General features: G+C 38.4%; 1 protein-coding gene and 1 long non-coding RNA gene across 3 annotated transcripts; one reads left to right on the top strand and one right to left on the bottom strand.

Moving 5' to 3' along the window:
* Positions 1-5291: 5291 nt before the first annotated feature.
* Positions 5292-77288, bottom strand: LOC134516172 (uncharacterized). Its single transcript, XR_010071241.1, has 4 exons — positions 77099-77288; positions 57317-57400; positions 10649-10732; positions 5292-6191 (listed from the first exon to the last, which is right to left on the bottom strand). It is a non-coding gene; the product is annotated as an uncharacterized LOC134516172 (long non-coding RNA).
* Positions 77289-77446: 158 nt separating this feature from the next.
* TLL1 (tolloid like 1) lies at positions 77447-217270 on the top strand. Of its 2 annotated transcripts, none has more exons than XM_063336106.1 (21): positions 77447-79042; positions 138819-138929; positions 142863-142943; positions 145067-145219; positions 146822-146939; positions 158634-158812; positions 160584-160689; positions 163578-163702; positions 170782-170897; positions 178321-178423; positions 179832-179948; positions 181237-181382; positions 187332-187527; positions 188971-189096; positions 192106-192266; positions 195283-195463; positions 202097-202222; positions 203643-203770; positions 207192-207405; positions 213367-213617; positions 215294-217270. In XM_063336106.1, exons 1-21 carry the CDS (start codon positions 78886-78888, stop codon positions 215426-215428), a joined length of 3030 nt encoding a protein of 1009 aa, XP_063192176.1. In that variant the 5' UTR covers positions 77447-78885; the 3' UTR covers positions 215429-217270. The 2 variants fall into 2 exon arrangements, with proteins under 2 accessions (XP_063192176.1, XP_063192177.1); XM_063336107.1 differs by having other exon boundaries at positions 78910-79042; positions 138880-138929.
* The last annotated feature ends 71088 nt before the right edge of the window (positions 217271-288358 follow it).

Here is a 288358-nt window from a genome sequence, read left to right on the forward strand (position 1 = left end):
AACATTCAGAAGCTTGCTTAAACTATTAGTTTATCCCTTCTAATGCTCTGTGGTACTACTTCAGTATGTATTTATTTCTGTAGAAATACCAGAGTGTCTGATGTGTTTTTCCTAACCTTAGCACAATTAATAGCACTTCTGAGAGAAAAGCTTACTGTATGATTGATATCATATTTTACTGAAGACACAAAGAAAAACAAAAGGAAAAAAAGTAATAAAATCCTTAATGTCTCTTTGAATCTAATTTCTTTAACGATGTATTGCATGATTAGAAGAATAGGGGGATGTGCAACTATTTTCTGTCTTCTAATTATAAAGAAGATCTAAATGATGTTGCACTGAACCTCCTTTTTAGAACTTCCCCCACCACCACCCCCGAAGAAGTCCATTGCGCTCTGGTTGCTGAATATTATGTCAGTGCAGGTTTTCCCATTATGGAAGCCCATCTGTACAGCTTTTCCGCCAGTAACTACGTGTTCTTTTCTAACTCAAACAAAATGGCTTCGGCAGCGCCTCACTTTCTGTTACCTTCACCCACACACAGGCACGCTGGGCTGCGAGAGCACCCGGCAGTTTTCTCCCAAATTATTTGTGCCTGTTTTCTTTCTCGTGTTTGCCTCTGCGAGAACAGCTTACAGCTATGTTTATAGGAACAATGCTCTGTAGAAAAGACCCCAAAATAACGTAAAAGTTATGTTACTAATTTATTAGCTGCTGTTGTGAGTTTGGAGGGAGAGTTTTATTAGGAGCACTTGTGCAAATAGTCATGGTTCATAACATGAAGCCTGAAACATGGTGTTGTTAAAGCCCCTAAATCTAAGTGGCACTAATCAGCCTCTCATTGCAGACCATCCTTGGTAGGTTTGACAGCAAGTGGCATTTAAAATTTTCTAACCGTGGACAACAAGGAGGCTGCTAAAAGCACTCACCTCAGCCCATGCTGAAGTTGTGCACTACGTTGCCAGTACAGAAAAGCGAAGGCAGCAAAAAATTACTTCAACCACTAAGCAGAGCCCAGCATTTAGTGTGTCCTGCCCCACTTTCCTCAGCAGTCTGTGTGCAGCTGTGAGACCAGCACTGCTGGAGGGGTAGTCCCACCTGGATGCCAGTGCCGGTAAATAGTTCACAGGGAGGTTTGCAAAAGGTAGAAGTAGGTATCCCTTCTCTGTCTCTGGGCTTTCTCTGCAGCAGCTGTTGTTGATAAGACACTGCTGTCTTCAGGGAGGTCGAGCGAGCATTACAGGTGATGGCTGGACATCTCTCTGGAGGGACTGTACACAAGAGCGGTGTTGAAACATGACCCCTCCATTACTATACCTCCTGTCTGAGAGTCTAAAAATAATCCCTTTCCAATCTGCTGTGTTGTGAAACATGCAGTCAATGCATGAGCCGGTCAGTGAGCTGCCAGACTGTTTCGCTTCAATAGTTTCCTTGTAACTGAAAAAACAAAAACCCCAAATGATCTAATTTTACGTATCAAGTAGAAAAACTGTTCCTTTTGTAGTATTGCTCTCTCAGTTGAAAATATGCAGCAAAATATAAAATAATATATAGAAATCAAAACAGCCTAAATGCACTTCTTTTCTCTACCAAGAATATTGAGGCAAATATATGGTAGAGGGAAGTCGTATTACAAGGTACTCACATAAGAGTAAATATTGAATAGTAACCATATTTTCCTTCCCCGCCTTGCTAGAGCTGCTAATGAGAAATACCTGGTAAGCTTCCCTGCTGTTACATTCAGAATTCTTAGCTCTACATCTATATTTGATAAAATATGATGTTCTGAGGTTTACAATCTAGAAATCAAGTGTCCTGGGAAACTTGCGTTTTTCTGGAACAGAACACAAGCAATAAATCACAGGAAAGGATGTCTCTGGAGTAGAAAATGATAAAGCTCATGAGGAGAAACAAACAAATGTGGTAGGCATATGTAGCTAGCTATACACTTTCACAGAACTTAACCTCGTCAAACTTTAGTCTCCTTAGTGGAAAACTTGCTGAAATGAAAGCCAAATTTAAAGTTCAGTTGGATGTGTGATATTGCACCTTTAAAAGATGAATATTTACTGTTTCGTAAGTTGATTAGTCTTTTAATGGCATTTGTGCATTCAACTTCAGATAGGGCATACTGATGTTTTCTAGCCCTACTCAAGCTGTTATTATTGGCATATTCTTGCACCAGTACATAATCATTTTGGCAATCAGAGTGTGGCCAACAGTGATTCTGGCCAATGGGTGTAGCTGCAAGAGTATGTAGAAAAAGTTCATCTGCTAGCTAACGTCCTGTCAGAATTTCCATTACACATTCTTTTGCTGGTAGGGTTTTAAATATTGGTCTTTAATAGTTCCTTTTGGGCTGAAACCTGTCATGCATGAGTCTTGTGTTGTTTGCAATTAAACCCTAGTAATTCCAGATTTGAAATACCACATTCCATGATTCAAGTTGCATTTGTACCTATACAATCTGAATTCTTTTTCTTGTAGTTACAGATTTTGGTTTTGATTTGAAATTTGATTGTCTGAAACCCACTCCAACTGGTGAAGGGAGTACTAATGACTTTCCTATGTTGGTTTTTTTTTTTCTTTTTCTTTAAAAGCCCAAAACACCCAAAATAATTGTAAGATCAAATATGAAACCTCAGTAAATGCAGTTTCCAAGTGATTAGCGTATGAGGAAGCCATTCATAGAAAGATACTAGGCAAATGGCAGAGTTACGTGAGGAACAGTTTTCTTGTTGAGGTATCTTCCCTCATAAGGGATAACAGTAATCCATGAAAATCAGTATCCTTCTGTATGACAAGTATGGAATGTATCCTTTCCTTCCCTTGATCCTATAGTCCCACAGCAGCAGTGGAGATCCTTGCATGCACCCTGAACTGAGCAGTGCTTGCTTTCAGCAGGCTGACCAGAACAGCAAGAGCTCAAGGATGTATTTGGGATGTATATCTTCAGCGCCTGATGAGCCCTGCAAAGATTGGCAAGGCTGTGGGAGAGCCCAGGGAGTCCCTGGAAGCCCCATTTTACTAGCACAGGATCCAAACTCTGTGGCTGTGATGCTTTTGGCCATCAGCTTTCTTGTGACTCATTTCTGAGGAGTGGGGTGGCAGGAAGGTGGCTTTCTACCCGTGGAAAAATGTATCTTCTGGTTCAGTGGTGAAGTACCCAGTAGAGCCCTGGCTTTCAGGCTCTGATGTTGGCATGTGGACCTCTAGCCCCAACACAAAGGATCACGGATGATGAGAAGCTGCATCTCTACCACAGGACCTCTTGGAAATTTTGAGCTCTACCCCACTGCTGGATTATATCCTTGCCCTACGTGCCTTGTATGTGGCTTTCAGTTTTAGACTTGCACCAATGCTCTTGAAGTAGCTTGTGTGCCAGCTCTGCTGATGTCTTCTCATTTTGCCACTTCGAAATTCTCCCAGAAGGAAGCCTATAGATGCAGACACGGCCCTAGTACTGTGAGCCTGTTGGGAACGATCCTGGTCTCTGGCAGCCATGGCATGCAATGCGTGCAGGGGGAGGGAGCCTGGTGGATGTGTCTTTTGGTTGCGTGCTGCTCCACTGGGACATGAAGTCAGGTCGTGAAAGGGCATAGCACATTATAAGATGCACTGGCATATTAAGTTTGGCAGGCCGGGAAAAAAAAATTGCAGCAGGTTGTGTTGGTGGTTTCTATATATTTAGAACACCAGCACATACCATCTTCTGGTTAACATCTGCATTTTGTTAAGGTGATACCTCTTTATTTCCCCTTAGAGTGGTGTTCAGATGAAAAGTAATGGATATGTATTGGGTGGCTGTGGGAGAAGGGGATGTGATACTCCACTATGACAGCGTAGATGTAGCTGAAAGCTACTACAGCATTTCAGTAACTGTAGGCACAGGTGGCAGCCGAACAGTGGCTTCCAGGTCAGCACTTGCAGGATCCTGCCTGGTTCTTTTTTTGCATCAGATGCTTAGGAAAAAACTATAGTTATTAAATTAGGCAACTAAATTTCACCAGCCATTTGGTCTTAAACTGGAACAAATACCCCAGCAGTCAGTTTGATGCTAAGCATTTGACCCTACAGCATAACACAACATTCTAGCTGTGTCAGTGGGGCAGTCGGAGGTAACGAGCCTGCATGAAAAACATATGTGCAAGTCAGCAACACCAGGATACCTTTCTGGTACCAAAACAGCTCAGATAGTCTCCCATAAATAGTATATTGTGCAGTGCAGATATACTCAAAGTTTCTAGGCCAGGGCAGGCATTCCCACTTCCAATGTTTAGTAAATTAGTCCCTCTATGTTTTGACCAAGTGCAGGAGTGCTTAAAATGTTATGAGTGTTTTGGGGTTTATTGAAATATTTAATCTTATAAAGAGTGCTTATTGAAGGCAGGTACTGCTGTCATCACTACAGATGCAGTTCTCATCACTACATCACTGAACATTTCTCCCAGGACTAGTAACCGAATGCTTTGTCCTTACCTCTCTAAGTAGAGAGGCAACGGGATTCAAACCCCCTCATTCTCATCTTAATAACTTTAGACTCTTTGCTACCACATTTTTAACGACATCACATATAAAACGGATGGTCTTTGTGACAATTTTCTATATTTGCATATTCCCAAGCTTAGATCACACTTGGAGCTAACCTTGTACTTCAGCATCCAATCCATTTGAAATGTATTTCACAGGCTTATTTTTCTTGATCAGAAGCACCTAGCTGCTGCTCGAGGCATTTATACATTATTCATAAAAACACGTACAAAAATTATATTGGATCAATATTCACAAACCAGCAAGCTTTCAAATAGCATGTAGGCATTTAGCTCTAAGCTATTGAAGTCTGCTCCAGTTCTGAAAGAACTATTACTTTTAAATCCTCATAAATCTGTGGGAAATTATAATATTGATCCTTTTATTTTTGTCCTGCTGCACATTCAATTTGCATCCCACAGAGTGCACTATGTAACTTTTCCTGAAGCAAAAGGGACAGGATCATCTATACAGAAAACAGCTATGATATATTGCATATATAAAATAACTTTATAGTTGGACAGTGATTAAAAATAAAATGTGCATTGAATTAGTCTCATATTTCTGTGTTCCTACACATTGTCAAGAATCCCTGAGTAATGTGCTTATCAAGAATTGACAGAGTATTATGCAAACATTGACTTTTTATTGCAGCTTCAATCTGGATTTATGCCAAAAAACCTCTGTTATATTGTTATTTTGAGTAACGAGAGGCATTTATAATGCATTGAAGCATGAACAAATTTTGGAGGCAACTTTTATATCTCTCTGAGGTCTTTAGTATGTTGAGTCTCTGCAGTTGAAGTATTCCAGGCCCAAGGATTTCTACAATAGTTAGAATTCAGATTTTTTACATATGAATTAGGGATTTTTCACTGTATGGACACATATTTTAAGCACTCCCAATCATTTTGAGAGTTGTCTAGGATTCTAGATTGGTTCAAACCCAGAAACCCAGTTTCCTGAAAAACTAAAAATTGTACACACATGCACATAAGATCCTTCTAAAGCAGAAATGTGGAATGAAGTGGTGAAATTCCAGGTGGAGTAGAAGGTCCAAATTTTTCTTTTGAAGGAATCGTAGCTTTTTTTTTTTCAGCTGCTTTTACAAGCTCCCCACAACGTCGGGAAAACGGCAGCAGCGTAGGAAGGGTTGGAACACTGGTCCTTCTGAGCATCTGTGGCATTAGGGAGTCCGTTTGTTGAGCAGTTCTGAAGCCCCAAACCCGAGAGCTGGTTTTCAGGCTTTTGAGTCTTGAGCAATTTGCCAGAGGAATTGCGGAGGAATTCATTTGGCAAGCTAGAAGGAAACCAGGTAAATTTATGATCAGACCTGTCTGGTTTTCATAGGAATTTTGCTGGAATTGCCATATTCCTGAGAAGCAGTTAATTTCCAAGGAACTGGCATTTTTGTTTAGAAAAAAATTCTGTCACAAAATATAGAGCTCTCTCTATCACTGGGTTTGGCTGCCATCCTTAGGAACGGTCGGGGAAGATCTCAACATTTCTGTGTAGAGAACGTTATTGCTTTTCTTTGTAGATGTGAATTAAGTGTTGCCACGGACAAAAGCTTCAGTCTCCTTTACAACCGTCTGCTTGGGCAGCCGGGTCTCCTCTGTAGCTCGCACTCATGCATTTGGAAAATACAATTTTCCCCACATCTGTTACAGGGAAGACAAGCATGTTGTTAGGCATTTATCTCATCATTTCAAGCAACAGCAGCAGTGTTTTCGTTTTTTTTTTTTTGACCAGAAGAGGTGGATAACAGCTTATTCTTCCTCTCTCTATTTGTATAAATAGTTCCAGAGACGCTGATGGCTCTATGCCCTATAGAAATGACTGGTTTTGATTTTAAATCTGCTGTACAAATGGGGGCAAGTGCTATCCTCTTCTAATACAGTTCTCATTTTTAACAACAGAATTCTGAACAGAGCAAAAAAGAGTTTAGTATTGCTTCAGTGTGGGCCTAGGCTGGAAAGAGAGGATGGCCTCTTTCTTTTCTTAGTGATTCTATTATCAGTTCAGTGGACAGCTTACAGACATTGCTTTTTTTCCTCAGCACAGCTTTAATTATATCTTCACAAATTTGAAACAATTTACACCAAAAATTATCTAAGTTACAAGGTTTTTAGGGTAGGACCTATATAATTTTTTTGTATACACGCTTGGTGTACTTGTGATGTTAAAATAGAGAATAAAGCAGCTGTAATGGTGTGCAAATGATACATCTGTATGCAGCGTCATAGCAGATTAGGAGTTAAAATTCTGTGCTCTCTCTTTTGAGCATACATACATCATTGCAGAGTGAACTGGTCACAAAATGAAGTTCTATACTTAATTCCTGCAAAAAGGCATAATGGTCTTCGGCATTGGAAATTAAAATGCCTGGCAGATGGACTGTGTTCAGTTTACGAGCAAAATGATGAGTATTTTCTTAATTGCAGTAGTGCAACTGAGGCTGGTGCCTGAAATTCATGAAGTGTATGCACATTTGGTCACATGTCCACAGTCATAAAGACACTGCCCTTAGAATTAAAATTGGAAATATTTTATGTACAATCAGATGTACAACTAGAAGGAAATAACTGCTTTCTGTTGCAATTAAGGAAACATTAATTGGTTTTCGTTGGTCTTATCATGGATTTAAGTGAGAACTGAAGTTCAAATGGTGAGGAGATCAACTGCTCAGGTTGATCAACAACCTGACTGACCAGTGCCTTCTTCACACAGTCTTCTTTTTTTTATATTAGCATTGCATTTTGACACTGACATAGTCATCATTTCTAATTCTGATGGTGGATGAAGTTGGTTTTCATAGCATCTCAGGAGACTTTTCCCAAGAGGAATACATAAGGAATACTTCAGGCTAAAGTAGATCTAGTTTAAAAAGTAACTGCATTTTTCTCATGGAATAGTACAGGCTTTTTTTCAGAAATATCTTCTCCCTTGATAAATACTGCTTTCAGTTCTTTCAGTTCTTTTTTTTTTTTTTTTTAATGGGAAACTAATGTACAGAAAGGGGTTTGGGAGCTTTTAGTGTTCTTTTTGTTGTTATTTTTTGGGAGCGTTAGGGTTTTTTTTATTTTTAAAAGCCCTTCATCTCCAATTTTGAATTTTGTTTTCACTTTACTCCCTCATTTGGCTATGGAATAAAAAAAATAAATGTATGTCATCTGGGACTTTTGTGTATCCACTGCTTTTTATTCTAACTTTTCAAAACTTTTTCCAGCTTAGAAAAATAATTATGGAAAAAGAAAAAAAAAAAAAGCTTTTGAAACTTTGCCACCTTGTACTTAAAGTACAGAGGCATTTTGAAAAGACAAAGGGAAAATGGGAAATATGAACATTATTAATTTTATTGTAGCTACTATCAAAGAAAAAAGGGGAACAAAAGTTTAAACACTTGTTTGAAAAATGATACATAGTTTTAAAATTTGCAAGTATTTGCTAAATGTTTTTGCAATAACCTAATGTGCTGTAGAAGAACAGGAACCATTTTAAGAACATTAGGTATGAGCTTAACTTGGTCACCTTCTCACTGCTGTCAGGTCCAATTCTTCAAGGACCAGAAAGTACTCAGCAGTGACCGCTCAGTAATGTAGCTCCATTTATATCAATTAAGCTATAGGAATCTACCCCAGCTGCTCATCTGACCTACATTTAGTACCTGCCACTAACAACCATGAAAAGGTTTTATTCTTGTTATCACTGAGGAACCTCACAGTTAAATTAAATTAGTTGTAACATAGAACACCCAAGAAATGAAATGACTTCCACGACTGAAAACTTAGCCAAATAATGGCTTCTGAGACATTAAATAAATTCTGTTTGGCTTCATAGAAGGACAGAACAAAGAGATAAATAATTCAAATATATTTCTGCCAGACAGTCTCAAGAATTTTGAAGACACACTTTTTTTTTTTTTTTACAAGAGAAGACCACAAGGAGCTGTGTAACTTCTCCATGTCTCTTTTTAAGCAGCCTACTAATGTGGTGAACTGACACTTGATACAGCTTTTGAAGTGGTGTTAGCCGCATACTTGGGAGGAGAAAAGCTTTTTCAGTCTCTTATTTTGTTTTACAAATGCAAATTATTTTCACTGAGGAGTCAGAGACTTTTGTGTGTTGTTTTTCACAGAGATATGTTTGCTCACTTAACCTGACAAAATTTATTTATTTATTTATTTCAGTTCAGTTTCTAGAGCTGCTTCATAACTAGTCTTAAAAAAATTCTATCCACAGTTAGGTATTGCGATGTAGAGTACTCGATTTGTGACACATTATTATGAACCTAAATGGAAAACTAATGTGCAGTGGTCAGTATTGACCACTTATGTAGTGCTTTGTTTTCTATAAAAAAGGTTTCTCTTAAGACATTCAGAAATGGAAATGTTATGGAAATTGTCAACATGTTTACATTGTATTTTTAAGAAGCATGGATCAAAAGGTGAAAGCAGCCATAAAACTTACGCAAAATGGTAACATCAGTCACAGAATTTCAATACCGGTAAACTGCTCTTCCTGCAGAATCCACCAGGGCCATCTTCCCTTGCAGAGCTAGCTCCACTACGGTGCGAAATCACTATTCTGTATATTTTAACTCCACCCCTCGCTGAAGTCCCTCAGCACAGTATTCTTTGGCTGTCATTCACTAACCAGAAGCCAAGTCATCTGTGTTTGTGTAACTTGGTAAAAGAGAACTTTTAAAGTCTACTCAGTTCAAAGGAGCTTCTGCTTCTAGGTCAGACAGACAATAACTCTTCTCTTTATTGTAAAGCCTTACATGCTAGATCAGTAATTCCAGGCCATCTGAACAATAATATCTGAAGATTATGGTATCATTTATGTATTCCCAAGGAACTAAAATGATTGCCTAAAGTATATTTTTCAGTCAGTCTTCAGTGAGGTCAGGTTTTTTTTCACCAAATAACTCTCCCTTGAAAATTTGAAGCAACATAAATGAATTGCATATGTAAAGACTCAGATTCACATGTCAACTTATCTCAGCAAACACTTAAACCTCTGTTCGCTATCCAGCTATGCATATACAAATGTAAGAATTCATTTTTCAGTGCAGATGACTCAGGAAAAATGTGCCTACCATCTTGAAATTATACATTTTTGCATCTATATTTTTGCACTACCTTTCTATAAGTAATAGGCATGTATATTATTCTTTCAGCAGTTGATAGCACTTCTAAATTAAATATTCCTGTTTAATACAACTCAGGTGTTCATTACATTGTGCATGAAATAGTCATCTCTCCCCATCAAAAATGTCTAGGTTATGCCTACTTTATACAGGAAAGGAGCTTTAAATCCCTGAAGAATTCCATTCTTTTTTATCAGTGATGCCAGTGATGTCAGTCTGGTACGTGATCAGGTTATGAAGTAGAAAATTGAGACCCAAAAGGCGATCACAAGGTACCTGTATCCATGTTATTGAAAAAGATTTTCCATGGATTACATTTTACCTAGCCTTAAAATCTGCCTCTGACTGAACAACAAAAAGCAGAGCTTCCAGACTTTGAGGCTGCAAGCCAATCTGAGAACTCTGAGTTTCATTTTGCAGGAAAATTGAGATTCATCAGCTCTTGGGATTTAAAGCACATGTACCCGGTTTTGCTACTCAAGAACAGGCACCCAAAACATGCCACTAGAAAATAGGAAAAATTGATTCTGAAATATCTAGCATCAATGCCTAGAGGAAAAAAAAGAACAAACAAGCATCTCAGATTTTACAGTCATGTCTAGAGACGCAAAGCAGGTTTTGTAGTTCATTAAAATTGTGCTCAGATGTTTTTAGTCTGGACTGGATGGATGCCAGGAATTTACAAATTTCTGGTAGAAATTAGCCACAAGTTCCAAGAAAACTTTGTTTTGGAAACATCAGGGCATGCATGGTCTTCCCTAAAGGAGCGTTGTTATACACTCTGGCTATCCAGCTATGTGCTGCCACTGCTCCAGTAAATTGGCAGGTTGGTCTGGTTTATTTCTGTGGATGTCATTCTTAATGGGCAGTAGGAGAGGTCCTAAAAACTTTCACCTCAGGTCTTGGGTGACTTCATTTGAAGAGCATTTGCAGGTTGTCCACTGTTAAGCAAGAATCCTCACTCACCATAGCTACAGAGCTTCAGGCCGATCCTGGATTTTCCAGACTCTGAATCTTAGCTCTGCAACTGGTAGCCCCAAGTGTAATAACCTGTAAAAAATAAAAGAAGGAAAGCAGTGACGAAGCAGTGGGCTGCCCAAGAGCCAGAGCTTAGGAGTAGGCTGGCCAAAGGTTTCCTTGAGCCCTGACCTGAATCCAGTGTCCCTTAAGTCATCAGAGTAAAACACTTTAGTCCTGAAAAGTTGTGGATTTGGTTATATTATTTTTTGCTCATTGGTTGCTTTTTCAAAGTCTTTCTCTTTTTTTTTTTTTCTTTTTCTCTTTGAAAACGTCCATCTAGCCCCTCTGTGAGGTGAACTAAATTTAGGCAATGCATGCTGGTTCTGTTATTGTCTAGAAGCCAATTTTCTTTAGATATTCTGTAAATGCTTGGAAATAATTTCTCTGAACAGAAAATCAATGTACACCAGGGTGTTACCGAATGCTTGACCTTACCCAGGAAGGTGGAGAAGAGTTAATCACTGACTTAAAAGTAACAGTTGACCGGGTACGAGTGACTGCATTTCATACAAATCAGTCTATATATTTGGAACTTTAAAAGGACCAATTTCCCAAAATTTAATGCCTTGTTGCTGTAAGTGACAGGGATCATAAATTCAAAAGAGGAGATGTTCACGGAAACTGGCAACTGATTTGCAACCCACTAAATGCTCAAAAAGACATGATTTAATCGATGTAAATAAGTTATGCTGGGCAGAAAATAGCGTGGTTATAAGAAAGTGTTAGAATGGTGCTACAAAGTAGAATACAAAATAAAACAAGTTTTCTGATGAATTTAAATAATTAATGGCAATGAATATAACGAAAAAGTTTAAAAATGTGTCTGGCTAAAAAGAAACGTAAAGACAGACTAGCAACAAGACAATCAGAAGATGTTTAAAACACAAAGAACAAAAACGGGAATTCCATTTCTAGATGCAGATGGTAAAATCATGGACCATCAATACAAACAGATAGAAATAGTCAATAGATATTTCTATTCTGTATTTAGAACAAAGCTGCGGGTATCAAAAATTTATAGAATAGAATTACATTATAAAATAATTAGAAAATTTACCTCCTGCAGCAGAGGGGGGAATAAAACAGCACGTGTCCCCCACTGCCCCCCAGATCAATAGACCTACATAACTAACTCTCAAAAACATTAAGAGAACTAACAGAGCCATATGACAAGCCAGTAGCATTTGTTTGTTTTTTTGCAAACCTTATAAATTATTACACTATTATATGGTTTATCATTTAGTCTAGTGCCTGATTCTACTGACTTATTTCTTTTTTAGGAGAAGTTATTCTAAAGAAATTTTATTGAGAGCTATAAAATATACTTATTTTATGGATATATCTATCCCACCCATTGAGGGATATTGATCCATGTGTTGAGGGGCCAATGGTTTGGGTAGGTCAGTTTCACGAGCTTTTACTTATCGTCTTTCATGAATTTTCATATTAAGTTATTATTCTGTTCTAGGGGTATTTTGGTGGGGTATGAGATTATATTAATTTCTTTGGTCTGAAGCTGGAGCATTTCCTGCGTCATTTCAGAGTTGGGGAGTTGTGTTCCATTGGCCAGTGGGCTGTAACCACTCAGCAGATGCCAAATCACAAACCTCTCTTATAAAAGCTGTGGAAGTGCTAAATTGGCAGAGATTGAGATGAAGTCACTGTATTTAACTGATGCTTTGCCATAACATCCTTAAGGTCCATGATCAAACATATCCCAATGCATTATGCAGCTGCTCAAATATATCACTGCTTAGACAGCAGTATGTTTTTATTGGATCCAACCCATGCAAATACCCTTCCTAGGGGTAGCATTTTACATAAATTATATTAATTTCTTCCATGAGCTGTTAGGCTGGAAGTGAAGTCTCCTGTAGGAGAAATAAATATGATCTAAGATCACAGTTTTTATTTATTGCATTTCAGTCAGGAAAAAAATTAAAAATATGTTTATTGCATTACTGATTAAAATAAATAACTTCAGGAATATCAATGCCACAAGAGTCTCCTCTCCATTTTCTAGTCATTCCAACTAGAAATATCCCTACTATGTTGTGCTTAGGTCTTGACCTTCTTATGTTTTATCATAAAAGGATGTTCTTGCCATTGAACTCTCTATTCAACATGAGAACTACTGTTAAACCTTATTTCCACTGTAGAAGGTTTCTTTTGATGCCTGCCTGCCATGTCCTTTTGAGCCGCTGTGACCGTCTTGTGGCTCACGCTTCATCACTGGAAATGAAACTGAAATAGCTCTTCTCTAATTTTGTCTGATAAATTTGGCTGTATTTCTCTGAGGTAAAGAGATGGCAAGTTTTAGGTGAAGACTCTCTAATGAGAAGCCTAAGCTGGTAAAGCCATTTATATTCAGTTATTAAAAGATTATGAAGAGCTCTTTTCATGACAAAGAATAAAAATGAAATTGGACTGTGGCAGTGTCATGAGCTGGTAAGCAGAAGACCACAAAGTGACAGGCATGGAAGAGAAGCAACTTAAAGAGACTATGTTTCCTCGCTTGTACACACTTGCCGGGGACAGTCACCTAGTGCAGGCTGCTGTGTGCCATCCACAGCTTCGGCCACCTCCATGTGGAGCGTGTGTGTTATTGGCCACTGGCCTTCTACCTGTGGTGGTGCTTTGTGGATGGTCTGAAAACTGCTGCTTGCGTAAACAGGATTTATGATAAGTTATGGTTTCTGAATGCTTACAAGGCACCTCGCAGGCACACTCACACGTAGCTGTAATTTTTGCGTTGTTTCAGTCGTAGGTTTTACAGTACGGTGTTATGTGCCATTGCTTCATCACAGATGAGGAGTAGAAAGTCGTAGGGCTGGAGAAGGAAACGAGCATCTGAAGATGGGGAATTGAAGGGTGTAACTTGGCAAATGCTTATAGGAGGTCTGTTGCTGGAGAAATCGTATTGTGGAGTTATACTCTGAAAGTGGAATTAAATGTAGCTGCAGGAGAGTTCCCTGAACGCTGCCAGACTCCTATGACAGGAGGTGACCTGTAACCAGAAGCACTGCTAGCATGGATGTGACTATGATCTGCATGTAGGGCTGGATTATGGGAAAAATGAAGGCAGCAACCTCTTTTCCAACTGTAGAAGACGTGCTCTTCTGCAAAAAGCTACTGTAAAGTAGAGCGCCATTTTGCTGCAGGCAAGAATCTTATCAAATGCTTAGGTATGACATAATATATAATTTGCTTCCATAACAGCAAATTGTGCTCAAACAAGCAAATCTAATTTTATTTAAAAAAAGAAGAAAAAAAGGCTGAAAGGACATTGGCACAAGAAAAGGTTTGGTTGATTATTTAAAAAAGAAGTTATTTTATTATCTTAGCTACCATTGGAGAATGTGGTAAGCATTACGATTTAGCTGGTTTAATGTTTCACTTTGAGAACTTTCCAACAGAGTCCCTTCCTGCCCAACACATTCAGCTGAGGCTCCCCCGGGTTTTTTGATTCATTAATACAACCGCTCCTCTGACGTGCGCAATGTCCCTGGCCGTAGGAAGCTTTGGCACTAGCAGGTACAGTTCCCTCTGAAGCCCATGAGACATCCACTGAAGCTAAGAGCTGAGTTTTACTCCTGAACTGTAATAGGACCAAAAAGTTCGCCACACAGTGCAGCTGAGAACACGTTATATCTTGAACCTTTGTTCACTTTATAAGTAGAAATCGTATTTGGAGCTTGCTGTGAATAAGGTAGCGTGGTACAGGGATATAATTGCAAAGGAAAACATGATGAATGACCTTGTGTGCTACCTTCACTACTGTTTAGCTTTGATGGTTTTACATGTGTTATTACTTTCTCTCTAACAATTTAATCTTGTATATTCGCCCTTGAATTTGACACTAATGTATACAACATTTGTTGGGGCTTTTTTTTTTTCCCAGATGAGGAAAATCTTTGTTGCAGAACAAAGGAAAAAAAATCAATTTCTTAAAAAAAAAAACAACTTGGCTTTGATCCAGTTAAAAAAAAAATAATAAAAAAAGAGCTGCTGTCATTATTAGCAAACCCAAGGGGACCATAAAATTTTCACTGGTGCCCAGATGAAAACATTTGCTTTCTGCTCAAGCTGTTATTTTAAATCTGTCTAAAATTTAAATTTAAATAAGATACGTCTGAAAAAACTTGTTGAACTGATGTTTTATTTAGATATTCTTTATCTCCTACTGAATAGAACTTCTCCCTATAAATTATTCTTACGGGAAATAGTTTGCTCTTGTCTCCAAGCTCTTTTGCATTTAGGACATAGAATAAAATCAGTAGCTGTTCTCTTGCAAAATACCTGTTGCAACAGGGCCATGTTTTATTTTCTACCAGTCAGTACTTTCAGTATTTAAAAACAGATTTCTGACTTTAAAAGGGGATTAAGCCATTGCTAATAGTTTAATTAAGTTATTAGCCTTTCTATTTAACATTAGGAATTCAACACTGTGCTTCTGAGAAAGTGACCTCAATATAAATTGGATCAGAAAGAACCAGAAATAGAAATTATCTGGAAACAAAAGGCAGAAAGTAGGGGTTTTCTTTCTTGCTGAGCCAATTGCCAAAAAAAACTACGACAGGCTAATGAAGTTCACCATATTAAAAAAAAACAAACACAAAAACAACAAATGAAAAACAAAACAACAAAACCTCAAACTTAGATTAGCTTGAATATTCTTAATACTAATTACTTGCTATTTATCTGCAGAATATATCTGTTGTCCTTTTCTCCATTATCTGTTTACAAGCATCTCAGTTTTTGCCTCTGTCTCTGTAGACTTCTCAAGCTGCTGTTTTCAGAAAAAGTGTTTTTAGAGCATCTTAGTTCCCTGGGCATTTTCTCCCAATTGTGCTCTCCTACCATTCTTCTGCTAATCTTGAAGACTCTGGACACGTTTCCCATACGGTAATTTTTTTTTTTTCCTCAGGCTTGGAAATTTCTTTCAGGTTGTTAGCATGATAAGCTTAACTAGAAGGACAGACAGATAAAGTGGGATATTATTCTGTTGCTAGGATACCATCAGTCAAACGTCCAGTCTAGACCATGGAAGATGGTACTATTTTTCTCCCTTCTCCATTTTTCTCTTAAAATTTGCTCTGCACTAGAGTCCCAACATTGATCAGATGTGTTCAATGGCTGTCGTGGCCAGGTTGGTGAGTAATGTTCGACTAGGTGCCCATTGTGAAACTATTGGTGGGGAATTTAACCTTTTCGTGTTTCAGCACAGAAACTGAGGCTGTCTGCTGTCACCAGAGAGCAGTTATGTAGAAGAAAGAAAGATTTTAATACTGTCTGCAGAGAGATTGTATCTGTAGGGCCTTGGATGTTTTAGACGTTTAGCTCTGGTTTAATATACATTACACGTATATTACAATATACTTGTATATAATATACATTACAATATACATACAATACATGAGTATCATATACACAACTAATTCCTGTAAGAGGCAACAGGTTTTAGAGCATATTCCTGAAAGTAAACCCATTCTTCTAAGGCATTTTGCAAGTAAAACTGTTTAAATGAATGAGGGCCTTAGAATGCAGGTCAGTAAATACCGTGTTTTGCCTGCTGATGCCTCACTGTGGGAGGATGACAAGAACAGAAGAGTCTTTCTCCAACCTCAGGGAGCACTCAGTTATTCTTGCCTCCTTGCTGTGGAGGCATGGATGTAGTTAGGAATCCAGCGATGTCCTACTTTATGAGTTGGTACCTTCTCACAGTTTCAAGAGACAGTTTATTTTTATGAAGACTGGTAAATGATGCACGTTGTTTTTCAACATGCTTAGAACTTGGAATGACAGTTGATCATACAGCTCCACTGGAAAATAATGCAGCCATCATAGATAATTATTTTAGGTGATGACACACATCCAGGGATATTTCCATGTTGCGTGGATATTTTCCATAGGGTATCTTTGCAAGTGCTTGGTCTATTAAGTGGCGAAGATATTTTACAGAATACACATCGTATATGGTGTTTCTCGGATAGAGAAATTAAGCCTCTCTTGTTCTTATGGAATTGCCCTTTATTCTTACTACATTTCAATAAGAGTTTGTGAGGAAAAGTATTGTTTGAAGTTACCACTTAATGAATTAATGAAGCTTGAGTCGACATTTCTAAATCCTGCCTTTAATTTAAAAAACTTCTATATCCAACTTGATTTTCCAGAGGAAACCAAATACAATTACACAACATCCATGTTCTGCATGATTTTTTTTCATTATGGTCTTTGATGGCTATCAGGATTTTCTTTTGGTGGTTACTAAAGCCAAAGCTTTAAATAAATCTTTTCAAATAAACAAGTATCTATTGTAATGTTCAAGTGCTTCTGTGGTCAAACCCTTCTCCTGAATAAACTTTGCTTAAAATTTCTGTCACTTATTTATGTGGAAATTTATTCTGTTTGAATATTTGAATCTGATGTTTCCTCCTGGTCTGTCAAGTTTCAACAAGTACCAAAATTACAGTACTAAGCACTTATAATTGTAACTTATAAATCAATCTGATGTGTGCAGAGACCAGATAAATGTACATCAGCCCAGGTTTCTCATCAGCGTTTCTAATGCTAGTTACTGAGGCAGAACAACAAAATTAGCGCTTGCTCTCAGTGGTGGTCACTTCAAAGAAAAGTTAGAGACAACTCTTGGGTTTTATTTTTCAACATGGATCCTCCTCATATATAAGATGAAGCTCTTTTTCCAAACAAATATTTACTAAGAATACACGTTACAACAGCTTCTCTTGTGGATATAAATGCATTTTGAAAAGTTATGCTTTGGTAGAGTTAAACCACATTCTGTCAGTGAAAGAAACTGCCCCAGTAAAAGCACAAAATTTAGTCAGCGTAAATGAGCCTGAATAAAAGCTTTCAAAAGGCACCTGCTAAATTAAGGTCCACTGCTCTCCCTGCCCTGGAGCAACCCAGGCCTGCTGGCAAAAATCGGTAGTATAAATGTTGCCTAATACTAGTTCACACTACACCGTTTTGCTACCGAAAAAAGTTAGCTATTCTGAAATAACTAAAATTTTCCTTCAGTTATTCTGACCACGTTTACTTAGCCAGGAGGTAGAGATTTGCCAGCAATTTTCAAGATATAGGTATTAGTTGCTTTATAACAATGCTGAGGGTGAGCACTAACCTTAGCAAACTCTCTCTGTTCAATAAATTGATTACTTTCTTTTGTTCTAATGTTATCCAACGATGTGGTTAAAACATAAAGAGCTGGCTAGTATTTTTCTAATTATTTCCAATATTTCTTATGCTTCTGTAACTTTTAAGCTTTTATGTGGTTGGGTTTTTTTAAGCCTATGGATATAAACTAATACTGATTTGTCAATTAGCACTTTCACACAAGGGTTCTGATACTGCAAAACTTTTCAGAAATTATCCGACTTGCAGGAGAGGCTTTACGGGGCAGTTAGAGAAGTTAGCAGGGTTGTTTGATGTTGTGTCAGAACATCTGGGTTTAGCACCAACATAACAGTGTCATATGGAAGCAGTACATTTTCTTAAACTGCCATTTGGCTTTGTTTTACAGAATTCTTATTACAATATTTATAGAAGATAATAAACATAAAACATCTTTACAGCTTAGTATAAAAACTTCTGTATGGTTTGTTTCAATGTTTAAATTTATTTTTTAGCTTGTTCTCAAGTGCTTTTGAAACAACAAAGGTGTGAGCCTTTGTATTCGAGCATTAATTAGAAATTTTTTAAAAAAGTATTGACTGTCTATCAAAGCTGTAACTTGTCCACTGAATTCTTCCACTTCTGATTAAAGGGTCTTGGGAGTGACGGTTTTCAGGAGTCATGCAAAATAGTCATCAGAGAATAAGCAGAAGATGAATTTCCTCAGTGCTTTAAGATGCTGTCAGTAGGAGGGAACGTCTATTGCAACATCAGGTGCATTGCCCGACTCCAAACAGAAGGCCAGACTACAAGGAGCAAGTGAGCAAAGAAAACCTACTTCACTGATGTTTTTTTTTAAATGAACGAATCCTAGTGCAAGTTTGCTGCCAGATTCCTTTGTCCGAATTGTCAGAACTGAATGGCACTTTTCCTTTTTCTCTCTTTATAGTCTCTGTTTCTCTGCTGTCCAAATACAGTGTGCGTCTACATACAAAAAAGCTGTGCGAATGAAGGTCTATTACCCCTTAGATACTGTCACCGTGATTAGGGACCTCTCTAGATGTACGAAAAATTTCTCAAACTCTCTTCAAGTTTCTCTACCTTAAAAAAAGGCATGAAACAAGAATTTTTACTGTTCTCAGTAAGAAACATAATATTTGGACAATCCATATTTCAAAGGCAATCTGTAGCGATCCTGCAGTATTGCTTCTGGACACAGGAAATTGGAAACTTAAAAGCCATCTGAAGCTGAAAATGAGAACATAGTATAACCGACTAGCAAAGGTGGCAAAACTTCACTTTTATTTACAGTAAGGAGAGGTGGGCCACCCTCTTGATTTGGTTTACAGGCATCTGGTTTTCATCTTCAAATTTCACGTCCTTTTATTTTTAAAAATAAGTTTTAAAATGCCTCGTTTGGTGCGTGTAGGGGGAAGGTTCTGGATTGCTTTTGTTAGGATCTTACATAATTTTTTTGCTTGTTTGGGGAAAAAAAAAACAGCGTTTCTCCGTTTATTTGTTTGTTTCAGGCTGACCTAGGTTGTTTACAGTTTTCAGTCCAAACACTGGAACAAAAGTCTTCTCCAAACCTGCCCCACACCCCCAGCCCTCTTTGTGTAACTTTACACTAGAAAAGAACTATGAGCCAGTTTGTCTGGGTCATATTCCCAAGGACAGTCTGATATTTGTCAAGTATCTTCACATCAACAAAAAAAACCAAAACACTAACAAAAGAAAGACATCTTTTCCATTTTAATTCCAAATGAGGACAGAAGAAGGGAAAACGAAACCTGTGTGTGCTGAAGGACAAACCTGATAGGAGGGGTAAATAATCTTCCAAGTTTGCATAAAGTAGAAACAAGGCATTATAACAAAATGATATATTTAAAAATATAGTTCCTTTAAACTTCTTGCTGAGTCGAATTTCACTTTCAGTGAGGCTCGAGATCTTGCTAAAGAAATGTCTTTTCCTTGTTGTTTGTGTTAGGAGAAAACAGCACTATAAACGACAAGGAATTATTAGGGAAATATCTTGACATTTTTAATGTAAGAAAGGAAGCAAATCATGGTCATATGTATCTTTTGTCTGGCTCAGAATTATCTCTATCACGTTGGAAGTTTTTATTCGGAAGTCTGTGTTGACTCTCATGATTAGGGCCAGAAATCCTACAGCTGACAGGAAAGTGACCTATAAATAATGATCTATGATGGACTTGTCATATAGTCACTAAATGAAATATTCTAGTACCTGTTTCCTTTGTCTTGTTTCTCAGTTTCCGTCTTCTTTAAGGTTATTCCTTTTGACATATCCAGCTAGCTGTCTGGTAGGAATAAGTTTTCTTTGTCTTGTAACTCTATTCCATTTTCACCAAAAAAGTACCACTGAACATATTATTGGAATTATTTTTGTGAGCAAAACTCCACTTGAATATGATTTGATACAGTTAGTATTGGATTTCCAAGTCAAAGTTAAATATTTTTTTAAAAAAGAAAGGTTTATATACACATCTATATGGATATATTAAAAAAACAGGACTAGAAGGAGTTGCTTACAATGCAGTATGAATTCTGGAGTTTTGAGCAAATGAAAAAGTCAGAATTTAGTAAGAATATAAATTTATAACACATCAAATACGCTATAGTAATTACCTGCATGCCTTCTCTAACTACTAAGCTGTATAAAGAAAATCAGCCAGCTCAAGGTAACAGCCCATCTTCACTCTCTTAGCCAATAACAAAACAGTTTTTCAGCAAGGAGTAAATGATTTCATTTCATTTACTAATGGTGAAAAATGTGCATATGGGATGATAACATCATGTAGCAGATGCTCTCTGATTTTGCATCCCAGCTTTTTGCATGGTAACTTCTGTGGTCACTTCCCTTGATACCTCTAGTTGATAATTCCTAACAGGATTTGTGCCAGGTCTGTCCACTAAAACGGGACGTTCTTGGTATTGAGGTGGAGAAAGACGTTAGGAGAGAGAAGTCCTATAATCGATGTGAATTTTACCATTGAATTCACTGAATTCAGGATTTCACCCAAACTTGCAGTTCAGATCTCCCTTGTACTCTGAGTAATGAGGCAGAGACACCCATGCCAAATGTGCTTCAGTAAGCCTGCCAAAAGTGAACTCCCCTTGCAACACAGTTCAGTGAGCGTTATATACGTAGCATTAGCAGTTGACACTGCTTAAAATGCTGCAATAGAACACTGTGTGAATGAACCACCACAGAAAGTGGGTTTTGTGCCATCTGTGTTTCTATAGAACTAGCAGAACATTTATGTTGGCAAATAAATTAGGGTAAGTTTAATGACAACAAATAACTCAGTTATTTTGACCTTTGTTTTGGTTTATAATCTTACTTCACCTACAAGAAAAGATGGTATGTCTTCAAGACCCCCATTTTTGTCTCTGCCAGTCCCACCTTCCCTCCTTTTTGAAGCAAAGTTGATTTACTACAGGAAAAGGAATTATAACTTTGTCTAAGTGACTTAGGAGAACAGATACTTCTTCTGGAGATTATGCTTGGTTGATGGAAATGTCACAATATTTCTTTTTGTAGTTGAATCTCAAGGATTCTTTTTTCTCATGTATAATTCATCTCACTGTTTGAGTAACTCAATACATACACTGTTCAATCACCACTTGAATCCCAATTTTGCAGCCTACATCATTTTCTGTTGACCTACAGTAGAAAATATGCTGTCATCTGTGCCCTGGCCATTACTTGATATGTCTATGAAACTATTGGAGTGACTAACACAGGTCTTTGAAGACTACTTACGTATTCAAACTATGCTTATGATTTAATTTGCTCTAGCAAGGTTGCACATCTGCTCATAAAAATGTCACTTCTTGGCTGAGCTGGAAATGATGTTTTTCAACTGCAGTGCTGCAGTTCTGCTCATCTGGCTGGTCACACACTAACCACAAAAAAGAGGAATCACAGTTCATAACTGGAGATGGAGCTATTCCACTCTTCTTTCCCTTTTCTTTACAAGCTTCAACAAATGAGGAGATACAGTAATAGACTGTGAATGGCATGCTTGTAACAGTGTTAATATTAAAAGCCTTACAAATATTAATGGTGAATCAACTTTCTGTTTCTTTCCTTCTCTGATCAGCTGTACAAAACAGTCCCGGAGAGTTATAGTACAGTACACAAAGGAAAGCAACAGAAACACTAAATGGCTGATATAAACCCAGCTGCCATAAATGTGTAGAGTGAGGGAACCAATGGTTTCATGCTTGTACTCCAAGCATTTGCTTTAATGGCCACAACTGTGTCGGATGGAGCCAGCTATCAAACTCCTCATACTGGGGTATCTACCCTTTGTATCCTATTTACATACTTAGTTTCGTTAGAAAGTGTGTTGATTTCACACTACAACCTTAGTATACAAAATAATATTAATATTGAAATAAGTTATGATCACTCTGTGATGGCAGAAGAACAAAAGCACATGAATATTCCCAATGCACCAAATGCGTCCTTTCAGACTGTTCAGGTATTACCTGGGGACCTAAAGGAGTCCACTGCATTCAGTACCTCATTTCTAACTCTTCATCCTTGTGTAAAACAAACTTCACAATATGACAACCAGCTTGCTATAGTGGAAGCATCCTAAAGGTATAGCTTCTCATCCAGACAGCTAGTGTTTGGCTGCTGCAAAGGATACAGAAAATGTGATATTAAGAGTACACAGCCTATAATGAAATAAGTGAGTGCATGCATACTTTAATCCATATAAACTCCTTTACCTTAATAATAATTGAAGGAAATAAAGCCTTTGGATTTATCACCATTAGTCTAGTTGAGAGGACATAAGTTTGTTCAAGCTTAGGCTCTCTAGCTTCCAGGATAGTAGCAAGCAATTAATTTTAATTTATGATACTTCTAAGAGCACAGGACCCAAAAATTATATAGGAGTGCCTGGCCTATTATCCATCTGTTAGTAAACAACATATTATCTTTTCTTTACCAAATGATGGCTGGCCATTTCCTCATTTGCCCATCTGCTTTTGTAACCTTTTATAAAAGGACTGGAAAAATCCCTGTTGTGTATGCTTAGCTAAGAAATCTGAGATTCTGAACCATTTCTCAGTTTCCTTTAGATGCACCATTTAAAACCACATCTAGTAAGCTGTTAGGGGTTAGTAGCACACCAGAAATATGTAGATTTTCAATGATGCAGGACATAGCATTTTAATTTCTTGGTCTTACCATTTCAGAGGTTGTTACTCAGCAGAAAATATTTATTAGCAGAAAGGTTTTCTTCTCCAGATGTGGGTTTCAAGGTGGCATGCGTACAAAAGATTTGAAATGTTTTGCCTTTTTAGCACAGCAATTTTAACGGATGATTTTCTGATTAACTTACAGCACTTACAAAAGCTTTTGCATAATTCTTCAGTTCTAATATATTTGACCGAATAGTAGCCTGCGTAGTAACGTCAAATAAACGCATATTTCAAACAAGAGCAGGGGGAAATGTAATTTTCCACCCACTAACAGGCTGACTATATATTCAGAAGTGGTATTTGGCAGGAGCTTGACTCAATAAGTTACGAATAGCTGCTACCCACTGTTTTACTATACAGGGCTGCAGTGAGGACTCGCGAGGTCTGCAATTGCAAAGGGGACCCAAATTCCAGGCCTGTGGGAGTCTAATATTTGAGATCAGCAGGAGAACGACGAAGCTGGCAATGAACAAGGAAGAAGTAGAACTCTAATCAGGACTGAATTAATGCTGATGTGATGACTTGAAATCCAACTTTAGAAGTAAAACAATAACAGATCTGGCTCTACACAGTCTGATACTGCCACCCAGCCTGAATTACTGTTGACAGCTCGTAATTTTATTGCACCAGCATGCCTGATTGCTGTCATTACGCCAGAGATTTGATACTTCTGAAATTCAAACTGGGAAGGAGAGAAGATCATATCTGAAAATAAACAATCAGAAGAAAATTTCTGTGGCAGAGGCTTGTTTACCACATCTTCAGATGGGCAGCTGAGAGAGTCTGGAGGTTGCTGAGTATGAATTCCATAAGAAAAGAATTATATGGTGCTATTAATATTTTCCAATTTCCGTCTGTAAATCTGTACAATGAAACTGAGCATTTTTTCTCTACCTTATGGATTTAGAAACCAACATGTACAGCATTTAAGGAGAAATTTTGCAAAAGGGCATGGAAAAGGAGTTTGAATCCTGATTGTCTACTGTGGCAGAAGCCCAAGCTCACATAGGACTTGACCTATGAAAAAAAAAAAAACCAACCAAAAACAAAACTCAAAACCACTGGAAAGTCTTCCCCTGACTCTAATTGGATTTGAAACAGACCTACAACAAGTCAGCTGCAGATCTCAGAGACAGAGGCATTATACCCTTCCTAAATTCTCTTGCTAATGACCAAAGCGAAACTGCAATATAACTGCTTCAGACAATTATAACTTTAATCAAAGGAGTGATCTTCCATATAGTTTTCTCCTTTGGGACACCACAAACTGTTCAAATGTAGTAAGAAATATGACCTGATTTTATGATATTTTGAAAAAAAAAAAAACAGTCCCTCTCTCTCTATATATATGACCTTTTAACCCTAATTAAAATGGACACTGTGAGGACGCTGTTGGAGAAAAATACCTGCCAAAGATATGAGCACCATGAGTTATAGGGTGTGGGTTCTTCTCTTTGTGACGGGATGTTGCTTAGTTGCAAGAGCAGTGCCTCTGCAATTCTGCTCAGTTGTTTTTGCAATGGCTTAATCTTGAGAGCTGTCGCCAGTCTGCGTGAGCAGCGTTGGTTTGTGCGTGCAGCCTCCCATCATGGTGTTGCTCTGATATGTGCTATTGTGCTTTTGTTTTCATGTTTTATTCCCTTTGTGATGTTTCAGTTTTCCTCTGCAGAAGGTACTGAATGGTACAGTACTTATGGGTCTGGTGGAAGACCCCAAACTGCAATCCTTCATTTACCAGCACTTCATGAGTAAAGATGAGATCCTGCTTCCTTTAGTACGTTCTACTGCTTGGTATTTCACAGTGAGCTCATGCTCAGGCCAGCAAAATCCACTGGGCGTCTATTTTTCCTCTCTATCCTGTGCAGAAGTAAAAAAAAAAATCAATTAGAAAGCTTAGTGGTGTTTTCTGAATGGGGCTTCTGAGTTCAAAGTGTCGTTCAAAAGACACAGTTACAAAGAGTGTTGTGGAGAATAAGGTAACAGTACAACAATATGTGCCTGTAGGCTGTTTGCATTGAAACAAACATCTCATTAAAATGAGGCAGATTTGGATAACCAGTTATACTCCTTGTCGTTCTCAACTTTAACACCTTAACCAATGAAACTGTCATTTTGGCTATCAACAGTTTGGTTTCTAGTCCAGTGCAAGGCAATCTCCAATCCTCAGGCATTATCAGAAATACTTTCCTGTAAAACAAAATTCCATGAAATTGCTTCTGTCTCTATAGGTTTAGGAACATCAGCACCGCACTGCTGATCTTTCAGACTTTGGCAATACAATGAAGCAATTACAAATTAGGTGGGGTTTCCCTTTGGCTTTAGAGATCTTGAGCACACCTACTTCCATCCTGACAGCAGCTACTTGACATTCAAACCACATTAGGGGCAGCTCATGTCATAAGAACAGCTACAAATCCACCCCAAAACATTTTGGAAAAGCAGAGGACAGGCCCAAACTGCTTCAGTTGTGTTGGTCAAAAAGATCCCCCAAATCTAAAAAATCTATATCTAGCACTGACCTGGCCAATTGCTTCAAGATGCCAGGACCCAGCCCATCAGTACTAGGTACTTTTTTTACATTTCTATGGTAGCACATGGTTCAATTCACACACCAGTGTATTTATGGTAGGAACATGTAGTAGAATTCAAACTGATATGGCATACAGTCGCTTTAAAATTGAGTAAACTATATTGAAATCAGGGACATATTTGAGGGGGAACATGCTATTAAGATAGAGTAGCAGAGAAAGCTAGAGAAAGGAATTTTCAAAAAATACTTTTTAAAAATAGTTTTCTTCCACTTATCTTCAAATTCTTGGTAAAGGTTTGGTTTGCTTTATCCCCTCCATGCCTCATAAGAATGACATCTGTTCTTACAGATAGCCTGCAAACTGCACGTCTGCTATCAGAATTTCATATTGGATACCTTCTGTCTTCATCCTGGCTTGCTTGTTTATATACTTAAGGTGATATGTTTGTTTTTGTATATATAAGCTCTTTGAAGCAGAAGTTTGTATAAGATCACACAGTCTTGGTGTGACCTGGCTCTGGACTTCAGGCCCTCCTACAGTCTCTCTCTGTGGTTATCTATGGTTGTATGTGTGTGTGTTTGTATATATAATAAGTTTATAAACAAGTTACAGAAGCTAAGTTGTAGGAAAAGGTAACTGCAATGAATTTAATTTAATTTTACTTACTTAAATGGGCTGACTTTAGGCCCACATGGAGCTTAAAGCCCTTGCTCTATTGAAATCTGACTGTTCTTCATGTACAGCAGGTGGTTCAAAGAAAAATGCTCCTCTAGTACATTTTAGCTTTGGGCTGTCTGTTTTCAGAGAGATGCATAAACTTGTAAAACAGATGGCTACACTGACAGCTTGCCAGAAACCTAGGGACCACAGTTAGTCTACATAAAAACATGAACAAAATCACTATTTATTTCTATCCATAACACCTCTAATAACTGAATTGAACTGATCTGCTGCTGTTTAAACACAGCAGTGATGGGTTTTATTGTAAAAAATTGTGGCGATAAGTGGTGATGACAGTCCTAGTTTAAGACCTTTCCAGGCAGCACCTTAGATAACCCTTTCTTTGTTCAAAAAAACGAGGCACCTTAGTTGAAACCATTTAATCTAGTATGCTGGCAAACCGCACTTCAGTCCTCTGAAGCAAGGAAATGGGATTTCCTGACGTGATGTGCCAATGCAAAAGGCATTACGTGCTACTAAGGGAGCCCCTGGCCCACCCAGTGCCAGGAGGCTCATTTAACAGTTTTGCTAACGTGGTTTTCAGTGCAAGACACACCGCTTCTCTAGCTTGTTAACCTCTTCTGAATATACTGAATACAAGGGAAAAATATGCTGCAGGCACTGGTGTATATACCAGGTATGGTGAAGACCAATAGCTGGTTCTTTATTCAGTGAGAGTCCAGCCAAATATAGAAGATGTAACAGCCAATGCTTAGGGTAGCTTTCTACGGACATTTAAATGTGAAAATGTTTTTATTTTGTCTCAGTTTTCGAACTGTTCAGGTAACGTTGAATATTACCAGGAAGAAATCTCAGAGGCATATATATCAGAACATAGCATATTGTAGCTGCTGTTCTTAACAGGTTTTTGAGCAGCTGCTGAAGCTGAAGGAATGAAATATATATTAAACAAATGCAGCAATACAGACCAAGAAGTTTTGTCCTAGAGGGAGGCTGAGTACACTTTGTATCACACAGTGTTTACTCCTTCTGCTTTCTCCTCTTGTTCAAACAGCGGGACTTCAAGGCAAACAGCCAAGAAGGATTCAGCCCTTCACTGAGGCTGATTCCACAAGCCTGCCAGCCTTTCACGGGCACCAGGCTATACATTTGCAGAAGAGAGCTTGATTGACACTTCAGTGTGATGAAGCATAAATTCAATATTTGGATGCTACGTTTACTGGCGGCACGAAAAGATGAAAATTCCTTATTAGTGCCTTCCGAGCTGCATGAAGCCTCATGTGCAGCCTGACCTAGAGCTGACCCTGCGCAGATACAGTAGAGGTTTCTGGTTAGCTTGTTAGGCGGCGAAGGAATCTGTCTGCAGGGTGAAGCTTGGGGCTCCTGTGCAAAGTACTGTCAGAGGAGGGGTCTTTACTGAGCTCTTTCTTTAACTTTGAAATCCATGTGTGAGAGCTGCCTTTTAATGACTGACGGGATTTGCAAGGAATCCCATTGCTACCATCCTGGACATGGACTGCTAAAGTACTCTTGGCTGCAAGGATGGAGTCGATGTCAATCGCCTGGTTTTGCAGTGTACCACACAGCTTAGAGAGTGTTTTTTTCCCTCAGTCTCAAAATTATAATCAGTTCTCTACAGGCTGAAAGGAAATATCTCTGGGCGGTCTTCATAGGTGTCTGAGCCTGCACCAGAGAAACATTATTACTGCGTTGACGAGAATTGATTGGGCTGGGAGTTATCTACCAGGTTTTGCAATAACTATAGTTCCTGACACAAGTACTGTGACCCCTTAACTCCCATTACCCTTTAAGCTCAATAAGTTTTATTGTTAAGGGATTTCCAGCCCATCCCTATTCATTACCTTGGAAACATAAACAGAAGCATTACTGAAAATGTCTAATAATGAATTTAGCCTAAGCACCCTACTGGGAGGTAGAAGAGCATTATTATCCCCATTTTACAATTGAAGAATAAGTTCCAGAGTTCAAGGCTGGCCACCAGATCTCCTTCTGCCAAGTCTGTCCTGCGTATATGACTAGGCTATTAACTTGAATGCCTCTGCTGACCACTAATACAACAGAATCGACTGTCAAGAAAGGTGGTCTCTCACGTAATCACATTTGAAACCTCTGAGGCTCACTCTATATTAAAAACAACGGTTTAAATCCTACCCATAAACTTGCCAGCAGTCGCTACAGGTTTCTGCAGCATCAGTTTAATAGTCTCTCTGTGTGATACACTGCTTAATTAGAAGGTAGAATGCAGCTGCTGGAGCTTAAGCTTCTGTATCATCTCTACATGCAGCCCCTTTCCAATTGTGACAAATTGTCCCTTTCCTGACTGTGACAATTGCACTGAGAGTCGCGTCCTTCTCACTCTTTCACAGTGGAGGTTAAAAAGTCATGGGTATCTCAGTTTTCCATGTAGCTATGGCTAGCTGCAGAGCCAGCGAGACGCAGTATGCTTATTCCATGCATTGAGAAACCAAGACACAGGTCTAAAAACACTGCTATTTTAAACACTACGGTTTCGGTTCTTGGAATTTGTCTTCGTGTTTTGTGCAAGAAGCATTCGTGTTTTAAAGTATTTCTTCAAAACCAAAAGGATTTCAGGTTTGGTGGGTTTCTTCAATGAGGGAGAAAGTATTTGTATAATCTCTTGAACCCTATTGCATGGACTTCAACAAAACATCACAATTCTGGTCAAGTTGCAAGGTATGGAAAAACCTCTCTTGCAAGCACCTTAAGTTCTGAGGACGTGGTCACAGAAAATCATATATTGCCAATAACGTTGAAATTAAGAAAATATCTTATGTGGGAGAATGGAGAAATTAAAAGTCCTATTGTAGATGAAACTCTTTGGCAAAGCATTAAGACAAGTGAGGCAAGTTCGAAGAATGCGAGTTATGCAAGTCAGACATCTGGAAAAAGAAATGCATTCAATGTATTTTGTAAATACATCATCATGAACTGGGAAACCAGTTTCTCGGAGACAGAGAGAAACAAGTAAAGTGGTATAAAGAAGGACTGTTGTGGAAAGAGTTTGAGCTGCTGCATAAACAACAACAAATCCAGGGTGCACTTCTCAGAAAAATTAAAACTGCAAGTTGTATAGTTTAAGCTGGCAAAAGACATGGATTCTGTGGCTGTCTAAAAGGGCTCAGTGGTAAACTATGCAAAAAAAAAAAAGGCGTTTACTATACTTGCTCAAAAGAGTAACCTCAATGTGCTTTTTGGAATAGATATCCAGAGTACATGAGAAACAATTCTTATTAAAGAGTTTGAGAAATGAGAGTTAATTAAGCTGCAGCCAGGAAGGATGTGGAATATGGCATAATTAACCTTACCCTATTACGCTTGTGCTGGCAGCTAGGTCCAGGAAGAAGGCTTCAAGTGTGCGGTACTGGACAGCCTTAGGAAACAAGGAGCTTGTCTCAAACTACTGCTTGCCTGATTCAATAGGTCTGGGAGTTTGTATACAAGTGTCAGGATAGTCTATTGCAGCTGTGGGATGCCTGTGAAGAAAACCATTGGTTAGGCCAAATATTTATTTGAACTGTGCTCCTTTTAAAATATATCTTGAAGACTTGGCTTGGGGGGCTTGAACTCCTTGTTAGGAGCCAGAGCATAGCTGGAGTGGATGGGGGCTGAAGGTTGAAACTTTGGAACAGTGAGACAATTATTTTGCTTTTCTATACAGTATTTTACCAAGTTCCTATACATTACCAGTCAGGCTGTATTTTTTCTCCAGCTTTCTGGTATGTAGCAGGAATGTTCTTGCATGGACCTAGAAGCAGCAGAGCCAGATTTGTAACCCTGATCCGTGGGCAAACTGTCCTCTAGGGGAGAGGAATGCTGCTAGAAAGGCACATCCTACCTGAAGCATCTGTTTCTGCTTTTTCAGCATTTGGGGGGCATAGCTGTTTCTAGTGTTCCAGTCATAAGAGAGACCCAACAGAAAAAACACACTGAGCACCCACTGATGGGTGACTAGTTAGAAAAGTCAAGGAACTGTTGTAATTTCCTGTGTTTACAGAGCTTATATATGAATGCTACATTAACAGCATGAAATGTGTCCATGCAACGACTGTTCATTAAAATAATGGAAACTCACCCCGACAGCTCAGTACCTTCATCACTTTATGCCGAATTCAGGGTAATAGTTGGTATTTGCTTTCACCTAACTACTATGCTGCCAGGCACTCTGATGTGAGCTTTTCTCAGTCCCTCCTGCACAAGCTCTTTAAATTTGCCTTAAAGCTATAAATACTGTTACACACGTGTCCATGGTGGGTAGGGCACCTGTTTAAGTGCTTCACTAGGGGGCTAGTTACTTGGACAATCGAGAGTGCTATTTTCTGTAGAAACTGAGAACATCAGTAACCACTGCAGTCACTAACACAGGTCGAAGCAACATCACCCCGCACCCCAGAGGTGCACACTGGATCCTGATCCTCACCCACGTTCAGAGCTTTTACCTTAGCTGCTCTTGCCCAATATTTGGATGGCTAACCTCTCTTCCTTTATCTTCCAGAAATCTAGTTTCTATAAAAACCAAGCTTTTTTGGCTGAAAATTTTCAATAGATTAGATCTGAATTGATTAGTCATTTGGGATGAACAAAACTACATATTCTTGTTAAATGAACCGTTTGACAAAGTTACCTGCCTAGATCTATGCATGAATGTCTTACTCATGTTTTCGTCCTCAAAAGCAATAACCAAAGTCTCCACAATAATGCTGCTCATGAGGTAAAGACCCTGACTCATGCTGGGTGGTAATCACAACATGGCTTTCAAAGCTGTTTCCTTGAAAGTTGTGTTTAGCAAGTAAGTTCCTTCGAGCATTTGCAATCTAAAAGGACAAATGAAGAACAGAAGTTGAGAATGCCAGTCTTTACTCCATTTGAACTTCACTGTTTTGTAGAAGTGTTCAACTGTAAGTCTCCTGATAACAGGGGAGCTTGGTGCACTATAAAAGCTGTACTAGGAGAAATGACGATGCACACTGGCAGATGATACAAAGTGAAAGGAATGGAAAGCTCATGGGAGGAAATGATGACAGATGGATTCAAGAGCAGAGCTGAGAATTTGGCACTTGAGGCAAAGCCTAAATGAATTGTGAAAGTCTCCTACAGTAAAGGATGCAGCTGTCTCATGTTATCCACCTAATCTTCCATCTCCAGGAGCAAAAGATCTTTAATGAATGGTGCCAAACTTGTAGTCCTTGTCTTGCATGTGTTCAACAACACTCATAATGTGGAATCTGTCCAGTATTTCTCTTTCTAAATATCATAAGTCAGTCTTCCCCAGACTTCCTGTGGTCTTCCTCTGGGGCAAAGCTGTCCATTCGCCAACCTCATCTTCACTGGGGAATCTACACACAGGTTAGGTCCACCAGTAGCCCTTACTGTTCTTACATTGTAATTAAAAAAAATAATCAAACCACTGATAATGCATATTCTGATCTTCCTAATTGCTTCAAGATCTTCTATTTCTACAATACCAACGCCACCTAAACTGAACTTTGGATAAATCACTAACAGGGCTACAGTTGCGCCACATAAAATATTCACCTCATTGTTTTGACAGAATGAATAAAGGGGTGTAATTCAAGATCAGGGTTTTCATGGAGCTGAGGGTACTCTCCTTGATATTTGTCCAACTATCTTACATGCCAGTAGCTCTGGGTATTCCTGTTGTTGTCAAGACAGAACATTTGCAATAATACATATGGTATTCTGATAACTAGCAGGTTATTAATCAGAGATAAAAGACTGTCTTAAGCCATACAAGAGAAATACACCATGTGCTTTCTTGTTCTTGTTAGTAAATACTAGTCTGGATTCTGTCTAAACTCTTGGTCAGTGATTGGCTCAATGCTTGGCTCAAATAGAGGGACGATATGTCAAATGCAAATGCAGTTGCCTGCAGCAAGTGCTTCTCCCTGAGCTTTGAAAACTTATCCCTTTTAAAAAAAAAATTAAACAGAAAACAGTTTCTTGACTGGGTTTGGGTTTATCTAATTCAGTGATGACATAGCATATGTTATTAATATAGCTTTTAATTTATTGCATCTAGTTTATTGGTGCCCAGTCTCCTCTCTCTTTACCATGCACACACAGTCTAGGTACAAAAATAAAAATGTTGTTTATCACAGGTTGTGATCTCTGTTTGGCCAGCATATTAAAGCTTCTTGCCTGGATAGGTAGGCAGCAAATTTGTGTGAGTAAATAGCACATTTTTTTATCATCTTTGGTACTTGGAAAACCCCACGTAACACATATAGCGTTAGTATCATATTTCATGAAGACCCCCAGGGTCAGGAAAGGCTATGGCAACCTTGAACACTCATGACAGAACCTTTAAATGACTAGTAGGATGTAAGACTCTATGTGCTTTCAATTCTTGTTACACGTCTGCTTGTTTTGAGAGAAGCGTTGGCCAGAAAACAAGAATTCTGTTTGCAAAACTATTTGAGGTTTAAAATATACAACAATTTTGCAATGGAACATTCACATGACCTTTTAGAATTTCGTATAATTATTGATTCATTCTGGCATAACTAATAACTTGTTAGGTAGAAAACTTTTCTTGGAGTATGGGGGGATTCCATACTCAAAGTCTCTTTCCTCTAGTATATAACGTTTTTCTCTTCCATCTTTCTTAATATTGGTATTTTTTAAATATATATAAAATGGACAAAATGATACAGCTCTTACAGAACAGAAAAATTTGAGCCAGGCAGTAGATGGAGTCTGCAGCCTGAGTCACCCACAAACCCTTCAAGCAGTCAGGCTATTTAATGATTTTGGATAAGGGTTTCCAATTTTGACCAGCAAGTCCATTCTGGAATGAAAAAAATCTAGCCAATAGTGCTGACATTGAAGCCTGCATGTTGATTTGATAAATTGTCAATACCTACGGAATTTTTAAAGCTCTTGATCAACCTGGCAGTGATTGTCTTCTGTACTCATAGTTAAGCTAGATTTAAGAAATTGCTAGGCTTTTAAGGATTTTTAAGAAAAGTCAGTCTGTTTTCCTTCTAGTTTAACATACCTTGAAAAATATAGAGGATGTAGCTCTTGTCTAAGCACAAAACTTGTAATCACTGCAGTCCAAAATGAGAAATTGCTTAAACTGTGCTTATAAAGTCAGTATGAAAGTACATCATCCAAGGCTTATAATACCTTTCCCTTCCTTGCTACACTCAAGAAAGGTTTCTTTCTGATTGTTGACTGGTATAAGTTTATTGCTGAGAGTATGAGGAAAGAAATTAACTACTTACAAATTAGAACCTGCATTAGCTTTATAGTTTATAAATCCTTTTAAATACACTGTAAGCATTCAGTATCTGAAACGCTGATGTCTTCTGAAAAATAGTCTCCTAAAAAAAATAGTAATATTGGTCCTTAATTGTGGGTGTGGAATAGTTTGCAGTTCTGGCTCTGACCTGAACTTCATTGCACCTAGCGATACTCAAGCACTGACATATGAATACACCCTCACATCAGCATCCTATTTCTAGTTGGCCCACTTAGCTCTTAGAAAAACAAATATTTCTAAACCAGCATAATTTTCCTTGATTCTGGCATGAAATAACTGAGCCACAGCATCTGATGGTGTGAAAGCACTCTGCTTTCCCTGCCTTGCCCATGTCAAGCGTCAGTCTTCCACATGTTTTCGTGACACAGTCTTGTAGGAGTCAGCAGAGTGCTATATAGACTTTGGCCCGAACAGCTGGATGACTGACTGAATCTGCTCACTGACTTCAAATCACATGTTATCAGTGAAACCTTTGCTGCTGTGTTTCCTTTCATTGTGTCCTTAAGCTGACCATTTCCTGCTCATGTCCTTTAAGCAGAGAATATACAGAAGATCAGGGTCAGCCCCGACGCTGCAAACGCTTCACTTATGGTTTGGGAAGATAAAAGCTGTTGTTTTAATAAGGTTTGAACAAACATAAAAGTTGCCTACACTTCTTTTTTTCTAATACAGTCGCAAAGAACTGATCATAAAAATTTCCTTCATCATCAATTTTCAGCCAATATTGAACTGATTTTTTTAAATGTGGTGTGTGGTTCCAGCTGTGATAAATGCAAGCCACTGCAATCTGGTGGAGGAACCAGAATGTTTTTTAATGACCCTACACTGTAATCTAAGCCAAGCAAATATAATGATTCACCCAGGGAAGATAAATTATTGCCTGGAAAAATGCCAAAGCATTTTAATTTGTAACTCCAACATGTCTCTCTTGGAACCCATTGTAAAGCGTCTGGAATACGAAGTATTTTCCAAATTGTTATATAACTTCATAATTCACAGTGGTTTTTTCCCCTTCCTCATCCAGCCATGCATACATATGCTTAATTTAGACCAAAAAAATTGCTTTAAATAGCCACCTGAAAAGCCCTTTGCTATAAACCCATGGGGGAAAAAAAATTATCTTAGTTGTGGTTGTCAATAACGTTCAAGATTTCAAGTTGGAGCTGCAGCAGGTGTCAGGGGGCCACTTGTCACCACAGCTTGGAAATGTGACAAATCGTCAGAACTCGTTGGATGTCCTAGGCTGTTATTAGCCATCTGTTCGCAGCTCTGGGCGGGTCAGCTGCCTGGACTTGACCAGAGCCACCCCTTAATTAGAGAATTTACAATTCCAGGCAATTTAGAGCTGATTTTATTTATTGTTTATAAAAGGGAGATGCGTCACACAGCGTAGGGCAGACTTGTTCTGAGATTTTGTGGAAATTGTGATATGCAACTTAGGATTCTGCTGCCGGAGCCTTACCGAGGCACAAAGTGAGCCTGAGTCTGTGTGCTGCTCCAACTACCTTCACCTTTCCGTAACTTCTTTTCTAACATGTCAGGACTTTCAGACGTGTAGGAGAAGCTACTGTGTGCCTGTTTATATTCGGTGTATTGTCATCCTTACAGACATAAGGTTTTGATGTAACCAGACACGGGATCTCTCTTGCAAAGGCCCTCCTCAGCTGCTGGTGCTCACAAGTGCTCATCTTTTTTCCTGTAACAGTTCCCAGAGAAGTCACTCAGTCCTCAGAAATTTGCAAGGTCAGTGGCTAAGAAGGAGTTAGGATACTGTTGTGTCCCATTCCTCTAGCAGAGTATTAACGTTTCATCCTGTTCCTAACATTTCCTAGGCCAAATAAGTACTTGAAAATAGGATAGAAAGGGCTGTATTTTGATAGCTCTAGCAGGCTTGGCCTTTTTTCTCTGAAACACGTTTGAAAACACTCTGTAGCTAACTGGAGTTACTCTACATGCCAAGGGAAGTTCTGATGAGGTAAGGATAAGGTTAAACAAAAATAAATTATTTGATTGTAATGTATACTTTGCTAGCTGTCTAAAATATTTTCTGATATTCATTAGCATAGAAGGATATTAATAATTCCACTTATATATTTTAAAATGTCTTAGTGTACTAATGTGTCTTTTAAGAAATTAACGACACACTTAAAAATCCTGAAAAATCATGTAATTAATATTGTATTGTACTAGAACAGAAAAAAAGTAAAATTCGGTATATTTAATTCTCACTTTTTGTGCTATTGGTTTTCTTCTTGGGAAGAAGTGTGGGCAATGAAGATGATCTGATAAATTTTACATTCCTCTGTCGCTTATAAGATACCTTCCCTATTAAATAATAAAATGGACAGGAACACGTACTGTGCCTTGGAATGTGATTCAAGCTCTCTCTCACACCTCTTTCCCATAATGGGCCAGCACTACAGTTGAAAATAGCTACCATGAACTGAAGTGATTCTTTACTATCACCTCCTCCTTCTGAGACTATAGTCTTCAGAGTTCTGTCATGGTACACTATGCAGTATGAATTTACATGTTCACCACAATTTTGGATGATAGATCAGGCAGGAGAAAACTATCCTATTCAAGAATATCGCAGAGGACACATTTCCAGAATGAGCCTGGATCGCTTGTTCTACTTCTACTTGCACTGTAACGCACCTCTGGAGATCAGAGTCATAAGAGCTTTAAAAATCAATAAAATAACAGTTTATATTTTTTATATATGTTGCTTATCAATATATAACATGGGGAATTCTGACTTCAGAAGGTACAGTTCCATTGAGAGTTTCTGCTAAGATTGTGATACAAATCTTGAGCGGGTTGCACAGTTTAAAGAATGTTTAGATAGAATTCAAGACTCTTAGCTAAAGGTATCCAGCTTTTACTTTGACAGTGAACGTATTAGGCATATATTGTGTGTGCATGTATGGCTCTGCACGCATCCTACCTACCTCTCAGTGCAATTCTTGTTTTTCCGAAACTATATGCAAGGTTTGGTGACCTTTTCTTTAGAGGTTGAAAGGCACAGATTTCTTTGAAGTGGCATTTTTTTCCTCACTGAAGTTACTCTTGTTTCCCACCTCTTCCTGTGCAACTTATTTTCAGCTTCTTTTGCATCCACAGAAGCAGCTGTTGGGAAATTTCCTTTTGCCTGCACTATTAATGCTGTGGTAGCAGAGTGTGACCACTATGCTATCACATATCAAGCCAGCCAGGTTTTCCTTGGAAGGTAAGGCGAACGGTGGTTTGAGGAGCAAACGCTGCCCCAACAGCTGACCGCCTGCTCTCAGCCCAGCACCCAGAACCTATTGCTTTACGCTGGGACGGGGAGCAGAGAGCCAGAAGCTATTGCCCAAGGGGAGGAGAGATGAGTCTGCAGTTTAGTCAGCACTGGATGAGGATAAATTTGGAAGCCAGTGGAAGGAGGAGGGAAAGGGCCATGCTGGACTGCCCTTGCAACTGCACTGTATTGTAGACACACCATGCAAGTCTGAGCTACGCTGTCTGCTACAACACAGTGGCTGTCATGATGGCACTTCTTGTCAGAGTGACGGCATACTGAACTGTACGCAGTGGGTAAAGAATGATACGTTAAGTTGATGTCCTAAAGTACAGGTGTTCTGATGACATGCTCAGCTCTGGGTTGAGTGTTCTGAATTTATACTTTCCCTGTGGTTTTTCCTGTTTTCCATTCCTATAAGGAAATTCATTTCAGATTCATTTCAAATATTTCCATATTAGCAAATCTTTTTTTGTGGAAAAGGAAAAGATGAAAGGTAGCTTAGAAAAGTGCAAATTGAACTATATTTCACTACCGAAGCTTTTCGTTATTTTAATATTCACCCTTATTGTTGTGTTACTTATATTTACTGTGGGTTTTGCCATATGGTAGTAGACAAGAGTATGTTCAATGAAACTTGCTTTAGGAAAAATTAGTTGCAAAAGAAGGTTACTGATAGTACAAGAGGTAACAGTTTTAAACTGAAAGAGAGGGTAGGTTTAGATTCGGTATTAGGAAAAAATTCTTTCCTGTGAGGAGGCAATGGACCCAGTTGCCCAGAGAAGTTGTGGATGCCGCATCCCTGGAAGTGTTCAAGGTCAGGCTGGATGGGGCTCTGAGCAGCCTGGTCTAGTGGGAGGTGTCCCTGCCCATGGCAGGGGGGTTGGAACTACATGATCTTTAAGGTCCCTTCCAACCCAAACCATTCTCTGATTCTATGATTCTATTATAACGTTCCCAACAAAATTCTATAGTTTTGTACTAATACATTCTACAGCTTTTTACTAACATATGAGGTGAAGGAAAGCTTCCATCTCTAATCTTTTGTTCTTTCTAGGTACTCTTAGCTTTTCTAAATAGTAATGGAGAAAACCAGAGATGTATATAAAGCACATAGTATTCAGATGCCTACGTTAACACTATTTGAATATCTTGGACCTTACTGGGGAAACCAAGGAGGGAAGACATTTATAATAAGTATGTATCAGATAAGAAATAGTAAATGAATTCTCATTTGTATGACACTTGCTGAGAAGGTGAGATTGAATTGTTCAGTCTACGTAACCTGTGTGACTCTCAAAAAGTTTACAAAATTTTCTTAAATTTTAGGAAAGCTTATTTCAATAGAAACCAGACAAAAAGGAGTACATCGCATATAACAAGTAACTGTCTACTTGCCTCAGCGGGTATAGTGGTATATGTATGTGTTAATTCACAGGAATTCACGGAACAACACTCACGTAAAATCAGTATGACTGATCAGAACTGTAATTGGATGGTTTCATTCTTGATTTCTAAATAAATAATACAAAGTTAATTTTTCTGCTCTTTTGTTACAGCCATTCATATACTAAAGAACCTATCACACTGCGAAGTATCCCAAGGGGTTGAAAAACAGTCCAGAGGAAAGAGGAAATTAATATATACAGACAGAGGTGGGAGAGGTAAGTTCATCTTATGTGTGTATATGTATGTTAAACTCAGTGTCTTTTATTTAAAAATGAAAATTAAAGAATTCTTTTTTGTTAGGTAGTAAGTAGAAGCTTCTCTAGTTTTAAAGATTTGTTTACCAAAAGATTATGACTTAATTGGAGCAAGGAGTGTCCAAAGTCTTCTTTTGTCTGTTGAAGGATAGCTAATTTGTAATACACTCTCCCCTCAAAGGGAGGAGATTTATATTTCCTAGTAATAGCGGAATGTCTGGACCACAGAATGAGTCTTTACAAGGCCTGTTTTGAAGAAACCACTGCCAGTACTGGATTGTCACAGTACTGTTTCCTTTTTCTTCTGTTTTTCATGCGTTATTTGGAAGGGAGGATCCCACAGCACAGGGAACAGTGGTGTACCATAACGACCACTGAAATAAGTACAGTTTGAGAAACTGTGAGCACAAGGAAATGGAAGGTATTCAGGTTGGAATTACTGAGGATTTACCTTCCAAAGGCCGCATAAATGTTCATGTTGGTTTTCATTTTAGTCACAGTGGGTTTCCAGTTTCTGCTGTGATCCAGTATCGCAGTCAGATGGGTACTCATTGGATGCTGCTGGTCACTGGTTATGCTTGAATGTTATCCAAACATAGCCAGTTAAGTACCTGTTATTACTTGTTCTTTTTATGTGCCAAAAACATAGCTTGATCTGATAGGACTCCATAAATATAAATATCAAATTTTAAGGCTTTTATTCTGCAGTTCAGATGTTTTAGCCAGTAAAAGAAATTTTCTTTTGACTCTGGTCATCCAGTTTCAAATCTAAGCGTGAAGAACTTTTCTGGGAAAGAGCTAAGTTTCATTATTAAAAGCAATAAAGATTTCCTCTGTCAAATTTGGCATGCTAGAAATCAATGAAAAGCAAAAAATATAAAAGCGTCAAACTATGCCACCAATGTTAAGTGCTAATTGGCCTAATTTCTGAGTTATGACTTTTATTGTAACTTGGCTATGTCTGTCAGGTTGGGCTGAAAGAATACAAAACGTGGCATGAATATGAAATCTCTGCTGGGAACTTTTTTGGGTTTTTATAATTTCTAACTGTTAAATTTACAGTAGTAAAAAGGTAAAGAGTAGAAGTTCACTTTTCATAATTGCATTCTCTCTTTCATATAAGATCCATCTTGAAGGTTTCAAAGTTTATTAACATCTGCCAATAATTTGGACTCTAAATATGGATTGACCATAGTGTAATAAAATAAATCAATGACAGAATAAAGTAAAGTGTTATAAATGTCTCCATGTGGTGACTATGCTTACTAGGATATTTACATACGAATAGGTCTATCTGTATGCAAAAACATACCTTGAGCTGCACAAATTATTCACAAGTGCGTTTTATGAATTGAACCTCATTACCCAAAATGATACTGATACAAAGACATCTTACACTGTATTTTGCTCTTACACCCTTGTACTCTGAATTCTTATATTTAAGAACCATTGCATATGGGAATTAAGTGCTTAAGCATTGGTAGCACCTCAGATCAGTATATATTTTTCAAAGCTATATGTGTTGTGCTACTTTTACATGATGGGGAAAGAGTTTCAGTCCTGGATGTCTTTCTTTTCATGAATTTGAGCTGGAGCATTCTCCATATTCAAACACGGGGTCTTTTATTCTTCTTTTGTAGTTTAATTACATCCTTCAGTCTTCTCCCCAAATATCTAATTTCATCGAAATTGTTGGTAATTCTATCTTGACATATGCAGATATATTGGGGAAAATACACTGAATGTCTGGACTTGTTAGTGAATTGGAAAACCGATGTCAAATTTATCTTTTGAAAAGTGTGAATTGTGAGTTAAAAGTGTAAAAAGGATGACTTAAATTGTCTGGTTAATTCAAGTCCCTTGAACCAGTTCCAGTCATTTTGTCATTTTTATAAATCTTTGCTAAGATTAAAAGGTTTTCATTAAGAAATACACTCGGCAAATTTTGCTCAAACTGTCAATAATAGCAGCTGCTTTTGCCTTACGAATTATCTGTAAAGTAAGACATATTTCAAAGCTTTCAACAGAGAAGAAAACATGTTACTTGCTATAGTGGCAAGTTTTCCATTTCATTGTGTAGCGCCACTTAAGGGTCATCCTGTTCCCTCCCAGAAACACATTTGCACAACAATTGCTTAAATGCAAAATAATAGGACAGGGACTTCTGTATTCCTACTTTGAGTGCGATGTAGCAGATGAAATGAGTGTACTGGGTGACTAGCTGACTCTCTATGGAGACAAAAAGTAATCTCTGGACCAGTTATGGATTATAGGCCATGAACTCCTGAATGACGGATGTGTTTGAGCTGTTCATTTCAGCTAAGATGGAAGATTTCTATCAAATCGTTTCAGCTAACTGTTCACTGCCTAATATTTGTGGTCGGTGACCAGATGACTGAAGAAGGGAAATCAGAGGTTTGAGAAAGCCCTAATGAACATTCCTAGGCGTGAGCCTTTGTACAAGTACTCATGAGACTTCTTGTTTTCCGCAAGCATTTTGGCTAAAAAAATACTCACATGTTTTCTGAAAATAAATACAAAAGGTCATAAATACCACTGAGGTGAATTCATGGTTCTTAGTGTAATACATATCTCTGAGTACTTAGTTTGCAGTATTCACCCATGTCTGAAGAGTAACAAGGGAGCTCTTGGAACGCAAATGTTCTTCACCAGCAGGAAAACTAGCAACAAAATATATCTATTGTAGAAGGGTTCATGCCTCTAGATCTGAATCTGCCACGTATGCAAAAACACAGAAAACAGTAAAACTGTTGAAATAAAATGTCACTGTGCCTGGGAAAGGCTGAAGTAAAACAACATTAAAAGTAAATCACATTTAAACTGTGCAAAAAACACTGTATAAACTGCTAAATGCTACTGAGGGACTGCATGTGTTACAGCTGCAGCTGTTGATCTGTGATATTAGGCCATGCAAATGTTCTTCTAGGGACAAATACACTATATGACTGAAATATAACTGATTTTAAAAAGTATGATATAGTATAGCTGTCGTGTGTAAGGTAGAGGCTTCGACTGCAAGGAAAATCATTAGAGAGGGATTCTTCACCTAACATTGCTGATGTATGTGATCTTAGAAAATTATCTTCAGAAATGTTAATTTTAATAGAACTGTTGCTGTTGACAAGTTCCTACATATATTTTAAATGATTCATCAGAGTGCTGCAAGCAGAACAGGCAAATAGGAGCTCTGGGGACTTCCTGGACCTCATTGACTGAACACTGAACACCCAGTTTTTCTTCAATCTACAAATTGTACATTTTACAATCAATGTACAAAGCCAGATGCTTTGCACAAACTGCTGAGCTGCTTCTAGAAATTAAACGGGAATTTTAGAAACCCTTAGGTTTTCATAATTGACTTACATTTCATAAGAGGCTGTTAATACCTTTATGTCTCATAATTTAAGCACTTCTGTCTATAAATAAGTCTTCTTTTTTCTCTTTCTAAAAAAGAAATTAAAATGTAGTAATTCTTCAAAAGAGCTGACTTCGTTTACAGAGGCACAGAATGCCTATAGCTCTTGTATCCTTAATACATGAAAAGTTCATAAGATTCTTCCTAAACCCTTGTTATGAGAGCAGAGCAAGTTAATATTTGATATGATGTAAAAAATTGGGAATTCCATAGCATTATCAGAAAGTAAGGATGTTATGGACAGAAATTATTGTTCTTAGAAAAAGTCAGTTGTTGAATTTTTCAGAGGCTGACATAATATGGCATTCTTTCAGCTGCAGTCATATACTGGCCATGGATGAATTTTCTGAATCTCTCCTTAAAATTTACACTGAGTTGAAAAAAGTGAAAAGTGGAAAAAGTATCAGGGTGACATGCAGAAAATGATTTACATCTTGTATTCAGATAACAGCAAAATAACCGTTTCCCTTTGACATTCTTACCATTTTTTTGTTACTCTACTTATGGCCTGGGACATTCTTACTTGAACGCTCTTTTAACACTACTTAGTATGTCCTTCAACACATGCACTATTGATATCAAAAGTTCATTGTTTTAGAAACATTTTATTAAGATTCATAGCCTTTGAACTTTGCATTGTTATCTGCTAAAACAAAATGACAATCCAATAATTCTCTCCCCCCCTTTTTTTCTGTCCTTCCACTTTTTTTCAACTTCCTTGCTTTTCATTATTACTGTTACTCTGAAATGACTTTATCACAGTGGAACATAAACAAGAGATTAGGTATCTCATCTGGATTAGCTTCACAGCCTCTCTCCTTTTCACCCCCAAAAGCTCAGTGACCTGCTAAAATACGGTATCAGCTGAGTTTTCTTTGGCCAGCTTGGTTCACTTGACTTGACACTAGCAAGATCAAACTACAGCAGACTGTCAGCATAAGGGATATCCTTTGAAAAACACAAGTTTTTCTTCTTTAGAGTCACTTTTTTTTTTTCCTAACTCTTTTCTCCTTTGTATTTTGGATTCCCCTTCCCATCTTCACAGAAGGGAAAAAAGCCTTTTTATATCTACAGTTGCCCTCACAATTTTGCTCTACAATACAGCAATCATATATTGAACACTTCAGCAGAAATTACAAATCTTTTCAAAGATAAAAAGCAAGTAACAGTCATTTCTGTATTTTAAAACTCAGATCTCAAAATTAAGAAAATTTTGCTTTTCAGTTTGCAGCATGTGTAAGTAACTGAAATATAACTCCCAAAAATTTTGCTATTTTCAAATTCTGCTAATAATTTTCTTAACTTCATTATAGAAATGAGTAATTAATTAATTGTGGAATAGTACACTGCTAATAAAACTAGTCAAAAATACGTGTACGGAAAAGGTTTTCGCAGTGGAAGACAAGACTGCTCTTTACTGGGTGAAAGCCTGTAGTTACACATCATGTGTCTGTCTTTACACATATATTCAGACAAAAATGTCTGCATGGTTAATGTTTACAATTGCCATGATAATAACGTATAGTAAAGTTCCGTCCCTTCATCGAGGATACCATCCTTCCCCCTTATAAACATGTGTCTAAATATTCTCTTTGGTCCTGAGGGCATCATGAATTCTGAACAGGGTATGGCTTTCCAGTTGATTCATTCGTTCTGCTGGTGCAACAGCACTGATATCAAAGGATTTTAGGGACGAGCTTAGTCTGTGGAAGCTGACTGCGATGAAGCTTTGCAATCCTCTGCCACAAAGCTTGAGAGGAACTCTATTATGACCCACTAATTATTTTTTTTCCCAATTAATCTGTAAATGGAACTATGTTGTTAGAGGCCATGGGACTGTACGGTAGTAGGATATGAGACTTGTTGAAACGGAGATAGCGCTACAGTTCAGAAATTCAGGGTTAGAAGAATCAAAATTAGAAATGTAGGTTAAATGGCTTTTGCTGTTTTAGGCAATTCACATAGCTTTCATGCAGCTGTATAGGTTGGGTGGGAATCCAATGTAATTAGTAAAATTGAATATTCTGATTTGAGCTTTCCTGGATGAACACAGAAAGCCATTTCTATTTAGCGCTATTCTCATTGTTATTCTGCAAGATATACTAGCTTTTTCTGTGTGCTTTGCAACTCTACAGGAGAATGAGTTGGATACAAAAGGAAGACCTATAAATAAACATATAGCCTGGCAAGCTCAGCAGGGTGTCAAAGAATATGTTGACCCACTAATAAGTGAGGGGTATGAATTTTATAGCTGTGATGTCTATGAAATCTCTTCAGTGAACTGTGTATGACACTATCATGTAACGGTTATAAAATATTCAAGCTTTAGTCTTTGGAAATGTTATTGTTTATTGAAAATTAGCTTAAAAATAGCAGTTATTTTAGCTTAGTAGATACCAAGATAGCTGGAGACAATATTGCTATAAAAGAAATTTTAATCATAGAAGCATAATACAAAGAACTGTAATATATAAATGTAGGAAAATATGTCTACGCTAGCTGAATTCATATGTCATGTGTCCATGCAATTCCAAAGGCAATGTTATACGATTCCATTTTTTGCTTATAGGAGGTGCTTTTTTTTGTCATTTATAATGACATTTCCAGCAGATATTATCAGCTCTTAGGTATGAGGCTTGGTGATCGTGAGTATAAACATTATATGTTATGGCATATAAAATTTCAGTGAGTTGCACACAGTGAACAAGCTCCTACTTCTGAATGCTTTCTGCAACACTATTGTAACAGGGTCACTTTGTGACAAGTCTACGTGCAGGTGAGGAAGAAAAAAATTGGGCAAAAGCTAATAGTTACTGGGCCTGCCAACAAACCAATTAACGAAGGCTCCTGCCTCAAGCCACAGCATCAACAGGCAGGCATCAGTGGCTGTCTTGCAAATGCCTTGTGCTCAGCCCCTTGTTCTGGCTCCTGATCTTTCATCTGTAGCCCCACTCTTAGGGTGTGTTACTTCTAACCAGCTCCTGCTGCGGACAACCTCGGCTGGCTTGACTTCAGGCCCGCAAACGCTTTCTCAGTGACTCCTGGTGCTGTGCTGATTTTCCCCTTTGTCTGCCTTGGGGTTGTGCTCTTGACCTGCTCTCCTGGGCCACACGGTCTTCTTCCCTTAACCTCTCGCAGTACCTTTGTTTTGCCTTCTCGCTCCAGTTTCTCACCTTAGTTTCTGTGAGTATAGTACCTAATTTTTGAGTTACCTGGAATCCAGCTTGTGCTTAGCCACTAGGTCTACCTACCTATGTGCTGCTGTACAAAGCCCTGTCCTCTCAGAAAATGCCAAAACCAGTCTCGAACTCACTCCTCAGTGGCTCACTCTCACAATAGAAGAAGCTTTTACACAGGAAATTAATGCATGATGGGAGGCACACAGACCAACTTTGCATTTATTTTTCTTAAATAAAACAAAAAAAAATATTGCTCTGTTCTTTTTTTCATCAAAGTTGGTGCACAGCCTGACCACAGAAAGGAGCTGGAACCAGACGTTCCACTTTACTCAGCATAAAGGGTCCAGGCAGATGGAATATGTGCTTCTCTGCACAATATGTGTCTTTGTCAGCAGGAATTTCCATCATTTTAAAAGCAATTTAAAATGCATTTTCATATTAAATTTGTTGCCAAAACTTGTATTAGAGATGTTTGTTTTCCTTCGTGCAGACTCCAGACACATCTTTCTCTTTCTGAGATAACAAATACTGGGTGTGAACTGCTAATGTATAATGATGAGTTGCATTTTGCTAGTCATATCATTATAGCTAATCTAATAAACACTGAAGTGGCTTGATTTGATTACAGTGTGCTGCACAGAAAGCAATACTTTAAGGGAATAATATATTTTGAAGGAATTCTGTGTATTCAGTGTATCCTCTGAAGAGGCAGCCTACTGAAACAACAACTGTTAACATGACATACCTCTCAGTTTTAATTTATTTTTTTTATTTTTAACCTATGTAAACTTATTGCAAAGTGCAGAGAAGCACGCTTACTTGGGTACAACTTTCACAGGTATACTGACTGAGTGGTAATAGGGACAGAAAATCTCCCTCGTAGGCTACTGCTTCTTAATGTGATTTTGGGAATGAAGCTACTGTTTAAGGCTGTCAAATTATCCTCAAGAGCGAGGAAAAACCCTTCTATGAGTCACCAGCTATGCCATGATAATCACATATACCTTTCAGCTGGACAAGAGCTGAAGAAGGTAGTATATTAATTTTTAACATGTTCAGCTTGGAAACTTCACTAGTAAGCCAAAAAGAGAGTCACACATTCATTCCTGTTGTATGTATTACAGAATGAAGCCCTGGCATAAGATGGCCAACAGCTGTATTCTAGACCAACCCAAATAAAGTAATATTTTGGAATCTTTATGAGGAGAGAATAGTGTAGTTCAGATTTGGGGAGAAAGTTTTCACTAAATTGCTCTTCAGTAGTAAAAGCTAAAGTTTACATCATAGATAATCCCAACAATATAGGTAGATTTCACTTACTTTTTGATAAACTCTTAGATTTGGTCTAAAACCTAAGCATTTCAAGAAATTTTTGATTACAGATGGCAGGTGGTGATCAGATACTCAGCATATTTTTCCAAAGTGACAACGTAGCCCATAAGCCGCCTATGTTTTGAGATGGCAGCATCTATGGAAAAGTGATCCTCTTTTACAGAAATAAAAAGAATAAAATCTTATTCACTTCTGGGGAGAAATGTGAACAGTGAGAAAAACTGACAGAGGCATACACTCAGTTAGGGGGATTGATCTATTAGGAGTTCTCTAATACCCGGAGCTGGAGCTACTCATGAGAATAACTTTGCAAAATACGATCTCTGCTGTGGACAGGTGATATTCTGTTCTCTATTAAAACTTGAATGGAGATGAGATTTCACCCTCACTTGACAGGAAAAGATACTAGGATGAGAAAAAAAAAAAGACTATACCTTAAAACCCCCAGACATTCTCAGATACTCAGGGAATAAGTACACTATTACACATGAAAACAAAATATGTCAGAGAAAAAAATAATCAGCTATTTGCTTTGTCTTTGATTTCTGTGGAACTAAGTCTTTAAAATAAGCTTCCTCACTAGGCTAGGCTATCTACTGGTGGTGCCTACAGGTGATAAAACTATATCCTTCTCCCTTTTTCAGCCTAGTCTGCTATGGTTACAGAAAACAATGCCGAAGACACAATTTCTAAAAATATAATTTGATCACAAAGGCAGACGGTTTCATTTGTTCCATTCAGCCACTGCTATCTTGATACGTTTTATTTGTTCCCTATTAAATGAATGGAACTAAACCAGACATACAAAAGGAGTTGCTTCCTGGATGACAGTTATCCCAGGCACTGATGAAGCTTCTTATTTTCCAAAAATACCTCATAGATGGGCAGATTCTGAGGCTCTTAGATTAATAATATGTATCTAATACAGGCTGATTTTTTTTGAATTCGTAACACTTCAGTAGTGTAAATTGATAAAGGGAAGGAAAAGAAAGTGGAAAGTCTGGAAATATTATACTTATTGAACTTAAAATAGTCAAAATGATGCAGGGATGTTTGGTATATTACTGATTTAATGCAGTTTCCTCTTATTTTCAAGTTCTCAAATTGAATATGTAAGTGGTGATACGCCTATAAAATCTGTGGATAAGCAAGTGAAATGTTCTGATACAGAGTACCTTTTAAAATTACTATAAGCCTTTTACTCATACAGTCACAAGCATAGGATCACGATTCGTACAGCAATGTAACATTAGGTTTAATTAGATTTTAGATGCTTTTGCACACAGGGTACTATTATCTCCCAGTTGTGTATACTGACTTTTTAAAGCTATAAAACAAAAATAAGCCTTAATTGCATTTGTTGCTGTTCTTTACTATAGCCATATGTAAAAGGGAAGGTGTTATTTCTTGTTATAATAGTCTCCATTTCTCACAGCAGTGTTGATGCTCCAAAGCCTCTACTGCAGGTAGAGTCGGCCAGTCACTGGGTGCTGGAGACCCTTCTGTCTAATCCATTTTTACCTCGAGCACAGCACGGTGTCACCCATGCAACTGTTTAAAACTGGTTGCTTGAGCTGAATGCACTTCCTTTTCCTCCCTTATAATTCTGGAACATTTTTCTGAGAAAAACCTTTCGTTTGTCAGAGAAATCGTTTTACTTACACTGTACGACCAGATCTAATCCTGAAGTGGTTCGTTTGCTTATTCTGCCTTTAAGAAGCAGTGGGGATAACAATGGGTTGTAAAAAGCCAATTTCCTGCTGTCGTCCCTCCGACTCTGGTCTCTAATGTTGTCGCTAGGCAAGGCAGTGGAGGTCTTTATGTTACAGAGCTGTACGAAGGTTTCTAGTTGTATTTACTGAACGCATTTTCCTGTAAAATCTTTGCTGCATTTAGAAAAGAAGGAAAGGGTTCATATACCTACAATGAGCATATATTTTCTGCGGGCGGTTTTCTTGGCTGGGTATATTTCTGGTGGTAAGGAAAAACTCAGTGAGGACTGATATGTAGTTGTGAGAGAGATGAAGAGTCCTTCTTGCCTTCAGTTCTGCACCGCTTTCTAATGTGACCTTTTCTTCTGTATTACAGAATCTTTATAATTAGAGACAATTTCTTAATGTTTAAGACAATTGGGAAAACAATATTCAGAAGAAGAAGCAAGTATGTCTTAAGGCTCTTCTCTGCTGGAAGGAGGAAAAGACAGAACTGGGATTTGGAAATGACAAACAAGATCTGCGCATACAGGGCTGAAAATGAAGAAACATTATAAAATATTGGTTCAGAATTTTAAAGAGCTGCCTGGCTGTTCTCAGACTGAACATGCATGCATGCTTTGAAAGCAGGGATTTCCTACTTGCGAAATATTTTCCTTTTTGTTCAGTATCACTCCATCTAATAGATCTACAAGATATACCTCCATGCATTGCCATTTTGAGATAACACAAGGGGAAATAATCTTGCCAATATGTTCTCCATCCCTAAGCATTAGCGCCCCAGCTCAAAGCACGGCCGGTCTCATTGTGGTCAGCCTTGTGGCCAGCCTTCTTTCTCTTTCTTCTCCCGTTTCCTTTCTATTGTGGAAGAACACAATAGAAGCTTCAGAAAGAGGAAAGTACTTGTAGTATTTAGGGTGGACCAAGCACTAATTCAACACCAAAGAGGACATTCATACAAATGGCAAGATATAAAAATTATGCTCTTAACTAAAAATATCTTTGCTTGCCCTAGATGTACCATGTAGCAATAGTCTATGCTAATTCTTTTTCCCATGTTAAATTATTCATTATAAATGATCATAGATATTCTAAAACATATTTGAAAAAGTAACGATGTAGCAGGCTGCTGTTTATGATACCATCTCATGATTTACCTTCCTCTCCTTTTTTTTTTTACTCTAATCACAGGTTGCACCCAGACACGAAACAGTACAAAACATTTGCCCACAAGAAACAATGGAAGACATGGGCTGAAAGCCTCATTTTCTCAGCAGCTATGCTAACTGTTTTTCAAATGTCTTTTCTCAATCTGATCAAGGTGTTTAGGTTATGTGGAAATGCTACAATTACCTAGAGGTAGATGACTGCAACGGCTGGCTAAGATATTTTGCTAAACTACTTGCTATTTTCAAGGTATTTAATTTAAAATTATTTGGGCTATCTCTGTGCTGCAGTGCAGAAAACACCAGGGACAAAACCATATTAATCACCTCTAGAATTATTTTTCTGATTCTAAGGCATGCATGAGCATCGAGCACTTTGATAAAGGGGTCTTCCACAAACCCGTTCTGAGACAAGCTTTGGATTTTGGTACTAAGATGACTTGCTCAGACTTTTTTTCCTTATGTAAGTGTGTGTGTTAGCCTCTAATGAAGTGTGAAATCTCACTGACTGTATAAGAAAATCATGAGGAATCCATCATATGTAATAAAGACAGTGCTCCTGGCTGCAAGAATATATCAGTACAACAGCAATATAGGAAGAAGACGCAGATGTGATTTGGTACGGCGTCAGGGTAGCTGCAGGGGACTCAGATATTTAGGTCATGAGAAGAACAAGAATTTTGCTGTAGGTAAACAGGACCTTAATCTCTTCCCAGCTAATGACAAAGTTACTTTGATGCACAGGCCATGATTACGTGGGGAAATTGTACATTACAATCCTTCTTACCTACTCATGTATACTCCTACAAGTTTTGTTCACTCGTTTTGTAAACAGATGAATAGTCCCATTGTAGTTGCCACTATGGGAAAGAACATGTGTGAGTTAATTAGAACAAGCTTTGTAAGCCTGGTTGTTGCTGCTGTGATCCAAACAGCAAAAATACTGGTTTTAGAATTAGTGAGTCAAAACTTCAATTCAACTTAATGAGATCCTCTTTTTTTAAATACTATTTTTTGTCTTTCTCTTTTTTTTTTCCTGTAAAGAAAGTGTATGTCTTTATGGTTCCCTGTGAGTCAGAATCCTAGGAAAAAATAAGATTGTGTTAAATAAATATCCATTTAGGAGGAACCATAGGGAGCCCAGCAACATTTATCATCCAGCATCCCAACGGCCATCAGATCACTACTACCATTAGTTAGTGATTCTCAATCTCTAATACTTCAAAACATTTTCAAAGTTTTTTTTTATCCCTTTTCTTTAAAAATCACCCTAAACTTAATTTTGTTGCCTTTAAAAACCTTGGAAAATTAAAAAGCAATTTTAATAGGACCTTGAAACACCCAATAATATCCAACAGTGTCAATTTTTAAGATTTTTGCATTAAAATAAAAGCTGAAACATTCAGGAACTGAAGTATTAACTGGTTTAAGATCACTTAGTTGAAATGGAAAAGGACTCTATTTCAGGGTAACAGCTGCTTTTGCTCTGATGTCTACATATTTTTGATAGTCTGGGGGAAAGATTTTACTGGTTTTTGATGTAAGAATTTTGTAGGTGGGCAGCTGACAATGTAACAGAACAAAAGGAGCTCCTGGACTGGTGCAGTGTCAGAACTCATCCGCTAATCCACAATGAGCTCATTTCGTACTAGAGGCCAAAGCAATGCCAAAGCTATGGCATAATTTAAGAACAAATGTGGAAAAATGTGAAATAAATAGATAGAAAATGGATACTGAAATAATATAAAGTAAATGCTGAAAATTAACTGTCTTTTAATTAAAGACAGAGAATAAAGCATGCCTGAGATGTGACGAAATTACAACCAGAAGAGCACTAAAATGAAAACAGTTTCTTTAGCATCTGAGGTTTAATATATGGCATAGATTATTCTATAAATTGGTTTGTAAAATTCAAAGTTAAACTTGCAGATTAAATTTAAAAAGCATTGGTTTGGTGGATCTAGATATACTGAGAGGGGTCGAGAAACCTTTTTCTCAATGTGAGTGCATTATTGGGCAAATCTATATTGCCCCATGCTGTGATAGGAAAGCAGATAAGGTCTTTGCCATCTGTTCTGAATGTCCTGAGTTTAATTCTCCATGGGAGTTAGTACATGGTGCTGGTAGGAGGGGAGGAATTCATTTGGGAAACTGTTTATCTTTCCTTTGGGGAAAGAACATTTTTTACATAATATTATTTTAATCAGAAGAGATTTCAACACATTTCTCTGCTTTCCTGAGATTTCCCAGTGAATTGTAAACTCATGATTCTTGTTGTAAGAAGTAAATTACTATAGGAAGCAATGATATTTATTGAAAGTGCACTTCTATTTTATTTGGGCTTAAAAGAAATGTATAAATATCCTGTTTATATTATATTCATGTTCACAAATTTTACATATGTACTACTTCACAGAACTTAATGATGTCATGATGATTAAGCTCCATTCAGACAAAAATAATAATATTCTGATGTCTGAAAGGGAAAGAGCAAATTAGCGATATACAGCAACTGGGATATTCTTTAAAATCTGGTTTTTGGTTTTGGTTTTTTTTGCCTTGTTTTACTTTTTTCCCCAAGTAGCAAACAAATTTTGAACCTGTTGGTCAGAAAAAAGAGCTCTTTACTCCTGATACTTTTCTTCCAAATGACAAACAAATGTAGGACACTATACTCATCAAGTCTTTTCTTTCTATCTTTCCCTACCAAAGACATTTTAAACAGATGATCATAGATGTCAGTCATTTAGGGCTACCACCTGCTGAGTTCTCCAAGTGGGTCATGTGAGGGTTCAGTTAAAGCTGTGCTAAAGACCCTGTTTTGTTATTGTATTTCTACCTTTATCATTGTGTGCACAGACACATCTTTATGAAATACATGTATGTGATAAAGGTTTTGCACACAGGTGCAAGGGCTTGGCACTGGCTGGATGTTTTAGAGGCTTTTTTATAACAACATTCTTCTTTTCCAGCCAAAGTTAACATAGCCAGAAAGCCTCATTAATATAAAATGAAGCTGAATTTGCAACAACTGGTTCTCCCTACTCTCCAGTGTCTGAGTTTCATGACTTTTGCCTATGGGATTGATTATGGGGGGAAGCGATAATGGGATATGAGCTGGTAAGTGATTCTGTCTTGCGTATTGATCTTCTCTGACAAGACACCTTCAGAAGAGAGGCAGGAAAGTAATGTGAATGAGTTCTTGGAGGAACGGGAGATGCAGTTGCAAAGCCCTCCAAGCTCAGAGTCACACAGCTGTTTCATTCAAGCTGGGAATATGGAGATCAAAGGAGCTCTGCACTGTTAAATGGGCTCTCTGGAGAGAGGGAAGGAGACAGAGAGGAGAGAGGGATGCAAGTAGGAATTATGCGTTTGCTGTTCTTGCTGACAGGGACAGATGTGAGACATGGACATAGATCCCAGGGGGTGCAACGTGAAGCAACTGGAGTGTTTCCCCAGCTTCTGGGGAATAGTAAACCACGGGGAATGATAGACAGTGAATAGGTGTTGGGCCATTTTAAAGTTCTCTTTTCTCGTAGATACTTCTAATTGGGCAATGCTTTGGTCCAGGGAGGCTACCAGGTGCCAGTGGCAAAAGTCCTACAGGGACCAGGAACTAACCTTAAGCCACTGGCGCTGGGATAGTTGTCACTGGAAGCAGCGGGCTGCAGGTACAGCTTCACTTTTGGGTGGATGGACAGCGCAATTGCACCACAAGAGAGGCAGCAACCCCAGTTATGAGGTAAGTTGTAGGGAAAGTGAAGTTACTTCTCATTTCCCAATGGCACTATAAAGCTTTTCTTTCAGGAGACAGTGAGAAAACATCCCAAAAGAAAGAGACACCTATAATGGGAGAACTGAAGTCTCACATTGTATGTATATAGGTATTAATCTGGTTTTCTTAAACTGCCTTTTCATTTAAGAAAATCTGTCTATTTTCCAGGGTTCGTGTGTGCAGAGTGGCTGAAAATTTATTACTTTAACAAGATATTAAAAAGTTATTGGAATGACTTTTTAAGGTGTGTTTTCAATTAAGTAACTTTTAAATATTATTTCTGTTGGGTTTGATCTTAAATAAAGAATAATAGTTTGGTGACTGTAATAGTATTCAGTTTACCAATTTATGCGAAGTTTTTGTTTACATTAAAAAAACCAGTCCAGATCCTTACTGTTAAAAGGCATAAATTGAAATAAAGGACCAATGACTTTGTAGTCCAACAGCAAGATCTGTTCTTGTCATCAGGAATGACTTTGGATAGAAAGAGCTTCCAGAAGCCAAGAAAACTTAAATGTTTTGTTCCCATCTGGGTTTAAAGTCATGGTATTTGTGATTCTGACTTATTTAAGCGCTTATAAAAATTTTGCCCTTGTGTATTAAAAAAATGTGATCAAGGGGTGTATTAAAAAAATGTGATCACGGGCCAAATACACTCAAAGTTTAGGTATGTCCCTAAGTCTCCTTGACTTCAAGGCAAATTGAGGGCCTAGAGGCTTTTGAAAATTCATTTAAACACCTAGTTCAGCTCAAAAGCTGAAGCCCAAGTTTGAAACTTGTGACAGAGTTGTACATAAAGAATTAATGCAAACATTTTGGGCCTGGACCTTTGGATACTTTCACATTTATAACATTAACTACTGGTCATTGCTGAATATAGTTTCTTTTGAGATGACACAGATATTAGTGTCACTGGGACCTTTCTTTTTCCTAAAAACATGCCTTTTACTTAATTTCGGGATAACAAATTGATTTGTTTAAGTTAGTGGGATAAGTAACATGATGGACTTACTTAAATATTCATTTTCAATAATTAGGTTTTCAGCCTGTATCATTTCTGTTATGTGCTCTGCCAGTATGGAACTTCACAAATTAAATAAACAGTAATAATTTAATTTTCAAGATATTTCAATATAGTATTACTGTAACATGAGATTGAAAAGCTGTGATCTAATTTGTATAACTCAAGAAAAAAAACAATGACTTAAACTACATTGCCAAGCACCTCTACTTACAGTGCTTTAAGTTGTACAGTTAAGGCAGGCAAAGGATAAGGTAGCAGAGGGAAGCTGTGGTGGTGCAGGTAGTGTACCTGTGTGTGCACGTGTTTGCAGTTACATTCATAGATGGATTTATTTACACTTTCATGGCTGATGAGTGTGGAAGCAGGACCTGCTGTAACTAAACAGTACTACAGCTGCCTGAAGATGAGAAGGGCAAACTTGACTGCACGGTTTGGATGTGGAAGGAGTTGAAAATTTTCATATTAACATTTTCTTATAAATGACTTCAAATAAGAAAGCAGGTAGTGATGGCAAGAATCTTTGGTGATCAGTGTTGGGGCTGGGTTTTCTGAAATAGCCATTGTCAGGTATTATTTGTAAATCCAAACTCATAAATTCGATCCAATATGGCAAATATTTTCAGTTATGCTGAACATTTCTGAAGCATCCAAATTGTTTTGTCTGCACATGTAAGAAAGCAAGCTAGCTTGAGATTCTCAAGAAAGAGGTGGTCCTCCTGTAAGTCTGAATGCTAGCATGCTTACTTGGGGAGTGCGGAGAGGGTCCGCTTTCCCCTCTCAGCCTGGTGAGTAGAAAGTTTTCTCATCTTCCAGGCAAGTGCCTCAAGCATTTTGAAGGCATTTTGAAACTGAGATCTCCTGGGAAGAGACTCATCAGGCCGACGGAAGGAATGATTCTATAGCTGTGTTATAGTATGAATAATACCTTATAAAAATGAAATTTCTTATCTGTTTCAGTTCTGTGTCTCTGGACTGACGTCAGAACGTTTGTCCTTCTGTTCCCCAACTCATCTTGCGTGACCTTTTGAATAATGGCAAAAGAATATTGGTACTGCTCCAGTTTTCTGACATTGACTCAAGTTATTAAAAAGTTTCAGTCAGAAAATAAAAACAATCAGTTGAAATCCTCTCAGAAACTCTTCTGGGAGTCCTGTGTGGAATTTAAAAATATTTAACTCTAGTTAGCATATGTTTTTTTGACATACTCTGTAGTTACAGGTCTGGTCTGAAGAAGTTCGTTCTCCTTCTTCCCAGACAGAAAACAGCAGTGCACGGAATAAGCCTTTTCATCCATCTGTACTATTAAATATTCTATTTTTGCTTTAGTCATTGCCAAACAAACATACTTTCTTGATCTTCTCAGTTTTCTTTATCAGTTTTGCCTAGGTTATTAATTTTAATTTATGTAGTCTATTTCTCTTTCTCCTGTTCTAAATGTAATACTTTCCTAAATCACAGTGGAGCTGCTTTGTGCAGAGGTATGGGAACTTCCTGATAACCTGATGGTTGGAATATCCTCCTGGGAGAGTGGGGCCCTTTTCCAAATCAGACGGACTGAGCACGTGAGCTGCAACTAACCTTCAGCTATCAGATATAGACACAGCAGTTTCCAGACGTACTGCTTAGCTGTCTCCCCAACTAACCTCTGCCCAAGTCCCAGCACGTAGAGCAGAAGGCCAAACAGAAGGGCTTTGGTTGGCAAATCACCGTGATATTTGGGCTGGAAACCTACCTAGAAGCTGAATCTTCCTTCCTGCTGATGGTCACTTGCAAGATGTCGCCTGACACCAATACCCGCCTGTTTCATTTTGCAGAGTTGGGCCTTTGCCCTCCCGAATTCTCTCCCCCTCGGTCTGCTCTCCCCCTCAATCCACATGCCCTTTCATGTGATGGCACTGGTATATTTACAGTTAACTTCCTTTGTGCTATCCTGTTTTATACAATGGGTCAGTGAGGAGTTTTGAATTTACTGGAAATAATGCACACACTTCAGCATGCCGTTGGCAGGAAAAGACGGTCAGCACATTTAGGTCTTTATCCACTCTCAAACCAAAGAGAAGAAACACTCTGTGATCCATGCTTTACTTGTGAGCTCTGGCTACTACCAATTACTGTGCAGATGAAATACGTCCTGGTGTCAGCCTCTCTATGCTGATCACTGTAAAGATCACTTTATTGTTCTCTGGTTTATGGCAACAAAAAAAAAAAAGGCAGGAAGTACCCAAAATAATAGTGGTATAAGTTCATATCATACTGGACCAAAAAAAAAAAAAAGTCTTTGCTGCACATACAGAACTAACAGTGATTTTGATGGTTTTCTAGGAAAAGGCATTCATAATATATGATGAAGCTAGAGATAGTGTTTCATTTAGTGGGATCAGGAAGTGCTTTGAAAGTGGAAATATTTAGCATGGAAGAGAGTAGATAGTAAATGAATGGATTTTTATTGTACAGCTGGCTTTATAAAATGGCTTTGTAGTTTATTGGTTTGCGCCATGTGGCACATTTCTGGCACTTTCTTTAGATGCTCCAGGGAGCTGTGTTCTCAAGTATCCTCACATATTAATGACAGTTTGTATTGTTTTAGGGGGGAGCCAATCGAGGAGATGACTACAACCAGGGCTTGTGACAGCCTGTGCTATGTAGAAGGAAAGAGTCCAGAAAAAGATATTTGTTGGATATGAAATTAAAGTCATCAAAAGAAACCTAATACAGTAAGGTTTTAAATATTCAGTTAGAGACCTAAATGGACAAGAGCGCAAAACACACAGTCTCGCCCTTTCAGTCACAGAGCTGTATGATGGAAGTTGTCTGAATATATACTTCTGCCAGGAAAAAAATGAACTAAAATCTACTATGTATTGTTGAGCTGTTGTATTTTCAGGTTTTACGTTAGGATTTGGTTGCAAGTTTGGAATTTTATTATTCTCTTTTTATTACTTGAGACAGTGAAGGGGGCGAGGTGTTTGCCATGAAAACTTCTGATGTCTAGTTGCTAGGATACTGCTTATTTTGTTCAAGTCTTTTATCAAGGCAAATGGAATATAATACTGCTTATTTTTGATTCTGTCTTGGATTTTGCATCAAAACACTTACAGTCATGAAAACTGGTGAAGATTTCTTCAAATCCTGCTTTTCTTTTGACTTGCTGAAGCTCTCTGTGCAGTTCAAACTCAGTACCTGAACATAAAAAAATGGCAATGTTTTAGCCAAAAGTTGTTTGTTGCTATTTATATTTAGCAGACAGTATCTTTAAACATGAAAAATAATTTGATCTATTCTTTTTATACTTTCTAGGACCTTCTACAACTCAAATGGGCACTGTAGAAGTCCCGGACATGCATTTCGAAGTTCATGCAACCATTTTCTAAGTATTGAATGACTTCAGGGGGAGGATCTTACAATTTGTGCACATTTAACAGATATTTATAATATTACAAACATTTTATATTTAAAGAGAATTGTTTCATGAATTTAAATGCTTAAGATGACACGAAGCGATGAATTAAATGTTTTTATAATTGTCAAAATATACATAAGCAAGCATGACCATAATATAACATCTGTTATGTTTCAAGATAGGTCAAGTGAGTAGAATCATAGAATCACAGAATGGTTTGTGTTGGAAGGGACCTTCATCATTAAAATACCTCTGTGCTTCCAGCGTAACTAAATTTTTGAACCGTTTCAGTATTGCATTTCATTTGAGTTTTTCTGAGTGCTTTCTAATTAGGATTACAGTCCAATTACTTGAAAATTCTCCCAAGGGCAGCCTCTGCACCAGAAAGAGACCAGGAAAACACCTATTCTTTGGAGATTTTAGTCCTAACTTGCAACACCAGAAAAATCTTTTAGCAAAACCAGCAGTGATGAAGCTGATTATTCTTCTTGCTCTAGGCCAAATCTTTGCATTAAAAGAGATATTGCTCCCAATCTGCTACACCACATTAATGATCTCACCTCACATGCTGAATGTTTTTGAAAAGTCCATATAAAGGGTTCCATTTAGCACTGGCTGAATGAATTACTAAATGCAAGTTTACAAATTTTAGTCATCTTCTCCCTTAGAAAGCCCAGGGTGCTTTGCTATGTATCTTGGGTTTTAGTCAAAATATATTAAAATGTTACTATTTTGGAAAAAGTCCACTGGAGTAATGAAGAGATGTAAAAATGCTATGATAAGCATACTTATCCAACGGGCATAATTTATTTTATGTAAGCGGTCAAATCTTGCATCTTTAACAGCTTGTTTTAACAACTTAATTAAGGTTGGATTTTTGTATATTTGGATAGCTGTCCAAGTGTAGTCACATAAGTCATGACACCACTTTGTTCGCTCTGCGGTCTGAAAAGTATTTAGACCATGTTAGCAAGGGACCATGTTCTAAGCTTGTAAATCCTGCTTGGATGTACTTCATAAAGAGGTTGAGAGGGTCAGCTTCTGAATCTCTGAAGAACTTTGGGACAATAAAATCTTGTGTGATGCTAGGTCAGAGTGTGAGCGGAGCTAGCTCATGACCGCCCGCATCTGACTGCGCACCTGGGAGAGTACGGCACGTAACATTGGGGGTGCAGTCAGCAGAGTACCCCAGTGCTGTATTACCATTACCCCAAGATGATGTCAACTGTGTTGCTAGATGCAACTTCTTGTTATAATAGAGAAACATAGAAGAAGAAGATTTTTGGCATAGTTTGTTTGATTCTCACAATATATCCGTACCGTTCTGAATGCTCAGTGCGTCTGAAGTCCAGTGTTGCATGGCATACATAAACCCAGTGACATTCTTTCACACTGAGAGTTTTCTGACTGCTTTATAGACATTTTTGGTTCCTAAGTAGTGGAAAGGAGCCAAAACACAACTGAGAATATGACCTACTACCTTCTGTGTCAGAAGTGATCCAAGACATGATCACGCTTTCGGATGTGAAAGCTTGTATGGCACTCTAAGAAAAGGCGTCCTGGCAGAACTCATGGAACAGCACCCCAGGATACCCAAAGGTTCAAGTGATTATGGCACCTTTTTTCACCATCTGTGCCACATTGCTTTGCTGTGTTGCTGTGCTAGTCACCACCTGTGCTTCACCCTAGATAAACTGTGTAGAAGCTGATCAAAGTCTTCCTACTTTGCTTCACAAGAACGTGGTGAGCTTTAACTAGGTAACGTTTGCAAGGTATTCTGTGGCTCTGGATACAAAAATGATCCTTTAGAAATTCAAAACAGTAAAATACCTTTCTTCACTGAAACCTTCAGTTGTGAGTGCCTCAAGTTACAGTAGCAGCTTGTATTCATATGATTTGTATGGGGACGTTTAAACAAGGCATTATTTTCAGTATTGCTGGACATTATTCTTAATTTCATAAATTACTGTAACTGCATAAAATCTTCACGCTGACAGCCTCAGAGACACTTGTTGAACCCCTGTGATGTGCCTGTAAGATGCAACACAGAGCTCACTCTAAGGAAAAGAGGGGTCTTGAATGCTCTCTGGGTCCTCCTAGTTCAGAGGCTCTCAAAGGACTGAAAGCATCCTTAGACTTAGAAATGGTTCTTGGAAGTGGAGTTCCAAGCACATACGTTGGAAAAACCTGCAGGACTGAGGAAAAAAAGTTTTTACATCCTTTATGCTCTGTTGATTCTTGTTCCCAACATTAATGAGTTCAACTAGAGTTGAGGAACTTGTTCAACATTGCAGTCCCCAGAAGTTTACATTTCAACAAACATAAAATATGAACAAAGGACACAAACAAAAAGAACAGAGAAAGGAAGGATATGGCTTCAAACAAATGAAGCCAATATAAGTCAAAATACAACCAAAGAAAGAGAGGAAGAGTAAATCCTTTAAATAAGCAATATTAGCCACAAAGCCCCAAATGAATATGGGAAAAAAAGAACAAACGATAATTATTCATAGAAGCTCACACCCTCCTCTGGAGGTTGCAAACTACTGAACATGCTGAGGCTTTGCAGCCCCTGCTTTTCTTAACTGTACCCCCAATAGTCAGCATAACACTTGTCATGCCCTGAGTGCATTAGTAGGCATTAACGGCCCTGAATAGCCTCAGCTGGGACCCCCGCCCACACACCCTCTGCCCACGGGCCCTGGGGCTCCATTTAAGCTCAGAGTCTTCAGTGCTTTCCCGAGTTATGCTGGGTCTGTCTATCCATCTTTGCCGGACCTTGGACTTGCATTGCAGGTAGTCTGTTGCTAGCCCTATCTCTTGGGTGGACCCTTCTCATTCATACTGTAGCCTTCTCTCTAGTCTTGTCTCCAGCTTCTTTCTACTGGAGTGCCTGGGTGGACCCTGTTTCCAGTGCCCTGTTCTGCCTGTGGTGTTTGTGTACTGTGGGACTGTACCCTAGGCAGTGTGGGCATGGTCTTTTCTGGGGTTGCCCTGAGCTCCTGGCTTGGCCCCCTCTTGCAGAGCAGCCCTGCCTGTGCTGCTTCCTGACAGCACTAAGCATAAGAGGCCTGACATGCTGAGACAGAAAGTATGAGGCACGATAGTCCCATATCTGTTTCTCTGGAGCTTCAAAACAGTGCTTTCAGGGCCTAAAATTTCAGGGAGGAGGGGTGTTTTTTCAAAACGTTCTCTCTTACTGTGGGATGGCTGTCAGGACTTGCCGAAGATCCAACTCTTGGGAAGAGTCAAAGAATAGCGAACACCCATTGTGTGTTTCAGGCTTTCAGCTTGAAAACAAGTTGTACGCGTACCAGACTTTTGCTGGGGGAGGGGGGAATGGCATCCATTTTATGAGAGATTTAGAAGCTTAATGCATTTAAATTAGAACTCTCACAAAAGGCTAAATTTCCTTTGGAATGAAATTGCCGTTCTGTGTATGACTTGACAGAGCACTCGGCAGAGAAATAGGAAGGCTGGGAGCAGGGTCTGTAGGATCTCTGTGTTTGTCAGGTAGGTTATTGGCCTGGGGAATATGGATAGACTCCTCAGCATCCTTCTGGAGTGAGCGAGTATGTGAGCTGGTGGGAATCAGAAGGCAGGATTTGAAAACAGTTTAATCTGGCAGAATTTCATTAAAATTGAAACAACTCTGGGAAACGTTTAAACATTAATGGATAGGCAAATTGAGAATAGAAAAATGTTAAATAAAAATAGCAGTGTTGTTGTTTTCCTCTCCAGTTGGCTCTACTGGTAATTCTCCTTGCATACCATATAATAGTAGTTGGTATGGTTCCATCTGGCTGTTTTTTTGGCTTGGGGTTTTTGGTTATTTTTAAAAGTCTTTGCTCAGAACTGTTGATGTTTATCTTCAGAAAACAATATTAAAGTAACTTGCAGCCTTAATCACTCAAGAGTTAAGAAATAGAATTAAGACTGTTGAGGCCATTATAGTTCAATTCCTGTGTACGTTATGAGATAGTCTTTAATTACATGATCTCATTCTTTGTTTTCCCATAGGACCCTGCCTCATTCAGTGTTCAGGATGAACAGTGCTTGGAATGAATCAGCACAACACAGTGAAAGAGTCTGTTGTTTGCAGGACTCATCTCAGTTGTTGAGGAAGTTGGGATATGCGTTTTGAATGAGTTGGGATGTCAAGAAAAGAAAGGATGGTCTTGTAGCTGAGAAAACTGTATGTTGCCCGGGAGAATGAGTTTCTGTCACCGTCTTTGCCGAATAGATCCTGTGAGGTACTATTCTGGGGGAGAAAAAGCAAAAAAACTTTTCTCAGGTATCCATTAAATGTGAACACATAATTTTCCTAGAAATCTGAGGGCATGGGTCCGCATTCTATACTACCAATATCAAACAAAATGTTGAATTCACTGAGCACTGTTTGTTCTTGCACTTTGGGGAAAATGTATTGTGCGATCATAATTAAGAGCTGTTTAGCAAGTGAGTTGTATAAATGTGTCTTGTGCTTTCAGTACTTCACATTCTGCATTCTTATTATAGCTATTATTTGATGTACTAATAACAAAGTTATCTGTATACACATATCTACCATTTAGGTAACTGCTAAATAGAAAGAGTGACTAATGGTAAGTTAGTCTTTGATATATATGGATATGAAATACTAGTGCAAACTACCTAACATCTTAATTACAGGTTTCCTAAGTTATGATGACAGTTTGGGGTTATCTTTGACACTTAGATGTATATCCTACTATAGTAGCTGCAAATTGTCTGTGAAGGCCTTATTTTCTATTGCAATCTTCTGAAAATAAACCAAATTATTTTGATTGTAAGGGATTCTTTTAAAATCAGGGCCCAAATGAAACTGGTGTATCAGCTTTTACGTATTCAACTTGCACCTAATCTGTTCTCCACGTAACTTACTGTGGTTGTCCTTTCCATTTCCATTTTAACACCTATTTTTAGGCATGAGTTTAGCCAATGCTATAGTGTTGTGGCCAGAATTAATTTTTCCTTACTCTAGAACAAAGCAGAAGTAACCCAGTTGGCCTCTGTTTCTGCGTAACTAGGCCTTACTTCAGAAGGGCCTAATCAATGATAAGATCCTCACACTGTACTCGAGAGCTGGAGGACTGCAAGTGCCAGTCTGCTCAGATGAATTATTGCTAAAATGTGAATATTTTTTCTCTAAATCATAGTATCATAAGACCAAAAACATTTTTTTCTTACCTCCGACATCTTCAAACTCTGTCACTGTCAGTAATACAAACAAGGTCTCTATGCTATAGCTCACCAGGGGATTCTCAACTTTCCAAGATTTTACTGGTTCCTAGTCCTCATGCTTTGAAGTAACTGAACTGAAAATCACTGTGCTATTCTACAGTTGAGAAAACAACCTGAGATTCCCAAAATTTTACTCTTATTTTCTAAGCTGTTGATCACTTAGCAAATACTCCCATTTTCACCTATTGCGTGGTGAAAGGTAATGGCAATACATAAGTAATCTAAAAATATTTCTTTGCGTGTGAGCACTTACCCAATCTGTCATCATTGTTCTGCATTTTAGCAGTTTGTTTTAAGGATTTGAACATTAAAATCTTTATTTTATTTTTTTTTAGTGAGAGTTTGGATTTGGTATTTCTTACAGAAAACAGTAAAGGGCAAGGTAACAAAAATGGAGATCACTGACAGTTCTACTGGATTCCAATATATTTTTTAGATTCATAAAAGATTATCGTGCTTTTTAAGTAGTTACTCATCATAGAAGCTAGGTAAAATCATGAATTCATGTCAGATGTTTTAACTCGAGGTTTTATTCACCGCAATCAACTCTAGTCCAGGATAATAAAAACTGAGCTTTACGAGACTATTCCAGGGTTGAGGAGGGTCCGGATGTGGCTGTGACTGTGAGCATGGAAGTGCGTGTACTCAGCACAGATGGGAAGGGGAATAACGCTGCCGCTGCAGCACAAGTACCCTGAGACACAGAGGAGTCGATCCAGCTGAGTAAGTAAGGCTTCCAGCCAGGGGTGCTCTCACAAAAGCACAGCCGTGCTGTGTGCCACGCTGTAAGATGTAGCTTAAATCAGACTCCTCCAAAGCAAGGATATTAGGTCTAAAGAATGACTTTGAGAAGGCCAGTTAAGTCATGGCTTATTCTGTTGGGCTTATGCCTCACAGTACAGGCAACTTTGAACCTTCCAATAATCTTCTGAACTACAGTCTGAAAAAAAAAAAAACCCAACAAAAAAACCAAAAAAAACCAAACAACCAAAGTATAATTTAGGGCTTGTCTACCTCATCTCCAGCTTCTCTTATTTAGTAACAGTAATAACTATGGGCCATTTCAAATGGTCAGAGCCGTCTGTTTCCTCAACCTTTCTTTGGATAGACTGTGAGAAGTGCTACTTTGATTTTTCCTATTTCCTGTATCATTGTATAGCAATCTGATGTAATACAGGTGGAGGACAGTATTTCTAAATCTGTCATGACAATAGAACTGTGTTCAAATAAATGAATGCAAAAATAATACTTAACCTTTTTGGCCCAGTGTTACCCAGAGATGTACAAAAGCAGAGACTGTGACAGATCAGGTGACATCAGCTTTTCCTTAACACTAATATTAGTAAGCCTGGGGATATAAAAGTACTGTGCAATTCATTGCCTTCTTTTTGAACGATCAAATCTCTTTGTATGAGAAGGGCTATAAATAATCTCTTTGTTTATTCTGCAGCCCAAGGGCAAATCTATGATAGAGACAAGATTCTGCAGCCGCAGAGTTATAGAAAACTCAGCGTTGTCCTGTGCCATTAATAGGAGCCTCTAAGTACTTTTGAGATGACCTAAAAATAAGTCAGTGCAGCTCTTCTGTTTTATAGACAAATTTATTAGAGACAGGGTGGGAGGCGGTGAGAGAAGACAAAAATGTATATGTAAACAAATCTTCAGAAGCAATGCTTTCTAAAGAGTGTGTGTTATGCAAATACGAAGGTAAAACTTGAACTTCAGTACATGCCCAAATGTGAAATCCACATCTAAACTAAAAGGGAGTAACTTGAAAATGTTGGTTGGGAACCAACTGAGAAGGCTCTGTTAATCGAGGTGCATGCCACTTGTAGTGAAGAAGGATAATTCTAGGCTAAGTAGATTCTGAGGCTACTACTGCAAAAACATCTCACGTCTGTTCCATTTCACTTACAAATAGACCAACTAAAACTGCCTGAAATCAATGGCAGTAAGTAGCACTTGACTTTATCAATAGATTATGGTGTAGCACCAACAACAAACCTTAGTTCAGACCTGTAATGTAAATGAAAGATTGAGCTACTGGGACCTCCCTGGCACATGGAGTCCAGCCCACTCTTAAACCAAGCAGGCGGGTCATATGCTCTCTTTCAAACTCCCTTTGAAAATTAGATGGGGTTTTCTCCTGGGTGGCTGTGTTAGAATCTCTCTCCAGTTTCAAGGTCATTCTTGAGCAGTTTGTAACCATTTTCCCATTGTGGTGATGCCTTTCTTGTTGCATAGTTAATTTTCCTGCTACTGTATAGGAAGCTAACGTATCCCTTCATGTGATTTTTGAAGTGTTCTCTTCATAGCCTCCTGGAAAAGGGGTTCTACATTCCTTTTATCAAAAGAATAGTCAGGATTATATGCACCACTCCTAATAATCTTCACGTATGCTTGAGCTTGTAATAATGTCATCAATGTTGCTCTTTTTTTTTTTTTTACTGGAAATTTCTTGCCTCATAGATGCCTGGATTGTATTTGTCTTTCATGGGTTTAGGAGGTTGATAAACATTTTGTTTGACTATTTAATCCATATTTCTCTTCAATCACTCTTTATGCCTGAGATCCCAGACAGAATTCTTGTTGTTACCCTTTATTTATGACCTTGCACTCTGTACAATTGATTTTCATCCAATTACGATCACTTTGGCTCCTAAGGTCATTCACATCTAGTATGATAGTACAGTTCCCTTCTGCATGGGTAATTCATCTCAATAATGTATTATCAACAGATCTCAGTGGCATACTTTTATTTTGTATGGTAAGCTTATGAATTAAAATATTATGTAATATTTGCCCTATAGCGGCTTTTTGAGGACTCCACCTAGAAAAGGGTAAGAACTACTTCTGGTCCAGTGTTCCTCTACAGTCTGTGTAAAGACAGTAGATTCACAGTTTTCTCGGTCTCACTGAATTGTTGCTCCTTGCAACATTAGTTGAGAAGTATTTGCAAATGTTACATGAACCTTGTGTATATGTCAATAAGGATATTTACATAGAAAATAACTAGAATGGAATAAAAAGGTTTTAAAACTGAACACAGGTGCATGGGAAAACAACGTAGGATTTTTCTGTACACTTACTTTAGTTGCACCTACACAACGTAATATTAAATCCCTTAGTCTGACATGGGTAGTAAAAGACAAAGCTACAGCAGAAAAATAACCTTTCATCTGGAAAATGACAAGTCTGTGTTGCTTCTTTCTTTGAGAAGAAAAAAATACAGTTCTCTACAACAATATAAAGCAATGCTGACACCTACAGAGAATGTATGTAAATATCAACGTAGAATTTGCATTTTCTGTGGGAATTTCCAGAATTATATGGTAAAAGAACAAATGATTTAAAGCAAACTCTGTTACGAAAAATAAATCTTTCTCTTCCGCTTAGGTCAATCCTTGGTAAATCAGATAAAACTTTGAACATAAACCATATGCTTTAAAAATTATATCATTTACTTTCAGTAATGTACACGTCCAATTGCATATTTTTTTTTATAAATTGATTCATACAGCTATGGAGGACCCAATAGCTATGAACCAAGCCATCAACGTGATGTACGTTGCTGCACAGAACCAGCTTTACTGCCTCTGCTGGGCTGTTTCCCCTTCCCTCCCTCGCTGTGACACAACAGGATTCTATTAGTATTACTGGGGTTTTGCAACGTCTGTGCTAAGCCAAACAGACCTATAAAAACTTCTGTGTAATACATTGCCCAGATGTGGAGCAAAGCTAAAGAAAAATTAGCCTAACATATTGAGGACAGATTACGTAGAAGAGACATAGCTCTTTTATTGAGTATTTATTCACCAGTGTACTACTATGGCTTATGCAAGCTGTGATGTTCACCACACTGGTGCAGAAAGGTGGACTCCTTTCCTTCAATGCATTCGATAGATAAGCATTTTAAATCCACAGAAGCAGCATAACTAACAATTGATTCTCTGCACTAGTCACTTTCTCAGAGGCAACTGATAGGCTTGCCAGGACCCTGCTTAAAATGGCGATTTAGTAAAGTGACCAAGAAATAGGAGATGCTAAGCCATTTAAAAGAAGCTTTGGAAGAATGGCAGATGGCGATTGTGGGCCACCTTGTTGTGGGTCCAACATTCATGTTATCCACACTCCTGCCATGCAAACATCTGGGAGAATTTCGAACACCTAGGAGGATTTCAGCTCCCAAAGAAAATTGTTTGAGAAAATTCAAAGTAGTTTTCCAGATCTGCACTGCTGAAGATCGTTGAAATTTTTTGCTTTGGTTCTAAGTATGGCTTGGACCCCACTCAACTTGTGAACAAATGGAAACTAGGAAGACTGAATGACTAGAAAGCTTGCCTTTGAGTTCAGGGTTTTTTTTAACTATAAATCAGAAGGCAATACTACTTGTTAAAGGCAAGTCATAATTATTTTGACATAAAAGGCTGAATAAAAAGCCATCTTTCTAGGCCTTTACTGCTTCTTTGGAAATGAAGTGATATTCACTTCACTAATATAGTGAAGATATTAATATGTGTCTTTGAAAACCAGGTACATTTCATATCCTGAATCTTTTCATCTGATAGATTACAGGTCTTTGCCAGTCAGATTGTCAAGATCTTTTGAATGAAAAAGTGAACTCTTGGACTAGTTAATGTGTATTTTTTTTTTTCTGTTGGACAATCACAATATTAACGTTCTGGCATGTTTGGTTTTAGTGTTAGATAGAATTGTTTGTGTGTTTTATTAATAAGTTGTAGGAATGAAAGCAGCAGACTCACCCCTTTCATACTCTAATTGTGGCCCTAAAAGTGTGTGTACGCTATGTCTAAGTGCGTAAAACAGTTTGATAGATAATATTATGTGTATATACAAACACATTCTGATGCATGTATATGAATACTAAGTTGATCTTAGTTGAAGGAACTAAACCAAGTTGAGAAATACCCTTTCCTCTTCAATAATTGCATGTTTACATTTTCAGCTTTTAATTCATGTATGTGTTTAGAACAGAATAATTGTTTTTAAACTCCATTGTTCTAGTGGATCTGAGCGTGATGACAACAGCAGAAAGCTTAGCTTGCAACTTTGAATGCTGTGAGATTAACTTCTCACCAGTGTTTTCCTAACACCAGCAGGCAAACAAATATTGTTTCCGTATTGATCGTCGTTATTTGCAAAGGGCTAGGCCTTCCACGCACACAGTTAAGTAGAAAAGCTCACTGAAGCATAGCTGGCAATTTTATTTATTTCTTTGTGTGCATGTAGATGTATGTAGAAGATGGATGCTGTCTCTCACCTCTCCCTCCCTTGCCATGAGAGTTTACACAAGCAGCAGCTTTTGGTGAAGCCGCAATACAATCGGCGCATGGTTCCAAAGCAACAAAAGGCAACGCATTATTATGTTTTGGTTTTTTTTTTTTTTTTTCTTTTCTAGTAGCGTTTCAGTCACTTAATGGGGGAAACGGAAATCCCGAGAGGTACGTTTTGCCCGTGAGCTGGAAACAGCCCGGCCCTTGCGGGAGCTGCCGGCGCCGGCAGCCCCGGGGGCCCGCACCCCGCGGGGACCGGGGCCGGGGCCGGGGGAGGCGGCGGCGTCCCGGCCGCCCCGGGCTCTCACTAGGGGTCGCAGGATGCCAAAAAATCACAACCTGCTCGCCAGGGCAAGGATGCCAGACCTCCTCCATGCCAGGTACCTTCGGTGCCACCGCTTGCGGGCTCGTCCTTGGAGGGGCAGAAAAACGCAAATGCGGGGGTGGTGCGGACATGTGCCGCCCTCCCTCCTGGCGGCTCTGGTTGCTTGCTAAAAACCAGGTTTGTTCAGGGCAGGAGACTTGAATCTGGGAAGAAGATGGCACCTAATTATTACTAAATACACGTATGTCAGGTAGTCCGTAAGAAAGGTCTAACATGGGTACAGGTGAGATTATTTCTGTTGCAGAGCTTAATCTGGATATTAACGGGAGGCTTGGCCAGGCAGTACTTTCTACATTATGCTCATTAAATGCTCACTGTTGAAAATGAGTAGTGAATTTTGTTTGTAAGTACCAGTCTCTTCTTCCACAGTGAAGTCCTTGAGCTGCTACTGATGTTTCAGCACTTGCCTAGCCAACTACCTAATTAACTTAATTATGTCTAGACTATCTGAAGGACTGCATTAAAAATGTAGGCTACATCAACAATATTCCTTGTGAAAGTTCTGATACTAAAATATAATCATGTCTTGGGTTTCAGAAGACAGCTTTCTCATCTAGTTTACCACTGCTTTTTAAACCAAACCTCAGGCATGTTCCTATGTCTTTATTTCACAAACAAATATTCTGTTACTGTGGTGACAGTGAGGATGGAAGTTAGAGAAAGAAATGTAACAAGCGATAACAACAAAAGATCCAAATTTACCAATGGAGACAATGGGCAAACTGACCTGTTCATTAAAGTAAATGGAATTTGGGCAGGAGTAGGGAACTCATTACAAATATATCAAGCAGCCTTATTCTGAGTAAACTGAAACATGCAAATATCAACAATTGTATTCAATAAATAGTTTGACATTTGACACCAATTGAAAAAAAATTCTTAATTTTTTGTAGTACAAGGATTTTGATAATATGTCTTGTTGCCTTTATCTGCAGCGTCTGCCCTGCAAACTTCTATTCATGTCACTTGCTGAAAAAGAGGATCCACACAGATACAAATTGGCTTATGGTAGACTAACTTAGGGTTTATTTAACTGTTGGGAATTAAGTGCAGTTTTTATATGGTAAGTGCAATTTTTTTAACCAATAAAATGCACATGCATAGGCATACTTAAAAAAATATATATCTTACCTGTTGTGGCAGTTCTACATAAAAATAAACACGAGTATGAACATACACCTTGACTCTTACGCGCCATGCTTGAAGATTCTGTGTTGTTCATATGTGCAATGGTTTAAGCCTGTACTCATAAAGTAAAGGCTCCAGTGCCTAAGTTGAAGAGGCACATGGGAAACCCAAACCTCGATGCCTTCAGTGTGTACAGTAAATCTGACTCTCCAGATCTGCAGCACATAGCAGAAAGTAACTCTCTATTGCTTTTGCAGTGAGGCTGGACTCTGTATTACATGCAATGCAGAACTGTACATGTGTAAGTGGTGCCTGGGACGTCTTTCATTCTTTTCTTGGAAGGATGAAAATTTTATGTAAATGGTGGTTCCATATTCTCATTTAATTTTGGAAGCATTTTGATCTCAGACTTCAGTTTGGGTCCTTTAGATTGGGAGTGTGTATGTGTATACGTGTATATATGCACACAATTGTCAACAGATGACACCTCTAGTACTGCAGAAAAATGAACTGCAAGGGCTTAGTGCTCTAACCATCCTGAAGGAAAACTCTACTGAAATGGCTGGAAGTTGAGCTCAGATTATAATGCATATGTATATTCTGTATATATGTGCAATTACTGTAAAATATGTATTATTTACAGCAAGTATTGATTGGTGTTTGCATAAAATTACCACCTTGGTGAGCGAAAGAGCATCCATCTTTAAAATACAATATACTCCCTGGATCCTCCAGACAGAGGTTATTAATTATTGCTGTATGGTGCATCAGTGTCTTCTTTTAAAAGAACCTTATGCTGCACAGTCTAGGAAAATGTTCTGTTGTAGTAAAGAATTGATAATAAGGACAGTACAAATAATTTTGGAAAGACTTGGATAACATGAATGCAATTAAATTAATTTTGCCATAGACATTTATGATCTTATGCCACTGAAGACTAGAAAAAAGTACCAGCTAAGCCGCCTTAGGCATACGAGGGTTTTTTTTGTATAGCTGCACCATAAAATTCAGTAGGTATGACACTACCTGTATTAATGAAATACACGTTAGACAATGCTGAAAGGGGTAAAAGTTCTCTGCTTTGTAGGCAACTTTTGTAAATATTACCACAAATAAAACAAGGCTAATAACTACAGGACAATTTTGCCATCATTGGCAGTGCTTGTATCATCGATTTCTTGCTGCTTTGTGTAAGACGATTGCCATTCTTCCTCCTGGGAGTCGGCCTTATTTATTTTCAGTGATCAGCAGTTAGAAGAATACCTTGTGTCTATGTAGAAAACCCAATTAAGGCAGGGTTCCTCCATATGCTTTAATTCCTTACCTCCAGTCTCAGTGTTACGTGTTTTCTGCAGCAAGTGCCAGAAAGGTTATCGTAAGTGATAAATTACAATGTAAACTAAACCCCAGTTTTTTCATCTGAGCGGTGTATGGCTCAAAACAGTCAACCCTGTTCTGCGGGGTGCTGAGCTGCTTCATCTTCTAGGAATGAAGGGAAGATCAAAATGCTCAGCAGTCACTCAAGATCAGGCTCATTAGAGGCTTTCTTCTGTCAAAAAATCAGCCACTGACTCCCAGCTATGTGACAGTACACCGAATACTGGAGGGTAAGATTAACCCTGCACGCCTAGTCAGTCTAATAACAAATGTCACTTCTCAGTCGAACAGCAACATTTGTTCATAGATGAAGGGAGAACGGGTCTAGGAGTAGGAATATCATTGTTATAGTTTATTAAACTTACATTATCATGTAATTGCCAAAGAAACTCTATTCACCAGCTACCAATGTCTAGAATGATGACTGGTAAGTGATCCTGTTTAGCTCCCATGCAAGTCAAACGCAAGTTTGCTGTCAACTTTGACAAGGAGCAGCCTCTTAAAAAGTTGAGAATTGAATCCTGAATGCTTTACCAACTTGTAAAAATAAACTACAAAATTCAAAACAAACAGCTTTTAGCTGGTTTTTTTTTTTTGCATGCTAGACAATAAAGTAAACGAAACAAAATTAAGTTGGCAAACGTTTAGATGTCAGTTTTTCATCTGGCAGTCTCTATCTATCTTCTGAAGAACTGCAAGCTAAGCTCTGCTAAGCTCAAAGCTCGTAGACTTTGTTTTTTAATTAAGAGGAGGGCAGGATGCCTCCTAATACTTGGAATGCAGCTGGTTTCAGACAAGTGAATATTTAATATGACCTCCTATACTAACCTCCTATACCTTCTAGCTTTGAACATTGCTTTAACAATTAAGCTTTTCTGGCCCTGTGTTTAAATAGCTGTCCACAGCTACTGCAAATTGATTTATTACTTGATGAGGATCAGGGATGCTGAGCAAACACAGAACAGTTTCTAATTTAAGTAGTGCACCGCTGGTTTTGTTGTTGTTGCTTGATTACTTGTTTTAAGATCAGTATGTGTTCTCAAGGTAGCTTTATGCTCTTCTGCAGTTTTTAGAGCATTAAAAATGGAGAGGGCATAACACACATGATGCTACACACAGAGTTGGGTTGGGTACCTAATATTAAAATTCACTGGTACTGTCTGCTGACAGATATTGTTTAAGTTGCTTATATAAATACGCTTAATTGTAAAGATTCGGTATGACATTTTTCCATGCTGTGTATCTGCTGCAAGCCGATTTTTAGTTTTAAAAGAAATGTTGAAGAACAAAAAATTAAAACTAATTGAGAATAAGCGATTATTTCACATGCTTAGTGCACCTCAGTTGTACCTATGGGATAAGGAGGGGAAGGCTGTCCAACTTGAATATACGAGGAAGAAGAACTGATCTTGCAGCATGGTAAAGTCGGCACAAAGCTCCTGAGAAATCGGGAGAAATCAGCAATGGGAATGGTGGACGTATTTTGGGACAATGAAATTGTTTGCATAAGGAAACTGGGCCTGAGAAGCAACAGAGTGAAAAGAGGTAGATGGAGGGCTGCAGACAAGCAAAACTGCCTGAACAGCAACATGTAAGGGCTGGAGCTAGGATAACTCTGTAACTGGGAAATAAGGTCAAGAAGCAAGATCAACTTTGCGGTGCATACCTGGAGCAAAGGACAGATAAGGAAGGTGAATGTCAACATAACTAGAAGTTAAATCAGGTGAGAAGGCATAAGGAAAGGATCAACTAGATAATGGGAGTGAAAACAAAACAACAAAAACCAACCCCGCACAGCTGAAGATGAATCTGAGAGTGAAGAGTCCCAGAATAAGATTAAAGAAAAGTGCAACTAGGACAGCTGGAACTGGGGTGAGAATCAAACGCTAGCATTAACCAGATAAGAAAAACAAAATTGGGATGAAGAGCCAAGACTGAAGAGAGAATGAAAACAGGTTAGAAATAACAAGCCAAGATAACGGCAAAACATGGGAATGGGAAGCAAGCACATGGGAGTGTGCTATTAAAAAACACCCTCTCCCAGAGCTTGGAAGAGATCCCAAGATTCGCTGTCCCTCTTCTGCCAGTAATAACTGTGAAATCCAGTGGTGAAGAGAGATACATCTTTTCAAATTCTGGGACAAACACAGGACTACCTACTCGTGCTAACAGGTACTGCGTGGAGGAGCAGAAGATTCAAAGAGGTGGATGAATTATGTGGGTGTCATTAATGATGGGGCTGTTGCTGGCAGGAGTCTGGTCATGTTTATTCTAGAAACAGAAGGAGGTACCGAAAAAAAAAAGAATCATGAGAAGAGAAATGGTGTCTAAAGTCTTAAGAAAGCTTAACAGCTTGAAATTTGAGTCTTAGCTCTTGCCTCTGCCACAGAGTTCCAGCTAAAGCTCTTGCCTCTGCCACAGAGTTCCAGCTAAAGCTGTTCAAAGCTTTAAAATTACACTTCTTGCTAATTATTCGCTTCTCATTTCCAGAGGCCTGAGAATTCCAGGGTTTGATTAGATGTAGTTCTCGATACTCCGTGAGTAAAACTACTGCTACTGAAACCAGTGGGAACCAGGCCTTGAAGAAGTAAGGTTTTCTGTTGTGCCAAATCCTGACAGGTCTACAACATACCAAACCAGGCAATCTGCAGCTGTTTCCTGTGTGTCATATTCATATCCCATCACAATATCTCCTCATCTGAGGGGTGCATTATGAAACTGAACTAATTAATATTTTTGAAGCACATGAATACTGTAGCAACAAGCTCCATAAAAAGCCCATGAGGAAATTAATAACTCGGTATGCAGAGTAGGATCTGAATAAGTGCGTAATGAATAAAGCATGGGGCATGCTTTCAAAAATAAAACAGAAAACATAACATTGAAGGGCTTCTTGTTAATTACCAGAGAGATCTGTAGAAAAAAAAATTGTATGTGAACATGCAATGAACAACTTTCATAATACATGGGTAGAAGTGGGTGAGAATGGAGAAATAAGGCTTCACAGGTGAGATCATTGCTGTTAAGATCACAAGTGCTTGTTTTTTAACTTCAAAAGTTTAATTTTAGTTTATATAGTTTACTGAGTCTATATTTATGATTGCGGATACGCCTGTTTGTTACTGTAGACAGTCTATTTGCTACAATGCAGTTTCAGCTTCAGTATTTCCCTAGAGAACAACAATTTGTGGAATTGGGAAGTACTGAAACGTAGTTTCAGCTGTTTCAGAAGCGCTCTAGGTACCTCCCTCAGAGACAAGGAATGGCTTTATCATGAGATAAAAGCGGAAAGGTAACCAGCTCCCACCGAACTTCCCTGTGTGAGCCTCCTGAAAAATCCCACGAGTCCCAGTCCCAAGGAGATGACCCGCCATGGTCTTCAGCCTTCAAAGCCTTAGGCATGTGCTGAGCTCAATGTTTGTGAATAAGCCCATTGTGTCCACCCACCTAAAACCCCACACGAGATGGAGGCCTAAGCAGGAGACAGATAGCCAAAGAATGAGGAGGAGGTGTGAGCAACGATGTTTCAGATGTGTTTTTTTAGTTCTGTGATTGTGTCTGTCTTTCTTACATACTTGTCCTTTTTTAAGTTCTTTTTTTGTTGTTGTTGTGTAGGAAGAGCAGAAAAGCCTCCAGCTTCCTAGATTAAAAAAATTGTAAAAATACCACCACCGCTTTTAACATAACTGCATTTACCATTATCTGTGTCCCTGTAATATACCCCCAAACCACGGAATTTAAAGGAAAAGGGAAAATGCTTGGAGTTTTGTTGTTGCTGGTGTTGTGTTCCTTTGGTTGGTTTCCTTCCAGCTTAAGCATTCTGTCTTCCTGGCTATGTGTTCGTTTCTTTGGAAACGGCTGTAGGATGGATTTTTGATTGACTGTGTTGTCAGATGGATTATCAGAGTTGTGAGCTTTTTGGAATGGTAGACATGAATGTGTGATAAGAAAAAAATATTTTGTACTTAAAACGTTTCAAAATTTTGCATCATGAGAGAAGCTAGATTGAATATTTAACAGGTTACTTAGGGAAAAAGTTTATTTATTTTTTTTTAAATGTCAACTGGTTTGGTTACTCGGAAAAAAACTTCTCGTAATATGAAGAAAGGTTTTTAACTAATGTGACGGATGGGAATATTAATACCTAAGCAATGTAGAGTAGTTTCTGCTGAGCTGCAACCCTTATTTTAAGCAGTAATTCTAGTGTGTAGCTGCTGTGGATTACAAACAGAAACCAGCTTTTACCCTGACCTATACACACATTTATTTGTTACAGCGCTTATGTGCCCAGATTTCTGCGTGACTCCCATCTAGCGTTTCTGAGTTTGCTTCCTGTCTTAGTCAGGGCTCTGCAAGGCCAGCTGTCCCCCAGGCTGCGAGCGGCTGGTGCTGCTCTGCTAGTGCTGGTGATGCTAAGGTCGGGGGCAGATTGCCGGCTGAGGGTGACGTCAGTGCCTACCTTGCTGGGAGAGTTAATCTCCCGCTGGAGAGAGACTCTAATGTAATCTCCTCACTGGGGAGACTGGCGTGTTAAGGATCGCACGTTGTGCATTCCTCTTCTGGGGCTGTAAAGCAATCGGCAAAGTCAGTGTTTCTAAAGCTCTACTGCCAAACATATGCGCTTGTTAGACAGAGGTTGCTTCTTTTGGGGGTTGAGATGCATAGGCACGGGAAAGAAAATTAACTTTTTAAAGGCGTGCATGTATGAAACTAGACCGAGCAGAATAACAAAACCAGGTTAGGGAGGTCCGATACGTGAAAAGAGCACATAGTTTATCTCACAGTGTCATTAATTATCTCATTTGTGGACATATATAACAGAAACTAGATTTCTGATTGGATCAAGCAGGGTCCTTTAGCAAAACACAGCCCATGAAACCATGACACTGTGCAAGCAAAGTAGCCACCAGCCCCCAACACTGCTTGGATGGGTTGACAGGTAAGGGCCTCTGATAACTTCCTTGGAGTCAGTTCCAAATGTCTGGGGTGGCTGGTCACAGAAATTACCTTGAGGAAGAGGGGAAAGGAAAAGGCCACAAGTTTCCCAGGCTTTTCTGTGATCTGGTGCGTGGTGCATTTTGTGGGCCTTGTGACACACAGCAAACTGAACTGCTGGGACAGAGAACAGCTACCCCTTACTGAAGGCTGCAGCCTTTCAGTGGCAGCTACTCATTCCTTGGCTTACAACTTTGGCGCACCAAGATTGAGTTGGGAGTAATGTGGACACAACCTGAATGCCAAAAATGTAAGGAAGCCCGATGCATGCATGGATGCTTCAAAGTCACTGATGTTACTCGCTGCTAGACTCCTTAATATGCTCTGTTATTAAGCTGTTATTAGCTCTGTCTTAACTGACCTTTCCAGTTTTAACGGTCTGAACCGCTGAGAGCAGCTATCTATAGCAACACTAACCCTTCATTCGCAGGAGGGCAAGGGCGGACAGGGCGACTTCGGGCAGGCAGTATAGGTTTTGTCTCGCCTTCCCCCCCATTTTGGGGAGCAGCTCGGCCTCGATAGCGGCGATAGCGAGCTGTGCCGAATTCCGCTCCCCCCCGCCCCCCCCCGCCGATAGCAAGCTGTGCCTACCCGGAGTTTGCGTAACTGCCTTTCACCGCGCCCCCCCCACGCCCTCCCCGCTCCCCGGCGGCACCTGGGGCGGCGCGGCCGGCCCGCGCCCGCGGAGGGAAGGGGAGCGCAGGGCGTCTGCCGGGGAGGGGCTGCGCTCCGGGCTCTGCCTGCGCTCCTGGCACAGCCGGGGGAAGGGACTGTCTCCGGATTTCCACCCCTGCGACTGGGGGAAGGCGACCGGGAAGTGCTGCGGGGAGAGCGAGCCTGTGCGGGCTCGGACGCGAGAGAAAGACGCAGCCACTTCTTGGCGGCAGCCCTTTCAAAAGTCCGTGTTAAATGTGACACCCCGGCGAAATGGGAGCAGGAGAAACTCCCCGCTACCCACCCCTCGCTCCCCCCACCGCCCTTTTCCATGGAAACTCGTAAAAGGAGGAGGAGTAGAGTTTGCTACGGAAAAGTCTCACCTTGGTCTGAAACAGTTTCAGGCGTTTCTGCAGGATCGGAGCTGCCCGTCTCGGGGGAGGGGAGGAGGCAGGCGGGGAGGGAGGGAGATCTTTAGCTACCTATATATACATAGGGTTTTTTTTTATTTATTTATTTTCCGCTTGATCTTATTTTATTCCAGCAGCACGGATCTCCACCCCTCCCCCCCACCCCCCCCGCTCCAGGTTGATCGCCTGAAATGAGGCTTTGCGCGCTGATCCCTTCTCGGGCTTTAAAACAAAACCCGGCCCCGCGCAGGCGGCAGCGGCTCCGGGCGCCGCGGCGCTGAATTCCGCGGCGGAGCCAGGACACCGCGGAGCGGAGCGGAGCGGAGCGGGGCGGCGGCTTCCGCGGAAACTCCGCTTGGAAAATAAACCTCCACCGCTTTGCTGGAGATCCACGTGAGAACAGGAGAGCCCGACTGCAAGATCTCGGCGCTGCTGTTGCCTGCTGCAATTTTACTTTTTGTTTGCCTTGATTATTTTTTTTTCCTGTTTGTTTGTTTGTTCTTACTTTCATTTTGGAACCGGTTCCCAGCTGCTCGGCTGAACTTCTGGAGACCAATGGACCTTTTATATTGCCTTCCTCTGTTTTAAACAAACTATGGACGCTTAAACTTTTCTCTTTCCCCCTCCCCCTCGCTCCTTAACCCCCACCCGTCAGCTCATGGGGCTAACACTGCAAAGCAGCCGCAGCAGAGGGAGAAATACACAGCCACTAATTTATTTTCCCGTCTCTTAAATTGCAGTTAATTCCTCTCGTCGTCCTCGTCATCACCCATTTTCTCGAGCTTTTTTGGCTGCCGGGTGTCGATCTGTGCGTTGTTTTATCTGATCTCGATTCTTTTGTTGTTGTTTAAATGCCATGCACTGCTTATCTAGAGAGAAAGCTATATGGAGATAGAGGCATATAGTGAATGCGCGTGTGTTTCCATAAGACTATCAAGGGAACAGATCAGAAGCAGCCCGGATCCTGACCCTGACTGTATGAATAAGTAAGCAGGATGCTGACGACTGTGTGTTAGTTGCCTGTAAGGTTTTCGTAAGTTAAAGGGGGACGGAGGAGGGGGGGTGGGGGGGGACAGACCAGAGACAGGGCTTAGAGTAAGTGTTAGTGCGGAGAGGGGGAAGCTCTGACACTTTGCTCCCTCCAGCGTAGCTGCTGCTTCCCATCACCAGGGCTCCGCGGTTTGCTCTAGTGCACCCCACCCCCCCGCTCCCATTTCTTTCCTTCCTTCTGTCTTTCTTTCTCTTTCCCCCTCTGTCCGTGGTAGTTTGCTGATGTGCAGCCCGGATCCATCTTCTGGCAGCAGCAGCAGCAGCGGGACCGGGCGCGGAGCGGGACGCGGGCGGCAGCAGCCGCCGCCTCCTCCTCCTCCTCCTCCGCGGGAAGTTTGTCTGGGGTTTGACAGAGGCGAGGGGACGCCCTGACAGACAGGATCTCCCGGCCTGAGTCCACCCCCTGCGCCCACCCACACACCCAAGGAGTTCTCCCCGGCGAGGTGGCGGGCTGGGGGCAGGAGGGGCAGCGGCGCTCATGCTCCTCGCTGTGTGTTGCACCCGTCTGAGTGGGGCTACCTAGGGAAGCACCGTCTCTCGGAGGAGCCTCCAGGTGGAGAAGGGGAAAAAAAACTAACCACCCCAACCCAAATTCCCCAAACCCTGTGGTTCCTCCATCCCTTACCCTCCTTTCCCAAGCCGGCGTGGACAGCTGAGCCGGCTGCCTAATTCATCTGCACCCTGCCCACCACCTCTCTGCCCGAGGGAGGATGAAAATGCTCTGCTGGAGGATGGCACTGTGGCTGGCCGGGTGGACTGTCTGTGGGAAGCCTTCCTCCTGCGCTGGCCTCGATTATGACTACACTTACGATTTCACCGAAGAGGATAAAGCTGAGGCGATAGATTATAAGGACCCTTGCAAAGCCGGTAAGTGACTTCCACGTCTAATACAGCTCCCCACCCCCTCCCCAGATGGTGACTTTGTCTCGGCTTTATCTGCGGCGGTGCGTGTGAGGGGGGAGTCCCGGGCTCACCTGCTCCCTCCCGGGGCAGCGGCGACAAAGCGGAGCCGGAGCTTCCCCTCACCTGAGGAAGGTTCCCGGGACCTGCTTTTCTGGGACTTCCCACTTCCCCAGCTCCTTGGGCTGAGGTGGGAGCCGGGGCGCGGCGGCGGGCAGGGCTGGACCGGCCGCCTCCGCTCCGCGTCCCCCGGCGGTGCCGTGCCGGAGGGCTCCGCGGCCGGCGTGACGCCGCCGGGGACGTGGAAGTTGCAGAGGGCGTTTCGGCGGGGCTCAAAGGTTCCGAGGCGGGACCGTGCCCGCAGCACCAGCCGGCAGCGCGGAGGAGCCGGGCCGGGCCTCGCAGGCGGCGCCGGGGGGTGGCGGCGGCGGCGGCTCCTCCCGGGGCCCTGTCCGCCCCCGCGGCGGGAGTGGGGGCCGCCTCCCGCCGGCTCCCTCACGCTTTCCTCCATCGCAACCTGTCGCCCCCGCTCCTCGGGGCGGGCCCTCGGCGCCGGGTGCCGGATGAATATGCATATGATAAAGTGCACGGCCCGAGCGGGAGAGGAGGCTGGAGGGGGGCGCAGGGGAGGGCAAGGCGCGGGGGGTCACCAGCTGCGGGGCTTTCAGCCGTGCGGGTCCACGCGTGTGTGTCTTAGAAGCCCACTAGTACCTGGGGCGGTTTGGTTTTCTGCAGGGTGTGCTGTGGGGCCGCTGCCGTGCCCCCTGCTCGCTCCGTGCCTGACCGACCCCTTCCTTAACTCTGTAGGAGGAGTTGAGTTACAGCCTCTTCCCACCTTGCAGAGCAACGGAGTACTCCTAGAACGTTTATCTTGCCGATTTAGGACTTCAGCTCCCGTAATACTAACTGTCCGTGCATTAAAGTTATCAGCAACCTTCTTGCTGACCTCAGGACCCGGCTTCACTAGTATTTCAGTGGACAAGTGTATCTCGATGATGCCTTTTTTTCCCCTCAAATGTGTTACGAACAACAGTGGTGGTCCATTCTCAACAGCTCTATTGTTAAATAAGTGCTCAAATTTTCCAGCAGCCTCCTTTGCATTAATTAGTTATTTTATATTCTGAAAACTAGTTCAGCCAAAGGTTGTGTTCACTATGTCTGTGTGGTTTTGTTTAATTTATTGAGGAGAATGTGGTGAACATATATGCCAAATATGCAGACGCTGTGTTTTTCTAATCACAAAAATATTTTGTTCCTAAGTGTGAATTGTTAGGTCTTACTTACTTATGGCTGAGGAACACTCAAGTTCAAAAAGAGCAGAAGCAACTGCAAACAAAATGTTATTTTTTCCCAATTAGCGCTCACAAATATGCACAAGTGAGTGGTCATAGTTAACTTGAGCTCTTTTCTTCTGGTCTGTCATTGTTTAGGAAGATTCATATGAATAATAAGAATTGTGTATTTACTCAGTTTGCTGTGAGCTTTTTTTTTTAGTACTTGTTTCATAGCGAGAGTAATTAAAACTATAATTCATGAGAGTAAGTGTTTAAGGTTATGCATGAGATAAAGACAACAGTAAGAGACAGTGCAATATGGTCAGCGTTGACACTTCTCTGCCATCATTTGTTTGAATGAAGAAACGTGCTTGGAAAGTTTGGCCCGTTTAAATATTTTATGGAAGTTTTTGCTGCTGCGTCTTCACGAGGTGCTTAACTACTACTGTGATGAGAGACAGGTAGATGTCTGAGATGAAGAGTTAGTTGTGTGTAGTTACTGTTAGTCTTAAAAGCAATCACTTTGAGGTTTTCTATTCAGTAAATAACCCAGTCATTATTTTCTTTTAGTGTATAGTAGTTCTTCAGAAATGATAACGTGTGTCAGAAATGAAAATGCTGCACACGGGGTTTGAACCATGTTCCAGTTGTTTATAACAAAAATTAGAGAGTTCTCTATATATAAATTAAACTGATCCTTCAACAGTATTTCCCAAATACTTTTCCTGCTAAACTTTCCTTAAAGACTACATTAGTCTTAGCCTGTGAAGTACTGATACCTGATCAAAGGTGATGGGGATAGCGGGTGCTCAGCCTCTTTTAGCAGCATAAGCCAAATATGTGTTCTTGCTAGATCTGTCTTACCGTCTGGGGTGGGTTTTGGACTCCCGTGAGTAATTTTACTGATATCTGCCATTAGGATGGCTTCTTCCACAGTGAGGCCCTAAAGAAGGACAAAGCCAGGCCTCACACTCAGGGGTGTGAGTTGTTTGTGTGGTCAAATTTGTGTGGTCGCTCTATGCGTGAGATAACAGGATAAAACAAGATAATCCTTGCTGAGATTGTGTTCAGTGTATGCAAACTTTGTACCTTAGATATAATTAACGCCTGCTTTTACTGCGTGTTAAGGGCCCACAACTGAGGCTGTAAAAGTGCTCTTTTTTTTAACTGTTCAGGCTGGTAACAGTTAGGTCCCAGATATTGTGAATTTCTGCAACTTGACCAAATGGGGGAATACCCAAAGTCAGTTTAGTGTTTTACCTACTGACATACTTGAGAAACTCGAGTGAGTTCATACAGGTTTTATGGACCTGTTAGAATAATATGACCTACCATAATTTCTAAGCAAATAAAATGCTTTGAAACCAGCCATGACGAAGATCCCCCAAAGAGGCCTTCTTTTGGTAGGTCCCTTTTTCCCTGTTTTTCCATTTTGTGGAAGAGCTGGAGAAATTTACCAGAAAAAGAATGAAACAGCCTCTGGGACATTATTTATAGGTATTCTGTGGGATTATTTATGGATATTCTGTGTGTATTTTAAAATTCTCATAAGGAAGAGGTCATTTTAGCGAGTGTGCTGAGAATCACCCTGTTGCTTGAACTCAAAATTCCCAGAAGTATTGTAGCGCAGGATGCTATAGAGGTGGAGAAGTAAATTTTCTGTCAAACTTTCCAGTTTTGTGAAAAATCGACAGATAACAGGAATCTGACAGATGCACAGTAGGGTTAGGAGTTGTTTCTGGAACTGATGTTTCCAACTGCATCTAAACCAGCAGCTGTTTTATGCAACAACCCCAAAGTTCAGTCTTGGCAGTGAAGCCAGCACCTTGGAAGCCCTGGAGCAAGGGCTCCAGGGAAGAGAAGAGTCTGAGGAAATGTTGTGACGGTGTTGAGGAGACGAGTGGTGGTAAGGAAGCTATTGACATTGTGCAGATGAACTTGATGAGCTGTGTGGTTTCCTGTGTGTTTGTCTGCAGACCTTTAACCTGCGTATGAATTTTGGGTCATGCTACTTCTCCTTATAACAAGTATCCTGGTGCGCTGTAACAGCGGGATGTGATGTAACACAGTTTCTGTGCTTCTGATGTCTCAGATACTTCCTCGTGTCTCTCTGCAGGATAATACCCTCAGTGTTTACCATTGTGAAGTTCAAGGCATTCTTAGTTCATCTTCAAGATCTAATTTGCCAGAAAGTGTGACACTGGGAATGCCATACTCATCGCAATGTCAGGCTTTAAAGAATCTAAGAGCATAGATCAGCTTTTCTATAAATAAGGTATTACTCCAAAAAATAAAATGCCTAGTTAGATTCAAATGGACACTGTCAAGCTTTTCAGATGGCAGCATGCATCTACATTTATCTGTGGATTCCCAAAGTGCTCTGTTTATTTTTTTTTTCCATTCTTTCCACAGTTTATAATGTATTGAGGACACCTGTTGAGGAACACACAGAGAATTTCCCATTCTGTAATACTTGTTGGTAGTCTGTACTTAGTTGATATTAAAGGTTTTTTGAAAGCTTTGGTTTTTTTCATTGAAACAAACAAAAACCAAAAAGAGAGGGAGAGAGATACTCTGGTGTGATCTCCCAATTCGAATACTAGAAACTATGGAAGATTAAGAAAAAAGTCTTAGTTTTGTTTTGCATATCCATATCACTGAGGACTGTTGTGGGCCATGGTCTTCTCTGCACCAGAAATTCTGTCTTGCACTGGGGAAACTTTTGCCAAGGAAAACTTCACCGAAACTTTTACTTTCTCACAATAGTTCATTTGGATGAATTTTTTTTATTTATTTATTTTTAACACAAAACAATTGGGATTTTTTTTTTCTCGCAAGTTGTTCATGAATTGGTTGCCTTGGAACAAAGATTATTTTTTTTTTTCCCCAGTAAAGCTAGATACAAATAAAGCTAGATTCAAAGGAATAATAATAAAGATTAACAATTAGATTTACAGCTTCATAACTTGGAAGTTGTTTAGCTTGCTGTTGTTTGACTAAGAACAAATTCTGGGTGTATGCCTGTCTGCTTGAGAATAAGGGAACAGTAAGAAAGATCCTTCTCATTGTGTCCAATTCTCACTCCTGTGAGAATCTCAGGAACTCATTTGGTTTCTTTACACTTTTATAAATATTAATAAAAAAAAGTTTGGATTGTACGTAACAGGGATATTATCATTTCCCACCTCGCTCAGGTGTGAAACCTAGTTATGTATTTTATTTGTAAAGTATCTGACCGTGAAAAGTTTATGGTAAATGCTAAGTATAATTAGGATACGGTGTCATCTGTAACTGCAATCTAAGTTTTGTTTATTGGTGTTGTAGCAGCTGCTTTCTATACTGCTAGGTTGTTTGGGGTTTTTTTTAGCTTGTATTTTGTATTCTGGGACATTTGTTTTTCAGCCGTAGGCATGCTAATTGTGCAGTCTGATAACATGAAAATTCTTAAAACCTCTGACAACACATTTTAAATCTGTTGCATGATTTAGGTTGTTGAAATCTTTGATCTTTATATTTCAGTCACGCAGTAAATTCTAAAAGATATATTGTGCAGTTTGTACTAATATAGAGGTTGTACTGCTAATATCACTTGCTAGATTGACAGAACTGTGGCTATTCGTGTAGTAAACGCATAGTGTAGGCAGCTGAAACAGAAAGAAGCTTTTCTGAACAGTCGGTCCCAAATGGCCTCCATCCTGCTGTGGATAAACTTATGCGGTAAATCAGACTACGGAAAAACTTAGTTTTTAAGTCGTATTTCTTTTTTCGAATTCTCCACCATTACTTTATCTATGATGCCCTTTAATGTGGTATCTCAACAACTTTGAAAGAAATTTTTGCGAACATAAAGTTCTTTTGTTTTCCTCAGCTTCATTGAAAAGATTAATTCAGTAGTGAAACTCTGGGAAAATTGTATTAAATGAATATATTTGACGTTCTAACTTTGTGAATATCCTTCCATACCAAAGGCTCAGTTTCGTGTCCAGACCGCTTTCCATAGGGATCTGTTTCTGAATATATTTCCGGTGTGTCGAACAAGTGACCTGCAAGGAGCAGTATTACATCACTGCAAAACAAGCCTAATTGACAAATCTAATTGAGCTTGGAATCAGGTCCCCCAGGCAAGCTCGGAAACATTCACCACACCTGGATGTCTGCCTTATATCATTCTTATTGCCCCTCTGGAAAACAGGGTTGATAGGCTTATGACATAATTCCATTTCTCTCTTTTTGGAGAGAAACGGTCATGTCTGTGGTGCGTGGTATTGACAGAAGGGCTGTAAAATGGAAGAGTCAACTTCTGGTTTTCAAAGGCACAGGGGGCATTGTGGAGGAAAACAGACCTTATTTTTTTTTTTTTTCCCTCTCAACTGGATGCATTACAGTCCTCTAAATTTTATGTCAGTGAATAACCTAAACAAGGGGAGAAATCTCTAGTCTTTGTTTAGACGATGTGTGTTTATCCTGAAACTGTAATAGGTTTTTATGGTCTAGCTTTAGACTCAGGAAAAATATTATGGTTGTGCAACATTCTTTTTTTTTTTTTTTTTAATATCTGAAGGAAAGATAGGAATGATGATTCTAAGAGTACTCCAGAGCAAAACTAAGCTTTGGGCTTTCAAAGCTTTCAGTAGAATGGGCACCGTTTCTTAGTGTTTTTCAGACTTTTTTCAGCCTCCGTAAGATCTTTCTTATCTACTTGTCCCAGTCATTATTGAATGCAGTCCATTCCTCCCATTCCTGACCACAAACAACCTCTGTCCACCTCCTATTACGTCCCTTCAGAGCTATAGCAACTGAAAGTGTGACTAGAGAAATCTTTGGATATTTTTAGTTCTCTCAGGATGTTTTTCTTGGCTAAGGAAAAGCTAATGGCTAATCTGTTAATGTGTTTTAATGCGCATTCATTCTTCGTGTCTGCTGATCATCTACTTCTTTCCCTGTCACCTCTTTCATTGTTCATATGACAACTTTCCTTGCTCCTGGATTCCCTCCTCCACTGAATGCACTTTTTACTTGCTTTTCAGGTTTTCCCTGTGCGGCTTGACCGGTCACCTAGTCCTCTTCTCTCTGTTTGTCCCCTTGACATTCTCTTGCTTACAATTAGCGGTTATTGCCTCCAAATAGAATTTCTATCTCATCGTCAGGTTTCTGTAGGGTTTGATAGTCTCTAGTGCTTTGATAGTTCTGTAGGAAAGAAACTGGGCACCTATGCCCACAGCTGGAGATGAGGAGGAGGAGATGACTGGGTGGGCTGTGCATGACCAGTATGTTCTCGGAGGCCTTGTGCTGGAGAGCTTAGTGGGCTGCCAGTGATCTGTTAAACACTGCACGTCAAACCCTGAAATATCCAGCTCTAAATATTTATACAGAACACATACGCGAACCTTCTGTCTCTGTTGGACTCATGTACCTAAATACGAAAATCTGATGTGAAGACTGTCCTTGCTGAACAACAGAAATAAGAGTGCTCAAAGTACTTGAAGTGGAAAACTTGTATAAATAGTAATGCACCGGAACAGGTTGAGCTGGGGAGCGTGAAGGTGGAGGCTGTGCCGTGGACATATGTAGAGGGTCTGTGCGTGACCCTGAGCAGGTGTGCCACCCATGTGAGTGGTTGCTCTTGCAGAGTGCTTCGGGGACGGTTCCTCCTCATACGGGTACTCTCAGATGACTTTTATTGGGATTTTTTGCCTGAGTAATGGTCTGCAAGTGCAAATTTTGAGGGACTATAAATCTGTGGGCATCAAATGTCTGAGAATATTTGAGCACAATCAGATAGCTCTTACAGAGCAATAATGCGCCAAAATGTAGGTTTGTGGGTTTTCCCTTCAATATTTAAAAACAGAGATTGTCAAGACCAAAACACCAAAAAATCAATTTTGTTTTAAAATAAGTCCTAATTTTTTTCTTGAGGTGTGTGAAATACGATGCCTAAGAGGATATGCAGTGTGTATTTAACCAGCTTCTCTGCTATATATACTTTATTTAGATAAAGTCTATCAATAATTGACTAGCAATTGATTTTGAAATTTTTTTATTCCTATTGATGGTTATAAATTATATTGCAGAACAATAAGCCTGGTCAGAAGTATCCTTTTAGTCATTTAAAGCACATGAAAATTCTTAGCAACAACTTCTGTTACATGAAACACTTAAAATTGTAATTTTGCTTAAATTTTGTGTAAATTACATGTGAGTTTTAATTTTTAAAATAGTCATAAATCATGCTTTAAAAGTTGGTGCCAGCCAGCAAAACAAGTTCAGCTGTGCCAGGCCTGTCACTGTCAGTCTGATGGCACATCCTATCCGGATTCAAACTTTCAGAGGTTTCTAGGTTGGTATTCTCATATGTCATTGTCAGAATACAAGATTTTTTAGTACTATAGTAAGGAATAGTAAGTATTGGAACTCTATCTCATCAGCAAATAATCAACAAAATCAGGGCACAAAAATGCAAATTAAAGTGTTTATTTTTAAAACTTATTTTCAGTGCATTTAAATCTGAATTCAGAAATTATCTGTCTTGCTGTCCAGATGAATTTCATCCCTTTTCCTACAAACATTGAATGACAGAGATACATTGCTGCATTTGAAAGGTGTCAGTATCTCTCCAGCTACATTGTGCTCCTGGGATATTGTAAGCTGTATGGTGGAGTTCAAATATCAGCTCCTGGAAGAAGTGAGGGGCCCTGGACATCAGCTGAAAAGGATGTATCTAAAGAGCCGTGCAGATGGGTCATGTTATTCTCATGCTGGTAGCAGCAGTTAAATATATTCCTAGTAATAACTCTATTTGTTATTAAACAAAAACAAATCCATTTTATTGGTGTCTGACATCTTACTAGGTGCTAGTTAGGTACGTTCTTGCTGTCGTGGGTATTGCTTCACTCAAGACCTTCAACGTTTTTCTGCTTCACCAATAAAGGAGAACGAATTTTGAATAGGGCATAGCGATTCTAGAAAGAGTAGCCAAGAGGCAGAGCTTCTCTGTTTCCAGATGATGCACTCAGATAAGTAAAGAAATTAATTTCAGATGGTTCTTATATAATATCAAGATTTATTTAAACAGTTTACTCGCACAGCCAATTATATTTGCTTTCATGAAGAGTAGTTTTAGAACAACTCTGCGGGTGTGAGAACATGACGATGAACTGCCCAATTTCTCCATCTGCTAAAATGTCCTTATATTTATAACAAATTTGCATACATCTTCATTTTTACTTGTACTCGCTTTTTTTCCCCCCTTACTCAACGTTACTCTTACAATTGTGCTCTTACTTCAGTTTTATTTGCAGGTGGGTTAAGCTTCACTACTCGTCAACTGTTTCCAGACTTACAATTGTCTATTTCATCCCTTGTAAAGGTGTTACGTGCATATAGGCAAATTGATAAATTAGGTATTTTGTGTTCAGGAAATCCACTTAGCCCGCTTCTGAGTAAGAACGTAGAGTGTTTCCGTGCAAAACTACCAGTGTCATGATGAAGGTATGTTACCTATCTTTTTGTGATCTTCTTCATTTCAGTACCAAGATCTTTGATCTGTCCATCAGTCCGTCCTTTTGTCATCATATAAACTGCTCAGTCTTTTTTTAGCTGTGCAGCTATTCAAGACAGTTGACTCAGGACTAAATTCTGGAATCCTTATTCTGTTGTTACTGATACGCTGTAATGGCATTATGTTCTGAAACTAATATAGATTAATCTTTCACGCCTGGAAAAGAAATGATTTAAAAAAAAACAAAAAAACACCCACAAACCAAGAACAGACCCTCAGACAAAAAAATAATAATCAAGCCTATAAGTAGCTAAGGAACCAGATTCATGCAGATAAGTGTTTTATTACACAAAGGTTAGATTATTGGAAAAACTAATGAAAACAGGGTAAAAAGATGTTCAAGTTAGAAGATGAAAGAGAAGAGATGTGATAAACATGTACAACTTAAGAAATTATACAAGAAGATAAAAAAGAAGTTTTTTGTTTCTATTCCTATTAGTCTGTTAAATTCTGAAGTGGCAAATTCAGAACTGAGACAAGGAGATACGTGGCGTTTTTTATACAACTTTTTTTAGATTGAAGTCTGCTTAAAGGATTCCACCGAGGCAGTGTTTGCATATATGATATGACATAGATAGCAGGGGTATCTGGATATATCACTGATAATTAATAATGATAACATTTTCAAGTGGATATTATACCTAAGGCTTCAGAGTTCAAGCCAGTCTTTAGTAGCTGGAAACCAGGATGAACCCTAACGTGTGGCAAGATTTATCCTTGTCTACCTACTGCAGATTCTTGTTTCTTTCTGTGAAGCAGCTGGTGGTGACTGCTGTCAGAGACAGGACCTTGGATGTGATCCAGTGTTGCAGTTCCTTTGTTCCTCAGCCCGCCCTAAATGCTATTTCAAAAACTCGTGTCTTGTAGCATGCCTGAAAGATAAATGCAATTTGGCTATTTTGGGAAGTGAATGAATTTCAAGGCTCAGTATGACTGTAAATGCATTGACCAACTGTATGTGATGGAAATGAATGTATGCAAGCACACGAGAAGGAAACTGCATGTCCCTAATGTGTATAGACGCTCATTATGGGTCCAGTGGAGCACTTGTGTACACGCTCGCCTTTAAACACATGTGTGCACATGCTCACCTGATTACCTAAGGAAGCGTCGTTGAAGCATAGATGCCTGTAGAAGCATCTATTTAGGATCTTTAAAGTTGTGCGTACAGATCGTGTGGGTGCTTTTTTCCTTCCTCCCCTCCGTGCCCACACCCCCCACACCCCCCCCACAGTGGGAAGCGCCACGTTAATCTGTGTGTTAAACCTGATCTAGAGGCTATTGAACTCAGTGGGAATGTTTCCAGTTACTTTAGAGATAATATTTATAGGTGAATAAGTAATAAAGTGCAGAGCTGACTAACTTGCTCCTGTGTACTTGGGCTATGGCTCGCTTGTATTCATGTGCTCACTTGCTTTGCAGGCACATTAATGAAGGCAGTTGGATTTTTGCCCCAGTTTCTGTAGTTGTCATCACTAACACAAGAGTATCATGAAATCTTACATTCAGTGACCTTGTGATTGCAGGTCCTTTCTTGCTGGACTGGGGTGTGAAAAAAATCCAGCAGCTTGCAAGAGCATCTGAATTTTATTTTTTATTTTTTTTTCCCCTCAAAAGAAGCCTCAGGATAAGACTGGATTTAGATTACTGCAATAATTTCTCAGCCTTTAGAGATGGGTTTCTTCTTGTCATAGCTGAATACTTTATTAATTGTTCAATCTGATGAATGGCTAAAGATGCTGACGAACACGATGGTTGCAGTTGGATATACAGTTCGTTATCTGTGTAATTTCAATAAATGTAAAGTCAAAGATAATAAGCCATTTGTTACAAAATACAGCAGGCATGTGAAACCAATGTCAATGTAGTTTGTGATGATATCACCAAAACATGTACTATTAGCTAAAGTTTGACAAGCACTGAAAGTCTCTTCAGTAATTTACAGGATCCCAAAATTAAAACATTTCCTATCCCAGGGGCTGCTAGAAGCTAAAGAGATTTTGGAAAACTAGGAGGAACAGGTGTACTAGTATCCTGATGTATTTAGTAAGTTGAATAATTAGTTAAATAGTAAAATAAAAACAGAGCAGAAAGTGTATTTTTTTTTTAAAAGCTATGTATAGTTTGGATGGGTTGCAAGAACTCCAGATTGCAATATAGACCGAAGTATCCTTATGACATAGTCTAACTCACTGCAGATCTCACATTTAACCACATAGTTTGTAACTTCTGTGTTTCACAAACTTCTGTTTTCTTTCTGGGTGTTTCTTCAGTGTGCTGAACTTTAATCATGGCCTGAGTGAGAGCAGCAGGTGATAAATGTGTCTAGATTTGACTAAGGATTTTTGTTTGAAGAAAGTCCTTTACTTGGCTTTAGTTATGTAGTTATGGAGTTTTCTGGAGTTATTTGGCAGGGGAAGGAAGGAGAAAAACCTTTCCCCATCATGAAAAGGTTCTCCTTTTACAGTTTGTAGATCTTTTGATCCCTGAATTGAAGGAGGGGTGGAGACAAGAGAGCGTAGGAGAGGGCTTTCCTTTTTTTTTTTTTCCAGTCCTTTATCTGCGTACTTGAGGATGAAGCCCTTTCATGCATGAAGTACAGGTGAAAATACAGAAGCTGAATTAAGTGTGACTTATGGCACTGATGGATCACAGTCGGTGTGTCTGCAGAAGTGAAATTTGGGTAAAGAGAATTTATAACATAGGCCCCCTTTTGCATTATGGAAGAGAGCCAAATACAGAGGTGCATCCTTGATCAGTAACTGCATTTACGGAGATGTGCAGATCTTGAGGGGGCTAAAACTAAAAATGTTATTAGAGAGAAATGCAGGCTATTTTATGGTCATCGATGTGTAGAGACAGCTAAAGTCATGATAGTTTTTTCAACTTGGGCGAAATTAATTTTTCTTGGCTATTTTTTGAGATTTTAAAAAAGTGTAAGTTCGATTTATTTCAAGTATTGTACAGCATTTATTCATGTATAATGTATTTTTGCAGTCACTGATCTAGTAATTCTAGAAAGACTTGATTATAAATGTAAACCTTTTCTTTGCCTTTCCTAATGATGAACAAACTCAGACTAAAGAATAGCCCTAAGGAAAAAAAAAATCAACAAAATTTAGCATACATAGTAATAGTTCTAACTAGATAATCTTACATAAGAAGAAAAATAATTTGACCCTTGGTTTGTGCTCGCATATTCTGGCTTGGCTTCATTGACCTAAAATGTCCTAGGTCTTATCAGTGGAGAAATTCTCTTCTCCTTCCAACCAGCAGATGATGTATCATGGAAATCAGCAAAGATGTAGATAAGGTTTGGGATCCACTTGCACGTGCTAAAGAAACAAGTTAACATCCCCATTCTTATGTGCTAATCAGTTCTGATTCCTTTTAGTTCTGTATGGCTGTTCTGGTATGAGATAAACCCTCTCTACAGCTGGCTGTCCACTGGAAAGGAACACGTGCGAGACTTGCTCCTGCACTGAAGATGATGCAGGGACTTCGGCCTCCCCAGAGCACTGCTGAACATGCGCTGCACCTTTCCTTCCTTCCTTCCTTGCCTCTTCATAATCAGTTTTGGATTTTGTTATGCTTCCTGCTCGTTGTCTGAAAAGTCACAGGTATCAGTGTTTAAGGTTGGATAGGTGCCTAGAGAAGTCAAAGGGAATAAACCTACATCAAAAAGGGCTGCATGGGTTATCTGCCAGGGGAAGCCAAGTAACCAGGTAAAAAGTGAGATGCAAACGAAAGGAGAATTATCACGTGCTAAGCCCTCTGCAGCTGTAGATAGGCAATTTCCAGCAGAAACTTCTGTAAGTGAATTTTGACTGCAGATCAAACCACTCTCTGTATTCAGCTACTGCTAAGGTAGTAACTTCTAATTAAAACAATGATACACCTATGAGCATTCCCAGTGGTATTTTGTTCCAGCATGTCATTCAGTTAAATATGGATGAATTGTTCTCCCACAGGTCTTTTGGTTTTGCTCTTGCACACTGCTCTGGATTGTTCAGTGGTTCTTCCACCTTGTAAAATGCCATGGCGTGTAAAGATTGCATATCTGAAAGTTCTAAGACTTTTTCTTTCTGTAAGGTTGATGTAAGAAAATATAGTTACTTTCCTTGCAAACCTTGAATTTCATCTCTTTGGGCCATCTAAGCTACAATAACACTGTCTCGTATCCTGCTGTGGGATACAGCAGATCCCGTAGGTGGGATACGGAAGAGCGTGCATTAATGATGTGTCATAGGCCCTGGGTTGTGTTAGGTGGGCCATGGTGTGGACTCTATAGTAGGGAACTGTGCCCAGGGCAGGAACACACAGCTGCCAATTAAGGGTTTTTTTTTTCTGTTTGTTTGTTTGTTTTTTTTTTCCTTTGTCATAAAGAAGTGTCTTCATTTTTTCTATCTGATTTGTTTCCTGGCACACTTATGCAGGAATACTAAATGCAGTATGTTTATGTGCTGCAACATACAAGGCTGAATTCTTCACCCAGACTGCAGTCCCTCACAGGATCTCTTGTTACTTTTAATGAGATGAATGGCATGGTGACACTCAATGAGGTCTGAATTTGAACCAGAGGTAAAATTATATTTAGGGCCACTTTACTGAGACTTACTGGAGTTATGTTTTTTCAACAGTCCTTTACAATGGAGGCAAGATGTCACCAGGTAGTTGGGGAGTATTTAGCTTTTTGGTGTTTTGTGAGGTTACATGTAGGCATGGAGTAATCTTTTCGAGATGGTGTTACGCTAGACTAATTTTCAAGCATAAATAGCTGTTTTTAAGAAACAATTAGCTGTTGTTCATACACCATGCAGAAGCCGATAAACCATGCAATTTAACTGGGCCCTGTGAATTGGACGCAAAGGAAAACTCATTTAAAATGCTTTTGTTGTTGTTCCCCCTCTACAGTGGGAAATTATATAGAGAGATGTTGTAGCAAGGGCAAGCATAGAGGAACTGTTCTGCGCTGCGAGCCAAAGGACATCATTAGGAACACTCCTATTATCTGGAAGCCTGACTTCCTGTCTCAGTTTCCTCGTGGGTCTCAATGAATGGCAGAAGAAATGGAACACTTTCCTGCTTGGCCAAAAACTCCGCTAAATGACTCCTTTGGCTGTGTGCCACACTGTGCTTGGGAATAAATCCTGCAGCTCCCCCCTGAGTCTGGAGGGCACTTGCTGCAGTTCCGAGGGGCCAGTGGAGCGAATTTTAGAAAGTCTGTGGTAGCAAGACAAACCCAGCCTTCCTGTGAACGCTGTAATGCTTTAGGTGTCCTCTTCTACTTTTTGAGATTATTTTTTTAATGATAGAGAGCGGTAGACATGTTGACATTTGCTAATGTGAATTTAATGAGAATTAAGGGACGTTAAAGGCCTGAAGTATGTTAGGATTTTCATATTGGGTAAATTAATTTACTACAATGAAGATAGTACGGCGTGCCTTACAAAAAGTACCAAAGACACGTTCAAAATAAAAATGCTTTTACATATGCATTCAGTCCAATAACTAATTTTCCATTTTTTTTTCCAAAAGTTTTACTATATGAATTAGTATACATACGAAGTTCTAAATACAGTTTTATTGTAAAGTATAAAAATAGTATAATAAAGCTTTTTCTATGCCTCTTAAGAGAATGAAATGTGAGTTGCAGACATCCTACTAAGTGTTATATCCATATATGATGTATCTGTCCTCTTCTATGTACAGAAGAGGATTTTTTAATAATTTTTGTCTTCTTCAATCTGTCTTGGGTACATTTTTCTCTAACTTACTTATTAAACCCGGTAACATTCAGAATCCTATCTTAGCTCTGATTCAAATTAAAGCCACAGCACCAAACTTTTGGTGCAGTTGTTACTGTCAACTTCTATACTTCCTATTTTAACTACATTTGGCATGTAAGAAACTCGCATCTGACTCAAAGGAAACTTGGTGAAATGTACACCATTTCCCTATAGCCTTTCTCTATAATAGAAGAGATACTGGGACAGTGTTTAATAATTTTTGGCTTGTTTTGCCTTATGCATCCAGGAGGAAAAATGTTCTTGATTCCCTGGAGACAGGAAACGCTCACCATAGTTAGTCCTGTGTATGTGTCATCTTTCAAAGGGCTCGTTCTCAAGCAGCTGTCCAGCTGGAAGTTTTGCGGATAGATGGAAAAAAGTACAGAAAAGACTTTGCAGCTTGTGGTTTGTTTTTTTTTTTTTTTTTTTCCTGCTAGTTTGTCTCATAGTTTTTACTGTCTATCCCTCGTTCAGGCTTTCCGGAATTTGAATGTAAACTTAATTGGTGTGACTTCCGTGGAGTACCATCAGAGAGGGTGATGTGAACCAGCACTACTCCCCCTGAAAGAGTTTTCAGCTTTTTAGCCTGCAATCTGCTGTGCAGGCCCGATGTTGAGGTCACTGTTGCTTTGAGGGAAGCAGGACCGCTGGGTTATGCCCATCTTGTCGAGTGGTCCTTTGGTCCGTCTGCAGTCTCCTTTGTAAAGGCAGCTCAGAGCTCTCCCAGAGGAGCCCCCCTTGGCTGACAAGCAGTGCTCCCTGTGTTGATACCTGTGCCTTGTGAGACTTGGCGCTAGGGGAGGCAGAGCGGATGGCATTTTCTGAGAGCTGGCTACAGGAGGAAAGTGGAGGTGGCAGTTTTTTGGTATTAAGATCCTGATTTTGAAAGCTGAAAGTCGGGAAATCTCATTTATGCCCATTGCTTCCCTGCCACCATCTATGCCACTTTACCCTTTCTGTTACCTCCAAGCTGTCCTTTTCCATATTTCCTCCTGATTCAGAAGAAGAGGGAGAAGAGACTCCTGTGTCTACCTGCTCTTCTGAGGGGACAATCATAGAATCATACGATGGTGAGATGCCAACAACTATTCCTCATCCTTTGTACACACGGCACAAAATCTAAGATTTTTAACTAACATTGGAGAAATGTTGATGTGTACTGTTAACATGCCTGTATTGTCAGTGTCCACAGTTAAGAATTTCTCGTTATTTAAAAAATGTGTCCTATAGTCCCACATAATAAATGAAAAAAAAAATAATGCAACTTTTTGGGCTCCAAGGGGAGGGAACACTAAATGTTACAGAGGGCAGTGTGATCGTATGTTTACATGTAATACGACTGTATGTATATGGTTTTTAAAAGTATTTGTGAGAATGAGGTACGCAGTAACTGAATTTTAAGGATACTTGTATAACTGGATAGTAGATTTGATCACTAATTCAACATAACAGATTCAGTTCAGTTCAATTTTCATATATGTTGTAACCAATCACAACAAAATAATATTAAAAGCTAGTATATGACTTAGTTAAAATTGCTGCTCAGAGAAGAATAATAAAAATATGCTTTTGGTAATAGACACAGAAATATATTTATGCCAAATATAAAACAACTGATTAGACAGCACACAAAATTTTGCCTTAAAGTATATACAGTACAAGCGTATGAAGTCAAAGTACCTATGTTATTCATGCTTTGCTTCTTGCAGAAGCAAAACTAGCCATTAGAGGAAGAGCCAAAATCAGCTTCATTTTAAGGCTTTGCAGTTTCTGCTGTCTTCAGTCAAAATCTGCCCCTAGTTTTCCCCAAAGGGCTAGGTTTGGTTAACAAGCATAATACATTGTTAGTGGTTCTAATAATTTTTTTGTGTAGTTAATTTTTATCTTAAATGGTAACTGATAGAGAATTGTAAGCTTGGTAATGTTTTCTCGTAGCAAGGACTATTTTGCTTCCATGTTGTAGGGTTCTTCCTCCCCCGTAGTTTTATTTTTATGTAAGAGAGGCTATTCTCACCACTTGTGATCTAAATGAATCCCTGCAGTTAGATGTAGATGTTCTTTCTGGAAGAAAAATGCAAGCTAACAAATTCTGCTATTGCATGAACAAGTAGGGCAAAATTGTCTCAGCTATTTACATTATTTTCATCCTGACTTTGGAAGCAAGGATTTGGGTCCATTATTGGATGTTTAGTGTTCAGCCAGGTATGCAATCTCTGGCCTGTTATGTTTTACTAATGTTGCACATCATATTATTTAGCTGTTTAATATCTGTATTCAATGTGTTGTATTTATCTTATGATATTATAGCACATCTGTAGTTTACCTTAGAGGGTTTTGCTTTCCTGAGTTTGTGGTTCTTTTCAGAGAAGTTGCTAATTCTCTGTGAAATAGAGTATCTTGGTGTCAGTTTTCTTACATTCATGTAGGAAGAAATAGGTATTTTAGTAGACACACAGTACTGCAAGTTTGTGTGAGGGAGTTGTGCAATTGTATGTAGGCTGGTTATGGATTGATTGGGTTTGATTTTTTGGAATGTAGCTAGTAATAAACTGATATTTATTGATGCATTCAGTGAAACATCTGTCAGGAAAGTTCGTCAGGACTTCACAAGCTTGTAGAAGTGTAATTGAGATAAAAATATTCCTAAGGAGGACCGCCTGAGGGAGACTGTTGAAGTATGCCCTGACTGGAGTTGTCAAGTTCTGTTCAACAGAGAAGTTAACAGTAGTAAGAAAGTGTGTAATTCTAAAGGTATTATTCCAGTTGTTGCTTATATAAATGATATTGCGTTTTCATTCCTATGTGTATGGATGGTTGTGGCAGTTTGAAATTTTTTTAGATCATCAGCTTTGACTTAGGATACTTATTGTGCTAAAACATTTGCAAGTTCTGGTTATGAAATGGCTGCTTCATTTATGCTATTGATACGAACATACGTAGTTACAAAGCGAGACTTCGCTCTTTTTCAGTGAGCTCCATTAAGGTCAATTAAAACCGAGGGTGTTGGGACATTTAGCTGTAGTCTGTGTTGACACAGAGACGGTTTCACAGATAAACCGTAATCTGAATAAGTGCACGAACTTGAGCTTTAATTGTGAAGACTTTATGGAACTTGATAACATAAATGAAAAATGGGAAATTGCCGTCATTATTTGTTCTAGATAAAAATCTTGCAGAAGCGTTTGCCAGCCACCTCACTGGTTTACAAAACAGATTAATATTAAAATAAGAGTTGTAAAATCTGCCCGGGGGACACTTTCGTGTTTGAAGAGGACTTGCTTTAAATGTTTACTGTTCTATGTAGTATGCATATTTTTCCTGGGAAGAAAAGTATGTCTTTATTTTGGTCCAGTTACTGTACTTGCAGAAATATGTTTGTGCTATAGGAGCTCATTTTCTAACAAAACAAGCCATACCGAAGTGAACTGCAAGTACACGCTGAAAACGTTAATAAAAACAGTGAGAACATTACATAAGCTGCCTGATCTCCTAAATATATTGCTTCATGACTATTTCTCATAGAATGGAAGCAGACTCTCTGTACTCAGTAGCCGTACCAGTTAACATTTTGTCTGTTGCTTAAGGGCTGAGTTTTGTCCTCAGTTAAGTCAGTGGGAATTAACTTAACATCCACTGGCAAATCTGTCTTGGAACTCTGTTACGTTAATAGTTTGGATGAGATTGAGTTGACTGCAAGGGAAAAATGAGCTGTCAGCCGTATCTCATGCAAACATAAAACATGTTCATTTAGTAATAAAATAAAAAAAAAAGCTTAGTATTGAGCTAATGCATTGATGGACTATTTTGTGGGAGAATGAAAGCAAATTCTCCAGTGAAGTGCAGTATTCGGCTGCCTTCAAAACCACATTTTTATTTATCAGTAGGAATGTGTCTGTGCCAAATTGTCTGTCCCAAAATTGTAATCACTAGTTCAGATTTTGCAGGCGCTTGGTGTGTATTCATTTCTGGTTTGATTTTTTCCAAAGCGCACTGCTTATGCACACCTTACAAAGCCTCTTTAACAATATATGAAGTATTGTCCTCACTATATACATTTTTTGCTTCTGCTTTAAAGTGGCAGACAACCACGTAATCAAGGTCACTTTCAGCAAACCTTTGTGTGCACTCAAGTTTTGAGTATTCACTTCGGGCTGCCCGAAAAATCTTCCTCGCTAGTTGGGCCTTCTGTTTATGGCTAAAAACCACTTCCAGTTGCTTGATGTCATGCAACGTAAAACAGTGAAAACAGGTGGTTGTTTCTGTGTCATATCTGTCATCGAGGGCCTTACTCTTGGATCTGGCTGCAGGATTCTTAGCTTTCAGCGGCAGCAAGCTAAATGCTTGCGTTGCCCGTTGCCAGCGCCCAGTGCAAATACTCGCTCTCTGGGGACTCCGTTTCCCCGATGAACAGTGGTGTTAAGATGGACTAAGGAGGAAGCACGGTGAAGCTGGGGCTTGTCGGGGATTCCGAACGCTTAGCAGCGTGGGAAGACAATTCCTGTTGTTCAGCCTCTCAACGCTTGGGCACGGGAAGAGTGGTGAGGATGGAGCAACGTGTTGGGACCAGCTGTAGGAGGCGGAGGAGTTGTTGGGTAATTCTTAAAGAAGCTAAAATTCATTATAGCCCACTTAAATGGTCCCCTGCACAGTGGGTCATTCTTCTTGCATGTCAGGGACAGGTTTTGGTACAAACACCGTATTCGAAAACATACAGGTCTCTTCTGATGGTTTGATCACTTTTCCAGATAGTTTTAGGTTGAAAAGGGAGCGTTACAGTTCCTCACTTTCCAAGATGCATATCTTGTCTTCCACACTGGTCCTCCTTGTTCCCACTCAGGATGATATTTGTTGTGGGTTTCTTGTGGTTTTTTTTTTTTTATGAAAAAAAAACAAAAACGATGCAAACCTTTGTGTACAGAATCTTTTTAAATCTGCCTGTTAAAATGCTCAGTAGAGGTTTTTAATGAATCCCAGGATTTCTGTCCCCTCCTCTCTTAGGGGGAAATTGCCAGAACTCAATTTCTTATTTTTGCATTTAGTGAATGGAAATTTGGAGAGACCAGGTTTTTTGATCAGGCACGCTCATTCCCGAACAGTCCCTGAAAGCTTTTATTGCCCTCTCGGCCCATCACAGACACCTTTCCCAGGAGTGCACCTCATGGAGCCAGACCACTGTGCACCAGTAGTCTGGAACAGGACATCACCTTTCAGTTTGCCCAAAACGTGGGCTTGTTAATAGAAACCCCAGCAATAAAAACTTGAACGCTGACTTCTGAACAATCAGCTAAGGTTGCTTTAGTGTTGGTCTGACCTTTGCTTTCCATCAGCACAACAAACACTCCATAAAACAATAACAGATAAGTAACTTTCATCTTACAAGCCACACTTATCTCTGTGAAACAAAATTGCTGTGTAGCATCTCCTCTTTATATCCAGTATTATTATTTTATTTTTTCAAATGGACTTCCCTTCCAGAGCTTGTTAGTTATAAGGCTGTCTCTGGTTTTGTTGGTTATATTTAGAAAGTTCCTATTATGCTTTTCTTTTATTTTCTTGTTTATACTGGCTGGAAGAACAAAATTAAAATTTTCATCTCAGGTTGAAGCATAATTTGGTGTGATTGCTCAGCTTCTAATCTCACTACCAAGAATGTCTTGTTTTAGGAGTTGATAAAAATATTTGGCTCTGTTTCACCTCAGTCACTCTTGGCAGTTCTTCATCTGCTCTTCTGGGGTTTCCATCTGCTCTTTTATTCTGCAGTTTCTTCTTTCGGCCCCAATTCAGCACTGATATTTGCGAGTAAGTGAAAAAATCACTGATTTTTCTGAGGGTACGGGGTTGGATGCAGGTGCTATTCTGCATCTTCCTCAGTATCTTGCAGTAGTTTATCTCACTGCTGAAATGGAGAATATGGCAATTCCCTGCGGCTTTGAGTGTTCCTTTGTTCTTCCTCCCTCACAGGTGTCCAATGATTTAACCTAGAGCTGTATACATTACTTAAAAAAACCCCTAACCAACAGATCTGTAAAATTAAATATGTCACAAGGGCTAAGGAAAATACTTTTTGATCTGATGAACTTTTCAAATTCAAGTCCTTTTAGTTACGGGACAAAGCTTATGAAGTGCTTATGAACACATGTGAAATTAGATTTATTAAAAAAAAATTGTTAATTTTTCTTCAGTAATTTCATACTTGTCCTGTTATTTACGCACTTCTACTTTTTAAAAAAAAATAAATTCACAACTCATAATAGGGGTTACTGATGCTGAATAATCATTTGATCTCAGCTGATTAAGCTGCTAACCAGCACACTGCATTATATAGCAAAAAAAATCACACATATACATGACTGTCTGCTTACTTATGTGTTTCACTTTCAAATGTGCTTTTCATTTTACATTTTTTTTTTTTTTACCTCTTATCCATGGACTTTTTACAGAAAGCACAATCAAAGTTTCCTTTATCATCTAACTAGTGAAAATGTAATTGGTGTTATGTAGTGCTTCTGTATTGAAAGACATTACGTCGTAGTGAAAAACCATCTATTCGTTACTCATAGGAGACAGCTTGTCTGACTAAATGTAAAGCTTAACTGGAAGGTTTAGGAGGTAAAGTAACAGAATAAGGAAGAACTTGGTAGTGAATAGATGCATAATGAATCGATTCATTCACTGCTTTTCTCATAGTTTTTTTCACCTGCTCTTATAATGTAACATTTTGACATACTGAGAATTTACTTAATTGTAGGGGAAAAAAATAATGCCCCAGTGTCTGCCTGGCACTGACATTTATGAAAGCCTCCCATTGAGTTAGCAGGTTTTTTTTGCCATATAGAATGCTGACAACTTGTCATGTAAAAGCTTTTCAATAACTTCAATAGTGAAAAAGATTATTGAACAAAAGAAGTTGTTTAATATGCTGAAAAATAAAAATCTTTAGGTTATCTGTGTAATGAAGCATGCCATCCGCACAAGTTCTTGTTTTCCTTTCAAACAACCGTTTCTTATATTCCGCTAGTACTTTTTGCTCTCTCCTATCTATTGTGTAAACTGGAGAGATGTACAGCAGCATCATGTGGAAGATTTCTGGGTTGTAATTTTATCTCCGTCTCATTTTCAAAAATAACCATGAACATATAGGCGTTTTCCTTTGATCACTAAAATCATTAGAATGCAACATTCCACTGCCTCTACTGGAGAGAACATCTAGGGAGCCTAAAAAAAAATCTTTTAGGCTTAAAAAAAAAATTTAAAAATTACTAACATGTATTAGCAAATCAGCCATTCAGGGTGTTTCCAGGCATAGTGATGTGATCATGGCAGACAAAATCCAGGGAGAAGTAGCATTGCACTGATTCATCTTTCATTCCTTACCCCCAAATCTGCCTAAGTCAGCTTTTAATGTTTCCCACCGACTCTGAGAGTTGAAGGCAGCTGGTTATTGCTCTCCCAGGTAACTGTGCCCAGTGTGCCTGGGGCAGCTGCTGGAAGAAAATTCCCATCCTGTAACTCCTGGCAGAGTGAGCAGGAGTGCAGGTGGGGGCACTGAATCAGCACCACGCAGGGTTTGCGGACCTGCTGGCTGCTGCCGTGGGCATTTTAGCCAGTGCAATCTCCTCTCTCTGTACTTGCTGCCTAAATATACCTTCTTCCCTCTTTCCGTTTTAGAGTGTAAGAAGGTACCTGGTATATGGAAGCTGTCTGGCATGCTGACTCTGGCATGTTTTCCAAAAACAGAAGAGGAGAACTGATTCATCCTTTATCAGAGGGGAAACTCGTTCCAGATTTAAGCCTGAGGGTTTAAATTAATCTTGGCAACACTTGATGAACCCTTTGTCACAAGAATCAATTGCATACCCCTACCGTGTCATCTTCTGTATTCAGAAGTGACCCAGTTTCCACTCAATTGGTCATGCCATAAACAGAATATTGCAGACAGGTGCTTACCATTGCTGCCACCAGTGAGTCCTGAAGGACTACTGCCTGCCAGTGCCACGACCAGTAAAGGCTGGTGGATGGTCTGTTACCTGCATGGCCACGAGGAACCGCTAGCAGGTAGGGAAGCCAACAGGATTGACAGCTTTCCCACCCTGGTGGCAGGGAAGAATAAGTGAAAGAAAAAGATTTGTTTCCTCTCTTGTTTTTCGAGAAAGTGGGGAAATGACAGATTTTTGGGAGTTTCTGGGGACAAGAACTGGTTTTGAGTAAGGAAGAAGTTTTTGAGGAAGGCACTCACGTAAAAACTGACTGGCTTGTGTTACAGCTTAACATGGTAATACTATACGAATAGCTTGGTGAAGCAGAAGCACTGGTCAGAGGTCCATTTACTACTCCACTTTTACGCATTGCTTAAAAGCTTGGAGAAATTTTGCTATTGGCTTCTGTACAGCCAGAATTTGCCCTTTGACTCTTTTGTTTTACTTATAGCTAATGAATTGTTGTCCTAAATACTTTTGTTCTGACTCAGTATAAAAATTTATGATGGTCAACATCAATGTTTGTGATGTACTGAGTGTCGTTGGATTGCAGTGTAAGTCATTGTAGGCATACATATATAATACAGCCTAACAGACATCATTAGGCAGGTGGCAAAGTGTATCAGTGGAGTCGGTTTTTGTTGTGGTTTTAACTAACTTTGCAGTTGGACAGCAGCTATTTATAACTTCACAGTTATGTCTGCCTTGAGTCCAAGAACTCCAGTAGAGCGGGTAAAAGGATAATACTGAGAAGGTGATTGCTTGAGTAAGATTTGAAGGCTCAAAGGGAGCAAACCAGCCTTCCCATGGCTCCATTTCTGCTGTGAAGTACTTTGTGTATAATCATGTCCTAGTCATTTATTCTACCTTATTCACCTTCTCTCTAGGCTATAGGTGACCCTGCTCTGGCAGGGGGGTTGGGCTAGATGATCTCCAGAGGTCCCTTCCAGCCCCTACCATTCTGTGATTCTGTGATACAGGGATAAAAATAGGATCTCTTTAAAATGGTTTTGTTTCTGAAGTACCGGAGGGGTCAAATGAAATCCTATAAAAAGAAAAATAATCTCTTGCAAATTTTGCCCAGGCAAATTTATATTTGTATGGATGGATGTCTGGCCTGGGAGGTCATTTACGGTGACTCAGTGCATATGCTGATATGTTGGTGTTGACAAAAATGGAAATGGTGCACAAAAAACATTTCTTTCAGGGACCGTGTTAGGACCTTCTTTGGGAGATCCGGCCCTGTAAGGACAAAGAACTTTTGCAGTTCTTGTGGCAGTATTCCAGCACTGGTTCTAGGTGGGAAACCAAGCTTCTGTGAAAGATGTCACTGTTGCCGTATACTTTATTCAAAACCCTTCACTTCTGCTGCTGTCCAAAAATACAGAATATGCCCTGATGTTCGCCCAGATACTCAGGTCTCTGATACAGGGCAGGGCTATGTTACAAGTTATGTTGGTCTTACGGGCAGGTATATTGGCTGAAAAAAATAAAGGAAAAAGACCAAAAAGTTTCTCATAAGAAAATGATACATTTCTGTAAAACTGATGTTAATAATAGCTTTTTAGTTGGTTTCATGAAGTAAATGGATCTCACATACAAATGCTGTGGTTTTCTGCTTTTATATGTTTGTCTCTAGAAAGACGTGTTATGCAAGTTAGAGCAGGGTTTGGATTTCTTCCTTTTCTTTTTTTTTTTTTCTCCTTTCAGTTCTTCCGTAAGTGTGATATTTATCCAGTATTCCTGAAATTACTTCCTGACTGGCTCAAAGCTCCCTTGTCGTCCTCCTAGTTTCTCAGAACCGCTTCCCTCCCTGTCTACCTCAGCTCTGAACTCTTCTTGAGAACCAGCTTTGCGCAACAAAAAAAAACCCCTTCTAACTAAACACAGACACAAAATATTGTCACAAAAGAAAACAACATGCCACATGTGTGAAATCAAGTGTGAAAGCAAGAAAATCTGTTCCTGCCTAGCCCCTTGGCCTGTTTAGGGCACGATGTGCTTATCTGCAGAGTGCCTTTCCCATGTATGGCAAGAGATCAGGTCAAATAAATAAATAATAGGCCAAACTCTTGAGTTCTTTACTCTGGCAGTAAATTAAAGTAAATGAGAGTTTGCTTATGTAAAAAGCTAAATGAGTATGTCAGAGCAATAATAAGATGATGGAAAATACACTAGTACTGAAGAGCCATAGAAGGTCGACGCCAAATCCTGGATCAAACTGAACGCCCACGACCGTGGCTGATACCAGAGGCGGGTGTGGAATTCAGGGAGAGCCAAAAGTGAACTGGGATTTTTCCCTCTAGCAAAAGGACTGTCTTTTGCATGTGTGCTTTATAAATGAAATCACACAGGAGGTAATGAAACTTCTACTACCTTTTCATCTTTTTGCAGAAGTTTGTTGATTGCCTCAGCTGTAAGGGATAGTCTGCAGATAGCAAGGAGACGATTTCCCAGCCACACTAGGAAGGTACCGATAGCATGATATCTCTGAGTTCCTTCAGCAGCAGAGCCTCCAGGGTTGGACTGATGGTAGGGTAAGGTGGCAAAATAGGAAGACTTGGGGAAAATCATGTCAAATCCTTTGGGAATCTCTTTGGCTGTGTCTGTATGCCTAAAAATGACCCTGACTACTGATGCCAGCTGTTGTGGAGTGGCCAGTGTCTGTGCTAGTAAATTTTGGCTCTTTCCAGCAATTGTGGCTGTATCTGAGCTGCCTACTCTTGGCCATGGGTTAAGGGTTGTTTCAACTGCCCTACCCTTCCCGGCAGCTGCTCGGGCACGGTGCTGGTTGGGATGGACCAATTTCACACCAGGAAATTTTCCAATAGTTTGCTAGTGTGCCCTCTGTCACTTTGGAACTCTTTCATGCACTAATTTACAGAACTGTATGTAATTTACACATATCTATAAACGTATCGAATCTACATAATGCATAATTTAGGTAGATGTTGTCCATGTGTCCCAGGTAGCTTCATTTTCCAGTTGTTACGTCTTCCCTTCTTCTGATGCAGGTCACGCTTAGAAACAAAGACAAATGAGGCAGCCATGACACACAGAAAGCACTTCACATATTTCATGGATTAATGCTTTAGAAGAAAAATGTGAGGGTTTTGCCTAGTTTTTTTAAATGTTCAGTTTTCATGTAGAGCCAAGTAAAGTACTGGTGTATATTAGAGGAAATTGTGTCTTGGCTCTGAAAATCTCTGTTGGAAAGTGAAAGAGAGGAGGAATATACGGCAGGAATGCATTTTGTTAATAATTGGTGTGATCTGGTATAGCAAAAAGAATTGGGATTTGTGCCCATGTCTAACTTAGGCAGGTGTTCAACTGTATTTTAAGCATCTCCTTACACTTAAATCAGTGTCCTGTTTCCTGGATGAAGAAAGGAGGTTCCCCTCTGCTGTTAGGGAATCTAGACAGTTGTTATTGATTACCAAGCAAGGAAGGTGAGGTGAAAGGGGAAAAATCAAAGGCAGGAGAGAAAAATGAGAGAGAGAATAGGCACAGGGATGGGAGGTATAAAATAGGAAAAAAGGGAGAGAAAAATCTCACTTTCATGTTTATTGATCTGGATGTAAAAATAAAAGGAAGGGAATAGAATAGTAAGGAAGAAAACAATAGATTAACAGAGCCATGTCTCACACTGTACACGAATATAAAAATCTGAAGAAGCTATAAAAGGGATTGGAAAGGAGGGTATAGAGCATCCTGGGAGCAAACACTGTGAGATTCAAAAGGCGAAGAAACTAGAGGCCTCCCAAGAGGCAAATTACACGGGAAGGAGGTGTACAGAGTTCTTTACAAGCCATATGGGTTGTCCAGTGGCTGGCGAGGACAGTGTTAACTCTCCCTGGAGGGGAGGGGAGGCCACAGCTGCATGCCCTCGGCAGAAGGATCGTCAGGCACCTGTCAGTGAAGGAAGTGAGGTGGGGCCCAGCCTCGCTGAATTATGGTTTTCTCCCAAGGCATTATAACAGGAGCGTGTGTGCTGTCATCCACGCAGGCTTCTATTATACGGAAAAAGGCAAGTGCTACTGGAGGAAAAACTCGTTATGCAGATTGCTTGTACGTGAAATTTGCTTTCACAGAGATATTCTTTTGTTCGTTTTGCGTAGGCATAGACTGTGGCAAATGAAATCCCTTTTGCTAAGTGTAAATTTTTGGCTGAGTAATGCCTTTATTGTTTTCCTCTGTGTCTGAGTGTTCATATAGTGCCTGCATAGATTTTGGAAAAAATATTAATCTATCCAACCATGGCTCGCCTAAGTTATGTTCATTGTGGTGGCAAAGTGGGTATTTATTTCTTCTCATCCTACACACAGAATGGTTAAAAATCTCTTCCTCCTTGTCATGCAAATATAACTGTCCTAACAGCTGTTAGTCCAGGGCAAGCTGGTTAGGGGGGAATAATCAAACAAAGCCTTGTGTACCTAAACTGCAGTTCATTTTGGGTGCATGGTCCGTCAAGCATTCTCTTGGTATCCTTGAAGCCTACACCTTTTCAAGAGGCTTCGGTAACACAAAGGACTTGTGTACACAAGAAAAGTGTAGTGATTAAATTAAGTAGGTTTAGAGTTCAGTTTAGTTAAATGAGGCATTGCCATCTTTAGACATTCTTGCTTCAGTTTAAGAGCGCCTTATGCTAATGTTTCAAAGTTAAATCAACATAAACCATTCTTAAAGCAAAAAAACTCCAGTAAACTCGGTGTGTAAACAGCGTTAATTAGTCAAATCAGTTGCTGAAACAACCCTTTCAAATACAATTGAAGGTACTTCTATGAAGCTTCTTCTCCTTAATGCTTTATTGTAGACACAGTACAAAATTATAGATTAAGATAAAGTTGTTAGTTTTACCTCTATAGTACAACTAAGAACAGATTTGGTGTGGAAAAAAAAAAAGGTTGCTAGCCCACCTCCCCCTCACCTGTCAGTGGTGCCAAATGCTGAATCAGTGTTTGTGATCTTTAAGGTCCCTTCCAACCTAAACCGTTCTATGATTCTGTGTTCTGAGGGGCTCTGTGTAGGATGATGGGAAGATAGAGCATCTTGAATGTTAATAGGAAGGTTGATAGTAAACTAGTTACCACTTCATAGCTTCACCTGAGAGATGAAGAGATACGTCATCAAATTTTATTTCAGCTTGTTTGGCTTGGAATTTTGTCACTGTGCACTCATGTGAAACACTAGGTCGGTGTAGTGAAATCACAGTGGCATCATATGTAGAATATTTTCTGATAGGCAGGATTTTTCTGAAGTAGCGTTTGTGGAGAAATACGTTCATTTTTTTCTATCCAGTTGAATTAAAAAGTAGCTCTTACCAAGTATGTAGGAGTAATTGCATTGCTTTATATCTAATTTATTACAAGCATTTATTTTTATGATTTTTTCAATTTTAGAACATACGAACAATAAAATGCATATTGAACATCCATTGGTGTGATTTGTGAGATACAGTTCTTGAGTGAGCTTTAAAATATTTGTGAATATACCTACCTGCCATTTAGCACAAATAGAGTTTTCCGAGGATAGAAAGACTGACTGAACGCTGCCATTGAGGTGACCTGATTTGGTAGAGTAGGGAACAGGCTAACACAGATAGTAGTTCTACTGAAATTTAAATCAGTTTGGTTTCAGATGGAATTAAAGTCTGCTTTATAAAGAGTGCTTCTCCGAATGGGGATATTTTGAAAGCATGCTTACTAAACATTGATCTGAGCTTCTGTCTGGGTGTCTGATTTCTATCATCAGTGTTTCTGTGTTTGGAATAAGAGGAAACCTGAATAAGGTAGAGTGTGTGAAATGTTAACAAGGCTGAATTGATTATATAAATTCAGAGAAAGATTGCAAAAAGCAGCTGAAATATCATTTTTTAATTATAAAAACATCTCACTTTATAAAAATGTAAGCATGTGCTTTAAGTTAAATCTGGTATTTCTTAGGTGTTAGAAACAAGCCTAATTCTTTAAATTACACGGGTGCTCTCATGTAATTTTTACAGTGAAGACTCGTTTGTCAAACATTATTTGATCCAGTGTAGCTGAGAAAACAGAAGTCTCTTTGCTGTGAAAAAGGGTCTGTTGATATAAGATGTTTCAAAAATTCCTGTTGCTAACCACCTTACATGAAGTTAATTTTTGTACGTTTGCTAAAACAGAAAGTTAATAGCTTGCACTTGTGACTTGAACTATTCTCCCACTTGCTCTGCAGCTGTGGTCAAATCATCTGAGTAGCTAAGGTGGGCCTGGCGAGTGCTGTTGAATAGAAGTGGTAGGCATGGTCCAGTTCCCCTGGCTTTCTAAGCATGTTATCAATAAAGATAAGCAGATTTTTGTCTTGCGAGCACTTAGCATAAGTCAATAAATAGAGCTTCTGTTGACATCCTTGGCCAGTTCCGTTGGGTGTTCTTGTAAATAAATATTTGCAGGATGGATCGGAATTTATCTCAGTACATTAGTTGGATGTGCAGTGTTTGGTTCAAATAGAGATTACACATCCCTCTCTCCATTATACTTCTGAGATCAAGCTTGAAGTTATCTTTGTTTCAGAACCTCTGATTAACAGCTTGTGGAATAAATTTACGCAGTTAGTGGAACCGTAAAATAAATATTTATGTGACCAAATTTTTAATTTGTGCTTTGTAGGTGTATAATTTGTGCTTTGTAGGTGTATGTAGAGATCACTGTTTCTGCATATTTAGAGGATAAAAATACAGCAAATTTATTTTAATGTGTGCAAATTTCACCGTTGTAATCCTGTTTTGTTTTGTTTGTGTGGTTTATTTTTTAATTTTTTTTTAACCTGAGACTAAGCAGTGATTTGCTATGTCAGTTGTTATGTGCTGTAAATAACTCCCCAGGCAGATTATGTACACAGTGAATATAAAATATAGGTTGCAAAACTTAGAACAAAGTAGGCAAAATTGCTATTCTTAAATGGATTGGAATGTAACTACTAAATTAAAATGTGAAGCTGCAAATGGCCCTAAAATGGTATGTACTTATCTTTCAAATTTCACTGAGGATATATCTCAGAAGAATTTGGCCCTTTCTGTGTCTCTTCCCGTATTCTACTCTGATAAGGTATTCACTGAGGGATAAACTTGAAAGGATTACTGGTGAGCAGGCTAGTGGATGAATTTCTTCTCTTGGATCCACGTGATGGATATTGGCACTGATAATCTGCACACGTGATTTCTAAGAATATTTTTCAGATTTAGAAATTGCCCATCAGCTGTGATACTGTTTTTTTTTTTTTCACATCTGAGAGGAGAAATTGTTAATAACTTACAGTCAAGAAAATAAATGTATTTTACCTTTTGGTGAATTTGGATGAATATATTCTGTAAATTATGTTTTGTTTTTCTTCACATAAAATAGTTTCTTACATACCAGCTGGCAGAGAAGTTGCCAGTTGCCTTTTGCAGCACAGATGATTTTTCACAGCAGTGACTCGATTCGTTCCATAGCTGTCATTTTTCAAAGAACAGATTACGGCAAACATTCCTAAAAGTACGGATTTTCCTCCTGACCCATATCAACACTGAGTTTGAAATGATGGAAACTTGCAGAGCTTGTTGCCTGCTATGGAAGAGTTCCTGATTTCCAGTCCCTTTTTATAGCTCCTGATACTGCTTGGGTTAGAGCCCGTCTTTCCCCCTTTGCTCTTTTCTGTTCCCCTTTAAAATACACGATTAAATCCCAAAGACATGGTGAGATTTCCTTGTGCTTGAAACTGGCATTTCTGTCTGATGTGTGTATTATCTTTTTCCCCAGCTCTTTTTCTCTCCCGCAGCTGCTGCCTCCATCACCGCGTTGCGCGTTAATTGCTGGGCAGCCGGAGGACCACTGGCAGTGGCCTCGGAGGGAGCCCCCACCCCTCGCTATGCATGCCTTCCTCCCAGTGACGCTAATGGGACTTAATCACTCCTATCCAAGGGGAAATAAACCACGGAGGGCCCGGGCCATCGCTTCGCCAGTGTACCTGATTGGCATGGGATTTTGTAGCTTGCCCCTGAATGGCCGCTTTTCTGCGCAGAAAGGGAACTTGGTGCAGTTTTGCTAATACTGGGGGGGGGGAATGATCCTTTTTATGCTGAGCTTCATGACCATGTCTTGTGCTTTCTCAATTTCTACCAGCTACGATCTAGATGCATCTCGCTTTGTAAATTCCTTAATTCCTTGGGGTGATGGTTTTCTGGTTTGTTTGGTTTTGTTTGATTTTGGGGTGTTTTTTGTTGTTGGGTTTTTTTTTTTTGTTTGCTTGGTTTGTTTTTTTTTTGTTGGCATGGTGGTTTTTTTTTTGGCTACTGTTTTTTTTAAAATTTATTTTAATTCTATCATTCCTGGAGCAGTAAGGATGCTTTGTTGCTTTAAGGTGCTAGAGATGATACCTAGCTTTCCTGATTTTGGTGTTACTCGTCCTTTAAACATTAGTCCTTTTGTCAATTATGCATTAGTCTATTTGCCTTTCATCTTGACTGTTTCTTTTCAGGGATTTACAATAGTGTTGAGTTAAGGATTCTCAGAGTAGATGGTAATGGAGAAATACTGTTAAGTAAGTTTGCTTAAGAGCGCTGATTAAGTAAATGTTTCTAAGTCTATTGCCTTAAGGCAATGTTTAAAGGGGCTTTATTTTCCTTCTTGTAGTAGAAAATGTAGTTTTAATGAACTTGGTTTTTATTTGTCAAGTGCTGGGCTTTTCCTACTTGATATGGATAAGAAAAAACATAGTGGTACCCTCATTGTTCTAAATAAAATGGATTATTAAATTATAAGAGGATTAAGCATTTTAGCTTCTGGCCTTTACACTTAATTTCAGAATACGCTTCTGGCACCAAAAAACCTGATATGTCAGTGTTTCATGCTCTGCTTTGAAGTACTGCAATTCTGGAGATAGTTTCCAGGTAACCTAAATGGTTCTCACCTACAAGAGTGTGTCATTTGAAAACCTGTCTTTCATTAATGGGAGAGTGAATGATTCTTCCTTGTATTTAGGCAAATCAGTAATTTAGTGGGTAGGTTAAGTTATTCTCTAAATTGAAGTCATTGAAGTTTTGCCAATTAAGACTTCGTGTGATATCATAATTTACATGAGATCTTGCTTTTCTTCCAAGGACCTGAAAACATTTTCTAAATGTTAATTAGGCTGTGCAGTTTTTCTCTGAAACATATAGCCCATTTTTCAGAAATATAAACTAGTACTCAGAGATGTCAAACAATGCTTTTGAGACTAATAAGAAATACTCTTGAGCCCTGTTTAAACTTTGAGATAATGCTGCCATTCAGACCCCGTTTCATAAACTTTAACAACTGAAGAATATGTAATTTTCATCATCGTCCAGCTTCATAGTGAGTCCTGACATTGTGCTTTTAGGACAAATTGGTGATTGCGATTGTGTGTGTTCTTGTTGGTTCAGATTATCTAAGTAGTACAAGGGCTGTGTTGTGGCCCACTGAAGTGATGGTTTTTATAGCATGAGATGAAGGGTATATGCGGGTATACCTTGCCTGCCCTGCAGTGTGTCAGGAGAGGACACACAAGGTGAGCCTCTTGGGAGCTGAGCTGGTGGGATCTGAACGCTTGCAGTTTTGTTGGGAAATGGTCCCTGGAGTGAACTGTGTTTAAGACTGTGCTTAAATTTTGTCTTGGAAACGGCAAGCTGGAACAGTTCAAAACAGAGTGAGGGCATGAACTAACAGCTACGAGTACAAAAGATCACATGCCCCATGCTCAAATTTGTTTGCTCTGGTCCTCTTTTTATTCAGCAGTGCAAGACCAGGAAGTCCATAAGACGGCTATTTTTTAAATATCTCTGAACCTGCTGGGGTAACTGATAAAACTTCTGATGACAGGGCCTTAGGAAAAATTTGGCGCATGTACAGAGCTTTAGGTATGGCTTGCTTAATGCTCAGAGAGGTGGTAGATGCCCCATCCCTGGAAACATTCAAAGTCAGGTTGGATGGGGCTCTGAGCAACCTGATCTAGTGGAAGATGTCCATGCTCATTGCGAGGGAGTTGGGCTAGATGACTTTTAAAGGTCCCTTCCAACCCAAGCTATTCTATGATTCTAATTCAATTACTTTTATTCGTTTTTCTGTAGTTGCTTTTAAATAAAGTTCAGTATACTTTTTATTGTAAGCCCACATCTTGATTTCCAATTTGAGTTAATTCTGACATTAACTGTGCTTTTTTTTTAGATCCATTTTTTTTCAAGTTTGTAACTGTTTGGCCTTTTACTCCTTAGGTAATTAGTCTAAGAATCTACAGGGAAGATGCTGTCCCATGTCCAATGAGGAACTTTGCCAAAATTACTAATTACCCACAAAAGTTATTTCAGGGGACTGTGCAATTTTTGACAAAGATTAAGACATAATTTTGGCAAGCAGTTTTAGGTATTCAGGTTGCTGAGTAGTAACAGTAATTATTAAGGCACATGCTCATCATGCAAAAAAAAAAAGGACAAAAAAGACAGAAAAGCATGTGAAGCTATTGATTTGTCTCCTCAATTTTAGTTCACTGATATGTTAATATTTCAAATCCTAGGAATGTTGTCTAAACAGAGGTAACTGTTGTATTTTCAATTGTGTCAAATTCTTTAAGAGCATCTTAATGCAGTGCTTTTTTTTTATCCCCAAAACATTATTTTTGGGTATTTTTTCTTCAATTTCACTGGAGAATGCAATTATGCTGGAATAAAGAAGACACAAAGTTGCATATCCATTTTCTGTATTGCATCTGAAAAATACTGTGAAAGAAATGTGCTGAAGCGTTAGAAACACTTAAGATAGCATTTGTCTCCCTTGAGTTGAAAGAGAGGGGGGGCATTATCAATCACTAAATTTGCCTATTTTAGGTACCTGTGTTAGACTGAAGTGCACAGCCTTGGCCTGAGATTCCTGTTTTTCCCTTACTTCTTGCTGGAAGGGTGAGCGTAGATGCCTTGGATCAAATGAGATGCACTTTGGGTACTGTTGAGTACAGTGGAAGTATCTAGACTTCCCAAATAGGTAATCAGGTATTCTATTTCATTAAAACTGTCTGTGCAAATGCATGTTTACCGTGTGAATTCACATAGCTGGTGTTTGATTGAGTAGTGTTCTACACCGACAGATACAATTTTTCTGAGTAAAGATTTTCCTTGTAAAGGACAGCCCTTTGGAAGCACAATTTCTGTGCACTGCATGTTTCTTCACCTTTGCAAGCTTTTAATTTGTGACCCTTTTTTTCTGGTTTTCAGTTTTCCCTGCTTCTGCATGTTTGGTAGGTCTTGATATTTTCACATTGAAGAGTGGGTTCCAAGAAAAAAAAAATGGCATTGCATTGAGGCACCCATTCCAAAGATTTCGTGGTCTGTAAAATGTCTGTTTTGAGTCTCAAGTCCCTCATCAATGGCTGAGATAAACTATTGCATAACTGGGCAGGTACTTTGAAGTTTATCCAGTTACTGAGATCCATATAAACAGAGATCTTCAAATAGTGCTACTGAGGCATACCTGAAGGTGTTGCCTTTTCTTTCTCTACTGGCCTTTCAGTAACTCATCAGATATCTGGCATTAGTCCTAGAGACTTTTAAAAGATGTTCTTCACTCAGTGGAGGGAAGGCCTGGCTCACGTGCTCTGCAGTCACATTCACTTGTGAAAAATAAATATATTCCTTTTTAGAAACAGGTAATGCTGTTAAAAAATAAAACATTACAAATTTATTCCTCGGTAATTCTTCATATTATGTATTTCTTCTGGGACCTGGCACTAACTTTATCCTCTTAGCAAAAGTAAACATGCTACGGTAAGAGCTAAAATCTTCTTCATTACAAAGAAAGGATGGCTGAAAAGAAAACCAGCTCCTTTTTATAACAACAGTCAGTCAATGTTTTATGTCAAAGAAGAGAAAACCCAAGACTTTCCAAAAAAGTAATACTACCTTCTCATCCTGAAAAGCAGATGGGAAGGAAAGAGCTCTTTGAAACAGTTGATAACCTTCGGTAGTCCGTAAGGTGTCTGGTGATATGGTTGGTGAGGTGGGACTTGCCAAAAGTATGACTTGAGGTTGGACCTTATATATATTTTTACATTTATATATTTATATATATAGTATATATAAAGTCTACATATATACACATTTTATATATATAAAGTATATGTAGTTTATACACTTTCTATTCAGTGCAGTGGAAGTGACGGATGATGTAAATCACTGTGGTAGCTCCAAAAACTGTCTTACCTAAACCACAGAAAGCAAGTAACAGAGAAAACTGTCTATTACTCTTTTTTGGTTGGTGGGTGCTCAGGTTTTGTATGTATGCACAATAACATGAAGTTTTTAAAAAAGGCTTCCTCAGTCTATGTATGAAAACCTTAGATAACTTTGACTTTATTTTTGTTTTCCTATGAATTTTACTTTTCTGTATTGTTATTATTTACTTCCTGAAAGTTAGTTTTTGATCCACGCTTCATGCTGGTTTTGTTTAACAGCTAGAAACTACTGTTTTCCTTTGTTTAAAATTTGTTTTAGATTTAAGATGTTTATTTTGATAGCTAATCAAATAAGTGAGTACTTATATATTTTCAAATCACTGAAGAAACTTAGTGTTCGCTTCCAGAGGTTCAGAATAAAGAATGGATGGAAGCACAGAACTGAGGCATAAAATTAAAATTGTATAGGAAAAAAAACCAACTGAGCTTATGCAAAACAAGTGTTAGGACATAATGGCAGCTGAGGAAGGACCAGATGCCGATGGCAGTCCTAATGTGCCTTAGCATGTTATTGCCTTCGCTCTTCCCTGGGCATTCGTAGCCACATGCCTATCTGGCTGGCTGTTCATCCGTCCACCACTTCCTTGGAACACAAGAATCACTTTGGGCAACAAAGACAAATCTGTAAACTCTACCAAGGCTCTGTAAATCTCCAACTGTACTTATAGTTAGCATTTAGAAGAGAGCAAGCGAAGGGTAGGAATTACGTTTACATTGTAATTTGTAGTTCAAGTAAATGGCAAATATTTGTGAGTTTACTTACAAAGTTCTTTCTACTATCGAGTACATATAATCAAATAGTACGAATGAACCCACCTCATTTCCTTAGCATTTTTTTACAAGATTTCTCATTGATAAAATATAAATTATACTATTTTTCCAGACTACATATACAAAATGTATGGACGCAAAGATATTTTCTGATTGTACTTTTGCTTTTTTCTTTATTCATTATAGGTGTTAGGAAGTGATGCATAGCATGAAGTGCCTTACGTGGCAATTCAAGGCTGTTGCAATCATGTTGTGATGAAGGCTCTGACGAACCTGTCAATAAAGCTGTCATTTATTTATAGTGTTAGAATGTCTGCTGGATAGTGGACTGAGCTTCACAAACACACTTTGCATAGGCTTCCTTGTAGTTAAACATCTGCTGATCACGACAGGTTCTAGACTGGATTTCAGCTGCGGATTTCAGAACAAAATTGGGTTTTGCTGTTGAAGAGTCCGTTTGCGCTGTCAAGTGCCCTACTTTTTTTTTTTTTTCTTTTTTTACAGAATTTGTCCATTTTGCCCTCTGTGCCTTACTGTAGAGTTAAAGAATGAGGATCACAATCCTCAAATGCAAATTCCTGCAAATGCACTGTCTATAATTTTATAATTTGAGTCAATTACTACACTTGTATATTGTGTTTGGTATTTTAAGATTTCTTTGACTTTTGGGGGAGGGTGGGGTAGAGAAAAGCTATTATACTGCAAATCTTTGAAATCTGGAAGAGAAAAGGCCCTAGAGCTAGGAAAACACCTTTTCTTAATCCCATCCAATTTTATTCAGATTTAGTTCCGTTTAAGCAGTTTGGACACATCATTTCCCGTTGCTTGCTTATTTTTCTCAGGAAAATGGTGTTAACCTGCCAATGTAATGCCTGAATGTGGCAGTTCCAGGGAGGGAGTCCCAGGCCGTCACCGAAGCATTAGATCACATTATGCTGGGAGCTGACAGAGCAGATGGAGCAATGTGAATTGGAGAGAAGCAAGTTAGTGAAGTCCTACCTCCTGTCCTTAACTACATCCCCTCGGCCTCTCAGAATACCTCTTGGGAGAAAACGTTCTCACAATTCCTGGGAAACTTGGAGAGGCAGACAGCCTGGCCAGGCTTACTCCATAAAACCATAGTCTCAGCAACCCTTCTCCCTCCTTTGGGGGCACAAATATGTGGCACGGATCCCACCTCCAGGGTGGGAGAAAAGAGAAGGATAAATTGGGCCAGGGCGCCCCTGACCGCCGCTGGAGCTAACACTTAGCTCCAGGGGCCATTTCCCTCTCTGGGATAAAAGCTCTCCTCTATTGCTAGTTAATGTCCTGTATCTCATCTGACAGAAGACTCTGCTATAATTTCAGGCTGCAAACCCTGATGATGGATGTATGGGTCCTTGTTGCTGTCCGTGTTAGAAACTGACTTTTCCTTTAACTTTTTAGGGCAAAAGCTAGGAAATTACTTTAAAATAGCTTTTATATGTTTTGTAACAATAACTAGTGCAAGCATATTTTATGCTGCAGGGCTCAATGATGTAGCAAATTATTTTGTCTTTGAAAATACTCCTATAACAGTAAAGATTTAAAGTGGCTGTATATCTGTTATTTCTGAATTTAGATTCTTTTTATGATTGTTCACATGTAACTAACATAGAAAAATCTTTCCTAATCATAGTACGTCATAGTACAAGGTCCCAAATAAGAAGCACGGTTCAGTACTTTATTTTGTGGGAAAACTTGCCTTTCTTTTGCGGTATCGACTCGTGTGAAATATTATGGGAGAGACCGAAGAGGAGAGCCTACACCAGCGTACAGGCTTCAGCTCCTCCAAAGGGTTTGTTTCAAATGTACACTGCAAACTTAAACCAGAGTTTATGTAAAAGGTAGAAGGAAAACTGAACATTACCATGAACATCGCAGTATTTGCGAAACAACCAACCTTAGTGTTATATTTGTTTCTTGAATTCATTAGTTAAGGTCTGTTGGCAGACCTCATTCAGAAAGTTTTACTAGTGGGATAGTCTTACATTTTATAGTGATGAAACATCTGACAATGGCTAGATGCTTATCATTTTACAGAAAATTGTCTTAATGAAGTATGCTCTTTTTTTTTTTTTTTTTTCTTCCAGAAGGAGTAGTTTTTAAATCCAGTTTTATCTAAATGAGAGGTCATCTTTGCATACAGTTCGGATTAGTTTTTCTTCCAAACAAAATACCATTAAGTTTTAGTACTGCCAGGTATTCCTGTCCATGTTATTGTGAGGAAAGACGCGATGTGACTATTTGGCTGCTAGCTTATCTGATACTATCTTTTCAATTAAAGAGCAGAATGCACATTGCCAACCTTTTGTTATCTAGTTTCCCAACTGCAGTACAGTATCGTGTTCTGCCAAACGGGCTTACGTTTTGCAAGTGCTCACCATTGACTTCAGTTATCTTTTCCTGGTAGTCTGCATCCTGCCACTTTGCTGTAAATGTCACACACTCTTCTTCATTCATGCTTCCTACTAAGAGTTATTTTTATTGAAATTGTATACAGAAATATGCAAGTGCACAGGAGAAAAATAATTAAATTTATTCTAGACATAGGTACTGTTGAAAAGACTTTCATAGGGCAAAACTGAAAATATCGCTTTTGATGCTCGTACACTGTCTGGTAAGTGGAAAAATGGAAAAATAAGCAAAATAATTGTCAGGACCTAGAAGATTTAAAAAGTTATTCTAATACCTAAAGCGTATTTGAATGTGGACTAGGTTTTTTCCAGTTGTATTTGCGTAACATGTACCTAAATTTAGCTTTCATGTTTTACCTGCAGGCATTGATTTTTCAGATGTAATCTGCCCCTTTCTGCTTTAATTAAAAAGAGAGGACAGAAATAATAGAAATGGAACAGAAGTCAGTATATGAAATGCCAAAAATTTTTGCCATTTAACTGGTTGCAGTATATGTTTCTTTTAAGTATCTGATAAGGTGATCTGCTGACAGATTAAAACTATAGTGTGAAATGCACCATGAAACCACCTCCTTGCTATTTCTGAATAATACTTTACTATACATCTCCAGCAGAGGTTTGCCTTTTAAGACATTTCACTGCAAGTAAAATCTTATTTTATATCCTTGCAGAAGATATCAGTAGATTAGAAAAGTGTTACTTTTTTTCAAAACCAACTGAAAGACAATTTTTAGACTACTTGTGTCGCAGGGAAGAAGTTCCGTGCGCTCAGAAGAAAAAAAAAAAAAATTCTCAGGAAAGCACACTGCCTTTACATTCTTCTAAAGAATTTCAAAGCCATAATATCTGATAGCAGAGAGTACATACATTCAGTAACAGTGTACTATTGACTGTTATAGAAGCAAGGAGTGTTAGATGCAAGTGTTGGAAAAGATATGTATGTGGCTGTACACTATGTGTGTACACTAGTGCACTCTAATTCTTACTAGTAGGAAATTAATAATTTATCTTGGGTGGCTACTTATCCCTAAATATTTGTAATGTTTTAAAACTTGGTCAGCATTTTTTCTGGTGTCTTTCATGGTGACACAATTTCTGTTAAGGGTTTTGTTTTCTTTCCTTTTCTTTTTTCCTTCTCCCGAACCCAAGCTATATTGCCTTCCAGACGAAATCAGACAGAAGACCCAGTCATGTGCTTTCTCTTTTTCCTGCTGAGTGCTGACATGGGATTTTTGCTTTGTTGTAGTATTTCTCTGCTGAAGATGAGGGTGCTTCTGCGATTTGCATTTTCGGTAAATACCTTCTTCAGTGGTGCGTTATTAATACCATTTGTACAGTGCTCCATGTTAAATTTCACCTCATTGATTGTCATAATGCAGAATTACTTCAGAAGTTTAGTTCTGCCCCAGTGGAAAATACCAAAGATGCCATTCCCAAAAGCTGCTTTTGCTTCACTGACAGATGACTTTGCCGGATCAAATAGGTTGACATGAAAAACACAAGTGAGCAGATCAAAACTGTTCATTTATGTGTCCATCATGTGTATTCAAGAGATTTTTGCTTTTCAGATAACTTTACCACAAGTCAGATCTTGTTATGTGTGTCTCTTTTGTGATTACTCTAAACTCAAGGATCACGAGATTACTGTGAATCTTTACTGTCGTTTCCTGTGCCATTTGGAAAAATAATGCCTATTTCTGTCAAGGCATCTGAACCAACTGAAACCAGGTGCTAAGAATTTGCCCTGTCTTTTCAATTCAGGAATTATGCAGGGTTTTGGAGGTATTTTAAAGGTCCAGAGTGGTGGGAGGTACGCTGATCTTAACATGCAGAAGTCATTCCAGCTGGTACCAAACCTGGTCAGAGGTGGAACGGCCACATTGCGTGACAGCAGCTTTTGTGGTCAGCTGTAGTATCCTCGCTGACTAGCTGATTGCCACCAATACCTTAACGTGTTTTGGGGTGAAGCTAAGTTCTTCTGCAAAATGTCAGGCACCAAGAACAGCCAACAGAAGCCAGATCTGTGAAACGTAGGCTGTCTCCTTGATGTGTTTATCCTGACCTCTCACCAAGCGGTGGGAATGAAAATGTTCTGTCACTTTTTGTGTGCTGATTAAATAGTCCCATGAAAATGTCTTGTGTGACTGCTGGGATTTGTTTTCTACATTTGTTAAACATCATAGAATATTTTACAATGAGTTTTGCTTAGATGCTATGGACAGTAAAGAGCAGGTTTTCTGAAGGCACTCGAAGGTGTATATTTGAGCTTATTTGGTCAAATTTATCCTCTGAAAGAGATGGGAGAGATTCCACATTGTCTTCAGAGATGAAGATAACTAGAGCAGTCTGTTATTCCAATTGCCCATGCTAGCTACATGTTTTATCTCCAGCTTTCTTGAGATGATTTGCTCTTCCAGAATATAATAATGTTACTATTTTCTTTGATCAAGAAACTACTTAACTTTTGCTGGCTGCTACTTCTGATAAACTCCTAATAGGAGTCATTTTCTTTCCTCATGGTCTCTTTTCCAGGTACTGGCTCCTTTTTACTGCCTCTGAGGAGAGGTTTTGCTCTTCTGTGGGGTCCGTAGAGCAATGACAGTTGTTTCTCTTCCCTTCGTATCTAGGCGTGTTTCAAATACAGTGTTTTGGACTGAAGTTAAGTGGGCCATAAAAGGAGTATTTTCAGTTGGTAATTCCCTATCGTGATCATCACATCAAACACTTATCCTTCTTTCTAACTGCCTACTTCTGTCCATGTCATTTCTTTCTGTTGTCTCAAGATGGCACAGGATCTACTTTACTTGCAACTTTTTTTTTTATTTCTAAAGTGCAGAATACAGTCTCATTCTTGGTGAACTTTAGGGATCATGTAGCTAATGCGTCAATTTATGAAACCAGTAATAATCCAGGATAGCTCAGTCGCTGTACCTCTTTTTCTGACTGAAAAAAAATAAATAGTGACTTGGCAGAGAGCTTCCTTTCAAAAAAATTTAAAGATAAAACATAGGAAGTATTTAACTTATGATCAATGGTGTTTTGTAAATATCTTCCCAGCCCCATTATGCATTATTCCATAATGATATGTTATGTCCAGTTTGAATTTTCCTGTTACCGGTTTCTCTCCGTTTGCTTTGTCTTTTGTCCGCTGGTTTAAGAGAAGTCACACGGTGAATAAACATTTTCGCCTGACAATATTTTACTGATGATTGAGTCATTTAACATTGTTTCTCTTGTATATATACTGAGTTCCTCAGCTCTCTCACTACACTCGTGAAAAGCCGTTTGCATGAATGCTTTCTGAACCTGTTCCAGTCTGTCAGCGTTCTGCTGAGAGAGCGTTTCTCAAAGCTGAACTAACTGTTCTGCCAACGGTCTGTTAAGTTTGTTTACCAGGTAAAATACTTACTGCGCTTCGACGCCGTCCCCTCATTAAAATAACTTACAATTTTTGGGCCGTGATACTGCACTGAAAATCATGTTTACCTGGTTATTCACTGTCCTGATAATTCCATGTCCAGTTGGTAAGTGGGTCATTCGCAGTTTCTATCCAGCTGCATCCCCACGTACCCTGGGCTTTTCCCCGCCTCCCTCCCACGTTGTTTTCCATGGCTTGCCAGCTTGATAAGAAACCAAGCAGGCTCTGTCTGATCCACGTGCCTAATCCTGCTCTGATGAGGTGGCCACAGAAAAGGCACAGTCTGACAAGGTGTCCAAGAACTGCCTTTCACTTGCCAGTCCAGTCAAAAGTCATGTGCTGCTGCTTGGCTGCTGTTGGACTGAACCATTGGTTTTGAGGTTTCATATCGTGCAGGCCCAAAGTCCTTTTGTGTGAGTCTGTTTTCTAGGATACTGTGTTGGCTTCCCATAACGTGTCCTACATTCTTCATGGGTATGTGTTTCTGTATATTCATCTAGTTGAAAAATAGTTGTATAGCTTTAAGCTAAGACGTAATTCTTGCGAGAAAAGAGATGCGGCAGAATGCAAATTCTTTGTACTTAATTATGCCTTTTTTGTCAAAAGGTCATTTTAATCAATTTAATATGACTGATTTTGTCTGATGCTCGTAATATGGAGATAATTGTCTCCAGTCAGTTTATCAATCTTACATTAACCTAGAGATTTAAAAGTCTTAAAGTAATTGTTTTTATCTCTCAGTGCAAAGTTTGTCTGATAAGTTAACTCCTGCTGTCATTATGCCTTTCTTTAAGAATCCACTTATCTTCATTACTTTGCTAGTAATTTTAAGCTATAGCTGTCTGTATCTTGCTGTAGGGCTGAAGCAGTAGGGCTTCAATCATTTTGATTTAACATTATTATTATTTGGTAACACAAAGTATGTTATTAGTTAAGTGCTCTTACAGAATTTTATTGCACGGTAGGAATTCCAGTAATACTGTCAGAAAATTGTACTCTCTGACTTGATACATTTTAAAGTCTTCTAGTGGCCTCTACATTTGTGTTTGTGGTATTGGTTTATGAAAACTGAGTGGTAGTGTTAATGGATTTTTCAAAAAATGAAAGTCTAAAGCCAAGTCAGCTTCAAATTGGAAGTATCGTAGAAAAAGTTTTCAGGAGGAATAGTGAAGGGAACACACTGTTTTTAAAATGGTTCTTGATAAATTATGGGAAGTTGCATCTGATAAAGTTGATGGTGCCAGCAGGGCTCTGAATTCAGCAACTCAACCAATTACATATTTCTATGTTAGCAAAACTGCAGTGTGAAATCTCTTTGTTGTGTTACTAAGTGCTATGTTGTTAAAACAATGAACTTCTGGGTATTCCATGAAAATTTTGATTGGATATATGATTGGGCATTTAATTTGGTTACTATTGGACAGAGAAATTGGAAACTAACGTGGAAAAAATAACAGGTATGTTAGTTCGTAAGTTATGTTACCGTGCTTTATAATTTCTGCTTTCACCCACTCAGTATTTATGTTTTGGGAGTTAAATAAAAGGAAAACCCAATAAGATAAATTAACCAAAAACAGTGGCTTTGGTTTTAGTTCTATTTTTGAAACATGGAGAACAGGAAAAATCCATTTACCAAATGGAAAACTATGTAAGAAAGGTTATTTGCATACTCCCATGGTGGAACTAATAATATTTGACTCCATACTTGAAGAAAACATATTTGTTGATCGAGCGACAACAGTCTAGCGTATCAGTGTTGCCACGCTCGCGCATGAAGCTTTGCTGAGACTGGGGGCTAGGGCTGCTCTTTGTAGGGCAGCGCCACCCCAGAAATCCCCTGGGGCAGCTCTCTGACGGGTGGCGAGTGAGATGCTGTGCAATAGCGTAGCCCCATGCTCGGTCCTGGGAGACAGAGTATGGGCTAGTTATCACCACTAGTTAACCAGTAGTTAGCACTACTCTGTGTTCAGTACAGCCCGTGGAATGAGAGCAATGGCAGCTGCATTTTGCTTTTCAGGATTTTTGTTAGTACTCAAAGTATCCCTGTGGAGTTAGCGGAGTACATTATTTCCCTGATATGTATGTCTTATTTTATCGAGATAATTTGTTTTAGTGCAAATCCGATATGTGACCTTTGAGGCATCACAAATTGCCACACATAAATTGGATCAGCCCAGTCACTCAGGCGTAGGACTGGGAATCGTATTGGTTTTAGTGACTTGGAAGCTTTTTGGTGTTTTCTTCCAAATAGATGGAGTTGTTGCAGGTGGTATAATACTGCTGCTTGTTTTGCAGGGGTTTGTTTTAAGATATTAAAATCTACGCTCCACAGGTCTTTAATCTACTATACTTTCTCAAGATCTGTAGAAACCTTGCAATCCTTTCCATCCAGTTTTGGACTCTCAGGTTCTAGCCCATTTTCTCTTAAGTCCCAGAAATATGACATACCCCTTTGCGAAACAAGCAATCAAAAAAAACCCCAGCCACCAAATCCTTCCTGCTAACTTCAGCTCTGATGCCTTAAAAAGCTCCAGCATCCTTTCCTGGCCTGCCAGATGTTCCTCCCATGTTTTATGAAAACAAATGAAGTCATTTTAGCACATGAAGATGTCTTCTGTTCTTAAACTTTGGGTTAGGTCATTTACTGCTCTCTGAAGTGTCCCTGGTGCATTCATGGATTTCGAAGACATTCATCAAAATTAAAAGCGTTTTTAGGATGCCACAAAGACAGTTTTCTGGTATATTCACAATCTGGAGCTACGTTTCTTCCTTTTGTCTATCATGAAAAAAAAAAAAATCTTAGGTCCTATAGTACAGGATTTTCTTTCACACTATGTCTTGTAAACTACATGACAGTTTTCTGTCTGTTTCTATTCTGCCTTCCAGCTCTTTAGATATTTATTATTTCTAAGATTAATGCCATTTCTGCAGTTGAAAACGACTATGAAATGTCTAAAATATTCTGCTTATCTGTTACTACTGATTGTATTAAAAAGCTGGATATCTTTGGGCCTTTTTTTCACTTCAGGTGTAGAAAGAAATGTACTTTCAGAACTGGACAAGTGCAAGATTAATTTATAAACCACATATGTTAGTGATTTTCACATCTGTGAAGGTGCTTCTAATTGACACTTTTACAGTTTCATTTTTTACGATATTTGAATGAATTCTCCACTTAGATGTATTTATATCAGTAACAGTTAATGTTATGATAAAATTCTTTTCTTTTTGGCAGTCATATTCTGAGGAATAACTTTGAACTGAAAAGCATTGACTTTCACAATAGGAATGTCACATTACAGCTCTCCAATACCTGAAGCACTATTCGTGCTACCAATCCACAATCTGAAATATTGTTTTATAATCCTTCCTAGAAAAGCTTTAAAAAGATAAATTTCTAAATGAAATGACAGTCTGTGGATATTTTAGTTGTGAACAGAAAATTTAAAGTTTGGGTGACTGGTATTCCTTTCCAAACCTATTTCTGATTTCACTTGAAATCTTATCTGTCCCAGAATATACTGTATTATTTGAGCCCTCTCATATCCAAAGGCCAATGAGTTGGCTGGCTTAAGCAGCACTGCTTCAGAGCACTGGATAATCAAACCCTTCCATTTTGTCCTTTACTAGGAATTCTGTTTTCAATTACTCTTTTGTTAACTTAGGGAAACACTTAAAACAAGTATGTCACAACTTTTATGTAAGAAATGTGGATTATCACTAGGAGTCATACGATAAGTAGTAGTAGGTAGAATAAAGTGTTGTGTTTTGTATATTTGGGTTTTTTCTCCCACATGTAGAGCAGAAGTCTTTCAAGTATTTACAGGAGTATACCTTTTGATAATATAGTATTTTTCATTTAATGTTTGGATATCGTCCTGGAGACGATGTTTTATAAACACAGTAATAATACATTTGATCTACTCAAGGGGTAAGTGATACAGCAGCGTTTTCTGAGTGCTCAAGTTTTACTTGGTCAACTGCTTTTCCTGTGGTTTTCTACATATTCATGTCTATTTATGAATAGTTTGCTTTGAAAGCATGGAAGAATATAGATCATCTAGGAGTTAAGGAGCCTATTAAAATTTTCTGTTTCCTAAAATCTTAATAGTCAAGGAATTCTGAAATATTAGCTTCTAAATGCCATAGGCTAAATAACAGTCCTCTGAAAAGGGTAATATTTAATTTGGCATATTTGTTCTGAAAGTTAGCTATATTAAATATTAGTATTTTCTCTGAAGTTGAAGGAAGCTTAGTATTTGCAGTATCTTGTGTAATTCCTATTTCCAGAGATATATTAAGAGGTTATTTGAGGCCACCACTGAGTTGCTGTCAAAAGACACACCCCTTGTGGCCAGCAGACCATGCTAGCCCAGGGTGAGCTGGCGAGAAACGTTATGTTTGGCTCACGTCCTTTGTTCCAGCTGCTGAATTATATTAAAAGACATCTAAAAATACTCTGAGACTAATTTAGGCAGTAACATCTTTATTAATTAAACACCGAATACATTACAAAACATTAAATACTTATTATCTGTCTTCTCTGTATTCATGCAAACAACAGCTGTAATTAAGACTGTTGCAGTTGCAATGGGAGAAGCGATGTCTGTGAGTGGGATGGCAAATGGACCGTGCTACGCTGTTCCTGCTAACATATGGGCTGTTATTCTAAGGCAGTTTAAGAAATCTGGTGGCAAGCAGTACAGAAGGAGCTGCAGTGGCTTAATGAAGGCAAGGAAAGAGGAATAATAGACGGGGAGAAAAAGTCAGGATCTGCTATTTGGATTGGCCTGTTAGCGTTTCTGTTTGACATACAAACTAAAATGCTTTATAAAATGAGGATCAGCATGAGTCTGATTTTCTGGGATTGGGAGGCTTAACCAAGGTATAACTATTTGCTTTCCTTTAAGGTTTGTGAAATTCTTGAACTTTTACATAGCTACCATTTTATACCACAAGATTGTCTGTAACAAAATCCATGCGACTCCTAGGTGTTTTTTGTTACTGGATTGTTTTTTCCATTATTTGCTTTTAGTACATTAGTCTGATAATCAGTTACTAACAAGTAGCAAACTCGTAATTCCTTATGTAATTTACCAATGTAATTGTACACAATTTTAACCTAATCAGTTCTGTGGCAGCTTGGGGGTGGCAATAGTGGTTGCAGCTTCACAAGTTTGGGGGGTAAAGACAGTCTTGAAAAGAAACTATAAGGACAAGAAAAAGTTGAAGTTGTGTTTTGTTTTGTTTTTTGTGTTTTTTTTTTTTTTTTTAATCACCCTCTCCCCTGCCTCCCCCGCTTAAGTTCTGTTGATGATACTTGAATTACCAACAGTGCCAAAACCTAGGAAGTGAGTAAGTTTGGACTGCGTGCAACACGTATAATTCTCTTCAGAATGGGGTGGAGATTTTGCTGGCTTGCAGCAGAGCACTCGCAAAGGGCTAATATCTTTACTGTTTAAAAACAAGGGTTTAAAAAATCTTTCAGCAGATACGCAGCACTGGGTCTCTATAGTAGAAGACAAATGCAAAACTGAGACGTGTTTTCACTGTATCTATCAAGAGGCAAAATATTAGAATGATTGTATAAATTCTGTCGCAAGTGCTATCATGTCTAAAATATCTCAGAATATTAAGCTATGTAAGATTCAGATGTATGGAACATTAAATTCAAACTAATAACTTGGTATTAGGCATTAGATAACATCAGTGATTTTTCACTGGCCATTTACTGTCACTTCACTAACTCTGAGGATATTTTTTCAGTTTCTGTTTTACTTGCTGTGTCCAAAACATAATCAGCAGCTGTGCAGAGTCTCCATGGGGAAAAAAATCGCAACCCCCACTTAAATTACAAATGCTGAAAAAAAAATTAAATCAGTATCCGGTAACAAGCATGCAAAATAGTTGTGATGAATGGGACTCATCATTTCTATTTTAAACCATGATGCGAATCGGATGATACAGAGTAAAACAATCGTGCTTCAACTTTTTAGCTGTATGGACTAGAATTTGTACTCTGGTAACAAAAAAATGTGGTAGAAGACATCTGCTGAATATGTGGACAGGAATATAGAGTTACGTTGGTCCAACACCCAGAACATGCTGTATTAAGCACAGGATCACTGCCAAAAAAAGCAGCATTAAGAGCTATTTAGTCCCTTTCCTTGTCCCTTCCACAGAGCCAGGTCGCAGAATGATGTGCTAAAAACTGAGATGGAGTGACTTAAGTGAAGTTCATGACAAAAATGACTAAAACAAGAAGCTGCAGCTGATAATGGAAATCACTTTTGAAACCTAAATAAGGGTTTATTTATATACAGTTTAATAATTCTCCATGTTTAAATTTAAAGCCGTGGAAATGGAGCAACATTTATTTCATGCGGTATGATGAGAACCTTGATCCTGGATGCCAGATAATCCCTCAGATATGCACTTTCCTTTCTGTGCCATTTGGCTTTCTGTGTAAATCTTTGGTTGCATTTAATGATTATTCAGGGATTTTCTGGTTTAGAGGTACTACTTTAGCCTACTTGGAATTTTATGTCTGTGAGAAAAAGAAATACATTTTTTTAATTTCCCAAAGATGAGGAAAAGGTACAGAAGGAGAGGATTTCCACATAGGTCAGTGCTGCTACACTATAGCGTTAATGTGACAGGTTTATTATATTCTAATGCCAAGTTTTAACAAAAAAGTTACTGTAGAAATATGTGGCCTCTTATTGTCGTAGTGTAACAAAATTAATAAGGGAGTTATCCCATTTGTTACTGAGTTCCTTATCCCTTGTAGTAACAGCCTGAGTCCAACTTTGCACCAGAGAGGAGGACATTATGGTTGTGAAGTTTCTTGGAGGCTGGTATTTCCAAAGTAAGATATCTTAGCCAAACAGTAATTCCCAATTTTTTTTTTTTTTTTTTTTTTTTGTAAATTGTTGTCCTGCTGTGTTGCCCTCCAAATCGCCAGACGGCTACTGCTGTTTCCCCCGCAATGCTGCTGCGCTGTGCTTGTGCTCTGCTGGCTGCGGCCATCCTCGTGCCGAGCTCAGTCCCTCCAGCCTGTGCACCAGGCGTCTTCCAGGGCCACTGTTCGTATCTGGCTTGCCTGAGTGTTTTTGGAAGGAGCAGACCCACAGGAAAACATCCTTGTGGAGGCTCAAGGACTGGGAATGGCTCATCTGAAACATGCCTTCTCCTGTGATATATATAAATCTATTCCTTCAGCTTACCAGAAACGGTAACTTTTGGCCCTGTAAATTACTCTGTCACTGAAAGGCTGGGATATTAAATAGAAGCTGTGACCAAAACTATTTTGCCCTGCACTCTCGGTAGTCTATTTAGCTGAATTTTGACTGTTTAATTGTTTTTGTTCTTCCTCCTTGAATAGGATGAAAAGGATTTTATTCTCTAAAATCCTTTCTATTCATTAATATCTCAGTTCCGATTAATGGGTTGGAACTTGATTTATTTTATTATTTTTTTTAAGGTGTGGAAAAGCATGTAAAGAATTTTACCCCTATCCTTTGAGATACAAACATTTAGACAGAAGTCCAAAGTTATCTCGGTCTTTCCAGCTCTTCCACCTCACTAAGAATTTTCCCTCTCAAAACAACAACAACAACAAACAAACAAATAACTTAATTGTCAATAGCTAAAATTAAATACTCTGTTTGCCTTCTGCATGGTAACAGTCTTCCTAGGGGCCACATTCTTTCACCTCCTTTTTTCCACTTTGTAGCTCTCCTCCATTGTACTTCATTTAACTTGATTTCCTTGCCTCATTCAGCCTCTGTTGCTTGAGCCCCTGTGCCTTTTCTTAAAGATGGGCAAGGAAGCACGGACCGGATTTGTAGTCCTGATGGTCTTTGTTTAAAAATGGTCATCTCACAACTTCCACTTGATGTTGGTTTGTTCCCCTGGTACCTTTTCTGTGTGACAGTTATGTGGTGAAATTTTCCGTGCTTGTTGACTGATTAGGGTGCAGTTGCTCATCTCCCAGGCTCCTTGAAAGTTTCCAGTTTGCAGCTACCTGGCCTGTAAAGTGCCTCTGTCTTCTCCGGGTCACAGGAATTTTTGATGAGGTGAGCTTTACTACTAACACTGAAGCCCCATTTCCTCTTCCCAAGTTACACTAAGATGTGTTAGGCTGAATACCACAGGAGCTGAAAAATTCATGGAAACGAAGTGAACTTCATTTCCAGTGTCTGATGGCGTGTTTGATAACTCTGCTGCAGTTTCCCATCTTCAGACAGTGCTGTTACCTTCTTTCTCTTCTGAGGCTGAAAGACTGAAGCATCAAAGTCATCAAACTAGAAGCTGATTTGTGTTTTGAACTGGGAGTACTACACAACAACACTTCCCCTGCCCCCAGATGCATGCATGTGGGTAAATCTATACGTGTAAGTTTCTAGCTCCTTTGTTACCTTATGGTTAGAAAGAAGATAATATTTCAAAACTTCCAAGTAAAACTAGAAAATGATTCCTCCTTTAATAACCACGTTGAACTGGTTGAATTCAGTTTCTGCGGCAAAGAGCTAGTACTGTGCTTAAGCAGTACACCGTTGTTTCTTGATGCTGAAGGTATTATTTTAATTCAAAAAATACGGAAGTCTGCTCTGAGCAAAAGGCTGTTGTTAATCATGTGGAGAAGGTTATGAAAGATATGGTACATCGCTTATAAAATTTAATTTATTTTGTGAACCTACAGAAGCTATCTTGACCGCATGTTTAGGCCATATGAGGGGAGGAAAAAAAAAAAAGCTGTAAAATATCAGCAGCTGTGTTATACAAAATTCTGTACCAGGTAGGTAGAGTTTATTCACATGGGTGTAATGGCAAAGAATAAAATAGTTTATTTAATCCTTTGGCTTATGCTGTCTATTACCAGTTAGCTTGGTAATTCACTTGATTTGGTTGTGTTATTCTGGTTTCTTGGTATTCAAATTAAAATGTCTAAGGCTTACATCTTTGAGGAGGCCTTGTAGCAGCTGCTGTGTCTGTCTCAGCCCTAACAGCTGTTTCATGTAGGTGGCATGCTCAGACTGACAGCTTTCTTTTCAACAAGGGTTTTTTTCAATTCTTACATTTGCAACTTTAAAAATAAGTTGTCAATTTCTCAATTCTTTAAGGAATAGAATTAATTAAATCCTGTTCTTGAATTCTATCCTTAATTTTAAAACAAGAAGTTTTGTTCTTTCCAGTTTTATCCATTTACGTAGTTTTTATATTTTTAAAAAAGATTTCACTTTAAGAGTGATAATTTTGCCTCATGGAGCCTGTTCTTTCGACTGTAAGAAAGCTTAGTCATATAATTAACTTTATAGATCTTGACCCTAAGGCTATACACAGGGTAATGGAGTTTCAAAGTAAAATGAAGATTAATATTATAGCATCATAGTGGTCATACAGGGCTAACTGGGGTAATTATGACTGTTGTGATATTATAGACCCAAATTTCCCCTTGGTGTATTTTTCCAGCCTCCTTAATAAAGCTAGCTGTAGCAGAAGAGGTCAGCATTTTCAAGTGACTCGAGGCAGCAAAACCCCCCTCTTTTCCTATGCCAGAAACCGTGGTCTGTTATCACTAAATGAAAGGTCAGCATATACTGGGGTAGTGGCTTCTGCTAGGGGTGACGTTCACCCTTCCCTTGAAGAGGGCGAAATATTTCCCTCCCTGACACTGTTATCCCGGGGCAGAAAGAGTGACAGACCCAGGACAAGATGGTACTCTTCCAGGTGGTTTCATATAATACAGGTCAGCATTTATTGTGATAAGAAAAATTAGCTGTGATTGCCCTATGCTTTTGGCAATCATTGATCTTTCTGAGAGCCATTGGTTTCTTGGTGTGGCTTTCCTTTCAAAGTGCTTGATAACTGCTCTTAAGAAAGGCTCATGTTTCAATTTTTTTTTTTTTTTTAATTTTTGACTCTGCAGTCTAAAAACTAGAAATAGTAGAAAATAATAATAAGAAAAGTTAATAGGAGGATGGGTGAACGGATCTCTTTCAGAGTATTTCCCTGTAGGTTTGTTTTGCCAATATCTGGCCTGAGGCAGTGATGAGTGATGAAGTTCTTAGAGTAGCTGCTTGCTTTGCCAACTTAGTGCGCTGACGCCTTTACTGGTTGCTCAGCAGTGTCTCCTGCATTCAGTTCAGTGATTAACGCGTTACATAAGGAATAGATTTTACCAGTTAGAAAGTGTGTGTGGTGCTGATGATGACCTTGCATAAAAAAAGAATATAGTTACTGAAAGTCAGGAAGCTTGACAGGCTGAAGAGTTTAACCAAGAACCAAACCTTCCACAGAGGAGCTGTTGCATTGTTAAAGAGCCTGTCCTCAAATACCATTCAGGAAGTTTAGGAGTGAAGCTTGTTCTTCTACCTAAGATTGCAACTTTTGTCAAAGTACTCTTTGCTTTCTTTGCTTTGTTTTGTACTAATTTTAAAGGAATTTGAAAACTTTCCCTCAAAAAAATGGAATTGAAAATGTCACTACTTTCAAATTAAGAGCAAAGTAAAAGCTGTACTTAGCTCACAGGAAAAGGACATCTGCAAATCAAGATTTGTGCTGCGTCATGGAGAAACATCTCTAGGAAATTAGTATCCCCTTTCACAAAGATTGAGCCCTGCAAATGCCTTTTTTGTTAAGTGGAGATTTTACCCTGATAAACGCTGTCACAAATACTCCATTTTTCTTGAGAGTATTGCTCTGTATTGGAGATGTTTTCTGCTTTGAAAAACTTAGAACATGCCCCAGTGCTGCATGCCACTTAAGCCGTAGCCCATCTGTGCTACGATCTGATTGCTGTGTGCCTGGGCGGGATGTCTGGAACCAGCTGGCTCTAGAGGATGGGGATGCCTCTCTGGCAATTTATCTTCTCCTGCCTTTGGCTCTACAGCCGTTTTTTGTGTCCACAGTCAGGTCATACCTGGTTGCTCTTCTGCCCTACTTGGGTCAGTTTGGTAATAACTTCCTGCAGAGTTTGGAGAGCAGTGTGAAGGAGCTGCAGTGAAATGTTACGTATCACAGATGTGGCTCCACAGGTGTAACTTTGCCCCAACAGGGATGTTGCCTTCCCAGCACCCTACCTATAAATGTGAACACATGGTGAAAGGAAGGAAGGAAGCTAAAAACACTGCGTGGAGAACATAGGGGAAGTTTCTAAGAGTGGGTGATACGAGACAGGGGTGAGTTGCAGGTAGTAGTGATGTCAACAGGAAAACTGTGTCACTGAAGATTTGAGTAAATTGCATTAAAATTGGTGCTTCTAAGGCTACATTACTGCCATACACAAGCTAGCTGGTTTCAGGATAACTTTATGTCGTTGTCAAGAGTTGCCACATTCAAAAGAGTGGAGGAATGTATTTTTAACTGGTATACAGTCTGGTAACATCTAAAGTATTTGTCCATCATTATTTTCTTTCCTCTTAGAAGTGGAAATGATACATTCCTTAGGGAAAATGGTGGCTTTCTGGTTAGGATTTTGAAGCAAGAGTCTTGAAAAATGGAATTGCTGAGTATTGATGAACTTGCTATTTTTCATTATTTACAGTAAGTAGGAACATGGAAGGAGCCAGTCAGAGGTGTTATATTACTTTGCAGGTGTTTCTATGTGAGCTTTTCAAGTAAATCAAGAGGTTTCACTAACACTTGCTCATAGTCATGTGCAGATTTGAAAGTGCTGCATGCTGAAATTAATGAAGTAGCTAATTTCTTTTTTGGTGTGTCCGTGAAAATTGGCTGCTTTAGTCTTCTGTTTAATGTTGTTAAAGTTTTATTTAACTTTTTTTTTTGCTGTTGTATTTTTTTTTTTCCAATAAAAAGTCAAACTAATTTGGATAATTATCACACACTTGATTAACTTAAATTTCAATTCATAAATTTCTTTTAAAAGTTTTGTGAGTTCTGTACGGTAACACAGAAATTTGTTATACTGATGTGGCTGAGGGTAGCACTCATGACGAACAATGATAGAGGGAGTCCAGTGTATGACATGCAGTCCTATGCTTGTGGTTGCGTGCAAGAACATTTGCTGTTTATTTGCCCTGTCTTGTTCTTATTTTAACAATTTCTAAGAAAAGTGTATTGCACCTGAAAATCTTGGAAAGACTGAACAGATTTAAAGACAGTGGGAATACAAAATTAGGTTAATTATAGTAGTGTTGGTTGTCTTCCCTGCAATGAGATAAAATTGTTTCTACTTATTTAGCTCAAAATATTCCTTTTTCTATTCAGAGTTAGAGGCAGTTATGTAAGTCGTGAATGGATTGTATGGAACAAAATGACTCACTAAGATAGACTATAATGCACATAGCTGTTGTTACAGGGAAGTACTCAATGACTCAGCTATAGAAGAGGCTGTTAAGTGGAACCACTGCACATGTGGGTGTAGATAAATATCCTGAACTTGGGCCAGCACACTTTTTGGCACCTCCTGCTGCATGAATTACTGGTCAGATTTTAAAAAGTGCTTGGTGTCCCACCTCCCCTTGAAGAACGTTAAAGGAGTTCTTCATAGTTCAGTTTTGCCTTGCAGTTAAGTCAAATATTTTTGTTGTCCATTCTTGGCAACTCCTATGAAGGGGATGAAGCATAAGTATCCTGTGCTTTCCACTACCTGTAGCATAACAAACCCTGAGGCTTCTCTTTTAAAATGTTTGCTAATATTGCCTTAATCCTTTCATTGCTGTCTTCTCCGTCCGGGAGTAATCTCTCTGTCACAATTCTGCATCTGCTCACAGAACAAGAGAATACCTGTGTGGCTGATCACAGTTTACATCTCGGTTTGAGAAAGCCTAAGAAAGAATTTCTCTAATCTTATTTTCATGAGCTTTCCAAATGTGAGGAGGTTGCACCTGAGCTGAAGACTTTTCTGGCCTGCACGCTCATCGGAACAAATGCTGTTGTGGAAATGGTTTCTGGGATCGTCGTGGTCTCAGGCGGGGTCGGTCTCTTAGAGCTGTCCTTGGTAGCCGGGGGCTCCTGCCGTCGCCCAAGGTAGAGCTGGGTTTCTTCTGCTACGCCGCTGCGATGTAGGGGCAAGCACTACTAATCTTCACTTACGTGCACTTTATACTTTGTTACTAATATCGGTATGAATACTACCACGAATATATTATATTAAAAAACGGCTCTTTGTGATTCGAGATTTAAAAATTAATGTTGACAAACTGTGAAGGAAGTTTGATGCAGATAATTTTCATGTTGCAATTATAAGGAATATACCGCTGTACGGATTTTGGAGACTTGCATCAAATCCCAGAATGAACCATCCTACTGCATATCGCAGCCCCACGGATTTAAACACATGATTTCTTTCTTGTTCCATGGACTTCCGACTGTCTTCTAGAAAGTCATGAAAGCCTTTTTTGTCCTAACTCTGTATGCTAATTGATTCATACCATACATGTACATCCATATACTTAAAGTAGTTTTCATCTCTTTTTTTAAAAAAAATTATTTACATTTACTATCCTTAGTGTCATGTTTTATTGCTTTAGAATACTGGATATTTGATGCGGTGATGGTCTCGTTGGAAGAGAGTAGATTAGCAAAGAAAGCTTTGCAGATGAATCTTAATTATTTATAATAAAATAATAGTTCCTGTTACAAGTAGCAGAATGTAGCTGTAGTTCCTGTGCTTGATCTGTATTTTACAGATCATCTTGGTTTTCCTTTCCAATCACATTACTTGTGTGGTAATATTTAGGTGTGTTTCTCTGTATGGCAGATATCTTTTACAACCTACCTATTTTCCTGTTTATTTTCATGCTCGTGAGCTGATTGTTTACATGTAGCAAACTTAGCTGCTTTACATGTCATGACAGTGTTTTTTACCTTTTATTAAAATAAGGCCTTTTTGAAGGTGATGTTTGGCTGAGGGCTTTGACTTGGGTGAAGCAGAACTGCATCTGCTGGTGAAGAGTATTTTCTGTTTTAACAGCTCCCAATAAATCCTTCTCCACTATTACAGAAAAACTTACTGCGTAATCAGTTTGTGTCCACCTTTCTGAAATTGATGCATGTATTGTCTCTATTGAATTTGTGTAAATGCATAATGTCGTGGCCATATAAAACATAAATAACCCCCACAATAAAAACAAAGATGCATGAAATTTGATATAACAGAGTATATATCTCTTTATCAAGTATTGGACAAAAAGATCCATTTTCTTTTTTATTGGCAACTTATGTATAATAGAAGATATTTGCAATACTCTCACCTTGTAATTAATGCTGCCTCTGATTTTTCAACAAATTTTTCCTAAGAATATTGTCAGTTTGTCAATCTTGCATTTTCAAATTAAATGAAAAAGCTGGTTGTAAACATCAAGTTTTCCTGATCACTAAATAGATAGATAGGATAAGAGGTAATATGAAGCAACCTGAAATAAGTAGAGGTACATTAAGGTTCTGCTTGCATCATTTTGAAAGTTCTGTAGTTTTTTTTCAGTTTTGGTTTTTTGGTGGTGTGTGTTTTGGTGTTGTTTTTTTTTTTTTTTTTTTCCCCGCATGCTAAGTGAATTGGTTATTGGATTCTTGTTAATTTTCTGGATGAAATTTACGAATTAAATATCTGTGAAAAATGAGGGAGGTGCAGAACTGAACAGGTCAATTCTGTCAGAAGTTCCTTAGAGGGTGGTAATAAAGCTCTTAATCCTAACATGCTCTTAGCAAAGTCTTTAACATCATGCCTTGCATACCCAAACAATCCTCTGCTTGCTTTCTGTAAGGTTAAGGCTGGTGTGTGACATGATGAAGTATACAGAGTGACTTCTTCAGATAGTTTCAGGCCATAAAAATTTTAGGGCAGGAGATAAAAAATAGGGTCTTCTCTAGTTACAAAGTAGTTTGACACTTACACAGGCATTCCAAAAAATTAAAGGATACTTTTAACAGTTGTGGGAGATACCCATTTTTATTTTTTTTGAGTAATTCAGGTGGAGCTTTGTTTCAGGCTTTGAAGGGCAGAATTTCTATTCAGTGTGACCCTTCCATTGGAAAAAAAGGTATTTTTTTTTTTTTAAAAAAACATTTATCAGCACCTTTTTTGTCTCAGTTGCTGATTTGGACTATATTGAAATTAAATAGCATCCAGTTAACTGTTGTTTCTTTTGCTGGGTTTGTATCTTCCCAGATGCACAGGAATTAATTCAGAAAATCACGCGTTTATTTCAGTAAAAGTAAAGCTACAATTATGAAATCATTACTAAAGTCAAATGAGTTAATTCTGTCGTGTTCTATCATTCTGCCTTTCATGTTTGTCTTTTGCGTGTTTGTCTTTCTCTGCAAAACAGAATTGCTTGTGTCAAAAAAAAAATAGTGACCTGAAGAAAGCTCCAAAGTTTCCATTATACTTTTAAACAAACAATCATATGTATTTCTTTCTTTAGTGTTAACTCATATTTAGTTAATACATTGGAGAACCTAGCTCCTGTTGGTCACACAGATCACTTGTTTACAATTATGACGAACTTGCACCAGCACTTATTGTTATATTACCATGGTTATATTATTGTTAGTCTTACCCTTGTGCTTGGTGGCTAATCAAAGCTAGCTAGTAGTCCAGATGTTTAACAAAAAATAGCGTAGCTTTGTTTTCCTTTCTAACCCAACAAAGTTACTATACCTTGCCTGAATACTGAGGTGTATTTTATATATGTGCACAGAAATTCAATGCATTTATATCAGACAAATTCACAGGGTTTAGGCGTTGCTATTTGTATTTTCATGGGAAAGTGAATGTTACCACAGTGAAGTGATAAATATGCATCCTCAAGACTAAGGAGGATATTTTCCACCAACTTTTTTTCTACTTTACTGCATTTCTGAAGTTTGATTTGCCTTGGGTTTTCATATTTATACATTGGTATTACACGCTGAAACCAAAGTGATTTCTGCTAAGTGCATTTTTGTCAGTTATTTTTTGCATCATCTATTGTTAATTCAGAACCTTCCTTTTGTTAAGCCTCAGTATTACCAGGAAAGAAAAATGGGCTTGCTGTTAAGCTTTAGCACTTCCTCGAGTCTGGCATGGACAACCTCTCTGACCTCTGCTGGGGCACATCATGTCTTTGTAGACAGAAATGTTAATAGTTTCTTCCGCTTACCATTTTCTGTTCTGTTTATTAAGGTTTGAAGTCTTATGCTTATACAGTGGCCCCTGTTATGAATGACATCCAAGAGAAATCTCTAGAAGGTGTTTATAACAGTAATAATAAATAATATTTAACTCAAGTCAGGTGGAGACTGCTAACATTTCCCCCGCCTGTTCAAAACCTTGACAATTTGAGATATTTTTCCTAGAAGCTTGAGGGGAAAAAACATCTCGAGCTGTCACTAGCTCTGTCTCTTCACCTGATGGTAAAAACTATCACTGGTGAGAGCAGGCTAGCCAGAGGAAAGATGTCCCCAATGTGCCCAATGTGAACATAGGAAATAGTGACCCCCTTGGAAGGAGAGTGTTCAGAAACATGTTAGAAGTGACCAAGCAGTTTCAGAAATGGTGTCAAATACTTGTGGTTTCTAAGAAACCTTATATTTTTGTGTAAAAATTATATACATGGAAATATCCGTGTTTAGAAAAGGCATAAGATGTTGGTTATGGTTTTTAATAGAAAAGTTTCATTCTCATTTTGGAACCCAGTGGAGTTGATCTGTTTTTTTTTTAAGGTATTTTACGAGGCAGACCAAAAGCATTTTCAACGTGACCTATCCTAGTTGCATTGTGTTCAAGAAAAATAATGGAGATAGGAGGAGCTAATGTTGCACCTGGGACTTCTTTAGAAATACATATCTTTTTGCTAAAGTAAAGACTTTTTTTTTTTTATATGGATTTGATTAAATACTAATGAATGTGAGCATCAATAAATAAGAAGGAGGTAACTTTTCAGTGTCAAATTCTCAGTGTCAAACTACTGAGAATATTATCTGTTTAATAGTGTCTACAACATGATGTAAAGAACAGACAGAGAGTACTAGTTAACCGTAATGTTTGGGATCAGCTTGAACGGAAGGTGACCAGTGAGTATGATTTGGTAGCAGCTGGAGTTTGGACAAGGTTTGAGTTGTATGGAAGCGAAGCAGGCAATTTGCTGTGGAACAGCGTAACGAACCGTTAACAGTTATCACTAAGCAGAGTTAGTGATATCTTCCTGGATGGGGGAAAGAAGGGAAAGAGTTGAAGATGACACCAAGATTGAACCCAGGGGACAAATAATAGAGCTATTGACAGAGGCAGTGATGAGAGGGAAAAGGAAGAATTTGGATAAAGATAATAAACAACTACTTCAGCTCACGTTAATTGGTATATGCTCTGTTGACTTCATTCACAGCAGTTGCAGATATGGCCTGTTGAGTTCAGCTTTAATGATAAGTTTTAGTTGGCAGGAAAATTTCAGGACAAAATCTCAGCAAAAATAGGCAGAGATTAAAGACTGAGGTTATGGATCCCAAATTCTTGCAAGAGGGCCCATATCTTGGCTCATTGAGTTGTGACGACAGCTTAGGGAAGACGAGTTAGCTATGCAAAAGTCAAACAGAAAAAAACTGAGAGGGCCTGAAAGAGAACAGGAAAAGAGAGAAGAAGAAATGCACCAAAAAAAGCCAAAGAAAGGTTAAAAAGGACAAAGAGAGACTGGAGCTTTGAAAAGCAAAGTATTTGAAAGAATCCTAATAGTGAGATTACCTATAAAAGGTAAGCATACAAATAAACCAAGAGGAAAATGAAAAATACAAGGTTTTTTTACTCAGTTTAACAGAAAACAGATAAACATATTAATTCTCTGAGGCAAACAATGTAATACAGAAGTTGATGAGAACATAAAAATTGATTCAAATAATTCTCGTTCTCAGGAGGATCTAAGGACGTGTGAAGATTGTGTTTTTCTCAGTACTGTGTATTTTTGACTTCATAGTTCAAAAGTTAACATGCTTCAGTGTCTTTTGTTCTTTGTTGTATTTGCTTACAGAAAACAACGTATGCTGAAAATTGTTAATAGATTGACTTTAGATTTAAATGATTCCATTTAGGCAATATGTAAAGAAATTAAAAAGACTTAGAGTTTAGGAGAATACTGAAACAAATTATTTGTCTTTTTCTAGGTAGCTTGCTTTCTTTCTATAAAAATATAGACCAGTAAGCAAATGTATGCGATATAAATATATATTTGTCATGTATTTTCCCAAGGGTTGTAACATGGCATTATAGTCAGATTGGTTTTAATGTCTAAATAAATTCTTTAATTAAATTGAGCTCTTTTTTATTTAAAGCTGTCTTTTGGGGAGATATTGCCTTAGATGATGAAGACTTAAAAATCTTTCAAATTGACAGGACGATTGACCTTACGCAGCACTCCAACGAAAGACTTGGCCATAACACAGGTATGATATGTCAAGCTTGCTTTTAACTTATTTTACTTATTATTTACTTCTGCATAGAAGACAATCTCTGTTTTAAATGTAGAAAGTCACTATAATGTTTTGCTAATGTCAGTTTACACTTTAAAAAGTTATTAAACAATGAGTATAAATTTGTTTTAGGGAAAGAGAAAAAGCTAAAATTTTAATTTGATTGTGGCATTTCTGATTAAAAGTATCGTCTTGAACTGAAGAGCAGAAGCTGGTAGGAACCGTAAGTCCACTCTGCAGGTGGTCATGTGGGAAAGGAAATTGTACAAAGCTTTGCTCTCATCGCTAAAAGTTCCCAATAGCAGAGCCAAAATGCCCTATGAATAATTTACGTGAAATCCTGGAGGCAAGACCGGGAGTCTTGGATTACAGCCCCTCCTTTTGCTCTTTCTTCTGTTCCATCTAGATCTGTACCCAGATCTAGAAGCAACACAAGAACATGCCATCCTTACTAGAATTTGCCTTGTCTAAAAAGCAACTATTTATCTGTCAAAATTTAATACATTGGCTTGCTGTAGTTAACATACAGTGCATTAGTGCCAGAAGCTGCAATCTGATTAACACAGGCAGTTGGATATTCAGACAGACAGATAAAGAGATATAATTTATATGTAAATATATATGTGTGTGTGAGAGAAAAAACATAATCCATACCTAAATGGATGTCTGTCTAATGTCTAAAAATATCTATGCTTTCAGGCTCCAGTTTGTAAAGTCATAACTGTAACTTGTAAACTTTCAGGTTATGGTACCAAAAAAGCCAAGTTACTTAGGGAAAGTGTGGCGAAAATGCTATTAGAAAATGTATAAATGCATAATTGATATTTATTTTCTGTTAAGCATGTTCTATATGTTCCTGAACTGAGCTACTGTTAACTTTTTGGTTCCTGGTATGTGGAAATAAGGATCACTTGGAGTAATGATCAGAAAGGAATTTTTCAGACCAAGGAAGCAATTTTCAATTTAATCTTTCAATATTGATATATTTGAAATACTTTTACTCTTCCTACTTAATGTCAGGATTAGACTACTTTTATTACAACTTGCAAAAATATTTTCTCTCTTTTTAAAGCCACTTGTTTTTTTGAGGCATGAATGCCTTTGATCATTTCAAGATCAAGACTGGATTTTAAAATGTTAATAGAGTCAGCAGTTTCCCTGCCCCCCTTTTCCCCAAACAAATAGTTTTAATTGGCTTTGAAGGTATTTCAGGCACTAGTTTTGCTGACAAAATGTAGAGAGCAAGGTCGGTCATTTCCCCTTTAAGTGGATGCAGTTGAGTGATTTCTTTGGCCTGCTGACTTTCCATTTTCTTCTCGCTTTTCTGTTTTTTTCTTTTGAACTGAACAGTTACTTTTTGGCAATTGCCTCAGAAAGAACATACGTTTCTAAGCTGCTTTTTAATAATATTTCGTATTCTATTATTTAATGTTCTTTCCTTACCTGTCTTGAGAACTGTGCATTATCTTCTCCTGTGGACAGTATGCTATTCAGGACACTGAGTCATCTTACTGAGGATTACTAATGCCTTTGGGTCAAATTTTTCTACCTTTGTTGCACAAGAGGAATCGATGCAACTGCAATGGTCAGTGGGACTGGACTTTGGAGAACAAACTGGTGAAATTAATGATTTTGTAATGCTTCTCAGTGAAGCTTCAACTTCCTGGGGTTTTCTAAAAACAAAGTTGGAGAACTTAGTTTTGCACTTTACATATGTAATTATTTTTCTAAATTTACAGCATTTTGATGCATAGACTAGCAATTTAGCCTGGTTTTGCAAACTGCTCAGCCTAATGTGCTTTTTTCCCCTCTAATTTCCAAAAGAGTAAACTGCCAACAATTAAGTAGTTGGTATTAGGTAGCAACTGAAAGAGGGACATAAAATGCCTGTAAAATAGAAAACAAATTCATATTTTGCGACTACTAATTGAAAATCCTGAGGCTCACAGGCTCTCATTCACGGTATGTGACTACTACTTTTGTTGCGGATTATCTGCCTGGATTTGCAGGGTCAAATACTTAATCTGTGAGCTTCTCAAAGTCTGGCTCTGTCATTTTATTTGTCATTTTGTCCAAGCAATACATTTAATCATTGTAAACAGAAGTAACAGTAAAGCTGATAAAATTGTTATGTATACATTATTATGAGTCCAAACTGCCAAAAGTATCCTCCTCCTCCTGCCTGAAGTATGAGAAGATGTAGCAAATATGATTTTTTTTTTTCTAAACTTTTTTAGTCTGTGGCTTGGCAACGCTGTATGTTATTGACATAGATATGTGAGATACTTTTTCTTCTTCAGTTTTTCACTGAAATGGAATACGCAGGCTGTGTTAACACAGAAATGATCGTTTAATAGGTTTTTCTAGAAATAATTATAATAGTTATAATAGTTTCTTTAAGTAAATAATGAGTTCTTTGTTTTTTGTCTGCTACGTCTGTGACGATGCTTTTCAGGATTTTTTTTTAATATTTGTTTGGAATCTTTGGCTATATATATGCCTTATTTATAAGACGAATGCTAACATGAGAGAAAATTACGTTAATGATGACCAATACAAGGAATGGAATTGTTATATTCTCTGTAGTGTATATTATAGTTACCATGTAACTTGTTGGAAAGGAATGTGTTGAACTATTACCTCATCTATCTAAAATGTTTTAAAAAATTTGGAAAATTTTTCTCAAGGGAGGCAGCAACTATGTGACAGTGTAATCCAAATAATTAGGCACATTGTTGTTCACTGAGCAGCCACACAAACTCATTTGCCTTATATGGAATTTTCTCATCTGTAATATGGTATTAAGTTGTTGTTTAATAAATATGTTTTCCACATCTGTATTGAAAGTTTTTATGGGAAGTTGGGAAAGGTCGTCCTAGTAGCGGTTGGAGGTTTCAGTCGTCCTTTTATTTCTGTCTTTTTACTTTTTCTGTTGTAAAAGTAGTTTGAAAGCTCTCTTGTCCTATAACAGTTATAAAATATATAAATCTATAAAATACAACCTACTAAAAACTTCTGAAAATCACAAAACTACCTGAGCAATTCGAACCATTTATTGACTAGTGCAGTATTATCAGTGTTCTTTCTTCTGTTTTACTGGTGTTTGCAAAGGCACTTGTGGCCACAAAATGATTACAGGTGAAAAGCGTATGTGGCAAATGCATCAAATTTATACATTTCTGTAATGTGTTGCGTTTCAGTAAATGGCACAGTAAATGTTAAACTTAATTACTTATTAGCTTAATTTTTCTTGCTCATTGATTACTGAAATGGCACAGACATATATGCCTGAGAGGTCTTACTGCAATATACACCAGCATGTGGTTTCAAAGGCTTTAGAGTGCATTGGACATCTATTTGCATGCTGACAAAGAAAACCAAATTTTTCGTGGTAAAATCAGCCTTATTAAGTTTGTATCAATTTTGTTGTTTTTTTTTTCTGATGAAACTTTGGGTGTTTGCTTTCCCTCTTTCCCCTCCCTTGAGAAGAGAAGATTATGGCATGCATTCAGGAAATTTCTGTGAGAGTAAGGCTTTTAGCTGTCAATCAATATGGCTCTGAGTATGTCAAGGTCACCAGGAAGAAAAAAAGCTCCAAATAATAATTAGATGATGTAATTGTCATGACTTGTCTGAATAACAAAGACATGTTGGCTTACATTCTGGAATGCATATTAGAAAATTTTTCAGCTAAAAATGTGTTTTTATTTCATTGTCAAGAATATTTGAAGAATTTGTATGCGAGTCATTGAAGAATGTTAAATTTCCTTTAAGACACGTTGCAGTTTTTATGGGGTATTTTCTAATCTCCCCAGGCTATATATAGTAGCTGTAGGTGTAAGAGTCCATGTTTTTAACTTTTGTAAAATTCTCTCTTTTTTTTTTTTTTTTCTTTTCTTTTTGAAGGTGGCTTTGGAGAGCATGGGATGTCAAAAAAACGAGGTGCCCTCTATCAGCTTATAGACAGGATAAGAAGATTTGGCTCTGGTATTTTCACTGTTTAAATTAGCAGGTTGCCTGACGTGATAATGTATTGTGAACATTAATGATGATAATACTTTAACACTTTAAAGCCTTTCTGTATTACTATTAGCATAAACAAACTATAAAATAAATAATACAAGAATAGTAATGAAGAGATCAGCTCTTTGTTGCGTTTTCTTAGAGGTCTATTTCTAGCATCAAATCTGGAAGCTAAAAATATGTAGTTTTAAATCTCATATTGAAAATTCCTTAGCTTTTTCGTGTGGCTGTGATCAGTTATCAGTTCAACCGATATCAATACAATGTCTTTTCAGTACAGGTGGGCTATGCTGCATAGCTACTAATTTTATTTTATTTTATTTTTTCTGGTTCCCATTGGGTCATTCTGATGATTCATACTGTGATTGAAGCATTTATGGTGTGTTAGACTGAACAAACACGTTTTTATACTAATCGTAGTCTTGCCAGTATGAAGGTAGTTGAATTCAGCAGGCTATATAAGTGGAACCCCCATTAATACTGGTTGAGTTTACCCACCATATTTGATGGTAGGAGATGTCACTTTATTGTAATGAAACCTCAACCTCAAGAAATAAAATGTGTGAAACTCCATTGTAATCACAACACATTATGTCTAAATGCATCACTGCATATCTTTTAAGACTAACCAGAGCACAGTAACTGCCTTTGCAGATGTGCTGTGGTATGTGATCTTCGTTCTTTATAAGAGAACTACAATTTCAGTATTGCGTAAATGCTTGTCATCTTTTGCATGCGATTTGGCATAAATTTCTTCCAGTTCAAAAGAAGGTTGATGAAAAGAATTTGAATGGTAAAACATCTATATTAACATGTGATGTCATTCAGTAATGACTGCATATAAAGTGTAACAATAGTTTTTCTCTAAATTTTCTACCTGTGTTGTAGACTGTTGTGTAATTCTCATTTACACACTTATTTAATTACAAGGATAAGTTATTTGCTTTACCCGCGTGGGTTTTTTTAAACCCTGAAATTTTCTATATAATTCCTGAAATAATTTAAGTTACATGTTAGTTTTCACAAAGGCAGATTTTTCTTCCTGTATATCAGGTGCTTTCTCCCTGCCTTGTGCTGTAGCTTCTTCCCTTTCTTCCTTCTGCTGCTCTCCCAGCCCTGGGGCTATGCCAAGATACCCTACCACGATCCTGCCCTGAAATCCCCCCTGATTCTGACGTAGCCATTAACACTCAGGTAGAACTGGTATCACAGAGGGAAGGGGTACTCTTCAGTGAGGAATAAGACTCAACCCCCCACTGAGTAGCGTTTATTGACCGCCTTTCAAGTGGTAACGTTTCACTGGGCTGTCTTGGTGTGCATGCTAACTTATACATTGCTTCAGAGGAAGCACCTGCTATGGTGTGCAAGTCGTCTAACTCCCCTTATCTTCTGCTGTTGTCACAGTAAGTTTCACATGATCTGGGAAAGATTTCCCTGTAATGGATGAATGGTGGTAATGTCTCTGAAAATAGGAGACATTTTTTGGTCTTGTAAAGAAGTTCCAGCCATGACTAATACCCATAGGGTTCCAAAAGCTAGTTTATGAAAACATATATTTGCATCCTGAAGTGTTGCGGGGTTACTATCAAAATGAGAGTCACGTTTTCATTTGAAAATGTATCTACTGGTAATAGCTACAGGTGAGGGAGATCAGAGGGACAAATGACCCTCTCTGACTTTTTCCATGTGTATACAACTTTGCAAATAATTTTTCTATTTTTCCCTTGTAAATTTTTATAATAAAAGCCAATCCTAATACTTGAAGGACTTCTGCCTGTCCAGTGCTTTAAGGATGGTCATGCACTTGCTTTTTTTTCCAGATCTTGAAATAAAAATGAAAAAGGCAACCTGATATCAAGTTGATAAATATATGTGCAAATTGTTACTGTAGATATGTTTGAAAAATGAAAATTTAGACCCTTAATTTCAAGCATTTCTCAGAAAACTAAGTAATGATAGTCTGTTGCGTAACAGCAATGTCCTACTTTTAAAGGGCACAAAGAAATAATCTGAATTTGACCTGCTGCAAAATAATTGTTCTCTTTTTTTGTCTGTGATCTCATTCAGTGTTTTAATTATCATTACAGGCTTTGAGCAAAATAACACATCTAAAGGAAGAACTACTGTAAAATTCTCAGGGAAAAATGAGAAAAACCGATTTCCCAGAGCTGCTACATCACGAACAGAAAGAATATGGCCAGGGGGTGTCATTCCATATGTAATAGGTGGAAATTTCACTGGTAAGCTTTGTGGTTTGGATAGGGAGAAGGAGTATGAATTTTTTTAATTGCCTTTTTTTTTTTTTCCAAAAAAAAAAAGTAATGTCATACTGTGGAAGTCAATAGAAGGGTTTCTGTTGGATCAGGCCTGAAGTACATCTGTTCTGAAAATATTAGTCATACTTCAAAAAAATTGTTCCCAAAGGCAAGCTACATAATAAAAATGTATAACCATGTTTTAGAAAGGAAAGGCTCTTTTTCTTTGCCTAATATTTCTTGTTGCGTGTTTGTTTTCAAGAGCCTCAGTGACAGAATGTCGTGAAATCTGTTTTTTAAAAAATGCAGGATATTTAGCACAAGAATGTAACTTATTTAGCTGGTGTGACATGTATTCTGCTAAACTGATTTCACTCAACAGACTGACTCAAATGTATTTTTTAATTCCTTGGTTTGGTTTTCAGATGGGTACACGCAGACATTACATATGACAACAAGAAAGACTGACTTCAAAATACATAGAACTCCTTGTAGAAAACTGTAGAAAAAGTTTAAAACATTTGTTATCCCTGAAAAACGTAAATGGATCGATATCAATGTGTATCTAAGGGGTAATTTAAAACAAAAAAGGAGGGCGAAAAGCAAAGATGGATGGAAAAGGATACGTCATAACATTTTATTTATTGTGCACAGTAATACAGGGAACCAAAAGAAACACGCAAATGCTCACACATTGTATGCACACGTGTATGGAGAAACCAGAGTCATTCCTTTCAAACTGACAGCTACGGTCAAACTTTTACTTTGGGTATTTACATAGTACTATACCGAATGTGACCTTTGCTTTAGGATTACCATCTTCTGAAGTAATGGTAGTAAACTAAAGGAAAGCGTATCACGTTAAACATTTTACCTTTTTCATAATGAAAGATAAATTCTAAAGCTTGGCAAACGTTGCTTAAAGATAAAAGAAAAGGGCAAGATGGGATGAAATAACCTTTAATTTTTAGGATCCTGACATGATTTGAACTTGCTGTTTTTATGAACCTTGAGGTTTTACCGTCTTTACGTTTAAAAAAGTATTTTTTAATTATTATTTTTTTTTAATTATCTTATGCTGTAATGTGCATCTTTGCAAAAGTCTGCAAGATGTATTTTTTTTTTTGTTTTTCTTCTGGCTAGATAGCTAGGATCCAGAGTTCTTCAATTGTTTTTTTTTTCCTTTTTCTTTCTTTTTTTTCCCCAATGTGGTTCACTTGATAATTTCATCCGGTAAATTGCTTAGCAAGTATTATGCTAATGCAGGTACGTAAGCAACACTGTATTTCTTCTGCTGTCTTCCTCTGGTGTGACATAGCTGTGCTTTTTATTGCAGGTTTTATGTTTGGTAGAGTACGTCAGGCAGTATTGGCCCCCTTGCAGGCAGATATGTTATGATGAGCTGATGGTCTGAGTATCCCTTTAATTGGAGTCTGGCAGTACATGGGTCTGCCGGGACACAGGACTTCATGATCCAGTGATTCCTTCCAGGCCTATATTCCTAGTGTTGAAATGTGATTTTTTTTTTAAGTAACAAGACGCGGTTAGAAAAGTCTCTTATTTCATCTCATGCCATTACTCTTCCAGGCACCCAGCGCGCCATGTTCAAACAGGCCATGCGGCACTGGGAAAAGTACACATGTGTTACATTTATTGAACGAAGCGATGAAGAAAGTTATATTGTATTTACATACAGACCATGTGGGTAAGTGTACTTGTGCTTTCAATATTTGGCCATGTTTGTCAGCTTAGCAGTTGTAAGTGAATATATACTTCACAGGAGAATGAATAGATACCGCATTTAAATGATACATGTGTTCTTCTTGTCTTTACGTTCATTGAAAGCAGTATGTATAGTAACTTTTAGAAGTTACATCTCTTTTGCCTATTTCTAGATAAAATGATCTTGCTATATATATATACAGATGTGAGGCTTATGTTTGGCTTTCTGTCATGCTTTTAATATTTATGTGTATTGTTCTAAAAGTATTTCAGGCTTATTGTTTGTTTATTCTTAGCTTGCTCCATGTCACATGTTTACTGCTGAATTATGTATGGACATCTATCCCATATTCCTTTTCCAGCTTAATTGTTGTTAATCGTAATTTTAACTCTTCCATTGTTAGATTGCCCGGATTTGTTTTACCACCAAAATCATGAGCGTTTTGCAAATTCCTTCTTCCAGGTCACTGACGTGTAAAAGTGAACAAAACAGGTTTTATTACTCATTTGTGCGGTTTTCCGTTAATCTCTGTGTTCCATCTTCAGATATTTATGCTCCTAAATGCCTCAGTCAGCTATGTTTGTTAATTATTCCACTCAGAATTCTTAATTTTATGTGGTGGTCAGTGAACTTCCTGAGTGCACCATGTTCATTGTCCAAGAAGAGCGCTCACTACCTGTGGAAATACTGTACTTGTGATGGTTACCTTCTATGTGGGTTGTAGGCTCCACAGTGAACAGCTCTCTGTCTTGCTGACTTCCTGATCAATGAACACTTTCATGCCTACTTGTGATTTTTTTATGGTATAGGGTTGTGAAAAGAAGTTTTGGGACCTTCTTGCGTTGTAGGAATAATCCTGAATGTACTTAATTATAGCCCATAAAATTACATGTAGACTTATCTGCTAAAATTACCCCTGACATTCTTCTTAAGGCATAGGACAACGTAATAAAACCCACTCCTAGGCTATTTTAAGAAAGGCACCACCTTTGCCTTGGAAAGTCTCTGAGCCACAGATCCGTGCAGTCGGGGAGCTTATCCTATGGGAGCGCCCGCGAACTTGCTGTTGTGCTCCTGTGGGTCTGCTGTAGACCCCTGTTAGAAACAGTGCCACGTGAAATGGACTCGGGCTCTGACCCAGCATGGCTATTAATTTAGTTAACAATACAATCCATAAGATAGGATTCAGGGATATTGACATACAGCTGGAAGAGAAATGGGAAGTAGAGAATAATCGTGGTGGTTCACTGCACTCACAGAGCTAGAAAGCAATGTGAATTTAAACAGAAGGATGTGAAAGATATAAATGGTCTCAGGCACTTTAGAAAGAGGAGTATGGGGATATCTACAGAGATCTTGGTTTTGTGAAAAGTAAATTCTACGTCTTCAAAGTGCCCAAAGCTAAAAGACAGAAAATCTCTCCAGCCAAAGCACTGTTTGTTAGGCTTGTTGATGCTTCATGAGATCAAGTCACTTTATCGTGAAGGCTGGATTATAACCCTTCGAACCAGAAAGCTGGAATATACTCAGCATCTACCTTCAAAGTCACAGTTACCTTTTACAGTTAATGCCGTTTTATTGGTAGTCAGTTTACAAATTACAAATAATTTACAAAGGCTGTAACAAATATAAAATAAAAACAAGGAAGATTATGTCTATGAATAGTCCACCAGTGATGAAAAAACCAGGCTAAAGAGAAGGGGCAGGTGAATGACTTTTTTCGGGGTTCTGAATCCATAAGCCATTTCAGGAAGAGCCAGATAAATAAGAAAGTACCTTCTCTGGGTGAATAGGAACCACTGTGCACTAACCACCAGCATACAATGCTGATGCAGGATTTTCCATGGAAAGAGCCCAGACAAAAGTGACACCAAACCATCTGCAAACACTTTCTGCTACATGGCCAGTCACATTGAAATTAATCTCAGTTCTTTCCCATAGCACCCTGCTGTGTTGGTTTGTTAGCACATTGTGTCATTATTGTTTGCAGTACCATGGCAGCTAACATTCGCAGATGAGGGAGGCTTTATTGTACTTAGCACCGTCCAAATTAAAAACTAAACGATAAACCCTGCCCCACAGAGCACATAGTCAAAACATAACACTTTTGATGAAACAGAAAGTGGATACAGTCCTATATGTGGAAATTCAGGTGGCAATATCTACAAGTGTCTCAGACGCGAGCATTAGCTCACTAACAAGTGAAGTGTTATTGAGCCTTTGTAAACATTAAGGATGTTTTGAAGAAGCGGAATGCATTACTTCTTGCAGCAGTTCATGGGAAGCTCATCCCGGAAGGGCAGTGATGAAAAGAGCATATATGAAATACAGCAGCTGGTTATCAGAGATACGCGACCTTCTTAAAGTTGAGAGTTTATGTATCAGCAATGAACGAGAGATAAGTTTTGATTATCATAGACCCATAGGACTGCAAGGGTTCTCAGAAAGATGTCTAATGTATTCTTAAGACAGAAAGAGCTATACCTAAGTCATTGCTGATATATGCTTGTCTAACTTGCTTTAAAAACCTGCAAAAGTGAATACTTCACAGCCTGCTAGGAAAAGTATTGCTTCAGTATCCTTAATATAAGAAATGTAGGAAGTTGGGGGCTGTATTGTTGGTCGTAGCTAAAACAGATATTTCTTGCTGCAATTAAAGTACGTTAACTTTTTTTTCCAGCTCACCGTGGCCATAGAAAAGAAATTATTCCTCTTTCTTTTTTGAAGAAATCTGTTATATACTTTGAGATTATTACTATGTCCACCCTCAGTTCTATTTCCTTCTAGGCTAGAAAATGCCTAATTCATTTGATTTTTTTTGTCTGGTAAGTCGTGTTTTCTAGGCCTTTGATCATGTTGTTATTTTCTTTGAGATTCTTTTCAACTAGTCCACATCTTTCTTGAAATTGAGGACCCAAAACTAGGGCGTGTTTGTCCAGATGAAGCATTACTTCTGCTGAGCCGGTGCTAGAACTATTTCATATATATCTGGTAGTCTCTCCTTTCACTTACGTACCTGAGCACAATGCCTTCCTGTTTCTCAACAGCTGCCACTTTTGTCTCGTGGTCGGTTGGGATGTGACTCTGAATAAGAGCCAGAGTTCTTTCCACACTGATACCCCGTCACTGGTTCCAACGTGTGCCATGTTTTGCACATCTCAGGACACCAAATAATGCTGTATTTCCCTTTTCGGATGTCTTCTCTAATCTTCTAAAGTTGCTATCAATTCCAGGATTGTCTTCAGGGTATTAAGCAGTCTTTTCTTAGACTGCTTAAGCATTTTCTCTATCTTTGCTTCATATAATACTCCAACCAGCTTTATACCCCACTTTATATCAGGTTTCTCGTGGGCAGCTGGCATGAAAGTTTTACAGCTGGATCCCTGCTTCCCATCAGAATAATTTCTTCTGTTGCAGTCTTAAACTATAATTATTTGTCATCACGTCTTTATTGAACCTGATGTTGAGAACAGTTAATTATTGAAAGATTGTTTCTTAGTATAGCTGAAGCACTCAGTAGCTTGAAATTTTGTGATTACTGGTAGTTATTTGTACACATTTGCTGCAGATGTGAGAATAAATATTTAGTATTAAGATACTAGTGTTTATGATTCTTCTACCAAAGCACTGTGCAGTGGCATTAATATCTATTACAGCCAATATTTTTGCAGCTAGTTCATTAGGGCAAGTAAAACTGCAATCCGTAAACAGGTTCAAAACACACTTTCTTCAGTACGGCTTCTCTATCCTTATATTTCTTCCTATCAGATGGGAAGTGCCTGAAGACACAGTCAGTAAACTTCGCTGCATGCAAAGCCAAAAAAGGAGTCAGCAAACTGGACTGGCCTCTAGTCACGTGCTCTTAATAAATATTACTAACTACAAGATCAAGCTTTTTTTTATAAAGTGAGACAAAAAAAAGAACAATTAGTCATATTGTTCTGGCATCTCAGCATGCCTTTGATCTGACTTTGTGGCAATTTTTGTGCTCCACCAGAAGACCTAAGTACTTTTTATGACAAACTTCAGATGATTTATTGCAATCACTGCTGTATCCTCTTGTATGGGTATTTGACAAAGCTGTTTGAGGTACAGAAAAATCAGGTCTCTTTCATGTGCTTCTCCAAACATTGTAGACTGAGCAGCTTCTGAATGTTTTAATGTTTTTTGAACTTGCTAGTATATTGAATACACATTACAGGTAGATTCTTAAAGTTGGTGAAACAGGTAAATTAATTGCCCGAGGTACACTTTTGCAGCATTCTCTAGCTTTAAGAAGGGTTACATTTTACAAAAGGTGCTCAATCACTTTTATGGAATGAGAAGAGATTCAGAGTTTTAGTAAATAATCTGTGGCATCAGAGCTGACTGATGCTTTCAGGTGGTCATTAGGTCTAGCAGATGGCACTCTTCCTGCCCACAGCAGTTGACACAGCTTTGCTTGTGGCGTGGCTTGCAGGATGGGTGGGTGACCAAGATGCAGGTGACCAGCTGCCATAGTCTAAAACACAGTGTATAAACATAAACTGAATTGGGGGTGATTTACGTTAATACTCTGGGATAGGCAGCTGTTAACTGAGGAATGGACTCAGTTGGCTCTTCTTTGTAATGTTGGGATGATTGTCTCCATTGAGCAGGTGAAGAAGCAATAGCCACTTCTGCCATTGCAACAGGTCCTCTTAGGACAATCAGAACATTTGGTAACTACAACTATATTGATCCCTGACAAAAAGCAAATTCATAAAGCCAGGTCATAGCCAATATCTCTTTTGTACAGAATATACATATTATTTATGTGATTGAAAGAGTTATATTTGTGATTGAAAGGGATGTTTTTTCACCAAGAAAAAAACCTCTGCACCTTGAGTGAGATTTTGTTTGTGAATTTTGTGAACTTCTTTCTGTTGCTTTGTGATGACTGTGTACAGTCCTAGTACGCTTATAAAGTTCTGCAGTTTTTCATCCAGAACTTCATACAGCCAGTCCATGGCAAGCTGATGTTGTGGTCTAGAAGGATTTTTATATTATCATGTTCTGAAGAGTGCAGATTTTTAAACAAGGGCAGCATTTGACCCCACCTGATTCTCTCTTCCTTCTTATTAATTTTTGACTGTAGCTGTATTACTTAAAAGAATGAGCATATTATCCCAGTCATTTCACTTTCTCTGTGTAATTTGTTTCTCACTGTCACCATCATTGATCAGCTAAAGTGATTACATGGAGACAGTAGCTATTTATGAATCTCCCATTCCAACTGCTGTCTGGTACAATAAAGATTAAAGAGATGAGGAGCTCTAAAGTCTGCCAGCTGACTCAGTTTAAGGGGCATGACAATTACTCATACGGCACAGAGAGGTGTTGGCCATTTTCCAAACACACCTGGGGTCAAACTCATGATATTGCAAATTAATTTCCTTCATAGATTTATTTATTTATTTTAGTTTTCCTTGCCCTTTGGCTTGTGCAATTGTTGAAGTGATCAGACTATTGTAGCTTAATTGGATGAATCAGGTGTGCTTGACATGACACTCAACCTAAGCAAATCCTAAGAACCCTTTATGAGCGTGCACTGCTGCTGTTATTTTAAGACTTGGTGTTAGTTCTAATTTTCTTTGACATGTAAAGAAACACTCAATAAATTTGTTTACACTTTCTGGGAAATACTTGAAATCTGTCAAGTAAACCAGTGTAAGGGAATTACCATGCTCACCTGGCTGCTTGTTTTTTAGCAGCAGGCCAGAATTAAAAAAATAATTCTCAGTGTGTTGGGTTTCACGTGTTTGTTCGTAAACAGCCTAGAGGAATACTGTCTGAAAAAAAATAAATTGCATTTAATTTTTTTCTTCTGAAAAGAAAACATATTTCAAAGGTGTCAGATGAGGTACCTAAAGTCACTATACACATTTGATAATGCCCAATTTCTGTTGGTTTTTAATGACTATAATAGTAAAATGTCAAATGATTTTTGAAAACACCTAAAAATTCATCTGATTTTTAAATACCACTAAAATCTTGCAGATGTGATCTTAAGCACCTCTGTTTTTGAGAAACAATCAGTTGTATTCAGTGAACTGGTTAATTAGGTATTTACCTTATTTTCTTATAAAACCAAATTGTATTAATAACTTAATGTGTTATACTAGCCATTTTGTTGTTCTGCAATTATAATGCACAACCCAAAAGGCTAAAGCCTTTTTTGGTCCAGATGATGTAAAAAGAACAGGAAGAGACAGACAGTTAAATTCTTGCTTTATTCTTTTGCCCTTGTTGTGAACAGTGTCAATAAAAGTAGAGCTGGAGATGTCATAGAGGGTGATATTTAGAACAATTATGTATTATTTTTTCACTTTTTCTTTATTTGTCTCCAAAGTGTCACTGTGCAAAAATTATATTGAAAATCTATGGAAATTTTTAAGCCACCAAATATGACTTTGCTAGATGAAGCATGTAGTGTACATGAAGTCAATAAGATACGCATGTTAAAACTATTGAAATTGTATTAAATAGTCTACAACCTACAGTCATAGTAACCTTTGATTTGCTTTAAGCTCTAAATGTTGATTAACGTTCTTTAGTACTGCATTGCAATTTTTCTCTATGGAGTTTCCACACAGTGGTAAACACGAAGACTCAGCAGAAGTGTTTAAACTGTTTTAAACTAAAGGATTTGTTCTGCCTTTTCATAATTATTCATGGTTATCCTAACTTTATTCTCGTCAATCTCTTACACTGCCGTCTTGTGTTGTATTCAGATCATAAAGGCTTTGAATTACAAATTAAAGTCCAGGATTTAAACAAATGTGTTTACATGTGTTGAATTTCCAGTGTGTTTTTTGCAGAATTATAGATGAATGGAAAACTAGATAGATTAAAACTGGTTGTGTGGTTGGGCGTGGAGGGTTGTGGTTAATGACTTGGACTCAGACTATGACTGAAAGTGCAGTATCGCAGGGGCTTATCCTGGGACCTGTCCTTTTGAGATCTTTATCAATGACCCACGAAGGGGTGATGGTGCGTGCTCTCATCAAGTTTGCAGATGACACCAAGTTTGGGGGCAGATGGTAGGCTCAATGGTAGAGCTTCCACCCAGAGGGACTCAGGCAGGCAGGAGGAACAGACCAGCAGGAACCTTATGAAGTTCAACAAGGGCAAATGCAAAGCCCTGCATCTGCAAAGGAAGAACAAGATAGGCCATGCACTGCTGGGTTGGGGAGCAGCTCTATGTAGAAGGCCATCAGAGAGTAGGATGGGAAGAAGTTTGCCGCAGGCCCTGGCAGCTAAGGCAGCCAACAGCATCTGGGGCTGTGTGAAGAGACGCACAGTTGGTAGCTCAAGGGAAGGGGTCATCCCTCTCTACTCACCACTTTTTAGGTTATAGATAGGTTATAGATAGACTCTACATCCTGTTGTGGACCCCAAATACAAGAAAGATATTAGTAATCTGGAAGGACTTAAGCCTTGTGCCAAGGTGCTTGGGAGCTGGAGCACTTGCCCTGTCAAGGTCCAGGGTTTGCTCGATTGGAGAAGAGGTGGCTTCAGGGGGACCCAGCATCAGCCTGCAGTTCCGAAGGGGAGGGCAACAAGAGGAGGTAGCAAGGCTCTTTGTGCTGGTGCTTGGTGGGAGATTGCAAGGCAACAGGCATAAACTGAAGAAATTGAGAGTCAGACTGGATATGGGGAATAAGTTTTTCACAGTGTGGACAGCCAAGCATTAGAGCAGGTTGTTCAAAGGGGCTGTGCTGCCTCCATCCTTGGAGGTTTTCAAGACCTGACTGGCTAAAGACCTGAGCAACCCTGGTCTGACTTCATATCTAACCATACTTTGAGCAGAAAGTTGAACTGGAGACCTCCAGAGGTCCTTTCCAATCCAAATTATGCAAGAATCAGCAGAATTTTATTCGTATTTAGTGGTCTGTAATGTGAATTTTCATAGGTTGAATGCATTTCATGCTTTTTTGTTTTTAAAACAATCATCAAGCATTGTCAGTGCATTTTATCTCTGCCCAAGTTAAGGTCTGTATAGCATAATTACTGTAATGATGTACATGACCTTAGCATAGGTGGGAAGCCCTAGCTTATTAAGTTCACCAACTATGGAAATGGTGACATGCTGATGTGTTGATTACTTCATCTGATTGATTCTTGTGTTTTCTGCCATAGCTTTCTGCAGACTACCAAGGCAAATGCCACATCTTGGTCCTCACATCAAAGTGTTCAAAAATAAGGGACTGTGTTTTCTAAAAGAATTGAAGTCCGGTACCTGGGAACTGTGTTTGACAAATTTATTCAGTGTACATAGTACAGCTGCCTGTGACAGTGAATTGCAAATTCTATACTGAGGGTAGAAGGTCTTTAATGGCTTTTTAAATGAATAAACTTTTCTGAGAATGAAGAGTTGCAGCAAATTCTATTACCTTTGGCTCAGAGTGCAAAGTGTGTCCTCTAGCATTCCCACTCTAATTGGATGGGACAGTAAATAACACTGTGTAGGATGTTTAAAAAACAAAACAAAAACAACCCCACAAAACACAACAAAAAACCAAAGCCTTCTCCAGGATCCAAACACTTTTCTCCCCGGGGTTGAGCATGAGTAAATAAGAGAGTGTATAAACCATGATAATTTCCTCATTGCACAATATAAACACATTCAAATAATTGAGTGAGTGGTGAAAGATTAAAAACCTGGGTAAAAATGATATTGAAAATATCTGTAGTGCGTTAATTATGTTTACGTACTCACCTGTAGCCATAATATTCTGCAAACATGCAGTCTGAAAAATATGTTAAGCAAAACAACGTCAGAGCGTCAGGTGCAAAGGTGAATTCCACTGTGGAATCATGAGATAAAAGCGTGTAACTACTTTAAATTTTTATTTTAATCTTATTTCTGCTATCTGTTGCTCCTTTTTATCAGCCATGCTGTATTTTTAGGGCACATCTTAAGGTAGTTTTTCCGTTACTGTTATTTATATCAGTGTTTATAATATTTCTATATCATAAACAGTTTAAATAGTAATTTTGTGTTAATACAGTTTATATAGAATGAGGGAAATACACAAGAGCAATACACAGGTGTTCTTTATTTTCTTTTACTGTGGTCTGGAACAGTAGCACGTAAACCTGCAACATTGACAATGATGCAGAATTATAGCAGGGAGTGTAAATTGCCATTGTTTTTATTTACCTGCCTTGAAGACAGCTGTTAAAGGAAGACACCTTAAGAATCTCTTAAACATGATATTGCACAAGTCTAGCTGAAGCACTGAGACTAATTTGGTGCTTTGACCTAAAAAGGTGACTTATGCCTATCCTTGGAACTATTTAAAGCAGGAAGAGAAGTGTTAACTTATTTTGAGGGTAGGAATACTTGAGAAGCTATTGAGATGGCAAGGAATGATTGCAATGTGAACAATAATTTTTCCCAACAATAAGTTGTTAGATAGTTTCAAAATTCTTGATACAACCTTTTTAGGCTGTTGTAGTAATATTTTCCTCTGTAAAGTAACTTGTGTGGCCTTTGTAATTTCAGGATATTACTATCTTTTTTTTTGTATATTTATCCTTGATTCTAACCATTAGTGCAAAACCAGTATATGCTTACTAAGAACAGGTGTTGTGAGCTAAAATGCCATGGCTGTACTTCTCTAATATTTGTATTTTAAAATTCTAGTTGTATTAGACACCAAAAAAAAATAATCAGTGAAGAAGACCAACCAAGACTGACTGGCAGGCCGCTTAACCAAAGTGAAAACTCTCTTTGCCACCACAAAACTGAAAAGGAGAAACAAGCAAAAGTTTTCTGTGTAACTTAATCCGATATCAGTATTGCTCCCATAGCTGCTCTTCCTTTATTGCCCACAGAGGCACATGAAGGACAGGATCATTCTCCACACTAGCATTGGCCTCCTCAAGGACCAAATACATTCTGCTATGTAAATGTTGCATCAGAAACCAAGTTTTTAAAAAAGAGGGGGGAGGAGGGAGAAGGTGGAAGTGATCTGCTGAGTACAACTCCATTCCACCTGACAGACTGCAGAATTCGCAGAGCAAAGATGGGAAATCAGGCTTTTATTAGGGATTATAGTGCTGGCTTGAAATATTTAAGTTCTTCAGAGGTGACAGCTTATGAAACCTGAAATTGTCTTCCATTTTGGTAGGATTTGCTTTACTCTCCCTTCTCTCCTTTTGCTAGCACAGACTTTTTTTCCCCAATCAAAAAGTGGGACAGGGAACTACTGGAGCGAGTCCAGCGAAGGGCAACCAAGATGATTATGGGACTGGAGCACCTCCCTTATGAGGAAAGGCTGAAAGAGCTGGGACTCTTTAGCCTGGAGAAGAGAAGGTTGAGGGGGGACCTGATTAATATTTACAAGTATCTAAAGGGTGGGTTTAAGGAGGACGGAGCCAGGCTCTTTTCAATGGTTCCCAGCGACAGGACAAGGGGCAATGGGCACAAGCTAGAACATAGGAAGTTCCGTTCAAATACATGGAAAAACTTCTTTACAGTGAGGGTGACAGAGCACTGGAACAGGCTGCCCAGGGAGGTGGTGGAGTCCCCTTCTCTGGAGATTTTCAAGACCCGCCTGGATGCAGCCCTGAGGGATGTGCTTTAGGTAATCCTGCTCTAGCAGGGGAGTTGGACTAGATGATCTCTGGAGGTCCCTTCCAACTCTGAAGATTCTGTGATTCCGTGATTCCGTGATCTCAGATAAATGCTGAGAGTATGAATGCTAAAAAGGGCATAACTGTTCTGTCAGTTTACATTGGAATCATGGAAGTGCAGTGGAACAGGAATGAAACATGAGAGAAGTTGTGAAGTAGTTTTTTTTGGGGTTGTTTGTGTTGGTTTTTTTCTTGTGAAAGTATGACTTACTGGGACTAAGGTTCCTGTTAAAAAAACGCATGAGTGGGAGAAAAAAAAATGGTTTGCACGAATCCAGAGCATTCAACCGCCTGATACACTGTTGTTGCAAATGACACTGTGTATCACCCATAGCCAGAGAAACAAGAAATGAGGAGAGATTGCACAGTGGCATCACAGGATTCCGTATCTGTTTCAGGTATTTTCCTTCCATATTTTCAACTACATGCTAAGAATCTTTTATAGAACTACTATTTCACTTACATCATATCTGCACCCTTTATAGATGGAGCTAATGAAGTAGGGTGACTTTTCAGATCAAAATAAAGCAAATGAATCAGAACTTGAGTGACCAAGAGTCTGATGAGTGCTGTCAAGACCTACAACAGAATTATGGCACAGAAGAAACTTTGACTTTACTTATTCTTTCTGCTTCCCTCTGTATGCCTCTTGAGTGTGCACAGGCAAGAAAGCAGTGATATGCATGGGTGAGATGGTAGTTCCAGTCAACTCTATTTTTATTGATTCTTTGGGTGAAAAGAAGTTCCTGGGTCATTTTGAGATACAAGGCCACAAGTGACGATTCTGTTGACCGCAGCTAACATCTTTCAAGAAGACCTTGAATTAAAAAAAAACGCCCAAACATACACGTGTCTTTTGTTAGGTATTCTGAATAACCAGTTGTTTTGCACTAGAGCTGGAGTGCATTGCTCTGCTGATTTTTTTTTTTTAATAAATATTTTGTCATATTTTAACTGAATTTCCTATAGAGATATGCATGAAAACTTTCATCTGTGTTTGTGCTTTAATTACAGGTGCTGTTCTTATGTGGGTCGAAGGGGAAATGGTCCTCAGGCTATATCTATTGGCAAGAACTGTGATAAATTTGGCATAGTTGTCCATGAGTTGGGTCATGTGATAGGTTTCTGGCACGAACATACACGACCAGACCGTGATGACCATGTCACCATCATTAGAGAAAACATCCAGCCTGGTGAGATACTCTGATAAATATTTTTTGGGAAAAAAAAATATGTTTCTTTTTGCTGTTTCTTTCATCCACACAACTCTTTTAAAACTGCATGCTGAATAGCAGAAATGAGTATTTATGCCTGCTATTCCTCTTAGCTAGCCTGATCTCAAGCTGATTCACAAATGAAATACTGCAACTAAAATACAATCCTTTGTAAAGATCTGGCCAAATAGCAAACCATTATATAGTTTTGGCTAGAAGAGGATAAATAAGAATCATGCTGAAAAGCTTTGAAGGAAGCCATTGCTCTTCCTTTAGAAGTCATGTTTCTGTGCTTGAGAAAGGGCTTTTCTTTTGTAGTCTTTACATCTCAAGAGCTTTTTAGCTGCCCAAGAGGTTTAGACCTGGAAAGTAAGCTGAGGACTTTGAATCTGTGACAAAGATGGGCACTGTTCCCCCAGTTTCCAACAGAGCTTGCGTTTTTAGCTACTGGCCTTGGAGTTGCCGAGATAAAGCATCTGAAGAACTTGAGCAATTTAAGCTTTGACTTTCATCTCTTTGTCAGTCTAGCTGTTGTGCCTACACTTGTTTTGTGAGGGCAAGATGGGAGGGAACTACGGATGTTTCGTTTGCAATGCTCATAAATGTGAAATGCTGATTTTTACTTGTGTGAATTCTCTGCTCAGGAAGGGGTGAAATCAGAAATTGTCCAATGATAGCTTGGAGTATTTGTCTGTTCCTAGAGAAAATGCTTTAAAACAAAATAGATTTGAGATGCAATAAATCTTTGCCACCTCAACTAGGACTTGGAAGATGACTGGCAACCTGACACACTCCCACAAGTCTATGAAGTCCTGAAAGGGCACGTGCATCCAAGCCTTCCTTCTGTTCTCTTTGTGTCATTGACTTGTGTAGATGCCATATGTGCTCTTCCTCTGTGCTTTTTCTGTGATGGGGAAAATCAGCTGTAGTGCCATCCTCAGCTTCCTACTCTCTCCTTTCAGTTGTGTCTCTAGTTTCTGGCTGAAACCACTTCTTGTGGTGTGGCATGAGGTTGAGGATCACTAAATGAGATCAGGAAGTCATGACCACCAAGACACCTGTGTTTTGTTTTATTATACAGATTATGTTCGTTAATAATGTTAATGCCACTGTGTTTTTGTTGCAAGACACCAATGGGAATATGACTTGGAGTAAGGGATGCTTTGTATCTCTTAATACACTGATTAGAACTAAAGGATTAGTTCTTTGTCAGGAGTTATGAACTAAGTGTAATTTTGTTCCTCTTCTGCTTTCTTTAAGTTGCAACAGCTGGCTTTTTCAAGATTCAAGATTTTTTCAAGAAAACGTGACTTTGTAATGTTTGTATTATGTGGGGGCTCTGAGAATAGCCTTTGCTGAAGTGAAGTCTCTTTAGTATCCAATAAGTCTACAATGAGGAGGGTTCTTCTGGGGTCTTTGCAGTCAAAATTATTTCTTTCTGCAATTAAGAACCAAGCCAGCAAATTTATGGATTCTACATGAAGCACAACGTAATGTGTGGGGTTTTTATGTGGCTTAGATGAATGAGAACAGTCTTTCTAAATGCCAAATGTAGGAATTTGATGTGTGCTTCAGAAGGTGTGTTTGCCCTCTTGGTTAATAAAGTCACACAGTTACTCACAAATGGCTAGGATTTATGAATGTCAGTGAGCGACTAGGTTAGGATCTTTGTTGTTTTTAATTTCCTGTTTTGTTTTTATCTTTACAAAAGAAGATCTTAAAGAAACTCCTAATTATCAATCATTTGTAGGTCAGGAATACAACTTCTTGAAGATGGAGCCTGGAGAGGTGAACTCCCTTGGGGAACCATACGACTTTGACAGCATTATGCACTATGCCAGGAACACCTTCTCAAGGTTGGAGTCTCAGGTTATACCTTTTGACTTTTAATTCTCTTCCTCTCTGTGAATGCTAAGGACTATGCTTTTTTAAGTATACCGAAATCACTTAATATCCCCCTTGCAATATAGTATTACAGCAGTCAAAGCGCAGCGTGTTTATTTTAAGTCAAATTAATTTAATTACACTTTTAAACATGTTTTTGTTCTGTTCGGTTTGAAAGCAGCCTTCTGATTTTGCTTTAGGTCTTTAGATTTTAAGACAGGATAATCTGGAAACATCATTTCATAAGATACTCACTTTCTTTTTGTCTTCACCAAATTTTGAATTTGGAAAAACCAAATGAGTGAAATGGCTAGGAATTTTATGTTTAACGTGATCTGTTCTCTTAAAGAGAAATCTCCTTTGATGCATAGTATCTGAGTAACTATGCATTATGCAAGTAGAACACGTTATGGTATTAGGACATCTACCACGCCAGCCACAGCCTTTGCTAAGAGCTGCAGTCAACCATTTACAACAGCAGCTGCAATCTCTTCTCTGTTGTTTGTACAGATTGTTACTGTCATCTAATCCATGTAATGAAGAGTTCTGCTGGTTTTGCTCTGGCCTGTTGCAGGCTGATCTGTTCCCAACTCCTTAGTAATTTATGCGGGGCTTGCTCTGAAACTCTGCATGGATGTGGGGAGCTGTACCACAAGCTGTTCCCATAGGCTTGCCCTGCTCTGGAGAGTAAGTGAAGGAGGAGTCTTTCACCCAGTCTCCTCTTATATTTCATATCAAGTCACAGTTCAGCTAATTACTTTCTAGGAATACCAGAGCAATGTAAATTAAAAGAAACATCAAAAAAAAACCCAACAAAAAAATGCTAGTTTGAAAAGTTATGTGCTCACCTTTTTTTTTTTTGTCCAATTTGTGCATTTTAAGCCAAAATACTCAATAATCTGAGAGTCTGAAATAAACTGAAGACCACCAGAAACCTCACCACCCTTTGCAAATTTCTTAAGCTTGTTCCTCCTCAGTATAAATTATATTGTTAAAAAAAAAAAGAAACCTACCAAAGGATGTATTCAGCATACACATAATTCACCCTGGAAAGCACAGGAATGAGTCACATGAGATAGATATTAGTCACATCGCTTAATGCAGTTACAGATACATTACCTTAAGGAAGAGATTATAAGAACCTATATAAAATAGAGTAGTTTAACAAGCTGGAACCCCCGCTGAGTCCTAGGGCAATGACAACCTCAAGATAATTTGATTTGTGGGCCCTGATCTCACCACTTTCCAAGCTGGCAAAAACTAATAGTGCCATGAGTAGGCATGCCCTGCCCTAAGGTACAAGAAGTTGTTACTTCATACTGTTTAAAAACAACCAGCAAACGCTTGAGTTCATGTATTGATTTGCACTGATTTATCTTGAAAGCATGAGTCGTGCTCAGTGTGGCATACTGCCAGCTGTTTGTTAGACTTTACTCACCCAGATAAGCAGTAGAAAAAAGAAAACATCATGAAGTTGTAGTCACACACAATGATGTTGCTCACGCTGCGTTAAAACTGTTACAGGTTGTTCCCTTATTAAGGTAAGGCATTTAAGAGAGTATTGTTTTCACATTTTTCAAAATGTGAATAGCAGCAGTTTCAGGCTGGACGAAAAATCAGTGGAAAATAAAATTATAGTGTGTAGAAACAAACAGTTTTTTGAAAGAATAATGTTATTTCTAGAAACTGAATAACGCTATAAGTTATTTCACGGTTTAGATTAGGGTAACATCCTGAGGTGATTCTCTTTTTTTTTTTTTTTTTTTTTTTTTTTTTGGCAAAATTTGTAGTGATGCCACAAGAAATCTGACTGGGTAAAGAGAGCAATATGTACCTGCAGTGCTCAAACTGGTTCATTTATTATAATTTAAAAAACAATCTGTATTTATATTCCTAACTGCAAAGATCCTTACTGTTCATTCATTTATGGACCTACACTATGCCTGAAAATACCAGTTTTACTTTTCAATAAAAGCCCAACAAATATAAAAGAGAGTATAAAAAAAAAAAAAAAGAACAAGAGAATACAGAAACATATTTGTCTGTTAACTTCCATTCTATGGGATTTGAGAGATTTTCAAATTCTGTAACATGATAATAGAACTTAGTTTTGTACCTTACTCTTAAAATTTGAGACTATGAAAATATTTCAGACCATATTTAAAATTTGCGAAACTTTTAATAAAACTGCACAAGTGTGCTTCTCTGTTACATCCAGTCATTTAGGGTAAATGTTATTAAAATCATGTATGGTAAGTCGATATATTGCATTGTAAAGTAAGCTGAAGTTGGCAAGTAAGCATTTATGTTTCAAAAGCAGCAGTGGCTAGAGTAGACTCAGGTATGTTATAACACCTGACAGAAGAATAATTGGCAAGTGTGCCTGACTTTACCTGCTCTCTTACCCATGTAAGTCAGACTTCCCTTGAAAACTTTGTTAGAAATAGGAACTTTGTGATTAAGAATTTTGTGATAGGGTCTAATTGATATATCTTTATATAATTTTGTAATTCACTTTTTTTCAATATAGCAAAAGCTTAACAGCAGTGCCTTTTTCCTGAGTAGTCTGAATAGTAGTAAGAGATTTCCCGCCTGTTATCTAATAGAAATATAAAAGCTGATATAATTGAAGTACTGAAGGAAGATTCTTTTTTGATAACTTTGCATAAAGTTTGCCAGCCTGAGGAATTTTTATGACATGTTTTCTGTATTTAAAGTTCTGCATTTTACCCTTTTCATTATGCCAAATGTAAATTCTAGATTTACAAAGTAGTATTATGCATTCATAAAGCTCAGACAGTTTTATGACAGAAACCTGATAGGGTTTTTTGGGGTCTATTTTTATTTTTATTTTTTTTAGGGGCATGTTTCTGGATACCATTCTCCCTTCCCGTGATGATAATGGTATACGACCTGCCATTGGCCAGCGTACTCGTCTAAGTAAAGGAGATATTGCACAGGCAAGAAAGCTGTATAGATGTCCAGGTATTGCACCACAAACAAACAAAAACCACATCCTAGCAACTGTTTGACTTGTTGTTCAAGAGGAATGATAAATTTTTTGAGTCAGCTGCGCAGTAGTCTGTTTCCATGTTGGCAACTGACGTAGGCAGTTCAAGAATAGAATCATGAAAGAAATCTTATAGGTAAGGTCTCTGGAATGCAAAGCACTTATGGACAGATAAACTGTATGAAACAACATTTAGTTTCATGACATTTCAGTCTTTATTTTCCTTACCTGTTCAATGACTAGGAAAAAAAGATGATGTTTCCTGTCACTTCTGGTTTGCATATTGACTGGAGTCTGGTTTTATTTGAATTCAAGCAGAAGGACCAAATGAAATCATTGCAATCAGCTCTGAACACATTACATTTTTTGAAAATCTGACAAATTACAAGCCAGGACAACTAAGTTGTTAACTCTTTCGTGGATGAACCAGCTAGAGCTTCTTATAAACTTTCTTCAGTTATAGCAGTTACATTTAGTATTTGAATCTCTTCTGCCCAATTCTAGCATCCTATAATTTCAACGCGTATTAATGTTTTATGTCAAAATAGTGTTGGGGTAGAGTTGCTGTCTGTCTCAGAGACATGAGTAGCAAGTCTGGAGTAACTCAGAGTCAATCCTGTAGTTGCTTTCCTGTGCTAATTCTTTTCTAAGTGCTGGCAAAGTGTGTGAACTCTCAAAGAAAAAGGTTTTTCTTTCCTGGGTCTAGTTATAGTCGAGACCAGTTTTAACCCTTGCTGTGAACAGGAGCAGTTCAGAAGTGACATCTCTCAGCCAGAATTTGCCAGCAAGGTCCTTGTGGGAGGCTAGACATACCAGCTCTGTGCCACATGGGATTTACAGCCCTCCTGCTCCTCGTGGGAATTAATGAAGTCTCAGTAATTGTTTTAAGTCAGCTATATGGCTACTTTTTACAACCTGATGCATACAGAAGGACTAAAAAGGGGATCAGGACTGAAGTGATGGAGCTGCTTCAGATTTGTATCAGCAGCAGTGGGATCTACTGAAGATCTGGGGCATCTGATGGGCATTTGATGTACACTGTACAGCTGAAATATGCTATTCCTTTCTGCTGTGAGTACATTGAATCATAATCTTCTATATACCAAGAACATGCACAGTGTTTGTGGGCCTACCAGAGGAGAAACCACTTTAACATATTTTCTTTAACAACTGTTCCTTGTGGAATAATTTTTGTTCTTTCTTTTGGTACAGCAAGAACTTGAATAATGGCATTCTTCTTGACAACATTATTTCTAATAAGAGTATACAGAGAGCAACAATTTCATAAACACAGAGAACATGTATATATTCTGATAAAAGACAAATTTTGGAGACAGAAATAGACTATAGGATCAAAACCATGTGAAAGCAGCAAGTATTTTATGATCACAATGACTCAAGAAAGAAAAAAATAAACTAAAAAAATTACAACCTAGGCTGCTAAGTGTGTGTATCATACTCTAACATGCACTTTCACTCAACTGAAAAAGACGCAATGTGCTTTTTCAGCTGATGTTCAAATAGCTGTTCAGAGAAAATGTCCTTTTCATATAACTCATGGAAACGTGTAATGATGAGTTAGCATTTCTTTCAATGTCTTGAAACTCTTGCTGAAAGTTAATTTCACAGTATTGTAAACCCATGGTTGTTCAGTAGTAGTGTGTGCTGTAGAAGTTATTTTTGCAGCACTGGTGAACACACTTTGGAGGGATAAGAAAAATTAACAGTGGTTGCAGGATCATGCTCCATTTCTGGCTCTTTGCTTTGGCAAACTTTGGGATAAAAGGCATTGGTTTTCTAGCCTTACTTTAATGAGCCAGTCCATAAAAGAAAGTAAGTTTTAAGAGAGAGAAAAAGGCAGAAGGTTTTGTTACAAATTTTGACTAGCATACTATTTAACATCCTATTTTTTCAGTTAATATTTTTAATAGAAGCTATGTGTGTGTGTGCGAATAACACAACACAAGCTTAAACATCTGATAAGTAAAGCAGCTCTCTGAAAGTCGCACAGTACTTGTGATCTACTAAATTTTTCAGAAAATAGGGAGACGGAAAATCCAGACATTAAACTTTTGGTTTTATGGAAAGAATCATACAATCATCATAGAATATGGTAATAAAATCCGTGACTGTTATTTTTGGAGGTGTGCTGTATTTCCTGTTTCGAACAAAAGATGTTAATTGTGATGTCTGCTTATGATAAAACAGCAGTGAATATTTCAAACATTAATAACACCTGCATTGTTTCACGTGTTCGTTTGTGTTGCCTTAAACGTAATACAATGAAAATACAGAAAACAGTACCTTAAATCAGTGTTTTCCAGAGATACGCACTTCTGTGATAAAGGATTTTGCGGTATTGTCCGTGTTTTGTTTGGAGTTCTAGTTATTCCTGCAAAGAGTTTCTGGTCCGAGAAGCTTCTGGGGCCTGTGAATATGAAGCTGAGCCTCAGGGCTGCTGGAGGACACAGCTGGTCCTCGCAAGGGTGAGGCAGCTGAGCCTCCCAGGCTGTTTTAGCTAGTCAGGATATTCAGGGTCATTATTCAGGAAAGGGTTTAGTGACCGAGAAACAGTTTTGAGCTTGGTGAAGCCAAGGCATGAGGTTTGATAACCTGTCTTTCACCAGCTGAGTGAGTGCCAGGACTGGACAACCTAGCAACAGTAATTTTGGTTTGTTTTTAACTTTGTCTTAGGACTTTTGTCAAAGGAAAACATAATTGCTGATAGGGATCTGTTACATTTTAAGACTGAGTTACATTGTTACACGATAGAATAACAAGGAGAAAGCGAGCAACTAAGTTGAGGGTCCTTCCTCTGCCAATCTTACTTTGAACTTTGTTTGGGCGTCTTGGCATTTGAGAACAGATTTTGAACTTCAAGGCTGGATGTATTACAACGGATTTCAGACCGTCTGACAGAGTTATAGAATACAGTTTTTTCTGGTGTAGGTACTAAAATTTCAGCACAGGTCTACCTTTACAGTTCTGTATAGAAATTGTAGTTGATTTAAAATGTGTATGTAGTTTTACAGGAGCAAGAGAGTAAGAAAGGGAAATGATGGAGAGGATGCTGTTAGGCAGAAAGAGAGGACAAGAAATAAGTGGGTAGGGTGGGACTGAATAGGGGATGGGAAAGGAGGCTCAGACTGGCAGGAGAAGGCTGGTCAGAGGAAGAGACAGTGGATGGCAAGTTCAGCAAATTTACAAATTGTCGGGGTCTGTGACAGCATGTGTGGAAAAGAACAGATGAAGGATACCTAGCCTGGCTCTTTTTTGTGCTGTCCTCACTGTTCCTCAGGCTTCACTTGCTCCCATCTTTATTAGATTAAAAAAGAGCGTTCAAGTTCAAAAGTCAGCCTTCAGTCACTACATAAGGAGGATTAAGGTTTTTAGATTAAGACCCTATAACTACGTTTTCCTATAACTATAAAGGGGAATCAAATCAACAGTAAGACACTGAGTTGTCCTAAACTGATTTGAGTTTTTGGTTTAACGAGTACATTATCAGCACCAGATATTTTTAGGACTCTGTGGCAGCTATATATGCCATATATGTACAGACGTACAGGCTTGGGTCTAAAGTATTAAAGATCTTAATTCTCTTTGGACAAGGGTAAGCTTAAATTAGCTGTATATGACAGTATGTATTTGCTAGTGCTATGGACAAAGGAATGAGCATTGGTTCCCTAAATGTCTTGGAGGATCTGGGCTTTGTCATTTGCAGATTTCACTATAATCCTTAATGGGACTTGACCGTGTGTGTAGGCCAGCCCAGAGAGGTGTTATGCACAGGCTGTGTAATTAAACAGTGCCACAGAGTTCACTGGTAGAAATTGCTTTGTATAAGCGAATAATCTACCTGCTGCCTGCACCCATTGCTAATCTTTACAAGGAGAAGCAATTTCTTTTCCTTACCACAGAAAGGTTTATCAGAAGTCTAACCTCCTCAAGCTGCGAAACAGACGGGAGATTGTTGTTTTGGTTGGAGTGTGTGTGGGGAGAGCTAAAGTGGCATTTCTGCAAGTGGTCTAGTCTAGTAAAATTGATATATCAAGGCATGACATTTGGGAGGGGAAAAAAAGCATCGGAGAAAACATTGTCAATGTTAATGATTAGCAATGGAATAAAAAAGTACAAATGCTTTATAAAGCAGAGATGTGCAAGATTGAAGTTGTAATTAATGTCTTCTGACATGAAATATACTAAGATTAGTTCTTAGGAAATTTAAATTAGTAGCCCTTACCACTCATTTTCCTTCTACGTTTCTTTTCCAAAGTGGACTCCATTACTAATGGATGTTCACACAGTAAAATGTTTATAATATCCCAGTTCATAAGCATAATCACTGATACTGTAGTTGCCCAAATCCAATTAAAGAGAAAACCTTTACATTCTTTAGTGACAGAATTTTAACTGTTTCAATTACCACTGACCCATTGCAGAGGAATGTGCTTCTAAATGAGAAATGTCCAAATATCTCCCTGTCTACAGCAGCTCTGGAAGCCAGCCTGGAACTCAGATCCCATAGATAATGAATTCAACTATTGATTTGTATAAGCTGCGCTTGTTATAGTTCCCTTGAGTAACCAGGAATTTTAAATTAAATAGTAAATCTGGTGAAAAATGTAACGCCTGAATATATTTCATAAATTCTGATTGTGTTAATTCTTAGTAGAAGTGATCCAATTATAATTTTTCTTATGCTTCTCTTAAATTCAGAGATGTTTATGAGAATTTTGGTTTTATAGAGAGCTACCAGGCATTTAATATGGATATAAGTTAAATTGTTTTATTAACTAGCTTTGTTCTATAATTCCTAGGAAAAGAAAATAATCCTGCACACTTTATAAGAGAGAAAAATTCTGAAATATTTTCAAAAATGTAAAGCTATTATGCTTAACTCATTGATGGCTGTTTACTTTTATAATGGTGTAATTTAGGGACTTTATTGATAGAGTAAGAGGTCGTTACGCCAAGGTCTTCCTCCTCCCCTCTTATTAATTGCAGGGCTGCATTTGGACTGATATCTCAAGTGTCCCACATACGTGATAGCATTTTGTTTGCTTACATACTCCACGTTATGTGGGTGTGCGCATTGCATGACTTCATACTATTTGTGAGTCGAAGTTACAGTTAATTGAAAAAAATGCAACGTGAGCAGAAAAGATGGGACAAACAGCATTCCCCGTCTCTCATCGTGTCCTCTGCTCAAGGCTTCCTTAGTAACTGTAGTGTTGGTGAAATAGTTATAGCTAGAGCAAACAGAAGATGTACTAAAGCTTGAAATATGGTTTTATGCTTTGTGAGAGTACACTGATGCAGTGTAGTCTCACTGAAGCCGTGCATGGGAGGAAGAACAGAAGAGGGCTCTAAAAGCCGTGAGAAGAATACATGGATCCCCACGGATCTCCCGAGTTGTGCGTGCATCTGCTGCGCGGGGTACCTCCTCTTTGGGCTCTGCTTTCCTCTACTCCTGTACAAGACTACAATTTTACTTTTGGCCTTCTTTCAAGTGTTTTTTACGTATGCGTTGTAAGCTACAATACAGTTCACTAGCGCTGGGGGAACCCAGTACAGTACTCTGCAGTTTATTTAAGTTTGCATTCATCGCTGTGTTAAAAATAAACTCTGGTTAATTACGGATATAGCCTTTTCACTGAAAAGGCTTTGTACAGAAATAATTATTTAGCACTGAATACCCTTTTTGTACATGTCATTTGCTGTGGCTGCCTGCGTTTTTTTAAAGATAAAGCCACATTTTTTTTAAATGAGGGGAGTAAAAAAATATATTTTTTTTCTGTTTCATTCCTAAAGGACATGGTGGCAGGTGACTTTAGCCATTAAATTTTTTGGGGCCGAACCAGTCTTTCTTTTCTCTCCTAGTCACAATAACCATTTAGAGAGCATATTTGATGCCTTGAATGTAGCTTATGCCTGATATTACAGTGTAGTTGTCAGATTACATTTTAGACGCATTTTAACAAGACAGCCTGTACAGCTGTGTTGTCTGTCTTTGTCATAAACAATTTCTTCCTTTGTCCCCTTTTATTTAAAGATTTTCCAGATCATTTATAATTCATTGAGATTTTGATGATACAGTAGTTCACCTGCTGGCAGTGGTAGCACTGTAATTTGAAAGTACTGCAGATCTGATTACACTGTCAGTCATGGGATAATATTCTCAAATTCACATCTCTTGTATCACACCTGCAAAATTGGTGGGTGAAACAACTTGAATAAGGTCAAAAAAGATGACTGACTGAGGTGTGACACCTACCAGAATCAGTTTTAGTGGTGGAGAATGGCAGGAGCTTCCAATACTGTATTTTAGTGTGAAGAGGAATTATTAATCAGCCTGTCTGCAGCTAGTAGTGTGATTGACAGGTGAGATATGGGTGCTAAAAGCTTCAATAATAAAGAATATAAAAGCCTTTGGTATTTTAGGACTTCACATTTGCTTTACTTTATTACTCATATCTCTACAAATCACTGTTGCAAGAGATTTTGTTGAATATAGGATGTAGTTTTCTATACCAATATAAATGAGCGAGTTTAGGTCAGATAAATCTCTCATAGAATCATAAACCGTTTGGGTTGGAAGGGACTCTCATGTGGGCAAAGTACTAAATTAAATTAAACCACTGACGAAATTCCAGTGTGGTGCCAATCATGCCATTCCAGCTTTTGTTCTACTTTTGTTTTGGTTCTTAAAGGATGTGTCAAAGGGTGTGGCTATTTTTTTCACTCAAGTTATATGTATAATTTTGCAGTTGATTGACTGCAGTGACATTTTTAAGACTGCTGTAATTTTGGTTATGTCAGCGGACAGCACACCAGTGAAATAGTTCATGGAATAAAAACATCCTGTGTAAAATGGAATGAATGTCAGATTGGCTTAAAATCATAGTTTTGAATAAATCATAAAATAACTAGTCTGTTTTCCATTCTGCATCTGCAGTGAGTTAAATGTATTCTGAGTAGATATTGGAAAGATGCGTTTTTCTCTGTTAGGCGCATTCAATTTTATATTTTTACTCTTTTTTGTTTCTTTCAGCCTGTGGAGAAACACTGCAGGAATCTACAGGCAACTTCTCTTCTCCAGGATTTCCAAATGGTTATCCTTCTTACACACACTGCATATGGAGAATCTCTGTGACCCCAGGGGAGAAGGTATTTTAACATTTCCTCAGCAAAACACAGATATTATTTTCAAAATAGAATGTTGCATTTCATTAGCTTTTCATTTAAGATTAAAACTTGTATAATAATTGAAAACAATAGTATGCCATAAAAAGTGGGACCGTGAACTGACTGTGTGCCGTTGACTTGCCTTTGGTCTGTGGCATTAGAACCACATCATCTATTTGGTGGCTGCCCATGTGAACTGAAGGCATGATGTCAATCTGCTGCATGTTTGCATCATGAAATCCCTTCAAAACTGGCTTCCAATCCAGTTGGTGGTTCAGTGTAAAGGTGGAAGAGGTAGTTCAGGTTCCTGCGTGGTCTTTTCTCCAGCGTGGGCTTGGGTAAGCTGACTGAGCTATGTGGGGCTGATAGCTGGGCTCTGCCAACAACTCTTAGTATGTTGAATGAGATGTTTCTAAAGTCAAACATTAATAATGTGGGGTAAAGAAAGTGTCATTGTAGGTGTTCCCTGCTATCGGTTCTAGTCCATACAGTTTTACTTTCTGGGCATCAATTTTAGAGGAAAAAAGAGGGGGAGGGGAATTGGCTTGGAGAGGGCAGTTCAGGGAGAGAAGTGTGCCATCCTAGTGAAAGCAAAACCTGTTCTTATTGTGTATGCTTTCAAAACCTGCTAGCTGAATCTTGTTTTAAATTACTGGCTTGAATATTAGCCTGCCTCAAAAGAAATAAGGATAGAGAGAGCAATGGGAAGTTTCACCTGAGACAAAATATGCAGGACGAAAAAAAGGATGTACGTTGCTTTGCAAGAAGCAGTGGCTGATATTAAGCAAATTCAGCCTAAAGACTGAAATATAGAACCTAGCACCAGCCTTAGTACTGGAGAGTCCAAAGAGGAAAACCCATCATTTGCCCCCAGATATTTCAGTCAGTTTTGTTAGTGGTCTCTCACTCCATATTGGATATATTTTTCTCCTGATTGGATTACTTTAGTCCATGTTTCTTTCAGGTCAGGGTCCTGGTAGACATCAAGAGTATAAGTTCTTGATGTGCTGATAGATCCTGAGGAGCTGTAAGAGCATTCGCCACTGTAGGGGATGAAAGCAAAGTCCTTTGGAAAGCGCTCACCCTCCTGTGGGCAAGAGCCAGAGACAGGAGGAAAAATAAACACACTCTGTGCTGGGAGGGCGTGGGTGGCTCTGCAGGTTGGCAGGGAAAAACAAATGAAAACAGATGAATAAGAGAAGGTTTGCGCAAAAGATGCAAATTAATCTAGATAGATAGGTAATTTTATCTCGCCGCTATTTGTGTTCCTGCTTAGACACTGCTGTGATAGTAACAAAAATGGTTTAGGTTTCTTTTCTGTTCCTCAGTTAAAACATTAGAAAAGTTGTAGATTTCATCTACAATTACTATTGCCTTTTGAAAACAATACCAATGTATGAGTTAGAAAATGGTCATGCTTAAGTACTCATAGCATGCTCCAACTTTGTGTAAGCCTATCTGCAGACGTTAGTGTAATTGTAATATATTTGTAATACCATTATGTCTTGAGATTGTAACCGCCACCACTGGAGCTTTATTACACTGCACAAAAGCTTAATGAGGGAAAGGTCCTGTCTTGAAGTCCCCCTCCCCAAATGGGAAAAAAGACTAAACAGAATTTTCTAATTGAAATTTGACAAGACAAGTTGTGTCTGTAGAGCACTGTTCTGGCCTCCAGCTCATAGTCTTCATATAGTTCAGCAAGAACAAAGTAAATTATATTTGTGCTAATGTCAAAAAGTCTGTTTGTCAGTGCTGTTCCCACATGATGTTGTCCGTTTTGAGATAAAGGACCCTCTTTGCAGCAAGTGCTTGGATGTGAATAGCAGAAATGAGGTCTAAATCTTAACTAAAGCATATATCACAGTACCCTGAACACACGTTATGCTTGATCCCAAATTTTCTCAGTAAATGATGCCAATATATTTATGTTATGAGAGGAAAATAAAAATATATTTAAATTTTTCTTTCTTTGTTTGCTGCTTTGACCCTGATAGATCTCAGGAATGCTGTGTGGAGGTTAGAGTATGTATAAGTACATCACGTCATGTTCTGAAACGTCAGTGAGCCCTTTAGTCACCTAAAAATAAACTGCAAAAGCATCAGTCCAGATTGCTAGCTCGTCTCTTATTTATTGAGATTTAACATTGTGCTGTTTTAGCGTAGTTTAAAGGACTTCTGTTCTATCTGTGCTGCTGTCTGCAAGCACAGACACTTCTGATCTTTGATGGCAGGAAATTCAACAAAGGACGGGACTGCAGTGGTATGCGCTGGCTGCAGTATTCCTTTTATTGATAGGCATCAGAAATTGCCAGCCCAACCTAAAATATATGTGTCCTATTACTAAAACAAGGCAGTTCATTTACCTTTTACTTTCTCTCAAGATTTAGGACTATATGGTAAACAGCTGTACACAGTATATCTACACACGGAAAAATCTCTGGGGGCGGATGGTGTTAGTAATACTGTATGCCTTCTGCCAGGGCGAATCCCGCCTTCTGGCGTGTAGAAATTTTGTTGGCACAAGGAGTTGCAACAGTGCAAGTGGTTTTTTTGAATCTGCATCTTTGAATAGGTTACATTACTTCCCAATTTTCCTTAATGTTTTACTTTAATGATAAAATAGGACAGCTAAATCCTTGGTTGATATGGGGGAAAAAAATGCCATCTGCAGAAAGCTTAGTACTACCTGGTGTTTGCTATATATTTCGTGCCTTCTTATCCCAGGCAGTAGGAGGTATTGATATATTCTCTCTGCAGTAGCACAATTGATTCTGCTGTGTAATCAATAATTCCTTAATTGTGCTGACAAATACCCATTGATTGTTTTTCCTGTGAAGACTTTCAGCCATCCTGTCCCCTTGAACAAGCTCTGCCTTGTCTGTAGCTCTATTTAATGTTTTGCAGAATTGCAAATAAGAATCTTAAATATATTTATACTTGTTTGGTTCCCGACCAGAAATCATGCTGTGACAGATTGGGGGTTCTGCCTATGTACAGCTAATGAATTCTGGTCAATGTTAAGGAATTGCTGTATCATCAAATACCTTGGCATGTCAGAGTGAGAAAAGGCTGTGAAGGTTACTTCATATAGTTTCAAAGGAGGGGGCCATTGAGGAGGTTCATTAAATTTTAATGGTTTCCATTTAGATAGCAGCACTTTGAGACAATGACAGGATCACACCAAAATAGAACCATTCTTTTCCCAACTCTGTCCTGGCAACTAAAGTTTGGAAAAGGCAAATTTCCAAACAGAAAACAGAGAAATCTGATGTTTCAGCTCTGTCATGGAAAATGGAAAACTTGTGGCTAGACTGGTTAGAGACCTCCAGACTCTACACAGCTCAGCCAATGGAGGAGGTATAGGATGTGGCTTCCATAACTTGCTTCCAACAGAGCCAGCTGGGTTAGCTTAAGCAGCTGTGGAAGGTAGCCTGACCTTCCCTGACCCAGCTGTCTGCACCTCATCTGGGTAGAGAAAAAGACTCCCCCTTGTGAACCCTTCTGCCTGTGCAGCTGGGGTGAGGTGGGCGTGGGTCAAAAAGGACAAGGAGACTGGTGACGGCAGTGGGGTTTTCAAGCAGTATGGCTAGATACAAACGGAGATAATTACCTATGGTCTGAGAAACTCAGGAAAAAAAAGAAGGTAAGAGTTTAGAAGGAACCTGAACTGCAAAGTGGATGAGATGAGGAGAAGAACAAAAATTCCGAGAACAAAATGTCTTTAAAGGACAGGCTGAAGAAGAAACAGTCAGTAAACTACAGACAGAATTGCTGTGTGAATGAGAGAATATACAGGACCTCTCTGGCATCCTCAGAGGCAGATTCAAATAGCACTTGGAAATGTAATAGAAAACTGAAGCAGAGGAAAGCATATGAATGATTGTACTTTTAGCCAGATCTGCATATTTCTCATGGAGAAAGTAGGTGATTTCAGAATTATGATAATATTTGTGCATTTATTTCTTCAGGGACGTGTCCCTGAAGGAGTGCCTGAAGAGCAAAGGCAAAATGCCCTGTGGGTTAGACATCTGGGAAAGGGAACACATAAGCTAGAAGATGTTTGAGAGGTGTAGCGATAGGCAAAAGCTAAGAGGCGAGTTGTAAGGTTCCCCTTCCAGGAAGGAATGGCACATCCAGGATATAGGACAGGGAAGTTGAAATAGGAGATGCTGCACTTAGACTAAAAGAAGCAGGAGAGCATGTGGATGGACACAACCACAGTAACATAGTGAGTGCCAGCTGAGAGGATCAACTAATGCTTTGATGCATGCCATTTTTAGGTAAACAGTGCAATAATCTGGAAACTGAGTAGTATGTCATTGAAGGATTTCTGTCAATTTTCTTAGTAACGCTGGAAAGAAAACATTCTTCCTATTTTGCAAAATTTAAAGAAAAATCTCCACCGAGGCCTTGATGAAAAACTGGCAAGGGGAAAATGAAAGCCATCTGAAGAGAGAGGTAGCTCAGTGCTTGGATTGAAGGATGATGATCACCAGCAGGCACTGGGAAAGTCACGGACTGGACTCAGTGACAGATGGGAACTGGATTCCGTATCTGGATTCAGGAATGCACGGATTGGGGTCAAAGGTAGACAGACAGAGTCCTCCTTGGACCCCGGCCATTGAAGAAAGAGGCTGACCTTTTGATCCCTCAGCTTTTATAGTGAGCATGGGGCAGATGGGATGGAATACCCTGTTGATAGTTTTGGGTTACCTGTCTTGTCTGCTCCTCTCTGCAGGTGGGAGCCCTCTACATTTTTCCGCTTCTGACCCTCCAACGGGGCAAATAACAAAGTCAGCTGACCTTGGGTGTTATAGCAATAAGTATAAGCAAGAGCCTCTCTGCATACCATTCCTTGGCATAAATTAGAAACAATCAGGTCTTATCAGTCTCTGGAAGCAGGCAGTGTCTGAAAAATATGCTGTTAATTCCAAAGAGTTTAGTTAGTTAGAAGTGTCTTAGCTGCAAAGTAAAATTACTGGAAAAAAAAATCCGTTCTGTTTTACCTCAAAGCAGGACAAGATGGCACAGCAATTGTGTCTGACTTCAGATTTGTCCATTTTCATCTCTGAGCTCCGGAAGGAAGCCTACAGTATAATTTGATGGCTATTCATTGTTATAGGTCTTTATGATTCAGAGTGTCAATGGCAGCCTGGACATGAGTTAATATTATCTAAAAATATTTCCAAAGTATCAAGCTAACATTGAAGCAGACATTCTTGGCATACAGATCTGAGACTAAATTATTGCCTCCCTTTGTGGCCCTAAAATGACAGAAGGAAGGGGCCAAAAGAGAGCGAGCAGGCTATATTTGTTGCATCTGCTACACTAAAAATGTACCAAAGCTGCTTGCAGGATGTTCCAATGGAGAACACAGTGCTAGAGGCAGACTGCTGTTTAAGCAACCCTTTTGGAGGTTTTGTGGATGTGGTAGCAGCTTGTGGATGTAAATGTTTGGCCGTACTTAACCATCAGAACAGGTATTCATTCATTCAGTGCTGTCCTGATGGTCCTTGGCATGCTTCGTGTCCCATACCTTCCTCCCGCAAAGCTGTGGCTGCCAGCATAATGTGCCTCACTGTAGAGGACTTCTGGCTGTTGGGTTTTATGTGTAGCCTTACAGATGTTTTCTGTTTCTCATGGTAATAAAGGTGAAAGCTGAACAGAATCACTTGTGAGCTTAGTCTTCCACCCAAACAGTCAGTATTGTCAGCGCTACGGGATGGGGGAAGATAGAGCTTTTAAGATTGTCAGAAGGTTTCCCACTATCCACTGAAAACAAAGAGATCTTTGAGAATGTAATTGCTTGTATGGACGTACTTAGTTATTTTGTGTGTAACTTAAGTGAAAGCAAAACCTCTGCTAGCCTAACGTTAAGACACATTGTGTTTTGCTATGAAAGATTATCTCCATTTTCATTGTTTGGAGAAGAGCCTTACCGTGACTCTCTACCACCTCCACACCCAAAATGCTGAGCTTTATGTTATCTTTAAGTTAGTTTTTATCTTCTTAAAATTAAACAGTCTGAAAAAGTTCCGCCTTTTTCATTTAATATTGTACTGTGTTGTGGTTAGATAGACTCCTGGTGCCTTCAGAGGAGGTGGAAGTAAACCATCCCGTCTGACAATCTGGGCCCATTGTTCCCAGTTACGGTGTTGTATTTCCTCCTTACAGCTGGACTAAGGGTAAATTTCTCTCCTTTCAACTGACACTCACAGCTGCTTCATAGGCTGCCATGGAGATATATTTTTGCAGTGTGAAGTATTTGCTACTGTGCAGCAATTCGTGTTTGCTTTATAATAGCAGGTTTCGATTGTGAATTCCTAGGATCAAAGCTAAAAATAAAACCAATTCTGTGCTCGTATGTGAATAAAGAAGATTTTTAGTTAGGTTGAAATATTTATTAATCTACACCGAGAAACTGATTTGGAAGAAGATGGATTCTTTTTCCAAATACACCTAAATCCAATGAAAGGGTATGAATTGGAAATTATTTTATAATACAAAATATGAATGATTTTTAATCTTCTTGTTTGGCCCTGAAATTGCAGGACATAATGCTAAGACTGTCACAGTCAGTCAAGGTCCAAACTGTAGCTATTGTGACATCCTGTGATCCAGGATTAATCCTACTCTCGTGTTAAAAGCGTGAGATTCTGGCAGTTTAGGATTAGTATTTCTAAACGCAAGTGGGATAATGTAATGATCTAGGGTAGCCTTGATATTATGTATTGAAAAGATGCCTATTTACAGATGGGCTGAGTAAAATTGGGAGTCCAAGTTCAAAAGTTCCAGAAACGCACAGAACTCAGATTTCTGTATGAAAAACTTTCTTGTAGTTTCATTAAGAGTCATTAAGGGACTGTGTACCATTTGTTTTAGTGATAATTGCTTTCAGCATTCTGTCCACCATTGTCAATATTTAACTTTTCTGGAAGTAAATTATCTTGTCGAAACAGTAGTTGAAGGAAACACAAACCAAAATAAAAACACGATTATTTTTTTTTTACATCTGTCAGCGCTGATTATAGTCAGAATGGAATGGAACGGGAATTGGCATGAGAATTATCAGTAACATACTTAAAATTATATTAGCACATTATTTTACCTTATGTTCATTCTCAATTTTTTATTTCTCTGTGAAAAGCTCCCTGTAAGCAATTAGGTGTGAATAGTCTGTCGTGAACTTGGTCAAATATGTAAGATTAAATAAAATAACTTTTAATCTTCCCAAACAACATCTACTCATTATAAGAAATAATTGAGAGGTTAATTAAGTGTCTAAGCAGTTGGAATCCTGTTACAGGTAACCACTCTGGCTCGTGTTCTGCAGAATGTTGTCGTGATTGTTTTCTAGTATTAACCATGCATGATTTAATTAGGTATTCTCCTCCGATTGCAGATTGTTTTAAACTTCACCACCATGGACCTTTACAAGAGCAGTCTCTGTTGGTATGACTATATTGAAGTGAGAGATGGCTACTGGAGAAAATCACCTCTGCTTGGTATGCAACTGTTGAATGCTGCACTGTCCATAGTTACCACATTCATTTAGTTCAGTGGACTTGCGTCCCGTTGAACTCACAACAAACCTCTTGGTTTTCAGGTGTCTAGAATGTATCTAAACTTGGGGATGGGAAAAAGACCCTGTAAATGGCCTCAAACAAGTCGTTTATTTGACTTCAGGCCTCAAGGCTTCCTTTCATTGCAGCTAGCTGTTATTCAGCTTCATGTGTGGAAAGATGAAAACTGCGCTTGTGGGTTTTAAGATATGAAGTTGCCGTAGTTTTGTTCACAGAAATGGGGAAATAGTATACAGACAAATCTGGAGAGCGTGTGATGGGAAATCCATAGAGCATGTGATGAGCACATGCACGGCTGTTGAGAGCACCCACTGTACAGTTGTACTTATCAGCTCTCCTCCTGTACTTTTAAAATTGTGAATAGAAGTTTTTTTTTTTTTCCTTTGCGTGTCCTTCCCTGCTCTTGCAGAGAAGAGACATGCAAAGCAATAATGAATTAAGTGTTAGAGTTGCAACTAATACACAGGAAGCTGAAGCCATCCTTTTCTTAATTCAGAGGGTTGATGGGGGGATTTCACACCCCGTAATGCCACTGCCCAATCCAGAGGGTCGGTTTGACATCCTATGATCTTCTATGACGGAAACTGGGGATTTCAGACCATAGGAAACATGAGCGTCTCCAACTTCTTGGGTCAGTTTTGTTGTTGTTTTTAGAATGAAGACTAAAACTATTTGTTAGCATCCTAACAGCTACAATTTAAAAAGAGCAAAAAAACAATGAAAAGGAAGCAGATACAGAGGACAGCTTTTTAGCAGTCGTGCCTGTTTTCTTGGCCTTAAAAAGAAAAGAAAGAAGAAAGAATTAAGATCGGACAGTAATTCCCCTTTTCTCCTATTTCATTCTCTATCACCTAGACAAATAGAAATTTCACCTACCTAGGCTGAATTTAAGAGAGTAATACGGTCTGGGGTCATCTGGATGTTAGTTTTTAAATCTCTTTGGACCTTAGACACAATGAGCGGTATTACTGTGACCTCGATTACATGCCTCTCTTGTGATTGGTACTCACTTTCCTCTTCCAAAACGCCCGGGTTTGTATGTATAGAAACAATCTATAACAATAATTTTTCTACTTAATTCCCCTAAGGTTTTATACTTAGACTTGTGAGTTTGACTGCAATGAAAAGAAGTACTGAAACCTTTATAATAAAATCTTTGTGTATTAGGTCCTGATCTGCAGAAACACGTGTGCTTAACCATAAGCGTGTGAATAGTTCCACTGAGTGGGTTATACTACTCCTGTTTATAATGTTAAACACTTGTATAAATGTTTGCAGCGTTTGGCTTCAGAGGCGGCAGAAAATGCAGTTACTGGTTGCATGTTTTTAGGCAGGTTTTGTGGTGACAAACTGCCAGAAGTCCTTGCATCCTCCGACAGCAGGATGTGGATCGAGTTCCGCAGCAGCAGCAACTGGGTTGGGAAAGGTTTTGCAGCAGTTTACGAAGGTAAGCCTCTTACAGCGTTAAAAATGACTTGATTATGGAGGAAAAATATTAACTGGATACCTTTGGATATTTAAAAAGGGAAAAAAAAAAGAAAAATAAGCTAATATGAAATCAGTATTTTATTGCTAAAAGAGACAATAGGTGTTAACTCACTGGACAGGGCATTTTGAAACTCTTCCTCTGATCAGATTTCAGATGACCTCTTTTCCAAGGACACCACTGATAATCATAGAATCATAGAATGGTTTGGGTTGGAAGGGACCCTAAAGATCATCTAGTTTCAACCCCTTGCCATAGGCAGGGACACTTGTCACTAGACCAGGTTGCTCAAAGCCCCATCCAGCCTGGTCTTGAACACTTCCAGGGATGGGGCATCCACAGCTTCTCTGGGCAACCTGTTCCAGTGCCTCACCACCCTCACAGGAAAGAGTTTCTTCCTAATATCTAATATTCATAAGCATCTTTTACTAGTCATCTAAATAACTAAATATGCATGTTCTTGTGCTTAGTGTGTGGAGAGATTTCTTTGAGTGCTTTCTGTTTATTCTTCAGTAAAATCTGACTTAAGTTTTCCATATGCTCTTGGATTACTTTATAATGACACTCCCACACACTGAGTATATTAGCAAGTCAACATTCACCTGTTTAAAATAGAAGCCGTTTTCTTAAATATTGAATCTACGGTAGTAAACTGTATTATTTAGATGATATTCTTTACATGATTATTTAGATGATATTCTTTACATGATTATCAGTATGGACCCTGAAAAGTGCATTTACTTTTCATGAAATTATTTTTATTTATAGTAGCTGTTTGTTCAAATTCAGTATAAGCTTGAAGTGATGAATTGTAGGTTAAAATGCATAGATCATTACAAAACATAAGATTTCTGTCTCATTTGTCTCTTTGTAGAGGTTACTAAATATTAATTAAGAGTGTGTACTCAATATATTTCAAAGGTGAATGAAAACTAAAATCTAATTATCTTGACTTTTTAAATATAATCTATAAAATGTATCGATTCGGATTATCCACGATTCCAGAGTCTTCCTGAATGCTGTAGACACAGTTAGAGCTAGTACAAATGCTGCATTATATTCTCTAACTGAAATCTGTATAGTGGTTTGAATCGATTGTGTTTTCAAGAATTTGTTCTTGGTAGACTTTTAAAGTCTTCTCCAGAATAATCTTATCATTAGTTTTAAAAAGCAGTGCATAAAATGTCAGTTTGGGCATGGGGAACAGAAAATGTCATTATTGACAATAAGAATTTTATGCTTTTGTCAGCTATTTGTGGAGGTGAAATCCACAAAAATGAAGGCCAGATCCAGTCTCCCAATTATCCTGATGACTACAGACCAATGAAGGAATGTGTGTGGAAAATAACAGTGTCGGAAAACTACAATGTAGGATTAACCTTTCAAGCATTTGAGGTAAAGCCTTTTAACTCATCTGAGAAAAGCATCTAGTGGATAACTGACAGTGACATTTAAGGGAATCCTCATTAAACCTGTGAATGAATTTAAGAATTCTGTATGAAAAGTGAGCTCCAGAATCCAATTCTACTCTCCATGAAACCTTCCTTTCTGCAGAAATTTTCAAGATTAAATGTTTTTCATGTTTTCTGTGCTGTTTGAATTGGAATGTTTAAAGTACTGGCAATAGTCACAGTTTAGCAAATACATAATCCAGTTCAGCAAGGCCGTTTTAATATTCTGTTAAATAATAGGGACTTTTTATCTTTGCTAAATCTTATTGTTAAAAAGGAATGCCTATTTGGAAAGAAACTACTGTGGGTTTTGGCTTCTGTTTTGAGAAGAAAGGAAAAAAGAAAGCCCACTTAAATTCAGTTTACAAACCTATATTTATAGAGGGAAGAAAAAAGCCACGGTGAGTCATGCTTGCATGTCTTTAGTGTACATCTGTCTCTGTATAACATTGCTGAACAGTGGTAAACTATTGTATAACAAAGAAAAATAATATTTCATAGGTCTTTTTTTTATATACATACACTATACACTGGTTTGAAGTTTGTGGATAAATTTAGTAACAGACTTTGAGTTCACTTGTTTTATTTGAATATTCCCAGCAGTAATGACATGAAGAACACTTTTTTTTCAATCTAAACTTTTTGGCTTTATGATGCGCATAGATATAAACATGTGTATTGTAAATATAATTTCCAACCTGTAATCTTAGTCTTACAGACAGACTTCAGGGGTACGGCACATTTTTGCTATGACTGATGAAAGGTCTAAGCATGAGATAACAAGGGTTTGGGACTTTATCAGCACTTGTGAATATAAACAATGGAAATTTTAATAGTTTCACAGATTCTACTTCATTTTCCCTTTTTTTTTGTATCCCGAATTAACATTGGGTGAAGTGCAGACAAGATCAGCTCTTCCTGTCCAAAGAGTTTTCCAAATGCCAGTCAGACTCTGCATGGCCTGGCTCAAGATTACTTAACATAGCATGTCAGTCTCTCTTTTTTAAGTGCTGTTGAAAATGCACAATGTTTTCAGTAACTTTATATGATTTACTGACTAGATGTGGAGCTTTTCTAGTCTGCCATTGGTGCTCAGTATTTTTTAGTGTGATCCCAAGAGAAATGGCACTCTGCCTCTTCATAAGAGACTTGTCACAGTATTTGATCTCCGTGCAGATGCTCAGCGTAGGTCTACACACGCAGTACATAATTGCTTGAACTGACCTCGGTTCAATATCACCTCTGGGAGCATCAAACTTCTGTCTCTTCTTATCTTTCAGGACCTTTTTCTAATCACCAAATTATGGTCTGTTTGCAAGTGTGAAGATGGTATATTCCTGCCTCACCATATAGAAAATAATTAGAAGCAAAGACCAGCAAATGAGAGTGCAATTTAGTAGGCTAGTGGCTGTAAGAAATGTCCAGTTTTTCCCCCAGACTATTTAGTATTGTGGCACTCTCTAGAGGTGAAACATGTGGACTGACACCTCCTAAGAAGAAAGAGGAAATTGAGCAGAAGCACGGTCTCAAGTTAGTGCTTCTGCTAGGTGTGTTTTGAAAGAAAAAAAATATATAATTTACAGCATAGCAACTTGAAAGGCGCATACTTTTCCGGGAAGAATCTGAGCTGTGATTCGCGAGGGGCAGGATGCCCTTGAGCGCCAAATGAGGTGCCCCAGAAAGGCACAAGACTTCCGCTATATCTGTCTTCGCAGCGTTTCTTACTGGCTTGTCCACAGGGCTCCCCGCTGAGAGAGTGAGTTGCTTTGGAAACTGCTCTGAAGTGCCTTGCCTAGATATTCACCATTGGGTCTGATTTCCATTTCAGGTCCAAGCGCCTGAACGTAGGTGTTCTGTTTTTTGCTACTAAGTCCCTCTCTGGACTGAATCCTTGGTGCACTGCCCAGTAAAACAAAAAGTTGTTTAAAAATCACAGTTCTTCGTGCCAGCTGAGATCAAAAAAAGTAAATGTCAGGCCAAAGAGTTATTGCAGCGTGTTTGTGAGAAAATTACTTCTCTGTCCTTTGAAAGGTACAGTTAAGTAAGAGGAATTCTCATTATCCATATGTAATGCTAGAAAAAATAACTGTATAAATAACCTTCAGTCTGAAATGAAAGCACTAGGGAAGCTGAGAATTTCAAGCTGTATCAATGAGTCATCTTGTTTTGCCTGCTGTGGGCAACGCATTTTCCACTGAGTGTGGGATTACCCTTTCTTATTTGGCTGCCTGGTGGCCAGCTACACTTCCCAGTTTCTAGATGACAGCAGAGATCTTGGGACTGGTAACTCCATCTTTTTGCTTCATTGTCACCTTTATTATGCTGTTCTTTGAAAATTAGTGGTCCTTGTATACTTGTTATTTAAAGAACTTTTGTTGGCATGCAGTTTCACCAGGTAAGGTGGTCCAGAGGGTTTGTAGAGCTGAGCTAAATTAATTTGCCTCATTTGGGTGGCCCTGTTAATCTTGGTGCAGATAGTGTTCATTTAAATTATTTTTCCGTAAGTCAGGGAATAAAATTTATCTGATCATCTGCTGATTCCAGTAGGCATATAGCCACCTTTTATGACTAAAGTCTATGATCTGAGTCAGATATGTTTACCTGAACTGGAATTTGATTCTATCAACAAATAAATTAACAATGACAAAAAGTAATTGGAAGCTTTCTCCTGAAATACGATTGCTCCTGGATTTGCTTGTCAAATCCTCTTTTTTTTTTCTTTTTTAAATATATGGGGTTTTTTTTCCCTGTTGGGAGAGTGCTACAAAACAAAGGTAGTCTGGATGTTTTAACCATATGTATTTTATTGTTTTTTTCAAAACTGAAACTGTGTACAAGGAATTGTCTTTTCTTTTGAGAATGAATGTTCAGAACATATCTGGCTTTCCATTTCACCAGGACATTTCTTAGTGTTTTCTTGTGCTTATGTTCCTGTCCCAGGCATTTTCTCAGTTTAGTTCTCTAATGCCATTCAAATTCTGCATTTCCTCTAAGGCCTTCAGGAGCCAGTGGTATCTTGCATTCTCCTAGAAGCAATGCGTTTTCCATAAAACCTATTTATTTGGGCTTTTTTTTTGGGTTTGTTTTTTTTTTTTTTTGCATTTGCTAATGTTTTGTGTATTCTCATCCACATACAATATCAATCTTGTGAAATTTTAATGTTCCAGTAAATAAGGTTTATGGGATCAGTTCAGTTACAACTAAACTCACTGGGAGTCCTCTCATTAACTTGAGGAGATTTTCTGCCCTGGTAGTAGGAAGAATAAGAGACTATTGCAAGTGTAATAGATCTTTGTATGGCAGTGTTCCCAGGTGACAGTACCACGCCATCTTAAAACCTGAGGTACAGATAAGCAAAGAACATTTTATGCTCGTTCTTTTTCATTGGTTACCTTTGGTTTCATTGCCTTCATTGCCTTAGCACCAATTGTCATTTCTCAAAAACACAATACTTACCTGTTAGTTTATATATGGGTGTAACGATTTAATCCCTTAATATAATAATTTTGATAATAATAATGGTATCACTTGCAGTAGTAGTATGCTTAAAAATAAATGAATATGGTAGAATGGCCACCTTTAAAATTGTTTTATTGAAAATCAATAACACTTTGTAAGCTGATTGATTTTTATAGTCTTAGGAAGTTTAGCAACTTAACTGCTATACAAAATATATTTTTAGCTGTTGTCTCTTGACAAAAATAGAATGATTCTCAGAAAAGGAAGTAACAATTCACCTTAACGGGAATTTGGTACGTGTAACTCAGAGCTGTGCTTGGCCTGTGGAAAATCAGATTTTCCGTATTGCCCCATAGAACATGGAAACATGGAAAAAGATAGATGTTAATTAAAAGTCTTGAGTAGTGAAATGACCACAGACGTGTGTGGGGAAAATACACAAATCCTTCATTGGTATTAGTGGGCTTTGGAGCAGGTCACTTATTTTTGCATAAGAGTGCAATATGATTTTTGCTGAGATAACAAGGCAGACATTGTTTCAAAATGGAATACGATGTCATGTGTTTAAAATTTATTTTTTAGATTACTGAAAATTTGGAATTGGTATTGCAGTGTCAAAAACTTACCAGTGCGCACGTAGACACATGCCCAACTGCATTAGTTGCAAACATACAATTGCCATTGAAGTCAGCAATGGGTGGTTGCATACACGATTTTCTTGACTTTTCTCACTCATTTCCCAAACTCTGGCCCAAAGCAATTCCTGAGCTAACAGCTAAGAAATCAGAGTAAATGGCAATATGGCTTGTGCCAGATAAGTGAGTAGGAGAAAATTACGTATGTAAATGCTTGAAGAATTGGAAAGTTGGATGGAAGACAGACAAATTTTGTGTCTAAGTCTGTGCCATATTTCGATGCCATTAAAATGAAATGAAATCAAACAGCTCCTTCCCCCACTTTTCCCTCTTACATAAAAGAAGCAGAAATCCTAATGTGCTAAATGAAAGCTCCTTAGTCTGTGGTGGTTACTGAGCTTAGTGTTGGTCATAACGCGAAATTAGAGCAGAGTATCAGCAGCCACTTGTACTAACTGTGCAGCTTACATGCAAGAAAAATTCTGTCTGGAGATAAGATGTGGATTTTTCTGGGTTTGATTTGGTTTTGACTTCTTTGTCATTTTAACAGAATTTGAATATGCTGAATTAAATTTGAGGCTTCTCCAACACCTTCTCCCTGATTGTCGTCCTGCCCCTGCTCCGCCTCCCTAAACCTATCTCACGATTCAGCCACTTAGCTGAACAATAGTTTTCTTAGAGGATTTATTTTTGAATACTTGGATTTCGTTAATTCTTTTATAGCTAAGATCCTATATGACTTGAGTAACGTGAAGTAATCCTGCAGTAAAATGACCCAGATCAAGAGGGTTTCTAATCCTGTTGGGAAAGATACTCTCTCAATAAAGACAGGAATCATAAATTTTCTAGGTTCCAGGTAGGATCATGTTCGGGCTGCTACTGCTTTCTTCTTTGGGGCAATTCCCACTCTGACTCTGCAATACTATAATGTAAAGAGCACAAGACTTGCTGCCCAAGTAGAAAGGCACACATGTCCACTTATATGCTAGTCTGTGTTTGGATGTCATCTGGCAGGAGTTTTGAGAGGCACATTTTCAGTTTTTCTGGTTTCAGTAGGTTTCTCCTTCAGCATGGCAAAGATTCACTCCATTGACTCAGAAAGTCTAAAGACGACACCTGAAAAAAGGAATCGTGCAACAAAAACCAGACTCATCAGCTGCAGAAAAATAACAAGGATATTTTTTTTGTCATCTGTTCTCTTGGCTACTTAAGAGCTTAAGAGCACAGGAATTTTTTACAGTTACCCTACAACATCAATGGGTAGTGAAAAATAAAATACTTTGCACTGTGTTGAAGATAAAGGAAGAAAATAAAATACTGATCATCACCTGAAATAGCGCAGTTTAATCATGTCTAAAAATGTTATGCATATTAATCAGAATTGAGCTTTTTAATATTTTAAAACCAATTAATATTTCTGACCTCGTTAGTTGTCAAACCATTAATCTTGTATACTTGAGCGTACATGAAAAAAAGAGGACTTAACTTGAACTCAGAGTGGGAATTTGACAGAACATTGGGAAGCTTAGGGGTGAAGTGTGTCTTTTTAGTTAATTTTTTCCAGTTAGACTCTTGTGTCCTGTGTAGCAATCTCAACATTATTTCTTCTTGTAGAAAACAAGTACAGTTAAAGACGTCCAGTGATGCTTGTTCTTTTTCCCATCGTCCTGGTGTTTGAACCCTAAACAGAGAACCCTAACGTTAACTTTGAAAAATTTCTATCCTGTTTATTAGCTGATTGATACTTGATATTTATGATCTAGTTCAAAAAAGGTCACTTCAAAAATAATTTTTTACAGATTGAAAGACATGATAACTGTGCGTATGACTACTTGGAAATTCGAGATGGAGCAAATGAAAACAGTCCTTTAATTGGTCATTTTTGCGGCTATGACAAGCCAGAAGACATTAGATCTACCTCTAATACCCTGTGGATGAAGTTCGTTTCTGATGGCACCGTTAACAAAGCAGGGTTTGCAGCTAATTTTTTTAAAGGTAAATGTTAAAGCATATTTTGGGAGCTGTGAACTGCTTATCACTTGATTTTGTGTTAGAAAAAATATGATAGGAGACAAAAAGTATTTTTCAACCTATTTTTTCTAAAATCAGTTATGTACTGTTTCCAGTATATTTTTTCGCTGGGCATGAAATTTTATCAAATCAAAAGAGTTGAGGCATTTCTATCGCCTTGTAAAATATGTCCAAAGAGTGAAGGAACAAGTTCAGTGCAACTTCCTACTCTCTTCAGGTTCAAATAATCAGCTTAGTTTTGAAACACCTTTGAAACATATCTTACCTTGTAAAAATGGGGCGTTTGGTCATATTGTTTTATCAAATATAAATTTAAATAGTGTAATCACAATAGAGACAACTTGGTCTTTTCTGTTATGCTTTTTTTTACTTTTGCCAAAATGTTGTGTTTTTTCTAATCTTATTGCTGCATTAGGCAGCTTTATCAATTTATTACTTTCTGTGAACAGGAAAAAAACCAAAGAACTGAGAAATCCTACAGTGACCAATGGCCTCCCAGTCTTCCTCCAGTTTTGGAGTGGGTTGGTGTGTGTTATACAACTGCAGCTATACCTGCAACAGTTGGTGTGTGGGGCGCGTGTAATTCCTACCCTGTGCTGCCCATGGCAAAGTGAAAGACATCAGTGGTGTGGCCATGGTGACACTTGAAATACAGGCCATGCCACCAGGAGAACCTTTTTGCTCTTTCAAAAAGCCACAAGCTGGGGCTTTTTTTCACCCAAACTGTTAGTTTTCACTGTAGACGATTATAACCTTGAAGGCTGTAGACATGAGAGTTGGAGCTCTGTTTTATTCTGAAGAAATTACTTGTCCTGGTGTAAGGAAACGATATTTCAGCATCTGAGGAATATTTTAACAGTGAATCTCATGGGTATACTTCAGAGCTAGTAGACATAATACATTATTCCTTTCCCTCCCCCATCCCTAATGCATCTTGTTCCCTTTAATATCAGTAGAATGAAAACCTGGGATTTGAGGATTCTGTTAATCTGTTTTTGAGTATGAATTCGGGATAATGCACAAATTGATTCTGAGGGAGATAAAGTGCCCTTCAAGTGACCCTGCTGTGGATTTTCAATCTTTCTTTCAATACTTTATACAACCTTTAGATTACAGCTGCCTGAATTATTGTATGCTGCCCACAAAGTGCTTATAAATTAGGTCTGCAGCTGTCAGTAGGTATTGTTGTACAAAAACCCACCCAAACCCCACAAAGGACAAATTTTTATTTTCTCCGTTGCAGGTCTCCTTAGCATTTGAAAACGCTCTAGTCAGCAACCACAGTGTGTTATGTAGTGCACCTTATAATGGCATGCATACAGCTTTCTGGGTTAATATTGATCCAGCAATTACAGCTGAGGAAGGTAATTATTTAACACGTTTTTGCATTCTTCCCTGTCTTGGCAGAGGAAGATGAATGTGCCAAACCTGACAATGGTGGCTGTGAGCAGCGCTGTGTAAATACTCTGGGCAGTTACCAGTGCGCCTGTGATCCTGGCTATGAACTTGGTCCTGACAAAAAGAGTTGTGAAGGTACAGTGCGTTGCTGCGTTATGGGCTCTTAAAGCTCACAGGGTGCCATCGCTGGAGTGAAACGCCACACCTTTGTGTGCTCTGTCCTAGCAGTGTGAGATCTGTGGGAACCCAGTCTGGAAAGCCAGTGCTCCCTTTCAGCTACTGGTGCCGGGGTGATGTCTGTCCACAGCAGTCGTCTTCATCCAAAGTCTGTCACTAATTTAGCTTCACAGGTTTTGCTGTTAGTGGATTGGGGGTGGTGCAAAGCAGGACTTTGTACCTTCCCAAACAACTTATTACATTATTCAAACTCATTAAAGCAAAGTCTCCCACCAGGTGTAAGGAGAAAATTATCAGCAGAGCAGAGCAATGTGCCATTACCCGAGAATTAGAATGTTTAATGATCCCTCTGACCACCTCTGACTGGGGTGTGACTGGAAAGGTGGCTGGTTTGAAGAGCAGGATCCTGTATTCTAGCTCAAAGCTCAGAGAAATCCTCCCTGCTCCCAGACAGACTGTGGACTTTCCTTGCTGGAAACAAATTCCATATTTCAGGGTGAGCAAAGCATAGTCAAATAATCATTTGGAGAAATGAACACCCGATAAATGAAAGTGTGTAAACGTAGGATTGCACTGAGATAAACTTTTGCATTCTATATATATTTCACATCAAAGAAGCAAAAGCTCTTGATCATTACACACCAATTATTGTTTGATTATTTTTTTTTTATTCATAAACACCAATAAATTCAGGGATAGCACAAACTATTCTTATCTCAATTCATCTGTTTGTTTCAGTAGTGAATGGAGCTTGAAAATGGGTGTCTTTGGTGTTACGGTTTTCTTTAGATGTGATTCACTGGTGTCTCTCTTGTTTCCAATTCCCGGGCTTTAATTCATGGTTTGTCACAATTTAGGGTAGTTTTGCTTAGTTTGTTTGCACTTTTTCTTCTTTTGCTTCTGGTTCTGTAGGGTTGGGGTTTTTGCCCGTTTGGTGTGTGTGTGAGAGGCGGTGGTAGTCCTAGACTACAGTCATGTTAGACTGAAGCTCTCATCAAGCCAGTTGTTTTTTGGGTTGGGTTTTGGGATTTTTTCCCCACTCAACTTGAACAGTAAGCACATTGAAAAAACAATTTATTTCAAAAAGCCTCTTGTATTACTATGTCTGCATATGAGGCAGTATGCAGAAAGTAAGGTTAACCTAATGGGGGCCATGAAGACAAGTTTGATCTCTGGGCCTTTGATCATGAGCCCAAATTTATGTAAGGAATTTCGTTTAGTCTGCCTGCTGATCTGAGTCAGAATACTAGGGAAGATTACCAGTCTTTCAGAAAAATCTTACCTCTTCCTCTGAAAGACAGAGAAGGAATACCTCCCTGGCACTTCAGCAGAAAAGCAGCTCTGGCAAAAAGAGGAGTTGTTCGAAGTAGCGCAGCGTAGCGTGGAGTAAAGTCCCTGAGCTATCACTGAAAGCGTAAATGCATTTGTTCCATGCAAAGTAGCGCTCACTGTATGTAGATGCTATTTGGGACAGCTGAATTAAAATCGCTGTGTAGTCACAGCGAACATTGCACTCTAGTTATAGTTTGGGATTTTAAGGGGTGAGCTAGCTGTATTGATTCACACGTGATGCCAGAATAGAAGCCTCTAACTCAGAAACTCTGCCCAATGTTTCACTGCAGCATTGACACGCACAGAAAATTGCTTCATGCTGGTCTAATCCAAGTCTCCCCTGCTGGCAGCAGATTACAAGGCTTTAAGAGTTGGGGGTTTTTCGGTAGTTCCACGTTTCCCACTGTTGCCTCAAAGAACATTTCAGTGATTTTTGAAAAGCAGAAACTGAAAGCTAGCGGTCAGTTGTCACCCTGACCCAGACTGGATCATTTTGGGGTACAACTTGTGTCATCTGAGTGTGGTCTCTAAACCTGTGCCCAGCTTTTTTTGCCACACTGAGGTGTGACCCAGGGGCCGCCCGACCCTGGTCAGATTACCTTTACGTGTATACCAAGAAGTCCTCTGCATGGAAAGCCAGGTTCCAGGAGGAGGACTGATATGTGTCTGGGTCGGGCAAGCGTGCCCCGACATAGAAACTGCAGACTTCTCCCAGGTGAGTTAGACGAAGTAGACGCAGTGTGTGAGACCATCAGCTAGACAGGAGTAGCCAGTTTTTAAAGCATTCAGTGTTAGCACAGAGCAGTTGGAAGAAGGTGGAGCTTTCCCCCACCAGCTCATTATAAAGAGCTTTGTGGATGATTTCCAGTGCTGTCACAGTGCTGGAATGGTATCAACGGAGCAGAGTGTGATAGAGAGCCCCTGCAAATCCCATTACTTTCCTTTAAAAAAAAATAAATAAATTTCCACAGATGGAAAAGATTAATGTGTTTATTCTTTGCTATCTGAACTGTATTCGGTATTGTTCTGTTGTATGGAGATGACTATTTGGCATGTATTTGGAAATAATAGGTATTTTCTCTATTACTTGAACATCCATACTTCAGCAAAAGTAATTGTGACTGAAGAGTACGTGACTGCTATCTCAAAGAAGCGACCCTACCTAGTAGGTTATGGCAGGCGTACACAGCTATACGAGCTGAGACAGGTAGGGCTGATTCTGGATCAATAATCAAGGAGAGAAGCTGGGGGAATGCGAAGCGCATCTTAACTAGTCCGTCTGTCAGAAGAGGAGTGGTCAAGGTCTTGGGGAGGGCGGTGAGGTCAGAGGACTTGCATGAGAAAGGCTGGGAGAGAATAACCAGAGTCTCTGGAGGGAAGGAAAAAGAATGAATATGATAACGCCTTGTGTAGTCCTGAAACTTATCTCTGCCCGCAAACCTGCAAGCTGTTCAAGATAGGGGCTGTCTCTTTCTCTTTGTTTGCACCAAGCACGATAAAACAAGATTCTGATTAGTCTGTCTGGGCATTACAACAGTATAAGTAATGAGAGGACTGAATCTTCTCAGTGCACTTCTGTTTATAGTAAAACATGGTCTCAGTCAAGAAACGATGCTCTCCCTTTTAATTTTACAGCCGCTTGCGGAGGACTCCTGACAAAGCTAAATGGGACTATAACCACACCAGGGTGGCCCAAAGAGTATCCTCCAAACAAAAACTGTGTGTGGCAGGTGGTTGCCCCGACGCAATACCGAATTTCAATGAAGTTTGAGTTTTTTGAACTAGAAGGGAATGAAGTAAGTAACTGTGAACAAAGAGCTGCACAATCTGTTACACGCTAAACAGTTTCACAAGCATTCAAAAACAGATATTGTCGTATAAAGCCCTTGCTGACTGTTCATACGCTGACAATAACCACAGATATTCTTGTTTTCGTTTTGGGACTGTTTCTGGATTCTTTCAAAACAAATATGGAGAATAGCTCTCTTTTACATATCATCTAAATGTATATGTATTACACAAAATTTAAAAGAAATGTTCTCTGCTGAGTCTCAGCTGACTTTTTTTTATCAACAAAGTAAAACAGAGCAAATGGCTGAGGCATATTGGAAAGAATTCAAGAGAAGAAAATCTGGAGAAACCAAATCATCTTTACAGACTGTGACTACAAAGAATACACATAAGCTCTGGTTAGTGACGGAGCGAAGGAGCATTTAAATCACGTATCTCAGGGAGGAATATTTTTAAAAGGAGCAGTACTAGAAATAATGCACGATAGAACAGCAGCAGTGTTTGAGCTGGGCAGCCCCCGGAGGCATGGGGGAGCTCGTCCCCAAGTAGGGGAGAGAGGCAGGGCAGAGCCCTCCGTGGGGTAAGGGCTGCTCCCTGTAGTCTTAAACACAGCGGTGGAGGTCGCAGTGGGTTTTTGGGTGAGAACTGGTAAAAGATACGGGTTTCCATATCAACTTTTCAGCCGCTGTTCTGCTTCCTAGGCACCACTCTGTCATACCATTGAGTTCCCTTGCTAGACTGTAGTCATAATGTGCTATTGCTGTCAATTTTATCTGGATATTCTTCATATGGCATTAAGAACTCAAATCCCATTACATTATTTCTGACTAAACAAATTTGTTGCAATATATTTGATAGGAGGCTGTGCTGTGTTTTGGGCATGAGATCTGAAGTGGCAAAAGCTGGAGTTTAATTTATAACTAAGAACAATCCAGCCGTGGCTTCTTCAAAATATCTCAAAATTATTTGCAGAGGCAGCAATGTGAGATTTTTTTTTTAAATATTTTTTTTATAAATAATTTGAGGTGTGCTCCAAAGTGCGTGAAGTTCCAACTTACTTTTAATGATTTGTAATATGTTGCATTCGTGTCCTGTTATCATCATTACAAGAATTCTGAAAACTATAAAATCTTAAAAATCCCAAAGAATTAAAATTGAATTACCATTTGAACAAGTCATAAAACATTTTTCCTGCACTTTCTTGGTACTTAAGCTAGATTTGCAAGGAAGGCACCTGAGCTGTAATGAAGTTAAATCAGTTTTCTAAGGTCATGCAAGACATATAACATCAGCAGATATGGAAAATATATATGTAATGTTTTTCAACATTTAGAACTTTGGTTTGATCTTCTCCTGTGCTACTAAATCAGCTTCAGCTTTATATTATTAAATCGTAGTACTAAGAATGGTACCTGTGAAAATCAGAAGAAACACATATAATCCCTAAAACATTCTAATATGTTGTCTGAGTGCAGACATAAAATGTAAACTTTTAGCAAATGCTCTATTTTTTTTTAATAGAAACTCCATTTAAGACAAGGTTTTATATCTCTTTTCCAATGTTACAATTTTAATATTTTACACTTACATTTTACAATTTTAACTTGATGTTTAACTTGAATTTTTTAAAAAAATATAGTGTAATATGAAGTTAGACCTATCTGAAATTACATTTAATTTCTAATCTAAAGTTATGAAACCATCAAAACTCACCAGTGATGTATTGATGAAATTGCTGAGATCTATTAACATTGTGAGCTATATTTGAAAATCAAGGGCACTACCATGAATTTATCTTACAATTAATACAAATCAGCACATGGCAGTAACTCAAATTTTGTAAATCTTTGTGTTCTTTACATTGTATAAAAGTAGTTTCAAGTGAATGAGTCACTTTCCAACTCTGCAGTGTATGAAAATTGTTCCAGGAACAATGAAAATTTAATCTACATCTAAAATGTATTATATTAAAAAAAAATTTGGAAATGTTGACAATAATTTAATATTTCATAGGGAGATAGAGGGAAAAAAAGGCCAAAACATCCTTTTCTATAGTTCTCCATCAGCTACCTTGACATTTCTTTTTTGACTAGAAATTGCTATTTATCAAATACAACTTGGATTTAAAGGACAATTTAAGCTCTGTATGAATCCTCCTGGCCACTGGTTTCTCTTAAGCTATTAATTGCAGACAACTGGGACATTTTTGATTAAATGATTGATAGTTGAGCCTAAGAAGCTTAGAAGTTTTTTGGGTGGAAGGCTTTAGGTTGACCAAGGGATTATGAATTTAAAGTATTATCATGAGTAGTAGGCCTTGCATAAGGCTTTTTTTATTACATTATTTTACTATATTTTAATTTTAACCTTTTAAAGAAAATTACATGCATCTGCCCTCCAAATTATAGCTATGTTACTGTTAAAGAAAGATGTATAGTTTTAATTGTGCATATTTATATATGAATAAATAAAACAATGTCTTAAATACATTATGGTAAAAACCTATCTTGTAAGTTTCTAAGTGACAATTAATATATATTTAAAAATCTATGAGATGCAAGCAGTAGAAGTTTGTAGGTTCTGGGTACGTGGATTATAACACAAAGATACGTATAATTTCTAGATATATCTAGATATATCTATATCTAGATATTTCTAGATAGGTATAATATTTCTAGATTTTAGTGTAATGTAACTGGAATTTTTACTTTTTAGATTAAATGGAAACCTTACTAAGCATCTTGAAATTTAGAAACCAAACACGGATTAGTATCTATCAAAATATAGGTTTGAATGTAATGCGTAATATAGCTATGCTTTAGTGACCTTAAAATGTTCTTCTACAGAATCAGTGAACGTTTGTAAGCATTTACAAATGTTTTTAGAGTCGGGGAAAAGTTAAAAAAAGATATTATTGTCCTATTATTAAGTAGCATATACCAATCAGAGTTCTTGCATTTGTAAATAACTTCATACTTTACTTTCGATTAGCCAAAAAAATTATTTCCTTTCTTTTCTCAGGTTTGCAAATATGATTATGTGGAGATTCGTAGTGGCCTTTCTTCTGATTCTAAACTACACGGTAAATTCTGCGGTACAGAAGTGCCTGAAGTTATCACCTCTCAGTACAACAACATGCGAGTTGAGTTCAGGTCTGACAACACGGTGTCAAAAAAAGGCTTCAAGGCACACTTCTTCTCAGGTATAGAAAATCACTCTTGTGTACCTGTGAGTGCCTCTGAGCATACACTGACTCAGGGGAGTGAATACTGTATGTTGGTATGAAAGTGAGTGGCCTTTTCCCGTATAATTTTCCTGGTAGCTTTGACTTTGTTTTATTTATATAAGCATAAACGACTCTGCTGTCTCAAAAATACTGTTCTGAATTGTAGTGTCTGTTATAGTAGAAAATATATGGAATGCATATATATTTTTTAAACAATAGCAGAGGCAAGTGGACTTTGTGAGATACAGAGGAAAAAGGCAAATTTACTAAGTGTTTTTAAATTTCTATTTGATTTCTTTTATCCCAAGTTTTGTTGCTATTTTTTGCAAATCCCAGTTGTAATGCGATATGACTTACATACAGTGTACACTTGTGTTTGTTTCACTCAGGTCTCTTAATATAATGTATTAGTTATGAAATTACCACTTTGTGCTACAACATTTGTTTAACGTTATGGGTGCTTTCTTGCCAAACTTTGCACTACTTAATGTTTTGCAGAAGAACAGAGTTTAAGACCTCGCTCTTGCAAAAATGTGTGTCTTTTTAGTTATGAGTGTAATTTCACTGAGGCAGATCAGAGTGATGGAATTTCTTATCGTCTGAGAACACGTGCCATTGAATAACGTTAGCCATGAGTGAAGCTGAAGATGCGAGGACATATTTGCACAACAGTGGGCTCTGCAATTACCCATTGAGGCTAGACTATAATAATCTGCCCGTGGCAGGATACCACCTGGTGTTAGTAGTGGAATTTTGATTAGTGTTTTTCTTCTTTCTTTACACACACACACACACGTGCATAGGCATGTTACCTTATGTAAAACACCACAAAAAATAGTCCCGACTGCACGCCTCGCCAAACTGGAAGTCATCCAGATGCATTTGGGATTTGAATTCTGCCCCGAGTTTTTTGATAGCCGTTAAAAATCTGAATCTGGAGAATCCTGATTATGTTTAGCATGTAGTAAAATGTATTACCAGGCACTGTTGTTAGCGGTTGTTTGTGAAAATATTTTATCAAAGCTGAAATGAAAATTATGTTGGTTAGCTTTAGCTTTGATAACTATGAGCAAGGAATAAGAATCAGTATATGTATAAGCGATGTGGTTTGGAAAATAACTGTCAAGACAAACAGTTTAGACTTTCAATATTTTCCATTGTGACTACTTTGATGTTTTTCTTAAGCAATTATGAAAGATGAAAAAAATTGTTTCTTCTCATACAAAGAAATTAACGACAATTTTACCTACTCTGTATTTTTTTCTTGTGGTCACGTTTCTCTGATCATAGTCTTTCCAATCCATCTTTACATGTATTAGTAGTTTTTACTTTTAAATTTGTATTTCACAGTAGCAAGAAACTTTCAAGATTTACTCATTATTTGTAGTAAATACGCATATGAACACAACAGAGCTTCTTCCTAGAAACAGTCATACAACTAGTCATTTCATGTAGGTCTAGTAGTGCCAGCAGGAATTGTCACATATTTTTGACTTTTTACAGGAATAAGTATTAACAGTTCTAAAAATGGCCTGCAAATTAGGTTTGTTATGTATTTTCAGGGTCTATACAGCTATGCCAGATAAGATTTGCAATGATAGCTTCATAATTTGTGTAAGCTCTGTAGTTCAGAAGTTGTTTTGTGTCCATGATGAACATTTATACATTTATAATCAGTTAAATTTTGCTTTTCTTTCAAGTGATAGTTCATTTTCACTGAATTGTATATTTAATAATTTATTTTAGTGATTGTTTAAGTGATATACTAATATTATGAGTGGGTTCTAGGAAGAAATCAGGCCAATGCTGTATGTTGTGGAAAGACTAGACTATAATTTGTGGAGTTCAAAGCATCAGGTCGTAATCCTCCAGAACCATTACTTCCCTTGTCTTTTTCAGTTCTGAATGAAATGTTCTCCCCTTTCTTCCCCCAGATGAAAACATTTTTTTCCTAGTAACTTTAAAAATATAAGTTTTAAATGATGCCATTGATCACTAGAACAAATTCATTAGCCAGGGATAAATCTGAACTCCTGTGTTTTTTAATGAATAGAAACGTGTGGTGTGTCCTGGATATAGTATGTATCTAATCCCCTTCAAAGAAAGGTAGTTTGATATAGTCTTTGAGCTCTAAGTATATAAATTTACTGAATGCTTCATAACACATTTCTACCATAATCTCTTCCCTCATTTCATATGAGTTCAGATACTTCATATTTTGCTTTTATTTTTATTCTTTCTCAATTCTCTTCCAGTTGTTATCATTTCTAGCAGATTCTGTTCTTCTGTGTTACCTTGCTTTCCTCTTTTGACAATATTTCCTGATTAAAATAGAAACCTTGTAATACTTGAGACAAATCAAACTTCTGAACTTAAAGTATCTAAGAAGAGGTTGTCATCTCTGAATAATTCATCAGACAGAACTCTCATGGCTGTCAGAGAACTTTATAACTTTCTTATATAACTTTCTTACCCCTGAATTCCTTAATATGGACATAATATGCTATTGATCTGTCAGTGAAGAAAGAACTTAGTACTTCAAGTATTTTGCCTTCGGGAGTTGATAGATGATCGCTGTTCAGATGATGAAGTGGGTTTTTTGCCTATTTATATACTTGTCTTCAGAATACACTACTTTTAGAACTATATCTGCGGCCAAATACTTAGTGCCAGTGTCTGGGATACTTTTCACAATTTTATTAATTAAATCACAATAGAAATATTTGTAAGCATTTAGTTATAAAGACATATATAATGAAAAAAATCAGTAATGAATAAAACTGCACCTTGCAGTCGATTCACCAATATAGGTTATATGCAGCGCTCAGCAGAAGAGGCGGGTGGGTAAGTCAGATTAGTTTGAAGATTAGAAACTCTAATGTGTTCCACAAAGCACAGACAAAGAACGTTTTTTGCAACTTTTATGGTGGTGAGTTCTGCAGCCACAGCTAGAGTTGAGAAAGCATGGCCCAGCTCCAGCTCAGACGACAGGAAGCAGTTTTTGGGTGGTTGGAACCCGCTGTGATAAACTGTGAAAGCAAACAGTGACACAGGGCAACAGATGACCTGCATTAGGAAGGTATTTATGTTGATAGAAGACAACATGTAATTACATTTTTGGCTGTAAAATGGTGTTAACAGCCAGACAGGTGCTACTGGAAAGTGAGAAAAACTTTTTTTTCAACATTCTGTAAAATTTACATTTGATGGGACAGTTCTGAAGAAAGCTCAGTTGGGAGCTGTTGCAGGGATCTAGCTAATCTCCAGAGACACTCTTGTATATTTATAATTGAGTTTCTTGGATAACGAGAAGAAACTAGGGAGTAATGATATATTAAATCTTAAAGACTTTTATTAAAATTTTTTAGAATTGGGTATTAGGCTTCTAAATTAAAAGCTTCCGATAATTAGTTTTTTATTCTATCTCCTTTTCTCCTTCTTCTCTCCCTCCTCTCTCTTCTGCTCTTGTCAGAAGGCCTATTGCAGTCTGCTGGGCCCATGAGACTAGAGGAGTGTAAAATAACTCCAGGAATTTACTCTAGGGAGGGAAAAAGATAGCAATAATATATATTTTATTTTTTTATTGTGATGTTTCCAAGAAGATAGCTTGATTACTTCTTTAAATCAGTCTTCGTGTAGTGGTATGATTAATACCCAGTGATAATACATCACTAAACTGCTTCCATTTATCATAAGTTTTAGAGTTACCTGAGTGTTTTAAATAAATATGATTCTTTGCGTGATCATTCAAAACATATAGGGTGTTTGATGTGATATAGAAATTAGGTTTGTTGGGAGATTTTTTCTTGGGTGATGATTCACTGAACAGTTAAAAAGAGAAAGCTGGAAAGTTTCTAGCCTTGAGCAAGTTTGTTTCGGAGCACAAACTCATCTCTGGTGCCATCCTGGTACATTTTTTTCCACAGACAAGAAAGCTGCCTGCAAAGAGAAAATTTTTGTTTTTGAATCTTGCAAGGACTTGATACAGGTCCCTTCAGGCCGAGTACGTATTATTCACAGACTGGTGGCCTCTGAGAGTCTCAGAGGTACGACCATTTGTCCTCTGAATGATTCAGTCTAACATTTTGTTGAGAATGGATCTTTCCTTGCTCTGAGTACTGAAATGAGAAAAGAAAGAAAGTATCCATTCAGAACGGGGAGACTCATTTCCATCTGTCAGCATAACAAATGGCTTTGTTTTTACATGGCAAAACATTTGTTCCTATAACTAATACAGACTAATTGTTTTTTCATGAATTTTGAAACTGGGTAATCAATTTGACAGGAAGTCTGTTCCGAATTATGAAGTGTGAGGAAGGCTTGTTCAACAGTTGCATCCTTGATTAACCATGTACAAGTAATTATTGTGCTTCAAAAATGTTCCAGAGCTTCTCCTTTCTACCTTCTGTCCATTGTTTTATCTCTGAGGAGGTCCAACATGGGACTGTTTGCTTATGCACTTGTCTCTTAAGAGATTATTTTACAGAATATAAGCTTATTTAATGTTAAAATACTTTTCAGTATTTTCACACAGTTTGGTGGAAGATGAAAACGGACAGGGCTTTTATTTAGAATTTGTGTACCTACTCTGTATTTGAAAGCCTAACTTGAATGCATTTTGAGCTTGCCTTCCATTTATTTTGTTATTTTGGTAGAAAACTACAAACTAATACTTAGGAGGGAAAATATTGAAGACTTTTGTTCATGTTTTGTCTAATTTCTCATTTGCTTGTCACTATTCTTCACTTGCAACATGGAATTAATTTATAATAGTGCTCGCTTTTGCAAAGATGAAAGATTATAACTTTTGTTTGAAATTAAATAGACTTGCTACCTCAGTTTGGGACTTGCATTGCAAGATGCATAAACAGTGTATTGTGCAGCTTTTATGCTTCTTTCATCATCAAAATTACAACTACTATAAGCCTTTGGATGTATGATTCTGGGAGCTACCTATGTTTTCAACTGTTTCTTAACCTTCAAATCTGTTCACATCTGCAGAAAGCTTCCAAAAGCTTTCAGTGCAAAGAGATTGTAGATTTACGGGACAAAATGCAGTGGATGCTTAGGTTTGGCCTGCAGAATGTTATCTATAAATGCACATAATCATCATGTATTATAAGTAGAAGGTGATTTTTATAGAAAGACCTGCAAGTCAACGAGTGAAGTGTTGCATACGTTTTGGTAGATAAAGCTGATGCGTATGCAATTATAACGCAGACTTCCTTTGTTGTGTTACTGAACATGAGCGTCAGTAAAGGCAGGAAAAAAGTGCAGAAATAAGACAACGAAAGGAGACTTAAATTATCCATAGTGGCTTCTAATCTATAGAAATTCTCACTGTGCCTACTAAAGTCTGAAACATCGCATGTTACCTTGTTTGGAGATAACGCTCACTGCTGCTTTCCAAGGCTGAAAGGGGTGAATGCTCTGCATTCCAGCCCTGCAACAACTGGACCTCTGGGATGACCACAATTTCTTTGCTCTTCTTCCTCCTCTCTTTTGCATGTTGAAATGACACATTCTGTAAGATACAGATTTTTTTTTAATACGTATGTGTTTATACATATATATACTTATATAGGTATATATTTTTATATCTCAGGGTTTATGTACATGTGTCTGTACATATATAGGTATATACATGTGCATACTTATATCTGTGTATATACATGTATATGTCAGGAGGAGTCTGCCTCTTAAATGGACCAGCTTCACCTAAAATGACAACAGCTGAATGACATAGAAGGGTGGCAGCTGAGGCCTCTTGCTAGAATGACAGCCTGTTAATCTAGTTTGGCTTTTTTCCATGCAATGAATTTGTAGCTGTTTAATGCAGGTCAAATTTCCTTCCCTACTCTCTGCTTTACTTCTAACACACTAAAAGCTCTGTTGAAGGATTATATGTTAATAAACAGAACTGCATGCTGTATTGTAGAACTCCTTGAAATAGCTAATGCCAGTTTTGTATGTTTTCCAATGAAATGTTTTTCTTCTTGTGATGTCCTGTAATGTCCAGATTTGTCAAAAGTAAAGCGCATTGTCACTCTGCTGGGGGGAAAAAAAAAATCAACTTATTAAAAAAGTTTGTTAAATACTTCTTTTCTGATATGCTGAATGTGCAAAGCTCGAAACCTTGTTTGGCCTACATGTTCCTTTCAACACACCACCATCAAATTGTGGAATTTGCATGAAGTTGGAATACCTTGTGTTGTCCATAAATTACACTCCTGTTGTTTACTGAAATAAAGCTTTGGATGAGATATTTATGAAATTTTTACCAGCTAGACCACTTGAAAGAGTAAACGCTGGTAACTGTGTTATCTCCTTTGATTTAACTTGCTTGTTTTACTAGTGTTCCTCTCCCCTGGGAACTCCCCCTCATATCCTAGAAAGATGAGGCACACTATTTGTGCCATGGTGCAAGGTTGCAGGCCGAGCAATGAGTGGCTAGAACGAAGGTACCATGAAACTGTCATACTGAGAAGAGTGACTGTGCCTTAGCTTACCCTTTTCTGGACTAAAACACTGTACTAAACCTTTTTCTTTTTGGTAATGAGGACTATTGTGAGCTCTGATGCTCACCTGACCTTGTTGTGTGTTTCTTAGACAAGGATGAGTGTTCGAAGGACAATGGTGGCTGCCAGCACGAGTGCATCAACACGGTGGGAAGCTACGTTTGCCAGTGCCGAAATGGATTTGTGCTACACGAAAACAAACACGACTGCAAGGAGGGTAAGTAGTAAGGTATTTGGATGGTCGGTTATACAACTGTCTTGCAGAAAGCTCTCAGCAGCTCTCCTCCCAAAGAAAAGAAAGGAAAGAAAAAGATCTTGGTAACAGGAGCTTAAACATTTGGGCTTAAACACTCCCTCACACCCCCTTTTCTGTCCCCTCCATACCCAGCATTTGTCTGTGGCTGAGTGTGAGGTCCACAGAAATACAGCTTGGAAAACTTGGAATCGTTGGCAGGAATAGCTGCTTTTAATAGTGCTGTGAAGTGTAGAACATTTAAAGCTGTGACAGAGAATTTATCAAATACTGTATTAAACATAGGGATAGAGTTTCTGGAGAGAAGCCTGGTAAAGTTGTCATTTGCTCCTATCAGTGGCAGTTAGTTTCCTCGCGGTCACATTGAACCTGTATGTGCCCTTTCTGGGTTTATTTTTGGGGGGCACATTCACACAATCTAAATTCCACTCAAGTCCCTGTGCATCTTTCTTCCTATTGGCTGTCTCAAGGTGTGTCTGCCTCCAAGAAAACAGTAGGCTTTGGGGTTTAACTAGAATTCAGATTATCTGCAAACGTTAGATTATCTGAACCTCAAGCGTGCAATGTCATGTGAGGTACTGTAATTTCTCAGGGTGTATTCTAGCATGGATTTGATTTTCAAGTGAAGACGTGCCCTTTGTTAATCACTTACATTTTCCCTGCGTTGGAATGATGCTTGCCTGCTCTAAAAAACTATCGTTGAATAATTCTCTGATATTTATAAAGCAATTGGAGATTGTTAAAAAAACAATTACAAAATGAAACTAGGGTTTTTTCTTGCCTTCTTTAAGTTTTAGTTCTTTGTATTTATTCACAGAGATGCACTTCTAGTGATTCAGTTACGATGTGAATGATGAAGCTGTTCTTGATACATACTCACAGTTTAGTCTCAGCTGCTCTTTAGTTGTATATATGTCCCTAGAAACTGTGGTTTACAAATCAAAATGATTGCCCTGTAGCTGCAGAATGAGAACTAGTGAGAAGAGAGAAAAATAAATTGTTTGAGAAATATCATTTGAAGTTCGAGTAGTAAGATTCCTCATACAGATTTTCATACTTTTTTGAATGTAGAATGGAGGGAATAGAAAAATATTTGATTAAATTTTAATAATTATATATATTTCTCTATAATGTATTTTTCAAAAAAAAGCCATCCATTGTAAACATTGTATGTTTCACAACAATCAATAAAGAAGCATACTGGGTTAATTGCCATAAAGTGTTTGCCAAAGGGGAAGAACACGATCATGCACACTGAAGAGCGTGCTTAGCTATCTTCCTAAAGAGCCTTTCCATTCAGTGGGTCCCCTGACAAAAGAGTACTTTTCTGGCTACCTCTGAATGTGGAGCCCCAGACTAACTGATGCTATCATTGTTGGCACAGCTGAGTGCGAACAGAAGATCCACAGTCCCAATGGCATCATCACGAGTCCCAACTGGCCCGACAAGTATCCCAGCAGAAAGGAGTGCACGTGGGAAATCAGTGCCACCCCCGGACAGAGGGTCAAATTGGTGAGTTCCCACCTACCCTTCCTTTTTCTCTTCCACCAAACTTGCTTCTCAAATGACGCAAATCTGTTACTAAACTTTACTTTCAATTCGCAGCCCAGAGGTAAACTGTTCTAAAAACCTACTGACGCTTGTCCATTCTTCAGTGAAATATCACATGGTCTGTTTTAAAATAAAAGGTTTTTAAATTGGCTTTTGCCAATGAAATTGGAAAAATTAGACAGAATTTTACTGGATAGAATTTTCAAAAATACCTCCAGGTTTTAGAGTCTGAAATTCACTTTTCTGCGCAAGCCAATAGGGTCAATTTGCTTAATTCTGTGTGTATATCTTTAAAGTCTGTCTCGTACAGCAAGATGCCATCTCAATAATATTAATACCATACTTCAACTATGGACAAATATTTTTTTTCTTGGACTCTCACACTGTATTTAAGTTTACTGTTCACAGTTTACTTAGTCAAATTGAACAACGAGAGAATTGATTTCTTCACGGTGCCATGCCACATGAATTACGAGGGGGGTGTGTGTACAGAAACTAGCCTTTTGTTGTGATTGTTCTCCCTGGTAATCATTGAAAAGTCTCTTCCTGAAAAGGATAAAGTTAAGCATTTGGTGTAATTAAGAAGCTTACGAAGAAATGGCTGTGCACTTCAGAATTTCTAAATGAAATGCGTAGATAAAGATGGCTTTGAAAATGTATGTAGCAAAGAGAGTGATTTTCATAAGCTAATCAGCCGGATGTTTATAAGAGACAGAGTTAAGTGTTCCATTCAGGCAGCTATCCGTAAGTGCCACCAACCTATCTACTCAGTTGAGTGCTATAGATAGAAAGGGCTGGATGTTCAGAAGCTGTATGTAACATTTCTGAATACCGTTCTCAGTAATGAGAAAATCAAAATGGGGACTGTAGCCATGGTGGGGTAGGTATTCAAAAGTATTTGTCCCAGGAAGGTGGAGTGTGATTTAATTATACTACCAACTTTATTAAATCATCTGTGAACTCTGTTGGCAGCAACTATTCAGTTACGTTCAACTCTAAGGAAAGTTTGTGTCAGCTCTCCTCTTTCAAGCCTGCTCTTAGTTCACTGCTGGGAACTGACTGCTTTTCAAAAAAAAAGGAAATTGGGTGTTTTGAAATATCAGGCATTTTGAGCTTTTAAAAGACTTAAGATCTACTTTTCCTTTAAAAAACAAATTCCTTTGATTCTCTTTGTAATTGCTAGAATCAGTTGCTAGACTCACAACAGATTTAGGGCTTTTTCCTGTTCTTCTTTGTGGGACCCAATATAACGTGTACTGTCCCCCTGCAGGTTTAGGAATCCCAGTGATAAGTCAAATATTATAAATAATAGGTGTGTCTTACAGTTCCTGGTGAGAAGTGCTTCCCAGAGAGTGATATTCTTGTACTGATGAGAAGTGAGCAAAACTGATAAAATTTTCCTCTAAAAGAAAACGAAGTTCTGCAGGCTGGTTTTGGAATTGCATCTATTGCTCCCATTGATTCCAAGTTGGCTTGACTTAATTCTATATTTAACTAATTCCCTTACAGTTAGTCTCTCGGCTTTCTGGCTTCTTTTTAAAATCCATCAGATTTTATTTGGGTATAAATGACAACACGTACTTGGCATCTTAAAAGTAGGATGGCTGACTACAATTTAAGAGCAGCAGGAGGGACTGCTGTACAGCTGTTTTCACTGCGTCTGCAGTTTCGGTCCCTTAATATAAAACCCCAGACTTTCTTGTGAAATGAACCTACATCCAGTGCATCGTGCAACTCCTCACTGTTTACAAAAGTGTTATTCTGAATATTCCAGTTCTTTGGGCAAAACACTTTATGTTAGCTCTTTATTAACAGCTTACCTAAAGGAAATATATAAATTACCATCACATTTCGCACTGGTTGGATTCCACAAGGGATTTGGTAGGTCAGATTTGCTTTGGTGTACCAAATAGAATACATAATTATGATATTTGCTCAGTGGTTGACAGTTCAGTATTATTCCTTCTAATTATTGCTTCTTAATCCTTTAATGTTTTCTTTTGTTTTTCATAAACAGTCAGCTATATGAGTGCTCATGGGAGCACTTGTATTTAGCATTTTATGCTACTTTGTTGAACAAAACAGATTTTGGATTTCACCTTAAATGTTAGGTTATTTCTGAAAATTCACAAAGATGTATATGTATATTGCCTTCTCAGTATTTACATGAGAGGAAATTTAGGTTTCTTGTTGAAGTTTAGCCCTGGTCAAAAAATCTTATCTGAAATCTCTTAGATGTCCCCTTGAAATAAATTTGTTGATACCAGGCCAGTCTTGGAATACACTTCTGTATTTGAAAAGCAGGTATTATTTGTATGTGTTTTAATATTTTCTGTAGGGTACGGCATACACCTTTTGGAAATGCCTTTGGTTGGACACTCTGAGGTAGAGAAATTCAAATTCCAAAAGTTTTTTCAAAGTAAGTTGGCCAGGCTCTGCTCCCAAGGAGTTGCAAATTACGATTTTTAAAAGACCTCAATTTGTCCGTACAAGCTGCCGTGAGCACTGAGAGAGACTGAGAATCCCTAGGAGCTCAGAAACTAAGATAAATGTTTTGAAATGGAGAAGAAACATCACAGATGTAAAATGCAGTAAAGTTTGTGAGACCCAGTTTGTGTTCAAACTATGGCAGCACCTTGGATTTTCTTCCAGGAGAAGCTGGACAGCTGAGCTGTCCTCAGGAGAGCTGAGGACAGCAAAAGAGTCTGCTAAAGCTTTTTTAATAAACAATCAAAGAAATTTTGTTATTTTTCACAATGCTTTTACCAGAAAAAATGTGATCTTAGCATGAAATGTGCAGCCTGAAATATTGTTAGTGTTGCAATAATAATAATAAAATCTCTAGATAATAGATTAGAAAACATAACTTTCATGCATAACCATTCATGTGGAAAGGTAATTCTCAAAGGTTTTAGTTGTGCTGTGAGATAAATTAAAAAAAAAAAGGGGGGGTGCATTATGTTTTGCAAATGTTTCGATCAGTTCTCAACTATGTGAGGAACCGATAATTTCTGGCTTATTGCTGTTCCGAATGTTCTGTGAAATTTGGAATAATCCTACACACAGTGCAAATTCAACAGAAAGGCCACCATATTCTAGATTTAATATTCTCTTATGAATATTCCTTGGCTACAAAATCCCATTCAAATCCCCTTCTATATGAAGGATGATGCCATTTTAAAATTCGCCATCTTAGTTTTTACTCCACTTTTTCAAAATCAGTGTGTTATTCAAAGCTACAGGCTTGTGTGGGACAGTAATGTTAAATCCGTCAACTACATCTGCTTTGTATTCTGAAACATACTGTCAGTTACATATGTACCATAGAAGTACAGTAAACACAGTACTACATTGTGTCATTTTGCTTTTTTTTCTCCCCCAGACCTTCAATGAATTTGAGATAGAACAACATCAAGAATGTGCTTATGACCACTTGGAAGTGTTTGATGGCGACAGTGAAAAATCACCAATTCTGGGACGCTTATGTGGCAATAAGATACCAGATCCTCTTATTGCTACTGGAAACAAAATGTTTCTCCGCTTTATTTCTGATGCATCAGTTCAAAGAAAAGGCTTCCAAGCAACGCACTCTACAGGTCAGAAAATCAGGATGTGCTTTACTAGTAGCTTGCCCTTTGTTCTTTAGTGGAAGATATTCAGGTATTTCTTTTATGGGAATGGGAGGAGTTAACAGATAAGACAACGTTACAACTAAATCTAATGAAATCTTAAGAACAGCAGGAAAAGTCGGAGATCGCAGAAAGTATTCTCTAATATTTTAGATGTTTCTTTCTCTCTCTCTCATAAGTAAGCGATTAAAAGATTTTGAAGTAAAATCCGATAAAAAGAAGATATTGGCACACGCAATCAGAGATATTTCATAGGATTCATGCCATAAGTTTGTAAAAGATTCAATAGCTTTTCATTGTATTTGTAATGGCAGTTCTTCACTGGGACATGTGATGCACCTCCGTTACTTTTCTGTTCTAACTTAAACAAAAGTCTGGGTTTTGTATAAACAGCTATTACTTTCCTGTAGAGCTAAAAAGGAAAGACAAGCCAAAGAAAAATAAGAAAAAACAATATTAAAGACTTTCTTAGTCCGTTAAGAACATAATCTCCTTCATATTTACTATTTAATTTTCTTCTTTGGCAGAAATCACTGAAATCGAAAATAGTGTTTTGCAACTGCATTAATAGATTTCTTGGAGCATTTTCATAGTGTGTACATTATTTCCCCGACGTTGCTTGGCTTACAGTGGCCCCTAGTGCTCAATCTCTGAATTTCCAGTGCCTACACTAAGACGAGGGGGCTTGGGGTTTTTTTAGCTTTTCTTCTTCGGCCGTAATGTCTGTCTTTACTTTCCAAAGTCCCTTCCTATTCGCCTAGTATCTGGCAATAAATATTAATGCAGAACATATTTATAAATATCTGTGCTAGTAGATAAGTTTTACTGATAGGTAGCAGTTACTAATAAAAGATAGTAATCAAGGTGATTATTCCCTGTTAATATAATTTGATATTACCCAGAGTATTCATCAAGTTGATGCGTAGTGCTCAGCTAACAAATCCTCATATATCAGCATTAGCATTTTCTCTTTTTTCCCTTCTGCTTTGTTAACAATAATTTTAAAACTTTGTTAATTTAATTTCCCTTTCAGAGAAAGACAGTAGGCAACAGTATATGAACTGTTCACTCTTCATGATCTGGGCCTGGAAAGTGAAAAGTTTAGCTACCTGTAACTTAATTTATTTTGCTTGTGGAAAATCCTCTTTTACGACCATGCCATTGTTTGCCTTCCCTACTGCAGTAACCCTTTCCATTAGATGGAAAATTAAATAGAAATGGTAATAATCACTCATTTTTAAGTTACCTCGGGGTAAGTAGTTAAAGGTCACAACTCTTGTTAGAAACAGGTGGGGTAAAACTTCTGTCTTGTTTATTCTTCTCACTTTCAATTTGCAGAATTGGAGCAGTTAATATGTGAAAGAAGTTCAAATGCATACTCCCTAATTTCTAAAGACTGCTAGTTATGTTATGACTTGCTGGAATTTTCCTCATATATATATATATGTGTGTTTGTGTGTGTGTATATATATCTATATCTATATCTGTTGGTTTTTATGTGCGTTAAGTGTAAAAACTTTCTTGGCATGCATAATAGTGCTTTTCTGAGAAAATCTGAAGAATAGAACCTGCCCAGTTTTTAAGAATGTTGTAAAAATTATAAAGTTTGCCTCCTTAAGAGAGGACATTTATTTCTGTCAACTGCTGTTGCACGTACTGCCCACCGAGTTGAACAGCACATCACCGGCATGGGCTTTGAAGTACTGTTTGAGTGAGAGACAACTTGGATCTGGCAGCCTTTTCCTGCAGTGTTGAGCCAAACACAGATGCTCCCTGGGAATTTTACCTCTGTGCTTTGGGCACACATGTGAATGAACACTTATCTAACAAGTGTATAGGCAGTGGGTTGTATTTCCTTATTTTATTTTTTCTAGCAAATAATAATTGACAGTATGCAATGGAAGCAGGCAAGGTTGTGGTCAATCCTGCATCACTGGGCAGACAGACAGCTATGTGTCTGTGTGGCTGTATTCCTGGCATCTTCATGATTTAATGGCCTCTTATTCTAGTAGATCCTGATGATGATGTTGATTTCCTTCTTCGATACTTCTTGGCTTGAAATACTATTGAAATACCAAATTTCTCGCATATTTCAAAGAAGAGGCTACCCCGGGTGTAGCAAAACTTATAAAATTCTGGTTTTACAGTGAAACAGTTTTAGAAAGAGATTCTGTTATATTTTCCCTCTCAGATAAGGCATAACCCATTCAGAAAGAATTTACAAAAATGCTCCTGACAGAACATTAAGCATCATTGCGCAGGGAGTGATTTTTTTGCCCTAACAAACACAGGCATCTGGTTCCCCTTCTGGATGGCCTTATTTATGGTGTCTAGCCTCCGGCCACTGCTGCAGGAGGTTGCAGGTCTGCTGTAGGTCCTGTTCCTATCTGTCAACCCTGGGAGGATGTCTCTGACATCAATGTCACCCTCCATTTCTTAATCTCCTCTCCCACCCCCAAATCTTGCTTAGCAGCAAGTAATGAAGTAGCAACATCCATGATGTACAGCATGAAGATATTCCAGAGTAATGACATTTGTGAGGAAAGGAATCAGGTAGCAAGCAAGAAAGTAGCTCTGACTGATGGCATACTTTAAAAGGAATTATTATCCCATTTTGGTATGTGTGCATGTTTGTTTGTTTTAGCTGGGGAAGTAAAGGTCTTCCAGTGTAAGTGAAAGTGAACTGACATAGTGATTGGATTTAAGAAAGCCTGGAATAATACCGTGTATTTACAGATAAACTTGTTCTTAAGAGCTGTAAAAGGAAGAAAACAAGAGAATGTCTGGGAAATTTCCCAGACCTTGGCATTCGTCTGAGATGTTTTCTGGTGGTCTCGGCATCTCAGATGTCATTCAGTTTAGGATCCTGTGTCACTTCCAAAATGACTATAATAATTTGTTATGGCAATGCTGAATAAAATTTATAATCTTGTTTCACTAGTTCAAATAGTGTGGGTTTAAGCTTTTCGCATCTGTCCAGCTTGTTAGTCGGGAGACTGCTGCTTGATTTGCTCTTATGTTTGTAAGAAGCCTCAAAACCCCTCGAAAGGTCAGGAAACAAGAAAGGGTTTTTTGTTCCTTAGCTGATCTTGGAAAAAAGTCTTTCACCTAAAGCTGTCAGATCAACAGCATTTAACAAGTCAGATGTGTTTCTTTACAGTCAAATGTGTGCATCCTATCTACCGCAGAGCAGGCCCAGCACAATGGAAAGCACGGTGATAGGTGCAGCTAGGCTCATAGAAGCATAGAATCTTCATGGTTGGAAAGGACCTTTGAGATTATCGAGTCCAACCATACACAAAAAAACAAACAAAAGAAAAAACAAAAAAGCCCCCAACCCCTACAATCTCTGCCACTAGAGCATGCCCTGAAGTGCCACATCTAGACGTTTCTTAAACACCTCCAGGGATGGTGACTCAACCACCTCCCTGGGCAGGCTGTTCCAGTGCCTGACCACTCTTTCAGTAAAGTAATTCTTCCTAATATCTAACCTAAACCTCCCCTGCCGCAGCTTCAGACCATTTCCTCTGGTCCTGTCATTATTCACTTGGGAGAAGAGGCCAACACCCACCTCTCTCCAGCCTCCTTTCAGGTATTTGTAGAGGGCAATGAGGTCCCCCCTCAGCCTCCTCTTCTCCAAGCTAAACATGCCCAGCTCCCTCAGCCTCTCCTCATATGGCTTGGTCTCCAGACCCCTCACCAGGTTTATCCGGGTATCAAGGCCAAGCGAGCACTGCTCCGTGGCAGGGCTCTCTTCTGGGCAGACCCATCACAGCCTGTCCCACACCTCCTAGCGCAGCGCTGCGTTGTGCAGGCGGGATGTAGACTTGAAACCACCACCAAATTAGACCTGTAGAAACTGAAAATTTGACTTGTAATTTCCACGATCAATACTTTATCCTAAAATATAAGGCTGTAAGCCATGGGACGAGGGCAGAGGAAAGGGAATTGCCATTTTCTGCTGTTGCTAGTATGGCTACAACTTTCCTTAAAACTCCTGTCCACTGTAGCAAGCAGAGGGAAACAATGCAGACAGCTCATTAAACATTTTCTCCTTAGCAGCTGTTCTGTGTCTTAAGCAGGGAGATGTTCTTACTGCTGGCAACAGTCCAGTACAAAAAAAAAAAAAAAAGTAAGTAAATAAAATCAAGAATAGGAAAAAAAGGAAGGAAAAAAAAAATCAGTAAATTAGAATACCAATGAGAAATAACTGAATGATCTCATTTGACAAATTTTCTTTACCATATGCTCTTACCTGTTCTTTAAAAGCAAAAAAAAACACCTGACATTTTGGATTGAACAACAGATCATGCATAATGGATTACTCTACTTACATCATTTATGTTTCCTTCTTTGATTCCTTCATTTTCTTATTAAGAAAAAACACCACTTTTAAAAAAATAAGGATTTGCTCATTACTGTCATTAATTTCCAGGTGAAATGTGACTTCACAATACAACATTGCAATTGGTCATGTTTAGTGTGGGTGGAGTCCATGACACTGAAGTCAAATTCAAATTATCAATTCACCAAAGCTTAGAAATGTTTGAATCTTGCAATTTGTTTGAGGTTGTTATAAAATGACCAGTTGATAATACCTACATTGGATCAAAATGCAGATAGAATTATCTGTTCATTTATTTATAAAAATTGAATTTAAACTTGTGAGTCTCAGGTTTTGGTTCAAGCTCATTTGCACTTGGTGTTTTTATGGGTGCTGTAAGGGATGGATTGTTCTTGATGAGAAACCAGAACAAAATTGTGCTGTTTTCATTGAAGTCTTGGTAGCTGTAAAGAAAAAAAGGCTCCACCCATCTCTTGGAAAAAAAATAAACAATGCATTTTTTCTTTAAAGTACAATTTTCCATCTGCTTTTGGTTGCCTTGTAATAGAACTTTTAATTGGCAAATGCATAACACCTATATGTTTAAGTTACTGTAGAAGCTGAATCCACTAGCTATTTAAGATAGAATATTAGTTTTAATTATAGCTGCTGAAAATATCTAGAAAGGATAAAGTAGTAACTGCTGTTTAATTGGGTTTTGGTTTGGGCTTTTTTTTTTGTTCAGCACATTTTGAGCAATTTCAGCTTATTGGTCTGTACAGTAAAGTTCATTTATATTTAAATTATGAACTTTTTGAGCAGCTATGAAGCTCTAGAGCAACACATACTTTTTACTACTGTGTACAAGTAAAAACTTATACTGACAATACTGCTTTGCCATAGGCCAAGGATCTCCAGCTCAGGACTCGCTTCAAGAGCGGGCTTTCAGCTACAGGACTTTCTTTTCATGGCCAGCTTTCTCCTGGCCATGAGCCTATGCAGAAAAAGACCTCTTCTCGTCCATGAACTATGCAGCAAACAAGCTAGCGAGCTTGGCAGTGGTGCTCAGTATTGAGCCGGCTGTCGAGGCACTGCGTGATAGTTAAAGCTGACACTGCTATGAAACACCAGACTTTTGCACTTGATCGCTGACTACATGTGTGCTAGAGCTGATCCTCCCCTGCCACTCGCAAGCAGTGTTGTTAACCCATGTGGAAGGGCTGTCACCACTGAAATGCGGATGCCCCACTTACAGCGCTTACCTTGCTGGCCACAGGCAGCTCTCAAAAATCTACCGGAAGAATGTCCTACCTTTGAACCACATTCCTTACAACTTTGGTGTTCCCTGCCTTTTGGTCTTTCACTTGAAAATTACGAAATATGCTCAAATTTCTGTAGTTATAAAACAGACTTTATGTAGGGGAAACTCAGAATGGTGGATTTGTATTCATACCGGGTAGTACCTCACTCTACACCTTGTTCGATTGACCTGCTTGTGGCATAAAAATGCACTCAGCCTGAATAAGGCTGGGCATCTACAAAAAGAAAATGCTAAGTGGCACTGAATAAGCTGCTTTGTCCTTATTTTTTTCCCCTCTGTTTAGAGTGCGGTGGTCGGCTGAAAGCTGAAACCAAGCCCAAAGATCTGTACTCGCATGCTCAGTTTGGTGATAACAACTATCCGGTTCAGGCGGACTGCGACTGGCTCCTGGTGGCAGAGCGTGGCTATCGAGTCGAGTTAATGTTTCAGACTTTTGAGGTTGAAGAAGAGGCAGACTGTGGTTATGATTACGTGGAGCTCTTTGATGGTCATGATAAGGCAGCTGTGAGACTTGGTCGATTTTGTGGATCTGGGGTAAGTAACAAGGTACTAAAGTGGGTTTTTTTGTTTTGTTTTTATTTCCACAACAAAGAGAAAAAGACAGACAGGGCAGAGGAAGGAAAAGGACAAGAAGGGATGAAGTTCAGTTGCCATGCCTTATAATGAAGATACTAGATTATCTACTCTAGATTTTTTTTTTTTAATATAAATTTGCAGACTTGTAGTACAAGCATTCCCTTGAAATATTTTCAACAATAAATATTCTTATCTAGTTTTTGACCAAAGTATTTTAATCTTATGTTAAGCTTTAGGTAGGTGATAGTGGAGTGTTTAACAGCACCCCAAAAAAAGTTAACAGCATTTTCCCCTTACAGAGAGAGAAACACACTGGTGTTGAAAGTTACCGCATTAAAATTCTTTCAATTTGAATGAAGAAGCCACATTTTGCTGGGGGAGGGGAGCTTGGGAAGCATTTATAATATTTTCATTTGCTAGTTACATCTGATTTTAGGAAAAAAAATGCTCCTAAAACTGTGTGACTAATATGGACCTTAAGAAAGCCCTGTCATCCCAAATGCATCTTTGACACGTTTTAACTGTGAGACATAGAGGAAATTGGCCAGGTGACATCCTGAAAAGGATGTATCCTATTTCTCCTTTTAGACCTGCATTGTTCTCTTGGCTGTCTGCCTTGAGAAGGCTGGTGCAATGATCCCACAAGTCCTCATCAATTCTTTATATATGTGCAAATGCAAGCACACTTTCGCACTTGCACTCTTTGCCTAGATAAAAGGTTTGAAAGGCTCGACATGGGATAGTAGGAGCTCTTAAATAACCGTGTGACACTTTTTGGATTCATCCACAGTGTTGGATCAAACAGCCATTCAGACAAGTTACCTGTAAGCTGGCTTAAATCCTTTTAGGGCATTTTTTGAAGATTTAAAGATGCAGGAAAGGTGCTACCACTGAACTATAGGCAATATATTCTAAGGGAAATGCTACAACTGAGCCCAGCATCTACTAATTTACATAAAACAATACTTTTTTTTTGTAAGTTGCCCCATTTTACAAATAGGAGGGCAGCAAAGTGGAGAATGGCCAAACCTTGGGCTGATTTTTTTTTTTTTTTTGCGGAGGGAGGGAGGTGGGAGTAGGTGGGGTGGCTGGACTTTGTTGTTTTGTTTTGGTTCTGGTAAGATATGGATTAATGGCTTCAGAGGGCATTCCAAAGCAAGCAAATAGGAGAGACAGAATTAAATAGAAAAGCAATTGAAAGCAAAATAATCCAAACTGCAGTGGGAAAAGGGCACTGTTAGTATACATTACCACTTTTTCAACTTCAGAAAAAGGACTTGGTAGTTCAGCTGGTACTTCTGATCAATGTGCTTTAGTAATAAAACAGGCCATCATGAGGGCTATGAAGAATAAGATGGAAAATAGGTACTGGAGTCATTTGTTTATCTAACTTTCGAATATTGTGTGTGGTCCTGCCCAGTAACTTACATGACTCCAGAAGAACCACAGAAGACATGTGGGAAGGACAAAAGAATGAGGAGCTTTGTTCTCTTTGTCTCATAAGAAAAGACAGTAGAGATACGCAGTGCAAATTGAATGCAAAAGAGAAATATTCATAAGAAGAAAAAAAAGTGAATGAATGGTATAAATGCATGGAATGGACAGATAATTTGTTTGTTTATTCATTTTTTTAGCCACCAGAAGAAATTTATTCAGCAGGGGAAGCTCTTTTACTTCACTTTCACACTGATGATACGATCAACAAGAAAGGATTTCATATACGATACAGAAGTATAAAATATCCAGATAGTGTGCACACCAAAAAATAACACAAGAACCTCTATGCCAGAAAAGAAGAGTGAGAAAGAAAGAACGCACAGTGGAAGGGAAGGCAGGCATGTCTTTTTTTTTTTTTTTTTTTAAACTGAAGTTATTAACACAAATGTTTTATATGAGTTCAGTTGAAATGATGACTTATCAGATCAGTGACTGAAATAAAATGAGAAAAAAATAAATCACCTATCGCAGTGGAATAGACACGATGATGATGTGCGGGCTCCATACTTGACTGTCTCTGCAAAGCTTGTGAAAGGACTTTGCATGCAGGGAGAACATAAAAGCTTTTGTTCACAGTTTGACATTTATCGTAGATGCGTGCAGATTCAATGCAGTTGCAGTCAGGGTTAGTGACGCTGCAGACCGTTCTTCCTTCTGACAATTGTATGGTGTCCAGCAGGGGAAAAAAAAGCTCTTTCAGGTCACACACGCAAAATACTGTCCTTGTATCTACTTGCTTTGACTTTGTATCCTGCATATGGTGTGTACAAGGACTTGAAAGAAGATACGAAATGGGAAGGTCTTCCTGCGTTGTTCTGTATTTTTTATGAATTCATCTGTCATATCAGGTTATCAGTGTTTTGAAACTGGAAAATCCTACTTTGGAAACATAACTGATCTTTAGAGTATTTTGTTTTACTAATGACTGAGAAGTCTGAACTGTTACATTGGTCATCACTCGTTGACCAATCACTAGTTGACTGAATTTGAACAGTATAAGCATCTGAAAATGTTTGGTTTACTGGTTAAGTAAGCTATCTCTGATGATGTGCTCTTATTTTGCACTGAACATAGAAACAGACTGAGACGAAAACCTGGCCCGAATCAAAATCTGTATCCGTGTGAAACAGAAATAGTAAAGGATCATCTGAAACTCCTCCTACTGAATTTGGTTTTAGCAGTACATTTGGAACCACTACTACGCTTTATTTCTTCGGACCTCTTTGTGAATGAGCTAATTGTCTGGTTTAGCTAATCAGAAATTAAGCTGCAGTAGTATCCCAAAGAGGTTTTTTTCTGGGAGTAACAGTATCTGTGATGGTGAAAAAAGCAAAACAAAACAGACCCAGGATTTGTTTGTTATCAAGAGTGAATTCCTATGGTGCTATTCCATGAACATTGAAAACAAAAACAAACCAAGAAGTTGTAGACTTTTGAGCCAACAGCTTGCAGATCATGAATGTCTCACTACGCCTGGCTGCATCTGGAGAAGGAAGGCTTTACTGCCCCAAGGGAGAGCGGGTTGCAACGGCAGCGCTAGTCCTGTGGAACAACTACTACTATTGCCTTAGAATCCTCGCACACAGTCAGACAGATCTTCCTGTAGATACACCTCTAATTTGATAAATAATTCGATGACTTGGACATCTTAGCATACGCTAACAAAAGGATCTTCAAGCAAAAGCCCCATCTGCAGAGCGAGATCATCTGCTGTAAATACAGTGACCTGCTTTTGATGTAGAGATATGTTACGTTTAGAACTGAGATATTCTATGTGCTTTAGGCCATACATGGCTTTAGTCATAATGTATATGCATTATGTAAGTATTGTATGAATGAGTGCTCCAGGGGAGTGAGAGGTATTGTATGGGTGAAAATTGAATTGTTTCTTTATGTGCCAAGTTCTATCAGGACCCTGTTTGACTGTAGCAACTTTTCTTTAAAGGCTTCATAGACAGATAACAAGGACTTCTAGTTGGCAAGAATCAAGTTTAAACGAAGTATTACGTTTCACTTACAAGAAATATTATTTTGATATCCTTTGATGTAAGTTGCTACTCAGATTAGCTTAGTTTCTGTTACCTTACTATGAACATACATTGGCACTAATAAATCTGATCTTTTTTTATAAAAATAAAAACCAAATGTCTGTACAGGTGTCTTTGGTTGTTTTAACACCACTATTGCTGCTTGTATATTACCGTTTTCCTTTCTAGACATTTTATGTGTGTGAAGCTCAAAGACTGAATAATTTCTGTACTTTTATAATGCTGTTCCACTGTCCTTTCGGTTCATTTTTCAGGGTGTTTGCACAAGAAGTTAACTGCGAACATTTTCTCCAGGGTCTTTTACTACAAAATTCAGGCAGAAATATTACTGTAGTTTAAAAAAAAAAAAAAAAAGCGTTCTTAACCTTGATAGGTACTTTATCAGACAGGTGCAATGCCAGTGCTCGAATTTCTGAGAGAAAAAGCAAGCAGCAGCAGCGTCTCCCTGGCACGGGTAGTCAAAAGGACTTGGGAAGGCCTGAGGCTGGGAGCAAGAGCGAGTTTCCATGTTATCTCTTTTCCACTTTTCTCTTCCAGTCTCCTGTTAATAATATCTCCCTTCCATTTGCTAAACAAAACATTTAAGTATTCCTTTTCTCTAAATTTGGGTTTTTTATTCTCCTCGGGGTTACTTTAACAACCAGAGGGTTGATTAAAGATATTCTTTTTTTTTTTTTCTCTGAAGAGTTTTTGTTGTTGATTCATGCACTTTGTGTATAAATCCTACTGTCCCATGTTAAATAGTGCAACTGGAGTAGTTGGGGAAGAAGGTTACACTGGGCAAGCTGAGGGCAAGAACACCATGTAGTGAATTCCCAAGAGCCTGTGAAAGGTGATTCTTTGCAGTCACATCCAAGTATTGCTTTTGAGTGCAGTAAGTCTGGGATCATTTCACGTGGCATATGTAGAAGTCAGAAGAGAGTTGCCATAACTTTGAATTAAAAAGCTTATCATTTTATTTTTCTAATTGCTTATGCCTTTGTAGGTCCCATATGCTTAAGAGTGGTGAAAATACGGAAGGTGTTCTTAATGGTTATCTTGATGATAAATGGACCATATGGATCATATCTTCGCATTGGCCGTAATCCTAGTCAACACCTCATGGTGCTATCAGATGCTATTAAAAACTTAGTTATTTCCAAGTCCTAGGAAGTTTTTCCTGAGGTAATGAAAATCACATATTCAGTGAACTCCTCATCTAATGGAATTATGCCTTATAAATAGCGTATTTGTTATAAGTAAGAAAACAATGAAAAAAATCATTTGTGCATATGAAATTGTGAAAAGGAATGTGGCTTATCCCAAAAAATCTTTGAAATGGAGAAATTTGTTCAAAACATTGATTAAAGATCTTGTCTGTTGAGTAGTCAAAAAAACAAGACACAAAATCCAATGGGCTGGAGATCCACCTTTGAGACCTAGTCACAATGTGCTTACTGGCAACACTCCCAGCAGGGTGAAGATGATACATCCTTCTTCTGCTTCTGGCTTGACACAAACTTTCTTGGCTGTGGGTAAGCTGCTGGATTCCAATGAATTTTCCTGTAACGTGATGTAAAGTTTTCTTCTCAGCCACGTAAAGATCTTCTGACGTGTGCTGAGTGTTATTCTTTAAGTTGTTAAATTCAGCATAAACTGGTAAGTTGATGGAATATGCTGGATCTGTGTGGTTGACTGGCTCTTCAGGAATTTAGGTCTGTAGCAGACCAAATTACAAAGAAAAAAAAAAAAGAAAAGAATCTGTGAAAGTCAATTCAAATGTCTGCCTTGCTTAATAGCTGTTGTGAAGGTCTAGCTGAAGTGAATAAAGCAAGGTAGGTGTACACACAGCAGGTATTCTGTTCTTGGCTGGTCCTTTGTTATTATCTGCAACATATTTGAGTAATCTTGCCTTGCTCTGAGACCCACGAAACAGCAAGTTGACTTAAACATGGGTGAGAGCCAGATCAGGTCTTTAACGTAGTATTGCAGCATTACTTTTTTTCATTTGAAACAGATTGCTTTTGAACCACTGCAAAAAATTAGATTAATTGGGTGGAAGCTTTATCCACCTGGGGAACCGGTTTCGCAATTTTGCTATGTTGCCAGGGGTGCAAGTGGCACACCTAATTTTTTATAATGGAGGAAATTGTTGTTGACCTCACAGGTTGTGTGCTCTGCTAACTCTAGCCTCTAGCTGTGTGCTGCACCACCATAAAGCATGGACACTGCTCAGGCACACTGGGACTTTGTCTTATAATTTAATGCCTCTGCTCTGCCAAAATTTTCAGATCTCGGAGTTTAGGGACTGGCTTTGGATATGTAATTTCAGGAAAGTGTTTATTCCTAAAATAAACTTGACCAGTAACTAGAGGTGAATTTTCCTTTGACTTCAGGTCTTAAATTGTGTTCAAATGAGTAATAAGAAGGGATAGGTTTTATCACAGTAACAGATGCCATCATACAGACTTGCTCTTATTTTGATTTTCTTATTGATTATTATGATTCGATTACTAATTGATCAGTCAAAAAAAAAAAAAGGAAGAGGAGCAAGAACGAGCAAAATAATGCCTAGAAAAGGGAAATTTAAGGATACCACAGATACAAATACATGACATTAAGAAAAAATAAAAAAAAAATAGATGTAGTTTCCAAAGTCAACACTGTTGCTGAAACATTAATTTTTCAATGCATCCTTCATATTCTTTAAAAATGCTTTATGCTGTATTGCTTTTACTTACCTGAAGGAAGAGTTAGATGATTAATTGCATTGGTTAGTGAATTTTTCAAGCAGAGCACTGAAGACAGCCTAAGGGATTACTTGATTTTAGTTCCTTATGGTGCATATCCTGAGTAACTACCTGTTTGTGAGAGGGAGTAACACTGCGCTATGGCTCTTACAGGTTGTTTTTTTTTCCTCTCTAGCACTCTCAAGTTTTGCTGCTCTAAGCTGAATACTTGGGGCAATATTTTATGTTATTCCTCAGGATCTAATTAACTAATCAAAATCATAGGCACCTTCTTAATACCATTGTTTCGGGGAATCAGCGTGAATGAAGTCTGATTAAAACAAAAACCACACAGGAAAATGCATTTTGCAAGCTATGCCTTGTTAGCAAATGTTCTCATTTCTCCTGGTTTCTCATTCTAAGGTCACAAAGGGAGCAAGCTATAGCAGTTGCAAAAAATGTTTAGGGTACAGGAGTATTGGGTTTGCAGTAAAAGGAAAAATTAGCAAGGCTTGGGTCTCTTTGTTTTGGTCTCACCTCTGCAATTGTTTTGTCTCCTGTTTTTCACTTGTAACCTATCAAATCTCATCCTAATCCAAGATTAAGTGATATGATGTGTATATATAAAAGTAAATTTGTTTTTTTTTCTTCAATGGTCTTCAGATGCAGTAATTCCTCCTGTGTTGGTGGGACTCCTGGAAAGGTTCATTGACTCTATGCATATATGTTAGAAAGTGTTTACTGTGTGATAGCAACTTCTGAAATACGAGTAATACTAATAATCATTAGGAATGTAAAGTCTTTCAGAGCATGTTCAATGACCTTTCTCTCCCTCCACGGTTATGCTAGAATCGATGCTTTCTAGACATGTATTAGGTAAGTGGCTACCTAATGAAATGAAATGTATGTACGTTGCTTCTGGACCGTTGTGCTGACAAAGGACTAGTTGGGGACGGCCTTGGCTGCAGTGACCACGAGATGGTGGAGTTCAGGATTCTGCATGGAAAAAGCAGGGCAAAAAGCAGAATTACAGCCCTGGAGTTCAGGAGGAATGACTTTGGCCTCTTCAAAGACCTGCTTAGAGGAATCCCATGGGCTAAGGCTCTAGAAGTAAGGTGTGGGTGGTGTGCAGGAGAGTTGGTTAATATTCAAGCACCGCTTTGTCCAAGCTCAAGATTGTTTCATTCCTGAGAGTAAGAAATCAAGCAAAGGAGGCAGGAGACCTGCATGGGTGAGCAAGGAGTTTCTGGAAAAATTCAAATGGAATTTGGAATGGAATGTGGAAAAAGGGACTGGCCACTTGGGAGGAGTATAGGAGTTGTCGGAGTATGCAGAGATGCAATGAGGAAGGCTAAGGGCCACTGGCAGTGGATGTCAAGGACAATAAGAAGGGCTTCCTCTAGTATATCAGTAGCAAAAGGAAGACTAGGGAAAATGTGGGCCCGCTGCTGAACGAGACAGGTGACCTGGTGATGGAGGATGCAGAGAAGATGGAGTTACTGAATGCCTTCTTTGCTTCAGTCTTTACTGCTAAGGCTGGCCCTCAGAATCCCAGACCCTGGAGGTAAGAGAGAGAGTCTGGAGAAAGGAAGACTTTCCCTTGGGTGAGGAGGATAGGGTTAGAGATCATTTAGGCAAACTTGATGCCCACAAATCCATGGGCCCTGGTGGGATGCACCCACGAGTGCTGAAGGAGCTGGCAGATGTTATTGCAAAGCCAATCTCCATCATCTTTGAAAGATCATGGCGAACAGGAGAGGTGCCTGAGGACTGCAAGAGATGCCTGAAGACTGCAAGCCTTCAAAAAGGGCAAGAAGGAGGACCCAGGAAACTACAGACCAGTCAGCCTCAACTCCATCTCTGGAAAGGTGATGGAACAGTTCGTTCTGGATGCCATCTCTAAGCATGTAGAGGAAGAGAAGGTTATCGGGAATGGTCCACATGGATTCACCAGGGGGAAATCATGCTTGACCAACCTGATAGCTTTCTATGATGGTATGACTGGCTGAATAGATGAGGTGAGAGCAGTGGACATTGTCTGCCTTGACTTCAGCAAGGCTTTTGATGCTGTCTCCCATAACATCCTCATAGGTAAGCTTAGGAATTGTGGGTTAGGTGAGTGGACAGTGAGGTGGATTCAGAATTGGCTGAATGGCAGAGCTCAGAGGGTTGTGATCAGTGGTGCAGTGTCCAGGTGTAGGCCTGTAAATAGCGGTGTTCCCCAGGGGTCATAGAGGAGAATGAAATTGTTTAGAGCATGTTACAAGAATATATGTAAAAGAATGAATTTGAAAAATAGAATATTTAAGCTGAGAGTGAGGAGATCTTTTCAGTGTTAGAGATGGAATAGTTTCCCAGGGATGATAGTGCCACCTCTCAAATATCAGGAACTATATTGTACAGAATGCTGCCTAATGGAGCAGGAGCAATACCCAAAGCTCTGCACTCAAACCTGTGCAAAACATTTGCTATCTGATAGACTAATTTAATAGTAATAAAGGTACACTTTTGTAATTAAAGGAACTGAAGCTAGTGAAGATAAAATATTTAGTGCTCACAATAGATAGAAAACAACAATGACCCTCATCTACAACCTGGATATTTCTTGTCAAAATTCTAAAGTAGAATCTTAATATACAGGTGGTGCTGACAGTTGTTGAGATACTGTTGCTAAGCTGATTTTCTGAAGAGCTGCACGGACAAAAGCTGATTTCTTTGAGACATCTTGGGGTATCAATATGCTTGCCTTTTTTATATTGTTACTTTCTCTTTGGATGATCATGATACAAACAGTTTTCACCAGTAAAATCCTTATCCTTGGCTGTGCTATGTAGGAGGACCATACGGAGGTGACAATATTACCCACTGACATAATTAGTTACTTAAATTCATATTTTTATGATGTCAGCAAAGACAGTGATACAGGGAAGACACTGAATAAAACATCTTTGGAATATTGCTAGATAATCACAGCAGTAAGTCAATTTTTGACCTTTCAGTGTGAATCTTCCTTGAGATTGCTGCATCATTGACGCAATGTTTTTTAAAATGTGCATTATAAAAGAGACAAATAAATCCTGAATTTTCTGGGTCAGTGTGACTTGGAACATAAAAATAGTTTAGTCTTAATCTGAGTTTATAACTGTTTAAAGAATGGGCTTTTCAATTATATTGTTGAAAGGACTTTTTTTTTTTTTTAATGCTATAAAGGAGGATCTTAACAACTGGGAAATTTAGTGAGTACTAAATGAGCTTAGTGTGTGGTAACCTACTATAATGCCTGTTAATGATGAGGGAGGCAGGCAGGCAGGGGCAACTCTCAATGTTGTTTACAGAAAATCTGGTTCATAAATTCTCTATTGCAAAGGGCATGTTTGCATTATGTTTATGTACAGGCACAATGAAAGTTTTGCTGACAATGTCTCACAATACTTTTATCCTCCTCTGAATTTGCCTGTGAAAAATGTAGCTCAACATGAGGAAATCTTTGAGTTGAATGATACAAATTAAATGCCAATTAATAAATACCATGATACCTTTATCAAATGCTTTTATCTAGTCACAATTGAAAATGTCCATTAAGAGTAAGTTATTCTCCAATTGAAGACAAATTTTTCCACAGCAGTTTTATCTTAAAAAAATATTTAAAATTTGTTGATGCCTTTCTCTTTTAACAATTTTATTTGTATTTTTACTGTGCCATTAAATTTACATTTTACTAATTTTGCTGCCTATAGAATCTTGCACTTAGATTTTGCAAACTTTTCTAAACAACCAATATTTCACATTTGAGGATGGTTTGAGTGCTAACTTTAAGTTAGTAAAGCAGATGGCAAAGACTTCAAGGCATACATGATATCAGCCATTAAACAAAATAGTTTCAAACTGCAGGCCTTTATTCAGATCTAGTGCTGTTGGGAAGTGAAGGCAACTTCAACAAACCCTACTTGTTTTTAGGGTTATATTTAATTAAAATGAAGAATGTATATGAGAACTGCGAATAGCACTGAATGAATGCTAGATTCTAGGGGGTGGGGAGTAATGTTAAATGTCAGGTCTCTGAAGCAGTTTTCAGGGAAGGTAGCTTCTGGTATGCAATAATACCTAGAGGAAACCTAGTGAAAATATTTATTCTAATGATAAGAGCATTATAAATAAACCCCAGACTGACTGGCTTTGATTTTGTTTTATTTTAGGAGAAGCAGTGTTTGCCCTTTAAATAATTTTGGAAAAGCAAACTCAATAGCCTCTGATTCCTAGTTCTGTCAAACCAATATCAAGAAAGACTTGGAATCCCATCACTATTGACAGAAGTAAAGATGTTATTAGCAAAATGAATGGCATGGTAAGTGCAGAATGCTAAATATATATTTGCAAATATAGTTGGAATATACATCAGGGAAGATACAGGGACTTCCTAGTTTTTGTTTGTAGATTTTGCACAAAATTGCAATTCGGTGATTGAATGGTCAACCAATAACTTGTCCATAGGCTGATCTTACTCTGGAATTCATCCATATTATAGCTGTTCAGAATTCACAAAAAAACCAAATACACAGTATGTATCAATTAGTGTTATAGGTGTCCATTTCCTTAAGTTAACAGGAAAAAATAAGATCATATTACTTTGAAATACTATAGAGTATTTACTGGGTCTGTTTATCTATGAAAATCCCAGGCTATACTTGTCCAGACCATGAGTGTGTGCCCCTAAAGAAACTCCAAGTTAAAATAATATAGTAAGAATAGCAGAGTAAGAACAAAGGTCTGTGCTCTGCCTGGTGGATGCTGTGGTCCACACTGTGCCCATGGTGGCTACAGGCTGTAGGGATGGGGAAAAAAGGAGGATGGGCCAGATGTACCTTGGCAGGCAGCTGCAACACCCTCTGGGATCCTGAACCTCCTAGAGCCAAACCAGAATGCAAAGGACCTTGGATGTACACCATGCATTAAGCCATCCAGGCACCTTCTCCTCCCTGCCTTGTATTCGAAGGTCCTCGGCCTTAGGGTGTCCCTTCTTGAATAGACCGTTAGGCAGGCAATGTGATGAGTTCTCCCCTTGAAAAGACAGTGGGCAATTTCTGCGTATGCTTTTTTTTACCCAAGGAACTTGGATTGGTTTGTGTATTTGGTGGGTATCAGTGAAAACAATACAGAAAATATTTAGAAATATAAACTGGATTAAATTTTTTTTTACTTTATACTGAGGATTACTGAACCTGAGTCAACTGGTAATAAAGAGATTTCTCAGAAGTAAGATTTTATATGTGAAAAATGCCTCTCCATTTTCTTGAGCACAGTGTATATTCTGTTGACTATGGGCAGCCACATATTCACTGCTTTTGTCTAAAATCTGAAAACAAATGACCTTGCAAGGGCAAATTGGAAAAAACCAAGTTTTGCATCTCTTACATTCCACTGCTAAAAATTATTTTGAATTTTATGAATTTGAGTTTTTATGAAGATGTGTCTTCATAAGGAATTCCTGAGTCTGAACATGTCTAAATAGGATTTCAACAATGGAGTAGAACTGCTGAGGGAGAACAGAAAAACTGAAAGATTGTGATTAAACATGGTGGTGTTATTGCTTCTGCAGACAATAGGAAAGCTTTTTTTTTTATTATTTTTACTTTTGGTTACAGTCTTCGCAGCTATAAGATTGAGGAAAATATCCCAAATGTGTCCTTTAAAATCCCTTCTTCTTGGTCAAGCTGTTGAATGAAGAACAGCTGTTTGCATCATCCTAATGGATCATTTCAAGTGAAAAAATAGTCTCTGGAAATAGCGTTCAAATGAAAATGTACGCTTTGGCAACATCCTCAGTGCTTGATGTCTTTCCAAAAGGGAGGGCTATAGTTGCCTGTTGTGGCACTTCATTAAATATTTTGTTCTGATAGAAGCCACCTGAGGAATACTTCAGAATTTGTTTTTGGGTTTCCTACTTCATTTATTCAAATATGTAATAAATACAGTGGAAATGGAACATGAGTTCATAGTAAAATTTATGGTGACATAACATCAGAACTGCATAAAGAAACGTATCCCTGGCATGAATAGCAGAGTTCTGAAAGAGAGCTACAGTTACTCCAGTCTACATTCACATCTTGCTTGATTTGTATTTTGTCGTATTTCTTCTAACTGAATTGAATCCCCACCCAGAAACTATGACACTGTTTAAACTCGGCTTCATCTTTCGCACTGGAAATATGTTTTGAGTGAAATGATCTCTTCTAAACAGTTGTAATTAACTGCTCTTAAGGTAGACGTGAGGAACGGAGAGACTTTGTTTATACTCATTTCTGCTAAATTTTAGTGGGTAGCATGGCATGGGTTTTGACATTGTTTCTTTTCATTATTCCCTTGCGGACTCTGAAAAAAAATTGTGAGTGCTTTGAAGAGGGTATGTTGGATTGACTGAGTATGAGTGAGTTCTATGCTGGTTAGCTGACTTCTCTTATTTCATTAAACGTAGAAATTTCCATTCTATTCCTACAGGCCTGAAATATATTTCAGCGTAAGGGGTACCTCACCAGCTAATATTTCATTCTCCAGCATGGCCCTGCCCTTGCAAACACAGCAGTACAGGTTGCATATGGGCAATCCCATGAGCTTGTTGTAGAACAAAGGCTCAGATAGATAATTTGAAGATGCTAGAATGCCATTGTGTGATCTGTCTTAATGTACTTTCAGTGCTTTCTTCCTCATTTTCATCATGCCCTGCATTTGAGGGTCAAGATTAACAGATTGTGGTTTTTCTTGACAATGGGGGAGGACAACTTTTACTAGATCTTTCAGTTCAAGAGCTCAGACTTGTTTAGCTTTGGATCATAACACAAGACCTGTCTGCTTAGCATGACTTTTTCTGATAGTTTATGTTAGCAAGGAGGAGAAAATTTCTTACGAGGAAACACATTTTATTTCAAATGCTAAAAATAAGTGATATTAACTGGTATTTTAAATCCACTTAAAGATAATAATTAGATGTACACTTTCAATATTCATTTGTGCCTAGCTCAGTACCTTTTTTTTTTTTTTTTAAAGAAAGAAATTTTTCTGGGGCAACTTTGTCAGTTTTTTGCTTCAGTTTAATCCTGAGAACTCTTTTGTGTTTCTGCCAAGGTAGGCTTAATTTTGAAAATGGAGGTTGTCCACTTTGTCTACTAAGTTCTGCCTTCATGCTCTTTGGTCAGGAGTTCCTACCTCCAGACCAGTGGTACAAAATGGGTATATATTGAACATTACCCATTTAAATCGAGCACACTTGGACCGAAGGGGGTCTCCACTGAGACAAACATTCTTCTGGGCAAACTGATGAATCAAACAGTATATCTTGATGTGCGGAGTATTTGATCACCAGAGAGCGACTAGAAAGAAGCAAAAATGAAATAAAGAACAGGATTACAAAGGAGGATGTTTCACAGGGGTTTTGTAAGAAAAAGAGAATCGGACCAAACATAGAAACAGAAAATTTATTCCAGGAGTGAGAGAAATCTAGCAATTCCAGAAGGAAACAGAAGATGAAGGACCTATAGTTTCACAATATGGCACTTCTGGGTTGTAAAGAACATGTGAATTGTAGGATAACTGAGGCTGAGAAAAGCATGAAGATGTTTTATTGTTTTGACTAGATCTACATGCAACCAAAGAACCAGAACAGTTAAATCATGCCCAGAAAGATGGCAGAGTACATCATCTTCAAGCCCTGTGTACCTCTGTGGCTCTGTCGAAGAGCCTGGATGTTGCCAGGCTCTGGAAGGAATAGCTCCAATGCCAGTGGATTGATGAAGTCAGGTCATGAGGAATAATTATGAAATTCTGCACCAAGGTGAGCGGTCCAGGGAAACTGGAGATGGAAATGGTGGTTGTGGCTAGGCACTTCACAAAGACTGCAGTGACATCTACAGAGGGAAAAGCGTTTCATTGAGGTTTCTGTAAATGACAGGAATGCAGTTCTTTTCACCACTTTTCTTTTCTGATGACACTATCATTGTATCTCACCGTTCTCTAACTGCTTTTGGCTGAGATGTGTGGACGAGTGGCAAAGCCTGCCAGATTTTAAAACAAACTTTATCATCACATTTTTGTTCCTCTACAGAATGGATTTAGTTCTTTATACCTTATTTATCTTTCTACCTTATTTTACTCTCCTCATGGTCTGTGCCAGGACCATGTGTCATTCATTTGGGAGCACGCGATCAACATGTTTAAGCTGTAGTCTGATTTATATAGCTGATGATTGCTATTAATGAGCATGGGATTTTTACTGTATACCATAGCAGGGCCTAATGCCCAGACCCACAGTCAATCTCTGTTTTTTCAAAGTCTGTTTTTCATCCTACAACCCTATCTAAAATACCTGTAATGTGACAAAAAAAATCAAAAAAAGATATAATATTAAGACATTAATTAAAACTGGAAAGGAATTGTTCCCACAAGTTAAGTCAGGGTTATTTTAAACAGCTTGTTACTGTGTGCTGCAAATAGGTAAATAACAAAGACACAACATTTTATGCTGAAATATTATTAGCTTTTACTTCTTTATGTGATGGAATTAACAAAAAGATCATATGGAATTTTGAATTTTTTTGACATTCCTCCATAAGACAAATCTCGTCTAAAAATAGATAGACATGCATACAAACGGGATAATGTGATTATTGGGAAATCTATGGTAGTAAGAAATGCAACAATACCTTCCATTGGATTTCAATATTTCTCATATATGTTTTATGCATTTTCTTACCACTCTGCAATGTTTTTAAAGCTGCTATCAGAAGGAAAAATAATTATGTTTGTATGTAGGCAGAGAAATCTGAATGAATAAACAAGTGCTCATGTGGGTTTTGGAGGGGTTGGGGTTCTTTTGTTTTATTTCCTAGCAAGCAAAGTTACAGGAATATTTCCTTTGATGTTCTATGTTTAAGCCTATCAGTTCACTTTTTCTTTTCCCCAAAATACAGTTTATCCATTAGTATCATCAGAAGAAAAACCCAAAATATTTCTCTTACTGGCAGTCAATCTATCTTTCCTCCAATTTTACTTAAATACAGTTTTCAAGGAAGACGTATTTTTATCTGAAGAGAAGTCTTTTCTAATCTGAATTTGGAGCACATTATGATTTAGTAATTTACTTTTCTCCTATCTTAAATATTTATTTAATCTGAAGATTTATTACTGTTATTCCTTTTATTCTTAAGCTTGCACTTCACTTGGACTGCAAAAGGCCCTTCTGTTTTTCTCATTTCCTCTAAATTCAAAGATAGTCCATATTTCTTAGAACTCTAGTTCCTTATTTATCTGCCTGTCAATCACTGTGTCTCTTGGGACCACTAAGAAATCAGGTCTGTTTAGTTCTCTGTACAGCTGAAGTAATGAAGTTCTGCTCTGGGGTTGTGCAGGTCAGAATTTGACCCTTGCAGTTTATCACCCAACATCCTTCCGGAATTAAAGGACTTTAGCACCATTTATCTACTTATTTTTAACACATAGATCAAAGCCAATATAAGGCATGTCTGAAATTTAGTATAACCTTTACGTCCTAAAGGAAGAAAGATGGCAAGTTGTTTGCAGGAAGCACTTATATTAGTAGACTCAAAGTAAAATATATTCTTAACTGAGACAATAATCTTCTTTCTTTTGTTTAAAGGAGCTGTTCTCCTCCTCTACCCATCCCCTCACAATTCCTTAAATAAGTGTTTAAAGGAGTGCTGTTGGCTACATGTGGACAGAGTGCTGAAGTGGTCTTGAGTCATTAGGGCTGTGGGAGAACAAGAGTGAGGGGGGTAGCGTTGTTTAAAGTCCTCCATCGTTAATGTGGAAGCGAGAAGTTGTCATTACACAGTTGCAATGGGTTGGACTTCTTGTTCAAATGTCACCTTTGTTTACTGGCTATCCTGCTGTAATTATTTTTCTGAGAGAGGTGGAGTGGTGCTTATATTGTGCTGGATGCAAGAAGTGAATGGGGTTGATGCAGCCTTGAGCTCCCCTTCTTTTTCTGCTGCACTGGGGTGGGACCGTACAAAGCCGAAAATGGAGAGAGACCTCATGTGGTTTGCCTGCTGAGTATTGCTTCAGTTTCTTGCTGCCTTTCTGCACCTGGCATATATACAAATTATATACTCCTATACTATAACCATCCTTGAGTCTCAGCAATGTGTCAGGGAAGCGAGTAGAAGGTACAAACCCCTACCTTTTCTCTACATCACACCTACAGCGACGCATTTGGAAATAAGGAGGAGAAACTCATGTCCCAGTGACGGAAGGGATTTGAATGGCCAGACGGTAAGGACCCAAAGGGTTGTTTCTTACAAGTGAAAACTGTTTGAGGGAGATTGTATCCATCTTCCATCTGGGTTAGTAGCTGTGCAGCTTAATCCACGTCAGGAATTAGCAACTTCTGTCAAAAGCCTTTACCAAAAGAAAGTAAAAGCCAACAACATTGTTTTTGTGGTCCAGGCCACTGACCTGGCCATTTTTCTCCAAGGTAAGGATATTTTTCTAGAGGGATTTATGATTGTAACTTACCTATATTTGCTTTAACATGCTGGGATAATGAATTCATAATAATGAATTGTGGTTTTCTATCATGTAAAGTAGTAGGTGGAGTGAATTGTCTGCTGCTTTCCAGGTATTGTTAGTCCAGTGTGAAAATACACTCTTTTCTCATTAGGATTACATGGTGGGGTTGGTGCGCGGTATTGAAAGAGGAATTTTTGTCCCCACATTCCTGCTTGAGAGAAATGACTCCCTTTTCCTCTGATGAGGAAGATGGTGAGACCTCAAATGGATTAACCTTCATTTTAATGTCATTTCCACCTTGTCCTTTGCGCTCTAATGACTGCAGGAAAGGGGTCCTCAACTCTGCTGGCCAGTGGCCTGCGGGTTGCTTCTGCTCTGATGCATTTGGATGAATATGAAAGGAAGAGAGAGAGGCTATCATGAATCCCCACAGGAAGAGGCAAATCAATTACAAGACTCAAGGACACCAGTTACTGAGTTAAACATCTGTTTACACCTACACACAAAGCAGCAACCTTGGCTCATGTTCGTACAGGGTCAGGGTGGGAAGACAGTTGATGATTTTCTCCTGGAGCATGAGATGAACAAACACACACAACTAGTGTTCTGGCTAGATTTTCTCCTTGGAGGCAGGGAGAACAAGGGGAAAAGCCTTGCCAGGAAAAAGTAGTGATATAAAGCAAGGACTAAGCTGTTCAAGACTGTTCCTCATTCTGAAAGAATCAAGAACTTCAGCGCAGATAAACCTTCCTGCACTGTTGCTGTCTCCGTAGGCAAATTTCTCTTGCCATCCTAGTGAAGCGCTTTCCAACTCTTTCTAGTTGGTTTCTCCTTTGATGCCTCAAAGCATCCTACACTACCACTCACTAAAGGGAAATTCCTTTCAAAAACTGCTTTTGGTTTTTGGCCATACTACTAGGCAAGGTGAAAATGAGGAAGAGAGATCTTTTACCGATCAGATTGGTAAACGCAATGATTAAGATCTAATTAAGATTATTTTCCTCTGGATGGGGTTGATGACCGCAATTGCAGACCTGCCATAAAGATCAAATATTAATGCACCAATAGCTGTTGCTCTTGTTTCAGCTGCAGATTGCTCTCAGAGTATAAAAACGAAGTCACCGTTTGCTGTTACAAAGCAGCCAAGTAACTTCTATAATGACAGACTATGCGAATCTTCTCCCTAACAGTGCACTCTGCTAACAAGAATTGCTCCTTTGACATGCTGCCCCTCAATGTGCATACAGGTTTTCATATTGCCTTCACGTTCTGCAACACAGCGAAAGGCAGTATCATCGCATGCTTCTTGACCCAGGTGATCCAAAAGACATCCAGCAACATAGATGACATCTGGAGAGTGTCATCTAATGAGCCCTTATTCCACTATAATGCTTCAAAAGAGGTGGCCAGCCTACTGTACTTGTGTCCGTAAGTTCCTACATCCTTCCACAGATTAGTTCAGGGACCTGCAAATAATGTAGGCCATGCTGAAATCCCCAAAGTTTCTGCTTTAAGTTTCTCATTCTCATCTTCTCTCCTTCTTCATGAAACCATCCTTTAAGAGGCAGCATTTCTGGAAGTGGCTGTCTTTCCTTCTTTTATGTGACAGCAGTGCTGTTTATCAGCCTGTCCACAAGAGCCCCTGTTCCTGGAGCTGCACTGAACACACAGTGGCTTGGCAATCAGGCAGTGTTTATTGTGTTCCCCACGCTGATTCAAGTCAGTGAGCAGATACTTATTAAAGAACAGGCTCACAGTTTGTAGGTTTTGAAGCAAGGCACAAGAGACATCTTTGGCATGTAAATGCCATATGTGCCTTGAAAACCTGTTCTTAAAACAGTAATGTACAATTTGTTGTATGTGGACTATACCAAAGGAATTAGCGAAGGCAGCTAAGTAAAATGAGTTCATATGCACCAATAAGCAGACTCCATATATGAAAGTGCCAGGATCTAATCTTCATGGAAATTGTTTTTAGGAAGCCTGTGTAAGAAAAATGTTCAGTTTACCTACATATGGCAAAGAAATTGAGAAACACTGGGCAAAAGACTTTCAGTTAGGTCATCTTCACAGAATATGGCCATAAACACAGCATGGCTACAACCCAGATTGGTCAACAGCCACCAAAATAACAAATCCACTATGAAGCAACGATCTAATATACCCCTTATTCATGTTCAGAAGGCCACAGTTCTTGGTGCTTTTTTTATAGCTAGAGGTGGCCATCAGTCAGGACCCAGACTCCATCATATCCACTAATGATTTTAATTTCTCATGCCTATGAGGTAGAAAGCAAACTGACTGGGAGAGAGAAAGCTCGAGGAGGACAGTGGGCCTTGGTTTGTTGCTCTGACGCATTTTACTTTCTTCCTGAAAACAGGCTATTTTTTGCCTACAGTATTGCAGTTAGATACCCGAGCAGTGACTGAACCTCCTGACTGACACTCATACCGTGACTGCAGCCATATTTTTTTGCCCATCATCAATCCCATTGTAAAGTCAACCAGTAAAAAAGACATCCTTCCAAACTGGGGGCTCCAATGATTGTGAGTTGTTGTTACTGCTAATCTGGACTTTCCATGCCATGGATTAATAGTTTATCCAGCAAATAGCACATCACTGAACCTTCTACTCGTATTTGCCTCCTGCTCTTACAATATCCTCTGAGCCTATATATATACACACATATAGAAATAAATAGCCTCAAGAAAGAAGCTGTTCATGCAGAAATACAGCAATACTTGCTCAGCTATACTTTTAAAAAGTGTGTATTTCAAGACTCATTTTTTTACTTTTTCCTTAGCACACTTATTTTTGAGAGGTTATATGTTATATTTTCATCCATACCATATACATGAAGAATGTAAAGAAATGTCAACAGAAATATAAGTATTCTACAAACAAGTAACCAAAACTTTTTATTTCTGGAAGGATTTCTACTTTTCACTTTCTCACTTTGCTCAGTTATCCCTTCTCTCCAAAAAAGGGGAAGGGTACTCAAAAACTTTCCAAGTAACTGATTACTTAACTTAATTTTTTCCTGGTGGCTGCCATATGTAGTGTAGTGAAGTGTTGGCCGAGATCATTGCAGAAACTCTACAGAAGAGTTACACCATCTGGCACATCCAACACTTAACCAATGTGGACTCACCTTATCTGTCTATTCTGAGCTTTAGTTCGGAATGATTTTTCACAACTCTGTTCTGTGTCTAAAGAAAAGTTGTATCGGGGTGCAAAAATAGTGGAATTCAGCAAGGGATTCATAATCAGCAGATTTTATGCCAGCATCTCAATACCATAGGCTGTATAAGCCAAATAGGTGGAGAAAGACCCACTATTGACTGAGCCAGATTCCAGAAATAATGTTTACATCTTCTGAACACTTACGTTTAGACATTTTTTTGCTAGTTGACGTTTATTGTTTTATAAAATGGAAGTGTTTAATGAGGTTACTGATCTTGCATAAATTGATTTGTGGTGTTGTGGATTTTGTGTGTTAAGTCTAAACTGGACAACAAAGCAACTTTACCTTTAGTTCTGTAGACATAAATTAGATTTGTGGGTCGCTCCAGAGATCACCCATGATGTTAGAGGAAAACGTTTCTGTAGATGATTAATTCTAGAATAGCTGGAAGCAGTGTATTTATATGGAAACCTTAGGGGGGATTTAGGGCCCTGCAAGATAGTAATACTGGTCTCCCTCTTGTTCTCAGTTGAAGCAATATGAATATTGCCATTGAATCAGTGTGAAAGATTTAACTCAAGGTGCTGAATAAACATAACTGAGAACGCATTTGCAGGCAGTCCTCATATAACTGCAGTCTCCTAATATTTATCTCATGTATCTTGTAAACAAGGTAGTAGATTGAAGTGCATGTTTATAAAACTTGGCCTAAGGTACATAATTTTGTTTTTACAAGTGCCTCTCTGGCTAGTGAAGAGGGAGTAACCTAGGTATTTTTAACAAAAGGACTTGGAAATTTCTGTCCCTCCATCTGTTAACCACTTAACTCGTAATCCTGTGTGTAATGCTATTACAAATACATAAATAATCACTTCAGCCTTAAGCTGCATGTGCTGCTTAAATAACTTAGGAATATATTACTTCCCTAGCAGTGACTACAGCTTACAAAACACATACAGAGCTGCAGCTTCCTATTTGTCTTCATCACGTACACTGACAGCTTTCAGATAGTAAGTATTTTGTTGTCATCTCTGAAATGGCCAACATTAAAATGAATATAGTGACTTCCTGTTCCTCCATGTGAGGCTGTATTGGACAAGCTCCAAATGGCCTGGATGCCCTGCTGTTCATGTCTAATTGTTTTCTGTAGGGACGGCAGTTTACGGAGGGCATTTCAGGAAAGAGGAGCCAGTAGCCAAGCCAGTGGCTCAATGAGTTTTACACTAGACGGTGTGTAGATGAGCTATCAGTGCTGGCTGGATTAAGAATTACTAAATGCTGTGATCAGCTGCTGCAGGCATGGAAGGGGTAGGAGGGATGTCGAGAAAAAGATATAAACAGTGTCTCTGATCAAAAAAAAAAAAAAAGACTTCTCATACATTTCACTAGGGGTTTTTTGACTTTTAAAATCTGACATTGATGGATTAGAAATAAAGCACTAAGCATCTACTGAAATGAATTTATATACATCAACTATTTCAGTCGTGACTTCAATCTTGCTTTGTCTTTGTGCCTCAGTTATTAGAAAGTAAAGAATGTAATTTATTTAAAGCTTATTTTTGGTATTTCACTTGAGACTACATTGGGTCAGAATTGAAAAGTGAGATAAAAGTTCTCAAAAGATAGACGTTGTTTTCATTAGTCATTTAAATCTACCTTAAACATGCCTGATACTTGAGAAGAATTTAAAATGTATATAAAATGCAGTGATATCTGCGATTAATGAACTGGGATAGTTATTTCTGATTAGTACATACCCAGCATTTCAGGAGGGGACTTCCAGTTATCACATAATTTCTTTTCTACAGATTGTAGGAAGAAAATCAGCCTTGCTCTTTTTTCACCTCCCAGCTGGTTTTTCAAATTTGAGCAAACGAGTTACTGAACTGAAATAACCAGATAGCAGAAGGAACTACTGGGGACAAAAGCTAGTTTAACACTTCAACAAGTACTGCTTTAAGATGATCAGTCAGCGACTTCCTCCAGCTGCGTGGCTCTGCTTCCCTGTAGCGATGCGCTGTTGCACACAGGTATTTTTTACTACATGACAGCAAACATGGTGTTTTATAAGATTTGCTCTAAGTTAATTTTTAAAATGTCTTTTATATGGAACATACAGGCATTAAAAGGTTTCTATTTTGTTTCTTTTGTTTTATAACTTGTTTATTCTTAAGCATTGTAATCGCTGTTGCTGTCCAGTGTTGGTAGTACTCTCTGTCAGTGCTGTGTGGTCTGACGGGACCTCCGAGCTAGCATGTCTTTAGCCAGAAAGCTTCAGTCTTGCTCTTCTCTTATACGGAAGTTATATGGAATGACCACAAGTTTGACTAAGGCTTGGCAAGGTTTATTATCATAAGGATGGTCCTTGGGTGGTTGTTCTGCCAAGCTAGTGTACATATGCCTGGCAGAAAACAGTGCTCTTTTGGTCGGTAGAGTTACACAATTTCTTTCTGCTGTGATCAGAAGGGTGTACGCTGACCTAAACCTGCACAGGAGACTCCACCTGCACCGCAGCCCCCCTTAAGCCTTGTTCGTGACCCGTCCCCTGATCTGCATGTCCACTTTCCTCCCTTATCATTGGCCATGCACCATCTCACGCTTAATAAATTTATCTCAATTACTTACTTTTGACAGGACTGCGTATCTTGTAACATTCTCCTGACCTTGTTAGCACTTTCATCTTTTGTAAACAGTTCATCTATTTCTCACAGCGCTATGAAGTCTCTTTTGGTTGACACTTAAGGCAAAGCTTTTATTTGAGCAGTGAATGGCCTGAGCTGTGCTCCAGTGAAACTGATACCAGTGATACAGAAGTGTATCCCAAAATGAGTGCTGTAGTAATTTAGGATGTCATCATTTTAATGTAAGATATGGTCAAAAAATAACAGTATCCACAAAGTAATTGGAATACTTTCTTTTTCTTAAAAATAGAATTAAACCGATTTCTTTATGGTTCTTTATTTGCTCTAAAGGGAGCATCTCTTTTTGTTATGTGTACTGCCATGACAAATAATATATGGCGGGATTAAAAAGGGGTGCCATCAGTTAATATTTAAAAAGAACATTTAATAGCCATTTGACAGCTCTGTGTAGAGCAACAGCTCACATCACTGTAAACTGGGGGTTTTTTGAATGTACATTTTACACCGTAAGTGTTCATCCAAGCATATGCATGCACCTAATATGTAAATCATATACAAGCCTGTTAAAAAATTCTTCCATATACTTCCAAATCTCAGCTGAAAGTACAGGGGTGATAATATATGCTTATCAGAAAATTCTGTAATTGGGTAAATAATAAAGAAGCTCCTGCATTGATAACTTATTAATTTTATTGGTAGTTCGCTGTATGGCTGACTAAATAGCTGAGACATGATCTGAACCTGATTTTTGAGACAGAAAGGTAATTAAAAATTTTAACACAGTTTTAAAAAGCATCTGGACAATTCTAAATACTTATAGATGCTCTCCATATGTATATATCATACATATGTGCAAGTGCATATATCGGAGGAATGCTATTAAAAGTATAGCAGGAAAGTGCAATGGGAAGTCAGAAACCATCACATTTGACATCTGAGTCAATAATATTGAATTGCCACTTTCTCCCCTCCACTTGCATATGCTTTTTGTTAAAGGCTGTAATTATTATGATTACAGACCCCTTCCAATTCAGTGCAAAGAACATAAAGGGCTCACACCACGTGCGTGACTATTTTGTTTCCCCTGTGCAGCCCAACACTTATTTACTGTTCTCTGAAAAGATTTAACAGATTTCTTCATGTTTGGTTTGCTGGTTTTTTTCCCCCATCTCATCATTTTTGTATTTGTAAGGTCTTTCGTAAGGATGACATTCTTTTGGGCACATGTGCCTTAGTGCATTCTCCTTTGACAGGAAACAAAATTTTGCTGTAGAAGGGAAGTGATAAACTGTGTGTGGGGTGTGGGTGTGGGGGTGTGTGTGTGTGTGTCACACTCTTGTCTCGAAGAATCGCACTTCTGTTAGTGATTAAAGGTAACCAGCAGTCCTTCGGCAGGTCTAAACTGGCAGGCGTGGCAATTACACTCTCTTTCTGTTTTTCCTGGCCAGATGAGCAGGCATAGGTGGTTGTGATGAGAAGCAGGAAAAACTGAAAGAGGTATTTTATTTTTCAAGGAAGGGAAGAGGCCATCGGGTCAGTTCATGGTTTTAGCAGCCTGCGCTGGGTGCAGTTGAGACCCTCTGTTTCAGCCCTTTGCAATGCCTGTGACTTGTGATGCCGCGTAGGACTCGGGGCTGAATTCCTGGCTGTGTTTAAGGCAACTGCTCCCTTTTTCTTTGGCTTTAGTGGAGCAAAACTTTGATGCTATGTTTCCAGCTCAGAACAAATTCATAGTTTTGAGCCATAGGCGTTTTTCTCATTATCAGGGTTACTTTGGATCATTTTACAATAAACTCCAGTAAACACAGAGTATTTAATGAAACAAAAAGACATCTTTTACAAGTGTTACTTCTGTGAATACTGAACTAAATAATATATTAGAAAACTGAAGCAAATTTTGATTCTTTTTGGGTTTTGTTGCTCCTTGTTTGATTGGGAAGTGATGGTTTGCTCACGTTTTTCATGTTGATAGTGACCTTCCTGATTTGATTTAAAAACAAATGGAGCAGAGAAAATTACTAAGGCACCCAAGCATGTTCTTAGCTTTGCCACACTGAAACATTTGTTTATTCTGCAGGGCTTTGGGAAGGCAGCCCAAAGGCTTTGCGGGATTGAGAACAACCATAAAAGAGAGAACAGGTGGGAATGCCTGATCGTTCCCTGTAGCAGCTCTTAATATGCCACTGCTGAATCTTTGGGGCATTTTTGTAAAATACATGCATGCCAAACAAAATAAAAGTGATGCAGACTGTACGTCAATGGGATGGCAATACAATTACTTGTTGTAGATGATGCTCAACGGTACTGCATCCATCTGCTCCGATTAAATGAAATGAGATGTACTCCAATTTCTTATGGTTAGATGACAACGGAACACATAACCACACGTGTTAGAATTATTGGTTACCAGAGGCATTATTCAGATTATTCCATCTTCTTTATTCTTCCTCACCTTCATTATTTTCAGGCTTGCTGTATACAGATCATAACTCCTGAATGCTGCAACCATGAATGCATCATTTAAAATAGCCCTGAGATAAATGCCCATGGGCTTTTAGCAGTCATTTAGAAATTATGACTTTTTTTTTTTTTAAAAGCATCTTTTAAAAAAACCATCCTTTCATATAACTTCAAATGCAATAACTGAACCATAAAGAAAGAAAAATAATCTAAGAAAGCTTCCAAAATGGTTTGCTATCTAAGGGAAATCAGCATAAATCTAAAACAGTAAAATTATTGATGTGGTGGTTTTGGTACCTCTGTTGAATAAGGTTGCTCAGCTGTGTGTCATATAATCTTTAATACTTTTAAGTACTGTTAGGCTTCTGATCACAGAAATTTTAGTTGCTGGAGCAGAAAGTTTAGATTTATAGCTCTTCTGTCAGTATAAAGTCACAAATGAACGTAGTCTGAAAAAAGGAGCGTGCATGGTTTGTTGTTGACGTGGTACAGGCACACCTTCAATGCATTTTTCAGACAACCTTCCACTTGGGTTTTAAACCAACCTTTAAACTGTGTTCTCAATTTTTTCATGATTGCACGTGGACATATTTCGCAGCAATGGCTGGTGCTTTGTGCATACAGTGCAATGTCAAGGAGTAGTCAGACGTGAAAAGCGATGCAAAATCGTCCATGAAAAAGTGTGTTATTCTTCATCTCTTTCCCCATCTCCCCATGTGTTCTCAGCGTTGTGCTGTCTGTGAAAAAGCAGCAGATTTATTTATTTTATTTTTTATGTGACAGAATGGGATTGCCTTAAATGAGCAAAATTCTTCCACTGGCCCGTGGAGTGCCACAGGGACAGGAGTGAAAGCACAAAGTCTGAACAGTCACCTCACCTCACTCTACGAATGGCTAATGGGGACGCTTCTTCACTAAACTTGGTAAGTGTGAACACTTATAAACACTATAAAAATTAAAATCTAAAATGTCAGCGTGAAAACTTAAGCATAGTGGCTAGGTATGGCAAAGAGAGCTAATATAACCTGCTTCTGAGCAATGTAAATTGAATTCCATACTACCAGGTTGCTGTTGTTAACTACCCTTTATGTAAAGCTAGTTGCTTCATTGCAGCCACAGAAATCACTAAATATCTGTATGTTATTACCTAGAATTTTATGAGACTGTACCTCTAAATTCATGCTTGTGCAGATGTGCTGAAGACATTTCTTAGAACTGGAAGCATTAGAAAATCAGTGACAAGAAAACCAAATACCCTGGATTTATTAGTTATGGTGCAGTGATGCTATGAATGGAGGCCTACCTACTGGTTTTAGGTCCAAGCCGTTCACACAGAGTTCAGTTTTATCGCTTACATGTACCAGCTGGGTTTACTGCAAACGCCTGTATTCCTTGTTCCACTGGGTAGTATAAAATCTAAATCTACTGTGCCTGCGACTTCTATATTCTGAGTGAGACTGAAAAAGAACGTGAATATGGTATGCTGCGTATTCTATGTACTCACGTGCTGCAAATCAAAGGGCTTAGATGAACTTCCTGCACTGAAAAACCTTTAAAAGACTTAATTAGAGATCATAGTGGTGAGACTTCACAGCCAACCATTTTTAAATGACAGCTTGGTTGAATTTAGAGACAATTCCTTATTCTAAGTTAATGTTCTGTAAAACAGCCATGAAAAAATGAAACTCTGCTTCAGAAACAGACCACAGGTGGAAGAACCAGGAGTCTGAAGCATCTGAAGACATGTAACCCTTGTGTTAAGGATAGAGAAGCCAAAACAATCTCTTTGAGACTGCATACAGTGTTTTAAGTCTCAGCTGGTAACTGTAGGCCAAGATCAAGTACGGAACATGAACCATAAAACACAGTTGCCCCTCCTTTTTCAAGAAATATTTTTTTCCCTTTGAAAACAGCTCCAGCTCCAGGTCAGCCAGAGAAAATACAGTGCTGTCTCGTATGCAAACCACCTTTCACATTGCCCTTGTAAGGCACATAAAGCCTGGTGCAGATTGCCCAGTGTTATGCAGGAGAACCATGGGCCACGCTGGACTTCTTTGAAAAAGAAGACACTTCCCTGGGGCTGGCGCTATTATCCATTCCTCAGCTTCTTGACCAAGAGCAGAGTTCATGTAGAAATTTATTGGAGGTGGAGCTGCTGTTGCAGCAAATCCCGTGCAAAGACCTACAATCTTCTGTTAAAAAACAGTTCCCACAAAACCCTGCCGTTCTTGACCGGCTCAGAAATGTGCCAAAAAACTTCTTCATCAAGTGGGCTTAAATCCTCGATCCCCTCATCATGCCAGCCATTTTTTTTTTAATTGCAAGTGCAGAGACTCTTCGTAAGGCCCAGTGTGGCTTCTGGGCACAGGAACCCCTGGGGACCACATTTTCTACAAACCTCTGCAGACATAGTGAAACAAGCGTGTCTTATAAAAAAAGACCGGATGGGAGGAGGAAGGTCAGTGGGTATCTGAGAAGATGAAGGCTATTCAGTGATGGAAAATAACTTTAAAGAGTATGTGAGGATGAGAGGTGTACAAGAATTAAAGAAAATAGAAATGCCTGTAAGTGTAGTTGAAAAACCAGCTCTTCAGATCTGCAGGGATTTGAGGAGAATGTTTCATTTAAATTAGAAGGTGAGCTGTCCATGGAGGTACTGGCAATACCAGGATGATGGAGGAGGAGTCTAAATATAGTTACTTGCCACTGAGTCCAACATGAGTTGATGACGGGACTTGAGGAGGCCATAACTGCGCCAGGAGATGAGGAAGATGCAGGGAACAGATTTGTGCCAGGCAGAGAAATCTCGCACAGTTGCCTGAAAAATCAAACTGTTTGTAATAAGATTTTAGAAGTCAAATTAAGAGATTGTGGCTGCATTGTAGGACCACATAAGAGACTGGAAAAGGATGATGAGAAGAGCAGCTTTTCCTGGTTTTATGGCAGTCAAGTATGTAGCCTTAACCATTAACAAACACCATACTTGATGGGAGAGTCTACCTTTCAAAATTCGTAAGAATTTCAGGCACAGCAGGACTCAAAAGTGAAAGCTTTAAACAATCAATTATAAAAGCAAAAAAGTGAAAGCCGCAGACACAGTAAAAATTGAGGGGCCCATGCAGCTTTCTTGCTTCCTGCTGAGCACAGCTTTAATGAGTCACGAGCAGGGAGAGGCAGCCGCGGTGGTGAATTCAGGGAAAGGACACTTGGGGTTTAATTTAAAATTTCTTCTGAGGGGGGAAAGTTCTGGCGCGGGCGAGAGGTTCCTGCCCAGCTGGCAACCATGTGTGGGCAGGACCTGCCATCCCCTCCGCAGGAGTCAACACGTGTCACAGGCTTCTTGTAACTGCCCTGTGATTTACTACTTCTTGCTGCATTGAAAATGTGAGATCTGGTTTTGGTTTGGCTTGCGACGCAGCATTTTAATAACTCAAGTGGCAAACTTGTCCGTGTGTAATATGATCCTTTCAGTCAAAATATCTGCTTGATTGTATTTAGCTGGGATTTTTTAAGGTTCCTCTTGTTAATACATGCTTGTATTTGTAGTAGCCTTTTTATAGTCGGAGATGATGGATTGAAGTATCTGATTTCTCTTTGCTTGTGTTATTGATATACTTCTCTGATCTCCCCTTGCTAATTTCCTCTCTAAATTAATCATTTCTAATCTTTTTCAGCTAGAAAGCTCCTGATGTCGCTGAATATTTTTTTCTTTGTCCCTCGAGCTCTTCTGTTTTTGCTGTGTTTCCCTGGCATCGGTCGATCTCTGGAAGTAGATTGCTGAATCCTCACTCGTGACTAGCTCAGGAGGAGGAAGCCTGTCGTCTTTGCCCTTTATAAAGTCCACATGGTTTACATACAGGTCTTATGGACTGCTTTGCTTTAAAGTATAAGGTGGTCAAAAAGACAGTGGCAAATGAGAGGTAAATCAAACTCTCCTGTCTTGCTTACCAGGTTTGAAGGATTTTAGCCCAGAACTGATTAATATAACAGAATTCAAAACCGCGTACCCTTCGCCAGGGTCATCATTCAACCCTGTTTGAGTTACTACTGTGCAGTAGCTCTGACAGAGCAACCGTGAGTCTGGAAAGCCTGGAAATTTCCATAGCACATGTGCACAGAGAGTGAGTACCATAATTCTGGAAAATATTGGATTTTTACTGTGCACACATTGCACAGTGTATTCACTCATGCAACATATCCTGAAGGCTTTGGATTTACCGCACATATGCAACGCAGTGGGTATTCATATTTTCCATCTGGGAATTTCTTGAAAGAAATAGAGAAGCTTTAACTTTCTTTTTCTAAATACATAGGCTGTCTCCTCCTTTCTTGAGCCATAAGAATCCAAAAGGATCCTCAGCAATCAGAGCTAACAGTTGAAGACCACCAGGGAGACTGCAAACAAACGCAAATCTCTCCAGCATGCGTAAGGCACTTTGGTTAGGACTGTCTTCTCTGGCAAAGTGGCCACAAAGTCAGAGACTAAGACACATCAAAATCACAAGTGAGAAAAGGTAACTATAGTGCTTACTTCTGGGCAACAGGTTGAGGTCTATTTTATACCTCCACCCATGGTTCATCTCAAGTAAAAGTCAAGTGTCTTGTCACTGCTGCCAAGATCAAAAAACACTTTTGGTCAGAAAATTCAGTGGAAATTTTACTTTGTGCAAGTAATGTTTTAGTACCATTGGAACTGGCCAGATGTTTAATAGCTTAAGGGTTCAGCTTTTTTTTTTTTTTTTTTAATATTCGGTCAATAAGAACTGAACAAATATTATAGAAACATTTAACATCTAATTCTCTGCTCTACTAGGATTAGTGTCCCAACAACGTCAGCTCCATTCTTCCCCCTTCCATGCCATCTTCACAGCAATTAATAAGAAAGCGTTTTTATTCTCTGCTTTCCTCATTCTTAACAGAATGGCTAAATACATCTGAGCAAATGTTTCCTTTTCAGGCTCAGAACCCAGTAGCATGGTTTTAGGTTTTGCATTGTTCGGCGGCAGATCATTCTGAAATCTCTGCCAGGCCTGGAACTGAGATACACCTCTAACTTCCACCCAGCCCTTTTAAGCAGCATTGAGTGAGTCATGAGCAATAAAATGTGCAAATATTGAACATCTTAAGGTCATATTATTGGTACGAAACAATTGGAATTAGCACAATTTAATGTTGTCTCCCATATTTCTTTCTTCTTTTTTTCCCCCCCCTCATGTCACTAGATTTGCCATTTTTTTTAGGGTGGGTTTTTTCCCCACACTAATGTCGGATTGCATTATCATTCTCTCATTTTTCTTATCTTCTTCAGGTGACTTGTATTTGTTCCTCCTCTCCTTTCTTAGATTTCCTATTTTCTCTTTCTCTTTGCTGAGCCATTCTCCAGATAACCTTCTCTCTTTTTCATTCCAAGACACAATATTTTAATTCCCTCCTCCATCTACACAGATTTCCATTTAACTTCCTCCATTTCCTTTGCATAAGAGTTCTAAGAGGCACCTGAAATCAGTGACCCGACTGGTAATATGAAAATGCCTGTCAGGACAGCATGGTGAGTCTCTCTTTCTTTAAAAGTGCATCAGAACCAAACAAAAGTTGCATGTCTTCCTTTGCTGTTTATTGCTTTCCAACATCACAAACGTTTAGCTTGTTTTGTCTGACCGAGACTTAAGAAATTAATGTCAATCTGATAAAATATAACATCAAAGATCATTTAGTAAGTTAAGTTCGCAGAAACTTGCTGGCCACGACTTCTACCTCAGTATTTGAAGAAATGAAAATAGGGTACTGAAGACATTTCTGGGCCCTGCCATGCAATTTTATCACACTAGATGTCACTGTTATACTTCTTAAAATATGGTGGGCATATTTTACTGCACGCCTCATGCTCAGGCTCTTAAAAGTCTGTTGTGTATGAGAAGGTGCAACCAGCAGAGCATTTTCATAGCACGGCACTGCCTGAAAGTATTCTTTGTTTTGGTTTGTGTCTAAGCCATTGCTCCTGTATAGAGAATGGAAAATATTTCTTCTTTTCAGAGCCAAAGACATCTGAATCAGTGTAGATGTCAATGCTCTCCAAACAATTTCGGTGCAAATGCTTTTTAGTTTCCAAAAGAAGATTTGTAGCACTGAGTGATAGTGAGAAATAGTACAGCAATTGCCACATTGGCTAATGAAAAGTAGAAGCTTGGCTTCATCTCTCTGCTTTTTAAACGCACAGAGATGAGACAAAAAAAATACAAAGCCGTTATATTGGTGGAAACTACTAATATACAAGAAGATGAATCCCATACTTGGCTTTTTCTTTGGCTAAACTTATACGTGAGGATGTAAAAATCTGGTATGTGTCAATCCTGGATGAACATTCCTTCCACTACCTGAGAAATAATAATAGATTTATACAATAAAATGCAGTAATTGATAAGATTGATTTTTCTTAATGTTGAAGATTTGTTCTGAGAAAGAGAAAATTTCAAGGACATAAACAGATCTGCCTTTGGCTGGTGTGTGTATTCTTTGGGTTCTCCTCAACTGGAGGTGCATGACAGAGTTATGACTGAAACAAACGCACTTGCTGAGGCGTACCTCTTTCTCTAGCTTAGCTTTCCCCCTTTTCCGCACACAGTTGAAACCATGGCAAACTGTTCGTCCCTCAGAAGTTCAAATAGATTTACTTGCCTCTGAAATAATCCTCTGTTTTCATCTACCTTCTGGTTGTTTCTCCTCCGGTCAGTGGTGTATCTCTTTGACTTTTACCTCTTGCTCTTTCCAGGCATCCTTTATTTATCTGCTCCTGTGGCCTCCATCACTCACCACTTCTGAGTATTTAAAAGCAATACAAACAGACTCCTCTCTTTCTTTCTTTCATTCCAGCCTGTTAGATAAGTAGTTCAAATGGTAGATCAGTTTTGGGGTTGTGTGCTGAACTACATCATGTACTTCTCAAAAAATGAATTTTGCTATGCCATGGGAGATAAGGTAGGACTAGTTAGATGCTGCTACGGAAAGGGGTTGCAGGCTGAATTTTGGAGCTACAAGTGGAGCTACATCACACAGCTTTTGCTATCTCAAAATTTCTGGCACTGGAAGTGTATATAGCAAAGCCGTAGCCACTCTGTTGCCTCTCAGGGTACACTTTCAGAAAGCAGCCTACCTTGCCTATGCTTAGAGACGGACAGTATCTTTGTGTGGGTATTACATATGTATGAGAGATAAAGGGCTTAATGAAAGTAAGATGTCAATTTTTTCAACAAGGTCTGAAATAGGTAGTATTTCATGTTATCCTGCCTTTTCTGTTTATACTCTACAGTGACAGAAAATCGAGGAGAACAAGTAGTTCATATCTCACTTGGAGCAAAGTTAACCCCAAACTGCTTTTTAGATTTCTTACATGCTTAAGATCCTGTGTACAAAAATTGTAATTGTCTTTGTATATAGGCCTTACAAGAGGATCTCTGATCATCTTTTCTGTATGGTTCAAATTTATCTGAAGGCTTTGCATCTGCTGCTTCATTATCATTCACTCGTGAACTGTATTATTAATGATCACTAGGCTTTTCCTTTGAAATTCTTTTTCCTTCACAATTCAGCAATTCACATACACAGAAGTGATCTTCAGTACCAACATTAAGTAGATATCCAAACTTAATGCTTAAAAAAAGGACATAAATCCACTAAATTATTTCATACTCACTTAATTGTTGCATTTGAAAGAAAAGAAAGTAGTTTGAAGTATTTATTTGTCTGTCTAAATGTTCAGGGAGACTTGCCTTGCTTTCAGCTAAACAAAAGCAGAGACATTTTTGGCTTTGATCTTTCCTTACGGCCAAAAGCAGACAGAAAAATATAAAGACATTGTCTGTTCCACCTGTTGGATTTGTAATATCCTTGAATATTATCATCAGGCAAAGTAGGCTGTTCTTCAGCAAAAAACCTGCATTTATTATTATAAGAAGTGTATTGATCAAAATTATAGAGGGGATTATGCTTAATTATGCTTGACTTTCCTTAAATTGGAATGACTTTTACTGTTAAGGTTTCACAATATGGTCTTTTAAGAGCATTTTCCATCTTTATGTGCGATGTACAGCATTGCGCATAACTACAACCCTGGAGAGAAAAAGACACTTCTCCCACAGGTACTATGCCGTTGTCGCAATTATCCTGAACAATAATGGGCGGCAAAGAATTAAACTCCGCTTCCTCCTTATGCAGATTCTGAGCTGCACGTCTGAACCATTTAAAAAAAAGGCAAATCCTTCCAGGCAGACAGTCTATTACTCAGCCAGCTGAGTGCACAGGCCGGAGCCAGAGGGCAAACTTTCACTTGACTAGGTCACTTATTTACTCTTACATTACGCGGTGTTTACAGAAGGAGGAGGGGTTTTAAAATGACTCACAAATTTCCTAGCTCGGTTGGCACGTAAGAGATTTCGATCCAGGCTACTCCAGCAGTATTAAAATCCATAATTAACTGCAGTCAGTTCTGTAAGAAAGGAAGCCTTTTGGGTTGTTTTTTTTTGTTGTTGTTTTTTGGGTTTTTTTGCCTCTGTGTTCGTTTTGTGACATTTGATTTTCTCACTTAACAATTTTCGTTTTATAGACTGCTAAATCTATACCCATCTTGCAAACGGTGTAAAGCTATGCAGATTTGAAGCTATGTTTTCACCCCAAATCTCATACAAACTATATGTCCTACTTAATGAAGTCCTGTCTTGCCCCATCTCTGCTGAGGGGAAAAAAGTTGGCTGTCACTGGAAGTTGTGCATGCTGCTGTAGGCTGCGTATGTTCCTCTGTATGTTTATTCTTTCCTTATGCCCAGATACCAGATGGCTCGTGCAACAAGCAATTGAAGGAGTTCAGTAATCTTGGTCATATTTAAAACAGATCGAAGACGATGGCAAAAATAAACAGAATATGCTGCTTAATATTGCTGATGAAGGGAAGTAAAATTATTTCCAGACTGTCGTACAAAGCTTTCTGCCTCACAGAATGTAAATATAAAACATAAGTTGCCAAAACCCTAACTGAAATTCCTCCACAGGAGGAGATAGTAGTATCTTCCTGTCAGCGTACAGTATACTTTTAAAGTAGTACAGCGTTGCTTTTACATAGTGTTTAAAATAACTCTTAGGAACCTTTTGGGAAAAATGATGTCTGCTACAAACAGATGCTGATTAAACTAAATACATACAAACTTAAATATATCTATAATATATATATTTATATATGTATTTTGCCTTCAAGTAAATTTGAACTTTTATGAGAAGTGGATGCATTCTTACTGGGATCTTAGATTGGATTTTTTCAGATGTGAGAGTACAGCAGTCATTAAAATTTATTTTAAGGCTATGTCTGCATTGTGTCAGAGGTGCCTCAACATTATAGAAAAGATGTTCTTCATAACATTGATAAAATAGTTGTATCCCTACATAGAGAGAGATAACAGGAACATAGGAGTTTTTTGTGGAGTTATGATTAATTGCCATCATCTTGCAATGTTACCCTAAGGTTAATGCATATATACCATTTGAATTTTCTTTTGCAAGTAGAAAGTAGCCACTGAGGAATTCAGTGAAACTTAGGCACGTAGTCAAACCTATGCACGTAGGTAAGTATCTTGCCAAGTTGTCATCGTTAAGGTGTTGCAGGCCCTGGCATGGGGTTTGGCTGGCTGAGGAGACCGCAAGAAACCGCTGGACACAGCATGAGAAACTGCTGAACATAAATAACAGAGCAAGAGGCTCACAAAGTTATGTATAGCACCTCAAGGAAGGACAGGATTTCACAACTAGTGAAGTGGAAGTGATGTGAGAGACTTCACACACAATTTTAGAGGAGCATTGGGGACGTTTTGGAGACTGCAATCTTGCAAGGCCAACAGCACCTAGGTATAACCTTATCAGAAGTACTGCTTAAGGCTGACATGACCTAGACAGGGATTAAGGTTGGTGGGGGAAGAACAAGCACGGAAAAATGGAGAGAAGGGGGAATAAAAGGAGGCCAGTCATTTGCAAGCAAGCTTGTCAGTACTCTTGTCAGGCTGAGCCCAGAGCCCAATCACTGTGAGATTTTCTTGTTACTATTAGGTCCTACTATTAAATATTTTCTCCTTCTTTATACTGTGTGTGTGCATACATGTGTATGAAGCGTGTAAGAGGTCCAAGTGCCAGCAGCTGGAAAAGGAGCCACCGGTGCCTTTAGACTGGGCATGTGCGTGTTTTTCCCCAGTGAACATCAGTCCTCTGTGCGTGCGTGTGTGTGTGTATTTATGTGTAATTCGCTAGGGAACTCCAAAGCCGACCAACTGGAGAGGAGAAACAAGCCCTGGCTATCTGTGGCTATCATTTGTGTGAGTAAGATTGGGGTTCATGTGGGTGCTGGAAAAGGTACTGCTCTGCCTGTGTTAGTCTGTGTGAGAGGCAACGTTAGTACTGAGTGTGCGTGTGCCTGCGCCTTGCTGCTGGCCAGACCTGCAGAGGGGAAGAGCAGCAGCTGCATCAGTCGGGCTGGGATGGGAGAAACCCTCTGGGTCTGAGAGTACAGAGAATTTAGCTCTGGGGGATTGAGAAAAAGGGGTGCCCCAGGTCCTGAAGCGCACTTCATTCAGCCAATCCTTAGTGGTCATGAAGTTTAACTTCAGTTTCATGTTAAATACACACTTACCAGAATTAGCTAGAAGAGACCAGAATCAAGAACCACTTGTCTCGTTGCTGAGGACTGCAAGGATGTGTCTGGAAAGACAGAAGTCTATTCCTGAATGTGTATTTTTGGGGTAGCTTTATGAGACTTTACCATCTCTGAAAAAGACTGATTTTTTTTTTTTTTTCCCCCTGGACAATTCCAATCTATTGTGGAAGGAAGAGGTGTTTGCCTATACTATCTGTCTACCAGAAAGCATTTAGAAATGGGAGAAGTACAGCAACATCTGTTGCAGTTTCTTATTATTTGAGCAGCTTCTTTGGCACTTAATGATTTATGTTTTGTTGGCTTGTTTTTGTTATCTGGGCAACAGATACTTACTGCCTCTAGCAGGATCCATCTGCATAGAGAGGGAAATAGTAATGATACATGGCAGGAAAGAAGACTACAGCTTTTAGTCAGGTTTGGCTGGTGATCCAAAATCGCCTTCAAAGAAAAGGAAAATGGGACCCAAAAACACGTCAGTGCCCCGATTTATCTTCAGTGATCCCTTTTTACTTTTTTTCCATTATGTTTCACATTTTTCATGCAGGAATTTGTCACGAACTGATGCCCGTGGCAGAAGACTGAGGAGAAGAAATGGGTGTTAAGTTACAGAACACATGCACAGTGTAAGAAAAACTGAAACGACAAGGTAGCACATTTCTGCCTTGTAGCTGAAGTAGGTAGCCGTGGAGATAGCAGAGAACAAATCGCAAGCAGGGAATTAGTTCTTTCTTTTTTTAAGCTGAGTTACCCCTTGTTTCCATTTCACATACGCCATCTGCTGCTCCAGGGTTTACATTACAGGACGAAGATGGCAGGTTACTTGATACAACTAATTGTGGTTACCTGCATGAAACCTGTATTTTGTGACAAAGGTGAGACCGTGTAAGAAGAGAGGTACGAATTCACTATTAATCATCTGTAATGCGGTGATGCCAAGATGCACAACTCTTAATGCAACAATACATCACTGAAGGATCACTGAAGATAGACCCTTTCCCGATGTCATACAGATTATATAGGCAAAGAAAACAAGATGAGGATGGAAGAGACACCCATGCTTCACAAATATACGTAAGAGTTGCAGGAATGGTGTCCAGCTCCAGATTTATATAAGGAGGTTAAGACAGACTTAGACTGTATTGCTTCAGTCTTACCCCAAAGCATAATCGAAACCTAATTTTACATATTCCGGAAAAAAATGCCACTGCAAATGTCTATGCAAGACAGATAAATTTAGGACATACAAAAAAGGCATGTCCCTACTTTTGGCCTACCCCTCTCTTCTCCAGCTCCTTAACAGCAACCGTGGTAGAGGAACAAACCTCTTAGTAGGTTATAACATGGTTCTTGAAGCTGAAAATTTAGACCCATTTCACACTGGAGGTGTCAGTGACTGATCACAAGCTTACAGATGGTAGGAAATGCACTGTCATGTTTACATCTGTCAAAATTATAAAAGCCCAGCAAACCTAGATGTTTTGTGTTACAGAGAGGGTAATGCAGTAACAACATCTAATAGTTGTTCTTTCCCCCTTTTCCCACCCGCCCTCCAGAACACTACATTATTTGGTTTTATTTTCTTTTTCCCCTCCTTTACCTGTTAATTTCTTCAAGGACCTTTAGGAAGGCATGCCCTTCACAACACACAACTGTCCCTTCTTAAATGTGCTTCTTGACTTCAAAAACTGCTTTTAAATGACATTTAAATGGCATTTTAACAAGCACTTTGTGGCACGAGTTCTGAGGATTTTTTTGTTGATTTTGCTGCTTCTCCATCCAGCAGTTCTGCCTTTCTTAGTTGCAGACACAGTGCAGTGGCTGCCAGCAGTGCCAGGAGAGATCCCACGACAAAAGGAGTGAACCCAAATGTGTTGGCGGTAAGACTGACCATTTCTGTGCAGATTTTCCTGTGGGAAGAGAGAATTCCCCATATAGTGCACAAATGGGTTAACATCTAAAAGCTACAACTCAGCGGTGCCACTCTTCCAGATAATCGTTGATGTTCTACAGGTGAAACTGCAAAAATCTTCAAGGCTCACAAGGCCATGAAGGCTCAGGGATCAAAGCTTGCTCTACCATGGCAGCAGAGAATGAGGTTGTGGCAGAGGGCTCAGAGAAACGGCTGTGTGCTAAATTAGAAAAACTGGTGCCTACTTTGAGTACATACTAACACTTAATCATGCAGGAATTCAGGAGCTACATGAAAGCTCTGAAAGTGTAGCTATGAGACATCGTGAGGCCAATGTGTAAATAAGATCCAGTGCATTCTATTTTGATGAAGGCTACCTATACCTTAATGTTGTTCCACAGGATATACGGCTATATATAAGGCTTTTTTCCTGTTTGTCTGAAGTTTTCCTTTCTGCTTCTATTACTGCATCTAATCCATATCTTCATTTCTATCAGCCTGCCACCAGAGTTCCCTAAATGTATTATTAATTCAGTGCTGAGCTGTGGGAAATAGAAAGATGTAATTGAAAGTTCTGCATCACCTGCTGCAGGAAGCCCGGGTCCTGTGCTTGGCTAATTGTCAAAGTGCTAATTGATAATGGCAATATTGTCTAAGCACAATCCAGTCCATGTGGGGGAGCTCGAAAGTGGAACTGTGTACATTTTGCCTATTAAACTGCATTCTCAGGAGAAATATACTGTTTGTTAAGCTTGTACATGGGGTAGAGGAAGAAGGAATCTCAGACAAGACAGCCAAGCATTTTCCTTAATAGGTAGCAGAAATGTGGAACTAATAATTTGAAAACAGTAAAATCTTGGGCTGTATGCTTTAAACTGAAAAAAGATTCTGTTCTCTAACAATGACTCACACTGAAGATGAGTGTATTTTTTTGTGAATTGGTAACATGCAGTACATGCTGTTAGGAACACGTAATATTGTAGCAGGAACGTTTAGCTGGGTTAAAAAATGTTCTTGTTTATTTGTAGAAATAGGAATGACACACAGCAGGGAGACAGATTTTCTCAAGCGGGAACTTTCTGTTTTGTAACGTGAAATAGAGTCCCAAAGAAAATAATATTTTCCTTGTAGCAGAAGCATTCAGTGCAAACAAGTGGTTTCTCTTTCATCAGTGTCAGCCATGCCGTGGCAACAGCCTTCACTGCCCACTTGTTAAGTTTTCAAAAGTTACCCTTACGCCTTGACCTGCGATGCCTCTTCTGCACTGGAGAATTGTGTCATAAATAGCCACAAAGCTGCTTCATTATCTTCCTTGAAATTCCCCTCTGCTGTGTTACTCACAGAAAACCTTGAACAAAATGCGTTACTGATATAGAAGGACCATTGTTGTTAATCCTAATCAGTAGAATTCCATTTTCAGCTCATCGAGGAATCATTTCTATGTCTAACTGAAGAGGAAAGTTCAGTTTTTGGAAATGTCCGTTCTTCTTCACTGTGAGTATCCACCTGTTGTCTCTTGTCTTATGTGTAGGTTGTGGAGTCTTTGTACCAGAAGCTGTTTTTCTACTTTGTGTTTGCACAGCGTCTAGCACATTAGTGAGTTGGTTCTTGACAAAGGATTGTATTCATAAAGACAATATAAGTGGTAAATAAGAAATTAATAATGTTTCTTTATTCTGGCAGCTCTTGTTTTCTCTCTATTAACTGAGACACTTAGATAGTCTTTAATTACTTTCCACAGTGCCTTTCATAAGGCTCCCAAAGGCTTTATAAACCTGGAAAATATTTTGAACCTATTTTATCAGTAGAAAGAAACAGTAACAAAGTCATTTGCATATTCAGGAAAATAATAACAAAGGTGTGACTTAAAATCTGTTTTTCTAGCTTTTTGCATTAAGCTTTCTACCGCAGTGCTACTCTAATACACAGTACAACCTCATACAGACTCTCATTTCACAGTTAAATTTTAATGATTTTAATGCCTACAGAATTATCAAAAAATCTTTCAGTAAACATGACTAAAGTAAAGGAGGTGCCTATTCTTGAAAAGAAAACACAAGCTATAAAGATGTTATCTAAACACAGAATAAAGAGCTAAGACAGGATAGGAGCTGACGATGGAGAATGGCAAACAAAAAGGGCCTGGCATGAAAGTAGCTGCCGAAGAAACCTGTAAACACATGAAGCCTTCAGCTTCTTCAGTCAAGTGATCTTCTCTACTGAGGAGGAATTAAATTAAATATAGAGTTTAGTATATGGTCCTGCTTTAAACTTGAAGTTTTAGAGGAAAATCTAATCAGAATCAATCCATTGTGCAACCTTTTGTACTTCTTTTTTACAGAAGCTACCATGAGGATTTCAAGCACCTGGACTTATCCAGAAAACTAGGGAAGGTAAATACTAGGGAGATTATACTGACTTGCTGATTTTCCCAGCACACTTGTGCTGTGTCGGTGGTGAGAAAGATGCCCGCTGAAGGACCTCTTATCTTGCTCAGGCTTTGTGGTTTGCACCATAAACGACAACCCGTTTGGAGAATGCATTCAAGTCCTGAATCAACTCATTCCTTGAAGGAAAGGAATCTTTTTTTTTTTTTTTCTCAAAAAAATATTTTTGAAATATCCTTGCATTGCCAGGAGTGGCAGCTGAGCGTTCAGACTACAAGATGCCAGTTACCTGTCTACTGTGAGAAATAACTGATCGAAAAGTTAAGCCGGGAAGAGAGAACCTGCCACATCGATGTGGCCCTACAATTTTGATTGCATCGCCCGGATAGCAGTGTTGAGTCCTGAATGGAATTAAGGGAGGAACTCTAAAAGCAATGGGAAAATGGGAGGAGATATTGGGGCTGGGCTAGCAAAAGAGAGGAAAATTGCTATTACAGAGTTGCAGCGTTAAAGCTGATTCAGGTGAGCTCTGAGTGCAATGTCTTTATTCAGCTGTGTCAGGAGGAGCACATGCAGTAACATAAAAGCTCTGAAGTGTCAGCCTTTGATGTTCAGGAGACAGACTCACCTTTCAAGTTGAAGTATAGAACTTATACTTGGTGGTAGAACATGGAAAACTAGCAGTCTGAGGGCGGCGATGACAGGTATTAAGCAGCATGAACATTGTTGAGCAGTGAAAGATCACTTAAACATTTTGGCTTAAAAGAGGTCTTAGAACTCAGAGTTGATATAGCATTGATAGTTTTATTTATATTTATCAGAAGGAAGTCTGTCCTGAAAATTATCAACAATTAAAACAGGAATTAAACAATGTCTCAGTATTATAAAACTGGCTGCAAATTTTAATGTAACTTGCTATTTTATATAAGCTAAGCATAGTAAGAAAGTTTGCCATAAGAAATTGCTTTCTTATTCCTAGAGATATTTTTTTTTCAGATACACATAATCGTGAAGTAATTCTATGGTAATTCCAAGCCATTGAAAGTGTAATTCTACAGTACAGGCTCCAGATAGATTGCTTGTGCTATTTTATCAGGGTCACCCTGGAATCTTGAATTGTCACATTAGCTTAGGTTTAAATTGTAATTTCCCAGTTGCTGCTAGGATGGGTTTGAAAGATTCAGTCTTGTTTCTGTGTCTTATTATTTTATGAGCAGTTGAATGTCACGCATCTCCTGGTGTCACTAACAGGAGCTGCTCCCTTAACTTAGTGAGAAAAGTAATGACCCTGTAAATCAATTTATGGCTGAGTATGTACTGCTGTGTATTCATGCTGCTACCTGATTGATTCTGATTGTGAAAGTCACTGTAGAAAATATTTAGCTGTCATTACGCATTGACAGGAACGATTGCCATAAACTAAAATACCCACAAAGCACCCAGACAGTTTTCAGAAAGCTGTCCTCATCCTCTAAAGGTAAGGCTTCGCATATTTAATACTGGAACAAAAGAAGGCACGTCTTTTAAAACACTTCAAAGCAATGCTGTCTCCAAACTGACATGAAAGTAAGTACAGAGGTAATTTAATATGTGTGAAGATACTTGATAGTTAAAAGGTATCAGTTAGAAAAGCACATCAGCATTTTTTGGCAACACTCAGCAACAGCATTCATAGGGCATGGGACTTTTTTTCTTTTTTTTCTTTCATGAACGCAGCATTACTGACATTAAGAACAGCAGACAAGACATTCAGCAGAGGGCAAAAGGACGGAAAGTCTGCGTAGTGTTTTCTTGAAGCAATAAAAACATACATCACAGAGAGGGCTGATAGGAGTCTGAATAGTGTGGTAAAAGTCCCGTTGATGACTGGAAGCCCTGGCACAAATTTCCTTGATTCAGAGATCATCAAGGGCTTCAGAAGGGAGATGAAGAGGAGAAAAATGCTTGTGATAATCTTAGAGCTCTCACCTGCCTACGGTACCAGAAGACTGTGGAAAAATAGACCTTAATCTAGGAAAGAGGAAGGAAGCTTTTATGTCAAGCTATGGTTGTGCCCTTTCATGATGAGGGGCTGGAGGGAGGGGGTGTAGAAAACTATATTGGATGGACCTTCCTTCTGAGTGATGCACTGGGTCAGAGATTCTCAGAGACTCTCTCAGCAAAGGGTTAGCAAGGGACGAAATGCCTCAAAAGAGAGGACAGGCCAGCACAAACTGCCCTGCCTTTAGTGATACAGTGGTCCTGGAACAGACACAGAAATATTCTTGTTTCTGTATGCATCTGTAGGATGGGCCAGGGGAGCCAGGAGGACCTGGAATTGGTCGTTGTGGATCTCTATGGGCATGAGCTCTCTGCTCTGGAGGGCTGATAGGTCGGGTCACTTCAGTTCCTGCACACCTACCCTCCATTCCTCTGGTGCTGGAGGATACCTTTCACCAACAGAGTCTCCACAAGCCGTAGATTCTGTTGAGAGCCACCACAGTAGAAAAGTCTGATTTTTTTTGGTATTTTTTGTATTTTTGTATTTTTTTTTCTAGTAGGCAAGAGAGTGAGCAAAGGAAGAGCCTAGCTCTAACCATCTAACTGTCTGTTACTACAGCTACCACTGACTTGTAGAACAGAGTCATGCATGGCACTGGTCTCTGGGATTCCTCCCCCATCACCCAACATAGCAGGCATGCAAGCAACAGCTTATTGTCCTCAGGAGCAGCAGCCATTAAGTGTACTCTGGACCTTCCAGGCCTTTGCCACATTAAGGACTGAAAAGCAAGCCATGTCCACTGCTGAACCTGACTCAAACCTGCTGACACAAAAAGGTGAGCCTTCCTTCTCCTCTGAACAGGATCTTTCTATATAGTTCTACTACTATGGGTAAAAGCAAGAATTGTTCAGATTCCTTGTATCAAGTGGCAGGTGTCAATTTTTCTAATAACCACTGACTCCTGGAAAATAATCCACTATAGGTGAGTCTCAGAAATGCACTGTAAATTAAGGACTCTGTTTAGCTGTGTTGCAATTATCTCTATATAGAAGAATTATACTTTTTAATGGTATCTCTTATAATACCAGAAGATGTTGTGATAGAACCGTAGAGAGCTAAAGAGAATCACCTTAAATGGATGAAAGGCTGGTTAAACAATATATCTCAGAAAATAATTGTGATATAAGGTACTGAAATGCTAAGAGTAAAACATAAAGAATAATAAACATGACTATTATATTTTTTGTCCCAAAGAACACTCTTATGGATGCAGATTTACTCATTGGTGTGGAAGAATGTTTTGAAAAGCCATAATCCCAATAAGATTTCAGGTGACAAAGGAATGGTAAAAAGTGCTGGAGAAAGTCTATACATTTGGATTTCTTCATACAGGGACCTGATTTGATGAACATTAAAGAGGCCAAATGCAAATTAACGTATCTAGGAATTAAGACTGTAACATGCCCTTGCAACATGAATTACAATATCTTGCAGGCCTTAAAGATTATGTGAAATGAATTTCGAGTGCACTGATGTTACTAAAATACTTACATAACAGCCTTAAAAAGAAAGGCAGGAGACATAAAGTAAGGAGATGACATTTTCTCTGATTATAGCAATAAAAATCCCAGCTGTGTTCAGAATGAAAGTTGAAAATTTTCTTTCTTTCATTAAAATGCTTTTCAAAGCATCCAAGAATGCTTTGAAATTTGAAAGACACTTGCCTTTAGAAGCTTAAGATTCAGTGGAGTTTGTCATGGCATGCACTACCTACCTGAAGAAAAGGTCTCTGATGATATTTGGCTCTCGATAGCAAATCACCTATTTGGAAGCTGCAGTTAAAGAAATTCAGGCTCAAGGTACTGGTTATCAATGGTAACACTATTTTGTTTATCAACGTACTTAGGAAAGTACTGTTCTATCAATACTGTCTTGGATCAACAAGAGCAGATGAGCACACTATAGGAGTGCTATAGTTTAGAACAGTATTGAAGAGTGTAGCGCTTCTTTGATTATTGTGTTGTATGGCATGTGAAATGCAGGAGATTTGATGAGATGGTTTTCACGCTCCTCTCTAGCTTTAAAATTTCTGACTTTATAAGAGGTGGCCAGACTGGCAGCCCTGGAGCATGAACATTTCCCTTTATCTGCACAGCAGGTACCACATGATAAGCACCAGTGCACACATCCTCCCTAATAAGCCTGAATCCTTCCTGTAGGGCCCAATTCTGTGAAAAAGAGGATGATTTCTTGAGAGGTGGCCATCCTGCAGGGGGACAAAAAGGTGGTGAGATACCTAACAAAATCTGGAATACTCTCTATCTGTGTGAGGGAAAAATTTTACTAGGATTTAGACAGAGGACCAATTCATATAGCCACTAATAGTCAACAGATGGTAATTACTACTGGCTACTAAAAGCTAGGTCAGATTTGAACCCAATGACCCAGAACTAAAATGCTCCATATGCCATCACTGTGCTGTCTGGTATGCTCACTAGTCATGACCCTCCCACTGAAATAAGGCCTTTCCCTCCAAGCAGGAAGCTTTAATATTCTCAGTTAGATGAAATAACTGGCTTGACATTTCTGCTCTGCCGTTGGTTTTAGCTCTTGCTACATGCTGTTTATCACACTTTAGTTTTAACCTTGAGGTGACAAGGGAAAACAACACACTTCGTGAAAGAGAGGAAGTCATGGAAATAGTAATGACTCTCTTAGAAGAGGAGCTCTCCCTAAGTCCCAGACAGCCGTGAACTAGAAGTTAGGTTAGGCTTTTTTTTTCTTCTCACAGTGCCCTTCAAGGTCTTTTCCAAGGCTTCGGGTGTTAACCAATTGCTAGGTGATATCAATCTTCTTGGGTGGTACATTTAATTACAAATCTTTTGGTTAGTTTAGGCTGGAACTGTCTGGATTTCATCAGTTAGGTAGAGTCTGATAAAAATCTAGCTGAAAGGTGTTCATTAACCACATAGTGACCAACAAATACGGCTTGCTATGTCTTGAAAAATATGAGGATTGCTTACTATTAGGACATGCAGGACATACAGCAAATTTACACACCTAGTAATTTATGTGCTCTTCATCACTATGGCATCTTGTGTTTTATATGCATGCATAAAAATATACAGCATTGTCAGGTATTAATTTTCTGCAGATTAAGAGTTTGGAGAAGTTACAGTGTAGTAAGGAATAAAAGGTTACTCATTCAGGACATAATTAATAGGGAGGGAAGTTTTCTGTGTGTAGGAGGTGAACCATGCCTCTTCTGCTCATCGGTTTCCTGACTAACAAAACACAGTCTCTGCTGCCTAATGTCACACCACAAGGTCGTTAGAAGTCCTGACCTAGGCCTAACAGTCACTATTGATTACACTACAGAACCAAAGCCATAAAGTTACTAATGCATGCATTTTTTTTTTCAATCTTCTCGGGAAACTGCTCTAAACTGTTATCGCGTTTATGATATGCCATATATATGATTAAGAATTTCCCTGGTAAGAAACCACATATGTTTTACTAAGACTGCAGATACAGGATTTACTTGGAATCAGATATGCTGAATGCTGACTTTCTGACAAATATATATTGAAGCTTTTACATAATTGTGTTTCCTCTGGCTATTATTGTTAAGGAAATACCTGAAAATGCATTAGGTATGTTCAGGACATTGCTTCTTTCTATGACTGCTGCAGGGTAAGCACTTTCATTTTCATTACTATGGCCTCTTTCTTTACTCTATAGCATAAACCTCAAAAACTTGAAAAAAGCTTGTTAGCAAGTATTTTACAACAGTGATGCTGTATTTTTTTTATTTTACTACATGTAAAGCGCTGCAGCCGTGTGTTAATGCTTCCCTGTATCTGTGTGGCAGCTGAATAGGTAATGTGAAACTTTTTTTTTTTCTTATGAATCTCATACAATATCAACTAAAAGGCAAGTTTGTGCTTTTGGTACTGAAATGGCATAATACTGTATCAGTAGGTCTTATTTCAAAAATTAAAACAAAGGAAACAATCCAGACAAAACTCTTAATACCCAATAAGTCTTAGATAATGCTAACACATGAGAAAAAGATATAAAGCTGCAGATTTTGCAGTTTGCTTGCTATGAGGAAGTCAGAAATAGGATAATAAGCCACAGAAGTATCAAGAAAAAAAGGAAAAAAAAAGAGAACCAGGAAAAAACAGAAAAATATTTTCACAAGAAGTTAAGTCTGGACTGCGAGAAGATGCATAAGGTCTTAAAGTTTCCAGAAAAGTACCATAAAGATATATTGTCTGATACATATAGCAGAAAAGTCAAAGATATTTGTGACTGTCTTCCTCAGCTGTCGGACTAAAAGAAGGAAATTCAATCTTCTTCTGAGTATTACCCCAAGACCTGTGCTACTTGAGCATCTCTTTAGTTGCTCTTTCCACACAAAAAAGCATTATTTACCCATACTGAATACCAACCAAATTAGACTAGCTGGTTAAAGGATGCGTAATTAAATATTTCTTGGCTGAACAGTTTATGTTTTTTCAAGCAGTCTGTATGGCTTTTAGTTAATACCTCTTACTGTGGAGAAGGTCTATGCTGTCATACTGCTATGATATTTTGTCCACCTGCTTGGTGGTAAAATATCTAGGATAAAACCCTCACTCACTGACATCAATTAAATACACTTTTTGGGGGATAGGATTAAGGTTTTCTTCTCTTTTCATTTGACAATTCCCTTTATTTTATAATGTTCAGTAAGTAAGAATCCACTGAAGTCTGTACTTAGCATGAAAAGGTCTTGCCGGGGTTTCTTTTGTTGAAGAAAAGAAACTCCGGAATAAGACTGATTTGTATGTCTGATTATAATTCTTCACCGGGGCTTATCACAAGTAGTCTGAACGAACCATCCTAATATCAGCTCAAACAATATAATAATTAGGTATGATACTGTGTTTTTATGTAAGGTTGGAGGATGTTGAAATGAAGTACGCTTTTTTTTTCTTTTTTTTTTTTTTTTAAGCAGAGCTATTTGCACCTTCCTCCTGTTAGAATAGTTAAGTATGATTCCCATCAATCATTAATCAACTGCAGTTTTCAGAGCAGTAAGTACTCCTCCTGCTATCTGTGGCATCACTTAGTATCTTGTTATATGATGTCTTGGGGCTAATGTCTCAAGCAAGGCAATTGTCAACAGCCACCACAAGCCAGAAAGACTTAAGAGCAGTAAAATAAAGGGTTTAATTCTTTGAAGGCAGTTTAGACATGCAGTCACTCAGGAAAGAATAGAGTAATTAGAAAAAAAAACCACTAAAAAACCAATACCCTACATATGTCACTTCAAATGACACACAAAAGGTTTTACAATATGCAGGAGACTTTTCCACCTCTTCTGCCTTTTTTCTTCCTTTCTTTTATTTTTTACAAACTAACATTTTAACTAACGTTAAATCAATTAATAAGAATGTCAAAGTAATTGTTCTCTATCTGTGAGTACCCAAACACCAACTGAAGCACAAAAGACCTGGCTGTCAATCAGAACAACTAAAACACTAATGGATATCATGTCTAATCTTCACACACTACAGCTGGGTCAAGTGCATGGGCACAAATTGGTGGTTAGGCTAGTGCTAGATTTCCAGTCTTCAACTGATGTCTTAATTTCTCATGCAGACTGTGTCTGAAAGATAATTACACTTTCGCCTGTCAGCTCATTCCAAAGCTGTCCTGAATTCTGGGACTGGAGAAAACAGACAGAGAGAAGGGAGGGGGATTTGGGGGTGCCGTGGCTGCTCCGAAAATGCAAAGGTGCTGAGTTGAAATTGGGCATCCACAATGGAAAAAATAGGAACGGAGAATAATTAAAGATGGCATTTTGGGGTTACAACTGTGGAGTGTCTGTTCTAACCAAAATAAAATTAAATTAAAGCTGAAAGAAACAGCTGCACATTAAGCCCTATTTAATATTGATGCTAACTGAAGTATGGATTTGAGCGAGCTTCTTCCTCAAGGTCTTTGCCTTGTACCACTGACTTGTTGTACAAGAAAAAGGATTTCTACTTAGAAAAGTATAGCAATCAGTTATGTATACTTCTTCACTGTATTTTGAGAAGGAAAAACATATTTTTCCCCTTATAAAACTCTTTCAAGGATGCCAAAATAGTCAGACAGACTCTGACAAAAATTAAAACATAGTTCCCAAGAGGGAAAAATCCCCAATGTTTAGGTGGGAGAACAAATCTCTACAGTTTACTTACACCTGATACTTTAAAATAAAGAATTATGTTAATAATGCTTTTAACCAGAGCTGTTTTCTCAGACATATTGATTCACTCCACATATATTAGCTTGTTTATAGAGACACTGTTCTCTTTCATTTAGTCAGTTGTTAGTACACTTAGATGATGTGGAAATCTGATATCCAGGTTGTTAACAAGACGTATCTTCTCCAGTAGTTACCTGGGTACTGAGTGGTGTGTATTTAAACCAGATATCATTGCTTCTCAGAAATCTGTACACCATCCCTAACAGAAACTAAGCAGAAAACACCTTGTGCTGAACACAAGGGAGAAGCTTCCTCATTACTGCGGCAATAGGAGAGGAAATAACTGTTCCCACTTCATTTACGTCCAGGCTTCCTGGAACATCGCCTTGCTTGGCGCTACGGTCTGATCACTGCCTAATCATCCTGAACATTTTTTTTTTTCTGTCTTTCAAGTTTTGTAAAGTTCTGAGAGCTGCCTGCATACGAAACTGGTAACATTTGATCGCTTAAGGCAAAAATACCAGGTTCTTCATTTTTATTTAATTTCACTAAGGCTAAACTCTTATTGGACTGCCTGAGTGAATAAGGGATTTAAGATTTGATGGAGCTTTCTTTCAAGGATATAGGTGCTTTTACATTAACCAATATTAAGCAATGGGAAGGATAACGTAATCTATATTTTACTAATGTATTAATTGCAATACAAAGGGGGGCTATATAAGCTTACACAGCTGTATACTAGAAAATCCAGAAACAGGGTTAAGAAATACAGACTAACGAGTCCCTTCCTTGACATTTAGAAAGCTCTTATTTTTCTGTTTTGTTTGTAAAAATAATTCCTATGTCTAGTGAAAACATTTTATTGCAATTTTTTCCAGCTGAAATACAGGCGTTTTTTTCCGTTGAAATTGATTGAAAGCGTTCAATCCGTAACACCAGACAGAGCCCAAATGTGCATAGCTGAAATGATCATTAGCACCATCTTTCTTGCTTTTCAGATCCAATCCTGATGAGCTACAGCTCCTATTAATGTGGCGTGGTTACTGCTGGCATGTCAGCAGCTTATGCAATCTAGATGGAGTTGCCAAGTGAGAGACGGAAAGATGCCCTGGATCAGTGAAGTGCTGGTGATCCATCGGACATCAGAAGGTGGGTGAAAAAACCATCACAACGTACACATCTATTCCCACACTAGCAAAAGGAACAATAAAAAACAATTATTTCAAATTCAGCCTAAACTTTATTTGATTAATATAGTGGAAATGATCATGACAACGCTTTAGGTTTGCATTAATGACAGGGTGTGGGCTGTGGATTTTTTCAGGAAAGTCAAGTAGACTTTGGACTAAAAAAGGTTAAGAAATATTGTCCTTGAAAGTGCTTCTGGACAAGTGTTACACCTCTGCCTGTTCAACATGACTGTGAAATCACTGTGACGATTATTAAGGATGACATTGGCTGAATTTACTGGGAGAGCGAGACAGTATCCGGATGGGAACAAACTCCGAGTGAGGGTTAACTGCCTGAAGCTCTACCCAAAGTACATTTCAATAAATTTGGTACACTGGAAAAAAATAAAAATCAGAAGAGATCACAGCATTTTTATTATCTGCTGGGATTAAAGAAATGAACATGCTATTGTGGTAGAGGTTCAGAGCATGCATGTCACCAGATGCCTGGCTTCAGCTGGACCAGTATGGGAGTATACATTGCCACTCTGGTGGAAATACGTTGCAAGTGGTGAAAATGGTGCAAGCTTCCCATACAAATCAGCTTTGCAGCAAGTATTTCTGTTCTGGTAAATTCAGTAGAAGAATATACCTATTTACAGAGAGAACAGCCTTTCTGTTAAGGTCCGCTGATAAAATTTTCTACAGAATCTTTCCACCTCCTTCATTCTCCCTGTGCAATGCCGGCACACTAACAATTAATGATACTTAGTTTTAGTTAAGTTAATGCAATTAACGGATGTTAAAGCATTCAGTGTTACTGTGTCATCAAATATGTTTTAACAATTGGTTTAACAATGTTCTGGCTTTGAGGAAAACTGCCTTCTGATTTGTGCTTTGTTTTCCAAAGTACCTAGCTTTAGATACATCTAAAGACCTACTGAAGCTAAGAAAGAGAGGAGGTAATGCAAAATAAGGCATTATTTTCTGCTTTTGCCTTTTACTTTGTTTGAATTCCATTATTCCATTTTCTAGCACTGGTTCCAGATTTTTAAACATTCTTATCAAAATGTTATAAACCAAATAAATAACTCAATGAAATGATGAGAATTCTCACTTAGATATGGGACTGAGATAGGGTAGTCTCCCGATAATAGAGGTTGGTGGGCCGGCACCTATATGACAACAGTACGTGCACTGTGGCAAATCCATTTATTTTAGGTAATGGATGGGATCCTGCTCCTTTCTGCCCATCTGTTAAATTGACTGTCTCCACATACTGATATGTAGAGGAGTGTTTATAAGCATTTCCTTAACCATTTGAGGGAAAATAGTCTGGGTTAGTATAAAAAACTTGTTTAAATTGTGAAGACTAACCCGACTGATTTTGGCTCAGCAAATCCAAAAGTACTCAAGTGTACAGATGTAATCTTCAACAGCAGGCTGGTAGACAGCAGTAAGAGAGGAATGGCAATAATTTATACACTGGACAATATGTTTTTTTATAGAAAGTACAAATTTCAATATTAGAAGGAAGTATTTAGCATAGACTTTGTCTGGTTTGTGCCATTCCACTGTATCTTTTATTATTTGTAACATAAGTGTTTTCTAATTAAACTCTGAGGATGATTAGACTTAGGGGATCCTTGTTTTATTTTTTTCTTAGCCAAAGTCAATGACAGTGTCCCAGTTCTCACACTTTCTTTTCTGTCCTCTTCCATTAAAAACCCTACATTTTTAATGTCTCCGCTTTGCTGTTTTTAAAGCCAGTTAGAATCCTTCAGAGATCTGATGTTTTACAAAGTTCTCCACCCACAGACATCTTAGAAGAGGTGTTCTGGTTTAGGTACAACTTCGACTCATGGGATACTAGGAGAAACACATTATTGAATGGAATGGGAGTATACAGTTGTACTTGAATGAGACAAACAAGGCTTTGCTATATAAGACATTTAGGATCCTTGGAAATCCATTATAATCCATTTCAACCTCCTCTGCCTCAAATTACCATTTTACAGGTAAACGCACTTGAGAGGGGCAATGAGGTTGAATAAGCGCTCAAGGCTAAAAATCCTTCAGTTGTGATTCTGCCACTACTTGCAATTTGCTACATGAAATTCAGTCACTTATTAGTCTGTGCTTGAAATAACTCAGCACAGAGATAAGAAAACATACAACATCCAGCTAATGGAAATATTCTAATAATTAATTGCACTGTTCTTTCACAAGAAAAATTGCTTTTGTATAAAACTCCAAGACGTTATCCCCACCTAGAATCACTCAGAGGCACTTACAGGCATACTTTCAAGGTAAATCATACTAAAATATGAGTAAGATGCTCCGGCTCCTATTCCAAATAACTTTAAGATTTTGACTATTTTTATGTATAGACAAGCTATACAAACATTAATGTTCCATGTACAGCTAAAAGACTCAGAATCTCATCTTAGCCGGTCAGTCCATCCTCATTTCCTTCTCTTTCCCATTTCTCACCAAAATCTTACCCAACCACAGATGACACAATACTTAAAACTCTTCATATATTGCACATGCTGAAGTTTTTTATTAGATAAACTGCAATTATTTCAGCTCTCAGTTAAGGTTTTTATTGTATATGCAAAGAGCTTACAGAGGCAATCTGTGTGTACCCAGAGGTCAGAGAATGTCTTTCTGGGTATCTAGCTAAATCTTTCTTTACTTGGTTGAGGCTCATATAAGGTAGTGTAAAAAATATTAATTATTGAAGCTTGGATTTCCAGATGCAGCTTGATGTCCTGATACTGTTGGTGTGCTGTTGGTGTAGACCATATGCTTATGTTTGTATGGTTGTCTAATAGATTTTCTTTTTTTTTAATGTTGGACTGTCTTTCTGCCTTCAGACTTCAGACAAGCATGCAAATATCTCTCAAGGATACTGCCCTAAGTTGTTCCAGGAATAGGTTTGGTGGACTTGGCAGTGTTAGGTTTATGGTTGGACTCTATGATCTTAAAGGTCTTTTCCAATCTAAGTGATTCTATGATTCTGTGTTCTCTTATTTTAAAATGAGTTACAATCAGCTATTTATATTCAGAAATATCTATACCATTAAAAAATGGCCTTGAACAGTAATATTGTCAACTTACACTACGGGCGTTCAATGAGCTTTCTGGAATTATACACGTGTAAGCTAAGTAGAATTCCGTCCTTTTCCAAAAACATTACTAAAGAGCAACCGAAGAGTTCTCTGGACGTTTCTCTGTGTGACATGTATACACTATGCTATGACTGCTAAATATTTTAAGCAAAAAACTGTTAATCTGTCTTTTCATGTCTCTTTCAAAGTCCTTTCCTGAGAAGGAGGTGTCAGCAGGCTTACTAGAACATTATCCTCATTAAATAATCCAAAATAAAGTCGGTAGTTATATAGGATTCAGATTTCCTTCCTCTCCCTGCATTTTAGAATAGTAATAAATTTGGATGAGGAAACCAGTGGCTTATACCTCTCAAGTTCAGGCGCAGAATGAAGTGGTTTTGGTTCCGCCTGACAAAGTATTCAGGAAAACAGAAGCCATGAGCAGCTCTTCAACCCAAGGTCTTCTTCAGTTTAGTAGCAGTGGTTTCTTCAGAAGCTGATAATGTTTTGGGTAGTCACCGCAACCTGAATATTACAAATAGTGGTGATTACTAGAGCAAGGAACCCAAAATTCACCTGTTCACATTCAGATGCCAAGATGGAACGCTGATATTCCTTCTGTAAGTGCTCCTGCATCATTATGCACAAATGACTCGACCACTATGACTTGGGATATTCAGAAAGTAGAAACTAAGAGCTAAACATTGATGAAGGAGTAGTTAAGAACCCACCTGAGCGCTCATGAATACTAGATCTGGGGATATTAGAAAGTTCAGGATTAGTTTTTATGCAAACAAAGAGAAGAATTACTCTGTCTTCTACAGGCCCGTGTCTTGTGTCAGGCTTCCTCTTCTGTTTCATTCTTCTAGAGGTCATCTACATTTTGGTAATCCCTAAGCAGGTTTTGAACAGCAGTTGGTGTTGATTAAAATGTTAAATTTTGTTTGCTGTGTTTAGAGTACTACATATGTATGGTTTAATTTTCCGTGGTGCTGTGAAATTTCACCTCTTCCCACTAAAAAATAGTTTAAATATGATTTTGAAGGAGAAATTTTGTAATTTAAGAGAGTAGCTTTAGGCCAAAATTCCTTGGGCACCTGCTTCTTGAAGCATCTTCCTGAATCTTGTGTTCAGTATGAAGATACGTTGCAGTGCATCACATCGAGGACCAGGCCTCTAGCGACATGATTCCCAAACTACCATCCTATTGAGCACTGAGCCATCAGGAGCATGAGAACAGGGAATGCTGAAGAGAAGGAATAGCTTTAGCTCAGCATACAGCTGTCATTCATGACTTCTTTGATAGCACGCTTTTACGTTTATACATTAAAAAAATCTGTTTTATCTGCCATACCTACAAGAAATATGTATGAAAACGTCTAGCATTCCATTTAGCAGGGGGCAGTGATAAACAAATATATTAACTAGTCATTACAGTGAATACTGTGATTCACTGAGCAGGGCAAGCAACTCACTTTACACGTGGCTCATATTTCATATACCCTAATAATTTATTTAGAAACCCAAACTGTATTAATTCAGAACTTACATATGTTTCAGAAAGCTCTGCTAGAAAGTGCTCTGTACTTTTAGGAACATTGATCTCTTGTCATGATCATAAACTTCAGTTCCTTCTGTTTCTGGTTGTTGTCCAGGGAGAACTATAATATGACAGAAAGAGATAACTTCTGAATTATTGTCAATACACTCTTGTGAAATTGATTGTAATGTCTTGGGCTGTATGATATTAACTATGTGTGGCTGCATTTTGCTGCATCTATCACCGACTTATGTTAATGTAATTCATTTTTTTGCACAGTAGAGTATTTCAAGATACCTTATGGTAGGTGTTACGGAGTATAAGGTATGCCCTGCCACTGCTGGTCTCCCAAAAGCCTCTTCTGTGATAAATTGAACATTATATCATATCTCAGTATAGCTAATCTCAGTTTCACAATCAGCAGTGTTTCAGTTTATCATTTATCTATTTTTTACCATGGTGATTTAGGTCCTAGGATATTCTCCCAGTCTTTGTTAACACTTGTAAAGAGTATACAGAGCATTAATTCAGCTGAAGTGTCTTGCATATGCTTATTTTGAGATGTTATAATTTCAAACTGGGAAGTTCCCAGGGTATGTTGCATGTTTTCTGCTCCCATTCCATCCGCCTTTTAGAAAACAGCCATTTACCTGGAGTTTTTAATATACGTAAAAAGACTTTCAATGCTTTTTTACTAGCTACAAGATTAAACTTAATTAAAATCTGGTGTTGTTCTAGGACAATGACCTGAAAAAGTTTGGGAATGGGGAGAAATACATTCTTTTTTCATGCCTGTTTTGGACCCTGAGCTTTGAAATGCAAATCTGATGTTATATTTTTGCTGGTAGAGGTAAATGTGGATTGTTTTCAGGTGTTCATTGCATTTAGGAGCACTTTCGTAATGAGCCGGCATAATGATTGTATTTGGATGTAGTAGCACTGCACGGGTGAAGCTGGGCTCTGGGGCAGGGAATGAAATGTTGTACCCTGTTCAACAGTGCTTGATGCTGATTTTCTGCCATCTTGATAGTTTGGCAGCTGGCTCTGGCCTGCAAGCCTTCAGAGGGGAGTTGTACTGCATATGAGGGTATTCATTTCTGTAGGTTTGTGCAAAGAGAAGGGAAAGGTATTAAAATGCATTTGAGAGTGCTTTTCCCTCTGAAAGAATTTCCTTAAAATTTAGAAGGTGGGAAAAATAGTAACCATTAACTGGCATGAATTATTACGGCTAGAAGGACTGTTATCTGTTCATCTCTGGAAAGAATTTCATGGCTGCAGCAGCACTGGGTTGCCACAGAGCAAAGAACAAGAGCGCTGCAAGAGCACAAATGGTAGGAAAAACAAAATTCTTCTCACAAAATATCTGCAGATTTCTTTGTAACACAATGTATATACTCAGAACACTTTTATATTTGTCTATTTTTGAGTCACTTATCATGTTCATCTGTCTGAACCTGGAATAAGCCCCTTGTTTATTGGTGCTCTCCTTTACTGATTGTGGTTTCGCCTACAGCAATAACCAGAATTCCCAGTCACCATGAAATTAAATGTGAGCATTCTCTTCCTCAGAGAGTTTATAGTTCCTTTTGATGTCAAGACAAAGGCTATCACTGACCCATGATGTCTATACAAAGACTATGGCAGAGACTATAAGTGTCAGTAGACTACAGTGGGGGGGACAAGAAAGAATGTGCAACAACAGAGCCTTTCTTGCTTTAGTTAATCTAAGGATGATCAGATAGTAATATATTGTAGATTCCTTCCTTGCTACCATTGCTGTATGGAAAAGACAGAACTCATTCTCTCCCGCCTATGTAAAAATACAGTTGGGTTCCCTCTGAGCAACAAAGTTAATTGTCCCATTTCAGCATTTTCAAATGGAGGTGTCTGCTGTGTGTTGTAAAGAGGACTGTCCTTTAGGGTATGTGAACAGAAACCAGCAGCTCTGGCAGTTTTATTCATTAACATTTGCCTGTGGGTAGTGATCAAAAGTGACTAACATGCCAGGATGGATACTTTCTGCCCCAATTTTTTGATTTTTAACACTTCGGGCACTTTGGAATATTTCTTCAAATGTCCTGAAAACTGGATTTTATGTTGCACTACAGTGAACTCACTTGTGCAGATGCTGAGGGGGAAAATACATATACTTCATGCTTGCTCTGAAGCTGATGATAACACACTCTAAAGCTGATGATAACAGATAATATTTCCAAACGACTGTCTGTCAGCCTTGAATAAGTGGAACAAGGTGTGCCCCAATCTCCTTACCTTCTGGATAACATTTCTGCAGTTAAGAACTTCCCCACGCTAGAAATTGCTTTCTGGGAAAATTGGATCTAGAAGGTATCTCATTCTGCATCAGGTAAAGGAAATAAACCAAAAGATCCCCCATTATATCTTCTCCTCCTCTCTACCCCTGAAAACGCAAATAAAGCTCAAAGAGAAGGAAGAGAGCAAGAGAAAGAGAATCACCACTTGTTTCTCTGTTATCCTTGGATTACTTCTTTCCCCGCCCTCCAGTTAAGATGTATAGTAATTAGAAAACATAGCAGCAGGTTAGGAGTCCCTACCTTGAAATTAATGATTATAGGGCTCAGACTAGTTTCTCATTTCCATGTCATAGAGATGCTGCCTGCTCAGTTGATGTGGTGGTACAGTTATGTGCTTCTGCTGGCTGTAGAGTCCTTGCTGCAGAAAGCAGGCCGCCCGAAGTACGCTTTCCAATGACGAAATCCTCTGCCCCTCTGTGCCAGTTCTGCATATGGAAAGATAACTGCAGTGCCTGTTTCAGAAATACCCTTCCTAACAAAATCCAGCTGTTAGTTGTCATCATTTTGACAGAAAAGGTGAAATATTTATCAAATGGCAATTCACCATTGATGCTTATTAAAGGATACTGAGAACACCATCGCAAATATTCGCATTAATGGATTTTAGTATAACAGCAAGTCTTTACACGAAGCAACCTAAAACAATTATTTCCAAGGAAATTAAACTTTTTGAAAAGCACATGTAATAACGCTAGAGTACTTAATAGTCATCCAGGAAGGCAATTATGTAGACTAAAGCAGCACATTTTAGCAGTAGAAGACAAGCTTTTCTCTGATAATCTCACTTGACCACTGCATCTGTAACTGATCTGCAGTCCATCTCTTCCGAGAGACTGATGAGAAGAGGCCAGTTCTCAGTTTTACACTGAAGATGAGTTTGATTTATTGGGTGCTCTTCTGTCTGTCTTCTAACCGAAGAAGGTGAAATGAAACTTAGACCATTTTGCCGTTGCCTTATATTATAATATGTGAGCTGTCATCATTTTTCCCAGCTAAATTCTCTTTTTAAGAAATTTGTTTTCTTATTTTTTTCTGTTCTTTTCGGATAGGTTTGAAAACTGCTTTCATACCTAGGATATGAAAAATCATAGGAACAGCTTTCCAAAGGTATTTCTCTTTGTTCTCCTCTTTTATCTTTGAATATGTGTAGCACTTAGCTACACATAAACTGTATTCATGTGCTTATCCATACTTTAAAAACTAAGATATGCAGAGTATGTTAAAAGGATATTTGCTTCCCTGTGTGAAACTTTAAAGGTTACCGCTAAAATGTGCTACGCGTTGCTATTTTTTAATTGAATGAAGAGAACCTTGCAAATGAAAAGCTGTATTTTTTTTTTCTAGATGTATAAACTAAATTCTTGCTCCATTCTTATTTATGGAATTGTATTGAGGAGTTAGAAATGTAAATGGAACTACCCGTTTGAGAAATTGGACAAATAATTTTGAGTTTTAAGCATGAGTAATATTAATACTAGAAGCCTTTTTTTTTGTTATTGATAAAAACCAGAAATACTACACGTTTGGCTAGCCAGCCATGTTATGTTAGTACAGACAGCAAGTGTGCAGGTGGCTTCTCTTCTACATTCTTATTGATATGCAGGACAACAGTTATATGGGTTTTAATGGATGGAGGATTTTTTTTTACATATGCCATGACTTCTTGGGAGACATCTTAAGTCATAGAATATCAGATTAAACTTACCCCACAATTCCCAATTAATATTCTTATAATGCCTCTAATTTACCAACTTTGACCCATCTGGTCAGCTCTAATTTTCTTTTTTCAATGTCAGTTCCTCCTGTTTATCCTTGGACAGGGATCTCCTTTAGTCTGATACCTTTTCAGCTCTATTATGGACTTGTAACCATGGCTTACAACTGAATGCCCATCCAACCACATTTACTATTCAGTAAACAAGGAGTTTTGTGGGCAGAGTGTTTTAAAATTGATTAGCTGTGGTCAAAGTATTTGGTGTTCACAAAATGAAACTCAACACAGCAGTTAATTCATGACCAACTCAGATTCTATTAGGAAGGCCTGTTGAAAATATTGTTATGATTGTGAGTCCCAATTAATGAGTATAAACTATTTGTTTGCTGAAATAAGGGAAGCAGGATTTTCATAAGGTTTAATCTCTCCATTTCAGTGGAAAACTTGGTGTTGCGTGAAACGGGGCCAAGCGGTTTTGGCAGAAGATAAACCCCCTTGCGTTCTAACAATCCTCACCGAGGTGGGAGGCTAGGTGCGGCTAGGTTTAAATTCTGAGTGATGCCCAATTCAGCACTATCAGTCCAATCGCGTTTAATGTGTATTAAACTATTACGATTTGGATACACTAATAGTGGACTGCACCTTCAGTCTAGTCGTACTCCTGAACTAGCACGGCCTCTCTCAAGTTTTGGTCGCGTTCAGTGAGAAAGCGAAACGGCTAGCTACTTAAACAGTGCAGTTTATTTAAACAACAGATATACAGGTTCTTTTGGATTGCCGGTGATAAATACACTGTCTGCAAAGCACGTGCAAATAAAGATATTGCTAAGTATACAAACGCGCGACAAAATTATAAACGATACAGCCTGGCTATAAATGTAGGGTAGAGATTCTCTAGAGAAATTTCTAAGTCCCCGAGAAAGCGCTCGGTGTAATCGAAGTCTTACCCAAAGGCGTCCCTATGGGGGGGAAGAGAGGCTCAGCCCGTCGACTGATCCCGGAAATCAGCGGTGGAATTCTTCGCGATGGTGTCTTCCCTGACATCCCCTCTCTCTTGGGCTATTTTTATATTATTTTTTTATCTTCAAAGTGGAGTTTGAGTGACTTTAGTCATACGTACTTTTATTATGATTAATGTATTCAAGGAGGAGTGTTCATACCTCGGCGGCGGATAGCCTCCGGGATGGAGGTGTGTTTTGGTACATTGTGGTGAGCAAAGTTCGCACAAAGGACAGCATTTCATCAACATTTGACGAAATGTTGGCTCGGGTAGCGTGTAGGCCGCTTATCAGTTCCGTAGTACCATCTCGTCCCCATATCTGCTATTCGTCACAAGGGAAGGCCACGGAACAAGCGTGTTCCGTTCCATCCCTCGTGTAGTTTCGCAAACAACCTTGTACAGGGAATCACAGATGTTGCATTCTTCGTGTGCTAGCTGTGGCTGTATTCTACCTCAGAAGCCTCTCGATTTTATGACTTTCCTTAATGTGTGAACAATGCTGTATTTTTGTATTCTTGGCCAATTTAGTAATTATTCCACACTTGGTAAATCACATCACCAGCGAACAGCACTTCCAACCCATGAGTGTTCGGGAAATAATCTGTAACCATGATAGACTATTTTAGTCTAGACATAGGGAGATTCTTAGTGAGAAATCATTACCATAATTATTCTGGATATTAGATACCAATTTTCTATTATTAAGACAGAAATTATATGTCTGTCTTAACATATCATTTATATATCAATTTTCAGATATAAATACATACAAGAATCTTATAAAAGTAATATATCTGTGACACACAACTTCTCTGAAAACTGTTTCAAAGATTTGTTAGAGACTATGTTATTCTGGCATTTTTGTTGAGCATTTAATCACATCTCGTCTCTGGAACAAAGACGTGTTTTCAGTCTATAGCAGTAAACCAGCCATTAAATAATGAAAAACAGAAAAGTAAGAAATGTTTTGATGAAGAAAGGGCTGTTGAAGGGTTAATTTGTTTTAAGTAAAATGTGCTGCTCTGTGAAAGGGGAAGGGAAGTTTTCTGCACTTCTTTTATCCGATTCCTGCTCCAACTGTGCTGTGGTTTTCCTGATTTTCTCTAGGAGGCAAATCTGAGTAAGGTGATGAAAGATACACAATTACTTATCATTCACCTGAGCTGTTCCACATAATTAATATTGATACTATTTAAAAATCTTCACTTCCCAGGTTTTTCTACCTTTCTGCATTTGTGAATATATAGGACCAGGCTTCAGATGTTTAGCAAACTGCATTCTAAAAATTAGTCCAGGTGCATTTAGGAGTAATGATAATCCAATGTTCTTACTACAGTGTTAAACACATATTAATCATGATAATTTATGGTACAACTTAACTAATATTTGGCATAAATTGCCATCTAAACCCATTACCAAATAGCATGGTAACCACCATTAACTAGCAGTATGCTAGTTTTCCCCGGTGATCAAATATAAAACTGAAATTTTACATCCACATAAGTATTTGTTTCCATCTGCATTCCTATTATTTGAAATGTTGACTTGCACATTTTTCTCTTACTCATCTTGCACGTGGGTATGTTAAAAAACATCACCCATTCCGTTTCTTAAAGTACTCCTCATTATTTTGACTGAAATATCATAAAGGCATTGAATTCTGACTTTTGTGTAGTTAATTTTGTGAACAATGAAAATACAGTTCCTAATAGAACTATTTCCTAGTAGAAATTCCTATTTCTACTATTTCCTAGTAGAAAATAAATGATGACCCTTCATTTCAGTATTTGTGCCAGACCACTGCACCTCACTGTAAAGCAGACAAACTGTAAAAGTTAGTGTATCATATAATTATAGTTGAAATACAGTAGGGGGAAAAGGAACATATTTAAATGCCCTTTTTCAGATGAAAAGCTCAGCAATGTACACTATGTAGGGAGTAATTGTGCTGAATGCAGCAAGTTCTGAGTTCTGTGTAGTGCTAAAACAAATTATTCAAGTAGCAACGGAGGTGAAAACTCTTTCAGCAGTAGATTATGCAATGCAGCTCCTATTATAGCTGATAACCAGCCTGTAGTTCCCTGGGTCTTCCTTTTCTCCCTTTTTGAAAATGTGCGTTATGTTTCCCCTTTTCCAGTCATCAGGAACTTCACTGGGCTGCCACAACTTCTCAAATATGATGGATAGTGGCTTAGCAACTTCATCCACCACTTCCCTCAGGACCCGCATCTCATCAGGTCCCATGGATTTGTGCACCCTCAGGCTCCTTAGATAATCTCAAACCTGATCTTCTCCTACAGTGGGCAGTTCTTCATTCTCCCAGTCCCTGCCTTTGCCTTCTGCGACTTGGGTGGTGTGGCTAGAGCAACTGCTGATAAAGACTGAGGCAAAAAAAGTCATCGAGTACCTCAGCCTTCTCCAAATCCCAGGTAACTAGATGTTACATTTCCTTCCAGAGAGGGCCCGTGTTTTCGTTAGTCTTCCTTTTATCACTGATGTACATGTAGAAGCTTTTCTTGTTTCCCTTGACGTCCCAGGCCAGACGTCCCAGGCCAGACTTAATTCTGTTAGGGCTTTAGCTTTCCTAACCTGATCCCTGGCTGCTCAGACAATTACTTTGTATTCCTCCCAGGCTATCTGTCCTTGCTTCAACCCTCTGTAAGCTTCCTTTATGTGTCTGAATTTGTCCAAGAGCTGCTTCTTCATCCATGCAGGTCTCCTGGCGTTTCTGCCTGACTTCCTCTTTGTTTGGATGCATCATGCCTGAGCTTGGAGGAGGTGATCCTTTAATATTAACCAGCTTTCTTGGACCCCTCTTCCCTTCAGGGCTTTGTCCCACGGTACTCTACCAAATGGATCACAGAAGAGGCCAAAGTCTGCTCTTCTGAAGTCCAAGGGTAGTAAGCTTGCTGCGTTCACTCCTCGCTGCCCTAACGATCTTGAACTCCACCATTTCGTGGTCACTACAGCCAAGGCTGCTCTTGAGCTCCACGTTCCCCACCAGCCCCTCCTTAATGATGAGAATGCGGTCCAGCATAGCACTTCTCCTTGTTGGCTCCTCTATCACTTGGAGAAGGAGAAGGATCCCTTATGAACAGGAGGGTAAGTAAAGAGAAATATAACAAATTGTGAAGAGAGGGAAGATAGAAAGCCCATCAAGATGGAAGTTTACCTCTAAGAAAATTTCAGCAGATTTGGTCACCCTCCAAAAGAGACTGTAAGCTTTCAGGCTTACATCTAAAAGAAAAAAAAGATCCTGTTCCCCCACCCACTCCTGCCAAAAAACCCCCCACAAACCACTACCCAAGCCCTATATGGAACTCAGAGTTCTGCCCACCTCCCAGATGAATGCTTAGTACAGTTTGGGGGAATTTTAATCATGGAATCATTCTTAAAGTTTGTCTGCTTTTTTTCACTGATATCATTCAACTGTGAAGTAGTCTTTATTTACTTCATTATCTATGAAACCATGTGACCAGAACCTGGTCTTTGGTGTCTAAAATGCAATGCATTGGGCATTTTGCTTTAGGAAATTATCTTCAGGGCACAGTATTTGATTACCTCATCTGGTTCTAGATAGATAAAATAAAAACAGTAGATCTGTTCTGGTTTGATAGCAAACTGATATTGAATGAGCAGCACCAGTGCTCATTCTTTGCTCATTTGCATTTAGCACCATTTATTTCAGTGAAGTCCTGTAGCAGTCACCAGGCAAGGTAGGCTCCTTATGTGCATCTTTCTGGACTTCAAGTAGCTACTTAAAGATGTGTTTAATGTGCTTTAAAAACTGCGGAGAGGTTATTTGTTAAGCTATTTCTGATCAGTCCTGAAACAGTTGCCATAAAAAGAAATCTATGGGAGGAGGTCACTGTTGTTCTATGTACTGTGCATGACATTAACAGTCTCTGATCAGCATGTGAAAACATATACATATTCGTGCATATGTATTTCATCACATAGAAGAAAACAGATACTTGTGAATTTCTTTTGCAATCATTCTTTACTGTATATATTTAATGGCAATGGCCTACTAGATAAGGAAGTGCAATGACATATAGGCAGACGAGGATCTCTGCAGAATACTGCCTATGCACCTTGAAATACATGGGTGTGTTCACCACACAGGACAAGCAGATTAAGGATGTATGTCCTAAAATATTAGTATTTATTATTTGTATGCGAGTACTGTTGTGCTTTTTGTGTGATTTATAGAATTACATTTTTTCACCCAACTTCATCTTGTAGATTAGAGAAACAATAAATTGACAGTAAACAGAATGTCACTGTGGTAGCATTACTTGTGTCAAAGATATCACGTCTTCATTGGAAGCCTATCAGGAAGATTCAGGAGACTAAAAAACATTGTGTATCAATTCTAATAATTTCTAATTTTTTTTTCCTTTTCCCCTAAATCTGCATTGTAATTTAGATTCACTTTCAACTCATTAAACACAGGGTTTCCTTTTCCTTTTGAATGGATATCACTAAAAGGCAATAAAGAATACGTAAATCTGCTGTGCTTTGTTGTCCGAGCTTCTTGGACCATGGAAGCAAAAACTGTTTTCTCTGAGAGTTGTTGTGGAAACATTTATAATGTTTACTTTAGCTAAGGAAAGTTGACATGACTTATGGAAGTTCGTTAAGAGGGAGTATATTCTGTACAGCTTCTCCGTAACATCTGTATTTGCTAGCTCCCCTCCTAGCCCTCATTTAACATGTATGAAATTTAATCAAAGTTCTCCAGATTAAAAATTAGGCACGGATGAATCTGTTCCAAATATAAGATTCTAAAAGTTTTTCCCAACTGTAAATTAATCTAATTTCTTTTTTCCTTTTCCCAACTCTTTCTCTGAGATTTTTTTTTATATTCCACATTGTCTTAATCTCCTTTAATTTATTTTGCTTCACCACAAGCCTCTAAAATCACTGGATAAAATGTCACAGTCCGTAAACGCTGGTTTGTCCTCAGTTTTTGTGACACCGCTGTTGTGGTAAAGCTTCTAACAGATGTAGTTCTGATGTTAAAAAGAGGTTCATCTCAACACAAGTCATTAAGATGAGCTCTAAATTAAGACTAACTTTGAAGGTAAATTTAGAAAGGGTACTTGGCTTTTAACTGGATCTCTGCAGGTTTGCTTCCACCTTTCAGTTATTCCTGGTAGTTGTATAATCTCCACGAAGCTGCTGTCTAAATTTAATATTCAGAGTTGTTTCAGTGCTTAAGTTTCTGTCAGTAGACTCCTACCTGCCTTCTACCAGCTGTGCACTATATGTGTCTGGAACCATTTAGCTTTAGATGCTGTTGGGAATGTAGGACTACATCAAATAAAACTTTTAGGAGCCTTGGTTTTTGGAGCCCAGATAGGAATCCAGAAGTCTTGTGCTAGGTTCGCCCAGATGCTCAGACTTCTCCCTTCCTTTTCCTTCCTTTCCCCCTTCTCACTCCGGGAGAGCTAGAGTACCCAGGCAAAGTTGTTTAATAGTCTGCAATGAAACCATTTGCAAAAGAGAAGTGAAATCCTCCTTATCTCAAAATAGAGGCAGGGAACTGGAGCCATGAGGGCACTAACTAGCAAACTTCGGTCACGCCACTGTTCTAGAAAACAGATGGGTTCATATTGCAGTAACTTTCCACTCAAGAGTAAGTTTTCTCACAAGGTAATTAAACAGGTAAGGGAAGCAGCTTTATGCTGAGCCAGGGACACAATGAACATTTTGCAGAAATATACCACAACAGTAGAAAGTTTATTTACTCTAACGATTTTTCGCTTTCTTCTTTTCCAGTTTTCCTTTGCTGTTTTCCATCTGAAGTACATCAGTTACTATGGGAACAGCAACATCACTGGTATGGGTCTAAGCATGCTGATGTCCACTAGTACAGTAATAAGCCAATTCCTTTAATGATTTAGAACATACAATATGGTTTGGGAAACACAGAATTTTAGATGGTAGAATACAGTGAAAAGATGGCAAGGGTCATAATTTTCACCTTACAAAGAAAAAAAAGTCATGATCATTCCATATTATAGAAGTCTTGCCTGAAAATAAACATCAGTTGGAAATAAACACTCGCGTATTCTCTTATATCCACAGGCAATAACTTAGCCTGAATTCATTCTGATTTTCTTAGTTCTCATAATTATTAACTTAGAACAACAACTTCCAATGTGGATGCTTGATCTGGGAAGAAGGCATTTTATTTTTGTGATACTGTGTCAAGATGCTTTGCACTTGACAATCTCTCATTTGCGTGTTTTTCCCAAGAGCTTGCTTCAGGGTTTCAAAAATACTTCAACATCCAGCTCTGTGTTGGCCTGTTCCTTTGAGCTGAAGTCAGCCTTGGTAAATTCTTAATGCTGGGTGGAAATATAAATTGTAAAAAAGAAAAAAAGTTATTTTCCAAATCACCCGTAAAAGGATTCTACAAAGAACCCTTATTGGGTTTGTAATGAGACTGCATCATTTGTCAATATAAGAATTTTCCTTTCTTTCATAAATGATAAAATTCTGTCTGTTGATAAACACACACAAATGCCACTGAAATAAAAAGAAACATTGACCAGAATGTCATGGTGGGTCTCAAAATAACCCTGCCAGATGCGCTGTGGCCCAGAATTTTTGAGATATTTCAACTACATTGTGTATGTATGTAAGCAGGGTTTCTCAGTTGTCTCTTATGCATGTTTTTGCATATAAACCCTTCATTTAAAAACTATGAATGTTATTTAGGTGTATTTCTGAATGTGGTTATTGTCTACATTGTTTATATCTACCATTTTAAATAATAAAAGGTTGAAGTTCTGGTGAATCCTGAGTTGTCCAATAGGTCATGTACAAAAAAGATTGTTTAATTTCCAAATTACTAAATGGATAAGAATTTCCATAGAGAATAATAAATTTTCACTACAACAAAACAGTTTTTAAATTTGTGGGCTAGTCACTCAATATAAAGAGACAAAGTAGAGCATAGTACAAATTTCCACTGAAACGTTAACTTTTGGAGGAATTAATTGTAGATTCATCAGACAGAAAATACCAGACTTAGAAACAGGATGAGTTTTCTGTTCCTGGAGGAACATCCAGATGTAAACTCATTATGACTTGTTAAAGAAAAATTGCAGGACTTGTCATTTATATGATGAACTTTGGCTTCATCACTGTTTCCAGGATTTGAACAATTAACAGTGAACTTTAGTCTTTGCTTCATTTGTATGAAATGCACTTGAAATAACAATTTATTTGCATTTCATTTGAAAGGTTACCATTTGATGTCCTGGTAAGTTCTGTTTTCCAAACTGTTGATCTTTTTCAAGTACATTAGCTTCAGATGTTCATCTGTCTGTAGATTGTATTCAGATTATTTGCATTTCTGTTTTTATGTGAGGTAGGGCAAGGACATATGCAGTGCAACCCCCTTAAGCATTGGAATATAGATTTTAGTTTTTGGTGTTTTTTTTAACCATGCTATATGACTTAGAGAGAATGCAAAAATTAAAAAGTTTTTTAAAGAATTATTAAACTTGATAACCCAATGGAACACTAAAAACAATACAAACCTATAGACTACATTTTAGACTAAATATTTAATGCAACTAATATTCTATGGACTTTAATCTGAAGTCACAGACAGCTATTGATTTCATTCAGTCCTCCTTCATTTAGAGTCCTGTAAGCCCTTTCTCTCTAAGCACCATTATTTAAAAAGTTGTTCTTCAGTTTACTGGTGACATCTCTGTCAGCTTTTGTTGTCTTCGTCTTAACGACTACTGTTTCCTCTCTCACCTCCCAACATCTCGTCTCTTCCATTTACCTTAAATGGTATTTCCAATATCTTGTTTCTATCATGCCTTATTCTATCCTGTGTTGTTACAAAACAGTAAAGCCCAAGGCTGTTAATCCTTTCTCTGTGGAAGAATACATTTATGCAGAAAGGCCAGTGTCAACTTTAAACTTCTGATGAGATTGCCTATAATTAATTACATTTTCTGTAGAATACATAAGGGTCATTGAATGGTTGGAGATCCCTGCCAGGCTGTTGCATTATTTACAGAATAATTCTGTATTGGGACTCTATTAACAATTTTAGACTGAAAAATCTTTACATTAGGGCAGTTTTCATTGGTGTCTTCAGTGAACAGGTGTGATACAGTGATCACCTGCGAACAGGTGATCATTTCAGTAAATGACAGGGATACATAAGAAAGTAGCAAACTTTTGTTGTAACCCAAACTGGGTACAACTTCATATGAAGAGCAGCTACTGGAACTGCTATTAGGAAAATAATATATTAAGCCCTTCAGTGGTCAAAGATCAACTAGAATAATCATTCAAACTTTAGCACTGGAAGTCCAGGTAAGAAAATTTCAAGAAGCTGAAAACTGTCCTTCCCAGCTTCCCCTATGAGAATTTTTTTTTTTCTCCAGGCAGGGTAAATTCCCTTTTTCTCTTGTCCAGACAAGGATATTGTGTGACAGAACATTGGGTTCAAACTGAATGGAAGGAAGGTAAAACCTAGTATCTGTAACACGTTGAACCAGTCAGTAGGCATTTGAGATAATTCCTCGTATATGGGTACTTATTTGGAATTTTAAGCTTTTTTCTTTCCTACCCAGTTTTCCAAATTCCTTAGACATGTGTCATTTTATTAATGGACACTGTAATGTTATTGAAAACTACTAGTCTCTTTTTTCACAGTAACTAGTTTTACTGTTCAAAAATTCTATTTATTACATTTTAGCCTCATGACAGGTGTTAAAGTCTTGTTATAATTCATTGGAGCTTTCATTTTATTTTATTTTTATGTCCATTAAAAAAAAAAAAGAAAACACACAAAAAAACCCCAAACAAAACAACCCAGAAGCAATCTAGTAAAGTCTTTTTGTAGAAGGATAGTTCCTACAAGTGGAAATTTTGGGCTTTAATTTGGAATTCTTATCTAGAGAAAAAAATGGTTAAAGTCAATTCTATAGAATTCCCTTAAATAAGCAGGATTACAAATTGTAAGATCAGCAGTAACCAGTTTATATTTTTACCATTTTCTGGATACAGAAAACACAGTGATTTCTGCAGTACCAGAAGAGTAACATCAATATATTTTTAGTGAAATTTGTTCTTTCACAGAATGCAAGCACATATTGCTCACTTAATGAGAGACGGTAACACACAATGACCTTTTGCTCTCTTTACATATTGCTGAATAGTAATTTGTATAGCAAAAGTTGTTCTTGTTCTAGTATTTTTAGTATTTTGCATTTTTATCTTATTGCGCTAGATAATCTGCTACTGTATTTATCAAGTGCTCAGATTTCAGCTCCTGGGAGAGATCTGCTAAGGGTTACAAAGCAACTGAAAATGTGAAAGTTGATCAGAACAGCTGGTAAAACCAACTATTCTGCTGTTTGCTGTGGTATACTGACAGCAATCAGAATTTGATATTGTTAGACTAGGAAACTGTAAGGTAAGAAATTCTTTAACTAACTTGTTGATATTGAAGGCTTCACATCTGCTACAGAATATTGCACTATTCATAGAACACATTTTTTGAACCATTAGCAGTAATAAACACTACTGTGTTCCTTATGTGGCTGCTCTGTCACAGATAACATGACTGGTAATTCACTTTTATTGTGTGGCTCAGCAGTGGATTACTACAATCTCCTACATTCTTCTGGGGATCTTGAATTGTATTTTAAATTTCAAGCACAGGGCAAATAAATGTATGGGTTTGGAAAGCCCACGTCTTTGACTCTTGATTCCTAATTTGTAAACATTTCAGATTCTATGTAAAAGTACTGCAAGTGTCTATTAACTATGGCATGTTAATTCATAGCTGTCAATGTTCTTCTGTGCAAATTCCTTAATCTTTCTGCAGCAAGAGAAGGTAAATTTAGGTAAAAATTTAGGTAAAAAAAGGATTAGCTGTAAAAACTGTACTCTACCAGTGATTCTGTGTAGGATGCTTTTACATGTAATGCATTGACAGAGAACAATCTGCTGCAAAACACAGCTATGCTCGTTAGTGACAATGTTTATAAAACAATGTCCCAAATAACACAGTTGCTCAACACATCTAAGAGAAAGCTGCAGTCTACCAGCAACTCCACAATATTTAGCTTTCGTGTCCCTTCTTTCCTAGATCATGATTTTCTGCAGAGATTATGGGATCCGTTTTCAAGGTTAGCTCTTGACTCCATATTTAATCACCTTAGTCTGTGGTCCGATATTTCAAGGCAATAGGCATCAGCAACTTTTATAGAAATAAATTGTTGATATAGATATCACACCTGAGGAGCAGCTTCTTTGGTTTTTAGGTTATTCCTAAAGTCTTTCCAATTTCATCTGAAGCAAGAATCTTTCTGTTTCAAAGAGGTTAGTACACTACTCCTAAGGCCTTGATGTCTATCTCTATTTTATATGACTAAAGATATTCAAAACGCCCAAGGTCTGTAAGCCCAGAACAAGAGCTGGAGGTGGTTATGGAGGGATGGATGAGCACCAGCTCTCTCCCCAAATCTTTCCCCCAACTGTCCTGCACATGTTCTGTTATTTCCAGACACTCATATCTGAAGTATGTTGGCTAAGCTCTAGCACTAGCATGAGGTCAGCCCCTTACTAGTCATGGTCATGCTCTATTTTGACTGCCTACTAACGTATTCCTGATAAATCCAGATGTGAAAGAGAAAGGACAGCAAAAACGTGAACAAAATGTCAAAAAAGGTAGAGCATTTTCTTAGTCTGAAAATTTTCCTTTTGCTTGGATTCAAAACCCTCCTCTAAAGAACGGTAGTGTTATTCAGTTCCCCTCTAGAAAGTTCAAAAAGAGAACACCATATATAATAAAAATTTCAAGCATGGTCAAAGAGTACCAGTAAGCCCTACAGTAATAACCATAAGCTTATACCATAGTGCTGGAATGACCAAGATCAGAAAGATCATTAATAGATTGCTAAAATAAGTCTTCATTCAAAAGATAAAAGTTAATTTTGGCAATCTATTAATGATCTTTTGATTAAAGATTTCTTTCTGTGTTTATATGTAAGCTGACTTCAAATTGAAAAGAAACAGGGATTGTTACAAAAAACAATTTAGAGGCTCAGACTTGTATATTCCATTTAATATTCAATTCTAAACTTTCAAAGATATTTGTACCTCAGAGATAGTTATCTCTTCCTATTTCACCCTTTGCTCCTATCAAAAGTAATAAAAATGTAAATAAGTGTACAGTGCTATCAACTTTTTCAGTTAGGTTCTTTGTAAGTCAAGATAATCAACACTAGATTGAATAACTGGTTGAAATCTTTGAATCTTTCTACCTCCACCATAAGGAAAAAACCCAGAAATATCAAGGTAATTCCAGGGGTTTTTTTATAGTACTCATGACTAGTTCTTCTGTAATATTAAACAAGAACGTAAAACAAAATACATTCCTCCACTCAACATTTATTTGCTATATAAAGCTTCAGCAATAATGTTTTCCTCTTTCATTCTACTTGAGTTGATTGAAAAGTTTTACGTATTTACCAAGCTCACACTTTGCCTGAGTTCATGAATTATGCAATTAACCATGAAGGCAATTTCCTGCGTTTTGCAGCAAAAGCTTTAATTGTGTAATGCAATGCTATAGAGAGAGAGCTCATTCATAAACTATAGAACACGTCAGAACAATTTCTTACATGGGTGAGTATTCTTGGGCAAACAACTCAGATGAATATGGTAATTTGTCTAATATGCTATTTCTGGACAGTTTTCACGCAGGTGCAATATTCCTTAGCTACAGTATTTTCAGGAGCACTTTCACCAGGTTAAGTATGAGCAGGACACTAATGGTATTTTTGTATGTATACTGAAAAGACGTTACTTAACTTCATTTTTCCTTCCTTACAGTAGGTTTATAAATACACATGGATGTGAAGAACGCGTGGTAGAATACGACATTAGTAGGTGTTTAATCCTTGTAATTCTATTGTGGATCACTTAACGTAGTTACCCTCAATGATGTCCAGACCATTATACTGGCACCACTTTATGCTGTGTGTTTTAAGCTATGAACTTAATGAGAAGGAAGACAAAGAATTGTTTATTTTGTTATTGGACAATCCTAATGTAGTAATACAATTAGAAATCATTAACATTTTGCTTCATATTACATTTAGTTTGAAAAAATCTGTGATCTCTGGAAACTGAATAGCTCGGAGCACACTGTGTACACCAAGTAAACAGTAAGACTCGTGTAGAATTCAAGCAGAGTGGGCCGTTATGCAGCACTGTGGAAACTCTTTTCTTTCTTCTTTCTTCTTTTCATTTGCAGCTTTTAGAAGAAAATGTTCCTGTGTTACTTTTGGCCAGCCAACTTTATTTACCTTTAGCTGGCTTCCATTTACTCAGAGTCGGTGCATAATTTGTATCTTAAACTTCAAGAGTTTACCTAATTTGCAAAGTCGCACTTGACACTGCTATCTACAACAGGCTTCACTTTATATCAAAGGGCTCATACACTCAGCTCTTAGATTGTATTTTGACTGATCTAGCGGGTCTTTGTGTGTTTCCTATGATTAAGCATATTTGATTAGGAGTGGTTAAAAAGAAATTTAGAAACATGTACACACTTGTGCTGAGCTTCGAATTGTCAAACAGCCACTTCAGGAGTGCTCCTGAGATTGCCTGTAATGTTGGGGAACAGCCATCTCGAAGCAGTCCTGTTGTTTTTTATCACCTGGTGTCAGTGCAGCTCAGCCTGCTATTCGGCTCCCTGACTGTCTGATTTGCTTTTGGGGGTCTCTTGCCTCATTGAGGACCTGGGGGTCATACACCCCGGGCAGGGTTCAGAGGCCTAAGCAGAGACACTTGGTATGATTTAGGATGCTCAGGACAGCCAAGAAATCTGCAAGGGCAGAGGAAGAGTGGACGCCTGCACCCCTGCAGGTGCCTAGCAGAGCTCATCCGCAGCGTCTCATGCGGCCCTGCTTACTTACCTGGGGGCAGCCGAATTCCGTACATTGTCTCTTAGTGAAATGCGCAGTGAGAGAATTTGTGGCAAGGACAGTAAAAGAGCAGCTGAGGGCACAAATGGGAAAGACATTCTGTAAGGTGCCACTTAGCTAAAACCTAGCAGCTGTGGACCTCCATTTGCAGGCTGCCCGCTGTATGCTATGTCCACACTGTAATCCCTGGCTTATTTAGAAAGCTAGTTCCAACTGACATTTCTTTTCCTCAGACTGCAATCCTCAGTTTAGTATGGCCCATTAGGTTTTAGGTTATTTCTCCTTTGTAGCACATGGACTCAGTTCCAAGCACAAAATTTGCATTGGAAAGAAATCAGCTTTTGTTTATTTTTTATGTGAAGTAATTTCTGGAAATTCCACTTTTAAAAAAAAAAAATCCTGCTTTAATAATGAATCAACAGTTCCCAAGGAATTTTCTGGTAATTATTGGTTTATTATTTAATGGCCTGAGGCAAGATTGAGGGTAGAGAACATTTTTCTAAAGCAAGGAGGAACTGCAGTAACGGTAAATCTCTCTGGTATTATTGCTGTTATGAACCATTTTCAAAAGTTTATGATGCAGACGTGCAGGCTTGAAAGCACTCAGATTCACATTAAAGTATTCAGATATTTTAGAATTAACAGCCTTTTGTAATGCCCTAATCCTTTCCAGCCTACATTTCAAAACAGTTGCTGAACTATTTCATATTCTTTCTAACCTGAGGCGGCTGATGTTCTCTATGCCTGTTCTCTTTCCACCTGTTATGAGAAAGTGGGAGCATCGTAATAACCAGGTAGAAACTCCTTCACTCATTTTCCTAATATCTGCCTGTCTTGGCTTGGAAATGCATACCGGTTCCAAGGAGATGAATGCCAAGCAAAAATCTCAATACAGGGATGCTGGTGTATCTCTTGGTGGATGCTATGGCTCCTGAACATCCATAATGAATTCATACTAGTAGTGTGCTTTTGGGGGTGAACTAAGTGGGTCACTAGCCAAGGGAAACCTGGGCATGGACTAAATGCTAAAGCATATTCTCTCACCACTGCTTACAGTATAAATAAGGTTTGAGATATATTGGGTTTTTCTGGCCTATGCAGTCCATGCAGATGATATTTCACAAAGTCTCATGGCTTTGCATATTCTTTCCCGATCCAAAGCTTCAGTCCACTGTGCGTGGTATCACACTATGGTATGCTGATATATGACACGTTGATATATGATATGTTTCATTTGCACGTGCCCTTAGGGAGTTAAAATACTTGCTCAGAAAAGTAGACTCTGCTTTGGTCAGCACTAGGAAGGACTGTGTCTTAATGTGAATATGCATATCGGTGGGGATAGAAGGGAAGGTGAAGCAGGATGACAAGTTGGCTGTAGAGTATTTGAGCTGATATGGTGGCCAGGACTCAGGCAGGACACAGTGCCTTGAGACAGGGGAAGCTTCCCTTATCATCCCACTCTTCCCAGCTCCTTTCCCTTTCTCAGCCAATTTTATCAAACCTCTAAAGCCTTATAAAGCCTAATAAAGGCATGCTGGTATGATCACAGGTTATGTGTTAGGTAAATGTGATAGAGGGATTCACGTATGTGGTTGCCCAGACGCAAAAGTGCTCCATCCATGGAGAAATTTGCCACAGGCGGTGCGTATATCTACTCCAAGGCTTTAAGACTTGAACAGGACAGACATAAGTCAGCGGGCACTTTGTCCAGGAAAATAAAGTCCAATTGCCAGCTTTCTGCTAACATATGAAAATGGATGATAACCCTTTTGGGATGCCTTTGGAGGGTCATTTCAGGAACCTGCTTCTTTTCCTTGAGCATTAGGCATTTCTCAGACAGCCAGAAGACTTTAGCAGAAGCCATTTTATTAATTTACCCTTTTGCCTGAGGATGAAGAGCACATATTAAATACCTATATATTTTTCTGTATCCACTACCACAATGGACAGTGCTTTCTCCTTCCTCTGAAGTCTGCATGAAATTGATTAAGAACTTTCTATATTAAAAAAACTGCAACAAGTTTAGATTTGTCAAAGATTTTACTGGATACAGGAAAAAAGGCTGTTGAAACAAAAGAAACATTCTATGCCGCCTGTCTGGTCTTTAAACTCTGAATAAGCTGACTCATACAGGTCCAGTCTGGAAAATTTCTAGGGAGAAATGTTCTGTTTAGTTTTGGAGAGTTTCCTCCTGTCTTTTAGAGAAGTGCATATCCACTCTCTCATTTTTGTGAAGTATTTCACGTGGTCCACTGGTGAAAAGGTAACTAATGATCCCAGCACTACAATCCTTTATTTTCAAAGTTGCTAACTTTACCACACAAAAATACTTTAAAGATCACATTTGCCTTTTTATTTTTTTAAATGTTTTTCTTCAGTATCGGAACCATTGCTAGATGAAAACGGCATGGCAGGTGCTAGACAAAGCTGTAATCAGAATATATTTAAGCTTCATTTCTTACAATAGTAAGACAACTCTTAGCACGTCAAAACCTGTGACGCTTAAGGTAAAACATAACATGAAGGTTTTACTGAAAATAGATCATATTTTCTTAGAATTGGTAAGTCTGATTTGAATTGTTCTG

Source organism: Chroicocephalus ridibundus, chromosome 5 (assembly GCF_963924245.1).
Source record: "Chroicocephalus ridibundus chromosome 5, bChrRid1.1, whole genome shotgun sequence".
Taxonomy (NCBI): domain Eukaryota; kingdom Metazoa; phylum Chordata; class Aves; order Charadriiformes; family Laridae; genus Chroicocephalus; species Chroicocephalus ridibundus.

Bases quoted from the DNA above. Each gene is read 5' to 3' on its own strand.
- TLL1 (XM_063336106.1), top strand. From the start codon at position 78,886: ATGAAAATGCTCTGCTGGAGGATGGCACTGTGGCTGGCCGGGTGGACT. The intron at 142,944-145,066 runs GTATTTTCACTG...TTATCATTACAG, and splicing joins GATAAGAAGATTTGGCTCTG to GCTTTGAGCAAAATAACACA. The intron at 187,528-188,970 runs GTAAATGTTAAA...CTGTCTTGGCAG, and splicing joins TGCAGCTAATTTTTTTAAAG to AGGAAGATGAATGTGCCAAA.